The 288358-nt window shown below is 44.0% G+C and overlaps 8 protein-coding genes and 1 long non-coding RNA gene across 28 annotated transcripts; 5 read left to right on the top strand and 4 right to left on the bottom strand.

Moving 5' to 3' along the window:
- Positions 1-2208: 2208 nt before the first annotated feature.
- LOC112256187 (P2Y purinoceptor 4) lies at positions 2209-6239 on the bottom strand. Of its 3 annotated transcripts, none has more exons than XM_024429250.2 (2): positions 6137-6239; positions 2209-4781 (listed from the first exon to the last, which is right to left on the bottom strand). In XM_024429250.2, the coding sequence occupies exon 2, from the start codon at positions 4735-4737 to the stop codon at positions 3634-3636; it is 1104 nt and encodes a 367-aa protein (XP_024285018.1). In that variant the 5' UTR covers positions 4738-4781; positions 6137-6239; the 3' UTR covers positions 2209-3633. The 3 variants fall into 3 exon arrangements, with proteins under 3 accessions (XP_024285018.1, XP_024285016.1, XP_024285017.1); XM_024429248.2 differs by lacking the exon at positions 6137-6239 and adding an exon at positions 5929-6126; XM_024429249.2 differs by lacking the exon at positions 6137-6239 and adding an exon at positions 5320-5863.
- Positions 6240-20187: 13948 nt separating this feature from the next.
- Positions 20188-49575, bottom strand: LOC112256188 (phosphatidylinositol 3,4,5-trisphosphate 5-phosphatase 2B). 2 transcript variants are annotated; one of them, XM_024429251.2, is made up of 26 exons: positions 48225-49572; positions 44301-44364; positions 37507-37787; positions 37213-37353; positions 37002-37089; positions 34852-34941; positions 34376-34582; positions 34063-34177; positions 33878-33978; positions 33284-33386; positions 32870-33066; positions 31600-31717; positions 31317-31413; positions 29371-29509; positions 29116-29215; positions 28456-28544; positions 27942-28023; positions 26347-26430; positions 26132-26245; positions 25955-26043; positions 24409-24496; positions 23781-23933; positions 22605-22686; positions 21673-22465; positions 21397-21506; positions 20188-21299 (listed from the first exon to the last, which is right to left on the bottom strand). In XM_024429251.2, exons 1-26 carry the CDS (start codon positions 48359-48361, stop codon positions 21200-21202), a joined length of 3762 nt encoding a protein of 1253 aa, XP_024285019.1. In that variant the 5' UTR covers positions 48362-49572; the 3' UTR covers positions 20188-21199. The 2 variants fall into 2 exon arrangements, with proteins under 2 accessions (XP_024285019.1, XP_024285020.1); XM_024429252.2 differs by lacking the exon at positions 26132-26245 and having other exon boundaries at positions 48225-49575.
- Positions 49576-74069: 24494 nt separating this feature from the next.
- LOC112256189 (arrestin-C-like) lies at positions 74070-82468 on the top strand. Of its 2 annotated transcripts, XM_024429254.2 has the most exons (16): positions 74070-74171; positions 75392-75425; positions 76561-76591; positions 76822-76882; positions 76993-77037; positions 77153-77346; positions 78039-78098; positions 78216-78292; positions 78400-78535; positions 78681-78765; positions 78999-79071; positions 79225-79362; positions 80274-80381; positions 80817-80870; positions 81036-81065; positions 81795-82468. In XM_024429254.2, the coding sequence occupies exons 2-15, from the start codon at positions 75418-75420 to the stop codon at positions 81046-81048; spliced, it is 1083 nt and encodes a 360-aa protein (XP_024285022.1). In that variant the 5' UTR covers positions 74070-74171; positions 75392-75417; the 3' UTR covers positions 81049-81065; positions 81795-82468. The 2 variants fall into 2 exon arrangements, with proteins under 2 accessions (XP_024285022.1, XP_024285021.1); XM_024429253.2 differs by lacking the exon at positions 81036-81065.
- A 4964-nt stretch (positions 82469-87432) lies between these two features.
- On the top strand, positions 87433-95285 carry LOC112256192 (ras-related protein Rab-6A). Of its 5 annotated transcripts, none has more exons than XM_024429260.2 (8): positions 87433-87791; positions 88695-88753; positions 89615-89668; positions 90680-90785; positions 91260-91371; positions 92269-92362; positions 92972-93038; positions 93266-95285. In XM_024429260.2, the coding sequence occupies exons 1-8, from the start codon at positions 87713-87715 to the stop codon at positions 93328-93330; spliced, it is 636 nt and encodes a 211-aa protein (XP_024285028.1). In that variant the 5' UTR covers positions 87433-87712; the 3' UTR covers positions 93331-95285. The 5 variants fall into 5 exon arrangements, with proteins under 5 accessions (XP_024285028.1, XP_024285026.1, XP_024285025.1 ...); XM_024429258.2 differs by lacking the exon at positions 92269-92362 and adding an exon at positions 91807-91900 and having other exon boundaries at positions 87442-87791; XM_024429257.2 differs by lacking the exon at positions 90680-90785 and adding an exon at positions 90030-90135 and having other exon boundaries at positions 87452-87791.
- Positions 95286-96214: 929 nt separating this feature from the next.
- Positions 96215-104363, top strand: LOC112256191 (START domain-containing protein 10). Its single transcript, XM_042325726.1, has 6 exons — positions 96215-96989; positions 98380-98527; positions 98977-99080; positions 101565-101682; positions 101819-101871; positions 103059-104363. The coding sequence occupies exons 1-6, from the start codon at positions 96801-96803 to the stop codon at positions 103272-103274; spliced, it is 828 nt and encodes a 275-aa protein (XP_042181660.1). The 5' UTR covers positions 96215-96800; the 3' UTR covers positions 103275-104363.
- A 1176-nt stretch (positions 104364-105539) lies between these two features.
- On the bottom strand, positions 105540-109969 carry LOC112256193 (PDZ domain-containing protein 11). 2 transcript variants are annotated; one of them, XM_024429263.2, is made up of 6 exons: positions 109877-109969; positions 107598-107701; positions 107347-107487; positions 107124-107222; positions 106762-106822; positions 105540-106621 (listed from the first exon to the last, which is right to left on the bottom strand). In XM_024429263.2, exons 2-6 carry the CDS (start codon positions 107688-107690, stop codon positions 106587-106589), a joined length of 429 nt encoding a protein of 142 aa, XP_024285031.1. In that variant the 5' UTR covers positions 107691-107701; positions 109877-109969; the 3' UTR covers positions 105540-106586. The 2 variants fall into 2 exon arrangements, with proteins under 2 accessions (XP_024285031.1, XP_024285030.1); XM_024429262.1 differs by lacking the exon at positions 109877-109969 and adding an exon at positions 109599-109870.
- A 30107-nt stretch (positions 109970-140076) lies between these two features.
- Positions 140077-153330, top strand: LOC112256194 (glycerophosphoinositol inositolphosphodiesterase GDPD2). 3 transcript variants are annotated; one of them, XM_024429266.2, is made up of 15 exons: positions 140077-140192; positions 142650-142950; positions 144906-145009; positions 145159-145252; positions 145338-145397; positions 145587-145685; positions 145892-145985; positions 146217-146362; positions 146815-146897; positions 147067-147226; positions 147813-148016; positions 148110-148258; positions 148796-148943; positions 150637-150719; positions 152614-153330. In XM_024429266.2, exons 2-15 carry the CDS (start codon positions 142864-142866, stop codon positions 152678-152680), a joined length of 1578 nt encoding a protein of 525 aa, XP_024285034.1. In that variant the 5' UTR covers positions 140077-140192; positions 142650-142863; the 3' UTR covers positions 152681-153330. The 3 variants fall into 3 exon arrangements, with proteins under 3 accessions (XP_024285034.1, XP_024285032.1, XP_024285033.1); XM_024429264.2 differs by having other exon boundaries at positions 152611-153330; XM_024429265.2 differs by having other exon boundaries at positions 140117-140293; positions 152611-153330.
- Positions 153331-153880: 550 nt separating this feature from the next.
- Positions 153881-282369, top strand: LOC112256195 (disks large homolog 3). 8 transcript variants are annotated; one of them, XM_042325719.1, is made up of 24 exons: positions 153881-154234; positions 156191-156316; positions 160969-161054; positions 169221-169331; positions 222598-222651; positions 227989-228039; positions 230937-231061; positions 231769-231938; positions 232209-232345; positions 234423-234567; positions 245157-245316; positions 263172-263367; positions 263866-263968; positions 272584-272698; positions 275090-275266; positions 275364-275439; positions 276991-277036; positions 277746-277787; positions 278105-278155; positions 278584-278685; positions 278799-278971; positions 280402-280511; positions 280617-280708; positions 280835-282369. In XM_042325719.1, the coding sequence occupies exons 1-24, from the start codon at positions 154219-154221 to the stop codon at positions 280939-280941; spliced, it is 2571 nt and encodes an 856-aa protein (XP_042181653.1). In that variant the 5' UTR covers positions 153881-154218; the 3' UTR covers positions 280942-282369. The 8 variants fall into 8 exon arrangements, with proteins under 8 accessions (XP_042181653.1, XP_042181651.1, XP_042181652.1 ...); XM_042325717.1 differs by having other exon boundaries at positions 156185-156316; XM_042325718.1 differs by lacking the exons at positions 153881-154234; positions 156191-156316; positions 160969-161054; positions 169221-169331 and adding an exon at positions 191685-192559 and having other exon boundaries at positions 263211-263367.
- Positions 282370-285535: 3166 nt separating this feature from the next.
- LOC112257088 lies at positions 285536-287659 on the bottom strand. Of its 2 annotated transcripts, XR_002954503.2 has the most exons (4): positions 287198-287659; positions 286703-286849; positions 286184-286345; positions 285536-285931 (listed from the first exon to the last, which is right to left on the bottom strand). It is a non-coding gene; the product is annotated as an uncharacterized LOC112257088 (long non-coding RNA). The 2 variants fall into 2 exon arrangements; XR_002954502.2 differs by lacking the exon at positions 287198-287659 and having other exon boundaries at positions 286703-287191.
- Between the last annotated feature and the right edge of the window lie 699 nt (positions 287660-288358).

Raw genomic sequence — 288358 nt, 5'->3', positions numbered from 1 at the left:
ACACAAATATGGGGCCGAATGAAAACATGCAGAAAAAATATTTTCTGTGTTTATTTAAGTATATATATTTCAATTAAATCAATATATTTTACGTTTTTGGTGGAAAGTATATATAATAGACAGCTGATACGTTTTTATGGAGCCCATCAAGCTTTTGAAATGTATAACCCCATATCCTGCAAAATAGCCGAGATGTTTAGAGATGATTACGCTTTAAACATGAAATAACTCAATAAAAAATATATAAGTTATATTAAAATATGTTTCGCGTAATATTCTGAAAGTTGTAGGCTATAACAACGCATGGTTTCCATATGCATGTGGATGTATGCTAATATTTACATAATACTTTAATTTACATCTATCAAGATATGCTATTCGCAAATTACAAAGGTTATTGTATACGTCCATTGCAGCCTTCATAAATGTATAAAAATATCAGAGAACTTATTGCATTAATACATGTTCTTCATGTGCGTAGTCCTTACAAAATATAAAGGGACAATATTCACAGATATTTACAAAATAGATGTTTCAAATAAGTATGTTTGCATTTTATTTAATTTTATACCAACTTCTAGCATTGAAATATCGTTTGTGGTAAATGAATTACAGAGACTAGGCTGTATAAACTTGCTTTATGATAAACGTGATGGTTTCTCCATTAATCCTCCTCCTGTAGCAAACGATACGGAGCTTTTTTTTTTACTTGGCTGTTTACACTATACCAATGAAAATGTATAAATTCCTCATGTTTTGTTAATATATTAAATATCGAGACCCTTCATATAGTCCATTTCCGTAAAAAACAAACATTGGTTTGGTCCTGACTGAAAAAAATATTGTTGAAGCCCCTCATTGTAAAACGTTTCCTCTTTTATCTATTTTATTTCTGGTTAAGATTATTATCAACTCATCATCACCCCGAACAATATCAGCCTATATCCCAATAAGAGTGATAAGCTCATACCTAAATAACTGATATGGTTTCACGATGCTCATGCTTCAGTAAAGAAGCCAATGGGGACACCTACTGACCAAGCTGAGAACATCCTACATGCAACAACAAGCTGCTGTAAAGAGGTGCAGTGATATAGTTTATAGCACTATTGGTAATGGCATTTTATGTGGTTGGTTTACACAATATTATATATCCTAACCACAGAGTTGATCATATATTTTGTTAGGCCTAAGACTTATTTTGTAAAAAAAAAAAAAAAGGTTTTTTAATAGGCCTTGAAATGAAATGTAAACATTTTTTGAGAAAGATATAGTGATTAGTACTAAACCATTTAGGCCTAGGTAACATTTTTATTCCATTGCTCCATTTCTATTCCATCTTCAAAGGCACCAATGCACACCACTAATCCGTCTTGTCTCACTCAGCCCACAGAGAGGCGCTAGTGCTCATGGCATTCCAAATCTCTGACCCAGAGGACAAATGTTCAGATACATGTAACACATATTCTTCCTGGGGCTTGCATTCACATCACTGGACGACTGTAGCAACTGGTCTCTTTGAGCATAAATAGGTGTATTTCAATATGCCCGTTGATGCAGCCTTTTGGAAAGGAGAGTATCGACTAGTAATGCCCAAAAGAAAGATGGAGAATACACCTGCTGTGTACTGCGGAGAACATAACATTATCTATTCCTTTATGGAGAGCTGGTCTTCCTCTCTTTCAGATCTCAATGTCAGATTATTTATGGATGATTACAATGGACAATCAAGACAGAGCCTTGTCTGGAAAGAGGAAACACAAGCTCTTTTCCATGGTGTGTTGGTGGGACCAGCTTTGTTTTCTTGGCACGGCCCAGGCAGGGAAAAACCCAAACAGTACAGTACCATGACCAGCTCACTTCCTGGTCCTATTTCTCTGTGCTGCCCAGTTCTGTCCTCCCGCTTCCTCAAGTCTCCCCCGTCTGATTAATGGAGGACCTACACCCAGTAACGCCTCATGTTTCGGTGAGACACGCAACCGCTCATCACTTTCCCACACACCCCCTCTACCATAACCCCATTCAAGTCTGCAAGACACTGCGACATGGAGTTCAATTTGATACACACACACACAAACTGAGATTGTGGTTAATCAACCGATGTCATGGATGGTTATTGACATTGCACAATAGGGATATTGTTATTACTTGGTAATAGTTGGTGCAACAATAACATGATAACCAGTAAGCAAACAAAAAAAGTAGATATATAAAACATATATTTAATGTCATTATAATGTTATAGACCTATAGAACCAAGTGTTTTCCTATCATACCTTGAACCTAGGTTATAATGCCGTTTATAAACATTACTAGTAGCTTAAACATGACAGCAGTATAGTACTTTAAGTACCCTTAGGAACGGACCTCTGACGTTCAATCTACTTTACAGAGATATCTGCTTTGCCATGGACAGACTGTCCACAACAACAACAACCAAAATCAGTGTGAAAATAGCCGTGTTGTGTGCAGGTCTACGTCCCAATTGGATAATGAAGGAAAATCCCCCCTTTATCCGTAGTGTGGGTTGTTGGATGGAGTTGATACTCCGGCCTACACACCCATTCAGTCTCTCTACTCCCCCACACCACCCCTCCCCTGGTTTCCTCACAGAAGAGACAGATAGAGAGACAGCTGTGGAGGCTCTGCGCTGAAGGACAAAAACAGCTGGGAGAGGGATAAAGCTCCAATATCTACCAGAATGAGTCTCCTGGTACATGCACTGTTTCTGTTAAACTGTTTCAGATTGCCTCACAATATCTGAGCCTGTTGCTAAATATGATGTCACTTCCACACTTACTGGAAGCCAGAGAAAACCCTTCGATCATAAGTCTAAATAATGTTTTCTAGGATTTTGACCTTCTCTCTTGATGATCACAATAACACACTGTTTTTAACATCTGTCATATCCATTCACAAATCTTCTCTCTGAGTACGTGCTGCCATAATAACACAAGTCCAAACATTTAGATGATAGATTGCATACATTGTTTTTCCTTCTGCTCTTCAGAGTTCTGTAGCTATTGTACAAAACAGGCTTTGTTCCTGTAGTTCCTCAGTCTGTGGTAACAGTAGGAAACTACAGTCTGGCTCAGACAGAGACACAGAGACTGTTTTGTTTCCCTGGTTGAAAGGATTTTAACTCTGTCTTCCAAACACTACAACCGCCACAATGAAAATGAGGGAAACTGACGGAAAAGCATTCAGAGTAGGAACTAGAGACTGTATGTAAATGTATAAAACAGACTTGGTTTTCACATAGATTCTTGCTAACAAGGGGGAATGTAGATAGGATTTAACGGTACTGCACCCAACACTGCTGCAAAATGCTGTTGGTGATAAGGGGTCTGTTTTCTGACCAATCCCAAGCCCACTTCTTCATTCCCCTTTAAGGAAAGGCTTTGCCCCAACAGCCTTATAGGAACTGAACCTCTCACAGATCTGGGCTCTGTAATGAGGCCCTACCGATCACCATGTAGTCATCCGGTGTCCGAAATGACAGAACAGCATCCAAAGGAAGTGCAGCTGTGTGGTGGCCAGCCCAGGACTGTTAACCGCTTCCTCCGTGTTTATATGACGGAGGTTAGGCATATCTATATATGATACCCCATAGATGTCCATATGAATGACCCACTATCTCTCAGGTTCACCGCTGGCTTTCGAGTCTGAGTTCTTATAGACCAGGGCGATCTCATGGTTGTTACTGGGGCGGTTTTGCAGGTAGGCAGCAGAGCGACTGGTGGTTGTCTGTCTCTTACCAGTGAGAGCTTTGACCAGCTTAGCGCGGTAGTGATCCCCAGCCAGGAAATACAGGAGGGGATCAATACAACTGTTCACACTGGCCAGGGGCCTGGTGATCTTATAGGCAAAGTTAACAATGTTCAGGAATTCACATTTGGCATCCAGCACGCGGTAGGTATAGTAGAGGGTGCGTGTGATGTGGAAAGGTACAAAACACACGGCGAACACCACCAGCACCACCACAATCAGCTTAATGGACTTGGTGCGTGAAGGTGAGCTCCGCTGGCTGGGCGAAAGCCCCCGTCTGGGCCGACACAGAGTCCTCGCCATCAGACAGTAACAGACCATGATGACCACGAAGGGAACGCCGAACAACAGGACCATGACCGTAGAGCTGTAGTCCACATACTCCTCAAACTGCTCCGGACTGGTCGTATCGTGACACAACGTGTCGTTGTCCCTCTGACTGGTGGTGACGAAGATGAGGTTGGGCACCAGACACGCCGTGACGGCAGCCCACACCATGCCACACACGGCATGGGCATGGCGCGGCTTCACCATGGTCAGGGCCTTGATGGGGTGGCAGATGCCCAGGTAGCGGTGGACGCTGGTGCAGGTGAGGAAAAGGATGCTGCAGTAGAGGTTGGCGTAGAACAAGAAGCGGACGATCTTGCAGGCGGCGACGCCAAAGGGCCAGTGGCTGCGGTTAGCGTAGTAGTAGATGAGGGTGGGCAGGGAGAGAACATACAGGAAGTCTGACAGGGCCAGGTGAAACATGTAGACGGTGCTGGGGTTCCACGGTCGCATCTTGGTCAGGAACATCCACAGAGCCACTGAGTTCAGCACCAGACCCATAACACACACCAGGCTGTAGGACACAGGCAGTAGGATGTACTTAAACTCCTCATTGAAGCGACAGGTGTCGTTTGAATACCCAGCGTGCAGAATCAGACTGGACTGGTTCCGCACAAGGTGGCTGTGGATAGCTGAGTCCATCTTCTGTCTTTTCAGCAGAGAGCCAAAACTTGTCTTGTTAATATCTGTGGAGAAATGTAACAAATTAGGTATCCACATGGCATCACTGTGAAAATACTGGTTTCGCTCAAAAACATGAATTTGAATTTTGAAGCAGTCCCCGATTATTTTCTTCAGGACAAAATATAACAGCATGTTGTGTTAAAAATACAAAACGTATTGTTGGCATCTTTGATGAATTAACTGATGTTCGTTGCCAATTAAAGTTCACTGCACTGCGTACAGACATAGCCTAACCTAAACAATAGTTTTATCTTCCCACATAGCCTACCCTGAAATGCACCCCACCCCCCCGAGCTATAACTATGAACTGACAACATTGGTGTTGTATCTAAATCTCTTATCCAACTAGACCGGTGGGTACATAGTTTACAGAGAAACGCGCGAATGCACTATTTCATTCCATAGAAAAAAACTAACGACGATGCGGACTTCTAGAAAACTTAGTAACCCTAATAATAGTACTATCGCGAATTAACCTGACATAAGGAATATATAACTTAAAAGTTTAATTTAAGTCCGAGATATTGGTGTACAACTTACCCAGTTAAGATCCCAATGTGACCGCTGCAGTGAGTGCACTATCTTTGCAAACAGTTTGGATACATATAGGATATACGCCTGACTGACTCTGGGTTGGGTTGGACCGTCCGGCATATAAAGGAAATAGACCCCCTCTCCTCGTCCGTCCCCCTGAAATCCAACTCCTATAGGCGATCACTGAGGTAGGTTAGACCTATTCGTTTCAAAACCTATATTCAATCAATGTTTATTCATTGTAATAACACCGATTTAAAAAAACATTTTGACATTGATTAATAGCATTTATTTTATTATTTAACATTTTTATAATAACATTGATTTGATGTTATTCATAAAATAACATTGATTTCAAACATTGACTTTCAACGTTTAGATTGCTACGACTTTTTTTTAGTAAATGTGCCATATGTTCACAGGAATTTGTGATTAAGCCTACTCGGAAACAAATTGTTCACAGAGAACCGCAACCACTCTATAAAGCAAATCAGTAGATTAGCTGAAAATTACGTGTTTAGCCTATAAACCAGATACATAAAGACATACGGCACATTGAGAAGTGGTGTCAGGGACCAAATTAGGATATTGATGAGATGAGATGACACTACATACCTGATCTCAAAAGTATGTAACTTCCTTTCAATAGCAGGGGAATTAATCCTACCAATTTCATGAGAACTGGCACATAACCAAACCCCCTGAAATATTATGGCGAAGCACTGTGTATTTAATTGCATACACACTGTAATAAATCAGAGTGGAAATACAACGAACTGCGATTAGCTGTATAATGATCTTGTAACGTCTGTTTCCAACTCACACTCTCAAACACGTAGATCCCCTGAACGCAGCTCACTTTCCAGCCCACTTTCCAGCTCACACTCAAACACAGATCCCCTGAATGCGGCTCACTCTCCACGTCTCAATCACCTGAATCCCCCCCGTAATTTACTCCTCCCATGTATGATAGCTGTTGCCTGCCTCACTGACAACGCCTTTTGCCCATTCCCTGCCTGTACTTTAGCCTATCGGATTTCCTGTTATCAACCTATTGCCTGATCTCCCAGACAACACTACTAGCCTTTTCCCTGCCTGTACTGCTGCCTTTTTGGACCCCCTGTGTATGACCTTCTGCCTGCCTCTGGACCCAGCTACCTGCCTCCACCTGTGGTCCTTTACAGTAAACACCTGCTGCGCCCTCTCCTTGAAACCTGCTCTCTATCTCCCATCGTGTTCATTACAGACCTAGACTTCCACTAGCCACCTAATTGCACTCGCTTACTAATAATTGACCAGAGCAGCTGTCTCAATATTGAGAATAAAGCATCAGTTTGTTCCCATTTAAATAACCATTGGTTGTTGGTAATGTATTTGATTTTCCAAATGACTGATAAGGTTAGTATAAGGTGAAAGTGATTCATCAGACTGTGTATTCTACCAGAAAGTAGTCTTCTATGTCTCTCCACCTAGTCCACCTCTGTCCCACTTGTCCTCATAATCATGCTTCTCTACTGCCACCCAAGCCTTCCAGACTGGCAGCTTACTAAACAGTACATCTCTCCCTGGGTGACACATTGCTCCAGTTTTGTTTTTATGAAGTTAATATTTACACAGTTCTGTAAATGTTTGTCGCAAAGTACCACATTTACACAGCGTTTGATCCTGGCGTGATAGGAGAAATTGAATATTGTCTCTGGACAACTTTCCACATCACCTGCCCGATTTTGCCTCGAGATGTGAGTGATAAAATTATAAACATGATCATAAAGAAATAAATGTGGGCAGCATGAGCAGTAACCTAGTGTTGGAAGAGATACATAGTACAGTTCTTATCTGGCTGGGAATGTCAGTTTTCTCATGACTAGAAACGGGCCCACCAGAAACCACAAAATGTATTCTCCTAGAGATATACATTAGACCAAGGGTCATAATTACCAAGTGTTTTAGAGTATGAGTGCTGATCTAGAATCAGCTTTGCATTTTAGATCACAATGACTAAGATTGTATTGACAGGGAGGACCTGACCCTAGATCAGCACTCCTACTCCGAGACGCTATGTGAATACGGGTTCAGATTCCGTTACTGTACAATAGATAGTGATATGTAGACAGTGTGTCTACAAAGCCATAGGGCTGGCCCTGTAGGAAAATATAGATTTGATTTATGCGCCTCAAGTGTGTTTAACTAAGTGGACGAATTCCTGCAGGATATCCAAAACAATGTACTGACTCATACAGTAAAATAACATAGGGACACACCTCTGCAGGAAGAGAGATCCCTATACATCATTGTGATCACCAATAACAGGATGCTAACGCTGAAAATTTTGCAACGTGCATTGTGTTAAAACCTCTATGGGATCGGTGTCCCCCCTGCGGGATGTTTGAGCTAACGGAGGCTAATGTGATTAGCATGAGGTTGTAAGTAACAAGAACATTTCCCAGGACATAGACATATCTGATATGGGTAGAAAGCTTAAATTCTTGTTAACCTAACTGCACTGTCCAATTTACAGTAGCTATTGCAGTGAAAGAATACCATGCTATTGCTTGAGGAGAACTTAAATTATGAACTTAAAAATGTATTGATAAACCAATTAGGCACATTTGGGCAGTCTTTATACAACATTTTTAACAGATATGCAATGGTTCATTGGATCAGTTTAAAACATGGCACATACACTTGCTGCCATCTAGTGGACAAAATCTAAATTGCGCCTGGGCTGGAATAATACATTATGGCCTTTCTCTTGCATTTCAAAGCAGATGGGAGGGGAAAAAAACACAAAAAAACGCATGTTTTTTTCTTTGTATTATCTTTTACCAGATCTAATGTACTATATTGTCCTACATTAATTTCACATTTTCACAAATGGTATCAAGAATATGCGTATCCTTGCCTCAGGTCCTGAGCTACAGGCAGATAGATTTGGATATGTCATTTTAGGCGAAAATTGAAAAAAAAGGGTCCGATCCTTAAGAGTTAAGTTAATATTTTTGCCCTTACAGATGCCCTGAAAAAACAACATCACTTCCACACATGTGAAAGATTGCTATGGAGTATTTATACTGTGAATGACTATTGATGATAAATGTGCAAATTCGGATCTTCTAACAGATCCGGTTCATTTAAGTGTCATGGTGTCATGGTGCTAGTTTGCTATGCATTCTTTCAGTGGGGCCGGCAGTGTTACTACTTATATCCTGGGGCCAGTTCAGCTTTGGAGAGGAGCCAGGGTTGCAATGGTAATTTGCCCTCCTGCCCGTCCTCTGCCTTCCCCTTTAAAGCCTGACCCCTGACCCATGGAGAAGTCCGTACTGCTGTGTGTGTGTTGTGTGTGTTTGTATGCACACTACAGAAACCCATTCAATTTGCCCTCCTGCCACGCCTCTCCAGGAGAGCAGGCAATATGTCCCCAGTGATGCGTTGGACTGACCGCACCACCCTCTGGAGAGACCTGCGGTTGTGGACTGTGCAATTGCCGTACCAGATGGTGATACAGCCTGACAGGATGGTCTCAATATTGCATTTGTAGAAGTCTATGAGGGTGTTGGGTTCTGAAAATATGAAATATACTTATTCGTGTCACGGAGGGAGAGAGGGGAACGTATAATGTTTACATTCTGTCCGGATATGTTATTGTTAGCCATCAGGGATCCGATGGGAGGAAAAAAGACACCGTCTGATACGAGTAAACATGACAGCCGTGAGTTGGGGCAGAGGTCAGGTCAGATGAAGTGAGGAAGAACAGATATCACTAAGGTTCTGTCTAGCAACAGAGATGCATTTGCTGTTCAGATGTGTAGGAGGAGACTCAGCATAGGATCAAGGGTTAAACATCAGTGCTTCTGTGAATATGTATTTTGTCTTATGCAGCTGTATTGACCCAATGGGTGAATAACCTTGGTTGGAGCTTTCATAGTGTCCGTCAAGTTCTTATGCTGCTATTTAGAACCTAACAAGAGGGAGGCTATATACAGGGGGTACCGGTAGAGAGTCAATGTGCGAGGGCACCGGTGTCGAGTTAATTGAGGTAATATGTACATGTAAGTAGAGTTATTAAAGTGACAATGCATAGATAATAACAGAGAGTAGCAGCAATGTAGAAGAGGGGGAGTCTAAGGCACTGCATCGCAGTGCTAGCTGTGCCACGAGAGAACCTGGTTAGAGTCCAGGCTCTGTCGCAGCCGGCCGCGACCAGGAGACCAATGGGATGGAGCACGATTGGCCCAGTGTCGTCAGGGTTAGGGGAGGGTTTCGCTGGCAGGGATATTCCTGTCCCATCGCGAACCAATGGCTCCTGTGGCGGAATGGGCGCAATGCACACTGACATGGTCGCCAGGTGTACGGTGCGTCCTCCAACACATTGGTGCGGCTGGCTTCCGGGTTAAGCGGGCGTTGTGTCAAGAAGCAGTGCGGCTTGGCTGGGTTGTGTTTCGGAGGACGCACAGCTTACAACCTTCGCCTCTCCCGAGTCCATACGGGAATTGCGGCGTTGGGACAGGACTGTAACAACCAATTGTATACCACGAAATTGGTGAGAAAAAGGGCAAAAAAATTTAGGAGGCTTATGGCTTGGAGGTAGAAGCTGGTTAGAAGCCTCTTGGTCCTAGACTTGGCGCTCCGATACCGTTTGCCATGCGGTAGCAGAGAGAACAGTCTATCACTAGGGTGGCTGGAGTCTGACAAGGGCCATTTTAGGGCCTTCCTCTGACGCCGCCTGGTATAGAGGTCCTGGATGACAAGAAGCTTGGCCCCGGTGATGTACTGGGCCGTATGCACTACCCTCTGTAGTGCCTTGTGGGGGGAGGATGAGCAATTGTCATACCAGGCAGTGATGCAACCCGTCAGGATGCTCTCGTTGTTGCAGCTGTAAAACCTTTTGAGGATCTGAGGACCCATGCCAAATCTTTTCAGTCTCCTGAGGGGGAATAGGTTTTGTCGTGCCTTCTTCACGACTGTCATGGTGTGCTTGTACCATGTTAGTTTGTCGGTGATGTGGACGCCAAGGAACTTAAAGCTCTCAACCTGCTCCACTACAGCCCGGTCGATGAGACGGTCCTCCTTTTTCTGTAATCCATAATAATCTCCTTTGTCTTGATCATGTTGAAGGAGAGGTTGATGTCCTTGAACCACACCGTCAGGTCTCTGACCTCCTCCCTATTGGCTGTTTCATCGTTGTCGGTGATCAGGCCTACCACTGTTGTGTCATCCGCAAACTTAATGATGGTGTTGGAGTCATGCCTGGTCGTTCAATCATGAGTGAACAGGGAGTACAGGAGGGGACTGAGCATGCACCCCTGAGGGGCCCCCGTGTTGAGGATCAGCGTGGCGGATGTGTTGTTACCTACCCTTACCTCCTGGGGGTGGCCTGTCAGGAAGTCCAGGATCCAGTTGCAGAGGGAGGTGCTTAGTCCTAGGGTCCTTAGCTTATTGATGAGCTTTTAGGGCCCTATGGTATTGAACGCTGAGCTGTAGTCAATGAATAGCATTCTCAAATAGGTTTTCCTTTAGTCCAGGTGTGAAAGGGAAGTATGGAGTGTAATAGAGATTGCATCATCTATGGATTTGTAGAGGTGGTATGCAAATTGGAGTGGGTCTACAGTTTCTGGGATAATGGTGTTGATGTGAGCCATGACCTGCCTTTCAAAGCACTTCATGGCTACAGACGTGAGTGCTACGGGTCGGTAGTCATTTAGGCAGGTTACCTTAGTGTTTGTTGGCATAGGGACTATGGAGGTCTACTTGAAACATGTTGGCATTACAGACTCAGACAGGGAGAGGTTGAAAATGTCAGTGAAGACACTTGCCAGTTGGTCAGTGCATGCTCGGAGTACACGTCCTGGTAATCTATCTGGCCCTGCGTCCTTGTGAATTACTCAAATCGGCTGCGGAGAGCGTGATCACACAGTCATCCGGGACGGCTGGCCATGCCTTCCTCCTGGCTACTCCAACCTCGGTCAACAGCTCCGCCCCCCGCGCAGCTACTCGCCCAAGCCTCTCCAGGTTCTCCTTTACCCAAATCCAGATAGCAGATGTTCTGAAAGAGCTGCAAAACCTGGACCCGTACAAATCAGCTGGGCTTGACAATCTGGACCCTCTATTTCTGAAACTATCCGCCGCCATTGTCGCAACCCCTATTACCAGCCTGTTCAACCTCTCTTTCATATCGTCTGAGATCCCCAAGGATCGGAAAGCTGCCGCAGTCATCCCCCTCTTCAAAGGGGGAGACACCCTGGACCCAAACTGTTACAGACCTATATCCATCCTGCCCTGCCTATCTAAGGTCTTCAAAAGCCAAGTCAACAAACAGGTCACTGACCATCTCGAATCCCACCGTACCTTCTCCGCTGTGCATTCTGGTTTCCGAGCCGGTCACGGGTGCACCTCAGCCACGTTCAAGGTACTAAACGATATCATAACCGCCATTGATAAAAGACAGTATTGTGCAGCCGTCTTCATCGACCTTGCCAAGGCTTTCGACTCTGTCAATCACCATATTCTTATCGGCAGACTCAGTAGCCTCGGTTTTTCTGATGACTGCCTTGCCTGGTTCACCAACTACTTTGCAGACAGAGTTCAGTGTGTCAAATCGGAGGGCATGCTGTCCGGTCCTCTGGCAGTCTCTATGGGGGTGCCACAGGGTTCAATTCTCGGGCCGACTCTTTTCTCTGTATATATCAATGATGTTGCTCTTGCTGCGGGAGATTCCCTGATCCACCTCTACACAGACGACACCATTCTGTATACTTCCGCCCGTCCTTGGACACTGTGCTATCTAACCTCCAAACGAGCTTCAATGCCATACAACACTCCTTCCGTGGCCTCCAACTGCTCTTAAACACTAGTAAAACCAAATGCATGCTTTTCAACCGTTCGGAACGAATTGCAAAAATCACTGAAGTTGGAGACTTTTATCTCCCTCACCAATTTCAAACATCTGCTATCTGAGCAGCTAACCGATCGCTGCAGCTGTCTATCGGTAAATAGCCCACCCAATTTTACCTATCTCATCCCCATACTGTTTTTATTTATTTACTTTTCTGCTCTTTTGCACACCAATATCTCTACCTGTACATGACCATCTGATCATTTATCACTCCAGTGTTAATCTGCAAATTTGTAATTATTCGCCTACCTCCTCATGCCTTTTGCACACAATGTATATAGACTCTCTTTTTTTCTACTGTGTTATTGACTTGTTAATTGTTTACTCCATGTGTAACTCTGTGTTGTCTGTTCACACTGCTATGCTTTATCTTGGTCAGGTCGCAGTTGCAAATGAGAACTTGTTCTCAACTAGCCTACATGGTTAAATAAAGGTGAAATAAATAAAAAATAAAAAATAAAACAGCTGATGCTCTCATGCATGTTTGTGTTACTTTCCTCAAAGTGAGCATAGAAGTAGTTTAGCTCATCTGGTAGGCTCATGTCGCTAACAGCTCTCGGCTGTGCTTCCCTTTGTAGTCTGTAATAGTTTGCAAGCCCTGCCACGTCCAAAGAGTGTCAAACCTGGTGTAATACGATTAGATCTTAGTCCTGTATTGATGCTTTGCTTGTTTGATGTTTTCGTCTGAGGATAAAGCAGGATTTCTTATAATCTCCTGGATTAGAGTTCCGCTCCGTGAAAACGCTTTAGCTCAGCGTGAATGTTGCCTGTAATCAATGGCTTCTGGTTGGGGTATGTACGTACAGTCACTGTGGGGACGTCGTCATCGATGCACTTACTGATGAAGCCAGTGACTGATTTGGTGTACTCCTCAATGCCATTGGAAGAATCCCGGAACATATTTACAGTCTGTGCTAGCAAAACAGTCCTGTAGCTTAGCATCTGTTTCATCTGACCACTTTTTTATAGACCGAGTCACCGGTGCTTCCTGCTTAAATTTTGGCTTGTAAGCAGGAATGAGAAGGATATAATTATGGTCAGATTTGCCAAATGGAGGGCGAGGGAGAGCTTGGTATGTGCCTCTGTGTGTGGAGTAAAGCTGGTCTAGAGTTTTTATCCTCTCTGGTTGCACATTTAACATGCTGATAGAAAGGGCCTCCGTCAGGGCCCTCACCCCCCTCATTGTTGTTGGTAATCAGGCCTACCACTGTTGTGTCATCAGCAAAGTTGTTGATTGAGTTGGAGACGTGCACGGCCACGCAGTCATGAATAATATTACTGAATCCATGTTTGGTCTATATGAACCTTGTTCTCTGAGCAGAACTTTGATGCCATCTACAGTTGAAGTCGGAAGTTTACACACACTTAGGTTGGAATCATTAAAACTCATTTTCAACCACTCCACAAATTTCTTGTGAAAAAACAATAGTTTTGGCAAGTCGGTTAGGACATCTACTTTGTGTATGACACAAGTAATTTTTCCAACAATTGTTTGCAGACAGATTATTTCACTTATAATTCACTCTATCACAATTCCAATTGGTCAGAAGATTGCATACATCAAGATCACTGTACCTTTAAACAGCTTGGAAATTTCCAGAAAATTGTGTGATGGTTTTAGAAGCATCTGATAGGCTAATTGACATCATGTGAGTCAATTGGAGCTGTACCTGTGGATGTATTTCAAGACCTACCTTCAAACTCAGTGCCTCTTTGCTTGTCATCATGGGAAAATCAAAAGAAATCAGCCAAGACCTCAGGAAAAAAATTGTAGACCTCCACAAGTCTGGTTCATCCTTGGGAGCAATTTACAAACGCCTGAAGGTACCACATTCATTTGTACAAACAATAGTACGCAAGTATAAACACTAAGGGGCTACGCAGCCGCCGTATCACTCAGAAAGAAGACGCGTTCTTTTTTGTAGAGATGAACGTACTTTAGTGCGAAAAGTGCAAATCAATCCCAGAACAACAGCAAAGGACCTTGTGAAGATGCTGGAGGAAACAGGGACAAAAGTATCTATATCCACAGTAAAACGAGTCCTATATAGACATAACCTGAAAGGCCGCTCAGCAAGGAAGAAGCCACTGCACCAAAACCGCCATAAAAAAGACAGACTACGGTTTGCAACTGCAAAGTCTGTAACTGTTTTAATGTCACCATTGGTCTCATGGTGAAATCCCTGAGTTTCCTTCCTCTACGGCATCTGAGTTAGGAAGGACGCCTGTATCTTTGTAGTGACTGGGTGTACTGATACACCATCCAAAGTGTAATTCATAACTTCCACCATGCTCAAAGGGATATACAATGTCTGCTTTTCTTCATTTTTACCCATCTACCAATAGGTGCCCTTTGCGAGGCATTTGAAAACCTCCCTGGTCTTTGTGGTTGATCTGTGTTTGAAATTCACTGCTTGACTTATGGACCTTTCATGTACAGTGGGGCAAAAAAGTATTTAGTCAGCCAACAATTGTGCAAGTTCTCCCACTTAAAAAGATGAGAGGCCTGTAATTTTCATCATAGGTACACTTCAACTATGACAGACAATTTTTAATGAATTTATTTGAAAATTAACAGTCAGTCATGTCAGGATGACCCTGCAGGAAGGGTACCACATGAGTGAAGAGGTTGTCTTCCCTGTAACGCAGTGTTGAGATTGCCTGCATTGACAACAAGCTCAGTCCGATGATGCTGTGACACACCGCCCCAGACCATGATACAATGATGGACCCTCCAGCTACAAATTGATCCAGGTGCACGGAGACGTGCACGGCCACGCGGTCATGAATAATATTACTGCATCCATGTTTGGTCTATATGAACCTTGTTCTCTGAGGAGAACTTAGATGACATCTATATGGATGTATGATGTTTAACATATCTCTGTGGTCCTTTTATTTTTTTCAGCGTGAACTCTAACAACTTGTTCTGTATGCAAGAGGTTTTATTGCCCTTCTTAGGAATGCTGCCTCATCTGCATTGGACCGATCCCCCAGACAAACCTTTGGATGCTGTGACCTCCTGTGTGGAGGTTGGGCTAGCTAGTTTAATGTCAGTGTACCTTGAAATGGTCTGATTGGTCTATGGTGGTCAGTTTTGGTTTGAAAAAGGCACACCTTCATAGGAATACATTGTTCTGTCCTGCTTCTTCTTGCATCCTGTCCTTGGAGAAAAAGTCTTCTGAGGAATTGCTCTCTTTTCTAGGCTACTAGTCTTATGGCCCGAGTAGGACCGATTTGTTCATGCTTTGTCTTGTAACTTTACGATGTACAACATATGCCTAAACTAATGCCTTGTTGACAGAAATGTCTTGTAACTTATGGTTTTGCCTTGTATAATGTAATTAATTCCCTTTATAATGTTATTAAATAGTTGCATTTTATATTCACATCTAATGACCATTTCTTGATCTTAGTCAGCTAAACTATTAATACTTGATTGCACATTGTTTAATCCTAATATCTAATGGAGTGAAATATATTATATGCATATTATTGAATATAATTTAGCCCTACGTGTGTGTGTGTGTGTGTGTGTGTGTGTGTGTGTGTGTGTGTGTGTGTGTGTGTGCGTGTGTGTGTGTGTGTGTGTGTGTGTGTCTGCGTGTTCCAACGTGTGTGTATGTGATGGCCAGTTAATGGCTCATAAGTCTGGAATGCGAGTGGGCCGCTGACACAGCACTCTAGAGAAACCCATTCAAGTTGCCCTCCTGCCCCTCCTCTCCCTTCCCCTTTAGAGCCTGACCCCTGACCCTTGGATAAGTCAGTACTACTGTGTGTGTGTGTGTGTGTGTGTGTGTGTGTGTGTGTGTGTGTGTGTGTGTGTGTGTAATTTGAGTGGGCCAGTGACACATCATACTACTGAAACCCACTCAGTACCAGTCAAAGGACAGGCTGACTGGCTTTATATAGCATTCACAGACAGACTGTCAGTGTACTGTATTTCCCTTTAGATCAACATCTAATACATTGTTTAGTAGACTACCTTGGGAATGAGTTAGCAGCAGGTGAGCATTCAGACAGTCTCGCTGAATCACAGCCACACAGAATCACAGTCACACTGTATCACAGTCACACTGAATCACAGTCACACCTTACCACAAGCGCACTGAATCACAGTCACACAGAATCACAGTCACACCTTATCACAAGCGCACTGAATCACAGTCACACTGAATCACAGTCACACTGAATCACAGTCACACTGTATAAGACATCTTTGTTCCAAATCTGGCATTGAACCAACCTCCTGTAGTGGCAGGACAATGACTGTTTGTTTTTATAGAGAAGCAGGCAGGATCACTGTTTTGACATTCTGCCAAATGTCCCAGAATCACCTGAGGACGTCCTGTGATGACATCACGAGAGTTCCACCGTAGCCAGTCTGACTGGGGGTCTTATCACCCAGCGGCATCTGAATCCAGGAGAGGAGACCAGTACACGTTTGCCTCAGCGGTTAGCCAGGCGGTCACTGACCTGCTGTCAGGGGAATCAGAGGAAAGTGTTGGCTCGTGTTATAATGACCTGTTGTGTTGTATACACCACCACAGAAGATAGCTAACACAGAGACCAATAATACATACAGATTTCTCATAATCTCACACAGACAAACACATCATCCACTCTTACCTGTTGATAACTATAGAAGTAGAATGAGTAGTACTGACAGAACTAGCTAACCCACATACAGTGTGCTTGTATTGGCAGAACATTTGCTGCAAGGACTGATGCTTGTTATTTTTACACGATGACTGTTGCTCAATGGTTACATTCTTGGAATGGCACAATTTACATAAACATGCAGGCCTTGATCTACTGAGCTACCGGGTGAGTGTACCACAGAGACAAAGTAGTGTGGTTTGTCGGTGTAAGTGACAATATAGTGTGAAAACAGACACAGGAAGTTCTGCTTCAAGTCTAAACGAGAAGATGGCTAATGAAGAAAGACTTTGAGAAAAGTTACGATTAGCAAATTAAACAATTCTAAATTATTACTAAACCTGTGATGATTTTGCAAATTAAGTGAGTGATGGGAGTAATGCAATTGTGTTTCGGTCAAGTCTATGATTGGAATGTAATTGTGCTTATACCTAGCTTTCTAAGGTAACGATTATATCAAGGTGTGGTCTTCTGGATTGGCTTTTCCACCGTTGGATGTTTGTACCAGCAAGGTGTTTATCATAAAGAGAGGAATAGCCCAGTTGGTGTGGATAGTTTATAGTTTTCTATGAAGACAAACAAACATGATGCCATAGTGCAGTCTGTGATGTCAAACCTCCCAATCTCATTTGTTTTGCATAGTCCCTGTAACATTTGTCGTTAAGGGTAGACCAAGGAGCAGCGTGATTTGAGTTAATCATATTTTATTGAAATGTGAACCAGCAAAAAAAAACAATAAACAATACAACGAACGAAAAGCTTCGTAATGCAAAAATACATGCAACCAAGCAAAGACAAGATCCCACAACTGAAGGTGGGAAAAAGGGCTGTCTAAGTATGATCCCCAATCAGAGACAATGATAGACAGCTGCTTCTGATTTGGAACCATACTAGGCCAACAAAGAAAAAGAAAACATAGATATACAAAAACTAGAGTACCCACCCTAGTCACACCCTGACCTAACCAAAATATAGAGAATAAACAGGGATCTCTAAGGTCAGGGCGTGACAGTACGGACCTGAACCTATATGGGAGGGTCCGGGTGGGCATCTACTCTCAGTGGCGGCTCCATTTCGGGACGTAGCCCCCACTCCCTACGCTGATCCCTCCACTTCTGTGGAACCGGACCATGGATCGTCCCCGGAGACTCTGGACCGTGAATCGTTGCCGGAGGAACCGGACCGTGGATCTTCGCCGGAGGCTCCGAACTGGGAACCACCACTGGAGGCTCCGGACTGGGGACCGTCGCTGGAGGCTCTGGACTGGGGACCGTCACTACAGGCTCCGGGCCATGGATCATCACTGGAGGCTTTGTGCCATGGATTACCACTACAGGCTCCGGGCCATGGATCAACACTGGAGGCTTCGTGCCATGGATCATCACTACAGGCTCCGGGCCATGGATCATTACTACAGGCTCCGGGCCATGGATCATCACTACAGGCTCCGGGCCATGGATCATCACTGGAGGCTTCGTGCCATGGATTACCACTACAGGCTCCGGGCCATGGATCATCACTGGAGGCTTCGTGCCATGGATTACCACTACAGGCTCCGGGCCATGGATCATTACTACAGGCTCCGGGCCATGGATCATCACTACAGGCTCCGGGCCATGGATCATCACTGGAGGCTTCGTGCCATGGATTACCACTACAGGCTCCGGGCCATGGATCATCACTGGAGGCTTCGTGCCATGGATTACCACTACAGGCTCCGGGCCATGGATCATTACTACAGGCTCCGGGCCATGGATCATCACTACAGGCTCCGGGCCATGGATCATCACTGGAGGCTTCGTGCCATGGATTACCACTACAGGCTCCGGGCCATGGATCATCACTGGAGGCCTTCGTGCCATGGATTACCACTACAGGCTCCGGGCCATGGATCAACACTGGAGGCTTCGTGCCATGGATTACCACTACAGGCTCCGGGCCATGGATCAACACTGGAGGCTTCGTGCCATGGATTACCACTACAGGCTCCGGGCCATGGATCAACACTGGAGGCTTCGTGCCATGGATTACCACTACAGGCTCCGGGCCATGGATTATCACTGGAGGCTTTCTGCCATGGATCATCACTACAGGCTCCGGGCCATGGATCATCACTGGATGCTTCGTGCCATGGATCATCACTGGAGGCTTCGTACGTGGAGCCGGAACAGGTCTCACCGGACTGAGGAGACGTACTGGAAGCCTGGTGCGGGGGGCTGCCACAACACGTCCTGGCTGGATACCCACTCCAGCTCGGTGAGTGTGGAGAGCTGGCACGGGACACACTGGGCTATGAAGGCGCACTGGAAGCATAGTGCGTAGAGCCGGCGTAGGATATGCTGGGCCGTGGAGGCACACTGCAGGTCTGGAGCGTAGTGCTGGCACAACACGTCCTGGCTGAATCCCCTCTGTAGCACGGCAAGTGCGGGGAGCTGGAACAGGCCGCACTGGGCTGTGCTGGCGAACTGGGGATACAGTGCGTAGAGCTGGCGCAGGATATCCTGGACCGAATTACTCACCGGATGCCAGCACAGCTGAGCCGACACAATCCGTCCTGGCTGAATAGCCACTCTAGCATGGCAACTGTGGGGGAGCTTGCACAGAGCGCACCGGGCTGTGGATGCGCACTGAAGGCATGGTGCGCAAAACCGGATAACATGGTGCTTGACCGGTCACTCGCTCCCCACGGTAAGCACAGGGAGTTGGCTCAGGTCTGAACCCTGACTCCTACAATCTCCCCGTGTGCTCCTCCCCAAAAAATGTTTGGGGCTCCCTCTCGTGCTTGCTTCGTTGAGCTAACTCCTCGTATCGTCGCCGTTCCGCTTTCGCTGCCTCTATCTCCTCGTTCGGACGGCGATACTCCCCGGCCCTTGTCCAGGGTCCTGCTCCCTCCAGGATTTCCTCCCAGGTCCAGTCCTCCTGACCATGCTGCTTGGTCCGTTGGTGGTGGGATCTTCTGTAACATTCGTCGTTAAGGGCAGACCAAGGAGCAGCGTGATTTGAGTTCATCATATTTTATTGAAATGTGAATCAGCAAAAAAAAAAAAAAAAAAAACAATACAAGAACGAAAAGCTTCTTCGTGCAAAAATACATGCATCCAACTAAGTATATTCCCCAATCAGAGACAACGATAGACAGCTGCCTCTGATTGGGAACCATACTAGGCCAACAAAGAAATAGAAAACACAGATATACAAAAACTAGAGTACCCACCCTAGTCACACCCTGACCTAACCAGAATATAGAGAATAAACAGGGATCTCTAAGGTCAGGGCATGACAGTCCCAACTGTCCTGATAAATATGTGCAGTCCATTTCATAATGTTGTCACAATATTGTTTTATTTATATCATCTCCCATTGGGTTGAATGAATGTAATATACATGTAAAACTGATGAACTTCCTTCAACAACCTTCCGAGAATAAAGTTGTAAAGTGCCAAGATCCACAGTTAAGTGGCATCACTGACAAATAACCACAGGCATCAAGAACAGGTTTAACGCAATAGCAATGTCCAAGAACCCACACTATCTGTCACTCAGTCAACAGTTCATTTTATACAATTCTGTTTGAAAAGGCAGTAAAAAAAAATCTGGAACAGTGCACAGAAACACATGTTAAATGGGTGTGTGGCCCTTGAAGAGTGCACAAGAGTTATGGTCTAAGAGGGAGATAACCAGATAGAGAAACAGGATATAGAATGTAGGAGTAAAGGACAGAATGTAAATAAACTAGCCCAGGGTTCACTAATTCCTCCCAATGGATTCTCCTCTTATCACTAAGAACAACTACACCCCGGTTACAACATAATGCTACCATCAGACAGCAAACAGAAAGCTAGGCACTTTTTTCATATTAACTTTACAGGCCATGTTTAAAAGTGTACTGGCAAATATGCACAGCTATATATTTTCCCCTCCGTGGCCCTTATTGAGTGCTTTAACAAACTCCGTGCTGTTCTCTATGTCGGTAGAGGAGTGGAAAGAGCAGGGGAAGAGGTCATGGGTGTGAATGCTCAGTAAACACTACATTCTGGTGACTGCTGAGGAGACACATAATCAATATTTGGCTATGTGGATCTAAATTGGATATAAAAATGTTTGACAGTGGCTTGAATCCACATCTCTCATCTGAAGGTGTACCCGTGAATGGTAAGGGATGTGAGATGAGGATTTCATGGGACATTGCATTGCGTCTTTTGTATGTTTGCATAAAAGCAACTCGTTGTTACTGTAAATTAAATGATGGCGTGGAGACTTGTATTCCATTAGGGCAAGCATCTGTCACTGATGTCCTTCGGCTTCAGTTTGAAAAGTCAAACAACGTAAGTAGGTCTATAGTGAATCCCAGATCCTGGGTAGGTTCTCCAGGATCCTCCGGCGATGCGAGGGGTTTGACACTCCGGCTGCACGCAGGTCCTCCTCTGTGATGCCACTGTGGAGAGGGCAAAGGTCATAAAGGTATTCATAACTGACTTAGACCACTGAGACCAAAATAATCCGTTTCCATTGACTATTATTCTTCCTCTCACCTGAAGTAGTCCAGGTCGTCCCAGCCATTGAGGCTGAGTCCCAGGGTGTAATTCTGCAGACCCAGGGTGCTGAGTAGCTCCCGCACTGTCTCTGGAGCCCCACGGAGGACCTGCATTAGACATCCCCCCCCAAAACATCCCTCTCAAAATGAGCCCAAACCAAAGTGTTTGTTGCCATATTATTGAGGCTAGGAGTTTTTCCTGATCACGTGAACTTTAAGAAAAACCTTTGGCCCATGATTAGTCCCACTCTACATATTGTGTCTAGTCACTCACCTCTTTCTCCCAGCAGTAGCCTCTCTCGGTAGACATGGCCAGGTCATTCCTCTGGGCCGGTCTCTGGACTGGTGTTGATGGAGCCCTGATGTCTACAGGGAAGAAGTCCACCTCACTTAGTGACTTGGCAATCTGCAGGGCTGTGAGGGAGTGGTCCCCTAGGGGCTCAACTGGCTGCTCCGCCACCCAGGGGGCTGAGGCCTGGACGTGGGGCACATGGGTGGATACATAGGGGTAGAGTGAGGTGGGTTTGCTGCTCCTTTCAGGGCTGGCTCGTTCCTGTTGGTGCACCCTAGGCTGTTCTCTCCTGGGGGTCTCTCTAATGACAGCGGAGTGGTCCGTGTACATGTTCCTCAGGTACTTGGCAGGCAGGATGGCGTCCTGGACAACATTATTTTTGCTTGGTTGTGGTTGTATGGGCTGTTCATGATAGTGAGAGGTGGTGGTGGGTTTTGGGGCAGGGGGGATTGGCAATGTTTTTTTTGCTGGGAAAAGCTGATAGGAGGAGTTGGCCTGGGGAGGATGATGGTCATTGGAGGAGGAGTAGTGGGGCAGGATGCCTGGAATCTCGATTTCAGTGAAGTCCGACCTGCGAGCGGACTTCCTGTCATAGCCACGCCCCCCAGAGAGCTTTGGGAGCTGCAGCGCTGATTCGCCGGCCCAGACCACCTGGGGGTCCCTACGAGGGGGTGGAGCCTCCTCCACCCTGCGCAGGACAGACACACCTTCAAATATGAAGTAAGCGGGGTTTGTGTAACTGCTAGGGGCTGGCTTGGGTGGAGGGGGTGAGGATCTGAAATGAATGGACAAATCATAATGAGACTAAACCATAACTATTTGCCCATCACTAACCAACTACATCTTTAATCAAATGTTGACAATGTATCTTAGTTTCACTGTGAGCGTCTTGAAAAACTCCAAAATATCCTCACCGGCTGATAGGTGCCTGAGTGGACTGAGGAGACAAGCGTCCCCTCACCAGACCCTTCTCATCCTTCTCGAAGCAGAACCACTCTGAAAAAGCCAAACAGGTGTTTACTGGACATGCTCTAACTCATGTCTTCTTCATATGTTCTGTGTTGTCAGGGGTTAAGACCCAGACTAGCATGTGGTGGCAGTGTTTGCGTGTTGCCATGGCAATGTGTGAGGCTTGACCTATAGGGTTAAGGGCACCCACTCACACTGTGTCCTTTGAATGTGTCAGGATGCATCTGGTCAGGCTCAGCCAGGGAGGAGCCAAAAGAGGATGCCAGGGCAGAGACCAGAGAGAGAGAAAGCCTTGGATTGTTGAGGAGCCAAATAGAGGAAGTCAGGGCAGAGACCAGAGGGAGAGAAAGCCTTGGGTCATTGAGGAGATAAAAAATAGGAAGTCGGGGCAGAGACCAGAGAGAGAGAAAGCCTAGGGTCATTGAGGAGCCAAAAAGAAGAAACCAGGGCAGAGACCAGAGAAAGAGAATGCCAAGATGTGGATCATTGAGGAACCAAATAGAGGAAGCATTGAAAGATACACAGGAGAACCAGAGGGCACATGGACTGTCACGATGGAAACCCAGCGAGAAGCAATAGTACGAGCAGAGTGAAGAGAGGAGACTAAACGAGAGGAGAGCAGAGTGAAGAGAGGAGAGCAGAGTGAAGAGAGGAGACTAAACGAGAGGAGAGCAGAGTGAAGAGAGGAGAGCAGAGTGAAGAGAGGAGACTAAACGAGAGGAGAGCAGAGTGAAGAGAGGAGACTAAACGAGAGGAGAGCAGAGTGAAGAGAGGAGAGCAGAGTAAGACTAAACGAGAGGAGAGCAGAGTGAAGAGAGGAGAGCAGAGTGAAGAGAGGAGACTAAACGAGAGGAGAGCAGAGTGAAGAGAGTAGAGCAGAGTGAAGAGAGGAGACTAAACGAGAGGAGAGAAGAGTGAAGAGAGGAGAGCAGAGTGAAGAGAGGAGAGCAGAGTGAAGAGAGGAGAGCAGAGTGAAGAGAGGAAACTAAACGAGAGGAGAGCAGAGTGAAGAGAGGAGAGCAGAGTGAAGAGAGGAGACTAAACGAGAGGATAACAGAGTGAAGAGAGGAGAGCAGAGTGAAGAGAGGAGAGGTTGGCAGGATGGCAGCAGGCTAACCTACCGTAGATCTTCTCACGTGTACCTCGCCGGTCCTTGGGCACGTGGACCCTGACCCGCCCACGTATGGAGCCCATCTCCTCGCCCCGGTGGGTCAGAAACATCTCAAACTGCTCCGCCGCGCCGATGAGGGAGCGCAGCGCCACACAGCACTCACCTATAGGACCAACAGTAGAATCAACAGTGAAGTGGGATGAAGCTTCTTTCTCCCATAATGGTTAAGATTAAGACTTGGAGAAGGTAAACTGGTCATTGATCTGTGCCTAAAATACACTTGTCAATGAATAGGTTTCAAGGGGATCGTTGATTGACTTCTTGCAAAATGACTGATGAGAGGCAAAGCAGTGAATGGTGGTGGTTATGAACATGAAGGGAAGGACTTATGGGCTCTGGAGTGGGGCAGTGTTCTAAGGCACTGCATCACAGTGCTAGCGGCATCACTACAGCTCCTGGTTCGATCCCGGGCTGTATCACAACCGGCAGTGATCGGAAGTCCTATAGGGCGGAGCACAATTGGCCCAGTGTCGTCCTGGTTAGGGTTTGGCCGGTGTAGGCCGTCTTTGTAAATAAGAATTTGTTCTTAACTGACTTGCCAAGTTAAATAAAGGTGAAATAAAAGACTCATGACCAACCGTATGACTCAAACCCATCACATGACTTGACGCACAGCAGGAGGTGCTGATCCTGAAGGAACTCCATGTCAGAGACGATCGGGAGAAGCTATGATATGTAGACACACACAAAGGTTAGCTACAGGGCATTCTAAACATTTTTTGTTTTTTCTCCTCATCAATCTACATTTTTTGCAATATCACATTTACATAAGTATTCATACCCTTTACTCAGTACTTTGTTGAAGCACCTTTGGCAGCAATTACCGCCTCAAGTCTTCTTGGGTATGATGCTACAAGCTTATCACACCTGTATTTGGGGAGTTTCTCCCATTATTCTCTGCAGATCCTCTCAAGCTCTGTCAGGTTGGATGGGGAGTGTCGCTGCACAGCTAGTTTCAGGTCTCTCCAGAGATGTTCGATCAGGTTCAAGTCCGAGACCTCTCCCGAAGCAACTCTTGTGTTGACTTGGCTGTGTGTTTCGGTTTGTTGTCCTGTTGGAAGGTGAATCGTAGCCCAAGTCTGAGGTCCTGAGAGCTCTGGAGCAGGTTTTCATCAAGGATCTCTCTGTACTTTGCTCCGTTCATCTTTCCCTCGATCCTGACTAGTCTCCCAGTCCCTGTTGCTGAAAAACATCCCCACAGCATGATGCTGCCACCACCATGCTTTACTGTAGGGATGGTGCCAGGTTTCCTCCAGACGTGATGCTTGCCATTCATACCAGAGAATCTTGTTTCTCATGGTCTGAGAGCCCTTTAGGTGCCTTTGGCAAACTCCAAGAGGGCTGTCATGTGCCATTTACTGAGGAGTGGCTTCCGTCTGGCCACTCTACCATAAAGGCCTGATTGGTGGAGTGCTGCAGAGATGGTTGTCTTTCTGGGAGGTTCTCCCATTTCCACAGAGGAAATCTGGAGCTCTGTCAGAGTGACCAACGGGTTCTAGGTCACCTCCCTGACCAATGCCGTTCTCCCCGGATTGCTCAGTTTGGCCGGGCGGCCAGCTCTAGGAAGTCTTGGTGGTTCAAACTTCTTCCAGTTAAGAATGATGGAGGCCACTGTGTTTTTGGGGACCTTCAATGCTGCAGATATTTTTTGGTACCCTTCCCCAGATCTGTGCCTCGACACAATCCTGTCTCGGAGCTCTATGGACAATTCCTTTGACCTCATGGCTTGGCTTTTGCTCTGACATGCACTGTCAACTGTGGGACCTTTATATAGACAGGTGTGAGCCTTTCCAAATCATGTCGATTCAATTGAATTTACCACAGGTGGACAGCAATGAAAAACATCTCAAGGATGATCAATGGAAACAGGATGCACCTGAGCTCAATTTCGAGTCTCATAGCAAAGGTTCTGAATACTTATGTAAATAAGGTATTTCTGTTTTTTATTGTTCATAAATTAGCAAAAATGTCTAAAAAGCTGTTTTTGCTTTGTCATTATCAGGTATTGTGTGTAGCTTTATGACGAATATGTGGAAAAAGTGAAGGGGTCTGTATACTTTGTATACACATTGTATGTGTCTTTGGGATGGGTCTGGTGATCTATCTCCAGATTGATTTATTTACCTTGGGCAGCTGCTTGGAAGACCAGCCCAGTTTGAGGAAGCAAGGCACGTCACAGCTCTGTGAGTCATTCTCTATGGAACGGCGGATCTCTGCAAGAAAACAAAGTCATTCATCACATCATTATATTATAGAACTTCAGATTAACTATCTGAGAGAATATTATGAAGGACAAAGCACCGTCAAGGCAGGATGAGTGAAACTCAATGAAGAACTTGGCTTTGCCGGCTGTCTTCACAATAGCCTCGATGCCCTCTAACTCTATCCAGGCCCTCTCCATGCTCAAGCTTGGCTCTGTTTGGAGGCATTAAAGGGCCACAAGCTAGCATAAATGTTATATTATCATACGTGTATTAATTAAAACGATTATGCCAAAATAACTACAATGACTCCACCTATTTTGAACTTTGATGTCACCCCTATATGGAACGTGGCGAAAACAGGTGAGTGGTCACTGGTGAAGATGTCATCTGTACAACCTGGAGACAGACACAGAGATCTCAGTCATAATGATACAGCCCTGTCATAATGATACATACCAGTCATAATGATACAGACCTGTCATAATGATACAGAACTGTCATAATGATAACTAACAGTCATAATGATACAGCCCAGTCATAAAGATACAGACCTGTCATAATGATACATACCAGTCATAATGATACAGCCCTGTCATAATGATACATAACAGTCATAATGATACAGACCTGTCATAATGATACAGAACTGCCATAATGATAACTAACAGTCATAATGATACAGCCCAGTCATAAAGATACAGACCTGTCATAATGATACAGACCTGTCATAATGATACATAACAGTCATAATGATACAGACCTGTCATAATGATACAGAACTGTCATAATGATACAGACCTGTCATAATGATACAGAACTGTCATAATGATACATAACAGTCATAATGATACCGACCTGTCATAAAGATACATACCAGTCATAATGATACAGACCTGTCATAATGATACAGACCTGTCATAATGATACAGAACTGCCATAATGATACAGCCCTGTCATAATGATACATACCAGTCATAATGATACAGACCTGTCATAATAATACAGCACTGTCATAATGATACATAACAGTCATAATGATACAGACCTGTCATAAAGATACAGAACAGTCATAATGATACAGCCCAGTCATAAAGATACAGAACAGTCATGATACAGACCTGTCATAATGATACAGCCCTGTCATAATGATACAGCCCTGTCATAATGATACTAACCTGTCATACTGATACAGACCTGTCATAATGATACAGACCTGTCATAATGATACAAACCTGTCATAATGATGCCAACCTGTCATAATGATACAGACCTGTCATAATGATACCGACCTGTCATAATGATACAGACCTGTCATAATGATACCAACCTGTCATAATGATACAGACCTGTCATAATGATACAGACTTGTCATAATGATACAGACCTGTCATAATGATACAGACCTGTCATAATGATACAGACCTGTCATAATGATACCGACCTGTCCGTTATCATTATGCTGTTAAGTGTACCATCAAATGAGCACTCTTATGTCACTGATGATGACTTCAGTACTCTATGTTGTTCGACATTATCATCAAAACCTGTGGCATAGACTAAACGAACCATCCTTTAATGACTGTGATGGTGTATGGTGAGTATACTGTGTTTGCTGATGGAAGTCAAAAGCATGGCCCTGGAGTCAGAGCCGCGGTGAGGAAATGACTGTTCGTCTGAGGACCACAGACCAGAGGACGTAGGAGTTGCCAATCATACCTTAACAGGGCCTCTCACATTTTACAGGAAAACAATGAAAGAAATGGCCACGAAATGTCTCATTTTGGAATGCCACAGGAAATAATACTATGATATCCAATTTGCTGTGTCTAAATGCTAAACCACAATGCTGTTATGTCTGAGGATAATATTATGAACCTAAAAAAAAAATGTCCTAAACTTAAACCCACCATAGGAGTTGCAGGTGATATGTGTCTCTGAGTAGGACTTCCACAGAATCCGGTCACACCATGACGGCACATTGACACGCACCTGTTGACACAGAACAGAATAATGACTATATGTAAAGTCTGTTTTTGTTAGATGTGGGGTATGTGAAAATAGAATTGATTCAAAATTGAATTATACAACAAAGGGAACCCTGCACTCCAATCCTACCAGCCATTTCAGCCTGTGAGGTATTATTAGCCCCGTGACCCCTGTGACCCCCATTAAAACCGATTGGGTTACACATAAAGGAAGTCCGGTAGGGAGCTATAAGTCTCTGTTTAGTCTATTTCGGGGTGTATGGTAGCATTATGAAATGTACTTATTTGTCGACTGCTTCACAAGACTCACAGGTAATGCTTGGTGTGGATTACTCATCACTCTGGGATTTAACGTAATTCCGACAACAGCATGACATGGGACATGATGCAGCTCTGAGAGGTTGTGTCAGAGAGTGTCACAGGGAGGTAGACTCACGCCAGAGGTCTTGTACTTCTGCCACAGGTAGCTGTCCCTGGAGCCCCTCTCGTACCGATAGGTGGGCGGAAACACAATCTTCTCTTCCTCTTAAACCAGGACAAAGGGAGAGAAATGGAGAGAGAGATATAGGATAGGATATAGAGAGATAGGAGAGAGAGAGAGAGAGAGAGATAGGAGAGATACCACAGTGTGCCATCACAGAGGCAAGATTTGTGACCTGTTACCACAAGAAAAGGGCAACCAGTGAAGAACAAACACCATTGTAAATACAACCCATGTTTATTTTTCTTCCCTTTTGTACTTTAACTATTTGCACATAATATGACATTTGACATTTGAAATGTCTTTATTCTTTAGAAACTTTTTTGAGTGAAATGTTTACTGTTCATTTTGCATTGTTTATTTCACTTGTGTTTATTATCTATTTCACTTGCTTTGACAATGTAAACATATGTTTCCCATGCCAATAAAGCCCTTCAATTGAAATTGAAGTGGAGAGAGAGAGATGGGAGAGAGGGGGGGTAGATTCTAAGACAAAAGCAATGAAGAGGAGAATTGACTGAGCAGAATCAATAACACAGCTATTTTCACCCACACATAAACAAACAGTTTGACATCAACTGGGAGGAGGACAAGGAGCAGTAGGATGCTACTTACTGAAATGGAGAAAGGCCTTTCTCTTGTGTCGTTCTTGTGTTAGCTGATCAGCACACATGAGCTCATCAAACTCCCGGTTAGACACATGTTTCAGAATGTCCTGTAAAACGGGAATGGTCATGAGGGGAACTCAGATTCAGTGTAAGAGAAAGCAAGGCAAGGCTCTGGGTCTATGGAGATTCTTGTTTTCCGGGATACACGACATGTGATCTATTTTCTGGGGGCACAAGAACAGAGGAGACGGGTCTGTCTGACCTGTACGTCCAGGTCCAGCCTGTAGTTGAGGTCTCCACACCAGAAGAGATGTGTGAAGCGCAGGCTCACGTCAAAGGCACTGAGCTGCCGGTCACCCAGGGACAACAGCCTGACGATGTCGGCAAAGTTCTGGTTCCTCCTGACAGGACCACAAGCACAGGGACATTTAGGGGCACACATACAGTGCCTTGCGAAAGTATTCGGCCCCCTTGAACTTTGCGACCTTTTGCCACATTTCAGGCTTCAAACATAAAGATATAAAACTGTATTTTTTTGTGAAGAATCAACAACAAGTGGGACACAATCATGAAGTGGAACGACATTTATTGGATATTTCAAACTTTTTTAACAAATCAAAAACTGAAAAATTGGGCGTGCAAAATTATTCAGCCCCTTTACTTTCAGTGCAGCAAACTCTCTCCAGAAGTTCAGTGAGGATCTCTGAATGATCCAATGTTGACCTAAATGACTAATGATGATAAATACAATCCACCTGTGTGTAATCAAGTCTCCGTATAAATGCACCTGCACTGTGATAGTCTCAGAGGTCCGTTAAAAGCGCAGAAAGCATCATGAAGAACAAGGAACACACCAGGCAGGTCCGAGATACTGCTGTGAAGAAGTTTAAAGCCGGATTTGGATACAAAAAGATTTCCCAAGCTTTAAACATCCCAAGGAGCACTGTGCAAGCGATACTATTGAAATGGAAGGAGTATCAGACCACTGCAAATCTACCAAGACCTGGCCATCCCTCTAAACTTTCAGCTCATACAAGGAGAAGACTGATCAGAGATGCAGCCAAGAGGCCCATGATCACTCTGGATGAACTGCAGAGATCTACAGCTGAGGTGGGAGACTCTGTCCATAGGACAACAATCAGTCGTATATTGCACAAATCTGGCCTTTATGGAAGAGTGGCAAGAAGAAAGCCATTTCTTAAAGATATCCATAAAAAGTGTCGTTTAAAGTTTGCCACAAGCCACCTGGGAGACACACCAAACATGTGGAAGAAGGTGCTCTGGTCAGATGAAACCAAAATGGAACTTTTTGGCAACAATGCAAAACGTTATGTTTGGGCGTAAAAGCAACACAGCTCATCACCCTGAACACACCATCCCCTCTGTGGTGGCAGCATCATGGTTTGGGCCTGCTTTTCTTCAGCAGGGACAGGGAAGATGGTTAAAATTGATGGGAAGATGGATGGAGCCAAATACAGGACCATTCTGGAAGAAAACCTGATGGAGTCTGCAAAAGACCTGAGACTGGGATGGAGATTTGTCTTCCAACAAGACAATGATCCAAAACATAAAGCAAAATCTACAATGGAATGGTTAAAAAATAAACATATCCAGGTGTTAGAATGGCCAAGTCAAAGTCCAGACATGAATCCAATCGAGAATCTGTGGAAAGAACTGAAAACTGCTGTTCACAAATGCTCTCCATCCAACCTCACTGAGCTCGAGCTGTTTTGCAAGGAGGAATGGGAAAAAAATTCAGTCTCTCGATGTGCAAAACTGATAGAGACATACCCCAAGCGACTTACAGCTGTAATCGCAGCAAAAGGTGGCGCTACAAAGTATTAACTTAAGGGGGCTGAATAATTTTGCACGCCCAATTTTTCCGTTTTTGATTTGTTAAAAAAGTTTGAAATATCCAATAAATGTCGTTCCACTTCATGATTGTGTCCCACTTGTTGTTGATTCTTCACAAAAAAATACAGTTTTATATCTTTATGTTTGAAGCCTGAAATGTGGCAAAAGGTCGCAAAGTTCAAGGGGGCCGAATACTTTCGCAAGGCACTGTAGATATGCTGCACGCATACAGTAGAAACATTCACACACTGTGCAGCCCTGTCACACCATACACATCAATCTGATGACATCTGTGTTGAACAGTCAAATGTTCTACCAGTCAACCAGCTGGACATAGGAAATTGCTGTGCATACCTGACTACTTTCTCACTGCCAGAGGTCAGATGGCAGTTGACAAACCCAAAAGAGGTACTGTTGAAGAGGAAGGAGACCCCAACAGCACCCTTGTTTCCTGGAAGCAGATCCATTTTCAAGGTTAAACTGAGTAATTAAAAACACATTTCATTCCTATTAATCGTGATGCTCTGTTGTCTTTGGAAGTTGGCCACCGTGTGGTTTTCTGAGAGAAGGAGAAGGAGGGTGTGGTGTTATGGGTAGCCGACCCATAAACGACCCAAGTAGAGGCCTGGCATCATACCCAGTGTGTTCCCCAGGCCAGTCTTCACACTGGCTGTGTTCATATGGCTGATGCGACTCTCGTGCTCTGGCTTCACAAACACTGCCAGCCTCATGTTCCACAGGGACTGTACTGCCACCTGCAGGACACATCACCACAGTACACTATAACAGAGCAATTTTAATTGTTCTTTAAGTCAGTTAAGAACAAATTCTTAATTACAATGACGGCCTAGGAACAGTGGTTTAACTGCCTTTAACAGGGGCAGAACTGCAGATTTTTACCTTATCAGCTCAGGGATTCAATCTAGCAACCTTTCGATTACTGTCCCAATGCTCTAACATCTAGGCTACCTGCCGCCCCAATCAAGACATAGGCATAGACATATGTCGACAGTACTGCTGTGTAAACAAGACTAAAGTAATAATAACATATACGGTGTCTTGATTTTTCATGAAAGTATCGTAATCACAGACATTTGTTTTTTAGAAGTTCTCTTGTCAAACTCCAGGAAGAATCTGGTAAATGAATGAGAACTCAACGTCAACATGTTATTTTATAGACATACAGTTTATACACCCTGTGTTATGTACCTCTGGTCGACAACGTGCACATACAGAGAGCAATGGCAAGCAGTACTTGACTTGGAACAGGAGATCACCGGAGCTGACTACCGGCACCACAAATGTTCTACTGCTTGAGCTCCTGTTCCTCTTACAGAATGTTAGCTCAAATGTACTGTGCAGCTTCTGCACCTAAATATAAACAGTACCCAAAATGAGTACAGGCACCTATTTCAGTCCAAGTCAAGCACCATGTACAGTAAATGAACACCAATCATTATTTCAGGATGAATGGGTGAAAGAAAACGTACATCAAACAAATATCCCATAAGGCAGGGTTCCCCAATTTGGCCCACAGGTGGTTTTACTTGGCACACGGGTGGTATTATTTGGCCCACGGGTGGTTTTATTTGGCCCACGGGTGGTTTTATTTGGCCCACAGGTGGTTTTATTTGGCCCACGGGTGGTTTTATTTGACTGGAAAAACACCAGGAAATAGGTAGAGAGAGAGAGACACACACAGATGGAGAGATGGCGACAGAGCTGCACATAGATAGAGAGAGAGGAGAGAGAGCTGCACAGAGAGAGAGAGAGAGAGAGAGAGAGAGAGAGAGAGAGAGAGAGAGAGAGAGAGAGAGAGAGAGAGAGAGAGAGAGAGCGAGGCAGAGCGAGAAAACTGAGATAGATGGCGATAAATGGAGACCAAGAGAGGAAAAACTGATGCTCACCTGTTTGTACTCTATGTGAGTGTAGCTGTGTAGGGTAGCCTTGACGTGCTCGGTCCACTCCTTCTCCCCCTGAGAGTTCTCCTGGGTACCCAGGGCATAGATGTCATGAGGCAGCAGAGCTGTGGACTCATCTGGGGTTCGACCCAGACCACAGCACGTCACCCAGGACTGCAGACTGCGAGGGGGAGGGGAGCCACCTGAACACACAGGCATCAAGATCATTTGTGAGGGGCTAACATAGACCAACATCTTGTGCTCATGTTTCCAATAAGATAATTATGTCTCTCCAGTGTAATAACCCTGTAATAACTTAGCTAGCCGTAGCTAGCGCTACCAGTGATATTATTGATGTCAGACAGTAATAGTGAAAGACATTACTCTAGGACAGTGAGGTGCCATAGGTGTCTTAGTTACCCATGTTCCAGCTGCCCACAAACACAGAAATGAGGTCAGGTTCACTCAGACGGGAGTGCCTGGTCTTCATCAGCTGTAGCAGCTGGCAGAACGCCTCCCGTTTCTGGAGGGAAGAGAGAGTGTTCTCAGTCAATGTAAAGACTACAATGGAATCCAATGGATAGAAACACATACAAATCAGAGGGGGCACAAAGTACATGGGGATGTGCCCCCTTGACTGTAATTTGGAGAATTTTAAATGTTTCAAACAGCTTTTTCCTGCAATCTAGAGCCATAATCACTATGCTTAAAGAAATGTGAGTCTCATTCAATACATTGCTTGCTTTTCTGAAGTCCAACAGCCATGCCAGCAGCCATGCCAGCTAGGCTACTCTAACGTGATTGATAGCCTGAAATGGCATCTTGGCAGCTAGTTATGAGGTTGGGAGGTTTGGGAACCTATCTGGGCTGAAGACAACTTCATAAAATTGCTAGGTGGCTAGAAGTATTACAGAGAAACAACAACAACAACAAAACACGAAAGTACATATTTTTTGGACAGGACCAATTTAAGGGGGGGCCCCTGCATCCAGCTGAATGCAGAACTTGATGTACCCTTGCACTCTCGAACATGAGGTCCAGTGGGTTGTTGTGATGACTGTCCACGACCATGCGCAGCTTGGCTGGGCTGCTCTGGAACTTGACTAGCTGCAGAACTGAAAAATAGGTGAAGCATTTCAGATCACTGAACCTGATCAAACTCAGTCAAGTAACATCAGATGTCGTTGTCGTGCGCCTACTCTGCTCATGTGAGACCGTCTCCACTCCAAATGACCCGGCCTTCCTGTCAAACAGCAGCACTCCTGTGTCCACATCCAATGACACTGTCTGTCTGCCGTAACGCACCATCTTAATCTAGACACACACAGACACAGAGAAGCACACACACAGACAGAAGCACACACACACACACAAACACACACACACATAAACACACACACACACACACAGACAGAAACACATACACACAGATGATGAAAAACAGGAATCACTGTACCTCAAAGATGATCAAAATATGCCCCCTTAAAAGTGGCCCTTGTCGCTCTCTTTCACCTGAAAGGAGTGGACAGGTATGGGCCTAGAATGGTTCTTGGCTACAGGGACTGGGGCAGGGACAGGAGCTGGAGCAGGAGCTGGAGCAGGGGCTGGAGTTGGAGCTGGTCCAGGGGCTGGAGCTGGAGCAAGAGCGGGCTCAGGTAGAGGGGCAGGCTGCACAGCCAGGTTGTGATTGGTCACAGCATCTTGAAGAGCTTTCAGCACCTGCACAGTCAGAGCATAGAGAGTGTCAGACTGTATAGACCAGTGGTCCCCAACCTGTTTCGGTTCCTGTACCGCCAACTGAATTTTCCTCTGCCCTGAGTACCCCTGAAGTACCACCTCATGTGCATTTTGCCAATCGTGAGTCTTCTCAAGTATCCTCTATTAATAAGCCAAGTACACCCAGGGGTCCTTGGGAACCACTGGTCTAGACCATGAAACTAAGACTGATATGTACTGGGCGGGTAGTGTGTGAGTATGTGGGTACATACCCTCTTCTCCAGGGAGGAGAGCAGGCTGACCAGGACAGAGATCTTACACAGCAGGCTGTCCAACTCCATGTCTGGACCTCTACCCGTGTTCTGAAAGGAGGTACATTAATATAGTAAGTTGCTGTGTGCTATGTGGAATACAGATGGACATACGCTGAGTGTACAAAGCATTAGGAACTACTTCCTAATATTGAGTTTCACTCCCTTTTGCCCTCAGAACTGCCTCAATTCATCAGGGCATGGACTCTACAAGGTGTCGAAAGCGTTCCACAGGGATGCTGGCCCATGTTGACTCCAGTGCTTCCCACAGTTGTGTCAAGTTGGCTGGATGTCCTTTGGGTGGTGGACCATTTTTGATACACACGGGATACTGTTGAGAGTGAAAAACCCAGCCGCGTTGCAGTTCGTGACACAAACGGTGCTCCTGGCACCTACTACCATACTACCAAGTGGATTTAACAAGTAACATCAATAAATGATCACAGCTTTCACCTGGATTCACTTGGTCAGTCTATGTCAAGGAAAGAGCAGGTGTCCTTAATGTTTTTTACACTCAGTGTACTGTATATTGTACATCAGGAAGGGAACATAGAGCATTTTTCTTTTCAATTGGTGCACTAGAGGGCGTAACAAAGCAGATTTCCATTATTTTTTGTATTTTTAGTTTTCAGGTCCCCTGTGGACCATAGTAGAGTAGACAGAGGGTTACAGACAAGGTATGACTGACGGGCAGGACAGACAGGACAGACAGGGTAGGACAGACATGACATGACAGGACAGACAGGACAGGGAAAGATAGACAGGGCAGGACAGACATATAAGGACAGACAAGGTAGGACAGTCAGGACAGACAGGACAGGACAGACAGGACAGGACAGGACAGGCAGGACAGGACAAGACAGGACAGACAGGACAGACAGGACAGGATAGACAGGACAGACAGGACAGGATAGACAGGACAGGACAAGACAGGACAGACAGGACAGACAGGACAGACAGGACAGGACAGGACAGGACAGACAGGGACAAGACAGGACAGACAGGACAGACAGGACAGACAGGACAGACAGGACAGGATAGACAGGACAGGACAAGACAGGACAGACAGGACAGACAGGACAGGACAGACAGGACAGGACAGGACAGGCAGGACAGGACAAGACAGGACAGACAGGACAGACAGGACAGACAGGACAGGACAGGACAGGACAGACAGGACAGGATAGACAGGACAGGACAAGACAGGACAGACAGGACAGACAGGACAGGACAGACAGGACAGACAGGACAGGATAGACAGGACAGGACAAGACAGGACAGACAGGACAGGACAGGACAGGACAGGACAGGACAGGCAGGACAGGACAAGACAGGACAGACAGGACAGACAGGACAGACAGGACAGGACAGGACAGGACAGACAGGACAGGATAGACAGGACAGGACAAGACAGGACAGACAGGACAGACAGGACAGGACAGACAGGACAGGACAGGACAGGCAGGACAGGACAAGACAGGACAGACAGGGACAGGACAGGACAGGACAGGACAGGACAGACAGGACAGGATAGACAGGACAGGACAAGACAGGACAGACAGGACAGACAGGACAGGACAGACAGGACAGACAGGACAGGATAGACAGGACAGGACAGGACAAGACAGGACAGACAGGACAGGACAGGACAGGACAGGACAGACAGGACAGACAGGACAGGACAGGACAAGACAGGATAGACAGGACAGGACAGGACAAGACAGGACAGACAGGACAGACAGGACAGGACAGGACAGGACAGGATAGACAGGACAGGACAGGACAAGACAGGACAGACAGGACAGACAGGACAGGACAGGACAAGACAGGATAGACAGGACAGGACAGGACAAGACAGGACAGACAGGACAGGACAGGACAGGACAGACAGGACAGGACAGACAGGACAGGATAGACAGGACAGGACAAGACAGGACAGACAGGACAGGACAGGACAGGACAGACAGGACGGACAGGACAGACAGGACAGGACAGGACAGGACAGACAGGACAGACAGGACAGACAGGACAGGACAGACAGGACAGACAGGACAGGACAGGACAGGACAGACAGGACAGGTCAAACAGGATATATCACAGAAGGGATGTACCTGTGGCTTGGTGGAGGTTAAAGGGCAGATAGGATGGTCAAACACTTTGGCCAGCGTCTCCAAACTGGACATGATCAGGTCAATCTCACTGTGGATCAGAGAATCCATTTAATTTTATCCTCATGATAACCAACAAAGCCATCACATCCCAAACACCAAATGATGCAGATCACTTGAACTGTAATAGCAGTAATAACATGGTGAAACCCACCTGTTGAGCCCCTGGCATGCGGTGCCCAGGGTTTGGTGTAGATGGCGTAGGCCTGTTGCTCCTCTACGTAGACCCTCCACATCCAGAGGCAGCTCACTGCGCAGATACTCACTGAGCAGCCCAACCACCTCACCTGCCATGCTGTGAAACCAGGGGACCACAAACACCACTCAAGCAAGTTGAAGAGAGACACCACAGGAAAGTGCTAAAGTACTTTCATCTCTAAATCCCCAGACCACTATTACACATTTTGTACATCTATATACTCATGGTGTGTGATGGGGACTTCTGTACCTGGATGTGTTGAGCTCCTGTAGCCTGTGGAGGAAGAGGAGGTGTGGGGACGGGGTCACTGGGAGTCCAGCGGGGGGAGCTATACTGCCCGAGACTGGGAATGGGCTGGGACTCCACACCAGCCCTGGCTTCTCATCATCACCTGAGCTCTCATCCCCAGGCTCCATGTCCCTCCCCACAGGGTACAGCAGAGGGGAGACCAGACCCTTATGGGGGTGCTGGTACCCCAACACCAGGTCCCCCAGTGTACGGAAACAGTTCACCTGCACCCCCTGAGAAGTCTGTGGGGAAACATACACACAGACATACACTGGGTGTACAAAGCATTAGGAACACCTTCCTAATATTGAGTTTCACCCCCTTTTGCCCTCAGAACAGCCTCAATTCGTCAGGGCATGGACTCTACAAGGTGTCGCAAGCGTTCCACAGGGATGCTGGCCCATGTTGACTCCAATGCTTCCCACAGTTGTGTTAAGTTGGATGGATGTCCTTTGGGGGGTGGACCATTCTTGATACACACTGGAAACTGTTGAGTGTGAAAGCCCCAGCAGCATTGCAGTTCTTGACACAAAGAGATGCCTCACAAATCCTCAACTGACAGCTTCAATAAATAGTACCCACAAAACACCAGTCTCAACGTCAACAGTGAAGAGACGACTCCAGGATGTTGGCCTTCTAGGCAGAGTTCCTCTGTCCAATGTCTGTGTTCTTTTTCCCATCTTAATATTTTCTTTATATTGGCCAGTCTGAGATATGGCTTTTTCTTTGCAACTATGCCTAGAAGCTGCCAGTTGAGGACTTGTGAGGCATCTGTTTCTCAAACTAGACACTCTAATGTACTTGTCTTCTTGCTCAGTTGTGCCCTGGGGCCTCCCACTCCTCTTTCTATTCTGGTTAGAGCCAGTTTGCACTGTTCTGTGAAGGGAGTAGTACACAGCGTTGGACAAGATATTCAGTTTCTTGGCAATTTCTCGCATGGAATAGCCTTCATTTCTCAGAACAAGAATAGGCTGACGAGTTTCAGAAGAAAGTTCTTTGTTTCTGGTCATTTTGAGCCTGTAATCGAACACACAAATGTTGATGCTCCAGATACTCAACTAAAGAAGGCCAGTTTTATGGCTTATTTAATCAGAACAACAGTTTTCAGCTGTGATAACATAATTGCTAAAGTGTTTTCTAATGATCAATTCGCCTTTTAAAATGGTAACCTTTGATTAGCTAACACAACGTGGCATTGGAAAACAGGAGTGATAGTTGCTGATAATGGGCCTCTGTACGCCTATGTAGATATTCCATCAAAAAATCTGTTGTTTCCAGCTACAATAGTCATTTACAACATTAACAATGTCTACACTGTATTTCTGATCAATTTGATGTTATTTTAACTGACAAAAAATGTGTTTTTCTTTAAAAAACAAGGACATTTATATATTTAAGCATTAAGGCCCGGGGGTGTGGTATATAGCCAATATACCACGACTAAGGGCTGTTCTTAAGCACGACGCAAAGCAGAGTGCCTGGACACAGCCCTTAGCTGTGGTACATTGGTCATCTATCACAAACCCCCAAGGTGCCTTATTGCTATTATAAACTGGTTACCAATGTAATTATAACACTAAAAATAAGTGTTTTGTCATACCTTTGGTATACAGTCTGATATACCACAGCTGTCAGCCAATCAGCATTCAGGGCTCGAACCACCCAGTTTATAAATATATATATATATAGAACCTACACAACACAGGTGATCATCATGTTCTTAAACTGTTTGTAAAAGCTCCTAAAGCTTGGAAGACTGTCTCAGATATGCAGTGCATCTGTTCAGAGTCAGCATATGTTGTTCTAACATTATCCACAAAAGAAAAATGGCTGTTGATGTTTTGAATGTGACTGCATGTCTCCAGAGCTCCTCGTGTCTGGAAGCCTAAATGACCTGGATATACTCAGAAGGGACATTTGGAAAAGAGGTGCTAATCTCCTAGATCCTGGAGGTGCCAAACAGAAGCCACGGCCCCTCACCTCTGTTTGAATGGCCAGTGCAAGAACCACATCCAACACACACCATCCGGCGGGCTGCAGAAACCCCTACTATCCCCACAGGCCAGGAGGTGGTATCACAACCAACCACCCACGTCCTGGTCACTGCCAAGGTTGGCTGCCATGAGTCACAGTGTTCCAGCAGTTTACTAGCCGACCTCTGTGTCCTGAGCCAGTCTACCGTACACACCCGCTGCCCGATATAAACAACACTCCAACAGACAGACGCCTCAGACATGTACAGTAAACACGAAGGGGGAAACACACGTTCACCAGCCATAGACAAACACATTAAGGTGCCAGTCAAAGACACAAAGAGTGTTTACACTAAATGCACTCATAATACCCACAACGCTGCAGGCACAGACCTATTAGATGTCATGGACAAACTCAGACACAGAGCCCTCGGGGCACTGACTGCAACACCGAAAAGCAGAAAAAACATGTTCTTCATTTTAGAAATGTTTGTTTTTCTCGTGTGGTTTGATTTTTTTGGTGGGGGGCAGACATTACCTGCCCCAGCTGCCAGGGACTTCAAATGATTGATGCATTTTTTTCGAGGAGCTCTTGAAAAGTGATTATAAAGCAAATAAGGACAGAATGACACAAGGAGACGAAAATGGCCTCTCTTTTTGCTCAAAATATCCCTCTCTTTAAAATAACTCTCTCAGAAAAACTAGGAAGCAACCCCCCTAATCCCTACGTGGTAATGGCTTCAAAGCCAACGAGACAATCTGCTTATAGGAGACTTTAGTGACTTCAGGGGAAAACAAATGAAGCTGAGATACAGTATGTGGATAAAAGCCCTGATCTGACAATAAAGTATTTGAGCTGTTGTCTTTGGACTTGCGCACCTAGTCACGGTGAAGGAATGTACAGGCTGCCTAAAACCTTTTAGTTTTTGTGTGTTTTGGTCCTGATAATAATTAGGACCAGACACTGCGGCTCTTGAATTGAGTCGTCCCCAATAGTTACTGTGTCTAATACACACACATATAACCGCCACACACCAACCAATCCCAGCCACCCCTATCCTCTGCCCGGCTAACCCTCAACACACACATCCCTGTCCATGACACACACACACACACACTCAAAGCACAAACAGACCCAACCCCCTTTGGAGCACTGGTCAACGACCCAGTGCATGGGTAGCGCAGGAATCTGTGACACACACACACACAATTTGTCCTCTGTGCAGCTGAGGTCACGCTCGGAGCATGTGGCAACATGGCAGAAAGAGATGCCGTTCAAACATCAAGGTCTGTAGCAGAATGAGCCCAGTATGTGAACACAAGACGCTTCCTGTTTCCATTAAAACAGACAGCACAACTCTGTTGTCGTAGAGTAACGATAACAACTACAGTATTGTACTACACATTCTTTCTCGTTAGTGGTTGCTACAAGAGGATACTGTTGTACATGTACATGTAGGTTACAGTATATTAGCTTATTTACCAGGCACAGATAAGGGTCTACTTGTGCCCGAGAACTTGCGCCTTTGCCCTCCCACTCGCCAAGTGAGTTTTGTTCTTGTCTTGCTTCTTGCTAGCTTGATGATAGTTGTTTGTGCCCTTATGGTACTGTAAATAATTCAATCATTTATATACACAGACCCAGTCAAAAGTTTGGACACTCCTACTCATTCAAGGGTTTTTCTTTCATTTGTACTATTTTCTACATTGTAGAATAATAGTGAAGACATGCAAACAAGGAACAGTTGATGTTGAGATGTGTCTGTTACTTGAACTCCGTGAAGCATTTATTAGGGCTGCAATTTCGGATGCTTGTAACTCTAATGAACTTCTCCTCTGCAGAAGAAGTAACTCTGGGTCTTCCTTTCTGTGGTGTTCCTCATGAGAGACAGTTTCATCATAGCGCCAGATGTTTTTTGTGACTGCACTTTTCCGGTTTGACTGACATTCATGTCTTAAAGTAATGATGGACTCTTGTTTCTCTTTGCTTATTTGAGCTGTTCTTGCCATAATATGTACTTTTACCAAATAAGGCTATCTTCTGTATACCACCCCTACCTTGTCACAACACTACTGATTGGCTGAAACGCATTAAGGAAATACATTCCACAAATTAACTTTTAACAAGGCACACCTGTTAATTGAAATGCATTCCAGGTGACTACCGCGTGCATCTGGTTGAGAGAATGCCAAGAGTGTGCAAATCTGTCAAGGCAAAGGGTGGCTACTTCGACAAATCTCAAATATAAAAAATACATTGATTTGTTTAACACATTTTCGGTTACTACATGATTCCATAAGTGTTATTTCATTGTTTTGATGTCTTCACTATTATTCTACAATGTAGGACCAAGTCTGGGACATCCTGATCTAGAGAGTTTCCTAACCCTGGTCCTTGAGTACCCCCAAAAGTACACATTTTTCATTACAGCCGTGGACAAACACACCTCATTCAGCTCATTGAGGGCTTGATGATTAGTTGACAAGTTGAATCAGGTGTACTTGTCCAGGGTTATAATAACAATATGTACCGTTGAGCGTACACGAGGCCAGGGTTGGGAAACACCTCTATACTCTAGCTAACCACCATATACTAAAATATCCACAGCCAGCCATAAATCATGAGTTAGAAGATTATGAAGTTAATTATTAGTTAAGAGGATTGTAGATAAATCAAAATCAGTAAAAAAAAAAAAAATCTGATTTTTCATCAACAAGCATTTCGCTATACCCGCATTAACATCTGCTAAACATGTGTATGTGACCAATCAAATTTGATTTGATTTTGATCAATGATCAGCAGATAGCCCAACCTCTTTTCTCAATGTCAATCATGTCTTTAGGAGGCACTGTAACTTCCTTGCTTATAATTTGCGATGAGGTGTGCTGCTGCAGAAATAAATAGGCCAATGCTCAAAATGTAAATAACAAAATCACAACAGAAGCGGTTATTATGTTATGAATTTTGAGATATGAATGATGAAATTCAACAGGGGGGTTCCGGTGGGTGCCCTTATTCATTTTGAGATATGAATGATGAAATTCATCAGGGGGGTGCCGGTGGGTGCCCTTATTCATTTTGAGTACCTGCCCCCTGACAGGTCTGTGCACAGCCCTATTAGTTCAGGGATTCTTTAAAGATGGGACAATCTCAACTTTTTCCCACAAATATTTGTCTTAATAGTAATTGTGTTAATATTAACACAGTTTGAAATACATATTTTGATAGACCAAAGTATCAGCTATTTATTTTCTCAGAAATTTGCAACTAATTGGATTCATGTCAACTTTGTCAGACACCATAAAAGGCTAATTTCGTTAGCATTTTAGCACTGCATCGCAGTACTAGCTGTGCAACTAGAGATTCTGGGTTCGAGTCCAGGCTCTGTTGCAGCCGGCCGAGACTGGGAGACCAATGGGGAGGTGGACAATTGGCCCAGCGTCGTCCAAGTTAGGGGAGGGTTTGGCCAGCAGGGATGTTGTTGTCCGATTGCGCACTAGCGACTACTGGGCCGGGAGCAGTGCATGCTGATATGGTTGCCAGGTGTACAGTGTTTCCTCCGACACATTGGTGCGGCTGGATTCCGGGTTAATTGGGCATTGTGCAGCTTGGTTGGGTTGTGTTTTGGAGGACGCATGGCTCTCAACCTTCGCCTCTCCTGAGTGCGGGAGTTGCAACGATGAGACAAATGGTAACTACCAATTGGATACCACGAAATTGGGGAGAAAAAGGCAAACTTTAAAAAAATAAAATAAATACAAATAAAAAATAAAACGACATTCATAAAGCAAACATTATCACAAAAGTGTGAACATTGTTGCAGAACAGCAATTTTTTATTAATATTGACCCCAAAACAATATTTTGAGAGAGTTAGCCATCAGTGATGGATTTAACAAGCCACTGACGGAGTTGACAACGATACTCAAAACATTTTCACCCCTAAAAATTTAAGTTCAATACAAACATTTCTAAAACATGGATAATTATTCATTTGAAAATCCCCAATAAAAACATGACCATTCTATCAGATCATTCAACATAAATAAATCTGACGGAGTTGACAGCTCATTCAAGTCATATGCACAGTAGCAATTTCATTTTTCCTCAGTTGCTTTATGATTCTAAAACCTTATTAAATCTAACATATTTGAACCAGAATTCATATTATATCTTGATCTATCAGGCAGATGGAGTTGACAGTTTATGGTTGTGACCATGGTGATTTCAATATTGTTTGTATAAATCTATCAAAAGGAGAGAAGTTTACAGAAAATGAGAAGTCTTGTGACACTACAACAAGGGGTCCTTATGGTATAGCTGCCCCTGCTTATTCCTGATTCATTTAGGATTTTAGACATATTGACCAAATCTCCGGGCACATCGTTTAGGAATCTGAGTTTTGAGAGAAATGTTCTTTAAAGTCCCAAAGGGTTATTGCAAGAAACTACATAAGATAATTGTTCAGTTAATATCTATCATTGGCAGTTTATAGAATTCTAAACACTTTTTTGGAGGGTTTCAAATTGGGATCCTTCGCTCCAGACAAAGGTATTTCCATACTATAGAGCTGACATGGAAATGACTAACATAGAAAGTATTTAGAAAATTCCCAAAACAGATCTTTTCCCTTATAAAATTATCATAAATATTTTTTAAGCTCAAATATATATGTTTTGTAACTATAAAAACAATGTTTCCCTGTCGAACAAGGATTGCCCCGACTTTCAATGTGAGTGGGGTATGGAAACTCAAACATGAACTTTAACGATGGTCACTCACCTGAACCGCTAATAGGCCATCTACATCAGGAAGAATACGATAAGTGTGAACGTGCCGTTGGAACCTGAAAAGGGGAAAATAACATTTATAAAGGTACTATGAACTCCAAGACATCACAACAGCACTATACCACTGCCGTGGGACAGAAATAAACTGAGGAAGAGCAGATGTGCTGCCCTTGTTAAAAAACACTGCAACTTTATAAACAAGACGCCAATTTGTTGATGGTGTGACTCATTTAAGTGGTTATTTTAGCAACTTCACAGTCCACTGCGGTAGCATGAGACTACATGACTACCCACAAACCTACTGTTTTTACACACCACTGTTTACACAAGCCACAGCTACACAAACCGTCCTGAGGGGTGTCACTCGACTGAAACATGTGGGCTTCATGTTCCATAATAATCACTTGGTAGTAAAATCATACCACTAGTCTTTGTCAAGTACACAAAGGAGAGCTAACTTTTATCTCTACTACCTCGCATGACCTTGAGACACAGTACAGTAAATGCCTGTAACTCCCCCTCTGTTAATAGCCCCATGTTGAAAGCCTTCTGTTGAATTTTATTTATCCAGTATTTTACCAGGTAAGTTCACTGAGAACACATTCTCATTTGCAGCAATGACCTGGGGAATAATTAGAGGGGAATGAATGAGCCAATTGTAATTAGCTGACCAATTGATTATTAGCTGACTGTGATGGTTTGAGGGTCAGATTGGGAATTTAGACAGGACACTGTGGTTAACACCACTACTCTTACAATAAATGCCATGGGATCTTTAATGACCTCAGAGAGTCAGGACACCCATTTAACTTCCCATCCGAAAGACAGCACCCTACACAGGGCAGTGTCCCCAATCACTGCCTTGGGGTATTGGGATATTTTTTAGACCAGAGGAAAGAGTGCCTCCTACTGGCCCTCCAACACCAGTTCCAGCAGCATCTGGTCCACCATCCAGGGACTGACCTGGACCAACCCTGCTTAGCTTCAGAAGCAAGGCAGCAGTGGTATGCAGGGTGGTATGATGCTGGCATAAAAAATCCCCTTGTTGAAAGCCCCTTGTTGAAAGCCCCTGTTGAAAGCCCCTGTTGAAAGCCCCTTGTTGAAAGCCCCTTGTTGAAAGCCCCCTGTTGAAAGCCCCCTGTTGAAAGCCCCTGTTGAAAGCCCCCTGTTGAAAGCCCCCTGTTGAAAGCCCCCTGTTGAAAGCCCCTTGTTGAAAGCCCCTTGTTGAAAGCCCCTGTTGAAAGCCCCTGTTGAAAGCCCCTTGTTGAAAGCCCCCTGTTGAAAGCCCCCTGTTGAAAGCCCCTTGTTGAAAGCCCCTTGTTGAAAGCCCCCTGTTGAAAGCCCCTGTTGAAAGCCCCCTGTTGAAAGCCCCTTGTTGAAAGCCCCTTGTTGAAAGCCCCCTGTTGAAAGCCCCCTGTTGAAAGCCCCCTGTTGAAAGCCCCTTGTTGAAAGCCCCTTGTTGAAAGCCCCCTGTTGAAAGCCCCCTGTTGAAAGCCCCCTGTTGAAAGCCCCTTGTTGAAAGCCCCTGTTGAAAGCCCCTTGTTGAAAGCCCCCTGTTGAAAGCCCCCTGTTGAAAGCCCCCTGTTGAAAGCCCCTTGTTGAAAGCCCCTTGTTGAAAGCCCCCTGTTGAAAGCCCCTGTTGAAAGCCCCTGTTGAAAGCCCCTGTTGAAAGCCCCTGTTGAAAGCCCCTTGTTGAAAGCCCCCTGTTGAAAGCCCCCTGTTGAAAGCTTGACCTTGTGATGCCTGGTAGAAAAGCACACGTACAATTCATCTAAAAGGAATGCATATTTTCCAGCAATGAAGTTAGAGAATATGCAAAGAAACAGTAGACCTGTATTGATGTGAAGATTAGATTAGATTTAGACGGTGTCTAAATTACATCTAGACACCGTTGCCTTAGAGATCACAAAACCCAATATATACCTCGGCCTAAACATCAACGTCACACCTAACTGCCACAAAGCTGTGAACGATCTGAGAGACAAGGCAAGAAGGGCCTTTTATGCCATCAGCAGGAGCATCAAACATCATTAGTGTACAGTAGGCCTGTATTAATGTGGAGAGTGTGGGAGACGGGGGGGGCATCAAATTCGACATACCAATTAGGATCTGGCTAAAAAGATTTTTCAGTTCTAGAACCCATTGCCCTTTATGGTTGTGAGGTCTGGGGTCCGCTCACCAACCAAGAACTCACAAAATGGGACAAACACCAAATTGAGACTCTTGCAGACGCATGCAGAATTCTGCAAAAATATCCTCTGTGTACAATGTAAAATAACAAATAATGCTTGCAGAGCGGAATTAGGCCGATACCCGCTAATTATCAAAATCCAGAAAAGAGCCATTAAATTCTGCAACCACCTAAAAGTGATTCCCAAACCTTCCATAACAAAGCCATCACCTACAGAGAGATGAAACTGGAGAAGTGTCCCCTAAGCAAGCTGGTCCTGGGGCTCTGTTCACAAACACAAACACACCCCACAGAGCCCCAGGACAGCAACACTATATATTTTTTAAATTTAACCTATATTTACCAAGGCAAATCAGTTAAGAACAAATTCTTATTTACAATGACCACCTATTAGACCCAACCAAATCATGAGAAAACAAAATTATAATTACTTGACACATTTGAAAGAATCAACAAAAAAGCAGAGCAAACTAGAATGCTATTTGGCCCTAAACAGAGAGTGCACAGTGGCAGAATACCTGACCAGTGTGACTGACCCAAACGTTGACTATGTACAGACTCAATGAGCATGACCTTGCTATTGAGAAAGGCCGCCGTAGGCAGACCTGGCAGACCCATATCTACTGGGTGAAATACCACAGTGTGCCATCACAGCAATAAGATTTGTGACCTGTTGCCACAAGAAAAGGGCAACCAGTGAAGAACAAACACCATTGTAAATACAACCCATGTTTATGTTTATTTATTTTCCCTTTTGTACTTTAACCATTTCCACATCGTAACAACACTGTATATAGACATAATATGACATTTGTAATGTCTTTAGTCTTTTGGAGTGTAACTTTTACTGTACATATTTATTGTTTATTTCACTTTATTCATTATCTAGTTCACTTGCTTTGGCAATTCTAACATATGTTTCCCATGCCAATAAAGCCCTTGAATTTAATTGAAGTGAGAGAGAGGGAGCAAACGAGCGAGCGAGGGAGAGAGAGGGAGTGAGAAAGAGAGAGTGAGAAAGAGAGAGGGAGTGAGAAAGAGAGAGGGAGTGAGAAAGAGAGAGGGAGTGAGAAAGAGAGAGGGAGTGAGAAAGAGAGAGGGAGTGAGAAAGAAAGAGGGAGTGAGAAAGAGAGGGAGTGAGAAAGAGATAGAGAGTGAGAAAGAGAGAGGGAGTGAGCGAGCGAGCAGCATGAGCAGCAGTGGGGCTCAGCTTTCAGGAATGTGTCTGGCTCAGGGCCGCTTTGCACAGAGAGCCATGTGGTCACAGCAGCTCCCTCCCTCTTCCAGGGGCCCCAAGGAAGACTGAATGAAGGAGAGAGGAGACAAGAGGAGAGGGGGGCAGGGAGCCCTAACCAGGGTTACACACACACACTGGCCAGGCTGGGTTGGGCTGTATCAGGACAGGGCAGCCTGACTGTTCTTGGGCTGAGCCACAGCCTTCTCCCTGCCCACCGGCCCAGCTCTGGGTGAGACTGATGGAGATGACAGAGAGACAGGCTGCTGAATACAATACAGACATTGAGACAGTCATTGAGACAGTCTATAAAACTTGTGAATATGAGGTTAGTTCCCCTTCCACTGACATGTAGGGGAAAGTTACCAGTGTCCTGTGAGCAGGTTTGGGTGCCTGACTGCGAGCACCACTGGGTTCATAATGACCATACACACGCAGAGATGGAAAAGAAGTGTGTATGCGTGTGTGTGTGTGTGTGTGTGTGTACTCACAGCAGACAGAGGGCGTAGGCTCCAGGCACGGACTCACTGTCCCTGACAAGGAAGCTGCCGTCCCTCCCAGCCCGGGCCAACAGGTCCTCTGCATGCACACGGCTGATGTCACGGTGGTACCACGCCGCCATCGCCATGACATCCGACGGCGTTGTTGTCCACCTGTCAGTCAGTGGAGTGTCTGTCTTTCCAACAGAGTAAACCACAGTAAGGTAGAAGGTCAGAGGCGACACACACAGTCTGTCTCAGACACCTGTGTCATGGCACCATGGGACCCTCCAATTAGGAGCTCACGTTGTGCTGTCCTCTTGAGTGTTCACAGCTTCTCCAGCATTCTGGTCCTAATTAATAAGGTAAACTCAGGAACATCAACAGCAGCCCTCCTCATTTACTACAGGCAACCCCTCCGGGGTCTTACTGGGTTACGCGTCCTGTTGTGGTTGAGGATTGTTGCCGTTGTAGAGTCAGAGTGAATAACCCTCCCACAGATTTCTGTGTGTGTCCAGATTCCAGAACTACAGTTGCTTCCTCTAGATGAACTTTGGCCCACCTTGCTGTTAGTTCCCCCTCAGAAAGACACCGTCTCAGTGTGCAGGCTGCTGCCAGCCGGATGTTCGTCTCAGGCAGACAGATCCCATTGTAGAGGAGAGAGAGAGAGAGAGAGAGAGAGAGAGAGAGAGGGGAGCAATGGTGCGTAAAGCCAACCACCCCTGGGGGCACTGACAGCAGTGCCTGTAGCCTCACCACAAACACCAGCAATGCTCCTGCCTGCTGTCCCCTCAAAAGCCCTGCATGCAAACAACACAGAAAAGAAGAACCAAAAGCAGTCAGTCAGCCACACAAACAAACCCTGCTGCACAGCCTGCTGTGGTGGATAGAAGTCAGCGCCCAGGCAGCCGTGCAAGAGAAACCAGACAAATTCAAATCATTTCCCAGTTGTTTTGCCATATAATGGAAAGGAGGAACACCCTACAGAGAGTTCATCTGATGGTTGCAGTTCTCTCTGGATATCAGTCTCTCTCTCTCCCTCTCTGTTTTCAGACGTAGATTCCAGAGGGTGGGTGGGGGGTGTTGGTGGGGGATGTCCAAGGTCCCTGGTCGGTCCTGTGCTGAGAGTGTTTTGGGGAGGTCCCATCCCCCTGGGGTAGTGTGTTCCGTATCTCTTTGGAGTATCGTCAGAGGAGGAGGGGAAGGGGTAGTAGAGGACAAGAGGACTAGCCCTGTTAAAGCACAACGCGGGCAGCACAGACAGAGGAAGTGACTCCCCGCTCCAGATGTGAGTAAGAAGGAAGAGAGAGAAAAAAAACTGACGGAGCAGCCAAAATAATTCCTGCGAGTGACTATACTTCATTAACCAACACTGCCAGCAGACTCCTTTCTCTGGGCTCACCCCTCCCTTGTCCTCCTCCTCCCCCCTCATTCTCTTCCATCTTTTTCCTGAATTTTCAAAGACCAAACACAGCAACGCCGTGCACACTCAGGTGGGTTGCTTGGCACAGCCACTGTCTGTCTCACTTGTGCGTTCTAGTCCTCTTTTCCAGACTTTTTTCCACTGTGCTGGCTAGCTTTACCCCTCTCTCTTTATCCCTCCAACTGTCTCCTTCTCTTCCCCTCTCTCTTTCTCAACTCTCTCTTTCACCTCCCCCTCTCTCTTTCCCCTGCCCCTTCTCCATGTCACTCTCACTAACTTCCCTGCCTTCTCTCCCTCCTTTCTCAGCAGAAAAGCAGCCTCCATATGAATTTCATCATCCCTTACTTTCTGAATTATATTTTTGTCCTCCACAACAATGCCCCTCCTCTTCTCCCAGGGTATTGTGGTCAGTTTTTTTGTCTCCAGCTGTGCTGCCTCTTACTACTCAGCAGAAATCCATCACACACACCATTGCCCACCCTTCCAACTCCTCTGTTTATTACAGGCCCAATGCCATCTCACCACTTTCTGAAGGTCATAAACCAGTCATTGTTGTGCCTCCATGTGGCTGCGTCTTATTTTTATAACCTTTATTTAACTAGGCAAGTCAGTTAAGAACAAATTCTTATTTACAATGACGGCCTAGGAACAGTGGGTTAACTGCCTTGTTCAATGGCAAAACAACAGATTTTTAACTTGTCAGGTCGGGCTTCGATCCAGCAACCTACTGGCCCAATCAATGCTCTAACCACTAGGCTACCTGCTGCCCTTTATTGGACAGTGACTGCTGAGCCCCACAACACTCTGCCCACCCATCCTAACCCGGTCCTGTCCTTTCTGGTCCTGTCTGGTCCTGTCTGACCCTGTCTTATTATTACCCTGGGCTCATCCATCACCTGTCGCTGTCTGTTCAATTACCAGGGCTAATATGTTTAGGGAAACACTGGATTACACAGGAATCTATAACAACCAACCTGCCCTTTCTTGTAACTTAGTTATCTACTTTCACTTTCTATAATGGCTCTAAGTTCTGCACTGATGGAGGAAGCCTGCCTACCATATCAGCTCGACGGATGTATCAGCGCTAGCAAACTATCACATATTACAGAGGGAAATCCAGCTGCAAGCTACCCAGACAAACTAAATGCCTTCTATGCTCGCTTCGAGGCAAGCAACAATGAACCTTGCGTGAGAGCACCAGCTCTTCCAGACGACCTTATGATCTCGCTCTTGCGAATGTAAACAGGTTAACATTCGCAAGGCCCCAGGGCCAGACGGAATACCGAGCATGGGCTGACCAGCTGGCAAGTGTCTTCACTGACATTTTCAACCTATCTGTAATACCAACTTGTTTTAAGCAGACCACCACTGTACCCGTGCCCAAGAATGCCAAGGTAACCTGCCTAAATGAGTATCGCCCCGTAGCACTCACATATATAGCCATGATCCCAGAAACCCTAGACCCACTCCAATTTGCATACCTCCCCAACAGATCCACAGATGAGTATCTCTTGTACTCCACACTGCCCTCACCCACCTGGACAAAAGGAATACCTATGTAAGAATGCTGTTTATTGACTACAGCTCACCATTCAACACCATAATCCCCTCATCACCAAGCATAGGATCCTGGGACTGAACGCCTCCCTCAAAAGATCCTCAAAAAGATCTACAGCTGTACCATTAAGAGCATCTTGACTGGTTGCATCACCACTTGGTACCACAACTGCAAGGCACATACAGTGGTGAGTATGGCCCAGTACGTCACTGGGGCCGAGCTCCCTGCCATCCAGGACCTCTATACCAGGCGGTGTCAGAGGAAGGCCCCCAAAAAAAGACTCCAGCCACCCAAGCCATAGACTGTTCTCTCTGCTACTTCATGGCAAGCGGTACCAATGCACCAAGTCTGGAACCAACAGGACCCTGAACAGCTTCTACCCCCAAGCGATAAGACTGCTAACAAGACTGCTAAATAGCTAATCAAATGGCTATCCCGACTGCCTGCATTTAACCTTTTTTGAACTAGCTCTCTTGCAATGACTCGATGCACAAACACGGGACTCTACCCACGCGGTAGCATGTCTGGTGAACAGGTCAGGGTTCCCTAGCCGCAGGCAGAACAGGAGCAACAGCACAACCAGGTGGACAGGGGACAGCCACGAGTCATCAGACCAGGTAGTCCTGAGGCATGATCCTAGGGCTCAGGTCCTCTGGGAGGGGAGGGATGGATAGAGAAAGAGAGAGAGAGAATTAGAGGGAGCATACTTCAATTCACAGAGGACACCAGATAAGACGGGAGAATTACACCAGATATAACAGACTGACCCTAGCACCCTGGAACATAGACTACTGCAGCATAGATACTGGAGACTGGAGACTGAGACAGGGGTGGGTCGGGGGACACTGTGGCCCCGTCCAACGATATCCCCGGACAGGGCCAAACAGGCAGGATATAACCCCACCCACTTTGCCAAAGCACAGCCCCCACACCACTAGAGGGATAGTAACAGACCATCAACAGACCACCAACTTACTATCCAGAGTCAAGGCTGAGCATAGCCCACAAAGATCTCCCCCATAGCACGAACCCGAGTGGGCGCCAACCCGGACAGGAAGATCACGTCAGTGACTCAACCCACTCAAGTGACACACCCCTCCTGGGGACGGCATGGAAGAGCACTAGTAAGCCAGTGACTCAGCCACTGTAATATGGTCAGAGGCAGAGAATCCCAGTGGAGAGAGGGGAGCTGGCCAGGCAGAGACAGCAAGGGCGGTTCGTCACTCCAGTGCCCTGCCATTCACCTTCGCACTCCTTGGCCAGACTACACTCAATCATAGTTCAGTAAAGACTTAAAGGTCGAGAACGAGTCTGCGTCTCTCACATGGATAGGCAGACCATTCCATAAAAATGGAGCTCTATAGGAGAATGCCCTGCCGCCAGCTGTTTGCTTCAGAATTCTAGGGACAATAAGGAGTCCTGCGTCTTGTGACCGTATCGTAGGTATGTAGGGCACGGCGAAATTGGAGCGATAGGTAGCAGCAAGTCCATGTAATGCTTTGTAGGTTAGCAGTAAAACCCTTGAAATCAGCCTTAGCCTTAACAGGAAGCCAATGTAGAGAGGCTAGCACTGGAGTAATATTATCAAATGTTTTGGGGGGGTTCTAGTCAAGATTCTAGCAGCCGTGTTTAGCACTAACTGAAGTTTATTTTGTGCTTTATCCAGGTAGCCGGAGAGTAGAGCATTGCAGTAGTCTAATTTAGAAGTGACAAAAACATGGATTCATTTTCTGCATCATCCAACTGATGACACTGTTGCATCACCACGTCCTGATCTGTCCCAAAGCCAGACTTAATCTGTTGGAAATACAAAAAAAAGAAAGAAAGAAAGAAAGAAAGAAAAAAAAGCAGGGCAGAGGAAAGGTCGGAAAGAGAAAGGGGGAGAGAGAGAGTGAGGGAGATAGAAGGGGGACCTTGGTTACCAACCAAGTGTTTCTGGATCCAATGGTTATGTTAATACCCATGGTATTTCCCAAGAAATGTGGTCTTTGGATATGCATATGTCCTAGTAGATCTCTTGGAACTGTTCTGCATAAAGATAGGGACATCACTCTTTTACCCTGGAATTTCTCCAAGCCTGGTAATCCTAATCTGACAATTTAGTGACCCTATATATCTCATAGCTAATACCTGCCTGTCCATCACCACTGAGAAAGCATGGGAGGACACAGAAACAGGTGGACCTCATGGCTGACGTACGTTGCTCAGTACTGGTGCTTTAGTTGGGGGTCTGACTACACATTGTATTGATATAGATGAGCATAGTGCAATATAAAGTCAATACAGAGTCCTACACCACAACTGTTTGAATTGGTCATTTTGATAAATGTGATAACATTTTCAAAATGTACACAGTTCTGTTTTATCCATACACATTAGACTCCTTGCATATCGATCAGTGCCCTGTCCTTCACTCTCCATCACAGGAGGTTGGTGGCGCCTTAATTGATGCCATTCCGTTTGCTCTGTTCCAGACATTATTATGAGCCGTCCTTCCCACAGCAGCCTCCACTGCTCTCCATGTCACTTGTTGTGGCTTTTATAATCCTGCAGGGTGTGGTGATTTTCTGTGTTATAACTGGTCTCTCCAGCAGTCTGGGACATTGATTAAGTTACTTGTTGTCTATATCAAGTTTTCAACCACATGGAGCGCAAATGGGAGCGAGTTTAGCTGTAAGGGGATTAGATGAAGACATACTTTGTGATCTCCTTCCTTCAGCTGAAATTGGCAGGCGAATACTGCAAAAACGCATTATATAACCAAGGGAGAGGCCTGAAAATACAACTATGGTGTTGGATGTTCCTGGACAAAGCTTTTTTCTGTGTACCTTAATCCCTCTACATCCTTTTTTTTGGCACCAGCTAAAAATAGGAGATAAATAGGAAATACATATTGATTTCATTGATTTCATTATACAATTCTTGTAATGCATGCTTACAATGCAAAGTATGGACCATACTGTACCAACAACACATTGTGATGGCATCCTAGTCCACCCATTTAGTGCACTTCAATTAACGGTGTCTAAAAGCAGCACTGAGTCCAGTTAAGCCCAGTGTGAATGAGGATAGGCGATTTTCTACACACTTATAGCAACTTAGGCTTTCCTTGAGAAGTGGAGAATCAAGCTGCCAGAAGTGCGAGGCGTAAGAGGCTTATCAATAAGACGCAGCCAATGATTTCACACTAACATTGCTATTCTGGCATCTCAAGTCCAAACGATATCTCTCATCGATAAAGAAATCACACACAGTGTATATTACGATATCAATATCTGGACTTGCCCACCTTGACTTATTGGAATGGAAGGAACATTTGTCTTAACCTTTCGTTACATAAATAATTTATCAAGGGTCTTTAAACTGACAGTAGGCACAGAGTATTATCAAAAAACTGTTGTGGATTTGGGTGGGTGGATTTGATCAACTTCTTTGAATGAACAGTCGTGGCCAAAAGTTTTGAGAATGACACAAATATTAATTTTCACAAAGTCTGCTGCCTCAGTTTGTATGATGGCAATTTGCATATACTCCAGAATGTTATGAAGAGTGATCGGATTAATTGCAATTAATTGCAAAGTCCCTCTTTGCCATGCAAATGAACTGAATCCCACAAAAAAACATGGTTATCTGCAAGGAAGCATGTTCCGTCATCATTGCTTTGCACAAAAAGGGCTTCACAGGCAAGGATATTGCTGCCAGTAAGATTGCACCTAAAACAACCATTTATTGGATCATCAAGAACTTCAAGGAGCACGGTTCAATTGTTGGGAAGAAGGCTTCAGGGTGCCCAAGAAAGTCCAGCAAGCGCCAGGACCGTCTCCTAAAGTTGATTCAGCTGCGGAATCGGGGCACCACCAGTACAGAGCTTGCTCAGGAATGGCAGCAGGCAGGTGTGAGTGCATCTGCACGCACAGTGAGAGGAAGTCTTTTGGAGGATGGCCTGGTGTCAAGAAGGGCAGCAAAGAAGCCACTTCTTTCCAGTAAAAACATCAGTGACAGACGGATATTCTGCAAAGGGTACAGGGATTGGACTGCTGAGGACTGGGGTAAAGTTGTTTTCTCTGATGAATCCCCTTTCCGATTGTTTGGGGCATCCGGAAAAAAAGCTTGTCCGGAGAAGACAAGGTGAGCGCTTACCATCAGTCCTGTCTCATGCCAACAGTAAAGCATCCTGAGACCATTCATGTGTGGGGTTGCTTCTCAGCCAAGGGAATGGGCTCACTCACAATTTTGCCTAAGAACACAGCCATGAATAAAGAATGGTACCAACACATCCTCCGAGAGCAACTTCTCCCAACCATCCAGGAACAGTTTGGTGATGAACAATGCCTTTTCCAGCATGATGGGGCACCTTGCCATAAGGCAAAAGCGATAGCTAAGTGGATCGGGGAACAAAACATCGATATTTTGGGTCCATGGCCAGGAAACTCCCCAGACCTTAATCCCATTGAGAACTTGTGGTCAATCCTCAAGAGGCGGGTGGACAAACAAAAACCCACAGATTCTGACAAACTCCAAGCATTGATTATGTAAGAATGGGCTGCCACCAGTCAGGACGTGTCCCAGAAGTTAATTGACAGCATGCCAGGGTGGATTGCAGAGGTCTTGAAAAAGAAGGGTACAACACTGCAAAAATTGACTCTTTGCATCAAGTTCATGTAATTGTCAATAAAAGCCTTTGACACTTATGAAATGCTTGTAATTATACTTATTCCATAGTAACATCTGACAAAAATATCTAAAGACACTGAAGCAGCAAACTTTGTGGAAATTAATATATGTGTCATTCTCAAAACTTTTGGCCACGACTGTATAGGACATGTGGTGCCCATTTGAAATATATGAATCTGTCACCTGTATTGGCAGTGGTTGTAGAATGTTTAAAATAGCAGCCTCAGTCAGATCTAGACATTGCACAGAGTTAACTCAGACCGAGCTCATTTTAAGCAGATTTTAACATATTAACATTGCGCTAACCAATTTCATTTAGGCATTAGCAAAATTTCCTAGAGTAGCTTTACTCCTTGCCGCTTGGTTAATGCCACTTATGGAGTATACTTCAGACAAAATGGGAGGGATCTTTAAGTGTGTCTATGTACATGAAGTTGTCTTGAATTTGTTAGGACAGCCATGGGGAAGAGGATGGATTCAGAAGTGAAATGTCTTAATCTGAACTCAACTCAGATTAAGGGACCAATGCATTGTTCTGGTAATCTCAACTCCCAGTGATTAGCTACACTGGTTTAGATTCATACACTTAGAAAAAAAGGTGCTGTCTAGAACCTAAAAGGGCTAATCGGCTGCTGAAATAGGAGAACCCTTTGAATAACCCTTTTTGGTTCCAGTTAGAACCCTTTTGGGTTCTATGTGGTTCTACATGGAACCCAAAATGGTTCTACCTGGAACAAAAAGGGTTATCTTATGGGGACAGCCGAAGAACCCCTTCCTTTGGAACCATTTTTTCTAAAAATGTATTATGATATCAACATCAATAAAATAAATATATTTCCTAAGGTACGTATTCACTTTGCCACAGACCTGACCAATAGACACTAAGATACAGGAATGAGGAAGCGTTTGTTCCTTTTAGTTAGTGCACACAGAGCAGATGCACTCAAAAAAGAAAAAGGTTCCTGGAAACCTTACCTTAAATTGAGGAGATATTAAACATGTTCAGTTAAGTGCCTGCACCTGCTGTTTTTTCAGTTTGGCAGTTAGGTTCCTGCAAGAACCCCCAAGAACTAAGAAGGTTCCTCGACTAACCCTAACTCCTATGGGGTTCTTGGAAGTACCTTTTGGGTGCATTGTTCAGTGTCAATAACCCTAATGTTCTTCAAAGAACTTTAAGGACCTTAGGAGAACCCTTGTTTGAACCCCTCATTTTTTGTGTGTTCATTGTTCTTCGTCATCATTGAATGATTGACTATACTGCAGATGCATTGTAACAGGTCCACAATGTGGTTACGATGTGGATGTATTTGACTGTTTTCACTGCCTAACATTTAGAAGTAGTCCCTTTTCAGGTTTAGAAGAAGTGACTGCTAAATGCTAACCTCCGTTCATATATAAACGGATAGCATAGCTAGCTTAGAGAAATCAGTCATGGGAGTCAAAGTCATTTTTAACTGTAATGCAGTTGATAGGTGACGATGACGTGAACATGTATTGTGGTTGACGTCCATGTAAGCATTAAACTTCAATTTTTACCTCAACATAGTGTGAAATACACACATTGTATAAACAGTAGCCAAAATGTAGGCAAATTTTGCTGGGGGGCAATGAGGCATCTCTTTCCCCTATGGCATCTTTCCCCCACACGTTTCCATGGCCTTTCCATTGTTTTGTTCGAATTCCATTTACCTCTTCACTGTATCTATGGCATCACCCTCATATGGAGAGTCATACTGAAATCAATGGAGAAAATAACCTAATCATGCTTACTGAAGGCCCGGTAGAACCCAAAATGAACTGTTTTAGTGGAATAAGCTTTCCTTTTTGTTTTGCGTGGCTTGAATTCATACCTAATTGAAACTCAAGATATAGCTGTTGCATTTTCTAGCTGTTGCATTTTCTAGCTGTTGCAGTGTCTTTCCTGGAGTGCCAGGTGTCTTTCAACGAGCTGTACAGTACATATAAATAGAATCATTCTATTCTTTGCTACAGTAATATGTTCAGTAGTAGAAGGGGTAGTGAGGCCACTGAGGAGGAGTACAGGTCACAGGTATTAACGTATTTACAGGTATTCCCAGTTACCCTTCTTCGGCCGGCCTGCTCTTGATCATCTCAACCTGCCCTCATGATCCGGCGACGTAATCCCCAGCAGGTGTCCTTCTGCCTGGTTACATTTAAGGAAATCCCAGACTTTCTGGCCCATGAATGGCAGCAGGCAGGACCGGGCCATCTGTTGACAAGCAACTTCTTTCTCAGGTTAGGGTTAGGTTTAGGTTTAGAATAAGGGTCATGGTAAGGGTTAAGGTTCGGGCTAGGGTTCAAATCAAATCAAAATCAAAATGTATTGGTCACATACACATGGTTAGCAGATGTTAATGTGAGTGTAGCAAAATGCTTGTGCTTCTAGTTCCAACCATGCAGTAATATCTAACAAGTAATCTAACAATTCCCCAACTACCTTTTACACACAAGTGCAAAGGAATGAATAAGAATATGTACATATAAATATATGGATGAGCGATGGCCAAACGGCTTAGGCAAGATGAGGTAGATGGTAAAGAGTACAGTATATATATATGAGATGAGTAATGTAGGGTATGTAAACATTATATTAAGTGGCATTGTTTAAAGTGACTAGTGATACATTTATAACATCCAATTTCTAATTATTAAAGTGGCTCGATATTTGAGTCAGTATGTTGGCATCAGCCACTCAATGTTAGTGATGGCTGTTTAACAGTTTGATGGCCTTGAGATTGAAGCTGTTTTTCAGTCTCTCGGCCCCAGCTTTGATGCACCTGTACTGACCTCGCCTTCTGGATGATAGCAGGGTGAACAGGCAGTGCCTCGGGTGGTTGTTGTCCTTGATGATCTTTTTGGCCTTCCTGTGACATCGGGTGGTGTAGGTGTCCTGGAGGGCAGGTAGTTTGCCCCCGGTGATGTGTTGTGCAGACCTCATTACCCTCTATAGAGCCTTACGGTTGTGGGCGGAGCAATTGCCGTACCAGGCGGTGATACAGCCCGACAGGATGCTCTCGGTTGTGCATCTGTAAAAGTTTGTGAGTGATTTTGGTGACAAGCCAAATTTCTTCAGCCTCCTGAGGTTGAAGAGGTGCTGCTGCGCCTTCTTCACTGGGCTGTCTGTATGGGTGGACCATTTCAGTTTGTCCATGATGTATACGCCGAGGGAACTTCAAACTTTCCACCCACTCCACTACTGTCCTGTCGATGTGGATTGGGGGGGTGCTCCCTCTGTTGTTTCCTGAAGTCCATGATCATCTCCTTTGTTTTGTTGACGTTGAGTGTGAGGTTATTTTCCTGACACCACGCTCTGAGGGCCCTCACCTCCTCCCTGTAGACCGCCTCGCCATTGTTGGTAATCAAGCCTACCACCGTAGTGTAGTCTGCAAATTTGATGATTGAGTTGGAGGCGTGCATGGCCACTCAGTCATGGGTGAACAGAGAGTACAGGAGAGGGCTGAGAACGCACCCTTGTGGGGCCCCAGTGTTGAGGATCAGTGGGGTGGAGATGTTGTTTCCTACCCTCACCACCTGGGGGCAGCACGCCAGGAAGTCCAGGACTTCAGTTGCACAAGGTGGGGTCGAGACCCAGGGTCTCGAGCTTGATGACGAGTTTGGAGGGTACTATGGTGTTAAATGCTGAGCTGTAGTCGATGAACAGCATTCTTACATAGGTATTCCTCTTGTCCAGATGGGTTAGGGCAGTGTGCAGTGTGATTGCGATTGCGTCGTCTGTGGACCTATTGTGGCGGTAAGCAAATTGGAGTGTGTCTAGGGTGTCAGGTAGGGTGGGGGTTATATGATCCTTGACAAATCTCTCAAAGCACTTCATGATGACGGAAGTGAGTGCTACGTGAGTGATCGTCATTTCGCTCAGTTATCTTAGCTTTCTTGTGAACAGGAACAATAGTGTCCCTCTTGAAGCATGTGGGGACAGTAGACTGGGATAGGGATTGATTGAATATGTCCATAAACACACCATCCAGCTGGTCTGCGCATACTCTGATGACGCGGCTAGGGATGCCGTCTGGGCCGGCAGCCCTGCGAGGGTTAACACGTTTAAATGTTTTACTCACGTTGGCTGCGGTGAAGGAGAGCCCGCAGGTTTTGGTAGCGGGCTGTGTCGGTGGCACTGTATTGTCCTTAAAGCGAGCAAAGAAGTTGTTTCGGGTAACGGTTAAGTTTAGGGTTAGGATAAGGGTTAAGGTTAAGGCTAGGGCTTGTAGATAGTTTAAATGTTATTGATAGTCTGTATAGCATCTACAGATGGACCAGTGGCGACCCCACCTATTTTGAGCTCTACCTGCTTAGAAAAAAATAAATATATACAATACCAGTCAAAAGTTGGGACACACCTACTCATTCAAGGGGTTTTCTTTATTTTTACATTTTTCTACATTGTAGTATAATAGTGAAGACATCAGAACTATGAAATAAAACACATGGAATCATGCAGTAAGCAAAACAGTGTTAAACAAATCTAAATATATTTGTAATTCTTCCAAGTAGCCACCCTTTGCCTTGATGACAGCTTTGCACACTCTTGGCATTCTGTCAACCAGCTTCACCTGGAATGCGTTTGCAAAAGTCTTGAAGGAGTTCCCCACATATGCTGAGCACTTGTTTCCTGCTTTTCCTTCCTCTTGCGGTCAAACTCATCCCAAACCATCTCAATTGGGTTGAGGTCGGGTGATTGTGGAGGCCAGGTCACCTTTTGAGCTTTTAGTCATAAAATCTATGCAGCCTACTCAATCAATTTATATAGTGTAACGATGTACGCAAGTTCAGGGAGTGAGTGCTTTAATAAATAAATTAAACAAAACATGTAACACAAACAATGCACAGACATGACCCAGGAACAGAAACAATGATGACTGGGGAAGGAGGTCAAGGAGGTGATGGAGTCCAGGTGAGTGTCATTATGCAAACACGCGTGTAACAATGGTGACAAGTGTGCACCATAACGAGCAGCCTGGTGACCTAGATGCTGGAGAGGGAGCACATGTGACAGTACCCCCTGCCAACTCGCTGCTTCAGCTAGCAGGATGCCGACCAAGATGATGATCCTGGGGATCAAGAGTGGACTGGTCACCTCTGCTAAGCCGCGGGAACCTGTCGATCCAGCTGAGGTGCGGGAGCGCGGCAACCTAGAGCGCCGGAGAGAGAGCATACTTGACAGTACCCCCTCCCCGGCACATTCGACTCCAGCCGCAGGACGCCAACCACAGGGACGATCCCGGGGATCCGGAGCGGCCCGTTCGCCTCCCTTGAGGCGCAAAAACCTGATGAGCTGGCTGAGACTTGCCTTGGTCGACGCATGGAAACCTGTTCACCCAGCTGAGGCATGGGAGCCTATCGAACCTGCTGAGGCATGGCAGCCTCTCAAGCCAGCTGAGGCATGGAGCCTATCAGTCCCGCTGAGGTATGGAAATCTGTCGAGCCAGCTGAGACAGGGGAACCGGTCGAACCCGCCGAGGCATGGGAATCCGACAAACCGGCTGAGACCTTCCAGGTAGCTCCGGCTCCAACACCCGAACCCGACATCACCTCCAACACAAAAACAAAACAAAAGAAAACACTCCCTGATGCTTCCCTTAGTTGAGTCGTTATTCTGTAACGATTTACGCTGAGACTTGGGAGGCAAGTTCAGGGAGTGAGTGTTTTAATAAATAAATGAAACAAACACGTAGCACAAACAACGCACAGACATGACCCAGGAACAGAAATAATGACAACTGGCGAAGAAACCAAAGGGAGCGACATATAAAGGGCAGGTAATCAAGGAGGTGATGGAGTCCAGGTGAGTGTCATTATGCGCAGATACGCGTAACGATGGTGACATATGTGCGCCATAACGAGCAGCCTGGTGACCTAGTGGCCTTAGAGGGAGCACACGTGACCTCCTGGGCCGTATACAGCATTCCACACTGAGTTTCCTGAATTCCTATCGGACCTTGTAGTCATGGCAGTTAATATTCACATTTTTGGTGACTTTAATATTCACATGGAAACGTCCACAGACACACTCCAAAAGGCTTTCGGAGCCATCATCGACTCAGTGGGTTTTGTGCAACATGACTCTACTCACTGCCATAGTCATACCCTGGACCTAGTTTTGTCCAAAGGAATAAATATTGTGGATCTTAACATTTTTCCTCATAACCACCATCTTATTATGTTTGCAATCGCAACAAATAATCTGCTTAGACCCCAGCCAAGGATCATCAAAAAGCCGTGTTACAAATTCTCGACAACCCAAAGATTGCTAGAAGCCTTTCCAGACTCCCTTCGCCTACCCAAGGACGTCAGAGAACATAAATTGGTTAACCACCTACCTGAGGAACTAAATGTAACTTTGTGTAATACCCTAGATGCAGTTTCATCCCTAAAAACCACTAGATTCAGTCGACACACCTAAGAAACTAGCTCCCTGGTATACAGAAAATACCCGAGCCATAAAGCAAGCTTCCAGAAAATTGGAACGGAAATGGCACTCCACCAAACTGGAAGTCTTCCGACTAGCTTGGAATGACTGTACCGTGTAATGTTGAAGAGCCCTCTCTGCTACTTGATCATCCTATTTTTCCAGAGAGGAGAATAAGAACGATTCTACATTTATTTTTGATACTGGCGCAAAGCAAACTAAATAGCAGCATTCCCCAAGAGTGGATGGCTTTCAGCAGTGATGAATTTGTGAACTTCTTTAATGAAAAGATCATGATCGTTAGAAAGCAAATTACGGACTCCTCTTTGAATCTGCGTATTTGTCCTAAGCTCTATTGTCCTGAGTCTGCACAACACTGCCAGGACCTAGGATCAATGGAGAAAATCAAGTTTTTTAATCCTATACCTCTTGACACATTCATGAAAATAGTCATGGCCTCTAAACCTTCAAGCTGCATACTGGACCCTATTCCAACTAAACTACTGAAAGAGCTGCTTCCTGTGCTTGGCCTTCCTATGTTGAACATAATAAACGGCTCTCTATCCACTGGATGTGTACTGAACTCAGTAAAAGGCAGTAATAAAGCCTCTCTTGAAAGAGCCAAACCTTGACCCAGAAAATGTAAAAAAAGATTGGCCTATATCGAATATCCCATTTCTCTCAATAAAACAACAACTGTTGCGTAGCAACTCATTAACTTCCTTTAGACAAATAATGTATACAAAATGTTTCAGTCTGGTTTTAGACCCCATCATAGCACCGAGACTGCCCTCATAAAGGTGGTAAATGACCTTTTAATGGCATCAGACAAAGGCTCTACATCTGTCCTCGTGCTCCTAGACCTTAGTGCTGCTTTTGCCACCATTGATCACCACATTCTTTTGGAGAGATTGGAAACCCTAATTGGTCTAGACGGATCAATTCTGGCCTGGTTTAGATCTTATCTGATGGAAGGATATCAGTTCGCCTCTGTGGATGGTTTGTCCTCTGACAAATCGGTTCACTTCCGGCACCGACAGAGATGGCCGCCTCGCTTCGCGTTCCTAGGAAACTATGCAGTATTTTGTTATTTTACCTGTTATTTCTTACATTGGTACCCCAGGTAATCTTAGGTTTCATTACATACAGTGGGGAGGAACTACTGAATATAAGAGCAACGTCAACTCACCATCATTACAACCAGGAATATGACTTTCCCGAAGCGGATCCTGTGTTTTGCCTTCCACCCAGGACAATGGATCGGATCCCAGCTGGTGACCCAAAACAAGCGAAGCGGTCTTCTGGTCAGGCTCCGGAGACGGGCACATCGCGCACCACTCCCTAGCATACTACTCGCCAATGTCCAGTCTCTTGACAATTGATGGCAGCATTTGCGTGAAACTGAAAGTGTGAACCACTGCTTTTAATTAACCAGGGCAAGGTGACCGGAAACCTAACCGAATACAAACAGTGTAGATATATCCCCTCCGCAAGGCAATCAAACAAGCTAAGCGTCAGTATAGAGACAAAGCTAGAGTTGCAATTCAACGGTTCAGACACAAGAGGTATGTGGCAGGGTCTACAGGTAATCATGGATTACATAAAGAAAACCAGCCCCATCGCGGACCAGGATGTCTTGCTCCCAGACAGACTACTACGTGAGAATGCTGTTCATTGACTAGAGCTCAGAATTTAACGCCATAGTACCCTCCAGACCCTGGGTCTCGACCCCACCCTGTGCAACTGGGTACTGGACTTCCTGACGGGCCGCCCCCAGGTGGTGAGGGTAGGTAACAACATCTCCACCCCGCTGATCCTCAACACTGGGTGCACTTAATACTGGGTGCACTTAGTACAGGTGCACTTAATATAATGTTTGCACACCCTACATTACTAATCTCATATGTATATACTGCATCTTGCTATCTTTATGTAATACCTGTATCACTAGCCACTTTAAACTATGCCACTTTATGTGGGGCGGCAGGGTAGCCTGGTGGTTAGAGTGTTGGACTAGTAACCGAAAGGTTGCAAGTTTAAATCCCTGAGCTGACAAGGTACAAATCTGTCATTTTGCTCCTGAACAGGCAGTAAACCCACTGTTCCTAGGCCATCATTGAAAATAAGAATTTGTTCTTAACTGACTTGCCTACTTAAATAAAGGGAAAAAAATAAAAAAATAAAAATGTTTACATACCTACATTACTCATCTCATATGTATGTACCATCTGCTGCATCTTGCCTATGCTGTTCTGTACCATCACTATTCATATATCTTTATGTACATATTCTTTATCCCTTTACACTTGTGTGCATAAGGTAGTAGTTGTGGAATTGTTAGGTTAGATTACTCGTTGGTTATTACTGCATCGTCGGAACTAGAAGCACAAGCATTTCTCTACACTCGTATTAACATCTGCTAACCATGTGTATGTGACAAAGAAAAATGTATTTTATTTTATTTGTAAGTTTCGGTGTTCCTCAAGGTTCCGTTTTAGGACAACTATTGTTTTCACTATATAATTTACCTCTTGGTGATGTCATTCAGAAACATAATGTTAACTTTCACTGCTATGTGGACGATACACAGCTGTACATTTCAATGAAACATGGTGAAGCCCCAAATTTGCCCTCCCTGGAAGCCTGTGTTTCAGACATGTAACCTTTATTGAACTAGGCAAGTCAGTTAAGAACAAATTCATATTTATAATGGCGGCCTACACCGGCCAAACCCGGACAACGTTGGGCCAATTAAGCGCCACCTGGCCAGTTGTGATACAGCCTGGATTCGAACCAGGGTGTGTATACTGACGCCTCAAGCACTGAGATGCAGTGGATGACGACAAATGTTTTACTTTTAAACTCGGACAAAAGGGAGATTCCTATTCTAGGTCCCAAAAAACGAGATCTTCTGTTGGATCTGACAATTAATCTTGATGGTTATGCAGTCATGTGTGCTACGGTCACAAGACGCAGGCCTCCTTATTGTTCCTAGAATTTCTAATCAAACAGCTGGAGGCAGGGCTTTCTCCTATAGAGCTCCATTTTTATGAAATGGTCTGCCTTTCCATGTGAGAGACGCAGACTCGGTCCTGACCTTTAAGTCTTTATTGAAGACTCATCTCTTCAGTAGGTCATATGATTGAGTGTGGTCTGGCCCAGGGGTGCGAGGGTGAATGGAAAAGCATTGAAGCCATGAACCGCCCTTGCTGTCTCTGCCTGGCCGGTTCCCCTCTCTCCACTGGGATGCTCTGTTTCTGACCCTATTATGGGGGCTGAGTCATTGGCTTACTGGTGCTCTTCCATGCCGTCCCTAGGAGGGATGCATCACTTGATTGGGTTGAGTCACTGACTTTGGCGCCCCCTCGGGTTTGTGCCATGGGGGAGCTCTTCGTGGGCTATACTCAGCCTTGTCTCAGGGTAGTAAGTCGGTGGTTTGCGGATGTCCCTCTAGTAGTGTGGGGGCTGTGCTTTGGCAAAGTGGATGTTTATCTTTGGACGGGGCCACAGTGTAGCTGTGGAGCCAGGCTAGTAACCATCACCCTCTGCCTTCTTCCTGTGGTGTAGCTGTGGAGCCAGGCTAGTAACCATCACCCTCTGCCTTCTTCCTGTGGTGTAGCTGTGAAGCCAGGCTAGTAACCATCACCCTCTGCCTTCTTCCTGTGGTGTAGCTGTGGAGCCAGGCTAGTAACCATCTGCCTTCTTCCCTCTGCCTTCTTCCTGTGGTGTAGCTGTGAAGCCAGGCTAGTAACCATCACCCTCTGTCTTCTTCCTGTGGTGTAGCTGCTGAGCCAGGCTAGTAACCATCACCCTCTGTCTTCTTCCTGTGGTGTAACTGCTGAGCCAGGCTAGTAACCATCACCCTCTGTCTTCTTCCTGTGGTGTAGCTGCTGAGCCAGGCTAGTAACCATCACCCTCTGTCTTCTTCCTGTGGTGTAGCTGCTGAGCCAGGCTAGTAACCATCACCCTCTGTCTTCTTCCTGTGGTGTAGCTGCTGAGCCAGGCTAGTAACCATCACCCTCTGTCTTCTTCCTGTGGTGTAGCTGCTGAGCCAGGCTAGTAACCATCACCCTCTGTCTTCTTCCTGTGGTGTAGCTGCTGAGCCAGGCTAGTAACCATCACCCTCTGCCTTCTTCCTGTGGTGTAGCTGCTGAGCCAGGCTAGTAACCATCACCCTCTGCCTTCTTCCTGTGGTGTAGCTGTGGAGCCAGGCTAGTAACCATCACCCTCTGTCTTCTTCCTGTGGTGTAGCTGCTGAGCCAGGCTAGTAACCATCACCCTCTGCCTTCTTCCTGTGGTGTATCTAGGCTAGTAACATTGAACACAGTTCAATGTCAGACAGATGTTGCAGGAGCTTTGCGTGATCTACTAGATCAAAGGCTTTGGACATATCAGCTATTAACACCCTCACCATTGTTGTTTTTGTGGAGTCTGTAGCTGTCAGCCAGGACTGTGTGGCTTTCACAAGGGCAGTAGTAGTGCTGGACTTTGGTAGGTAGGCATACAGATTTGTGCACTCAGATAAAACTGTTGGAATTCGTTTTTTTAATGAAGATCTCCTGGATCTCCTGGGACCATGCCTCAGGACTACCTGACCCGATGACTCCTTGCTGTCCCCAGTCCACCTGGTCATGCAGCTACTCCAGTTTCAACTGTTTTGCCTATGGCTATGGAACCCTGACCTGTTCACCAGATGTGCTACCTTGTCCAGGACCAGCTGTTTTCAACTCTCTCTCTCTACAGCACCTGCTGTCTTGAACTCTGAATGCTCGGCTATGAAAAGCCAACTGACATTTACTCCTGAAATGCTGACCTGTTGCACCCTCTACAACCACTCTGATTATTATTATTTGACCGTGCTGGTCACCTATGAACGTTTGAACATCTTGGCCATTTACTGTTATAATCTATTATCTAATAAACTATTATATATTGGAGATTCTTTAATTTAGCCATCCTTTGCTTTGAAGACAGCTTTGCACACTCTTGGCCTTCTCTCAACCAGCTTCATGAGGTAGTCAACTGGAATGCATTTCAATTAACAGGTTTGCCTTGTTAAAAGTTAATTTGTGGATTTTATTTCCTTCTTAATGCTTTTCAGTTGTGTTGTGACAAGGTAGAAGATAGCCCTATTTCGTAAAAGACCAGGTCCATAATCTGGCAAGAACAGCTCAAATAAGCAAAGAGAAACCACAGTCCATCATTACGTTAAGACTTGAAGGTCGGTCAATTCGGAAAACTTCAAGAACTTTGAACGTTTCTTCAAGTGCAGTAGCAAAAACCATTAAGCACCATGATGAAACTGGCTGTCATGAGGACCACCACAGGAAAGAAGACCCAGATTCACTTCTGCTGCAGAGGATAGGTTCACTAGAGTTATCTGCACCTCAGTTTGCAGCCCAAATAAATGCTTCACAGAGTTCAAGAAACAGACACATCTCAACATCAACTGTTCAGAGGAGACTGCGTGAATCAGGCCTTCATGGTCAAATTTCTGCAATGAAACCACTACTGAAGGACACCAATAAGAAGAAGAGACTTGCTTGGGCCAAGAAACATGAACAATGGACATTAGACCGGTGGAAATCTGTCCTTTGGTCTGACGAGTCCAAATGTGAGAATTTTGGTTCCAACCGTCGTATATTTGTGACACGAAGAGTATGTGAAAGGATGATCTCCGCATGTGTGGTTCCCATCGTGAATCATGGAGGAGGGCGTGTGATGGTGTGGGGGTGCTTTGCTAATACACTGTCAGTGTTTTATTTAGAATTCAAGGCACACTTAACCAGCATGGCTACCACAGCATTCAGCAGCGATATGCCATCCCATCTTGTTTGCGCGTAGTGAGACTATCACTTGTTTTTCAACAGGATAATGACCCAACACAACTCCAGGCTGTGTAAGGGCTTTTTGACCAAGAAGGAGAGTGATGGAGTGCTGCATCAGATGACCTGGCCTCCACAATCACCTGACCTCACCCCAATTGAGATGTTTTGGGATGAGTTGGACCGCAGAGTGAAGGAAAATAAGCCAACAAGTGCTCAGCATATGTGGGAACTCCTTCAAGGCTGTTGGAAAAGCATTCCAGGTGAAGCTGGTTGAGAGAATGCCAAGCATGTGCAAAGCTGTCATCAAGGCAAAGGGTGGCTACTTTGAAGAATCTAAAATCTAAAATATATTTAGATTTGTTTAACACTTTTTTGCTTACTTCATGATTCCATGTGTGTTATTTCATAGTTTTGATGTCTTCACTATTATACTACAATGTGGAAAATAATAAAAATATAGAAAAACCCTTGAATGAGTAGGTGTGTCCAAACTTTTGACTGGTACTGTATATTGTGAAGGAAAATGTTGTGTTTGTTCTTTTCTGATAACCAATTTGACTGGGTTCATGCAAGTGACTGATTGATCGTGCCTGGGAGGAATCCTCACTATCAGTATAACCAATTTGCCAGTATGCCCAGAATATTGTTTTGAGAACAGGTGTCTCAGTTTCAAGGTCTCAGCTTGGAGAGAAGAAGCCTCGTGAGGCATTGGTCGGTCACATGCATGAACCAAACTTTAATGATTAATTAATTATGAATAATGAATCATGTAAATCATGCATATATAAGTTGTCTGTGTAAGCAGTATATAAGAGGCTGGCTTCCGGCTAAGGCGGGCAGTTTATCAAGAAGCCTTGTGGCTTGGTTGGGTTGTGTTTTGGAGGATGCACAGCTCTCGACCTTCGCCTCTCCTGAGTTCGTACGGGAGTTGCAATGATGAGACAAGACTGTAACTACCAATTGGATACCACGAAAAGGGGTAATATATGTATATATATTAACAATCATCTAGGACGTCATTGTATGCTGTAGCATTAAGATTTCCCTTCACTGGAACTAAGGGGCCTTGCCCGAACCATGAAAAACAGCCCCAGACCATTATTCCTCCTCCACCAAACTTTACAGTTGGCACTATGTATTTGGGCAGGTAGCATTCTCCTGGCATCCACCAAATCCAGAATAGCCCTTCAGACTGCCAGATGGTGAAGTGTGATTCATCAATCCAGAGGACACGTTTCCACTGATCCAGAGTCCAATGGCGGCGAGCTTAACACTACTCCAGCTGACGTTTGGCATTGCATATGGTGATCTTAGGCTTGTGTGCGGCTGCTGGGCCATGGAAACCCATTTCATGAAGCTCCCGACAAACAGTGCTAACGTTGCTTCCAGAGGCCGTTTGGAACTCGACAGTGAGTGTTGCAACTGAGGTCAAGCAATTTTTGCTCGCTACCTGCTTCAACACTCGGCAGTCCCATTCTGTGAGCTTGTGTGGCCTACCACTTTGCGGCTGAGCCGTTGTTTCTCCTAGATGTTTCCACTTCACAATAACAGCACTTGCAGTTGACCGGGGCAGCTCTAGCAGGGCAGAAATTTGACAAACTTGTCACACCCTGATCTGTTTCACCTATGTTTCACCTTTGTGCTTGTCTCCACCCCCCACCAGGTGTCTCCTATCTTCTGCCATGATCCCCTGTGTATTTATACCTGCGTTTTCTGTTTGTCTGTTGCCAGTTCGTCTTGTCCCGTCAAGGTCTGAACTTTTTGCCTGTCCAGATCCTGCCTGCAGTCCTCTACCTGCCTGACTGATTTGGATTACGACTCTTTGCCTGCCTTGACCTACCGATTGCCTGCCCGCCTGTACCAGCCTAACTCTGATTTGGATTATGACTCTTTGCCTGCCCCTTGTACTGTAACAAACTCTGAGACTTGTACTATCCACCTCCTGTGTCTACATCTAGGTCTTTGCCAGAGCCATGATAGAACTGACTTGTTGGAAAGGTGGCATCATATGACAGTGCCACATTGAAAGTCACTGAGCTCTTCAACAAGGCCATTCTACTGCATGGCTGTGTGTTCGATTTTATACACCTGTCAGCAACGGGTGTGGCTGAAATAGTCGAATCCACTAATTTGAAGGGTTGTCCACATACTTTGTATATATAATGTACCCATTGATTATTGAAGGATATAACTTATAAATGCCTCATGAGCTTAGTTCAACTGTCATACCCCATTAGAACCAAAAATATAAGCTTGTTTTACTCCAATGTTTGTAAACATTGTGAATGTAAACAAACACTGGACTGTATAGCCTGAAAACCTGTTTAAAACTATAATTTGATATATTGGATGGTCAGCCCTTGCATCCATAGATGTGTTTATCAATTTGAAAGTGGTTACATTTCTCCAGGCCCATCTCTTAGCTTTTTACCAAAACAGAGGAGGGGAGGTTGTTTCCACTGTTGATTTCCCCTTTAAGTGACAACTAGATTTAGATTCAGACATGTCCACTAAGTGGCTTATTATGAGTCAGAGACAGACAGACAGGTAGAAACATACATACAGACAGACAGACAGAGACACAGACAGACAGACAGACAGACAGACAGACAGACAGACAGACAGACAGACAGACAGACAGACAGACAGACAGACAGACAGACAGACAGACAGACAGACAGGCAGACAGACAGGCAGGCAGGCAGGCAGGCAGGCAGATACAGACAGATAGAGACAGACAGACAGACAGACAGACACATACAGACATACACAGACAGACAGACACATACAGACATACACATACAGACAGACAGACAGACAGACAGACAGACAGACAGACAGACAGACAGACAGACAGACAGACAGACAGACAGACAGACAGACAGACAGACAGGCAGGCAGGCAGGCAGGCAGGCAGGCAGGCAGGCAGGCAGAGACAGACAGACAGACAGACAGACAGACAGACAGACAGACAGACAGACAGACAGACAGACAGACAGACAGGCAGGCAGGCAGGCAGGCAGGCAGATACAGCAGATAGAGACAGACAAACAGACATACAGACAGACAGACAGACAGACAGACAGACAGACAGACAGACAGACAGACAGACAGACAGACAGACAGACAGACAGACAGACAGCAGGCAGGCAGGCAGGCAGGCAGATACAGACAGACAGACAGACAGACAGGCAGATAGAGACCGACAGATACAGACAGACAAACAGACAGACAGACAGACAGACAGACAGACAGACAGACAGACAGACAGACAGACAGACAGACAGACAGACAGGCAGGCAGGCAGGCAGATACAGACAGACAGGCAGATAGAGACCGGCAGATACAGACAGACAGACAGACAGACAGACAGACAGACAGACAGACAGACAGACAGACAGACAGACAGACAGACAGACAGACAGACAGACAGGCAGGCAGGCAGGCAGGCAGGCAGGCAGGCAGACAGACACGTGGCTTGTATGCCTCACATACACACACTGAGGGAGAGAGCATAGCCAGTTGTGTGGTGGCGTCCCCCAATGGTATTGTTATCCTTCTGTACTGACTCATAGTGCAAGCCAAGGCACCACAGAAAATACAAGCCCAAAATGGACCCAGACAGGATAACATGCACACAGAGGTGTAGACTGACAAAGGACAAGACCTTTGTCTGGGAGTAAGACCAGCAAGACAAACTAGAACAGCCCGCTACCAAAATCCTGCGGTCTCTCCTTCACCGCAGCCAACGTGAGAAAAACATTTAAACGTGTTAACCCTCGCAAGGCTGCCGGCCCAGACGGCATCCCTAGCCTCGTCCTCAGAGCATGCGCAGACTAGCTGGATGGTGTGTTTATGGACATATTCAATCAATCCCTATCCCAGTCTGCTGTTCCCATATGCTTCAAGATGGCCACCATTGTTCCTGTTTCCAAGAAAGCTAAGGTAACTGAGCTAAACGACTAGTGCCCCGTAGCACTCACTTCCGTCATCATGAAGTGCTTTGAGAGATATGTCAAGGATCATATCACCTCCACCCTACCTGACACCCTAGACCCACTCCAATTTGCTTACCGCCCCAATAGGTCCACAGACGACACAATTGCAATCACACTGCACACTGCCCTAACCCATCTGGACAAGAGGAATACCTATGTGAGAATGCTATTCATCGACTACAGCTCAGCATTTAACACCATAGTACCCTCCAAACTTGTCATTAAGCCCGAGACCCTGGCTCTCGACCCCGCCCTGTGCAACTGGGTCCTGGACTTTCTGACAGGCCGCCCCCAGGTGGTGAGGGTAGGAAACAACATCTCCACCCCGCTGATCCTCAACACTGGTGCCCCACAAGGGTGCGTTCTCAGCCCTCTCCTGTACTCCCGGTTCACCCATGACTGCGTGGCCATGCATGCCGGGCGTGTGGTTAGAGCGTTGGACTAGTAACCGGAAGGTTGCAAGTTCAAACCCCCGAGCTGACAAGGTACAAATCTGTCGTTCTGCCCCTGAACAGGCAGTTAACCCACTGTTCCCAGGCCGTCATTGAAAATAAGAATTTGTTCTTAACTGACTTGCCTGGTTAAATAAAGGTAAAATAAAAAAATCAAATAAAAATGCCTCCAACTCAATCATCAAGTTTGCAAACGACACTACAGTGCTTGATTACCAACAACAACGAGACGGCCTACAGGGAGGAGGTGAGGGCCCTCGGAGTGTGGTGTCAGAAAAACAACCTCGCACTCAACGTCAAAAAAACAAAGGAGATGATCATGGACTTCAGGGAACAGCCCCCTATCCACATCGACGGGACAGTAGTGGAGAAGGTGGAATGTTTTAAGTTCCTGGGCATACACATCATGGACAAACTGAAATGGTCCACCCACACAGACAGGGTGGTGAAGAAGGCACAACAGCTTCTCTTCAACCTCAGGAGGCTGAAGAAATTTGGCTTGTCACCAAAAACACTCACAAACTTTTACAGATGCACAATCAAGAGCATCCGGTCGGGCTGTATCACCGCTTCCCACAACCGTAAGGCTCTCCAGAGGGTGGTGCAGTTTGTACAACGCATCATCGGGGGCAAACTACCTGCCCTCCAAGACACCCACACCACTCGATGTCACAGGAAGGCCAAAAAGATCATCAATGACAACAACCACCCAAGCCACTGCCTGTTCACCCCGCTATCATCCAGAAGGCGAGGTCAGTACAGGTGCATCAAAGCTGGGGCCGAGAGACTGAAAAACAGCTTCTATCTCAAGGCCACCAGACTGTTAAACAGCCATCACTAACATTGAGTGGCTGCTGCCAACATACTGACTCATCTCTAGCCACTTTAATACTAAAAAATTGGATGTAATAAATGTATCACTAGTCCCTTTAAACAATGCCACTTTATATAATGTTTACATACCCTACATTACTCATCTCATATGTATATACTGTACTCTATACCATCTACTGCATCTTGCCTAAGCCGTTCGGCCATCGCTCATCCCTATATTTATATGTACATATTCTTATTCATTCCTTACACTTGTGTGTATAAGGTAGTTGTTGTGAAATTGTCAGATTGCTTGTTAGATATTACTGCAAAGGTCAGAACTAGAAGCACAAGCATTTCAACACACTCGCGTTAACATCTGCTAACCATGTGTATGTGACCAATACAATTTGATTTGATTTGATTTGATCACATTCCCTTTAATCCAACCAAACAGCCCCATTCCTTACACCCACCTATTCAACAACAAGTTACTCAGGATTTAATCCTTTTAAGTCACCTTCTCTGCTTATTTGTAACTCTGTTGTAGCCCAAAAAACTCAGCCAGCTAATGAATTAATAGGATATGGCCTAAAAGTAGCTTCTTTTAACGGCAGGGGAAGCCAAGGGGAGGGTGGCGAGGTTGAGAGGTCGAGGTATAAAGGTGGATGACGGAAGGTGGTAGATGCTAAAACTCGCTACACAGGCACAGAGTGGCGGATTACAGGGACAGCAACACCAGACAACAGACACAGTCAAGACACTGAGGTGAGTACAACGCAAGACCGGTGGACCCTGCTTTACATCAACAGCATAACCTAGTGGGGAACGATGACATCATGCGTGGGGGATCATATTGTGCATGACATCTTATCTTGTCAACATCTCAGAAAACTGCATCTAATTTATATCTTAAGTGATAACTATCACGCTGACTCTAGGAATGACTGATTAGGAGATGGATGGACGAGCCAAGTAGCCGTTACTGCAAGGATTGAAAATGGGTAACAGTGTGAGCAAGCTTGTCTTCCAGCCCTGCTCAGGTTAGGGATGCACTGGAACAACGACCTACACTCACTGAGGCTGCCCAGGGCTGGACTTGCCTACCTTGCTTTGTTGTCATGGAATGGGAGGGAACATTTGTCTTAACCTTTCATTGCAGATATCATTTATCAAGGGTCTTTAAAACTGATACTAGGCACAGAGTATGATCAAAAAACTGTTGTAGAACATGGTGGATTTGACCAACTTCTTTGAATGTACAGGACATGTGATGTGTCCATTTTGAAATATATTAATATGTCACCTGTATTGACAATGGCAGCCTCGGTCAGAAATAGACAGTGCAGAGAGTTATCTCAGACAGAGCTCATTTTAAGCATATTTACATTGCAGTAGCCAATTTCATTTAGGCATTAGCTAAATCTGGTTGCAAATAAGAGTAGGAACAAACTACTCACTGTACACAGACGTCAATTCACGTCAATTTTTGATTTACATTTGGTTGAGTTGTCAACTAAACGTGAATTCAATGTGAAATCAACAACAAATGTCAACGTGTCATTGGATTTGGGTTAAAAATTGGGTGAAAAAAAGATGAAATTCCCTTATTTGTTGTAAATCCGATCAGTTTTCCACGTTGATTTAAGATCATCCCCAAAAATGTTTTATGTTGAAATGATGTGGGAACAACATTGATTCAAGCAGTTTTTGCCCAGGGGGTAATTTGTCTTTGATTTGATCTGTCTAATTACCAGCGTAGCTAATCAGATTAAGGGACCAATGCATCATGTTTATCTCCCACTGATTAGTTACACTGGTTTAGACTAATCAAATCAAATACTAATTTGTTTATTTCTGCTGAAATTGTCCAGCTTCCACCATATAACTAATTTGCAACCAGGGAGGACTCTTATTTAGTTTGGAAGAGTGTTACTTGTTATTGTATCCTAATACATTTCATTAAACTGTATTTTCTACCTCTACAGACAACCTCATCCAATTAATCACAGACATGGCAAAGTGAGTATCTTTTAAATTCACCAATCTCATACCAATACCGGCTCATTTCTACAGATATATAGAGGTAGAGTTTATTTTCAGAACATACTAAACCATAGACTGTGGCACAGAACCGAGAGATGCTAGATTATGAATATCTATTAGAGCAGCAGGTAGACAAGCGGTTAAGAGCGAGTAACCCAAACGTCACTGGTTTGAATCCCAGAGCTGACTAGGTGAAAAATCTGTCGATGTGCCCTTGAGCAAAGCACTTAACCCTAATTGCTCCTGTAAGTCACTCTGGATAAGTGTCTGCCAAATGACTAAAATGTCAATGTAATTACTTTGCTACCTTTAGCACATTGCCTGTGTCATGTAAGGATGTGTGACACTTCTAAGGTTAAGAGGATCCAGAAAGAACCTAACGGATCATCTCTGGATTAGATCCGGAATAGAGCAGTTTAGAATTAACAGCAAAGATGTGAGCAAATAGGCAAATAGCGATGCGTGCTATACTGATTGATAAACTGATATAAGGGATTAGGCGAGGTAAGAAGGATATTAGGAATAATGAACTGATAGGATTATATTATGAGATACCATATGAAAAAACATTTGTGAGAAAATGTTTATGCTATGCAAGTCATTGTGGAGTCAGGTTCCCCTTCAGACAGACCTGTGGTTGCCTCATTGTTATGTGAAGATAGCTGGCTGTACCAGTCATGCCAGTGGCTCTCATGCCACCCTGGGTACTAATCGATCCAGAGCCTCAGTGGGAGGAGGGAGGGATGGAGGGAGGGGAGTAGAGGCCTCATCTTTTAATTCAACTGGAACTGACAGCAGGCCAGTTAGGGTAGGTCACTAAGCAACGTACTGGGATGGCTCTGTAAGGATAGCAATCACAAAAAGTGCAGTGAGTTTTAAGACTGTAAAGACCCACTGCCACTAGGGACGATAACTAACTAATACCACTAAGTGGAATTAGACGGAGGGCATGTGGGACCAGGCTATGGAAGATTCTCATGATGACAGGGTTTAGGTTAAGACAACATGTGTTCTACAATAAATGGAGGACACAATTAATAGTTATATTGCATGATACAGATTTGTTGAATCCAATCTAGTGTCTAAACTTCATATCACCCTCTCTCTGTAGGATCTACAAGAAGACCAGCGGCAACGGATCGGTAAGGACCCCCTCTGACATCATAGCTGTGAGACACACTGGTCGAGGCCTGCTCTGATGCACTTATCGCATACCAGAGCAGGAATCCATACGCTTCCTCTAACCGAGCCAACTTACAAACAGCACTGCGATTCCTCAGGCTCCATCAAGATAACTGAGATTAGGCCTATCTATATGGTGTTGATTACAGACAGGAAGTAACGTCTCCCTATCCCTTTCTCCTTTTCCCAGATTGCTCTCTACCTGGGGAAGAGAGACTTCGTGGACCATGTGGAGACTGTTGATATCGTCGGTGTGTTATAAAGTTATCTCTGATTATCTTTGCACTTTACTAATCTAGGACTAGTGTATCTGTGTGTGTGTTTTTGTATGTGTTTTTCATACATATATCTTCTCTTGCAGATGGTGTGATCAAGGTTGACCCCGCTGAACTTGAAGGCAGGAAAGGTAACATTTAGTTGATTTCACTGTATCTATTGAACCAGGAAAGATGCATGAAGTCAAATTCAGCCCATCGAGGTTCAGTCTTGATATCAAAGATCTATCTCTAATCTCGTTGCAGTATGGGTGTATCTAGCATGCTCCTTCCGTTATGGTAGTGACGACCTGGACCTGATCGGGATGAACTACAGAAAAGACATCTGGATACAGAGGCAGCAGATCTACCCTGTTGTTGGCACCAAACCAGCCAACACCCCCATGCAGGAGGCCCTCCTGAAGAAATGTGAGGACCAAGGCCATGCCTTCACTTTCAATGTGAGTTTCACTGTGTGTTTCCTTCTGTCTCATCCTTCACACGGCATCACATAAAAAATATATTATGTCTGTGCATAGCTCACTTATCAGTCACACAACGTGTCATCTCGGTCCGCACTCTTAGCTGATGTTGCAAACCACATCAAAAGACTTCTGTCACAATGGACATTCCCATTAATGGCCCAGTGCAGTCCAAAACTTGATTTTCCTGTGTTTTATATAGATTTTATTTATACACTGTGGAGTTGGAATAATATTGTGAAATTGGTAAAATTATGATAATGCCCTTTCAGTGTAAGACTGCCTGAAATTTCAGCATGTTTGGGTGGGAGGGAGTTTTGGCCTGCCTGGTGACATCAGCAGTAAATTAAATAAATTAAGTAAATTAGTTAATAGACCAATAACAAAGACAGTTCCATACCTCTTTGCCAATAACAGATAGTTTTCAGTTTTCCCCTCCCTACTCAGACCACTCCCAGACAAGATTTGCAAGATTCTTGCTTGAGAAATTGCTATTTGCTAATACCATTTTAATTGAAAACAATCACAGTAATGTACTAAATTGTTAGCCAGAAATGATATGATATTGAGATAAAAACGGCTACATAGGACCTTTGAAGGAAATGGACATCCTAGCCTGTTGGTTTGTATCCATCCACACCTGATCACTTCTTACTTCCTGTCCGTTTCAGATTGATACCAACCTACCATGCTCAGTCGGCCTTCAGCCTGCACCAGAAGATGTCGGCAAGGTACGTTTTTCTCCTCTCGCTCCTCTCTCTAATCTTCTCTCTATTTCTTCTTTTTCACTCTCTCGATTTTATCATTTCATCAAAGACAAATCACTCCTTTGTTTCCTACCTCTGCAGGCTTGTGGTGTCGACTATGAGGTGAAAGCCTACATCGCCAATGAGGCAGACGACCCTGATGAGAAAATTAACAAGAAGTGCGTATCAGTGGAATTCCACTACTGTGCATACCATTTGCTGTTGCCAGTAATCAGATGAGTGTGTGTTCTGATGGTTTTCTCCCTCTCTTCCTCTCTCCTGTCAGGGACACTTGCCGTCTGATCATTCGTAAGATCCAGTTTGCCCCAGGAACAATACCTGCTGGACCCCAGGCTGACATCAGCAAGAACTTCATGATGTCTGACAAGCTAGTCCACCTGGAGGCCTCTATAGAGAAGGAGGTAGGCCTGTAGCCCTTCCATTGATTAGACTTGTATCCTGTCAGCCTAGGAGAACATTGATTACTGTGCTGGTTTTCTGTTGATGGATCATTCTGTATGATACCTGTTCATTTGAACATGTTTGCTTTCCTTTGGTGACTTTCAGCTCTATTTCCATGGAGACCCAATCCCTGTAAAAGTCAAAATCAACAATGAAACCGCAAAAGTGGTGAAGAAAATAAAAATAACAAGTGAGTCAATGTAAAAGTGGTTTTCTGTTCTGATTGGCTTCGTTGGTAGAGCATGGCGCTCGCAACACCAGGATTGCGGGTTTGATTCACGGGGCAACCCATACGTAAAATGTATGCACAGATGACTGTAAGTCACTTTGGAGAAAAATGTCTGCAAATATATATATTATTCTCTGTCATGATTGCGTGTGTTTCAACTCTTGTTTCTGACCAACAAACATCTTTCTGACCAGTTGACCAGACAACAGAGGTGCTGCTTTACCAAGCAGACAAATATACCAAGACTGTTCTGAATGAGGAATTTGCGTAAGTCAAGAACACATTCATTCCATTTCTACTGTAATGTAGAATTACTAAACCATGTGTCTATAACCCAATACTGAGTCAAACAATAAAGTGTATTTTGATTCTCACTGTTGGTGAATCCCAATGTCCTGTTTGTGTGGTCGTCCTGCGCAGGGAGGAAGTAAAAGGAGAATCCACCCTGGAGAAGACGTTCACGGTGATCCCTCTTCTGTCCAACAACAAAGAGAAGCGTGGTCTGGCCGTGGACGGCAGACTAAAGGATGAAGATACCAACCTGGCTTCTACCACACTGTGAGTCAGTGAGTTACCCAAGACATACACTACTGTTCAAAAGTTTGGGGTCACTTAGAAATGTCTTTGTTTTTGAAAGAAAAGCTCAACTGGTGTTTTGCGGGTACTTTTTAATGAAGCTACCAGTTGAGGAATTGTGAGGCATCTGTTTCTCAAACTAGACACTCTAATGTACTTGTCCTCTTGCTCAGTTGTGCACCGGGGCCTCTCACCCCTCTTTCTATTCTTGTTAGCCAGTTTGCTCTGTTCTGTGAAGGGAGTAGTACACAGCGTTGTACGAGATCTTCAGTTTCTTGGCAATTTCTCGCATGGAATAGCCTTCATTTCTCAGAACAAGAATAGACTGACAAGTTTCAGAAGAAGGTTCTTTGTTTCTGGTCATTTTGAACCTGTAATCGAACACACAAATGCTGATGCTCCAGATACTCAACTAAAGAAGGCCAGTTTTATTGCTTATTTAATCAGAACAACAGTTTTCAGCTGTGTTAACATAATTGCTAAAGTGTTTACTAATGATCAATTAGCCTTTTAAAATGATGAACTTGGATTAGCTAACACAACGTGGCATTGGAACACAAGAGTGATGGTTGCTGATAATGGGCCTCTGTATGCCTATGTAGATATTCCATTTTAAAAAATCAGCTGTTTCCAGCTACAATAGTCATTTACAACATTAACAATGTCTACACTGTATGTCTGATCAACTTGATGTTATTTTATTGGACAAAAAATATTTTTCTTTCAAAAACAAGGACATTTCTAAGTGACCCCAAACTTTTGAACGGTGGTGTATCTCCACCACACCCCGCTCTCCTTCTGTAGATGATGATAAAAAAAAACTTTTCTGCATCATCATCTATTGTCAAAAAGCCTGAGGTAACTCATCCCTGTTCTGTCCTCCCCTCTCCTAGCATTCGTCCTGGCATGGATAAAGGAATGCAGGGAATCTTAGTTGCTTACAAAATCAAGGTGAACCTCTTGGTCTCCAGCGGAGGCCTCTTGGGAGGCCTAACAGCCAGGTAAGAACAGGAGATGATATATGACATGTGCACTTTATTACATGACAAACACAGAGTACCCATGGGAAACTGTTGAGCGTGAAAAGCAGAGCAGCGTTGCAGTACTTTACACAAACCGGCGTGCCTGGCACCCTACTACCATACCCTGTTCAAAGGCACACACATTTTTTGTCTTGCCCCATTCACCCTCTGAATGGCACACATACACATTTCTCAATCATATCTCAATGCTTAAAAATCCTTCTTTAACCTGTCTCTTCCCCTTCATCTACATTGATTGAGTGTCATCAAGTGTCATCAATAAGAGATTATAATTTTCACCTGGTCAGTCTGTTCACCTGTTTTGTCACTTGGTGTACATGAATGTCAGCATGGTTTTGTTGGAGAAACATGATTATGTTGCCCACTGATAATGTACATTTTGTTTTGCCACAGTGATGTCGGAGTAGAATTACCTTTGGTATTGATGTCTCCCAAACCTGCAGATGTGTAAGTATGACTCTACCACCTGGTTTATCAGTGTGAAATGGGGAATTCATACGTGATGATATTCTGGCATGCGTGACAATTTCAGTTTTCCATTGAGTCTATAGTTTCTAATTGTTTCCATAAGAATGTTGATCTTATGTGTGTTTGTGCATTTATGAACTGCAGCCCAGTGGAATAAATGCCTCTGTGGTGCAGGTGAGGTCACTCTCAATGTCACATGTTTTCGGCCCGATATTCACTTCTTCAAGGGATACAAAAACATGATTATTTGGTAATAGTGGGAAAGGGTCGAAATAGTTGCAGTTAAAGAAACCTTGTCCATTGTTGCTCATTGGATACACTGTCAAGGTATAGAAATAGCTCTTACAGAAGTGCACAATGTCAACACAATGTATCCTCTTGATATGCTTGTGTATTGTGCCACTGAACGATCATACACTTGGATACATATGCCAATTAGGATGATATAGAGATACCACTGTCATGGCCACGGGAAGATGTTTTGGATTGGGTAAAAATAGTTAATAAATATTTTATTTTTTATTTAAGCAGGCAAGTCAGTTAAGAACAAATTCTTATTTTACAATGACAGACAACCCCGGCTAATTGCGCACCACCCTATTGGACTCCCGATCACGGCCAGTTGTGATACAGTCCAGGATCGAACCATGTTCTTTAGTGTCGCCTCTAGCACTGAGATGCAGTGCCTTAGAACGCTGCGCCACTCGGGAGGAGGTGCTGCAGCACGCTCAACACCCCTACTTCCCACGGCTATGACTGCTGTAGTACAATGCACAAGATATCATGGTTTGATAGTGGACTCAAAAAGAGAGAAAAACTATTGAACAGAACAACCACATATTCAAGCAATTCCTTGTCAGATAGCTGATGTGATGTTGTGTTTGTCCATGTCTCCCCCTCTAGAACGGATATAAAATTTGAGTAGATTCCCCAACAGAAGATGCAGGAGGACGATCAGTAAGAGTAACAGGAACAGACTCGCTGAAAGGACAACTGACACCAAAGAAACTAAGCACCAATAACATATAGCAGAGACCCAAGAGGATCACAACAACAATATTGCTTTCTCTCTTGCTTAGACCCTTCATCAACATTACACCTACTGATGAGGGCACACTGGGATGGCATCATATAGCAGATAGATGAGGGCTCTGAGTCCCCTTGAATGAAACACAATTAATTACTAGCCATTATAGGTCCAAAAGTCATTTCAATAGTTTAAATTGTTTTGCTTTTTAAAGTGAACTCTACAATAAAGAGTATATAACAGCTATTTATTTTTTTGCACACATGATGGTATCTCAAAAGGAACTGTACCAGCATCTGAGAGTTATATGAACAGGTGGGGAGCAGTGGGTGGGGAGAAAGCTGTGGGGGAACCCTAATTGTGGCACTCTACATTTCAGCCATTTAGCAAACGCGCCTATCCAGAGCAACTTAGTGAGTGCATACATTTTCATGTTGGACCCTTATGGGAATCGAACCCTCAACCCTGGCATAGCAAGTGCCATGCTCTACCAGCTGAGCTACACAGGATCATGTCTTATTCAACAACAACAAAAAAATAAAAAGATGTTCACCTCCTACTTCCTGTGTCAAATCTTTAGTGTATCTCCTCACTGTCTTCTGTTAGTTCATCGCTTCTTTCCTCTGATTACAATAAGCAATTCCCCACAGCCATCAAAGTCATTCCAAACACATGACAATCTGCAACCAACAAAGGATGTCGGGCCAATTGCATGTCTTTCAATGCAATAAACTCTTGCATTTTGTCAACCTCAAACAAACAACGTCTGAACACAATCAACCACACCCCCCAAAACAATTATCAAGACAGCATGGGGTTTCAAATGGGTCTGAAACAAATGACAAGCACAAGTACAAACTGGAACGCGGTGATTTTATATCTTTCACACTAATTAGGGCCCCTGGGAAACGTGGACCAAAACTATGGTTCCTAGCGTGTCACACATGGACTAGGACTAATGCAGTCACATAAGCCCACAGACGAATAATTCAGAACATTTAAACAATTAGCTATGTATTACATTTTACAACATAAGATATAAGTTGCAACAAAGCAAATTGTAGCACCATCACTTGTTCATTGTTGCTTGCACCGAGGGTCAGGATAAAGAGGAGTCTGTGACGGTAGAAATTACATTTTTGGAAAAAGTGGAGCCCTGCCTTTTGGCTGATCCATTTGTGGTTTCAGGGTGGGTGAAAACAAGAGTTGGGTGCTGTGGAATCAGTAAAAGTAACCAAAAGTGCTCTTGTGATAATTGTTTGTGTTTCTGCTGGTCATAGGTAGCAGGCGCTCCGTGTTAAACGAACAGGGACAAGAGATGTGAATTGTTCTGCTCTCAAGAAAAGGGTGCCATTGAAAGGAGTGATTATTGGGGTAGCGGTGAATGTACCCAGTGTTTGTGATGCTCGTTGTTTGGTGAGACGCAGACAGGGTGGCACGAGTGGTGAAACAAATTAGTCATTGTCTGTCCTTTTAAGTTTTGATGTTGAGTCTTTGCTTGACAAAGTGATGTTAGGATATAGAAGTAATCCCATACAAGCATTTGTGCCGAAAACATTACGTTGTTACAGGTGTCAAGCTTATGGGCATGTGGCAGCAGTGTGTAGGAGGGAGGTTCCTAGGTGTGAGAAATGTGCAGAAGGGCATGAGACAAAGGAATGTGTAGCATGGGGGAAAGTAGTGGTATGTGGTAATTGTAAGGGTGCCCAATGGGGCTGGGGTTCAGAAATGTCCCGTGTGAGAGAGGCAGGTTGAGGTTTCCAGGGTTAGAGTAGTGAAGAAGTTGTCGTATGCTGAGGCATTGAAGGATGTAGAGGAAGATTGGTCTAGGGGAGGGATCCTGAGAGGAGTGGTGTGAGTAATAGATCTGTACCAATACTGAGGGATAGGCCAACAACTGAAATACATTTTGTGACTGTAGGGTTAGATGATAGGGGATATGTTGATTTTCATAAATATTTTTTTTAAGCACAGTACAAGGTAGTTATACTCCAGTCTAGTAGGTGGCGGTAATGCAACGTTTATCAGATGCCAACCGCCGTTAAACCTTATCAAATAAGAAGACTTGTCCATTGGGCTGCATTTTGAACTCATAAAAGACACACACTCCTCCACTTACACTCGCCTTATGCCCTTGGGGGAATCCCTGCGGCTATTTGTTTTGTTGGTCCAATTTTTATTTTATTTTTATATTTTGTTATATATATATATATTTTTTAACCAGGTAGGCTAGTTGAGAACAAGTTCTCATTGGCAACTGCGACCTGACCAAGATAAAGCAAAGCAGTTTGACACATACAACAAGACAGAGTTACACATGGAATAAACAAACATAAACTTGTCCATCAATAATAGAGTAGGACAATCTATATACAGCATGTGCAAATGAGGTAGGATAAGAGAGGTAAATGCAATAAGTAGGCCATGGTGACGAAGTAATTACAATATAGCAATTAAACACTGGAATGGTAGGATGTGCAGAAGATGAATGTGCAAGTAGAGATACTGGGGTGCAAAGGAGCAAGATAAATAAATAAATACAGTATGGGGATGAGGTAGATGGGATGGGCTATTTACAGATGAGCTATGTACAGGTGCAGTGATTTGTGAGCTGCTCTGACAGCTGGTGCTTAAAACTAGTGAGGGAGGTAAGAGTCTCCAGCTTCAGAGATTTTTGCAGTTCGTTCCAGTCATTGGCAGCAGAGAACTGGAAGGAGAAGCGGGCCAAAGGAAGAATTGGATTTGGGGGTGAGCAGTGAGATATACCTTCTGGAGCGCGTGCTACAGGTGGGTGCTGCTATGGTGACCAGTGAGCTGAGATAAGGCGGGGCTTTACCTAGTAGAGACTTGTAGATGACCTGGAGCCAGTGGGTTTGGTGACGAGTATGAAGCGAGGGCCAGCCAACGAGAGCATACAGGTCTCGTTGGCTCGTGGGTAGTATATGGGGCTTTGGTGACAAAACGGATGGCACTGTGATAGACTGCATCCAATAGAGTGTAGAGTAGAGTGTTGGAGGCCATTTTGTAAATAACATCGCCGAAGTCAAGGATCGGTAGGATGGTCAGTTTTACAAGGGTATGTTTGGCAGCATGAGTGAAGGATGCTTTGTTGCGATATAGGATGCTAGATTTAATTTTGGATTGGAGAAATTTAATGTGAGTCTGGAAGGAGAGTTTACAGTCTAACCTAGGTATTTGTAGTCCACATATTCTAAGTCAGAATCGTCCAGAGTAGTGATGTAGTGATGGCATTAAACGGTTGAAGAGCATGCATTTAGTTTTATTAGCATTTGAAAGCAGTTGGAGGGCACAGAAGGAGTGTTGTATGGCTTTGAAGCTCGTCCAAAGAAGGCCAGAGGTATACAGAATGATGTCGTCTGCGTAGAGGTGGATCAAAGAATCACCAGCAGCGAGAGCGACATCATTGATGTATACAGAGAAGAGAGTCGGCCCGAGAATTGAACCCTATGGCACCCCCATAGAGACTGCCAGAGGTCCAGACAACAGGCCCTCCGATTTGACATACTGAACTCTATCGGAGAAGTAGTTGGTGAACCAAGCGAGGCAATCATTTGAGAAACCAAGGCTGTTGAGTCTGCCAATAAGAATGTTGTGATTGACAAGAGTCGAAAGCATTAGCCAGGTCGATGAATACGGCTGCATAGCAATGTCTCTTATCGATGGCGGTTATGATATCATTTAGGACCTTGAGCGTGGCTGAGGTGTACCTATGACAAGCTCTGAAACCAGATTGCATAGCGGAGAAGGTACGCTGAGATTCAAAATGGTTGGTAATCTGTTTGTTAACTTGGCTTTCAAAGACCCTAGAAAGGCAGGATAGAATAGATATAGGTCTGTAGCAGTTTGGGTCTAGCGTGTCACCCCCTTTGAAGAGGTAATAGGGGTTGCAACAATTTCGGCAGATCATTTTACAAAGAGAGGGTCCAGATTGTCTATCCGCTAAGAAAAGTCAGCCAAAACTTAAAACCAATGTTAATATGGAGAAGTCATCATACAAGTGTAAGTAAAAATGAATGTAAAATTGTGCTACTAATGCACATGACGACTCAGACACGTATCATAAAAGTAATTATGTTTTTGTTTGGTTAGCTTTTGTAAACATTAACTTGAGCACATATCTTTTCCTGATATCACACTTATACGTTGTCATTTTCCATTTACCTGATATAGTAGGTTGGCTAACATTTCAGGTCTGCGGATCAAATCTAAATCAAATCAAATGTTATTTGTCACATGGGCCGAATACAACAGTGAAATGCTTACTTACAAGCTCTTAACCAACAGTGCTTTAAGAAGTTAAGAAAAAATAAGTAAAAAATATAAAAGAAAAGTAACAAATAATTAAGCAGCAGCAGTAAAATAACAATAGCGAGGTTATATATAGGGGGTACCGGTACAGAGTCAATGTGCAGGGGCACCGGTTAGTCGAGGTAATTGAGGTAATATGTACATGTACGTAGAGTTAAAGTGACTATGCACAGATAATAAACAGAGAGTAGCAGCAGCGTAAAAGAGGGGTATCTGGGTAGCCCTTTGATAAGGTGTTCAGGAGTCTTATGGCTTGGGGGTAGAAGCTGTTAAGAAACCTTTTGGAGAACAGTCAATGACTAGGGTGGATGGAGTCTTCCTCTGACACCGCCTGGTATAGAGGTCCTGGATGGCAGGAAGCTTGGCACCAGTGATGTACTACCCTTTGTAGTGCCTTTCGGTCGGAGGCCGGGCAGTTGCTATACCAGGCAGTGATGCAACCAGTCAGCATGCTCTCTATGGTGCAGATGTAGAACCTTTTGAGGATCTGAGGACCCATGCCAAATCTTTTCAGTCTCTTGAGGGGGAATAGGTTTTGTCGTGCCCTCTTCACGACTGTCTTAGTGTGTTTAGACCATGATAGTTTGTTGGTGATGTGGACACCAAGGAACTTGAAGCTCTCAACCTGCTCCACTGCAGCCCCGTCAATGAGAATGGGGCGTGCTCGGCCCTCCTTTTCCTGTAGTCTACAATCATCTCCTTTGCCTTGATCACGTTGAGGGAGCGGTTGTTGTCCTGGCACCACACGGCCAGGTCTCTGACCTCCTCCCTATAGGCTGTCACTGTTGTTCTTGGGCACAGGGACTATGCTGCCCTACCAAGCAAAAATGCAGTAACTGATTATAGCGTGGAAATTAGAAAAATGGCTTGTATTTAACTTGGTTTCACAGTATGCAGTTACTGCTAACATGACCCCCAATTTCTCCAAAACACAATACAATAGAGGCAGGATACTTGCCCACATAATTAAGCATGTGTTTAATATAGCAAAAATTACATTAACTCATTTTTGGGAGCTGTCTTTTAGCCAAGATATGAAATGCAATCATAATTGACTGTAGCACATATAAGGCACACACAACAGTTGGGATGAACTAGTGACACATTTCCGGGCAAGAGAGATCCATTTGAAATTAATGAATTCTTCCCTCGACCGTTGCCCTGCAAGTGTATACTCGTCAGACGTCAGGATACGTAATCAGAAGTGTCCACTTAATTTGAGGGCTGAGGGGATAGGGTGTGTCTTTTAAGTGTTTGGAATGTAACCCTGCACTTTTTGGTACTCGAAGTCTGTCCGTCAGGGGGTGCTGGCTCGCGCGTCACAATTTCACATACAGAACTAGCATACACACAGCACACAACAAAAGCTAGGCTATCGATATACTACCCTGTGTCTCTTTCCCGTCGAGACAGCTTAGGAAATTGGCAATATAGCTAGCCAGCTGTTATTTATCGTTTAATAAATATGTCGACCACGACCGGCGGTGGAGAGTTTGGCAACCCTCTGCGGAAATTCAAGCTCGTATTCTTAGGCGAACAAAGTGGTAAGTGGAGGTCTTTTCAGCAGAGCATGTGAGTATTTGTTTTGGTGAGAGTACCGCTATCTGACGTTAGCCTGGCTGTTAGCTAGCCAGGCCGAAACAGAAAGATTATGCTAAACGACGCCTTGTTATGTTAGTTAGCTATATGTTAGCCAAGGGAACTTGCTTACTAGCTAACGTTATCCCATTGAATCAGCAAAAATTGGTTGCTTGAGATCATATTGCCAAAGATATTGGTGGATAAAGCTATCTAGCTAATTTAGGTACTAGCTAACGTTAGCTTGGTAATATATTTGGTCGTATCCCGTAACTAACTAACGTTAAGATACTGAACTGTCGGTGTCATTCACGAGTTCAAGTTACATTCTTTCCATTTGATGTGAATGTTTTTCTGTTTACTTGGTATCTAACTTCAGCTTGTGTGGGTGGAGTCAGTTTGCTTAAGCCACGTCTGTCAGAGGGGAGCCAGTTGAGCTTGCTAACTCACTGAGCCTTTTATTCAACCTTGGCCATTTCCTGTGACAAACGTCAACATTCAGAGAAATAAACCAGACATGCTATATTATTTCTTCAAACAAATATTAATTCAGATTTGCATAGCCCCAAAACGGTATATCGATTTTCCAGTCCATTTGAGCTAGCTAACGTTAGCTAGTTATCGCCTTCATTCGTGGCTCCACCCTTTGCCAGCTCAGCGTGGGTCAGTACTCCAACGCCTAGTTTTTCGATTTATCATGGGAATAAACAATACCTTCACATATATGATCACTGTCAGTATTGTGTTTTAAATAGCTAAATGTTTATTATAAAGGTACGTTTTATTGCTTTTCCTCACGAATTACAGTTGCAGAGGATCATGCAGAATTTAGAAAATGTCAATGTAAACGAAATGTTCTGTCTTTACAGTGGGAAAGACATCGCTTATCACCAGGTTTATGTATGACAGCTTTGACAACACCTATCAGGTACATGATCTTATCTCAAGTACAGTACTGGTAATTCATTGCATGTAACTAACACATCAATCAAATGTATTTATAAAGCCCTTCTTACATCAGCTGATATCTCAAAGTGCTGTACAGAAACCCAGCCTAAAACCCCAAACAGCAAGCAATGCAGGTGTAGAAGCACGGTGGCTAGGAAAAACTCCCTAGCAAGGCCGAAACCTAGAGAGGAACCAGGCTCTGAGGGGTGGCCAATCCTCTTCTGGCTGTGCCGGGTAGAGATCATAACAGAACATGGCCAAGATGTTCAAATGTTCATAGATGACGAGCAGGGTCAGATAATAATAATCACAGTGGTTATAGAGGGTGCAACAGGTCAGCACCTCAGGAGTAGATGTCAGTTGGTGTTTCATAGCTGATCATTCGGAGTATCTCTACTGCACCTGCTGTCTCTAGAGTTTAAAACAGCAGATCTGGGACAGGTAGCACGTCCGGTGAACAGGTCAGGGTTCCATAGCTGCAGGCAGAACAGTTGAAACTGGAGCAGCAGCACCACCAGGTGGACTGGGGACAGAAAGGAGTCATCAGGCCAGGTAGTCCTGAGGCATGGTCCTAGGGCTCAGGTCCTCCGAGGAAAAAGGGTAACATTAGTTGGCATCCACACCACTCTGAGCTTTGGGTTGTTTTGCTTGGTGGAAATGTCTGCCTTTGAGAGCCATGTTTCTGTTTTTTGTAACCTGATTATAGCTTGCATACAATATGATACAAAACTGGGGGGGAAACAAGGACACAAGGCCATATTTTTCTTTGGCTTATTGTTGAATGTAGTATAGTCATGCAGTTTGGTAGTGATATCTGAGGAGAATGTTTTTTGTCTTGCAGGCAACAATTGGCATAGACTTTTTATCGAAAACGATGTATCTGGAAGATCGTACGGTAAGTACCACTTGGCTTCTATATCATCTGCATCACTTTAAACCATTTCACATGTCCCTTAAGTTTGTGCCCATATGAGATCATTGTATATCCCCCTCCAAGCCACTGTCAAAAAGGGGCTTAGGTAGTCTCCTTTTTATCTAATCCTGACTAGACTGCTTGTTTAAAGCATGGACGTAGATGCACTATGAGTTGCAGTTTCATTATCAGTTTTCATTTAGCCCATGTTTTCTTTCCTACCATGATTCTGTTTTTAGTTCCATCATCATACGTTTTTGTCTCTGTCCACCCCTCCCCTCCATCCCCATGGCTGGGTTTCGAACTGTGTCCGCTCCTCGGTTTGTTGTGTGGTTGGCCACAGATTCGGCTCCAGCTGTGGGATACAGCCGGGCAGGAGCGGTTCCGCAGTCTCATCCCCAGCTACATCAGAGACTCAGCCGCTGCTGTGGTGGTTTATGACATAGCAAGTAGGTATCACCTCCCTGCCCTTCCCTCAGTGGACGGAAGGGGAGAACAGGGCAAACAGCATTTCCGCAGCTTGGCAACGTCACTGGACTGTAGTAATGAAAATAGCCTCCTAGTGCTTCAGGGCTTCCATTGTCTGAGAATTATGTGCTACCATAAAGTCAGTAGCTATTATAAATGACATTGTTGGTGCAATGGTTCCAAATAGGCCAATAGAGTGGAATGGTATACCTCTTAGTACATCCAGTGGTGATTGTGCTTGTGGAAATGTTGTCCCTAAAGGTGCTTGTCTAAGGAATGGGGGAAAATCTTTCCTTGCTCCAAAGCATTGATTTAGAACATTTGCCATCTGTACTTAGGTAACTAAAAAGTGTCAACATTGGGAACAGGTCATCTGCTAGATACATGGGAAAGCTTTTTCCTATTCCAGGATGCATGAGCATTTCCGCCTCTGCTGCCATGATGTTCTCTTGCAACTATTTTATGTCGTTCCTCTTTTCCATTTTCCCTTTCCGTCTGTCCCGTTTCCTCCGTCCCGCTCCCCAGGTCCGACTCCAGCTCTGGGACACTGCTGGACAGGAGCGTTTCCGTAGTCTCATTCCCAGCTACATCCGCGACTCCACCATCGCTGTGGTGGTTTATGACATCACCAGTGAGTTAGAGCTGTGCTCTCATCACTGTAATGAGGGGGGGCAGGGTCAACTGAGATATTACATTGGGAAGGATGCTGTCATAAGACAGTAGCAAACCTCAACAGCTTCTAATGTATGAGTAGTGTTGCTATTATTGGAGGCATTTAGTGTCGCCATGTAGGGACTTTAATGATGCAACTTCATGGAGGTTAGGGAGTTTTCCCTTGTATTAACAGTGGCGTGGGGACTACTATTCCTTTATGTGCTTAAACTTAACTTACTGTTTACTTTTGCTTACTAACACCTGGCTACTGTGTGTTCACTCCTCCGCTGAAATCAACTGTACTTTCAATGAGGAGCAATGACTGTTCTGATTTGCAAATGTATCTAACGTGTTCATATCCCCTTCACCCGCAGTTCAAACCTCATAAGATATTTAAAGTGATCATGCTCACTCTGTATGCATTCTGAATTGCTACTGTTCTTCCACTCAGACCTCAATTCATTCCAGCAAACCTCTAAGTGGATTGATGATGTCAGAACAGAGAGAGGAAGTGATGTCATTATCATGCTTGTGGGAAACAAAACAGACCTGGCTGATAAAAGGTACATGGTGTGTGTGTGTGTGTGTGTGTGTGTGTGTGTGTGGAGAGTAGTTGATGAGGTGGTAAACGGCAATGTGGTCCCTGAACTGAATATTGACCTATTTGACTGTTGTATGTGTGAACACTTTGTCTCAAAGCCTGGTTCCTCCTCCCTCGATTGTATTTGGCATCCCATCTTATTTAGATTTTAATGAGTATATTGGGCACAACATTCATTTTTCAAGTGTGTTCTGTTTTTGATCTATTGAACTTTACTCCATGTTCACCCTGCTTACTATTTGGTTAAACGTTTCTTTTTTTTGGTCAAATTTTGGTTTTATCAACATTTTTTTGTTCCCTCTCCCCGGTGTCTCCCCATGTCACTTTGATTTGGTGTCCACTCCCAACCCCCTGACACCACCTTCCCCTCCTGTCACTCCCCCTGGGACCATGGCAGACAAGTGTCTGTAGAGACTGCAGAAAGGAAAGCTCGTGAACTCAATGTGATGTACATAGAGACCAGTGCCAAGGCTGGCTATAACGTCAAACAGGTGGGTGTCCAGTTACCACCAGCAGGTGTTCAAACAGCCTCCAGAACTGCTCATTATGCTCCCCCTTAGGGAGAGTAATTTGTCATGTACTACGTGGATTAGATGTTTAATGTGGACCAAGTGACTGTGCTGTGAGTGACTTTGGATTCCCTCTATAGCGTGTCAAGCTGTTTCATCTTTTCTCAGCAAAGCTGCTCCCTCCTATCCGTTTGTCTCTCAGAGGCATGACCAAACTAACCCTCTCTCTTTCTAACCAAAAACTCTGAGCTCTTCGTTTTCTCTCCATCTCCCCCTTTCCCTCTCGGCCTGTCCTCTTTCATGTCTGTCTATCCCTCCATCTCTCCACCTCTCGGCTGTGGCCTGAGCAGACAGATCACCACGGAAGAGGGCGAGCAGAGAGCTAAGGAACTGAATGTCATGTTCATTGAAACCAGCGCAAAGACTGGCTACAATGTCAAACAGGTAGAGCTTCTGTTCACTCAGGATAGTTCCGCTCAATCTTCCCTCCTAGACTATTTTCACAACTTCTAGTTTTCCCTTCTCTTTTCACTTGACTCCGCATGGCCTGTCCCCCTTGTCCTCTCTGCGTTGTGATTCACTTCAGTGCTCAGGTGTTGTGTTGACGTTCACGTCCACTGCTTTAGAACGCTTCGGCATCAATTGTACTGCGCTGTCTGGCTCCATGTTGTTTTTTTTCTTATTTTGCCTCGTTCCACAAAATGTCTGCTTGTGTTTCTCACTGTTTCGCATGGAGCCATCAACAGGCTTATTGAATGGGGATAGAATCTAAATAATCACATGACCAATTTGACGCAAGTTAACGACTCTTAATGTGTTATTGGGATATCTTCCAAGAAGAATGTGTAATAAATATCAGGATCAATTTTGTCATGTAGCCCCATGTACAAATATACTGTAGATTATTATTTTTTTGTGTGTGTGTGAAATGATCTCTTATAAATATTGACTTACCATCTAGGCTGTAACTGTTATGTGGCCAACATTACATTATTGATGCACTGTGTGGTACGGCTGTTTTGCTCCACTGTTTCCTTTCTTGTGGTTCCTCAGCTGTTTCGCCGTGTTGCCGCAGCCCTACCTGGGATGGATAGCACACCAGAGAAGAGCAAAGAGGACAGTATCTTTTCACAAAGGGGTTATTCCCGAGGCAGAATGGTTTGTAGTGTGTTTGAGCTCAACATGTAATCAACACTCCAGAAATGTGTCAGTGTCTGTTGTAATGTTATCTGTTGCTTATGAATTTAATTTAGTTGAACTTGCATAATATCCCCCTCCCCTCCCCCCTAAATGTTTGATGCATGAAATGTCTAATGGAGAATATTCCTTAAGCACCTCCTCTCTCAGTGATCGATATCAAACTGGAGAAGCCGCCGGAGATGGCTGTGACAGAGAGCAGCTGCTCCTGCTAGTAAACACCTAAACCCCCACCTGACCTGCCTCCTCCCCACCAACAGCTTGTGTCTCAGTGGCCACTCTCCCCACCCATGGCTCACTGCCATCGGCTGCAGAACCTCTTTCGACTCAGTGATTTTTCAGAGTAACTGTGTGGATGTGCTATTACTCTGTATTTAAACAGATCTAAAGATAATATTAAAGGTAAAAAGTAAAACTGTCAACACAGAATAGGTTAAATGCTGAATATGATCAGATTGTCATCCAACTGCATGGCATTATCTAGGATTGCAGACTGACAACTAAATGCTCCTGGGTTATTGCACTTTTTGGAGCATTAGTGCCATCACACTTGACATTGTTGTAAAGTGATATTGTTTGAGATTATTTAAGTGACTATGAAAGGTCTGTCCCTTTTTAGTTCTTTGGTTTTATTTCCAATGGAGAGTCAGGAGTGGGTCAGCTACAGTATTCTATATATGTGATCAACAAGGTGTCTGTTACTGATTCCCATAATTCTTTAAATACTTTGTTGCAAAAAGATTCCCCTCAACTTGATGAACATTATTTTGAATCATTGTTGGCTCATCTATTAATTTAAGCCTAATGAATAAGGGATATTTTTAAGGGCAAGAACAGCCAAATAACTTCATTTAGGATTACTGTAGTTAGTCGACTGAAGATTTCAATGGCGGCTGGTTTGTTAATTTGGCAAGTTGTCCAAGGGGATGCTTCAGAAAGTACGTGTAGCCAATCCGATAGGAAACAAGGGTATACATTTTTAGAAAGGGGACATAATCCCAAATTCATTGTACTGGAAAATACTAACTTAAATCTACTGATGTACACTTCAAAACTATGGCTGCTCTGTCAGAGAAACGTTCCTCAGTCATCTACATGCATACAAACATCTTGTGTCTGAGGAGAAAAGGTGATTAAAGTCCATGTGTGGGGCTATGGAGTGAGCAGGTGTCAACCCTTTTACACACTAAATGGAAACATGTCACTTGGCCCATACAATGTATCCTACTCACCCTCCAATTGATATATGTATTGTCTTGTTTTCATCACACTTGCAGGAACAGCGTGCTCATCATGCAGGATTTATAGACGGTTAAGAACACAGATGCCTTGCTTGTTTGTTCACCAACGGTATGCACTGAATCGAGTCCCAATATTGTAAAGATCGAGAGGCCTGCTGACGGGCCTCTGGCTTCAGTAGTTGTTTTGTAGAGCAGTTTAGATAGTTGTATCTGAGGATCAACTAACGCTTCCTAACACCCTTGCTGTAAAAAAACAAGTGCAGTGAAGATAATTTTTATCGCTATTGCCTGTGTATGACTGTTGTTTTTAATTTATTTAACACAAGCAACTGTAAAATCGCATTGTATGCTTGACAAAATTTAGAGTTGCTGGCACGCATGTGGAAGTTGGTGTTTTATTTATTTCCGTGTCTCTGCTTGGATGCTGAATTTCAAAGCAAAAGCCAGGCCTGGTTGTTTCGTCTCAAGTCACCACGGTCACACTGATGATGTTGACTCCCTGCAGTGTGTATAGTCAGTGGATTGGTTTAGGTACAGAAAAGGCTTCTCTTCACCCCTGTCCTTTACCACGTACATACGGTGGCATACACAAACCAAATAACCACAGTCAAAAATGGCCCAACCACACACACCAATAGCTGTAGATTGTTTGAAAATGTCAACATTTTAAAATGTTTAAACAAATGTAGATAAGTATTTAATTACATCGAACAACCTTTAGCTTAATAGCTAAATCTATTACCTGACGCTGACTGAATACTCAGCTCTGTGCTTTTCTGAAGTGTCTGTCCAGTTGAAATATGTCTACTAGTGTTTAGCAATGTTTCTGTGAATAATAATGTACTGTTAGTATTACTCTGCTGTAAACAAAAAGGATAGTTAAAGAACACAAGTGTATCACATGAAGTAAAGGTATTTCACCAAAATTGTTCCAAGCTTCTCGCAAATGATTTTTATGAATGTTATTAATAGGATAAGCCTACCTTTACATACACATGACTTTAGAATTGTTCATTTAACTTTGTTCCTACAAAATGAAGAATGTCAGATTTGTTATTTATCCGTGTGGTCTTTAAAATATCTTATTTTACCTCTTTCTTTTATCCATATAATATAGTACTACAGGTCAAAGGTTATTGGCCCTAATGAATGGAATGTTGCCTTTTGTCACTACAGTCTAGCCCTGATCAATAGATGTATGGGCCTTGTCATGTATTCCACAATGCATTAGTGATAATTGTAACCAACAATGTGACCGTTTCTGTGCCAGGAGGACATTTTATTTTTGCACAAGATATTGTGCATTTACAATATACAGTATGTAGACTTTGAGAGTGATTTATTGGCCAAGCATAAACTATTTATGACTGATAGGATCAGCGTTCTCCGTTTTCGATTTTACCTGAAGGTTATAATTATTCCGAGATATCACCTATGGCTACAACTATTGAGGTGGCTTATTCTAATACCCAACAATAATTAATTACCAAAATCAAGATTTGTCACATTGCACACGTTTACACATCATGAATAATATATTGAGGCAAAAATTTGACAGTGTACAAATAGCTAAATACAACTCAATTGAATTGACATGAGTCTGATTTAAATATCATTGAAATATATAGGTCTATGTAGCCTAAACTATGGCCTATTTATATTTTAATACAGTAATCTCGGTTTTCATTTGAAGGGTCTTTATATCCTTCGCTTGTTATGCAAAGAAATTGGCAACTTTGTAGTTGTCACATTCCTTCTGAAGTTGTCAGCACAAAAGACAGATAAACATCTTGATTGTGTTTTGCGGAAGTCTGTATAAAGTGTCGCGGAAGGGCAAAAAAAAGCATCTAACGACGTACTTGGGTGTTCAACGAGTGGTCGGTAAATAACGAGCGTTTTCGATAATCACTTTAGTAACGATGGTTTCGGAGATTTAACGATGCTCCTACCAAGGTTATAACGATTGACGTAGCCTTAATATGCTTTTGGGAAACTGGGCCCTGGACTTTATGTACGAATGAAATCTAGACGAATTAAATCTAGGGATACCATCATTCCCAATGTCAGCCAACTTGAGCTAACACAAGCTAGGAGTAGTTGTTCTCATTCCAAAACTATGTGTGCACTGTGTAGACAAGAAAAGATTCCAGTAGGCTACCTGTGTGAATTCCGGAAGGAGTTACGTGTAGAGTTGTTCTGCATTATTTTCGGCTGGAATCTGGGTGGGTCAGGAATCCAGCACAAAAATCCAGTCTAACTTGATATGATAATTAGTGAGTATATCCGGATTGATCTCACTGTCATAATAGAATAGCATTTTGGAGGCAGGAGGATCGGACTGGATACACAACATTAATTCAGTGACTTTACTAGCATTGCCATTCGCACTTGTTTTACTGCTTATTAAGTAGCTACCCTTTTTCCCGTTCATCCAGAACGTTATTATGTCTCGAATTCTTTCGGGAATTATACCAGACGAGGCAGTCTTCACAGACTTCAGAAGACAAGCCTTGTCAACGGACAACTGGTACAGTAAATATGACAAGAACGGAATGGAGGTCTGGGTCGAGGTGGCCCCAGTAGCATCATCCCCTCAAGGAAACAAAAACATCCCTAAAGTTCACAAGATAAAGGTGAGGACACTGGCTTGACTCATCTGTCGATTTGATACACAGTAGTGTAGCCTAATGTTTTAGCACTAACACTTAACAGTATATGGCATGGATCAGTTGAGTTGTTTGACCAAAATATGTTCTCTCTCTCTCTCTCTCTCTCTCTCTCTCTCTCTCTCTCTATATATATATATATATATATATATATATATATATATATATATATATATATATATATATATATATATATATATATTTCCCCCACCTTCATTTAACCTGGAAGGCCAGTTGAGAACAAGTTCTCATTTACAACTGCGACCTGTCCAAGATAAAGCAAAGCGGTGCGACAAAAACAGCAACACAGAGTTACACGTGGGATAAACAAAGTACAGTCAATAACAATAATAGAAAAATCTGTATACAGTGTGTGCAAATGAAGTAGTCCAGTTGAGAACAAGTTACAGTGTGTGCAAATACATAGGCCAAGTACTGTATACTTGTTCAAAAGGTAAGGCAATAAATAGGCCAATAGTGGTGAAGTAATTACAATTTAGTCATTTACACTGGAGTGATAGATGTGCAGATGAGGATGTGCAAGTTGAAATACTGGTGTGCAAAAGAGCAGAAAAACAAATATGGGCATGAGGTTGGTAGTTGGTTGGATGGATGGGCAATTTACAGATGGGCTGTGTACAGCTGCAGCTATCGGTAAGCTGCTCTGACCGCTGACGCTTAACGTTAGTGGGGAGATATAAGTCTCCAACTTCAGTGATTTTTGCAATTCGTTCCAGTCAACTATATCTATTCAACTATATTAACAAAATATGGGAATATCCAGTTTTCTATTATGAATCCCATAGTCTGAATAGAGCAATAGACATTGCATTAAAGGACTAACTTTTACCCATTCCTGTCCTTTGCCTGACCTTTTTCCAATGTATCTCTATCGGGGCTCTCCACCCCTGTTCCTGGAGAGCTGCCGTCTTGTAGGTTTTTGATCCAACCCTAATCTAGCGCACCTGATTCTAATAATTAGCCGGTTGATGAGCTGAATACGGTTAGTTACAGCTGGGGTTGGAGCGAAAACCTTTCAGGAGGGTAGCTCTCCAGAAACAGGGTTGAAGAGCCCTGCGCTAAGTAGTCTTTTGACATTTCAATGTCCCTTGGAGACAGCGTAACACAGGTTTTCTGTTCCACATTTGCACCACAACCCTTTTGTTTTTGTGTGGCAGCATTGTTACAAGAACACCTAGGGGTTTCCAGTTTTCCATGACCATTGGTTTATCTGGTGTCGTATTTTATTGTAGTGAGTACTCAACAGATAAGGCCTGATCTTGAGATGGAATGAATTTACTGTGTTACTTCAATAATCAATTTACTTCAATGCTCTCTTTTGCTGTTTGGATTTCAGTGCAGAATGACCATAAAAGATGTGTCAGCCGCCACCATGTACGACGTCCTTCATGATGGCCTGTATCGCAAAAAGTGGGACCCCACCATGTTGGAGAGCTTTGACATTGCCCGGCTCTCCCCTAACGCTGATGTGGGCTACTACTCATGTGCGTGCCTCTTATTTGCTTGAGATAAAAGTGCTAAACGTTACTAAACGTTTGTGGTTCAAAGATGACCACAGGTGAAAATGTGCAGTAAATCTGGTGTAAAGTATTTTATTTACATTCCTTCCACTGTCCCATTGCTTTGAGGAACACATTTCTCCATGGTGCCCCTCCACTGAATCTCTGTTTCCATTGCCTCCTCTCTCACTAACTTCCATTACACTATATCGCATTGGTTCCATCAGCAGTTGTAGTGTACTTCTTATTCTGCCCTCAGGAGTTCAGATAAGGCATAAGGGAGCTGGTTTTTAGAGTGTATTTGTAGTCTACACGAGAGTGCAGTTGCTGCCATTGAAGGTCTTCGGAATCTTTGGTTACCATGACAGGGGGGTTTTGTAGGAAAGCTCTCCTCAAGTAGTTTTTCATTTGTTGTTGTCCCTTTTGGTTTTCAGGGCTGTGTCCGAAACCACTGAGGAACAGAGATGTGGTGACGTTGCGTTCGTGGCAGGTGACGGACGACGAGTATGTGATCGTTAACTACTCAGTCAAACACCTGGTACGTATGCCATGCACCTTCACCTCCTTGGTCTGTAGACTCTCTGGCTCTTAGCAACCACCCAGTATATACAGCAGTCTGTCTCCGCTCTACCATTCCTATAGTTCAATGGCAGTTATTGTCCTCATACAGGCCCTTGCAAAAGTATTCAGACCACTTGGATTTCTTCACATTTTATTGTGTTACAAAGTGGGATTCAAATGGATTTAATTGTCTTTTTTGTTGTTGTCGACAATATACATTAAATACTTTAATGTCAAAGTTGAAGAAACATTTGAAGAAAAAAAAGACTAGAATATAGTCATTGCATAAGTATTCAGACTCTTTGTTTAGGCAGGCCTAAATTAGTTCAGGAGTCAAATTTGGCTTAACAAATCACATAAGTTACATGGACTCACTCTGTGTGCAATATTAGGGGTTGACATGGTTTTTAAATGATTAAGCATGTCTCTGCCCCCATACATACAACATCTGTAAGGTCACTCAGTCAAGGATTGAATTTCGAGCACAGATTCAAGTACAAAGACCAGGGAGCTTTTTGAAAGCATCATTAAGAAGGGCAGTGATTGGTAGATGGGTAACAATAACAAATCAGACATTGAATATCTCTTTAAGCATGATGTGGTTAATAATTATGCTGTGGATGATGTATTAAACCACCCAGACACCTCAAAGATACAGTCGTCCTTCTGAACTGAGCTGCAGTACAGGAAGGAAACTGCCCAGGGATGTTACCATGAGGTCATTGGGGATTTTAAAACAGCTTCAGAGTTCAATGGATATGATGGGAGGAAACTGAGGATGGATCAACAGCATTGTAGGGACTCTACAATAATGACCTAAATGACAGCGTGAAAAGAAGTGTACAAATTTACTAAATATTCCAAAACATGCATCTTGTATGGAACAAGGCACTAAAGTAATACTGTAACAACAACAAAAACACGGCAAAGGAATACACTTATTGGCCTAAATGCGAAGCCTTATGTTTAGGGTAAATCCAGCACATCACTGAGTAACTGCCTCCTTATTTTCAAGCTTGGTGGTGGCTGCATCATGGTATGGGTATGCTTTACATTGGCAAAGACTGGGGAGCTACCAGAATAAAAAGAAACGGGATAGGGCTAAGCACAGGCAACCTGGCTCAAGTCTGCTTTCCACAGGACACTGGGAGATGAATTCACCATTCAGCAGGACAATAACCTAAAACACAAGGCCAAAGCTACACTGGAGTTGCTTACAAAGAAGACAGTGAATGTTCCTGAGTGGCCAAGCTACAGTTTTGACACAACCCAATGAGTCCCACCGGTGTGATTTAGGACTTCTAACCCCTTTTAAAAATGGTGGTATCAACCATTAGTCTGTGTGAGACAAGGGCGGATCTTGAAGGGGCCCGGGGCTGGGTCTTTTTACAAAAATGTCTGTAGAGTCAGAATGGTTTGAGCTACAAATTATTCAAGCTACAGTATTTCTGAAAAGCTGAGACTAATGAACACGCATGTTTTGCTCTATGTCCCTCACAAGCTACACAAGTCGTTAGAAGCTGAGGGGTTCATCTACATAGGTCATAGGAAATCCCAGGACATAGTGTCTATAATACTGTAATAAGCTCACATGGTTGCTGTCACAAACTCAACACAGTTGTCACTGACTATTTGGATATTCATTTCCCACTGAGCAAACCATTTCTGTACTTACAACATTCATATAAATTCATTTTTATCAAATTTTTGAATGCAACTTTTGAATGTCAAACAGTTTTGTGTTCTACTTGTAGACCTGGATGTCCTGAAAAGAAAATGGTAAAACACTTCATTGTGAAGCTAAATATAAGGGCTGGACATGCAGATAAATGATAGTCAGAAAAAATGAAAAGCTGATTTTTGCTGGGGTCTCGGGACTGATAGGGTTAAATCTAATTGAAATTCTATGGCAAGACATTAAAATTGCTGTCTTGCAATGATCCCCAACATCTTGACAGAGCTTGAAGAATTTTGAAAACATTAATGGGCAAATATTGCACAATCCAGGTGTGCACTTACCCAAGAAGACTTACAGCTGTAATTATTGCCAACATGTATGGACTCAGGAGCTGAATACTTATGCACAGACTGTTTTATTTAATACATTTTATTAATCTTGACAAAAATATATAAATTGTTCTTCCACTTTGACATTACAGAGTATTTTTTGTAGATTGGTCCCATAAAAAATATAATTAAATTCATTGTAATCATACTTTGTAACACAATAAAATGTGAACAAATCCAAAGGGTCTGAATTAATTTTGAAAGGTACTGTAGATGAGTCATATAACAGAACCACCTAATGTATATTTAACAAGATGAGGTGGTTCTAATGGGGATGAAGAAATTATGTTTTTATTGCAATGTAACATTCAGTTACTAATAGGTACTGAATGTTACAACGTTCTACATACGCCCAAAATCTCAGCTGATTTGGTTCTTATTTCTTCCGTCACAGAAATATCCTCCCAAAAAGGACCTTGTGAGAGCCATCTCCCTCCTGACTGGCTACCTGGTGAAGGCCACAGGACCCAATAGCTGCTCCTTTACCTACCTCTCACAGGCTGACCCCAAAGGTGAGACCCACTGACCTTCTTCAGATCCTATGCTTCAGTTGTCTTTTCTTTACTGAAAGATATTTGATACAGGGTATGTTACACTACAGGTACCAAGAGTTGCTGTGAATATTGATTATTTTATTCTGTATTTCAGGTTCTCTTCCTAAGTGGGTGGTGAACAAAGCGTCTCAGGTTCTGGCTCCCAGGGTACGAATAATATCAGCCATTGTTACTAATCTTCCTTCTGCTAAATTCTGTAGCTTCTTTGTGTTTGACGACAGAGTTATAACTGTTTTTTAATTTGGTTCGAAAGCAACAATCAGCCAATACCTCTGTGTGTTTGTGTGTGTTACGATGGTAATTCTTGTCCTGAACTAGGTAGTAAAAGCTTGCCATCTTAAGAATATTGAGAGTGGGTTTCAAGTCCCTTAAATTACCATGGTAACCATAAAAAACACACTGGAAGGTCCAGTCCAGCTCTGTTTTATTTTTTTGACATTTAAGTCTCTCAGGAAGAGAAAATGACTCTCAGCAGCCCTGTAGAACTTGTTCTTCTGGTTTCATAGCATGTGCAGCATGAAACTATTCAGGGCAAGGTGTGTCTTTGTGTGCGAAACCAAGACTGTGTGTGTGGCTCATAACTGTGATTGAATGGAAACCTGATGATTAATGATTAACAGCTAGCTGTTAATCATCTTAAATTGCACCCCACTTACGCTCTTTGTAATATCATTACATTATGTACAGTGCCTTCAGAAACTATTCACACCCCTTGGCTTTTTCCACACATTTTGATGTGTTACAGCCTAATTTGAAAATGGATTAAATTGACATTTTTTAAGTGGTACTCAGTTGATATGTTGTTGGATTTGCCCCAAACATAACGCTTTGTATTCAGGACATGAAGTTAATTTCTTTGCCACGTTTTTTAGCAGTTTTACTTTCGTGCCTTATTGCAAACAGGATTCATGTTTTTGGGGGTATTTGTATTCTGTACAGGTTTCCTTCTTTTCACTCTGTCAATTATATTAGTATTGTGGAGTAACTACAACGCTGTTCATCCATCCTCCATAAAATACTTATTGACTCAAGACATTTCAGCTTTTCACTTTGAATTAAATTTGTAAACATTTCTAAAAACATAATTCCACTTTAACATTATGGGGTATTTTGTCTGTAGGCCAGTGACACAAAATCTCAATTGAATCCATTTTAAATTCAGGCTGTAACACAACAAGTGGAAAAAGGAAAGGCTTTGGGAGGTGTGAATACATTCTGAAGGACTGTACATGCATATGACTCAGGGCAGAACTGTAAAAAAAAAATGAGGTGAAGGGGAAAAACTAGGCTGAGGCTCAGCTCTCGTTCTCTGACGCACTCCTCTCTCCCTGCAGGTACTGAAGTGTGTGCACAAGGCGGGCCAGAGTTACCCAGAGTGGAAAGAGCAGAACTCTCCGGATCAGAAGCCCTGGTTGTACCCAGAGCAAAGCACCCTGCCCATGATGGACCCGGCCGAGCTGACCATCCAGCGGGCAGACTCTCTGGAGAACGTAGATGAGAGCTCTCAGCTGGACATTCAGGAGAGTAACAAAGCAGAGGACAGCAGCTGAGCACGTCTGTCAGAGGAGATGAAGCCTAGACAAGAGAGGATGGATGGACAAGCTCACGCAGACCTAAAGACTCAAGTCCTCAACCTCTCCATGGCACATGATCCCAATCTTTAAAGTTTTAAGATCCACCCCCAATTTATTTTGTACTTATCCAGTTTTTGCCTTATAAACCACTATTTATGCCTATATGGAGGATGAGAGAATAAACTGTTTACATCTGTTTGGCCTTATGGAGCTGAACAACATACCAACGAGTGGAAATTCTGGTTCTTCCCCTCCACCTGAACTGATAATGCAGCCAGTTTTTGCCAACAAACTGTGCCAACTCCAGATAATGCACTGGCAGAGGTGCTAGATGGACTTGGTTGTTGATTGTTACGTACAGCTACTTTTAGAAACGACAGCATCAGGTATTTTATATTACCAGCCATGCTTGATAGTTTTTTATACAATTTGATATGAGGTTTGGAATAATTCAGAAGTTAAAGAAAAGCCAGGATTGGCTGTTTTGATTTCCTGAGTATAAATTAAAGTGAAAAGATGTATTTGTGTATGATTTTTTATTTGATGGAATACTTGTTTTTTGAGCTACATTGTATTTCACTATTGTCTTTATGACTGGAAACCATGAGTATGACTAGACAGAAAGTGCCTTGTTATTCTGTAGGTTCCCAAATGGGTATTTATTGAAAGTTTGTGCAATCTGGGAGGGAGACAGTGGAATTGTTTCCATTGCTGGTTATATATGCTTGGTATGCATGCTTTGGACTTACTGTAGGCACTGCATATAGGAACCAATGGTGACTTAATTAAATGGAAATAGTTTTAGCAAAATATCACACATAGTATTTTAACAAATGTACACAGTGAATTGTATGATTTATTTTGTGTTATTACCTGAAGAATCACCATCATAGATCTTACCCCTTTTAAAGTGTATTTATTTTCATAAAGTTACTGATAAGTAATGTCATGACAGAGCAAGCAAGGATCCTGAAGTTAGCCTTGCATACAGCTCTTGAACTTGACTTTGAAGACAAATGATTGTCAAGTCGTTTTTTTAAATATATAAACCTCAGATAAGGTTCACGTGTATGTGTGTAATTAGTGTTTTGCTGTGACAGTCAGTCAACCCCCCCCCCAACAGAAACTCAAAGTGGAACAAGTTAATCTACTGTGGTGTCACTGGAGCAATACAGGGAGACCTGTTTTTCATAGGAAGGGAGGGTGTTTGTGTTTCAGGGAACATATTGTAGTTGCATGTGGCGCATGATCTGATTTAACCTGCATGACCTGATTTAGCCTACATGACCTTTTTTTGTTTTTCCTTGTCAGCTCGGGGATTTGATCTAGCAACTTTCCGGTTACTGGCCCAATGCTCTAACCACTAGGCTACCTGCCGCCCCAACCTGATTTATCCCAGATTAAGCTTCTGTAACCATGTAATGATTCTTTCATCGAAAGAGGAAACCAAATGTGTCACTGTCACAGAGTAGGCCAGAAGGCTATACTGGAAAACTTAACCTCTATCAAAATAAAAAGATGGCGGAGCCGCAAATGTTCTTCTGTGCTTCAGGGTGTTAATTTACAAAGTGATTCCGGAACAAAAAACAACAGTACTGCCATCAAATGTATACCTTATGGGACAGCTAAAAAACAATGCTGCCCCATTCACAGCTCAATCCAAAATGCCTCTCCATGAACTGAAAGAGAGGCTCCTTTTGTAGGCCTAGCCTCTCCCCTCAGAACAATTAACCCTAATTAATTAAGCAATTACCTAGTCAAACCTACATTTTCCATTAACTAAACATAGTAAAGTATATACATTGCAACATGTTTTTTTTAACAATATCACCACATAACATTTACAAAATGACATCACTACTGACAGTGTCTTTTAATATGCCCATTACATTAATGAGCCATTTGGGACAGGCACTACAAAGTCAGCCCAATTCCCTTTGCTCGGGTCCTTATCCAGCATACCCGGAAGCTACAGAGATAGAGGAACAGAACAAACAAACGCGCTCATCCACAACATAGATAAGAATAATACATATTACTTATATTAAAAATGAACACTGACAAGTGTGAAATGTATGCACTAAGACAGAGAAGTTAAGGTAACTTGTGTGTTGACCCATATTGTTATCTTAAAACGGAGCAGGGAGGAGTGATGAATGTGTGCGTTAGAGACCCAAATGCTGCCCGCAGCCAGTGACGGACTTCTACGTCACAGAAGATCAAATAAAGTTATAGCCAGGCTTGAGAGTTTAGACATGTTTTATTTAGTGTTTTACAAGAGCATGATCTGTGAAGTGGGTCACAGGACAGAAGATAGAGTTGACAGAGTGAAAACAGGTTCTACTATCCTGACTCCATCTTTAGGGTCATTTAATGGACGAGTGATTTATTTACACCATCTAATCTATTTTGACATGTAAAAACAGATTTGGAACTCATTCCATGCTGACATTTTATAAGTGATGGATCATGAACTACAGCACAGGAAACAATGTGATTTTGTTTAATGTATTGAGCTTCATACAAGGCAAGTATTAATTTATATGAGATTATGGTGTCGCCATAGTTGAATGAAAGATGTTGGCACCTTAATAGTCGACATGTTATGTCAAATATAATTTAAGTTAGTTAATAATAGTTCTACAGTTTGTGTAATAGCTAGTCTGGAAAAATGTTATCTTAGATAATCGAAACATTTCAATATTAAATTAACTTAATCTTTTACAGTATAAAGGCATTATCAGGTCCTCGGTCCATTATAATGTTTTTTGGAATATCATTAAACTGTGTATAAATGTATATAAATACACTGAACAAAAATAAATGCAACAATATTTTTTAAACAATGTAATTTTAGAATGAGGCTAACGTAAAATGTGGAAAAAGTCAAGGGGTCTGAATACTTTCCGAAGCGTGCGTATGTCTGTAAACTCAGCAAAAACAAACGTCCCTTTTTCAGGACCCTGTCTTTCAGGGACCTGGAGCATTATGGTATGTAAATAATATACATTACTCTATGTTGTGTCTTCAGTGCATGACTCACTGCAAGTGAGTGAACACCTGATATAACAACATCCTTTCAGCATCTGAAGCAGTGTGCATCATTTAGTATGTGTAGGGGGAATGCAATGTCTTTATGTGGTCCTGGGGTGTAAATGGATCCAGTTAGTCATGCGGTCGTTCATCCTTAGGTTGAAACGGAGGACAGGGGCTGTAGCACCAAGGACATCAACTCCTACAAGACGGACACTCACTCACACACTCTCTCCCGGGGAACTCGTCTGCCACCTAATGCACAGTCCTTTCCTTCTGTCTCTGGTAGTCTATGGGAAACAGGAAGTTATATAACAACCGTTATTAAAACTTCACAGGTTGGAGAGGAGAAACTGAGGCAATAATGGCGTCAGATACAATTTAGGCACCTAAAATATTAGATGGCGGAGCAGGTGATGGCAACACTTACTGTAGGGAAAGAAGCGCACCCTCATCAGAATCTCTCTGGCAGTCTTCAGAATCTCAACAGCCTGAGAGGAGAAGAAACGTTGTCTATGAGTGACAAATGTATGCCCGCAAAGTGTGAATCTTTTTATAAACATAAGTTAGTGCTGCAGTACAAAATGAAGTAATGAGATTTATCAAGAGGTATAGTGTGGTGTGTACCAGAGGAGGCTGGTGGGAGGAGCTATAGGAGGGTGAGCAGTATCAATGGAACAGAGTCAAACACATTGTTTCCATGTGTTTGGTACCATTACATTGATTCCATTTCAGCCATAGTCCTTCCCACCAGCCTCCACTGGTGTGTACATTCTACAGTGCATCACTGACCCTCGAGTGCTCTATGTCCTGGAAGTCCACTTCATTGACAGACAGCACCTGATCTCCCTCCTGGAGCTCTGCTCTGTGGGCATCCGAATCTGGGACCACCTATCATACACACAGGGAGATGAAGGCGATAGGAGAAAACAGAGATGCCAACATTTCGGAGTCTTAGAAGTGTAATTGGGCAGTAGCACCTGCCTCATCCTCTTTCTCACACACACACACACACCTTGGAGATGAAGATGCCCAGCTGAGAGGCCTTGCCCCCACGGATGTTGAAGCCTAACTGTGCCCCCGGAGGTTTCTTCAACACGATGGTGCGTGGCAGGAACTGGGTCAGCTCATTGTTGTAGTCAGGATGGTGGATACGCTACACAGACGGACACAGAGGGAACATCGTTGAAGATCTGTGGTGGCGGCGCCCTAGACTGAATGTTGCCAGTGTTATGACAGGGTATGGATGTCATGTCAGACTCGTACCTCCTGCGGGGCTATCCATGCTGGGGGACTCTCGTAGGAAGGCAAAAAGACAACTGGGAGTTGGTAGTCATCATACGGGATCTTTTGGTCCATGGTTTCAAAACCTATTGGTTAAAAAAAGCATAGGCAATTATCATTACAGCATGCAATAGTCTCTCCAAAACAATAGGTTATGTCTGTTTGGAGGCTGTGGGACACTAAATGGCGCTGCATGGTCAATCCAAATGTCTGCATTGGCCGTGCAACATTTACGGTGATATGACCTATGCAGATGTCAGGGCATTCATACTTCTTGCGCTTTGCGGAACAGAGCTGTTGTGAAAGATGTTGTCAAGAAAGTGAGTTTGTGTTTACACAGGACCTCCCGCCTTCATCTACTCTCCATCAATTAAATTTTTTACCTTTAAATTTAACTAGGCATGTCGGTTAAGAACAATTCTTATTTACAATGACGGCCTACCCTGGCGATGCTGGGCCAATTGTGCGCCGCACCATATGGGACTCCCAATCACAGCCGGATGTGATGCAACCTGGATTCGAACCAGGGACTGCAGTGATGCCTCTTGCACTGAGATGCAGTGCTCAATTTGGCATTGTTACAATGCGTCGCTGCTCTGTTAAAACATTTGAGAAGAGCACGGCGATGCAATACGGAGATAAATTTGGCCTCTGCGTACCTCCAGAGGCTCACATTTCGGATCAAGCATAAATTGGCTCTTAGCGATTTCAATGAGGAACAATTGTACCGGTCAAGTGCACTTCGTTGTTTTGTGTCAATGCTTAATTAGCGATTCACGATTTTGCTGGGGTACAACTTACTTTTTTTCTAAAAGGGAGGGGTTAATTTTGTCATGGACAGGCGAGAGGAATTCAGAGACCTTATTCTGCGCTGGCAAAATCACAGACGTACAGGCAATTTGGCTCAATAAAATAAGGCAATATATAATCACAGGAGGTTTGCCTCTGTAATAACAGTATAAGCGAGACAATAACTTATTGAACAGGGACTCGAATCAAAATCCATAAACGTTACTGGCTTAGCCATTAGTACCTGCATTTTTCATGTTCGCAACCTGTCCTGACATTTTTTTATTCATAATACAAAAATAAACTTACATTGCTACATCAAACATTTCTAACAAAACAAAACACAGGTATTAACAAGAAAATACTCAAACATACAAAAAAGAGCAATAAAACAATACAAAAAATACATTTGAGTGCAATTGTAATCACTCTGAAAAAAATCTTATTATAATGATCCAGGAAGATGTTATTCTTGTTGTTATTCACTCTGGTTAATGTTTTAATAAAATAGTTGAATTCAATCAGAAAAAAATGTAATTTTGGTATAGAATTTTTGTTTGTGTATGACGTATTTGGCAACAAGAATACATTTTAAAAAATCATTTCAGTGGTCTTGTTATCATTGCAATAGTAACATATTATATATTTCATGTCAAAAACATGGGCAGTGTTCATAATGGTAAAGAAGTATTTTGCAAGGTTTTCCCCAAATTCTGACACATATTTACATTCAAAGAACAAGTGAGACAGATTCTCACCTTTTTCACAGAAAACGCTGATATCATCAATAGCCACAAATTTGGATATCATAGAATTACATGGATATATCTTATGTAAACATTTTAAAGTGCACTTCCTTAACTTTTTTGGTATACAGTATTTGTAAGGTCTTAACCAGGCATTTTTCCAGACAATGTCAGGAATAAGCATGTTCCAGAAAAACTTTCCTCTCGGTGTAAGTTGGTTTTGTGAATGAAGAATTTGTCGTATATATTTATTACAACAAGATCTCTCAAGTAAGCCCACGCCTTCCAATCTGAGTTCTGGATAAACTTTGTGATCATTCCCAAAACTAAGATGAGTTTTCATTCGTGTAGTTAGACCACTGGGAACGGCTTTGATCACAGAAATAAACTCTGAAAGGTATTGGAAACTCTTTCAATGTTATAAATTGTTAATATGTGAGAATATTACCCTTGTTGTCGAAAATATCAAGAACAAAATCAATATTCCTCTCGTGCCAGCTGGGAAGCGTGTCCTGACATTTGTTGTTCGCTAGCTAACACCAGTTAGCTAGCTAGCTTAGGCGGTGATTACGAGCTGCACCATCGTCATTCTGACAAAATAACGCAAGTGTAGCAAGTAAACTACAGATGACTTTAAATGTTACAATGAATCCAAAATATAAACACCGTTATTGTGTTAATGTGATCTACTGTTAGCTAGCTACAAATAGCAACAAACAATCTTACCAGGCAAAAAAGACAACTTCCCCTTCAAGCCACGCCCTGCTGACGAAAGATGGATAACTGCATAGAAAATAATAAAACTTTATTGTCCATCAAGGGTGGAATTGTTTCTTTAGAATCACCTTCCAAAGTCGCATACAAATACACAAATATGTATTTTGTGACTGTGACCCAGAGACTCTTGACCATTTATTTTGGGACTGCTCTTATGTCAGAAGATTTTGGTGTGAGTTAGATTTTATTTTCAAAGAAACAACTATTAATGTTAATTTGAAAGACTCTATATTATGTTTTATTTTGAACCAAATTATATGGACCCTGATTTAACTTCAATTTTTAATTTGTTTATCTTTCATGGAAGATTCTTTGTCCTTAAAATGAAGTGGGCAGAGTACAAACCACTCTTCACATTATTTAAGATAATTTCAAAATCAGATTTCAATTCTATCAGTAAATGTAAAAACAAAAAAGCAATACGCACCATAAAAGTATTTAACAAATTGAAAATGAATCTTGATATGTAATACCCGTCTGTTAGGTTTATGTACTCTTGTTTGGATATCTCTGTTTTTTTTGTATTTGTTGTGTGCATAATAACATTTAAATAAAAATTTAAAACAAAATAAATAAAAGGGTCACATACGCATACACATTTAAACCAGTCAGTCCATCATTTTGCATACACCAAAAACATTAATACATTCACTCACAATCGACCGCTGTCCCAACTGCACTGGATAGATAAGTACATATACTGATACAATTTAGTTTGCATTTAGTATTCCAACATCACAAGGAACAAATGAATGTTTGAACACGTTCTTCTTGGCCATGGGCATTCTGAAGCGCTGGCCAGAGGGACGTCTCTCGAACTGAGGGTGGAAGCGGTCGCCAATGGACAGCCAGTGCCTTCTTTTTGGTTGCCTTGTGTAACAGACTGCTCAAACCTGCCTATGGTCGACCAGTTACTTTGCTGGCTGTGTTTACTATTCTGGTCAGTTGAGTGCCTGGAAGTGGGCATAGAAAGTGAATCAGCTAATTGGAAGATTTGTTTTCACTTAAGACCGTGAGCCAATCGGACCCAGGAAGAGGGCAGACGGACGGAAGATGGCGGAAACTGAGGTTTTGTTTGAAACTAGTGAGTCGAGTGAAGCTAATAGTACAGAAAATGGGAATGAGTGGGTTACAGTGGCGAAGAAAAAGGGAAAAGAGAAGTAAAGCTATGTTGGAAAATAGGAAGCCACTAGACTATTTTTTTGATCAGAGTCAGGGTTTTGAATGAATGCTACGTGGGAAATCCGTTTAACATCTCCAGGAAAATCTGGAATGTGTTGGAAGAAAGTGTGGAGTCGGGAGAGTTACAAGAAGTGGTCTTATTTAGATTTTTTTTGTGTGTCTGCGGAGCAGAAGAAGCGTGTGTTAAGACTCAAAAAGATATGGAGTGGAATGTTTCCTGCATGGATTTTCGTATCAGGGCTGAGGTGGAGGTGAACATGCACCTGATTTCTTGTAGTGCCCTGTTAGGGTGAGGGAAAATGAGGTGGCAAGTGTAAGGAGTGTCCAGCCTGTCTCCTATCTGGAGGCGGTGAGAAAATTGTAAGGAACAAGTGGCAGGGAAGAAGCAATGGTAGTAGAGCCACCAAGACCCGTGAAGGTTTCTCATCAACCGAGGGGTAGTGAAATGCTACATGTTAAAAAGGTGGACTAAAGGTGTATTATTTCTTGAAATGGTCATAAACTGCACAGCACAAGCAAACAGGCACGGTGACCTCTGTGCAGAGGCCAGATCAAGGCCAGTGAGCTGGTGGAGTTTCCTCAGGAAGAAGAAGAGAGCAACCTCCAAAGTGGAGACTCTAATGTCTAGCCTGCTTAGACCGCACAGTGAGGACAACAGCAGAAAGAATCTGGTTATCTCTACTTCCTCACTCTACTGGAGGTCCTTCTCTAGGAGGAGGTGTTCAGGTTTGTGCGCCTGGATGGCACTGAGCCAGAAGAGGTGTGCGCAGGTCATCCAGGAGTTTCAGAGCAATGCACCCGGCAGCCCATTATTCATGTTTCTTTCAATCAAACCCGGAGGTGTGGGGCTAAACCTCACACCGCCTCGTGCATCTTCCTCATGGACCCAGCCTGGAACCCAGCAACAGAGGACCAGGGTATGGACCGCTGTCACCGCCTCGGCCAGAAGAGAGACGTTGTCATCACTAAGTTCATAGTGAAGGACTCCGTGGAGGAGAACATGGTGAGGATTCAGAAGGAGAATCTGGAGGGGAAGGCTTTCGGCCTCCTCTGTGAGAAGAAGTCCCGCATAGATGATGTCAAAACAAAACAGACGGGCTTCTCCTCCAACCGTTTACACATTCTCCAAAATAGGAATATTGTTCTGGGATGTAGTCGAATTTGGCGGGAGAGTTCCTTTGGTCTACTGAGTTCCTTTGGTCTCTCTCCCATACTGCATGGTCAGGGAGACAAGAGTCTCTGCAAGGAATTTACGACTTGGTTGTAAAGTCGTAAAACTGGGTGAGAGAATGCCAAGAGTGTGCAAAGCTGTCATCAAGACAAAGGGTGGCTACTTGGAAGAATCTCAAAGATAAAATATATTTTGATTTAACACTTTTTTTGTTACTAGATGATTCCATATGTGTTATTTCATAGTTTTGATGTCTTCACTATTATTATACAATAAAGTAAAAAATAAATGAAAAACCCTTGAATGAGTAGGTGTGTCCAAACTTTTGACTGGTACTGTATGAGTTTCTTATTTCTTTCGAACATGGTCAAGTGCTCAGTTAAGATGCCGAGACACAGTGTGTGTGTGTCCATAACATCTGCTCCAGACATAAGATAGCCTATGTGCTGTTGCAGTTCAAGGTGTAGCCTGCATAGGACTGTTGTGGTCTGATGAGAATGAATGGATATATCTCTGTTCAAACATGTATTATGCCTAGATGGGTTAATTAATAAAGTTGGTATGGGGTGGTCCCCAGTAGGCAGATGACACTCACATTGAAAATAGATCAATTAGGCTAAACTCCAAAGATCAGCTAGATGAAAGAAATGCATTAGGCCTATCATCCTTTCATACCTTCTGTGCTTTTTGCCTTTGTAGCTTACATGTTCATCTTGGCCAAGAGCACAGGAGAAAATCATTTGTGACCATTTCCAACAGAAACAAAGTATTACATGTATTTTGTTGAGCTTTTAAAGGTTAGAAGTGTAGGTATTGTTGTTGAAAGGACTTTAAGTCTCATTAACAACTCTCACGTCAGGTCAGTTCCCTCCAGGATTATTATAGTTTTGTTTTCATTTCAGTTATGTTTCAGATCCCATTTACTAGTTGGAATTTTATCACAGTTGTTTTTACATTATTTAGTTTCAGTTTTAGTTTTGGTGTTAAAGAACAGAAAGTAGCCTATGCTTGGGTTTTTATTTCAGTTGGGTTTCAGATCTGATTTACTAGTTAGATTTTTATCCCAATGTTGTTTTTATATTATTTAGTTTCAGTATTAGTTTTGGTGTTAAAGAACAGAAAGTATCCTATGTGTGGGGAGTCTTGGAGCCATATATGTGTTGTGTAGGGTTTGTGTTTTTGGAGATGTCACTTCTTGCCACTGTGGGGCAGTAATGCATAAGGTGATGGCTCAGGTAGGTTAGGTTAGGTTAGGTTTAAAGGTAGACAGATGACGTAGATGCACAAAGTAAACAGTAGTAGGGGTCAATTTCCGCAACAACCATTTAGCTTTGAAATTAATTGTAATAATTCATAGTTACACTGTAATAACATGTACTGTAACTAACTGGTGGTAACTGCAGTCTGTAATTACAGGGGTGTAACAACAAATACTTGTTACCATGGTTGTTACAAATGTTAAAGTTTACGATAACATCCCAATGCACCATGTTCAGCCTGCAAAAACCATGTGATACGTGTTAGCCAATTGAAAATTGACCACCTCATTGACCAACTCTGCACCAAAGGTTTGTGCAATTCTGGATCCTTGGGATGTCTCTACCCCATTGAAGTTGACATTTCAAATGGTTACGGTAAGGGTTATGGTTTAGGGTAGGGCGTCACAAGGATCCAAGATAGCACCGAATTATGTTTAAAATTGTGAGATAGTCATTTGTGTTGGCCAAATTGTAATAAGCTTGGTTGAATGTTTTTATAAATGCACTTAAAATTGTCATAAGACAAACCCTGCAAGAGTTTCACTATTGAGGAACATACTCACAATTGGATGTGATGCATTGGTGCAATTATTTATTTCTCACATCAAGTCAAGGTCTTGCCCACAAAGGCACGAAATAATGACAACCTCGAATGTGCCCACGTGTTGATATTGACATAATGTAACAGTGTGCAAAAAACTGGGTCAAGAAGGTCAGTGTGCAAATTCCAGACATTAAAGATTGCCACTAAAAAAAACTAAGTGCTGTAAGTCAAAAATGTCAAAACAGGAGAGGGAAAGTACGCTTTCCATGCAATTTGTTTAACCTTTTTGGATACATGAATTCTGCATACATGAATTCTGCTGGACGATTTAGCATAGGTAGCTAAGGTTAGCTGTAGTTTTTGTTGGGCCTACCAACTAGGCTAGCTAGCTAGTTTATAATAGACTTTCTATGCAATCTGTGGAGTTGTTTTGGATTAGTTAGAAACGCTAGCTAGCTAGTTTTCTAACCTTTCTAACCTTTTTTCACTCCGGACGCTTTATCTGGACTAAGTAGTAACATTAACATGATGCCTTCTAATTGCAGCCGCTGTACTCGCCTTACGGCGAGGATAGCTGTGCTGCAAGCCCAGCTTCAGACGCAATCGTTAGGCAAGGGTAATTTCAGTGTAGGAAAGGATGAAACAGCGTCTGTGCCACCAGTAAGTACAGATAGTAGTATAAATCCCCTGACACAGTCCCCGCAGCCGGACAACTTTCTCACGGTTTCTGGAAGGAAATGCTGTAGGAACGCTCAACCGGTGTCGCTCATTCAGCCGACAGAAACTTTCAACCGGTTTTCACCATTAAGCAGCGGGTCGGAGTCAGAGGCCGATTCTTCTCTGGTCTCTACTCCTCCCGTTACGGGGTCTGAGACGCCGAAGCTTCCCACCATTAGCTCTGACAAATTGAAAACTCTAGTCATTGGCGACTCCATTACCCGCAGCATTAGACTTAAAGCGAATCATCCAGCGATCATACACTGTTTACCCGGGGCAGGGCTACCGACGTTAAGGCTAATCTGAAGATGGTGCTGGCTAAAGCTAAAACTGGCGAGTGTAGAGAGTATAGAGATATTGTTATCCACGTCGGCACCAACGATGTTAGGATGAAACAGTCAGAGATCACCAAGCGCAACATAGCTTCTGCGTGCATATCAGCTAGAAAGATGTGTCGGCATCGAGTAATTGTCTCTGGCCCCCTCCCAGTTAGGGGGAGTGATGAGCTCTACAGCAGAGTCTCACAACTCAATCGCTGGTTGAAAACTGTTTTCTGCCCCTCCCAAAAGATAGAATTTGTAGATAATTGGCCCTCTTTCTGGGACTCACCCACAAACAGGACCAAGCCTGACCTGCTGAGGAGTGACGGACTCCATCCTAGCTGGAGGGGTGCTCTCATCTTATCTACCAACATAGACAGGGCTCTAACTCCTCTAGCTCCACAATGAAATAGGGTGCAGGCCAGGCAGCAGGCTGTTAGCCAGCCTGCCAGCATAGTGGAGTCTGCCACTAGCACAGTCAGTGTAGTCAGCTCAGCTATCACCATTGAGACCGTGTCTGTGCCTCGACCTAGGTTGGGCAAAACTAAACATGGCGGTGTTCGCCTTAGCAATCTCACTAGGATAAAGACCACCTCCATTCCTGTCATTACTGAAAGAGATCATGATACCTCACATCTCAAAATAGGGCTACTTAATGTTAGATCCCTTACTTCAAAGGCAATTATAGTCAATGAACTAATCACTGATCATAATCTTGATGTGATTGGCCTGACTGAAACATGGCTTAAGCCTGATGAATTTACTGTTTTAAATGAGGCCTCACCTCCTGGCTACACTAGTGACCATATCCCCGTGCATCCCGCAAAGGCGGAGGGGTTGCTAACATTTACGATAGCAAATTTCAATTTACAAAAAAAAAAAAAAAAATGACGTTTTCGTCTTTTGAGCTTCTAATCATGAAATCTATGCAGCCTACTCAATCACTTTTTATAGCTACTGTTTACAGGCCTCCTGGGCCATATACAGCGTTTCTCACTGAGTTCCCTGAATTCCTATCGGACCTTGTAGTCATAGCAGATAATATTCTAATCTTTGGTGACTTTAATATTCACATGGAAAAGTCCACAGACCCACTCCAAAAGGCTTTCGGAGCCATCATCGACTCAGTGGGTTTTGTCCAACATGTCTCTGGACCCACTCACTGTCACAGTCATACGCTGGACCTAGTTTTGTCCCATGGAATAAATGTGGTGGATCTTAATGTTTTTCCTCATAATCCTGGACTATCGGACCACCATTTTATTACGTTTGCAATTGCAACAAATAATCTGCTCAGACCCCAACCAAGGAACATCAAAAGTCGTGCTATAAATTCACAGACAACACAAAGATTCCTTGATGCCCTTCCAGACTCCCTCTGCCTATCCAAGGACGCCAGAGGACAAAAATCAGTTAACCACCTAACTGAGGATCTCAATTTAACCTTGCGCAATACCCTAGATGCAGTTGCACCCCTAAAAACTAAAAAAAAATTCTCATAAGAAACTAGCTCCCTGGTACACAGAAAATACCCGAGCTCTGAAGCAAGCTTCCAGAAAATTGGAACGGAAATGGCGCCACACCAAACTGGAAGTCTTCCGACTAGCTTGGAAAGACAGTACCGTGCAGTACCGAAGAGCCCTTACTGCTGCTCGATCATCCTATTTTTCTAACTTAATTGAGGAAAATAAGAACAATCCGAAATTCCTTTTTGATACTGTCGCAAAGCTAACTAAAAAGCAGCATTCCCCAAGAGAGGATGACTTTCACTTTAGCAGTGATAAATTCATGAACTTCTTTGAGGAAAAGGTTATGATTATTAGAAAGCAAATTACGGACTCTTCTTTAAACCTGCGTATTCCTCCAAACCTCAGTTGTCCTGAGTCTGCACAACTCTGCCAGGACCTAGGATCAAGAGAGACGCTCAAGTGTTTTAGTACTATATCTCTTGACACAATGATGAAAATAATCATGGCCTCTAAACCTTCAAGCTGCATACTGGACCCTATTCCAACTAAACTACTGAAAGAGCTGCTTCCTGTGCTTGGCCCTCCTATGTTGAACATAATAAACGGCTCTCTATCCACTGGATGTGTACCAAACTCACTAAAAGTGGCAGTAATAAAGCCTCTCTTGAAAAAGCCAAACCTTGACCCAGAAAATATAAAAACTATCGGCCTATATCGAATCTTCCATTCCTCTCAAAATTTTAGAGAAGGCTGTTGCTCAGCAACTCACTGCCTTCCTGAAGACAAACAATGTATACGAAATGCTTCAGTCTGGTTTTAGACCCCATCATAGCACTGAGACGGCACTTGTGAAGGTGGTAAATGACATTTTAATGGCATCGGACCGAGGCTCTGCATCTGTCCTCGTGCTCCTAGACCTTAGTGCCGCTTTTGATACCATCGATCACCACATTCTTTTGGAGAGATTGGAAACCCAAATTGGTCTACACGGACAAGTTCTGGCCTGGTTTAGATCTTATCTGTCGGAAAGATATCAGTTTGTCTCTGTGAATGGTTTGTCCTCTGACAAATCAACTGTAAATTTCGGTGTTCCTCAAGGTTCCGTTTTAGGACCACTATTGTTCTCACTATATATTTTACCTCTTGGGGATGTTATTCGAAAACATAATGTAAACTTTCACTGCTATGCGGATGACACACAGCTGTACATTTCAATGAAACATGGTGAAGCCCCAAAATTGCCCTCGCTAGAAGCATGTGTTTCAGACATAAGGAAGTGGATGGCTGCAAACTTTCTACTATTAAACTCGGACAAAACAGAGATGCTTGTTCTAGGTCCCAAGAAACAAAGAGATATTCTGTTGAATCTGACAATTAATCTTAATGGTTGTACAGTCGTCTCAAATAAAACTGTGAAGGACCTCGGCGTTACTCTGGACCCTGATCTCTCTTTTGAAGAACATATCAAGACCATTTCAAGGACATCTTTTTTCCATCTACGTAACATTGCAAAAATCAGAAACTTTCTGTCCAAAAATGATGCAGAAAAATTAATCCATGCTTTTGTCACTTCTAGGTTAGACTACTGCAATGCTCTATTTTCCGGCTACCCGGATAAAGCACTAAATAAACTTCAGTTAGTGCTAAATACGGCTGCTAGAATCCTGACTAGAACCAAAAAATGTGATCATATTACTCCAGTGCTAGCCTCTCTACACTGGCTTCCTGTCAAAGCAAGGGCTGATTTCAAGGTTTTACTGCTAACCTACAAAGCATTACATGGGCTTGCTCCTACCTATCTCTCTGATTTGGTCCTGCCGTACATACCTACACGTACGCTACGGTCACAAGACGCAGGCCTCCTAATTGTCCCTAGAATTTCTAAGCAAACAGCTGGAGGCAGGGCTTTCTCCTATAGAGCTCCATTTTTATGGAACGGTCTGCCTACCCATGTCAGAGACGCAAACTCGGTCTCAACCTTTAAGTCTTTACTGAAGACTCATCTCTTCAGTGGGTCATATGATTGAGTGTAGTCTGGCCCAGGAGTGGGAAGGTGAACGGAAAGGCTCTGGAGCAACGAACCGCCCTTGCTGTCTCTGCCTGGCCGGTTCCCCTCTTTCCACTGGGATTCTCTGCCTCTAACCCTATTACAGGGGCTGGGTCACTGGCTTACTGGGGCTCTCTCATGCCGTCCCTGGAGGGGGTGCGTCACCTGAGTGGGTTGATTCACTGTTGTGGTCATCCTGTCTGGGTTGGCGCCCCTTGGGTTGTGCCGTGGCGGAGATCTTTGTGGGCTATACTCAGCCTTGTCTCAGGATGGTAAGTTGGTGGTTGAAGATATCCCTCTAGTGGTGTGGGGGCTGTGCTTTGGCAAAGTGGGTGGGGTTATATCCTTCCTGTTTGGCCCTGTCCGGGGTGACCTCGGATGGGGCCACAGTGTCTCCTGACCCCTCCTGTCTCAGCCTCCAGTATTTATGCTGCAGTAGTTTATGTGTCGGGGGCTGGGGTCAGTTTGTTATATCTGGAGTACTTCTCCTGTCCTATTCGGTGTCCTGTGTGAATCTAAGTGTGCGTTCTCTAATTCTCTCCTTCTCTCTTTCTTTTCTCTCTCTCGGAGGACCCGAGCCCTAGGACCTGAGCTCCAGGACTACCTGACATGATGACTCCTTGCTGTCCCCAGTCCACCTGGCCATGCTGCTGTTCCAGTTTCAACTGACCTGAGCCCTAGGACCATGCCCCAGGACTACCTGACCTGATGACTCCTTGCTGTCCCCAGTCCACCTGGCCATGCTGCTGCTCCAGTTTCAACTTCCACCTGACTGTGCTTATTATTATTTGACCATGCTGGTCATTTATGAACATTTGAACATCTTGGCCATGTTCTGTTATAATCTCCACCCGGCACAGCCAGAAGAGGACTGGCCACCCCACATAGCCTGGTTCCTCTCTAGGTTTCTTCCTAGGTTTTGGCCTTTCTAGGGAGTTTTTCCTAGCCACCGTGCTTCTACACCTGCATTGCTTGCTGTTTGGGGTTTTAGGCTGGGTTTCTGTACAGCACTTTGAGATATCAGCTGATGTACGAAGGGCTATATAAATAAATTTGATTTGATTTGATTTGACCAGCTAGCTAGCTAAAGCTGGCAAATATGCTATGGTCGCTACTCGCTAGATACTGTAACTATCTAGCTAGCTCACGTTAGCTGAGCTCGATGGTCTTATTTGCGTGAGACACACCCAGCATGTTAAGGTTTAGGTAGCTAGTTACTTGTGTCAACACACTATGGGCTCTATTTTAACAAACACAATGGTAAATCTAAGCACAGGCAGTAGCGCTATAGGTTCAGGGGTGTGTCAGAAATATTCTAGCTATTTCCACTATCACAATTATCGCTGAACTTGCTGGCGTTGGTGTGCAAAAAGGCTGGGTTTTGATGAATTAACAAGTTGTGGATGTGTTGAGACTTGGCCCCTCAATCAGAACGTGCTCCATGGCAAAGTATTGTATGTGGTTGCATCGGGTTGTGTATTAACGGTCTTTTGTATTAACGGTCTTTTGTATATTGTCTTGGAATCAACTCAAATTCCAATGTTAGTCCGTTATATTTGTTAAATGGCTTATAGAAACTAACTAACAAAATGTAGACCTATCCCATCTTTGCTAAATAGGTTACCTTGAACCCACCTGCAGTCCACATTGTTCTAAGTAATTGCAATTATAATTCAATAGCATTCACACTGATATAGGGGCTAGACATTATAGCTGAGCATGGACATGCCAAACATTGTCAATAAACAAGATTCAATTCATTATTAATAAGGACTAAAAAAGAGAATGAAAAATTCGAATCAAATTCTAAACAAAACGAAACAACAACTTGTTTTAAATAGGCTATGTCACACTTACAGGCACCATAATTTCCAGGCAATCCAAGATGGCAGTCAATCAGTCTGTCGTTTGTATGTCAGATCCTTGAGATCTGAGATTTAACATTGTTTTTTTGTTGTTGTAATTATCTTTTCATTATAATGTTATTTTCTTTTAACAGGGGTTACACAGACAACCAAACAAAATGCACCACATAGGCCAAGTACAATACAATTAATTAGGGTAGACCAAAACATTACACAAAAATGCAGTCATAAAAAAATATACAAACATCACAATTATAACATGGGGCATTTATGGAAGGTTTACTACATAGGACCACAATGGAGACTAGATTTTCCAAACTGTATCAGACATTGTTTATGTTTTAATGACCTTGATACTGTCTACAGAAGCAAACACTTTTGATGTGAAGGTTGATGCTGAATATAACAACATTCTTTTTAGATCTCAGTTTCTATTTTACGAAATTTGCTTGTACAAATACATCTGATTGAAAAGGCCTTTTTTTCTGCCTCGGGTCGCTCGTAAACTGTAGCCTACACCTTTTTGGAGTTGGAGCGCGCGCCGAGTCAGGAACGTCTGTCTGCGAGCAACAGCGCAAAATAGTACGCAGCATCATCTGGATATGTATTCAGAAAACGTTTTTAACATTCACCTTCTACCATTTCTGTCAAGCCGTCTACGCATACTTTCGATAAATCCAATGTATGCACTGCAACTGCCTCTGCAACGCAATGCTGCAAGGCGAACGTAGCGATTGATTGGAAATGAATGTAATTCTGGTGTACCAAAATACAGCGAGGCTGTCGGAGTGTTCGAAGCATGTGCGAGAAGCGGTTGCCAGATTGGGAAAACCTGATGCACCATCGGCCGTGGGAAAATCTACATCGTTCTACACAACATCGACTGGTCTTTGCACACCTGTGCTGAAAGACCTCTAATAACCGGCATTATGTATCTGTTACTGTGTCTGCTCTTTGTCGTGTAATCAAACTTGTATGTATGTGAGTAAAATAACTACTAATGGTGTATCTTTATGAAAGCCCATTCATTGCTAATTTGACATTGCTTCACATCCCAAACTACAAAAGAGAGATGCTTTCCTCGTGGATCCTGAGTGGTGCTGCAGTCTACAAGCATCGCAGCCGTGTCACAACCGGCTGCCCTATGGGCGGCGCACAATTGTCCGCGTTAGGGAGGGTTTGGCCGGGGTAGGCAGTCATTCGAAATAAAAAATGTGTTCTTACCTGTTAAATAAAGGTTAAATAAATGATTCACTCACTATTCGGGTGAGTGAATTATCTTCGCTTTATGGCCTACAATTTGTAAACACTTCGAGACCATCATGTCAAAACTACAAGGAACTTGGTCTCTCTCTGCAATTACATTTGTACCACTCAAACGCAACTGGACCTACACTTGATGGCATACTTCCAAAATCTCAAACTCTTGAATTACTTTTTTTCTCTGTCAAAAGACTCAGCTCGTTTTATTGACAATGGTGCTGGCTCCACCAAGTCCTCACGCATTGGGCAACTGAGATATATTGTTATGCTTTTATTGTTTATCTCTGATAATGTGCGACCAACCTCTGGGCCGGTAGATACCATGCAATCTCTACCGACTCCCTAGGATTTTACAAACATAGCATGTGTTGGCCTCTTGCATGTTAATGTCAGAAGTCTATTTCCAAAAATAGACATGATGAGAATATGGGCCAATACGACAAATGCAGACGTTATGGTTTTATCAGAAACTTGGCTAAAGAAATCTGTGACAAATAACTATTGATGGGTCCGCGGTTTTGTGACAGATTTCTATTGATGGGTCCCCGGTTTTTAGAACAGATCAGTTGAGTAAAGGAGGAGGGGTTGCAATCTATGTGAAATTCAAGTTTAACACCTCGGAAATTATCTCGATTACCAAAGCCAAACATTTTGAATTGCTTGCGATTTAAAGTGAACGTATATAAGTGTAACGGATGTGAAATGGCTAGCTAGTTAGCCGTGGTGCGCGCTAATAGTGTTTCAATTGGTGACGTCACTCGCTTTGAGACCTTGAAGTAGTGGTTCCCCTTGCTCTGCAGGGGCCGTGGCTTTTGTGGAGTGGTGTGTAACGATGCTTCGTCGGTGTCAGTTGTTGATGTGTGCAGAGGGTCCCTGCTTCAAGCCCAGGTAGGGGCGAGGAGTGGGATGGAAGCTATACCGTTACATAAGGAATCCCACATCATTGTAGTCGGCTGCTACAGACCCCTTCGTCTTCGGGAGACGGACTTAACTCTATGTCTGATGTAAGCGTGCTTACAGGATCTGTACTATAATATTGACACAGTTAAGTCTGATTCCCGATGTTGACCGCTGCCTGGGACTATTTTTATATGACATGTGTGTCCATTTGTGATAAGCATGCCCCTGTGAAGAAATGTAGAATCAGTGGAAGGGAAAATCCTTGGTTTTCAGAAAACGAATTAGAAAGAGAAATGTATCTTGGGCTCAAGCTAGACATACAAATGCTCCTGTTGACTGGGCCTCCTTCAGAGCGCTAAGAAACAAATGTACATGATTGATCAGGAAGTCCCAATCAGATGACTATTTAAATGCAGTCACAGAGAACCTAAACAAACCTATCATGTTCTGGAAGCGAATCAAATCAGTGTCGGGTTCTAATGTATCCTCTGGCCTTCCTGACCATTTAATGATGGATTCTAATGAAGTGAAGGATAAGCCGGTATTGTAGGGGTTTTAACAAGCACTTCATATCTGCTGGTTCAGTTTTTGATAATGGTGGGGCCCAGGCCTCTAATGTAAGCTCTGTTACAGTCAACTATGATATGGGCCCTCATGTGAACCATTTTAACTTTGAGCCTCTGTCTTATGCTGAGGTCTATAAACCACTAAAGGCAATAGACACTAAAAAGTCTGCAGGTCCAGACAACCTGGACCCCTACGTCTTAAAGATACCAGCTGGTATTATTACTGAGCCTGTAGCTCATATTTTCAACTTGAGTCTCTTGACCAATTCCATACCCAGCCTTTGGAAATCAGCTTATGTTCTCCCACTGCTAAAGGGTGGAGATCCCTCAGATGCTATTAATTATCGTCCTATCTCTAAACTCCCTATCCTGGCCAAAGTCAATGACTCCCTAGTGAACTCAGTTAAAAAACGTATTATTTGAAAAGAACATACTGAGCAGGGTTCAGTCTGGCTTTAGATCGGGGCAGAGCACCACAACTGAAGCTATAGCAGTGGCAAATGACATCATAAATGCACTTGATAAAAAGCAACATTGTTGATTTATCAAAGGCATTTGATTCAGTTGACCATGAATTGTTGCTAGCTAGTAACATTGGTCTCAGAGAAGGGGCAGTAAATTGGTTAAGGAACTATCTTTCTGACAGAACACAAAGTGTGTATATACTGACAATCACAAGTCTAGCTTTCTTGAGATTAATAGTGGTGTGCCCCAGGGTTCCATTTTTAGCCCCTGTGTTGTTATATATTTTTATTAACAATTTGGGAAATGGGATGCAACCAGCAAAGTTACATCTATATGCAGATGATACAATCATATGCATGTGCTCCTTGTCTGGTTCAGGCTGTTGAAGAGCTCCAGCCTGCTTTTCAGTCACCGCAGGCCTCCCTTTATGGTCTCAAACTGGTCTTGAATGTACATAAAAACCAAATTCATGACCTTTATTACAAATGCAAAGTCACTCACCCACCATGGTGAGTTGGACCTCACTTTAAATGTGCAGAAAGCTAAATTTGTATGTGTTCATCTACAAAGCCTTTTTGGGTAAACTCCCTCTTTATCTCTGTAGTCTGGTCTCCTTCACCACCAGCAGTTACCATACCCGGTCTGCCAGGTGGTTTCTACTTAAAGTCCCCAGGACATTTACAGTATAAGGCAAGACTGCCTTCTCCTCTTGTGCACCAGAGGCATGGAATAGTCTACAATCCATGATTCATCTAGATATGTTAGTGCCACTGAATGAATTTAAAATGTTGATGGGAGACCTTTACAGAGGAGTGTAAAAGCCTTTTTTTAGGCTGGATCATGTTATTGTATTGTATTGTTGTATGTTTTAATTATGTAATGTATTGATTGTTGCTGTCTTCTTGGCCAGGTCTCCCTTCAAAAAGACACTCTGGGTCTCAGATTACTTTTCCTGGTTAAATAAAGGTTAAATGAAAAAATAGAACATTTCCCCCTGTGGGCATGTAATATTAGAACAACGCAGACACTGGAGGGTTTCACTCCTCTCAAACTTAATATTTTAATAAATACTTAGTGATTTAAGATTTATTTCCAAGCGGTCTCAGGAGCCAAACCCTTTATCGACAGTCTTGACTACTTTCCTATAGCATTGGGCAGACAAAAAAAAAAACGTAATTGAGTGGAGGGGAGGCTATGCTTGGTTTTTAATAAATAAATTAAATAAAACAAAATGGGAAAAAACATTCCGTTTCAAAAATGTGTTTTAAATGTTTCATAAATACAAAGTGTACAGGCACCAAAAGCACATGAGGCTACACTTGTTCCATGCGCATATATATTGGCAGTGTGCGTCATGACTGGATAGGGTGCGTTTCCGCTGCCAAAATTCATGCCATAACCAACTGCGTTACTGCTATAACCAGCTTTAGTTTGGTCTTAAATATCCCTATCAGCGCTGTCCAAAGTGTGCACTTTGGATAATGTTTTTAAGGACACAACTAAAAAAAAGTCTACCCCGCCCATCTGAGCGCAAGGAGCTTTTATAAGACAGGTAATTTACCGAACCTTGCGATAGGCCTGGGAAATGCCAGTGCGCCAGTTTTTACATTAAGAAATAGCAAACTGACATGTTTGATGCTAGCGCTGCCTTAACGCCAGCAGAAAATAAAGCCCCATGAGTAACGTTAGATCCTTTTCAATGTAACTAAACACTTGTTAACTTATTAGTGTTAGTAAGCGCCATTATCACAGATAATGGATTATCACAGATCACAAATTGTGAAGCATCCAGTTGGCGTTTCCACTCACTACCAAATATGGTAATGAGAGGAACCCCACCGGCCGGCAGTGGGAAAAGATGGAGCAAGATGGATTTTGACTGACATTATGCTAATTTTCTAATTGATGAAATATTTGATCTCAATGCAGTTTTCTGTTTCCAAAACTATAATCTGTTATTTTTATTTATTTTATTTCACCTTTATTTAACCAGGTAGGCAAGATGAGAACAAGTTCTCATTTAAAATTGCGACCTGGCCAAGATAAAGCAAAGCAGTTCGACACATACAACGACACAGAGTTACACATGGAGTAAAACAAACATACAGTCAATAATACAGTATAAACAAGTCTATATACGATGTGAGCAAATGAGGTGAGATAAGGGAGGTAAAGGCAAAAAAGGCCATGGTGGCAAAGTAAATACAATATAGCAAGTAAAACACTGGAATGGTAGATTTGCAATGGAAGAATGTGCAAAGTAGAAATAAAAATAATGGGGTGCAAAGGAGCAAAATAAATAAATAAATAAAATACAGTAGGGAAAGAGGTAGTTGTTTTGGCTAAATTATAGGTGGGCTATGTACAGGTGCAGTAATCTGTGAGCTGCTCTGACAGTTGGTGCTTAAAGCTAGTGAGGGAGATAAGTGTTTCCAGTTTCAGAGATTTTTGTAGTTCGTTCCAGTCATTGGCAGCAGAGAACTGGAAGGAGAGGCGGCCAAAGAAAGAATTGGTTTTGGGGGTGACTAGAGAGATATACCTGCTGGAGCGTGTGCTACAGGTGGGAGATGCTATGGTGACCAGCGAGCTGAGATAAGGGGGGACTTTACCTAGCAGGGTCTTGTAGATGACATGGAGCCAGTGGGTTTGGCGACGAGTATGAAGTGAGGGCCAGCCAACGAGAGCGTACAGGTCGCAATGGTGGGTAGTATATGGGGCTTTGGTGACAAAACGGATTGCACTGTGATAGACTGCATCCAATTTGTTGAGTAGGGTATTGGAGGCTATTTTGTAAATGAGATCGCCAAAGTCGAGGATTGGTAGGATTTTTTTCAGTTTTACAAGGGTATGTTTGGCAGCATGAGTGAAGGATGCTTTGTTGCGAAATAGGAAGCCAATTCTAGATTTAACTTTGGATTGGAGATGTTTGATATGGGTCTGGAAGGAGAGTTTACAGTCTAACCAGACACCTAAGTATTTGTAGTTGTCCACGTATTCTAAGTCAGAGCCGTCCAGAGTAGTGATGTTGGACAGGCGGGTAGGTGCAGGTAGCGATCGGTTGAAGAGCATGCATTTAGTTTTACTTGTATTTAAGAGCAATTGGAGGCCACGGAAGGAGAGTTGTACAGCATTGAAGCTTGCCTGGAGGGTTGTTAACACAGTGTCCAAAGAAGGGCCAGAAGTATACAGAATGGTGACGTCTGCGTAGAGGTGGATCAGAGACTCACCAGCAGCAAGAGCGACCTCATTGATGTATACAGAGAAGAGAGTCGGTCCAAGAATTGAACCCTGTGGCACCCCCATAGAGACTGCCAGTGGTCCGGACAGCAGACCCTCCGATTTGACACACTGAACTCAATCAGAGAAGTAGTTGGTGAACCAGAGGCGAGGCAATCATTTGAGAAACCAAGGCTGTCGAGTCTGCCGATGAGGATGTGGTGATTGACAGAGGGTTGACAGAGTCGAAAGCCTTGGCCAGATCAATGAATACGGCTGCACAGTAATGTTTCTTATCGATGGTGGTTAAGATATCGTTTAGGACCTTGAGCGTGGCTGAGGTGCACCCATGACCAGTTCTGAAACCAGATTGCATAGCAGAGAAGGTATGGTGAGATTCGAAATGGTTGGTAATCTGTTTGTTGACTTGGCTTTCGAAGACCTTAGAAAGGCATGGTAGGATAGATATAGGTCTGTAGCAGTTTGGGTCAAGAGTGTCCCCCCCTTTGAAGAGGGGGATGACCGCAGCTGCTTTCCAATCTTTGGGAATCTCAGACGACACGAATGAGAGGTTGAACAGGCTAGTAATAGGGGTGGCAACAATTTCGGCAGATCATTTTAGAAAGAAAGGGTCCAGATTGTCTAGCCCGGCTGATTTGTAGGGGTCCAGATTTTGCAGCTCTTTCAGAACATCAGCTGAACGGATTTGGGAGAAGGAGAAATGGGGAAGGCTTGGGCGAGTTGCTGTGGGGGGTGCAGTGCTGTTGATTGGGGTAGGAGTAGCCAGGTGGAAAGCATGGCCAGCTGTAGAAAAATGCTTATTTAAATTCTCAATTATGGTCGATTTTTCAGTGGTGACAGTGTTTCCTATCTTCAGTGCAGTGGGCAGCTGGGAGGAGGTGTTCTTATTCTCCATGGACATTAGTGTCCCAGAACTTTTTTGAGTTAGTGTTGCAGGAAGCAAATTTCTGCTTGAAAAAGCTAGCCTTGGCTTTTCTAACTTTTCCAACTTTTTTTTTCTTTTTTTCCCTAACTTTTCTAACTGTTATGAACAGAGTGGACTACGTTTTGCAGCTTTTACCCTTACCCAAAGTTGTACAAAATTGCGTTGTTTAGGAATGAAGGGCAAATTGAGTTATTGCACACATGCACTTCACAGAGTAGGCGTTCCCTAAAGGAAATATGCAAATACATGCTAGAACGCCGCAAAAGCATCTCACTAGCTCGTGTTTCGCTCTGCCACCCTCCTTGCTTGTTCTGCCCATGACTCATTTGTTCCCACTGGAAACAACTAGCTGTGGTCTATCTTGGGTTAGTTATAAAAATCTTAGCAATTATTTCTAGCTGGATAACACAACAACTAGCTAGGTAGCTAGCTAGGCCCAGAGCCTGGTTTGCTACATTGCCTTCAAAAAGTATTCATACCCCTTCACTTATTCCACATTTTGTTGTGTTTCAGGCTGAATTCAAAATGGATTAAATATTTTTGTTTCTCACCCATCTACACACAATACCCCATAATGAAAAAGTGAAAACATGTTTTTAGAAATGTTTGCAAATGTATTGAAAATGAAATACAGAAATATCTCATTTACATAAGCATACACACCCCTGAGTCAATACTTTGTAGAAACACATTTGTCAGCGATTACAGCTGTGAGTCTTTCTGGCTAAATCTCTAAAGCTAGATTTTCAAGTAGATTGAAGTCAAAACTGTAACTAGGCCACTCAAGAACATTCAACATCATCCTGGTAAGCAACTCCAGTGTATATTTGGCCTTGTGTTTTAAATGACAAGTAAGTACCTCTCAAGATACACTTAATTTAAGTAGCTAAATCCTGTTTAACACCTAGTAATTACATTGTACTTATGCAGATATTACATGTAATCTGTGGTGTACTTGTGGGTTTATGCTCACACTTGGATGGCAAGGAGTTTCAGGTTGTCATAATGGGTAACCTGCACATTAATTATAAGTAAATGTTTTATGGAACACCCATATGTTCACTCGGCTGCGCATGCCTCTCCCTAATGTCAATATGCCTTATCTATTTCTGTTTTGGTTAGGGATTATTGTTTTATTTCACTGTAGAGCCTTCAGCCCTGCTCAATATGCCTCAGCTAACCCTCTTGTCCCACCTCCCACACATGTGTTGACCTCACCTGGTTTAATTGATGTCTCTAAAGACCAATACCTCTCTCATCGTCACTCAATGCCTAGGTTTACCTCAACTGTATTCACATCCTACCATACCTTTGTCTGTACATTATGCATTGAATCTATTCTTCCGCTCCCAGAGACCTGCTCCCTTTACTCTCTGTTCCGAACATACTAGACGACCAGTTCTTATAGCCCTTAACCGTACCCTTTTCCTAATTCTTCTCTGTTCCTCTGGTGATGTAGAGGTTAATCCAGGCCCTGCAGTGCCTTGCTCCACTCCCATTCCACAGGCCCTCTCATTTGTTGACTTCTGTAACTGTAAAAGCCTTGGTTTCATGCATGTTAACATTAGAAGCCTCCTCCCTAAGTTTGTTTTATTCACTGCTTTAGCACACTCTGCCAACCCGGATGTCCTAGCTGTGTCTGAATCCTGGTTTTGGAAGGCCATCAAAAATCCTGAAATTATAACTACTATAACTACTATAACATTTTCCGCCAAGATAGAACTGCCAAAGGAGGCGGAGTTGCAATCTACTTCAGAGATAGCCTGCAGAGTTCTGTCTTAGTATCCAGGTCTGTGCCCAAACAATTTGAGCTTCTACTTTTAAAAATCCACCTTTCCAGAAACAAGTTTCTCACCGTTGCCGCTTGCTATAGACCACCTTCTGCCCCCAGCTGTGCCCTGGAACCATATGTGAATTGATTGCCCCCCAACTATCTTCAGAGCTCGTGCTGTTAGGTGACCTAAACTGGGACATGCTTAACACCCCGGCCATCCTAAAATCTAAGCTTGATGCCCTCAATCTCACACAAATGATCAATGACCCTACCAGGTACAACCCCAAATCCGTAAACACGGGCACCCTCATAGAAATCATCCTAACCAACCTGCCCTCCAAATACACCTCTGCTGTCTTCAACTAGGATCTCAGCGATCACTGCCTCATTGCTTGTGTCCGTAATGGGTCTGCGGACAAACGACCACCCTTCATCACATTCAAACGCTCCCTAAAACACTTCAGCGAGCAGGCCTTTCTAATCGACCTGGCCCGGGTATCCTGGAAGGATATTGACCTCATTCCGTCAGTAGAAGATGCCTGGTTATTCTTTAAAAGTGCTTTCCTCACAATCTTAACTAATTATGCCCCATTCAAAAAATGTAGAAAAGAAACAGATATAGCCCGTGGTTTACTTCAGACCTGACTGCCCTTGACCAGCACAAAAACATCCTGTGGCGTACGGCATTAGCATCATATAGTTCCCGAGATATGCAACTTTTCAGGGAAGTCAGGAACCAATATACACAGGCAGTTAGGAAAGCTAAGATGAGCTTTTTCAAACAGAAATTTGCATCCTGCAGCACAAACTCCAAAAAGTTCTGGGACACTGTAAAGTCCATGGAGAATGAGAGCACCTCCTCAAAGCTGCCCACTGCACTGAGGCTAGGAAACACTGTCACCACCGATAAATCAACAATAATTGAGAATTTCAATAAGTGTTTTTCTACGGCTGCCCATGCTATGGCTGGCCAGGCCCAAGCCTCCCCATTTCTCTTTCACCCAAATCCAGATAGTTGATGTTCTGAAAGAGCTGTAAAATCTGGACCCCTACACATCAGTAGGGCTAGACAAGCTGGACCCTCTCTTTCTAAAATTATCAGTCGAAATTGTCTCAACCCCTATTACTAGCCTGTTCAACCGCTCTTTCGTATTGTCTGAGATCACCAAAAATTGGAAATCTGCCGTGGTCATCCCCCTGTTCAAAGGGGGAGACACTCTAGACCCAAACTGCTACAGACCTATATCTATCCTACCCTGCCTTTCGAAGGTCTTCGAAAGCCAAGTTAACAAACAGATCACCGACCATTTCGAATCCCACCGTACCTTCTCCGCTACGAAATCTGGTTTTCGAGCTGGTCATGGGTGCATCTCAGCCACGCTCAAGGTCCTAAAGGATATCATAACCACCATCGATAAGAGACAATACTGTGCAGCTGTATTCATCGACCTGGCCAAGGCTTTTGACTCTGTCAATCACCACATTCTTATCGGCAGACTCAACAGCCTTGGTTTCTCAAATGACTGCCTCGCCTGATTCACCAACTACTTCTCAGACAGAGTTCAGTGTGTCAAATCGGAGGGCCTGTTGTCCGGACCTCTGGCAGTCTCTATGGGGGTGCCACAGGATTCAATTCTCGGTCCGACTCTCTTCTCTGTATACATCAATGATGTCGCTCTTGCTGCTGGTCATTCTCTTATCCACCTCTATGCAGATGACACCATTCTGTATACTTCTGGCCCTTCTTTGGACACTGTGTTAACTAACCTCCAGACGAGCTTCAATGCCATACAACTCTCCTTCCGTTGTCTCCAACAGTTCTTAAATGCAAGTAAAACTAAATTCATGCTCTTCAACCGATCGCTGACCACACCTGCCTGCCCATCCAGCATCACTACTCTGGACGGTTCTGATTTATAATATGTGGACAACAACAAATACCTAGATGTCTGGTTAGACTGTAAACTTTCCTTCCAGACTCACATCAAGCATCTCCAATCCAAAGTTAAATCTAGAATTGGCTTCCTATTTCGCAACAATGCATCCTTCACTCATGCTGCCAAACATACCCTCGTAAAACTGACCATCCTGCTGATCCTTGACTTCGGCGATGTCATTTACAAAATAGCCTCCAACACTCTACTCAGCAAATTGGATGCAGTCTATCACAGTGCCATCCGTTTTGTCACCAAAGCCCCATATACTACCCACCACTGCGACCTTTATGCTCTCGTTGGCTGGCCCTCACTTCATATTCATCGCCGAACCCACTGGCTCCAGGTCATCTATAAGTCTTTGCTAGGTAAAGCCCCGCCTTATCTCAGCTCACTGGTCACCTTAGCAGCACCCACCCGCAGCACGCGCTCCAGCAGGTATATTTCACTGGTCACCCCCAAAGCCAATTCCTTGTTTGGCCGCCTTTCCTTCCAGTTCTCTGTTGCCAATGACTGGAACGAATTGCAAAAATTACTGAAGCCGGAGACCCATATTTCCCTCACCTTCCCTCATCATTGAGCACCAGCTGTCAGAGCAGCTCACAGATCACTGCATGTGGGCATAGCCCATCTGTAAATAGCCCATCCAACTACCTCATCCCCATATTGTTTTTATTTATTTATCTTGCTCCTTTGCATCCCAGTATCTCTACTTGCACATTCATCTTCTGCACATCTATCACTCCAGTGTTTAATTGATACATTTGAATTATTTTGCCACTATGGCCTCTTTTTTGCTTTACCTCCCTTATCTTACCTCATTTGCACACACTGTATAGACGTTTTTCTCTATTGTGTTTTTGACTGTATGTTTGTTTATTCCATGTGTAACTCGGTGTTGTTGTTTGTGTCGCACTGCTTTGCTTTATCTTGGCCAGGTCGCAGTTGTAAATGAGAACTTGTTCTCAACTAGCCTACCTGGTTAATTAAATAAAGGTGAAATATAAAATAAATATGGTAGACCCCAGTCAGTGAGGTTGATCTTAAGCTGATCTGTTTTTGTAAACTCAACCAAATGAACCCAGATGGTACACTTTTGGGGGGCAAGTGCTAGCAACAACATAGAGTAGAGATTTTAAACTGTCCATTCACAGGTAGGTAAATACCTAGAGTTTTCATTTGTATTTTTCGTAGCTGTTTACATACCACCACAGTCAGAGGCTGGCACTAAGATAGCATTGAATGAGCTGTATTCCACCATAAGCAAACAAGAAAACGCTCACCCAGAGGCAGCACTCCTCGTAGCCGGGGACCTTAATGCAGGGTAACCTAAATCCGTTTTACCAAATTTCTATCAGCATGTTAAATGTGCAACCAGAGGAAAAATTTTTTTTAGATCACCTGTACTCCAAACACAGAGACGCATACAAAGCTCTCCTTCGTGCTCCATTTGGTAAATCTGACCATAATTCTATTCTCCTGATTCCTGCTTACAAGCAAAAATTAAAGCAGGAAGCACCAGTCACTAGATCAATAAAAAAGTGGTCAGATGAAGCAGATGCTAAGCTACAGGACTGTTTTGCTAACACAGACTGGAATATGTTCCGGGATTCCTCCGATGGCATTGAGGAGTACACCACATCAGTCATTGGCTTCTTCCATAAGTGCATTGATGACATCGTCCCCACAGTGACCGTACGTACGTACATACATACATACATACATACCCCAACCAGAAGCCACAGATTACAGGCAACATCTGCACTGAGCTAAATGCCAGAGCTGCTACTTTCAAGGAGAGGGTCTCTAACCTGGAAGCTTATAAGAATTCTCACCATGCCCTCCGACGAACCATCAAACAGGCAAAGCTTCAATACAGGACTATGATCGAATCGTAGTACACCAGCTCTTAATCTCCTCAGATGTGACAGGGCCAGTAAACCATTACAGACTACAAAGGGAAGCACAGCCGAGAGCTGCCCAGTGACACGAGATGACCAGATGAGCTAAACTACTTCTATGCTCGCTTCGAGGCAAATAACACTGAAACATGCATGAGAGCACCAGCTGATCCAGGAAACACTGTGTGATCACGCTCTCCACAGCCGATGTGAGTAAGACCTTTAAACAGGTCAACATTCACAAGGTCGCAGGACCAGGCAGATTACCAGAATGTGTATTGCGAGCATGCGCTGGCCAACTGGCATGTGTCTTCACTGACATTTTGAACCTCTCCCTGTCCGAGTCTGTAATACCAACATGTTTAAAGCAGACCACCATAGTGCATGCGCCCAAGAATACTAAGGTAACCTGCCTAAATGACTACCGACCCGTAGCACTCACGTCTGTAGCCATGAAGTGCTTTGAAAGGATGATCATGGCTCACATCGACACCATTATCCCAGAAACCCTAGACACACTCCAATTTACATACCGCCCCAACTGATCCACAGATGATGCAATCTATATTTCACTCCACACTGCCCTTTCCACCTGGACAAAAGGAACACCAATGTGAGGAATGCTATTCATCGACTACAGCTCAGCGTTCAACACCTTAGTGCCCTCAAAGCTCATCAATAAGCTAAGGACCCTGGGACTAAACACCTCCCTCTGCAACTGGATCCTGGACTTCCTGACGGGCCGCCCCCAGGTGGTAAAGGTAGGTTTTAACACATCTGCCACCCTGATCCTCAACACAGGCCCCCCCCCCAGGGGTGCATGCTCAGTGCCCTCCTGTACTCCCTGTTCACTCATGACTGCATGGCCAGGCACGACTACAACACCATCATTAATTTTGCAGATGACACAACAGTGGTAAGCCTGATCACCGACAATGACAAGACAGCCTATAGGGAGGAGGTCAGGGACCTGGCCGTTTGGTGCCAGGACAACAACTTCTCCCTCAACGTGATCAAGACAAAGGAGATGATTTTGGACTACAGGAAAAAGAGGACCGACTGCATTGGAGCAGGTTGAGAGCTTCAAGTTCCTTGGTGTCCACATCACCAACAAACTAACATTGTTCAAGCACACCAAGACAGTCGTGAAGAGGTCATGACAAAACCTATTCCCCCTCAGGAGACTGAAAGGATTTGGCATGGGTCCTCAGATCCTCAAAAGGTTCTACAGCTGCACCATCGAGAGCATGGTACTGGTTGCATCACTGCCTGGTATAGCAACTGCTCAGCCTCCGACCACAAGGCACTACAGAGGGTAGTACGAACGGCCCAGTACATCACTGGGGCCAAGTTTACTGCCATCCAGGACGGTGTCAGAGGAAGGCGCTAAAAATTGTCAGACTCCAGCCACCCTAGTCATAGACTGTTCTCTCTGCTACCGCACAGCAAGTGGTACCGGAGCGCCAAGTCTAGGTCCAAGAGGCTTCTAAACAGTTTCTACCCCGAAGCCATAACACTCCCAAACACCTAATCAAATGGCTACCCATACTATTTGCATTGCCCCCCCCTCTTTTACACCGCTGCTACTCTCTGTTGTTATCATCTATGCATAGTCACTTTAATAACTCTCCCTACATGTACATATTACCTCAACTAAACTGTGCCCCCGCACATTGACTCTGTGCCGGTACCCCACTGTATATAGTCTAGCTGTTGTTATTTTACTGCTGCTCTTTAATTACTTGTTACTTTTATTTCTTATTCTTATCCGTATTTTTTAAAACTGCTGTTAGTATAATTTAATTATGCCAATGTGCTTTCATCAATTGAAAACCCTTAATCTATTTTATGAGAATTTGTAAGATTTCTTGTTTGCATAAAATAGACGCAGACCAGTCTTTCAATAATAGGTAATAGAATTTATTCTCGGAGCGCGCTCCCACTTAAACACGTGCAGCAGTTTATATACAGATCATGACGTCATTTCACTGCTTTAACAGAATCCCCACCTCTCGACCGGGACAAAATAAGGTGAAAAGTTCATTCTAACTTACTAACACACTCCCAGATAACTTTAACCCCTCAACATTATCGATCACCACTGAACTGACAGTTTTAATTAACAGAAAACCTAGGAATGCACTCACTGCCTTATCTAAAAACCCCAGAGCTAAGTTTCAGTTGGGTCAACCATAGGCTAACGACCTTATGTGTTTACACAGTCCACAACCCATTTGTTTCTGCCTAGTTGGAATGGTGGTCATTAACTTTTTATTACTCCTTGTCCTATCACACAATCCCTTCTTATGAACTCATATTGTCAATCACTTATAAAACAAAGTATAAGTTTACCTAGATACAATTCTATTTAAAATGGGGATATTGTTTATTCATTTATCCATAATAAATTCAACAACTGCATTGTTGGTTAGGGGGCTCAAAAGTAAGCATTTCACTGTGAGGTCTACACCTGTTGTATTCGGCACATGTGACTAATACAATTTGAAATTGCAGCCCAAATAAATGCTTCACAGATTTCGAGTAACAGACTTTCCTAGTTAAATAAAGGTAAAATAAAAAAATATATATATTTTTTTTTAAATCAACCAGCAAGTGCTCAGCCTATGTGGGAACGCCTTCAAGACTGTTGGAAAAGCATTCCTCATGAAGCTGGTTGGGAGAATGCCAAGGGTGTGCAAAGCTGTCATCAAGGCAAAGGGTGGCTACTTTGAAGAATTTCAAATATAACATATATTTTGATTTGTTTAACACTTTTTTGGATACTACATGATTTCATGTGTTATTTCATAGTTTTCATGTCTTCACTGTTACTCTACAATGTAGACAATAGTACAAATAAAGAAAAATCCTTGAATTACTAGGTGTGTCCAAACTTTTGACTGGTATTGTGTGTGTATATATATATATATTTATTTTTTTCAATTCAGGTTTTTCAGTGGTTCCAGCACCCTCAGCACACCTACTTCCCACGGCAATGAAACAAGCTGCATATGGGAAGATCATTGTTTAGTTTCTTTGTCATTCAGAGAAGAGTTGCCAGCAGTTAAAGCTTACAGTTTCTGTGTTGTAAGGCCTACTCTGTCTGGGATTGAAAGGTAGGCCTAACTTTTGAAAGTATCATGCTCAGATTCCTAATGAAGTCTTGGATGTAATAATTTATAAACAGGAAGAGTTTCATTACAAACAAAACACTGATTTGGCATTGGAGAAATGTGATAAGATGAACAGGTAGGCATATCTCTCTGTCCATGCTTAGTCTGCCATTTTGGTAATTTGTGTGGTATTAAAAAGGATTCTGTTAATATGTAAAATTATGTTGAATTGCATGACATTTTTATAAAAGGCAATTTCTTCTGCAAATACGAGGATAGATTCATGCAATAATTTTACTATAAAGGAGATATTTCCACTCCTACTCTTGTACACAGTGGTCTGCGAAGCCTCAACCTTCTGCCTCACAGCCCTGTGCTTCATCAAATGTATTTCGTTTGCCATGTAATGCTCACTGGACCAAGAACAGTTTCGAAACTGCATATCTAAGAACCTGGTCTGTCCAAGAAGTGAGGGTAAATGGTGGACCTCTCTTTGACCTCTCTCTTTGTTTGAATTATTATTTTGGGGGAAATGGGAGGGTCACTTGTTTTTATTCAAGTGTGGGAGGGTCAGGTCAAATGTATTTTGTTGAAAGGAGGGCCATCCGTTTTCATTTCAGAGAGGTCCGATTTTCTCCATGTAACCCTTATGATAAATAACGTTCACTCCCTAACCACATATGTTATAGCAATCTGGTGTCCGACGGTAAAGTCAATGACATGCGGTGCTGCTCGTGGCATACTCACAGATATTCCCTCTTTATCTCTAAATCTCCCTTTCTTACTCTTTGTTTCTCTCTCCTCCAACATGAAACTGTTTGCTTACATAACCAAAGAATTTCTCCACAAACTGTCAGAAACCGTCTCAGGGAAGCTCATCTGCGTGCTCGTCCTCACCGGGATCTTGACTTGACTGCAGTTCGGCATCGTAACCGACTTCAGTGGGCAAATGCTCACATTCGATGTCCACTGGCACGCTGGAGAAGTGTGCTCTTCACGGACGAATCCCTGTTTCAACTGTACTGTGCAGATGGCAGACAGCGTGTATGGCGTTGTGTGAGCAAACGGTTTGCTGATGTCAACGTTGTGTACAGATTGCCCCTATGGTGGCAGGCATAAGCTATGGACAACGAACACAATTGCATTTTATCGATGGCAATTTGAATGCACAGAGATACCGTGACGAGATCCTGAGGCCCATTGTCGTGCCATTCATCTGCCGCCATCACCTCATGTTTCAGCATTATAATGAATGGCCCGATGTCGCAAGGATCTGCACACAGTTCCTGGAAGCTGAAAATGTCCCAGTTCTTCCATGGCCTGCATAATCACCAGACATGTCACCAATTGAGCAAGTTTGGGATGCTCTGGATCGATGTGTATGACAGCTTGTTCCAGTTCCCGCCAATACCCAGCAACTTCGCACATCCAACGAAGAGGAGTGGGACAACATTCCACAGGCCACAATCAACAGCCTGATCAACTCTATGCGATGGAGGTGTCGCACTGCACGAGGCAAATTCTTCTTCTACTTCTGTGGATTTTATATGGTGGTTGGCAACCAACTTTAAGGTGCATTACCGTCACCAACTGGACTCGAGTGTGGACCAGAGACAGGGAAGGTCTAAATCATTCCCAATAATTTTGTCTCCCTAAGGAAACTACATAAATAAATACTACATCCCCTGAAGATTTCTCCAGCAGGTAATTTAATCCTGGTTCTTCAACCGCATTACTCCTCAAATCTAATAACAATTGCTCCCTTTCTCTCACATATTTCTGGCACTGAAATACATGTTCCACTGTCTCCATCACCTCCTGACAATGATCACACCTCCCAGTCAGATGTTTCCCCACCACTTTCAATGTACTATTTAGCCTTGTGTGTCCCAGTCTCAGCCTTGTGTCTACAATTTCCTCCCTTCTTTCTTGGCCTGAGGACCTCCCCGCCGTCAACTTTCCTGGATCTTATACAGGTGTCTTCCCTTACTCTCCCTGTTCCACAAACATGAGCCAAATGGTAATCACACCAGATACTGACTCATTTTCTGATCCACACCCCTACTTTTTTTAAAGTAAAACTGACCATCCTACCAATCCTAGACTTTGGCGATGTCATTTACAAAATAGCCTCCAATACCCTACTCAACAAATTGGATGCAGTCTATCACAGTGCAATCCGTTTTGTCACCAAAGCCCCATATACTACCCACCATTGCGACCTGTACGCTCTCGTTGGCTGGCCCTCACTTCATACTCGTCGCCAAACCCACTGGCTCCATGTCATCTACAAGACCCTGCTAGGTAAAGTCCCCCCTTATCTCAGCTCGCTGGTCACCATAGCATCTCCCATCTGTACCTGTAGCACACGCTCCAGCAGGTATATCTCTCTAGTCACCCCCAAAACCAATTCTTTCTTTGGCCGCCTCTCCTTCCAGTTCTCTGCTGCCAATGACTGGAACGAACTACAAAAATCTCTGAAACTGGAAACACTTATCTCCCTCACTAGCTTTAAGCACCAACTGTCAGAGCAGCTCACAGATTACTGCATCTGTACATAGCCCACCTATAATTTAGCCCAAACAACTACCTCTTTCCCTACTGTATTTAATTAATTAATTTATTTTGCTCCTTTGCACCCCATAATTTTTGTTTCTACTTTGCACATTCTTCCATTGCAAATCTACCATTCTAGTGTTTTACTTGCTATATTGTATTTACTTTGCCACCATGGCCTTTTTTTGCCTTTACCTCCCTTATCTCACCTCATTTGCTCACATCGTATATAGACTTGTTTATACTGTATTATTGACTGTATTGTTTGTTTTACTCCATGTGTAAGTCTGTGTCGTTGTATGTGTCGAACTGCTTTGCTTTATCTTGGCCAGGTCGCAATTGTAAATGAGAACTTGTTCTCAACTTGCCTACCTGGTTAAATAAAGGTGAAATAAAAATAAAAAGGCACAGTATCAGTGACCAACAGATGCATTTCTCTATTACCAGTCATGTGAAATCCATAGATACATTTTTTTATAATAATACCATTTTTAAAAAATACATAGATTAGGGCCTAATGAATATATTTAAATTGACTGATATCCTTATTTGAACTGTATAGTTTCAGTATAGTTTTTGTTTTTCTAACGGGTTCATTCATTATTTTATTTCAGTTTATTGAATTGTTTTTTAAAAGATATCGTTTTATATTTAGTTTCACTTTTAGTTTACTGTAATAACTGACTCAAGTATGCTTGGTTTCCTCAGAGTTCATTGAAATGCAGTAGTACAGCTGTAGACATCCTCAGACAGAAGCCCTGGTTTTCTGACACTCAAATTATGTAGTTAATAGCATATATTTAGTACATTGATGAGGTGCTTGAAAAACGTCCCTGCCTCTACCCCTATACATGTTCATTCTAATTTGACAGACCTGACAATGCTTTCTGTGCAGTTGTAGGCTACCTGCGTTTGAGTGCCTCCCTCCAAATAGGCATACCCCTCCCCCTTGCTACTTTAGGAACTTGCACCCATTCATTCTGATTCATTAACATTCCTGCCACAGATTTCCACAAAGAACCGGAGTGGACGACAGAACAACAGGCACAGAAAAGAGGTAATGAAATATAGTGGACTGGACTAGAACAAGTTGATGAACAGAACATCACCGGCTGTTACGGTGTTGCAATAGAGATGCACACACACTATGATCTAAAGGTATGGTGCATCTCATGCCTCCAGCTTTTACTAGCCTACTGCATTTTAATGCGTTGTCAAATTAACTCAAATTGACTAATAGATCTACCTATTTCAACTAAATGTTGAATAAAACACATTCAGTCTGTATCAGTATTGAACTGAGATGGTTATCTTTTGTTTTTAAACATTGGTAAATTGAGGAGAACATGTGAAATGTGCTGTGTGGACTGTGGTTATGATACAGTAGGTCACATTCTAACTAGCACATCAAAAAAACTTCTGAATCACATTACTCATTGCAGGGTTCACCACAGAAATAGCTAAATAGTAGGCTATGATTTCTGTCACTTACTTTTGTATGGCATTTTATTACCGTTTTTATGTCATCATGAGTGGGTTTAATTTAGTATTTTTAAAGCATTCCAAATGTTAAAATCCAGGACAGTCGAGGCACATTTCATTTGATTTCAAGTGCTCATATTTAAAAGGGCAACAATTAGGTTAGATCCATGATTCAATTGCAACAGTCTTTGTAGACAGGTAGATGATAAAAACATGTTGGAATCTTGGCTCAAATAAAATAATCTTCCCCTTATCTGTTCTGATCAGTAAGCTTCCCTTATTTCCGTGTCGGCTAGTTTACCATGCTTACCTGTGCATGGAACAAAGAATGCTTACTATGTAACTGCCAAGTCGTAGTGCTTGATGTGTGGCAAGGTGTACATCATGCTTTCTCACACTGGTAACACTGCTGACAACATAACTTAATATTGTTAGGAGTAAATGTAAATGAGATGTTTCGTCTAACAAATATGGATATTGTTTTAGGACCACACACGTTTAAAGGAATGTTTTTGATGCTGTTGCCATCTTCCTGTTCATTGTCGGAGGTTTTGTATTCTATGTTTTTATGTATTCTTATTGTAATGGGGTAATTGAACATCACTAAAGTTCGCATTTAGTTTAGACTGATCAACACAATGTTTAGCATATTCAGATTTTCTCTAATAAACATAACGTGTTCTATTTGTAACACTCAAGGGCTGTGTTTAGACAGGCAGACAAATTCAGATCTTTTTTCCACTAATTGGTCTTTTGAACAATCACATCGGATCTTTTTCAGAGCTGATCTGATTGTTCAAAATACCAATTAGTGAAAAAAGATCCGAATTGGACGGCCGGTGTAAACACAGTTAAGGTGTGAGTTGATGGTTACTCGACTTGAAGCAGAATGTTATGGATTATTCTCATATCTGCTGATAGTGATTGATGCCAGACTGGGTGTACAAGGACACACAGATTATTCGCTGTTGTGTTGCATTGATGACATTCTGTGAACACTGATTCTGTAGCAACTGACAAAGTCTCTTTTTCAAGAAAGCCCTGGGCAAGAGGTGGTGGATTTAAGGGAGTTCCCCCCACCATCCTGAAATTCAATTTTGTACATACATTTTTTGTCTCTTCAGTTGTAACCTAGTCATCTTACATTTCACAATGGCAAGGCATCTGGTTTCGTGCGGTAAAATCTATTCATATTTCTTCGAGTTTCAATTATTGCCGACCTGCTCAGACGTGCCCCTGTGTCATCATAAGGTTCACATGAGCCTGACCGGAGGGCTTTCCACAGCACAGAATACCTTCACACTGCATGTGCCCCTCTCTTTGAAGTCTAACTTCATGGATTAACAGCTCATGCTTTAAATATTTTTTGATCAATAGATGGTCTAATGTCAATTTGCTTTACAATGTTGTAGAACGATTTAGAAATTCACTGACTCAGGTAGAATAGCTAAGAGTCTGTAACTTGAAATGTGTATTTCACCATTTTGTTGTTCTTTAGGAACTGGGCACCCTGCCCTAGTTTCTTATCAACACCCCAGTAAAGAGAATAACAGCATGGATCTGCCTCAGCCTGTTCAACCATCTTTTAACCCTCTTTACAAATAACATTTTAATATTGTGAAGCTTTATGTCTTGGTTTGGTAAAACCAGGTTGCCAGTCCCCCATACTAAACCCCTGGTTGAAGTCTCCCCACTGCAACCCCCTAGTGACAATGTACCCCCTCCTCCTCCTTCCTCTCCATCCCTGCTCCCACCCTGTGTATGGATGTGCCTGTCACTGTCAGTTCTCCCGTATTGTATTGGAACGGAGGGTCTTATGGCGCGACTTCACTCTGAGGCCTCTTACAGAACCCCACAGGGTCGGCCATTGTCAGCTCTGTCAGCAGCCAGCCAGGCCGGCCCCCAACATAGAAGCTCTATTCAGGGATGTATTGAACAGGGATGGCCCTAATACTCACAGATATTCCCTCTTTATCCCTCACTCTCCCGTCCTTATTCTTTTCGTCTCTCTCTCTCCTCCTACACTGTGTAGGTTTAGAGTGGTGAGTCAGCCCTCAGCAGAGTGGAACCCCTCTCCTCACATACAGAGCACAGAGCTGCCAGACAAGGTGTTCTCCAGGAGTGTTGCCCACCCCCCACACACCCCACCGCTCTATCCAAACCCTCTAGGACAGACTGGAGGAGTGGATCCCCACTCCTCTGGACAGGACCTCATTTTTGTTTACTGTGAATGAAGAGATAAGGTGATGATGTCAGAGGACAGCTGTTGCCGAATATGCTGCAGGGGGGTGTATAGCTGCTACTGGAGGCACCCCAGTGAGAGGGCACGAAAAGTGAGTACTGTATGCCTAGAATTGTATTGTGTGTAGAATATACTGTAACTTCAGGACATTCATTAAGACAATTATGATTTTTGGCACCAACTTCTCACTATCCTCACCTTTTGGTTTATGTACATTTTACATTTGACATTTGAATAATTTAGCAGATACTCTTATCCAGAGCGACCTATAATCAGTGTATTACTATGTACTGTAATTCCATGTAGCTCAAATGTTGTTTTAGTGACTTCTCTCAGGTCAGAGCTACAGTTGGTCTTCAAGGAAATGTTCACACTGCTTTGATATGTGTTGCAATAAAAATCATCATCGTCATCGTCACCCAGCAGCAGCAGTCACTGAGACACTGCCAAGGAAATTCAGCTTTGAATTTGCTTGCGCCTTCTCTACAGTTCAATTTCTTGTACCTGCATTACCGTGATTATAATGGATTAACATTCCATTGGACAGCATTCAGTGGAAGCGTGAGGATTTTTCCCCTTTTATAAACTCATTGTGGTTGTATAATCGGAAGCCTTTATTCCTAGGCCAGTGAGATGTGGATGGATGTTATTGGAGAGGCATCCATTCATTCAGACCTGTTGTGTAAATAAGGGCAGGATAATTGGGAGGGAGATTGCGATGCAGAGTAGAGCATGTACATGTGTGCAAGGACTACTTTCTGAACTGAACAAACAAGCTCCTACTGGCTGGGTAAAATCTTATCTGGGATAGATCAAGTGCTGAAAAAAAGTACCCAAATGTCATACTGGAATAAAAGTAAAGATACCTGAATAGAAAATGACTTGAGTAAAAGTTGGAGTCACCCAGGAAAATACTACTTGAGTAAAAGTAAATGTAATTGCTAAAGTATACTTAAGTATCAAAAGTAAAAGTATAAATCATTTCACATTCCTTATATTAAGCAAACCAGACAGCACCATTTACTTTTTCTTTTAAAATGTACGGATATCTCGGGGCACACTCCAACACTCAGATATAATTTAAAAACAAAGCATTTGTGTTTATTGAGTCCGCCACATCAGAGGCAATAGGGATGATAGGGAAAGTTCTCTTGATAAGTCCCTGAAGTGGACCATTTTCCAGTCAAAATGTAATAAGTACTTTTGGGTGTCAGGGAAAATGTATGGAGTAAAATGTACATCATTTTCTTTAGGAATGTAATGAATTAAAAGTAAAAGTTGGCAAAAATATAAATAATAAACTACAGATACCCCCCAAAAATGACTCAAGTGACTTTTTATCGTATTTTTACGTAAGTACTTTACACCACTGGACAGAAGTGAAAAGGGGACAAACCATTAGTGTCTTAGGTGTCTTATGTGTGTGTGTGGGTGTGTGTGTGGGGGGGGTTGTTTGGACACAATTAAGGGTGTGTGGATGCTGTTGTTTTTGATTCCTTTTATGGATGAATGGAATAGCAGGCGAAACCAAACATGAAGAGGCATTGGAGAGGCTCCAACAGCCCTGAGGGAGCTAACCGCTGAGCCGTTCAGACTTCACACACACACACACACACACACACACACACACACACACACACACACACACACACACACACACAAACACACACTTACATGCACATAAACACACACACACACACACACTTACATGCACACACCAATGCACATGCACACACAACACACTTGTTGATCAGAAGTGCAATAACACTTAGAGAATATGTATTTGTAAAACATAGCTAGGGGTTATATGTACACGATTATTTTAATCATTTTCAAATGAACCCCGGAGATCAATCAAATTCATTGGATGCAAGTCCTGCAAACAGTTTCTGACTGTTGAAACAACCCATTTGCATACTTTTTATTTCATCCTGGAAGTTAAATGTCTTCCTGACAAAGAAGTTTAGTAATGAGATCTTCCAATGTCAGTGGAAATGAGAACAGGTTTAGGGCTCCAGGAGTAATTGTTGACTCTCCTTGCTACAGTGCTCCTGCTGCAGGTTGTCAGTCCTTACCGCTGTGTCCCTCCTCACTCTGTTCTGGATGTACGTCTGTCTGATGGCCTTCAATGACCGCGAGGATGTTAACTGGTGAGCTTGGTCATACACTCTGTGTGTGCATGTGTGCACATACAGCTGCAGACACAAACGCAAACAAACACACACAAAACACACACACGCACACACTGACAGCGATGGACTCAAAACCCTGTGATCTGCCCTCAATTGTCCCGTACCAGGAAGGCCTTTTCCATTCTGAAACTGTGGGTGAACTGGTTCATGGTGCTAATCATCATCTCTGCTGTATTGACCATCTACTGCACCCTATTACTGGTGAGAGACACAATTCACACACCTGTCAATGTATTTACGGTATGTCGTTGACATCAGCTGAGTTGTAATGACTGTACAATTGCAGGTCTTTGCGCTGTTCCAACTTGCCTTGAAAGAGCCTTTGGACTTACACTGTCTGCACAAGGTATTAGGAACATTCTTTGTTTCCGAGAATGTTTCCCTTTACATGTTATTTAAGAAGTGCACAGCTATAGTGGCATAACATGAATGGCAATGGCATGGCTGATTTAACAATCGTAAGTCACTTCAGGTGTAGCTTAAGTATTGACATGTGTTGACTGCGTTATATTGTGTTGTGGTTTACTCTGCCCAGTTGTTCCTGTTTTTAGGTGTGGTCTTCATCACCCTGGGCATCGCTGGAATAAGTCTACAGTGGAAAGAAGAGTGGCACACTGTTCTTCTGTCACTGCAGGTATAGTAGGGCCAGTGTACAGCACCATGGAACTGTCTGTTAAGTGTGTGTGGTGTGTGTGTGTGTGTGTGTGTGTGTGTGTGTGTGATTGTTCGCGCTAGAGTGAGGTGTGGAGTAAGCCTGTGTGTTTAGGGTCAGTGCTTTGCCAGCAGTATGCAGCTCCCTGCTGTGTGTAATACACTGTATGTAACATTGATCTCTCTCAGGCCACGGCTCCATTCTTACAGATGGGAGGGGTTGGAGCCCTGACCCTGGTCAGCTGGCTGGTGTTCCAGGGCTTCCATAGATCCCGCAGAGTAGGTCAGTGCTGAAATTGTCCAATGAAAATACACAAATACTCAGCGTGACATCAATAATATGAGACATACAGTACACACCTATAGATATGAATTCAATATTGATAGAATATAATTGAGTTCTGTGAACCCTGGAACAATTTCAAATCCGTTGACTGTCTTCTTTCCTTGCCTTTTTGCATTCACAACAATAGTTAAAGTATGACTGATTCGTTCGTTAATCTGTGTCTGTCAGCCTCTAAGATCTTCATCATGGTAGTGTTTGCTGGCGTGTCAGTGGCAATATTCCTCAGCCCACTCCTCATCCAATCCCCTTGTCTGGTGGACGAGAAACAGCTGCCCCCTAAACCTGCCCTCTTTGGTCATCGCGGAGCACCAATGGTGAGGAAGTGCCCACTTAATTAATCATACTGTGGTTCTATGGTCGCAATATTAAAGTGCTAAGCTGGGAAATGCTAAGCACCTAAAGGTGATTGGCTACCGTAGTCATACAGTGGATACGACTTGATTACAGAGCTAGAAGACCATCATCCAAAAATGGCTTATGTGTTACACTTTTACTGTTGACATAAATTCCATAATCATCCTTTATGATTCAGTATATATATATATGAACCAGAGGGCTGAAGCTTGAATTGCTGTCCAGTCATGTGATGGCACCACAAGGCATGTTGCTCTGCCCCCATTACCTTGCTCCAGTCCTCTCCACTATCGCCACCGTAGGCCCACTCAGCTCAGCTGTGACATATGCAGCATGGCTCAGTGTTCACACAGAGTCAGGGTAGTCACCGGAGTGTTTCTCACCCATCTGTCCTCTCTCTCTGTGTTTTCAGCTGGCCCCAGAGAACACCATGATGTCGTTCAGGAGGAGTGTGGGGTGCAACGTGACCGCCTTTGAGACGGACGTGCAGCTCAGGTACCCGGGGGACTAGGGCGGCTTCCTGTACATAGACGTGGCAGAGACGGATCAAAAGTGCACTGCTGTTTCAAATTGTTTTCAGTTTAATAATAAGGATGCATGGGATTTATATAGCGCTTTTCAAAGACCCAAAGAGGCAGTTTAATGACTTTTCTTTCTCCTCCAGTAAGGACAGAGTTCCTTACCTGATGCACGACAACGGCAACCATTTCCTGAGGAGGACTACAGATGTTCTACAGAAGTTCCCTGGGAAAGACTTGAACCACAGCACAAACCTCACCTGGGAGGATCTACAGGAATTAAACACTGGTGATTGGTTCCTGAAGGTAAGGGTGATATCCAATTTCATCAGCCTCCCTTGTATTTTGTAGTGGGGCGGCAGGTAGCCTTGAGGTCAAAGCGTTGGGCCAGTAACCGAAAGAGATCGCTGGTTTGAATACCGGAGCCTACAGGATAAGAAATGTGCCCCTGAGCAAGGCAGATACACTAATTGCTCCAGGGATGCTGTACAATGGTGACCCTGGCTGTGACCCCAATCCCTGCAGATGTCTCAAGGGGGAGTTGGGATATTAAAGAAACACATTTCCATTATACAGTATAAGCACCCCCCAAATTATTATTAGTTGGAAATCATTTCCGCTTAGTTGAACTATACCAACTCATTGCCTAGGGGCGTCAGGTAGCCTAGTGTTTAGAGCGTTGGGCGAGTAACCGAAAGGTTGCTCGATCGAATCCCCGAGCTGACGAGGTAAAAATCTGTTGTTCTGCCCCTGAACAAGGCAGTTAACCCACTGTTCCTAGGCCATCATTGTAAATAAGAATTTGTTCTTAACAGACTTGCCTAGTTAAATAAAGGTTAAATAAAAAATAATTGACAGAATGACATATGTACTATGGGTATCTCACTTTCAGACAGATCCATTCCGTTCAGTGTCCCAGCTCTCAGAACAGGAGAAGAAGACAGCTGGGAACCAGAGTGTTCCCTCCCTTCTGCAGCTGCTTCACCTGGCCAAGACTCATAACACCTCTGTCATCTTTGACTTGAAGAATGACAACAACAATGACACTAATGACACTGTGAAAACCATCCTCGACTCTGGCATCCCCCACGACAAGGTTAGGGGAATGTCTCAGTGTCACTACTTCACCAGTTCTGTGTAGTTATACTCTTATTACAGTTGTTTGACAGTGTGTTTCTCCTCTCTCTAGATCCTCTGGCTTCCCCCCACACATAGGGAGGATGTGAAGAAGGTTGCACCAGGGTTCAAACAGGTTTACAACAATGTGCTTGATATGAACCGTGATGGAGCAGATCATCTGAATGTCAAGTACAGTGCGTTGAGCTTCGCAGAGATCGGGTCAGTAGCCTACCTCAAAGCGCCCACGCTTTTCTCAGAGCTGTGGCCAAATAAACCTTCATTCCAAAACCACATTCTACCTGTCTGTGCTGACAGCTGCAGGTGTACTGGTTTCATAATTACAAGTGTTTATGTTGGCGTGCTGAGACAAGGAAATGGCACTATCTTAGACTGAGATACACACAATGCCTCAGGGGGGAATGAGATTCAAATCATGTTTTCGCACAGGTGGATCTCGAATGGCTGAGAGCCCAGTAGTGAAAGTTCCTCATGGGATGATTAGTTTCTGTTGATTTAGTGAAATGAATGGGAAAGTGTTGTCTGAACAAGCATGATGTTTCCTTTAATAGTATGACACCTTACAGTATGATTAACCACTCCTGTCTGTAGTCTTTAACAGGTGTCATGTTTGCTGAAGTAACGCTGTCTAAGCTGAACGCCTACTACTGATTATATGTTGCTGATCTGAGCCATCTCTTTCACCTAATCTTTTCATTCGCTACTGAATTTGTGTTTGTGTGTGTTTGTGTGAGACAGGGAGCTTCGGAACAGGAACGTTTCGGTGAACCTGTGGGTGGTGAATGAACCATGGCTCTTCTCTTTAATGTGGTGCTCGGGGGCCAGCTCTGTGACCACCAACGCCTGCTCTGTCCTACAGGACAAGAACCAGCCTGACTGGACAATGGTGAGGGACCAACATCAAACCCCATTTTCTTCACTCTCTCATAGTCACTCCCTCTTCAAAGGTCAAACAGATCACCCCACCCAGACATTGTAATTCTCCCAAAGTCAACGTTGCTTTTAAACATTAGTTAACATATACAGTTGAAGTCGGAAGTTTACATACACTTAGGTTGGTCAGAAGTTTACATACACTACTTTGTGCATCACACAAGTAATTTTTCAAACAATTGTTTGCAGACAGATTATTTCACTTATAATTCACTGTATCACAATTCCAGTGGGTCAGAGGTTTATATACACTAAGTTGACTGTGCCTTTAAACAGCTTGGAAAATTCCAGAAAATGATGTCATGGCTTTAGAAGCTTCTGATAGGCTAATTGGCATCATTTGAGTCAATTGGAGGTGTACCTGTAGATGTATTTCAAGGCCTACCTTCCAACTCACTGCCTCTTTGCTTGATATTATGGGAAAATCAAAAGAAATCAGCCAAGACCTCAGAAAAAAAATTGTAAGACCTCCACAAATCTGGTTCATCCTTGGGAGTAATTTCCAAATGCCTGAAGGTACCACATTCATCTGTACAAACAATAGTACGCAAGTATAAACCCATTGGACCACGCAGCTGTCATACCGCTCGGGGAGGAGATGCGTTCTGTCTCCTAGAGATGAACATACTTTGGTGCAAAAAGTGCAAATCAATCCCAGAACAACAGCAAAGGACCTTGTGAAGATGCTGGATGCAACAGGTACAAAAGTATCTACGTATATCCATAGTAAAACATGTCCTATATTGACATAACCTGAAAGGCCGCTCAGCTAGGATGAAGCCACTGCTCCAAAACCGTCAGACTACGTTTGCAACTGCACATGGGGACAAAGATCGTACTTTTTGGAGGAATGTCCTCTGGTCTGATGAAACAAAAATAGAACTGTTTGGCCCTAATGACCATCGTTATGTTTGGAGAAAAAAGGGGGAGGCTTGCAAGTCGAAGAACACCATCGCAACTCTGAAGCACGGGGGTGGCAGCATCATGTTGTGGGGGTGCTTTGCTGCAGGAGGGACTGGTGCACTTCACAAAATAGATGGCATCATGAGGGAGGAAATTATGTGGATATATTGATGCAACATCTCAAGACATCAGTCTAAAGCTTGGTCGCAAATGGGTCTTCCAAATGGACAATGACCCCAAGCATACTTCCAAAGTTGTGGCAAAATGGCTTAAGGACAACAAAGTCAAGGTATTGGAGTGTCCATCACAAAGCCCTGACCTCAATCCTATAGAAAATGTGTGGGCAGAACTGAAAAACCGTGTGCGAGCAAGGAGGCCTACAAACCTGATTCAGGTACATCGACTCTGTCAGGAGGATTGGCCAAAATTCACCCAACTTATTGTGGGAAGCTTGTGGAAGGCTTACCGAAACGCTTGACCCAAGTTAAACAATTTAAAGGTAATGCTACCAAATACTAATTGAGTGTATGTAAACTTCTGACCCACTGGGAATGTGATGAAATAAATAAAAGCTGAAATGTATATGTAAAATTCTGACTTCAACTGTATCATGATATCCATGTGTAGAATTGAACTCGACATTTTCTTACATGTTTTTCATCTTGTGCGCCATCTATGGGTTGTATAAATGTACCTACTCGGTTTGCTGGTACGTATTTTATGTGTGTCTGTGTGTGTTTCAGGGACGTGATACATACAGATGTATATGGATCACATTGGACCTGGGGTCATTGCTCATAATGTTCGCACTCTTCATCTTAAAGAGGTGAGTAGCACACTAGTATTGCTTGTAAAAGACAATGGAAACAGTCTGGAATTTTAGGACTTGATTTGTTCCCTTTAGTTTTCTACTTTGAAAAAGGTGCTGTCTCAGTCATGCTAAAGATGGGTTTTGCTAGTAGACATTGATGATCAATATAATCAACATGAAAAAATTCAAAGTGATTTCCCTTTTTAGCAATGTTTACTGTTTTCTGTACGGTACTAACTACTAAGATAATTGCTATCTGCAATGCCTTCAGAAAGTATTCATACCCCTTGATTTATTCCACATTTTGTTGTGTTACAGCCTGAATTTGATTATTATTTTTTTATCACCCATCTACACACAATAACCCATAATGACAAAACATGTTTTTTTAAATGGTTGCACATTTATAGAAACTGAAATACAGAATAATCTAATATACATAAGTATTTATACCCCTGAGTCAATACTTTGTAGAAGAACCTTTGGCAGCGATTACAGCTGTGAGTCTTTCTGGGTCTCTAAGAGCTTTCCACACCTGCATTGTGCAACATTTGCCCATTATTCCTTTCAAAATTCTTCAAGCTCTTTTAAATTGGTTGTTGATCATTGCTAGACAACAATTTTCAGGTCTTGCCAACTTTAATTCGGGCCACTCATGAAAATTCACTTTGTTCTTGGTAAGCAACTCCAGTGTAGATGTTGTCCTTGTGTTTTAGGTTATTGTTATACTGAATGGTGAATTCATCTCCCAGTGTCGGGTGTAAAGCAGACTGAACCAGGTTTTCCTGAAGGATTTTTCCTGTACTTAGCTCCATTCGGTTAATTTTTTATCCTGAAACTCCTCAGCCACCACTATGCTTGAAAATATGAAGAGTGGTAATCAGCAATATGTTGTATTGGATTTGCCCCAAACATGACACTTTGTACTCAGGACAAAAAGTAAATTGCATTTTTGCAGTATTATTTTAATGCCTTGTTGCAAACAGGATGCATGTTTTGGAATATTTCTTATTATGTACTTTTCACTCTGTCAATTAGGTTAGTATTGTGGAGTAACTACAATGTTGTTGATCCATCCTCAATTTTCCTATCACTGTTTTAAAGTCACCATTGGCCTCATGGTGAAATCCCTGAGTGGTTTCCTTCCTCTCAGGCAACTGAGTTAGGTGTAATTATTAACTTCACCATGCTCAAAGGGATGATCAGTGTCTGTTTTTTATTTTTTAAATTTCCCGTCTATCAGTAGGTGCCCTTCTTTGTGAGGCATTGGAAAACCTGGTCTTTGGTTGAATCTTTGTTTGTAATTCACTGCTTGACTGAGGGACTTTACAATTATCTGTATGTGTAGGGTACAGAGATGAGGTTGTCATTCAAAAATAATTATAAACACAATTATTGAACACAGATTGAGGGCATGCAACTTATTATGAAACTGGTTAAGTACATTTTTAAATTTTGAATACTTATTGACTCAATACATTTCAGTTTGAAAGTATTAATTTGTAAAAACAAACGAACAAAAAAATCCACTTTGACATTATGGGGTATTGTGTGTAGGCCAGTGATTTAAAAAAAATAATCTAAACGTAATCCATTTTAAATTCAGGCTGTAACACAACAAAATGTAAGGGGTGTGAATACATTCTGAAGGCACTGTATGTATCTTGAATTATGAATGGGACTGATAAAGAAGGATTATACCATGCTCTCTTACCATAATACATTTCATTCTTGTGTTGGTGTAAATAATTTAATTTGTAGTGTTTCGGTTGCATTAATGACATGCAAAGAAAATAACTGCTGTATTTATGCTTATGATCTTATAAACTAGGACACAAGAGCATCATATAAAGAGACATTCTATAATGAGGAAGTGGAATAATGGTTTGTGTCTGATTATCTCTAGAAGAAGAGAGATGTACACATGTTCTGCTTTGGAATCAAGAGAGCTATCTTCCTTCTTACCATCTGAATAGTTCAGCTTGGATCCAGAAATCCATCCCACCCCACCCTACTGTCTGAATGGCTCAGTCTTGAATAAGGAAGTAATTAGGCTAATTGAAAAGACAGTATCTATAAAAATGTGTGGATCACATGCGTAAAGTATATTTTACATTCATTATGAGAATTTATGAGCAAAGGTGAAAATACCACATGTGTTGCCACAAGGATGGCCATTCAAGAAGTCATTTAATTGTCATTTTATTTCAATATATTTTAGATGCTTTTTGTGACCATTTGTAAATAGTGTTTTCCTATAGAAAATGTTTGCGTGACAGTGTATTTGTAAAAAAAAAATATTTATTTGTTCACTGTATACATTAAGTTTACATGAAGTCTTATTTGGAAACTACTGGTGTTGGGTTCACTAAATGTCAGCACTATTTCCACTGGGGCTTACATTCTGAATGAGAGATTTACAAAATGATCACAAATCATCTTATAGCCTATTTTTTTTAAATAAAATGTTATCTGGATTTGACACCTGTGTGTGAACGCGCCCGTGTTTACGCGCCTGTGCGTGAGTGAGTAGTTGTGTGCGTGAGAGACAGCGTGTGTTTCAGAAAATTACCTGTCATGATTTATTTGTCTGTGTGAATAAAAAAAATGGAATGTGTTGGGTTCAGTTGCTGCAGATGACTGGTCCTTGGCAATATGAAAGTCTCTTCTCCAACCATTAGATGGCAGGAGTAACCAGGTTTTTGTGCGATGGTCAAGTGTCAAACTATTGAATATTTTTGGTTGGCTATTTTAAAAAGTTGGAACTTAAAGTAATTGTTCCTAGGTGATACTGATGATAGTAATCGGGTTGGTGGTGGTGGATATGAAGATTATGATGATAATAATTAATAACAGTAATTCAGTTCATTTGTAAAGCACCTTTCTCACACCAAGGGGCAAAAAAAATAATATTTTTGAAATAATAATAAAAATGATAAAAACAATCCAGAACATAGAACGCAGGCAACAAACAAAGTTATATACAGGTGTCATCAGATCCGGAGGACATGAGAACAGAATTAGCAGAGATGAATGATGAAGATGATGGAAATTATGATTTTAGTCCATGAAAATGATCCCACAAAAACCTGGATGTATTTTTGAATGACAAGGAATGTGTCGGTGCTGGGCTGCCTATAGACCCACATCCCCATGGGTGGGCTACAGACTCATTCATATACAGTGATCACATGTTTAGGCGAGGGGCCGAGGCCGCGACAGTGGCGCATAAACACTTTCACTATTTCAACAGAATTCCCGGGAACTTCACATGAAAGAAATTCTTCTCGTGCCGAGTGCCCTGCTGCTGCTACGGTTAAAGTAACATTTCAGTGTAGAGCGAATTCGGGAGTGTCTGTTTTGGTGGTTGCGTTTATAACTGCGGGATTACAGTTGTTTTGGTGAAGAGTAACGGTACAACATTCAACGCCGAATTTCAACTTGTTACTTCTGGTTTGTGGGTTAGTTTTCGGCTTGCCTCGAAAAGTAGTTATCAAAATATTTTCTACCCACCATGGTCCACAAGTATGGTAAGTGCCTACATAATGTTTCTCAGGAATTTAGAGGAAAAGTTTTAAACTAAAAGTTTATTGGAGGCAGTTTTTAGAACGTTTAGGCTTATTCGCTGTTATAGTTGTTAAAGTAATGACACGTCGAAAATAGCAACTACAATGTAGGTTTTCCGTGGTTTTGCCACTGTGTTAACTATGAAGCATGAACAGAATGAACTAGTGCATTTTTGGAAGAAACTTGAAATCTTCTAAGCGAAAACAGGAAGTATGTTTCCATGAACTCATACATAGGCTACTGCCATGGAGCACTTTCACACTGCCAAGGGAAGTAATTCAGTTAACTCATAATAAACTTTGTGGTTGTAGTAAGGGAGGGTGGATCATCTCAATGCTGTTAATTAGGCTACCTACACCTCCCACCTGGCTTCAGAAAACAGCTGTGCACCCTCATGCAATGTAAACAGCAGGGGTACTCAAATACTATACTGAACAAAATTCAGAACGCAAAGTGTTGGTCCTATGTTTCATGAGCTGAAATAAAAGATCCCAGAAATGTTCCATATGCCCAAAAATATTATTTATTTTAAATTTTTTGCATAAATTTGTTTAGTGAGCATTTCTCCATTGGCAAAAAAAACCTTGTGGGCAATAAAAGGCCACTCTAAAATGTGCAGTTTTGTCACACAACACAATGACACCGATGTCTCAAGTTTTGAGGGAGCATGCAATTGGCATGCTGACTGCAGGTATGTCCGCCAGAGCTGTTGCCAGATAATTTAATGTTAATTTCTCTACCATAAGCTGCCTCTAATGTCATTTTGGAGAATTTGGCAGTACGTTCAACCAGCCTCATAACCACAGACCACGTTTAACCATGTGAGTCCAAAACCTCCATATCCGGCTTCTTCATCTGCGGGATCATCTGAGACCAGCCACCCGGACACCTGAGGAGCATTTTTGTCTGTAATAAAGCCCTTTTGTGGGCAAAAACTAATTCTGATTGGCTGGGCCTGGCTCCCCAGTGCGCCCTTGCTCAGTCATGTAAAATCCATAGATTAGGGCCTAATGAATTTATTTCAATTGACTGATTTCCTCAAATGAACTGCAACTGTAACTCAGTAAAATCGTGGAAGTTGTTGCATGTTGCGTTTATATTTTTGTTCAGTTCAGTATATTTGAGAAGGTCCGGTCACATACATGTCTTAAGTAGCTAAGGTCCGGATGGATAATGTCATTTATTGGCGTAGGTACAAACCCTCAGCACGCAACCCATGTGATCCCAAACTGTTCACATCCCTCTTGTTGGCAGAGGGAAAAATGTGCCGTTTTAAAGCTAATTTCCTGCAATTCTACATATTTTCCATGTGCTATGTTTCTTCATATGATACCAGGAGTTGAATCCTGACCAAATTCCCCAAATATCAATATATGTTGACCCACCTATTGAGTATAGCTGCTATACAGTATAGAGTATGGCTGGTATATAGTATAGAGTATGGCTGCTATACAGTATAGAGTATGGCTGCTATACAATATAGGGTATGGCTGCTATACAGTATAGGGTATGGCTGCTATACAGTATAGACTATGGCTGCTATACAGTATAGGGTATGGCTGCTTTTCAGTATAGAGTAGGCATACTATAATCTAGTTCTGATAGTACTCCCCTTTCCTGCCCATAGCAGCACTAAAAGGCAGACAAACTCTTGAGCAATGAACAAAACCAACTCGATCCTAAATTGCATAGTAGCCTATAACAAGTGTGCCTCTAAACCCTCATTTTACGAATTTCCTACTGTTTCACGTACACTTAGACTTGTGTTATGCTAATGGTGGAATAATATTGCCAAATGTTTGAAGGACCATAATGGTAAGGTGCACTGCACTGCACATCTGATCAGTTTCTTAACTTTTTATCACTACGACTCGCTCTGTGAGGGTGTTAACATGAAGCATCCATGTTGTCAGACACAGAGAGGGCAGTGGGTCTGCTGAGACAATACCAGGATAGTCTGACCAGGCCAGAGGAACAAGCCCTGAAGACCAGCGTGGGGAAGGTCTCCGCCATCTTCGGCAGCCAACTGTTTCACGCCCTACTTGGTAAGACGAGGAAAATACGCACATGCTTTCACTATTATTATTTTATGAATAAAGAAGTCTCAGTCCAACCAGACAACAAATCAGCTAGTGCAGTGTTTCCCATCCCTAGTCCTCGAGTACACCAAACAGTATACATTTTTCATTACAGCTGTGGACAAACACACCTCATTCAGCTCATTGAGGGCTTGACGATTAGTTGACAAGTTGAATCAGGTGTACTTGTCCAGGGTTATAATAAAAAAGATGTACTGTTGGGGGTACTGGAGGACCAGAGTTGGGAAACACTCAACTAGTGCGTTTAGTTTCAAGAAAATGAGCAACGACTCACTAGTTGTTTTTGTGTGGAGGGTTGTTCTTGACCAGAGCTAAAAGACATAGATGGCACAGTCAGGTTATATTCATTTTTGTGGGAAGAGCCTAAACATTTTTCAGTGAAGTCCCATGAAAGAGGCCTTTCAGTTCAACTCACAAAAGGTTTTGCTGTATACCCCCCCTCTCTAATGTACTCGGATGGTAATGAAATCCTATTAAACATGCCCGTGACACTGTCTATGGGCTGATCACAAGCCGGCCCTCTCAGAGAGCTCAACGTTTTACCAGAGGCTCACGTTTCTTTACCTTGTGAAAGAGTTACACATATTTTTTCAACTTGCACATCAATCAGTAGTGCCATCTTATCCTGACTTGGTCAGGATCATCTCATAGGAAGACTTCATAGATGTGGTTCATTCGCAACAGCCAAAACACTGCTATATGAGCTGTAATAACAGGGTGTTACCAGTCCAGAATAGATTTGTGCAATACCATGAATGTGCATGACCTCACCACCTCGACAGTATCATTGCTTAACTGGAACCATGAACTAAACTGACTCTTGAGTGTATTGCAACGATACCTTAATAAGCAGTTACGGCACCAAATCAGCTCCTGTGAAACTATATTTCACTTTAGTCTTTTTACCCTGCAAAGGAGACAAATTAGTTCCATTTAACCAATGGCTGAGTGGCCCCTCTAATTATCATGGCCATTCCCAAATGATGCTACCCTGTGGGTCTGCTGCTTCGGCTGCTCTACCCAGAAATCTGGAGTCTCCATGGGGGATGGGGGTCCATGGAGCAGGGGGGAGGACTGGAAAAGAGGGTAGACTGAGGAGGCTGTCCACCATGACCAGTGGTCTCTCCAGACGTGCATGCCTGCCTGTCCAAACTCGCTGAACAGATACGTTGATGATAATGTGCTATTAGCGAAACTGTTGCTGCGGTCTAACTAGAAAATGATGTGTTAATCCCAACACAGAAAAGACCAGATATATTGATCTATCTGTCAGCCTGTTCGTGTGGTCAATATCTCCAGTATTCAAAGGATGGCTTTGTAAACCACATATGACTATCCCAACAGTTTATGTCTGATTTATTAAAGAGGTTGCCTCCACATCAAAAGAGTAGGCTGGGGTACAGCGAGGGGGTTTAGGATTCCGAATCAGGATTCCAAGCATTCCACTCCAAAGAGTCTGGATCCCGGGGCAGGAATGTGCAGCCATAGTCTGGGGCTGGAGGTACGGTAGAGTAGAGTACTGTAGAAAAAAACAGCTCATGGCTGCCTTTGCCCGCGCCATCCTCACCCTCTGTTTCTCCTGGCCTGAGTTCAGCCTGAGGATACAGCCGAGAGAGTCTGTGGGTGAGAGAGAGAGTCTTAGACGCAGGGGCAGAGCGGGGTCAAATGAGGCCCGGGTTTTCTCCCTCAACATGTGGTTTTAATCATCAGCCCAGGCACAGGGGAGGTGCTGAACGTTTACACAGCTAACGGGAACACAGGGTTATTCAAACATTACTCACCGCATTAGCCTCCAAGATGCTCTCTGCTGTTTTCCTTCAGGGCTGAGGTTTGTTTGCTACTGTACATTTGTACAGTACCTATTTAAATAGAGGTAGATGGACTTTGTTTAGGCTACTTGTTGTAGTGGGGTTGTTGTAGTGGTGAAGCTATTTTTGCACTGGCTGTATTTTTGTTGTTGCCAATGTATCGCTATCGGTATGCTCTGTCACAGTGGGAAAATGTGTAAATGAACAGTATTGGCACTGTGTCAAACAAGGTATTATGAAAGTGAATGAAAACTGGCATGACTGGTGTAAAGAAGTGTTCATCAGTTCAGCTGTGGGCAGCATTGTACAGTATTTGAGTATTTGATGTGTGAATGAATGGGAGTGCCCTTGCTTGTGATGCACTGTGGGAAGTTGGAGCACTGAGCGCTTGATTGGATGTTTTGCATGGTTGCACAATCATGAACAAATGTCGCCTTAACTGCGGACTCATCTCTTTGTTCCCCGACATGCAAACATGCAGGAAGAGGTCGTTGCTAGAGGGGGGGGTTGGGCACACACAAACACCCACCCAACCATGCACACACACACATACACACCCACACACAACACTCCCACAACTTAGTCCATAAGTGGTGGAGCAGGATATTATTGTAGGGTAGGAGAGGAGGGAGGTTGGAATTGTACGCTCCTTTACCTCTGACCCAATTTTGTTAGATTCTAATGAGCAGAGTGTCTGTCTGTCTGTTGCTCATTGTCATCCCATGGAAAGCACTCAGGGCCACATTATGTTCAGGCTGATTCACCCAGAGCTGGCTATGAGTGGAGAGATGTCTCCAGTACACATGAATAGGTCTACCGTATATACGTAGAGGCGGGTCTAACATAGGTGTATTCACACACACACACACACACACATACAAAGCCCACGGTGTCATTTGTAGAACAGAGAGAAGTAACAGCTGGAGACATTATAGACTGACTGAGGCACACATTCTAACCAGGACATCCCAAAACGGGTCCACAGTGCTGAACAGAGATCTGTGAGAGATGGCCTGTGAAAGAGGTAACCGGGATAAAACAGGGTTTGTATTTTCTGTTCCGTGGCCAGGAATTGATGTGGTCTTTGAGGGTTGGAAAATGTTTTGGAAAGCGGGAGAAAGAGGAAGCTGCAGCCTCTGAGGTTTCATCTGACTCTGGGTTTTGGGAAAACATTGCACCTCTTCACAGCTCTGAACACACTGTTCTCTGTTGATAATGCACCTTTTTTAAGGGTTTGTGGTGTGATAATGGTTTCATATAAGTGGTGGTTAGTGCAAAGTAATTTCACATAAATTGAACAATTTACACGAGCGATATGCAGTAATATATTTATCTCAATTATTTTGTTTTACTATCAGGGCAAGTTATATGTTTGCATTGTTTGTACAATGCTTACAACAAAGCTAAATACTACATTGTAAAATCATAGGACTAAATCATTGTGTGTGTGTGTGTGTGTGTGTGTGTGTGTGTGTGTGTGTGTGTGTGTGTGTGTGTGTGTGTGTGTGTGTGTGCCTCTCAAACCAGCTGGGCAGCAAAAATCTCTGCTTCTACTCCTACACAGTCAGACACTCTTACACAGTGATGATTCACATGCCCCCTTCTTCCACTTTTGTTCCCACTGTTGGGATACACACACACACACACACACACACACACACACACACACACACACATTGGTACATACAGTGCCTTCACTCCTTTAGCTCTAGTTCACAGAAATCACATACATATTTGTACACAATACATATTTATACATTTTAAGTTATTGTTGATCTTCTTTCTACACATTGTTTCTGTCCATGTGTCCTGACATTGAAGCTAACAAAGTTGTAGCAGGAGCTCTTATGAGAACAGCGATCTCTTTATGTCAACAGTTCAGCAAGGGGGCCAGTGTGTAACATCAGCAACAATGTCTCCCCGCATTCTCATCAAGTGGCTGCCAGTCAATAGGTGACCACAGGACACAGCAGCTAAATGACCCGAAAGGTGATGAAGGGAGAGGAGAGGGAGGAGAGAGAGGAGGAAGGAGAGGAAGGGGGAGGAGAGAGAGGGGAAGGGGAGGGAGGAGAAGGGGGAGAGAGAGGAAGGGGGAGGAAAGGAGGAGAGGGAAGAGGGAGGAGAGGGAAGGGAGGAAGGGGGAGTGTTTTAGAAACTCAATTAAAGAAGGTGGGGAAATGAAGGCAATGGTCATGGTAGGAGAGTAAGCAGGATTTGGGAGGGTGAGAAGTTTTGGGCTGGCTGTGAGGGAGGCCTGCGGTACAGAGCTGGCCACAGTGGAACACAGCATGGCCTAGTGGTGATGGAGTGAGAGGAAGTGACACAGAACAGGAGTTTTTCCTGATCTGACTAACATCTAGGTATAGGCACCAATGACCTCAGGGGGTCTATGGACATCACAGACAGTCCAACATCTTCATGCCATACCATTTGTGCAGATGGGGTATTTGTGGAGAAATCTCTACTTCTCCCATCTAATTTAGTCTAAACTCAATTCTGTAGGAGGCAGAGTGCTGATCTTTATTAGACCATACAAAAGATGACTTGTTGTTGAAGTTGGGGCAGATTGGACATTGAGCAGACAGGATTTGAGTCATACAACAACATTTAGAAAAGTTTTAGACAAAAACATAAATGAGAAATAGTGAAGAGATGTCCCACCCATTCAGAGAACCACACTGAAGGAAACAAACAATTTTTTTGGGGGGGGGAATTGTCTTTCAAGTACTCACATCTGAGGAGACAATAGCCTTTATTTCGATAACTTAGTGTTTATTCAATTCCTTGCAGATATCCAAGAATGTTACGAGGTGACCCTGCAACTGAACACAACCCAGAACGCAGTGAAGGAGGCCAGTGCTGAGGATGCGGGGGAGGTGAGAAACTTTGAGAAAGTCCTGCTTCACTTTCTCAGTCAACTTGTACACAATGTAAAAATCTGTTAACCAGATTTTTAAAAATCCCTTTAAAAATGCTCTACACATCTTGCATAATGCACAAAAGATTGTAGCGATCCTTGCTAATGTGAGCCAACTCTATTGGTGCTATGCGTAGGGTGTTTACCTTTCACTCCAGCAACCCAGATTCGCTCCCCTGTCCCGCCATTTTCTACACTGGTGTCAGAAGTGGAGAGAAAGTAGTAGTTGTCTGGGAGAGAGACAGACAGAGAGAGACAGACAGAGAGAGACAGACAGACAGAGACAGACAGACAGAGAGAGACAGACAGAGAGAGACAGACAGAGAGAGACAGACAGAAAGAGAGAGAGAGAGTGACAGACAGAGAGACAGACAGACAGAGAGAGAGAGTGACTGAGTGATATGCAGAGAGACAGACAGAGCGAGAGAAAGTAGTGGTTGTCTGGGAGTGATGGAGGAAGACAGACATCACAGCATTAGTCAGTTCAACAGTGGTAACACCATGTGCTCATCAGTGGGCTGCTGATGACGATGTCACACGATGACGATGTCACACAGACCTTTCATTACAAGTGTTTGCAATTGCATCACATGGTCACCACCGGTAATATTTATAGACCAGCTCAGGAAAAATAAACACTGAGAAGTTTGGTAGAAAGTAATTCAATTCAAAGCAGGAGAGCATAAAACAAACTTTCTAGTAGGGTGTACACTTCAGTAAATACAGGCCATTTACTCTAGACAACCGCCTGTGAATCAGGGCCCTATGTATCTGCTCTAAAGTAGTACCTTGTTGTGATTGATGTTGTAATGGTCCCTGAATGGGAGGTGACGCCTGATTTCATATCACCTGAATGATTCAATATTGCCTCATAACTTTGTTCCAGCTAAGTCAGAATGTTAATGAAATTGATCCTTGGCTGATTTCTATGGCCCATTAAGGGAACACTTTTTGGCCTGGCTTTAGTACTGGGATTATGAAATACTACGGTCTCGTATTACACAGTGTGTGTGTGTGTGTGTGTGCACGAGCGCTCGTGCATCCGCTACAACCGCTTTTTCACCTGCTTTAAGTGAAGTGGTTTTTAATGTAATATTGATAGTCCATAATAAATCAATCCAGGACATCCGATAGAAATCTTGTTTACCTGGCATGTTCATTCTGCCAAAATTGGGTCTTATATCCTGTCATGATTTAACCAGCCCCCAAAACAATCAAGTAATGGCAATGTTTTTTAAAATCCATGCATTAATAGCATTACGTATGGTCAGTCAAATAGGGAATGTGCAATAAACATGTCAGTAATCGCTTACCATATTGAATTGAATGGACGAGTTAACGCAGAAGATTGTGTTGTACAGTTCATGGCTGCTACACGTATCTTAGTGTGTGACATGACATAAATAGGAGCCAAGCCTGGAGAAAGGAACCTGATTCCTTTGTTGAAGGTGTGAATGCGTCTAGAAAGATTCCAGTCACAGTACTTCAATGTATTTGTTGGCTCTAGGGATTCCTATATGTACCTTCTAGTTTAAACTATTCAACCTTAGTAGTATTGCACTGTCATGAACCAATAATTTCCCTGACATAATCAGATTTTCGTTCATTCAATGAATTACAGTCAGATTTAATGCTCACGTGACAGATATCATTTTTCAAATCCCTCATCTTATTGGCCCATGTCAAACACACACTGTGGTCACGCGTCACATCACGTCAAAGGCTTTAACCAAAGACCTAGTGCCCCACTCACCTCTCCTCTGATACACCCTGGTGCTGCTTACAACTACATCAGCCACACAAGGGCCCCAGCCCTCCCTCCCTGCATTACAGCTGGTCACCATGCCCAACCCCGGCCCATACTCAACACCAGCCCCAATCCTAGCCTCAGACCCATCCCTCAGCCCAATCCCTCAGCCTAATCCCCAGCCTCAGCCCCATCCCTCAGCCCCATCCCTCAGCCCAATCCCCAGCCTCAGCCCCATCCCTCAGCCCCATCCCTCAGTGCCATCCCTAGCCTAGGACCCATGCCTCAGCCCCATCCCTCAGCCCCATCCTAGCCTCAGCCCCATCCTTATCCTCAGCCCTATCCCTATCCTCAGCCCCTTCCCTAGCCTTAGCCTCATCCCTCAGCCAAATCCCCAGCCTCAGCCCCATCCATCAGCCCCATCTCTCAGCCCCATCCCTGGCCTCAGCCCCATCCCTAGCCTCAGCCCCATCCCTCAGCCCCAACCCTAGCCTCAGCCCCATCCCTCAGCCCAATCCCCAGCCTCAGCCCCATCCCTAGCCTCAGCCCCATCCCTAGCCTCAGACCCATCCCTCAGCCTCAGCCCCATCCCTAGCCTCAGCCCCATCCCTCAGCCTCAGCCCCAGGCTCAGCCCCATCCCTCAGCCCCATCCCTCAGCCCCATCCCTCAGCCCAATCCCCAGCCCAATCCCCAGCCTCAGCCCCATCCTTATCCTCAGCCCCATCCCTAGCCTTAGCCCCATCCTTCAGCCCATCCCTCAGCCCCATCCTTCAGCCCATCCCTCAGCCCAATCCTCAGCCTCAGCCCCATCCATCAGCCCCATCTCTCAGCCTCATCCCTAGCCTCAGCCTCAGCCTCAGCCTCATCCCTCAGCCCCAACCCTAGCCTCAGCCCCATCCCTAACCTCAGGCCTGGCCAGTGTGGGCTATATAGGGAGGCAGCAGCAGTAGAAGTAGCAGTGGGGACTAGTGAATGGGACAGCTCAGCTCAATGGCTGGTCAGTGAGGAGGCCCTAGCAGTGGGGGCTAGTGAATGGGATGGCACAGATCAGTGGCTGGTCAGTGAGGAGGCCCTTGCAGTGGGGGCCAGTTAATGGGACAGCTCAGTTCAGTGGTTGGCTAGTGAGGAGGCCCTCATCAGCATTCCAGGCATGCTGTCACTTGAGTGGAGGATGGGAGGGACATTAAATGAGTCTGCAAATTCACTGATTTGGTGCAGTGAGGCAGGTTAGGGGGAGAATAGCTTCTGTAGAGATGGAATGAAGGAAGCTGGCTAAAGAGAGGCCTGATGTAAGAGTGGAATATATTAGGTTATCTGACTACATTTAATATTATAGAAATACCATGTGGAATCAAGTATTATGCATTTAGCTGACTAAGAGCAATACATGGTCATGGGAAGTGAATGCAAAACACAAGTATTATTTAATAGCTTTGTAAAATTCACATACAAGGTATACATCTTAAGTTACGTAGGTAATGTAATACTGACATTAACAAAGCTTCATTCTAGGCATTTAGATCCTAAGGTTAATTTACAGGACAAAGAGGCCTAGAAGCCTAGGAAATATAAAAATATCATACAACCATTCTCTAATGGACTGGATACAGGATAAGAGAGAGGACAACAGACCATTCTCTAATGGGCTGGATACAGGATAAGAGAGAGGACAACAGACCATTCTCTAATGGGCTGGATATAGGATAAGAGAGAGTACAACATACCATTCTCTTAATGGACTGGATACAGGATAAGAGAGAGGACAACAGACCATTCTCTAATGGGCTGGATACAGGATAAGAGAGAGTACAACATACCATTCTCTAATGGGCTGGATATAGGATAAGAGAGAGGACAACAGACCATTCTCTTAATGGGCTGGATACAGGATAAGAGAGAGTACAACATACCATTCTCTAATGGGCTGGATACAGGGTAAGAGAGAGGACAACAGACCATTCTCTAATGGACTGGATACAGGATAAGAGAGAGGACAACAGACCATTCTCTAATGGGCTGGATACAGGATAAGAGAGAGGACAACAGACCATTCCATTTCTACCAGATCTGAATTGTTTGTATACAAAATCAACTGGTGACCAGTCCTCGGACCAAACCAAAAGTAGTAAAACTAATATATCGAACCAGCCAACCTCTAGGAAGGGGTCATGTCTATTTGTGATGACCTGCAGGGTAGGCTTGTTACCATAGAGACAAGACAGCATTCCTGAGAAGACGATTGCATACAGTATCATCAGAGTTCACTCTGAAGAACTACAAGTAAACACAGAGATCACCCATCCATATAGATGACATCACAGTTATCCTCAGAGAACAAGTTTCAGATAGATACCAGACATGGCAGCAATAGTGTTATTCTAACACACATTTCTGTAGTCAATTCTCTGGTTACTGTTGGAGGGAGAGAGCGATACATTTTGACCCCTCAGAGGGGGGCAGTGAGTACTGGCCCTTAAATCAATGTCCTTTGTGTCTTCCTTGTGTTCCTGGGCTGTTTGCCATGCAGCCCCAGGTGACAGAGAGCACAAAGAGTTGAATCTAGTTCGGACCTAAAAATGTGATTCCTGATACTGTAAATATGGAATGTCCTATTTGTGTGATTGGTCTATTTCGTTACCATGACTGTTCATAGGAATGTTTCTAGTGAACACTGCATGCGGTTTGTTGACTCATGATAAGTAACTCATAGACTCATCTTTCGACCGTGCATGTGCATGCAGTGTGTTCATGTGTGCTTGTCTCTGGGCACACTACAGAGAGTGTGTGTGCGTGTGTGTGTGTGTGTGTGGGGGGTGCCTGCATTTGGGGTGCGTTTGCCTGTGTGTGATGAGTGACCTGCTAGTGCTGCCGAGGCCATCCTCCTAGCTGCCACCATTGGACTGAGAGCGCAGGGGGCACCCTTGACCCTGCCGGTGTCAGTTGACCTGCCTGTCAGCACTGCCATGTGGGAACAGAGCCGTGTGATTGACGCTCACAGCAAAGCTCACTTATCATCTCACCGATAACATATTCAGAAGCATGCAGCGACTCAGCTACATGTTTTGTTAAAGTACCGAACCGCAATGACAGTCTACAAGCATTCATTTGAAATATGATACAACTGTCTGAATGTCATGCTTTTTACGGGATGAGGGATGTGTTTAACTCAAGCTCTTGCTCAAGTGGGTGTGGTTGAGGTCAAGTAGCCTGCATGCTTCTGTTAGTGTGGTGTCTATATTACACACATCAGCCTCGTGTTAAGGGTAAGATCAGGACACGCTTTCACTTCTGCTAGGAGGACAAAGAAGCACTGGAGCCTTGATCATCAGGATAGTAATCAATCCAATTTTGTCCCGAGTCTTTTGTGACCTTGGCCTACTCTGAACGCTGCCCTCTGCTGTCTGTTAAGGGTCTGTGCGGGTTAAGCTGTGGCCACAGCAGCTCACAGGTAGGCTAAGCCTCTGTGTCAGATTTAATGTTGAATGACGTGGTGTGTAAGAATCAATAGCTGCCAACATCCTCATATCCTTTCATACATTTACAGTCTTTAGGCTACCAGCCTGTCCTGCATTAGCCTGGAGCACACACACCAAGGAATGAGGGTTCCTCGGGAGAGGGGATGGTTCTATGTGGAACCATACAGACCCAAAGAACCCTTTGAGCCCTTCAATGGATCTTTGCAGTTCAGAAAAGGGTTCTTTCCTCTTTTAGTGATAATGTAGGGGCAGCGGCTCATTAGAATATTATGGGGTGTGGTTTGCGCACAGCTCTTTTTGTGCAGCTGTGAGTGAGCGTGTCATTCCAATAGATCTAATATGTTGTGTTATGCCATTACATGTTAAATATGACTATGGCCAGTGACGGTGTCTTGTGAAAGACTCATTGAGCGTCAGTTGAGAACTATTTTCTGAATCAGTGGTGCTCGTTTCTCTCCCCAGGGGCCCCAAGTTGTTCCATAGCTAGAACAACTGATTCAATTTGTCAATTAACACAATAATAAAACCTATGGAATTTTAAACAATATACTATTGCTAACCAGGAGAAGTAAGCCTGTCTCATTCTTCAAAAGGTTCTTTGTAGAATCTTTGAGATTGAGAATGGTTCTATACAGAACCTTTCTCCATTAAGGTTCTATAAAGAACCATTCAAAGGGTTTTAATGATAGTGGAACCCCTGGTGTAATAGTTCTTTATAGAACCTTAGGAAAGGGCTCTTTTATAGCACCATAACGGTTCCATTTAGAACCATATGAGCATGGTTCTTTATAGAACCTTCAAAAAAGGGTTCAGTACAGCATCAAAAAGGGATCCGATATGGTCACAATCCAAATAACCCTTATTTGACACAAATTGAACCATTTGTTTTTAGTGTGTAGGAATTACTCCTGTCATGTTTGTCATGTTCAACAGATCTTTGATAGACTGGTCCGTCCAGTTTATACTCTGGCTTTACTCCATTTGTTCTACTGGGCCCCGGTGACTGTTTGCACAACAAATATCAGTCAGTCAATGGTCGTTAGCAGAGAGGCAGGCGGAAAGAGTGCCCAGCCGCTATATTACTCATAAACGTTGTCCATAAAAAGGTCCATAAACGTTGACTCTTTACTGGTTTTACTGTATTGGACTCTTCTCTGGCAGTGAACACTGTGTGAATATTCATCTAGCAACGCTCATCCAAATTGTTCAAAGGTTTTAAAAACTATTCTAATAAATGCAGCAGTTGGATATTGGATGAAGATACTCCAAACATTTTGAATTGTTGTAATCAGAGATTGTCTTAATTATAGCAGATAAAACATTTTACTGGCACAGAGTTCAGGGATTTTGGTGGGAATTCAGGTATTCAATTTATTGTCCAAGACACCTTTTTTGTTGTTGTTGACTTCACTCATATATAAATGTGCTTATTGTATCAGGTATTTAAAAATATACATTTTGTGTTAAAATAAAGAAAATGATATGTGCCTCATTTGCATAAACATGCCAACTGTATTTACATATATGAATAAAGTAACAGAAATGAGTGGAACAGGGCTGCAACCACCAAACACCTGCTCTGTCTACCCTACCTGCACTCACCTGCTCTGTCTACCCTACCAGCACTCACCTGCTCTGTCTAGACCTACCTGTACTCACCTGCTCTGTCTAGACCTACCTGTACTCACCTGCTTTGTCTACCCTACCTGCACTCACCTGCTCTGTCTACCCTACCTGCACTCACCTGACCTACCTGTCTCACCTGCTCTGTCCCTACCTGCACTCACCTGCTCTGTCTACCCTACCTGCACTCACCTGCTCTGTTCACCCTACCTGTACTCACCTGCTCTGTCTACCCTACCTGCACTCACCTGCTCTGTCTAGACCTACCTGTACTCACCTGCTCTGTCTAGACCTACCTGTACTCACCTGCTCTGTCTAGGCCTACCTGTACTCACCTGCTCTGTCTAGGCCTACCTATACTCACCTGCTCTGTCTAGGCCTACCTGTACTCACCTGCTCTGTCTAGGTCTACCTGTACTCACCTGCTCTGTCTAGGCCTACCTGTACTCACCTGCTCTGTCTAGGCCTACCTATACTCACCTGCTCTGTCTAGGCCTACCTGTACTCACCTGCTCTGTCTAGACCTACCTGTACTCACCTGCTCTGTCTAGACCTACCTGCACTCACCTGCCCTGTCTAGACCTACATGTACTCACCTGCTCTGTCTAGACCTACCTGCACTCACCTGCCCTGTCTAGACCTACCTGCACTCACCTGCCCTGTCTAGACTGCCTCATTAATTAAAGTGTGTCAATAGCAGGATTCCCTCGGTTTAAAGATCAACACGCTTGGCTCTAGATTAAACCGAGCTATACATACCTTACATTGTTTGCGAGAGAGGACATAATATCACTTTCTGAGTGTTCATTTTCGGAATCTAATTTTGTAAACATTTCAACTGTATTAAATTAATACTCTATTTCAATTCCACACAAAATTAACTACCATCAAAATAAAGGTATCTTTCTTGTGATGTAAGTGTTGTGACGGTGCGTTAAATCCCTGACGAAGGTTTAGCGTTCTTGTTGATTCAACGATAAGACAATGTATTCCATTGATCCCATTTCCACCATTACCGGGATGTGCTTGACAGGTAATTACAAACATTTCCACGGGCATAACGTTAATTGGAAAGAAAGTCAGGCACAAGCAAGTATGAAAGAGTCGCAGGAGTCAAATGAAAGCAATCAATCCAGCGACCATTTAAGTGACAAATAGATTTTTCACCCCAAAACACAGGAAATAGATGGCTGAAAAAGACAGCTCCTCGGGTGGGCGGGGCATGCGTGTTGCTATATTAATCAGGTATTGATCCATTCCGTCCTGTCCTTCCTACAGAACTCTGAGGAGGAGGGAGTGTCGCGGGTACGAGTGACCAGCAGGAGGAACCCTCAGAAGGTGGAGCATGTGTTGGGGCTGGTGAGCCGCTACCACATCGAGACGCCTAAGGTCAGTCACCCAGGGTCACCCATGGGTCAAATAAACGCTCCATAACGTACAGGAGCCCAATCAGAGTGTCTCTCTCACACTCCTGTTCCAGCTTGCTCAGTGAAGCGTCACATGGGTGCCCTTTCGTTATTTTTTTCATTAAGCTCAATGACCTTTTTGAACATTTTAATAATCAGAGAAGGATGTCACAGCTCCTGCATCACACGGAATCACAGACAAATCCCAGAGACTCAAATCAGTGATATCAGTTGTCATGACCACAGCCTTTAGTACAATTCATCATATTGTTGATATGAGAATATTTTCAATTGTTGTAGATTTTGCTGGTGTGGGTTTCTGAAATTCCACCTCTATTTTTCAATGAGATATTTGTGGAGATGGAGGCTGTAAAATTGCTTAGTTTGGGTTCATTATGTCAAATAAGGAAGTGGCAAGCATGTTGACAGCCGTTTCAACTTCATATGTAAACACTGGGCAGATGATGGGGCCTGGTACTTCATGGTATTTTGCTTCTTCTAATTTGGTAAACTGTCATACTTTCGAATATCTTTAAAAATATATATGTTTTGAGATGATATGTAAATTATGTAAATCATGAATGTATGATGAATCATCAAAGATCAAAAATATCTCTATACCACAGGAGGTTGGTGGTGCCTTAATTGGGGAGGACAGGCTCGTGGTAATGACTGGAGCGGAATTAGTGGAATGGTATCAAATACATCAACATGGTTCCCATGTGTTTGATGCCATTCCATTTACTCCGTTCCAGCCATTATTGTGAGCCGTCCTCCCCTCAGCAACCTCCACTGCTCTCTACTGTATGTTAGTGTAATCTGTAGCAGGTCACCTTACCTCAGAATGGAGGGGTGTGACTCACCTGCTGTCACACAGCCCCTCTGTCTGTCTGTCTGTCTGTCTGTCTGTCTGTCTGTCTGTCTGTCTGTCTGTCTGTCTGTCTGTCTGTCTGTCTGTCTGTCTGTCTGTCTCTGTCTGTCTGTCTGTGTCTGTCTGTCTGTCTGTCTGTCTGTCTGTCTGTCTGTCTGTCTGTCTGTCTGTCTGTCTGTCTGTCTGTCTGTCTGTCTGTCTGTCTGTCTGTCTGTCTGTCTGTCTGTCTGTCTGTCTGTCTGTCTGTCTGTCTGTCTGTCTGTCTGTCTGTCTGTCTGTCTGTCTGTCTGTCTGTCTGTCTGTCTGTGTGTGTGTGTGTGTGTGTGTGTGTGTGTGTGTGTGTGTGTGTGTGCAGGAGGGAGGCCTCCTGTCCATGTTCCCTAGTACAACAGTACAGTACCATGGAAGGCCTTGTTTTCACATGCCTTCCCAATCACAACACGCCCAGCGGCACACGGCAGCATAATACCCACAGGCGCTGGCTTTTCAGCTGAGCCGAGAACTAGTGCATGGGGCGGGGCGTTAGGAGAGAGGTTCGGGGGGTAGAGGGTAGGGGGCTGCTGCCTGGGTTAAGGCACGGTGGTACAGGATCACTGTGCTCTATGGTAATGTAATATCAGCATAAAAGCACAGTGACAGTACAGTTTGACTCAATGGTGCTCAGTGAATAGCTGGGCTGGATAATATGGAGCTGGGTGGGTAGTGCTGAGTTCTTCTCTCTCTCATGGAGGGAGGGAGCCGAGGAGGCGGCGGGGGAGGGATGAGTGAGCGAGGGAGAAATATAGGGAGAAAGAGAGCGTGGGGGAGGATGGAGAGAGTTAGGCGGCAGAGAAGCGAGGGCCGGTGCAGTGCAACGCGCAGTCAGAGCTGGAACGAACACCCAGAGCTCAGCCTTCATTAGGTTGCCATGGTAACCACATTCCTCCCCCTGCCTGCATCCCTACAGACAGTTCTGACTCTCTCTCTATCTCACTCTCTTTCTCTCCATTTTTCATTCCTTCTTTTGCATCTCTCTTTTATTCCCAGTCACATTTCCAGCCGTACTATACACACACTCATCCGTACATCCTCAAATGATGCTGTATTTAGCATGGATCATGTGATTTAAATACATTGCTTCACTGCAGGAATTAAATGTGTAAATAAACTGGCGTGATTATGCAGTCTCATGCACACACTTGTCTTTATTCTCTCGCTATCTCTCTCTCCTGCTCTCTGTTTCTCTCTCTCTGTCCACCACTACACCTTACCTATCCAACACCCGTCCACCACTACACCTTATCTATCCAACACCCGTCCACCACTATACCTTACCTATCCAACACCCCTCCACCACTACACCTTACCTATCCAACACCCGTCCACCACTACACCTTATCTATCCAACACCCGTCCACCACTATACCTTACCTATCCAACACCCCTCCACCACTACACCTTACCTATCCAACACCCTCCACCACTACACCTTACCTATCCAACACCCTCCACCACTACAACTTATCTATCCAACACCCTCCACCACTACACCTTACCTATCCAACACCCCTCCACCACTACACCTTATCTATCCAACACCCCTCCACCACTACACCTTATCTATCCAACACCCCTCCACCACTACACCTTATCTATCCAACACCCCTCCACCACTACACCTTACCTATCCAACACCCCTCCACCACTACACCTTACCTATCCAACACCCTCCACCACTACACCTTACCTATCCAACACCCTCCACCACTACACCTTATCTATCCAACACCCCTCCACCACTATAGCTTATCTATCCAACACCCCTCCACCACTACACCTTATCTATCCAACACCTCTCCACCACTACAACTTATCTATCCAACACCCCTCCACCACTACACCTTACCTATCCAACACCCCTCCACCACTACACCTTACCTACACTATTCTCTTGACTCTGCCTTTTCCTTGTTTTCTTCCATCTCACCCTCTCTCTTTCTCTTATCCCCTCCCTTTCTCTTGCTCTCTCTCTCTATCATTATTCTATCAGTTGGATGTGCTGTGTTGGTGGAGCAGCTGTTCTCTGCCACTGGGGCCTATTAATAGGAGTCACAGCTGTGGAGCCTTTGTTTCCTGTCTCTGTGTTTCTGGTAGAGCAAACTGTAGGCTCCTTGGCAGGTTATATTCTGGTTCAGTGCAGAGTTTGTGTGTGTGTGTCATACCCCCACAGGTGAGAGTTTTGACGATTGACAAGAGTATGTCTTATGTCAATTCCTCTGGATACATTCCTATTGACCATGTTGACAATATTTGCTGTATGGTTGTTCTTTTTCATATTGCTGGGAAGATGTCTTGCTATATCCCTTTTCTTCTTCTGAGGAAACGGGTGGATAGTGCTCTGATGTAGACATTCATTCTGAGAGAGACAGACTTGCCATGGCATATAGTCATTACTATATTAACAACATTATGTTTTATTTTTTATTTTTTAATCTTAACCTCTAGGCAAGTCAGTTAAGAACAAATTCTTATTTTCAATGACGGCCTAGGAACAGTGGGTTAACTGCCTGTTCAGAACGACAGATTTTTACCTTGTCAGCTCCGGGGTTTGAACTTGCAACCTTCCGGTTACTAGTCCAACCACTAGGCTACCCTGCCGCCCCTTATCATAAACATCAACATTATCCAAACCACAAGCTTACAACTAGCACATTTTCATTTCACTGGTAGAATCAGGAAGTACCCCTTTGTATTCTTCTGCTCATAGTGAACCACTAAGTCTGGCATTCATAGCGAATCCTGATACCACCTGCTAGTTAGAGGGGGCGTGTCCACAAACTTGAATAAGTTTGTGGCGTTGTTTACTTAGAACGACCAACACACAGTAATCTCAGAACTTCTCGAGGCAAAATATTTTTGAAAACGTTTTGTTTACACTAATGGTTGTCATCATGCCTGTGTGGTGTTCTGTGCTAATTACAAACAAGCGCGGAAATGACCATTCCAGAGATTCACACCCAATTAACCCAGATTCTGCCAGTTGCTTGCGTTGCGCCTATCACGAATGATGCAGTGACCAAAGATTATCAGAGGAATTTTCTAGCTGAAATTATGGGGAATCCATTTCGACGACAGTGGAGAAGTGATGCGATACCATCAATTTTTTTCGTTCACAACAAAACGAAAGATTCTCAATTAGAGTTAACCTAGCGTTATCTAGCTTGCTAGCCTAGCTGGGTAAGTTAGCTAGCTAACGTTACAGTCCTGTATTGAACACTGAAAGCCATTAGCTAAATCATGGGACTATCTTTTGGTATACACACTGTCAATCAATTTCGCCTATGCAATGGTAGTCACTGTTAGACTGCTAGCTACCTTCAGCAGAGTAAACATGTTCTGTCCCTGACTGATGTTAGCTAACGTAAACTAGCTAATGTTACCAAATACGAGTCTCAATTTGGAAGCTATCTATTCCACCCTTATCTATAAAACACTGCTATTGACAAGAATGATAAGTCAATGGGATGGGGAAGGTTTACAGACAGTACTTTGAGATGAGGAAGGGTTTTTTGGTTGTGCTTAGACAGTACATGCATTGTTGTGTATGAGAGGGATTGGGGTGTCATTTCTCCTCAATCTCCCACACACAACCATTCATACTGTGTAAGAGCTGTCTTCCTAAGACTTTTCACACCTTCTTTAGCCCATTCTATTTGTTGACTGATCTTTCCTCTCAAAAACAGCTCACAATGTCCCCCTCATTGTCCCTAAACAATACTCTTTCCGGTCCCATTTGGTTAACACCTTTACCAACAAAGGCGTGTTGCCCTACGTCCCTTCCGCAAAAAGTGTAAAATGCTAAGAACACAACCATGTCTTTCCAGGAGACATGCAGTACCAGCAAATCTTCTGCAAGAGGACAAAACAGTTGGTGTTAAGAAGCCCTACAACACTTTCGTCAGAGTCTTATCCAGCTAGCCGTTCACTGCAGACCGGACAAGACCATCGCCATAAGCATAAAGAGTCCCAGCTTCCCCAGCCCACCATTGCCAGTGTACCGAAGCCGGATAAAGGACTTATTCTGCGTTTACACATGCAGCCCAATTCTGATATTTTTTCACAAATTGGACCAATTAGTGGAAAAAAGATCAGAATTGGGCTGACTGTGTAAACGCAGCCAGTGTGGCTCAACATAAGACAGTGTTTCCCAAACTCGGTCCTGGGGACCCCAAGGGTTGCACATTTTAGTTTTAGCCCTAGCACTACACAGCTGACTCAAATAATCAAAGCTTGATGATCAGCTGTGTAGTGTTATGGCAAAAAGCTAAACATGCACCCCTTGGGATCCCCAGGACCGAGTTTGGGAATTCCTGGCCTAAGACCATGTAGGACATGGGGTCTCCAACCCTTTTCCTGGAGAGCTATCCTCCTGTAGGTTTTTGCTCCAACCCCAGTTGTAACTAACCTGGCTCAGTTTATTATTAGAATTAGGTAGGTCCTACCGGTTGGTATGTCTCCGGGAACAGGGTTGGAGAGCCCTGCTGTAGAACCACCATAAAATAAATATGGATATTTTCTATGAATCTTCGGAATATGTCGGCCCTTATGGATTCATAGAAGATATTTATATAAGTTGTACATGGCTCTGTTGCATCAAACAGATGCTAGACATTCAGATTGACAAATAAACAAACATTCTTTGGATATCTACAATACAGGAGTGTACACTATTTAATGCTACATCAAGAGAACTGGGTATTTCACAACAATGGTATATGGTAAAAGTAACATACACATTTGTTTTATGAAGTACAGTAGTACAGTTCAGTGCGTCCAAATGTGTGTCAGGTGCAGAGACACAGAAGTGCAGAGAACTGTAGTTATAGATTCCTACACCAGATAATGTGATTCACCAAAGACGTTTGCAGACATCTTGTCTATGCCAAGTCTTCTTTCATTGATCGAGATAGGTGTATGTCCACCCCAAAGTACCTCATATCATGATGACATAGACCTGTCTCGATCAATGTGTGAGAAGACTTGAAATGGACACGATGACGGCGCACGTACAGTGCATTCGGAAAGTATTCAGACCCCTTGACTTTTTACCATTTTGTTATGTTACAGCATAATTCTTAAATGGATTAAATAGTTTTTCCCCTCATCAATCTACACACAATACCTCATAATGGCAAAGAAAAATCGCCCTGAAATATCACATTTACATAAGTAAATTCAGACCCTTTACTCAGTACTTTGTTGGAGTACCTTTGTCAGCTATTACAGCCCCAAGTCTTCTTGGGTATGACGCTACAAGTGTGGCACACCTGTATTTGGGGAGTTTCTCCCATTTTTCTCTGCAGATGCTCTAAAGCTCTGTCAGGTTGGATGGGGAGCGTCGCTGCACAGCTATTTTCAGCTCTCTCCGGAGATGTTAGATTGGGTTCAAGTCCGGGCTCTGGCTGGGCCACTCAAGTACATTCAGAGACTTGTCTTGAAGCCACTCCTGCGTTGTCTTGGCTGTGTGCTTAGGGTCGTTGTCCTGTTGGAAGGTGAACCTTCGCCCCAGTCTGAGGTCCTGAGCGCTCTGGAGCAGGTTTTCATCAAGGATCTCTCTGTACTTTGCTCCGTTAATCTCTGCCTCGAACCTGACTAGTCTCCCAGTCCCTGGAGCTGAAAAACATCCCCACAGCATGATGCTGCCACCACCGTGCTTCACCATAGGGATGGTGGCAGGTTTCCTCCAGACGTGACTCTTGGCTTTCAGGCCAAAGAATTCAACCTTGCTTTCATCAGACCAAAGAGAATCTTGTTTCTCATGGTCTGTGAATCTTTAGGTACCTTTTGGCAAACTCCAAAGGGGCTGTCATGTCCCTTTACTGAGGAGTGGCTTCTGTCTGGCCACTCTACAATAAATGCCTGATTGGTCGAGTGCTACAGAGATGGTTGTCCCTCTGGAAGGTTCTCCCATCTCCACAGAGGAACTCTGACCAAGGCCCTTTTCCCCCGATTGCTCAGTTTGACCGTGCGCCCAGCTCTAGGAAGAGTCTTGGTGGTTCTAAACTTCTTCCATTTGAGAATGATGGAGGCCACTGTGTTCTTTTGCAAAAATGTCTAAAAACCTGTTTTCGCTTTGTCATTATGGGGTATTGTGTGTAGGTTGATGAGGGGGGGGTGTATTATTTAATCCATTTTAGAATAAGGCTCTAACTGGAAAAGTCAAGGGGTATGAATACTTTCCGAATGCACTGTATTGCTGGACGACTTTATGGAACAAAAAAAGTATTTTCATAACGGAGCATTTTCTGAATTCAAACTGACCCCCTGCAACTGGACACATACATTTTATGAGACTCCTGTTTGCCCAAATCGAGGACAAAGACGGCATCGCTAATGTCATGATGTGCCCTTGGGGGGGAGGATCATACCCCCCCCCCTCTCTCTTCACAGTTTTATGACTTAACGACAGGTCGTGAATTCCTTGCAGAAACTCTCTCTTCACTGCCATGGAGTATTGAGGGAGAGAACCTATGGAAAACAAAAGACACTGTTCCCACCAAGACTCCTACATCCCAAAATTGAAGAATGAAACAATATTCCTATTTTAGAGAAATTGGTAGGTGATCGGTGGGAAATCAAAGAACGACCATGTCGAATTTGTTTCATTTTGTGACTTCATGAAAGACAGTATAACCACATTACTGTATCTTTGTTTGTATACACTTCTCAATTATGGGATTTGCATCGGAATGTTGTATAGAATAAATGATTAAAGTATAAGAATACTTTTGGAAAGATAACAATGTGATTTTAGTCTTCTAAATGAGAATTATTTGTCATAGTAACTTATGATCAGTCAGTGACCCAAGTGAACACAGACGTTGGGTGGAAATGATGAAACGCTCCGTTTTCTACTCCAATATAAAAAACCGCGACAAAATGTACATTAGACCAGAAAGCATGGAGCTGTAGCGACGTTGAAATGGTTGGCAATTTAAATACAGACCAGAGGACATAGGGACGCTGTCCATATGTTACAAATGGTTAAGAAGAAAAGTTCTACAAAACTGAAGACTACGCATTCAGTCTGCAGCTGTTTGAGTACATTAGTCTGGTAAACGCGACCGATCGAACGACCAAATGGTACTCTGAAAGATCCATTCTAGAGAACATTTCACTATCGACTGACAATTGGTATCCCTGACGTATCCATTATAACAAGCTATAACTACGAAAGACTTTCATCTCTAGTGGACAAACCAGAGACTTTCTGTCGACTGATTCTTCAGCAGAGGGACCGGTGATCACAGAGAGAGACAAAAAAGACCTACAGTTGTAAATATATAAAATGCCATTTATTTTCGAATGAGAGTGCAAAGTGTTAGCATTTCCATGAGCCTAGTTATCAGATGTGTGTACGATAGTCGAGTCCTTTGTCTTTCCCACTCTATCTGTCCCCACCCCTTTCCATTGTCTACCAAGCTGTCATATCGGGCTTAGTCCACTAGGGTCTTTTCATTGCATTATGTAGTAACCAATATATAACCTATCCTGTGTGTGTGTTTATGTAATTCTGTGTGATTATTTAGTTAGTAAAGAAATAATTAAGCCAATTTGTATATCGTTGATTCATCTTATCAATATGACTGATGAGGCAATAATACATTAATAAGTGTACAGTAACTCTTTAAACAAAATTTTCCCGTGGTGCCCTGACTTCCTAGTTACTTAATGTTTACGTGATTAGTTAAATCACGTAATAATAATTACACCTAGAGAACTGATTTCATATAACAGTTGTTATATTAATGAATAGTCCACAGACACGACACTAAGGTTGGTCAAAACGTCTCTGTGCTACACCAAACAGTACCTATCCTGTAACTCCCAGTAATAGATAGCAACAATGTTGGTTAAATCTCATTATCTGGTGTAACAGTCTGTAGCTAATAAAACTGGTGATCAGCAGATGATGATAGAGGTGGTCATGATGAAATTGCTATTCCAAGGAGACATATGGTAAGTTCAGGGAATACTTGTAAAGTTGTGAGAGGAGTGTTTTGATCAAACTGCCATTCAGCTTCTCATGAGTCATGTGCATTAAATCGAGCATAATATCTAATCCCTCGAGAGGGATACAGTTAACAGGAAACAGTTCTGCTACAATGGCACATGCAGGCAAAGGAATTCTGTTTCTGTATCAAAAATCCAGTTCAGGAAGAAGCCCAGGCACCACACGGTATTATATGTAAGACAAAAACAAACACAATTATACTTTGAACAACAGTTGAACCATGCCAGCACAACATCAACATTAGGGTAGACTAGTTGAACATACAACAATATATAGCCTAATAAAAAGACATTGGGAATAACCTTCAACCTTTGCACAGTGACCAGACCTTACAAATGAGCCTAGGTACTGTAGGTAGGCAGACAGTATCTACCTACAGCCATGTCTATCAGTCATGCTTAGGCAAATATATTTTATAGTATAGCTTCAGTTTTAGAGATTTACAATAGTAAATTGTTGTATTATTGTTTCTCCTCACTGTTTGCTTGTAAACTATCTATGGCTATGCAATACTTGTTATTTACATCTGTTTGGAATCGTATCTTGCATCATACCTATACTTTTTTGACTGAAATGCATCCAAGGTCATAATCACAACCAATGTCAACCCTCGTCAATTTTGTTACATAGCCAACTAGTAAATTACTTACAGTTGCTGATGCGACACGTTTGCTAACAAGTTACAAATGCGAGGCAAGTGGCGCAGCGGTCTAAGGCACTGCATCTCAGTGCTAGAGGCATCACTACAGACACCCTGGTTCGAATCCAGGCTGTATCACAACTGGCCATGATTGGGAATCCCATAGAGCGGTGCACAATTGGCCCAGCGTCGTCTGGGTTTGGCCGGTGTAGGCCGTCATTGTAAATAAGAATTTGTTCTTAACTGACTTGCCTAGTTAAATAAAGTTTAAATAAAAAAATATATATAAAAAATAACAAGTTAGCAGGCACCAGGCTAAATAGCTAGCCAACTCCAGTCATGTACAAATGTTTGCTGGTAAACCTAGCTTTAGGTGTCACGTTCATCATATTGATGAGACCAAGGCGCAGCGTGATAAGCATACATTCTTCTTGTGCTGACAGGCAACTACACATAGACAATACAAAAACTAAACCAACCACCCTTGTCACACCCTGACCTAACCAAAATAATAAAGAAACAAAGATAACTAAGGTCAGGGCGTGACATTAGGTGGCTGGTTGTAAAGTTGTAGCTTGCTGTTTAGTAGCTAGTCATACCAATGACTAAAAAGAGAATAGGTTTATATATGGCTACTGGTAGTTGTTTAGCTAGCTATATTAGCAAACAGAAAAATAATTTAATTTCACCCCACTGTAGTATGTTAGCCAGCAATACACAATATGGGTTTCAGTAGATAAATCAAATCAAATGTATTTAAAAAGCCCTACATCAGCTGATATCTCAAAGTGCTGTACAGAAACGCAGCCAAAAACCCAAAACAGCAAGCAATGCAGGTGTTGAAGCACGTTGGCTAGGAAAAACTCCCTAGAAAGGCCAAAACCTAGGAAGAAACCTAGAGAGGAACCAGGCTATGAGGGGTGGCCAGTCCTCTTCTGGCTGTGGAGATTATAACAAAACATGGCCAAGATGTTCAAATGTTCATAAATGACCAGCATGGTCAAATAATAGGTCTGGAACAGGTAGCACGTCTGGTGAACAGGTCAGGATTCCATAGCCGCAGGCAGAACAGTTGAAACTGGAGCAGCAGCACGGCCAGGTGGACTGGGGAGAGCAAGGAGTCATCATGCCAGGTAGTCCCGAGGCATGGTCATAGGGCTCAGGTCCTCCGAGAGAGAGAAAGAAAGAGAGAATTAGAGAGAGCATACTTAAATTCACACAGGACACCGGATAAGACAGGAGAAGTACTCCAGATATAACAAACTGACCCTAGCCCCTCGACACATAAACTACTGCAGCATAAATACTGGAGGCTGAGACAGGAGGGGTCAGGAGACACTGTGGCCCCATTCGATGATACCCCCGGACAGGGCCAAACAGGAAGGATATAACCCCACCCACTTTTCCAAAGCACAGCCCCCACACCACTAGAAGGATATCTTCAACCACCAACTTACCATCCTGAGACAAGGCCGAGTATAGCGCACAAAGATCTCCTCCACGGCACAACCCAAGTTGGGGCGCCAACCCAGACAGGAAGATCACATCAGTGACTCAACCCACTCAAGTTAGCTCTGTGCTTTGCAGGAAACATAACTTACTTGGCTAGGCATTGTATTTGTTATCTGCCCTCTTGGTGCTGGCATTGGCTGTAGCTGAGCTTCTAAACCTTTTGTTTCGAATCCTATTTTCTATATTCCGGTTGAAACATGTATGGTTGAATATCCCCAATTTCAGTTGTGCCCAAAGGATTGTTGTTAGTGTCTGCCTCCTTTTAAATAAAGCCTGCCTTGAGGGAGGGACGGGGGCCAGAGCAACACAAGTTGTAGTCTTTCAGCGACTGGAAAATTATGTCTGCTTGTATATTTAACAATGAATCCGCCGATAGCAACATCGCTGAAAGAAGTCCACTGGCTCTATCGAACAAGGACAACCATATCGACACCCACAAAAATGTTTAGTATGATCAGTAGAACATAGAGCCATCGCAAATGGGTTTTGGTGTGACTGCTCCTTTAAGACAACTGGAGAGGATCAGGATGGGTTTTGGTGTGACTGCTCCTTTAAGACAACTGGAGAGGATCAGGATGGGTTATGGTGTGACTGCTCCTTTAAGTCTACAGGAGAGGATCAGGATGGGTTTTGGTGTGACTGCTCCTTTAAGTCTACAGGAGAGGATCAGGATGTGTTTTGGTGTGACTGCTCCTTTAAGTCTACAGGAGAGGACCAGGATGGGTTTTGGTGTGACTGCTCCTTTAAGTCAACAGGAGAGGATCAGGACGGGTTTTGGTGTGACTGCTCCTTTAAGTCTACAGGAGAGGATCAGGATGGGTTATGGTGTGACTGCTCCTTTAAGTCAACAGGAGAGGACCAGGATGGGTTATGGTGTGACTGCTCCTTTAAGTCAACAGGAGAGGACCAGGATGGGTTATGGTGTGACTGCTCCTTTAAGACTGCCTCAACGTCCTCTCTCCTTACATGGGCATGCATCCTGTCAGGTGACCAGGGAGTAGTCACATTGCTTCTCGGAGAGTGCATAGAAATGACCGAAATGCTCTCTACACATTACACATGCTGTGTGTGCAGGGGGTGGGGGTGTTGCTATGGTGATAATGTGTGTGTGTGAGTGTGTTGGTTCTTCCAGGTGGGTTTATATAATGGGGGATGTGAACGCTAGGTAACAGTACGCTGACAGGCAGATGTGCTGTGAGGCTGTGAGGTGGGATATGCTGTAGCCATCCCATAAGCCAAAGGAAAGGTCCTTCCGTGACACCGTAAATCACAGGTCTCCCCTTTTCATTTGTCAAGGGAGGGTCAAGGGTTGCTGATTTAATTTCAGAAGATAAATCACCATATATTGTTGATACAAATCTTCCCAGCAGTCCCTTTAATTAGACACAGTGTTTACCCAAACAAACACAAACACACACACACATACATGTATATGTGCACAAACATACACACACGCACATGTTGTTCAGTTGGTCAGGTGCGAGGTAAATTAGTATGTCTTCATTATTCGCTTCTAGACATTTCTATTACCTGATATTGACCCTGCTTTAAGGATAAAAGAGAAATTCATTGTCATTTTGGATATTGGTTATTTCTATAACCAGGTTTCCATCCAACATTTTTGCGGGTAAAGTCCATGTCGGATAAATAATGTCATAACAGACCTGATGGAAACAGGTAAACTTTCCAAATGTCGATCCCACAAAAGGTGGGATCTTTTTGTGTCAGAAAAAATAATTATGCAAGAAATGTTGATGGAAATGCTATTATACGCAAATCTCGGGATATGTTGTCGGAATTGGTTCAGCCACCGGGCTTCTCCATGCATCGCCCCGACAGAGATAAACACCTCTCTGGGAAGAGGAAGGGTGTGGGTGTATGCTTCATGATGAACAACTTATGGTGTAATCATAGTAAAACCAAATGCATGCTTTTCAACCGTTTGCTGCCTGCACCCACACGCCTGACCAGCATCACCACCCTGGATGGTTCCGACCTTGAATATGTGGACATCTATAAGTACCTAGGTGTCTGGCTAGACTGTAAACTCTCCTTCCAGACTCATATCAAACATCTCCAATCGAAAATCAAATCAAGAGTCGGCTTTCTATTCCGCAACAAAGCCTCCTTCACTCACGCCGCCAAACTTACCCTAGTAAAACTGACTATCCTACCGATCCTCGACTTCGGCGATGTCATCTACAAAATAGCTTCCAACACTCTACTCAGCAAACTGGATGCAGTTTATCACAGTGCTATCCGTTTTGTCACTAAAGCACCTTATACCACCCACCACTGCGACTTGTATGCTCTAGTCGGCTGGCCCTCGCTACATATTCGTCGCCAGACCCACTGGCTCCAGGTCATCTACAAGTCCATGCTAGGTAAAGCTCCGCCTTATCTCAGTTCACTGGTCACGATGGCAACACCCACCCGCAGCACGCGCTCCAGCAGGTGTATCTCACTGATCATCCCTAAAGCCAACACCTCATTTGGCCGCCTTTCGTTCCAGTTCTCTGCTGCCTGTGACTGGAACGAATTGCAAAAATCGCTGAAGTTGGAGACTTTTATCTCCCTCACAAACTTCAAACATCTGCTATCTGAGCAGCTAACCGATCGCTGCAGCTGTATATAGTCTATCTGTAAATAGCCCACCCATTTTTACCTACCTCATCCCCATACTGTTTTTATTTATTTACTTTTCTGCTCTTTTGCACACCAATATCTCTACCTGTACATGACCATCTGATCATTTATCACTCCAGTGTTAATCTGCAAAATTGTAATTATTCGCCTACCTCCTCATGCCTTTTGCACACAATGTATATAGACTCCCCTTTTTTCTACTGTGTTATTGACTTGTTAATTGTTTACTCCATGTGTAACTCTGTGTTGTCTGTTCACACTGCTATGCTTTATCTTGGCCAGGTCGCAGTTGCAAATGAGAACTTGTTCTCAACTAGCCTACCTGGTTAAATAAAGGTGAAATAAAAAAATAACAACATACAGGAACTCAAGTCCTTCTGCTCACCCGACCTACAATTCCTTACAATCAAATGCCGGCCATTTTCCTACCAAGATAATTATCGTCAGTTATAGTCACAGCTGTGTACATTCCCCCTCAAGCCGACACCAAGACGGCCATCAAGGAACTTCACTGGACTCTATGCAAACTGGAAACCATATATCCTGAGGCTGCATTTATTGTGGCTGGGGATTTTAACAGAGCAAATTTGAGAACAAGGCTACCTAAATTCTACCAGCATATTGATTGCGTTACGCGCATGGGCAATACACTCGACCACTGCTACTCTATCTTCCGCGATACATACAAAGCCATCCCCCGCCCACCCAAATCCGACCACAATGCCATCTTGCTCCTACTGTCTTATAGACAGGAACTCAAACAGGATGTACCAGTGACGAGAACCATTCAAAGCTGGTCCGACCAATCGGAAGCTACGCTTCAAGATTGTTTTGATCAATCACGCAGACTGGAATATGTTCCTGTCAGCCTCAGAGAACAACATCGACCTGACTCGGTGAGTGAGTTTAAAAAGAAGTGGATTGGAGATGTTGTACCCACTGTGACTAATTAAACCTACCCTAGCCAGAAACCGTTGATGGATGGCGGCATTCACGAAAAACTGAAAGCGTGATCCACCGCATTTAACCATGGAAAGAGGTCTGGGAATATGACTGAATATAAACAGTGTAGTTATTCCCTCTGCAATGCAATCAAACAAGCGAAACGCCAGTACAGGGACAAGGTGGAGTCGCAATGCAACGGCTCAGACATGAGACGTATGTGGCAGGGTCTACAGGAAATCACGGCCTACAAAAAGAAAACCAGCCCCGTCACGGACACCGACGTCACGCTTCCAGACAAACTAAACACCTTCTTTGCCCGCTTTGAGGATAATACAGTACCACCGTCGCGGCCCGCTAACAAGGACTGCCCCCCCTCTCCTTCTCCGTGGCTGAAGTGAGTAAAACATTTAAACGTGTTAACCATCGCAAGGCTGCTGGCCCAGACCGCATCCCTAGCCGTGTCCTCAGAGCATGCGCAGACCAGCTGGCTGGTGTGTTTATGGACATATTCAATCGCTCCATATCCCAGTCTGTTGTCCCCACATGCTTCAAGATAGCTACCATTGTTCCTGTACCCAAGAAGGCAAAGATAACTGAACTAAATGACTACTGCCCCGTAGCACTCACTTCTGTCATCATGAAGTGCTTTGAGAGACTAGTCAAGGATTATATCACCTCCACCTTACCGGCCACCCTAGACCCACTTCAGTTTGTACACCGCCCCAACAGGTCCACAGACGACGCAATTGCCATCACACTGCACACTGCCATATCCCATCTGGACAAAAGCAATACCAATGTAAGAATGCTGTTCATTGACTACAGCTCAGCATTCAACGCCATAGTACCCTCCAAGCTCATCATCAAGCTGGACACCCTGGGTCTCAACCCCACCCTGTGCAATTGGGTCCTGGACTTTCTGACGGGCTGCCCCAGGTTGGTGAAGGTAGGAAACAGGAAACAACATCTCCACATCGCTGACTCTCAACACTGGGGACCCACAAGGGTGTGTGCTCAACCCCCTCCTGTACTACGTGCCATGCACGCCTCCAACTCAATCATCAAGTTTGCAGACAACACAACATTAGTGGGCTTGATTACCAACAACGACAAGACAGCCTACAGGGAGGAAGTGAAGACACTCGGAGTGTGGTGTCAGGAAGACAACCTCTTACTCAATGTCAACAAAACAAAGGAGATGATTGTGGACTTCAGGTAACAGCAGAGGGAGCACCCCCCTATCCACATCGAAGGGACAGTAGTGGAGAAGGTGGAAAGTTTTAAAGTCCTCGGTGTACACATCACAGACAAACTGAAATGGTCCACCCACACAGACAGTGTGGTGTAAAAGGGTCAACAGCGCCTCTTCAACCTCAGGAGACTGAAGAAATGTGGCTTGTCACCCAAACTCTGACAAACTTTTACAGATGGACAATCGAGAGCATCCTGTCGGGCTGTATCACAGCCTGGTACAGCAACTGCACCAGCCTCAACCCCAAGGCTCTCCAGATGGGGGTGCAATCTGCACAATGCATCACCGGGGGCAAACGATCTGCTCTCCATGACACCTACAGCACCCGATGTCACAGGAAGGCCCAAAAGATCATCAAGGATGAGCTACCATCCAGAAGGTGAGGTCAGTAAAGGTGCATCAAAGCTGGGACCGAGAGACTGAAAAACAGCTTCTATCTCAAGGTCAGCAGACTGCTAAACTGCAATCACTAACTCAGAGAGGCTGCTGCCTACATTGAGACCCAATCACTGGCCACTTTAATAAATGGATCACTAGTTACTTTATACAATGCCAGTCAAAATAATGCCACTTTACTAGTATTGACATATCTTACATTACTCATATCACAAGCATATACTGTATTTTATATAATCTATTGCACCTTGCCTATGCTGCTCGGCCATCGCTCATCCATATACTTCCATTTAGATATTCTCATTCACCCCTTTAGATTTGTGTGTATTAGGTAGTTGTTGGGGATCGGTGGATTACTTGTTAGATGTTACTGCGCTGTCGGAACTAGAAGCACAAGCATTTCGCTACACTCGCATTAACATCTGCTAACCATGTGTATGTGACAAATACATTTGGATTTGATTTGATATTGATATCGATATAATGAACATCTAATCAAAGTAAACCTGGAATGTGACGACGTTTTGACGTTTTGTGGTCCTCCCGCTACGACTTGTCAGGAAAGCAAGTGGTTTATTAGACTACAGATGAAATAAGTTACGATGAACTTTACAGGGTGGTGAAAGAGCACGGTGATGAGCTTGATGCTCCTTTCCAATAAATATCAAGGGTCTTATTCTGGTGAAATGATAATCGATGCTTGGCTTCCGTTTGACAAGTAAAAATAATCTCTCTCTTTAGTCCATAATAATCTGATCGCGTAGACTATACGTACGCTGTGGCCAACAGCACACTGTTGCTAGAGTGCACATGCCCATACCAGAGTGGGCACATACACTATATAACGCAACATTTTTTTGTGAGAAAAGTATCAGTAGAGTTGAAAATGCGATGGAAACCTGTTTAACTTTTTTCACCGCAAAATGTATTTTTATGTGCCCTACGTCATCACGCACGGTCTCAAGTCAATTTGATGGAAACACTTCTCTGCTGGGAAAATGTGCATGTTGTTTTTTTGCCGATTTTAGGATATTCACATTAAAATCTGTCGCCAATTGGACGGAAATCTAGTTTATGATAACATGACATACTGTAAACAATCTTTATAGATGTGTTCCATCTCAGTAGAAACGCTCCTCTGTGTAAGTGGTTTGTAGACATCCTATTTGACTCTTGTAAACTAAGGAGAATCCTGACCACTGGTTTGACAGTGCAGCTGTGGTAACAACACAGTGAACACATTTAGCTTTGAGAAATTACCCTCTGAGCAGAGGCATCTGTTCCTCAGAGTGGCACTGCACTGGGATATGGACCCACTCTTAGGATAGTATACTGCTATACGCACTATTCCCAAGCTTCAAGGGCCAGTAAAGCATTTGATCAGAATGACTGTATATACAATGCATCCATGTCAGTCAGTAATAATAATCTTAAAGGCACATCCTTGCTACCGAATATATCCCTGTTCCCCTCTTCCTTCCTTCCTTCCTTCCTTCCTTCCTTCCTTCCTTCCTTCCTTCCTTCCTTCCTTCCTTCCTTCCTTCCTTCCTTCCTTCCTTCCTTCCTTCCTTCCTTCCTTCCTTCCTTCCTTCCTTCCTTCCTTCCTTCCTTCCTTCCTTCCTCCCTTCCTACCTCCCTCCCTCCTCTCCCTCTCCCTCTCCCTCTCCCTCTCCCTCTCCCTCTCCCTCTTCTCTCTCTCTCTCTCTCTCTCTCTCTCTCTCTCATTCCATCTCCCTGTCCTGCTTACACAGAGAGTACCGGTCATTGATTGGTTCTAAGGAGAACTAGCAAAATGTTTTATATTTCATATTATATAATCTTTAAAGGAATAGGATTCTTTTCCCCAGAGGTACTACAAACGCCCACATGCACTCGCACACACACACACACACACACACACACACACACACACACACACACACACACACACACACACACACACACACACACACACACACACACACACACACCATATCTGTGTTCATACAGTGCAGGCAATCTCTGTTTCTTTGCTGCTCTCCTCCATCTCTCCTGCCTGTACCGTATCCATCTATTTTCATTCCCTCTGTCATATTGTGCCTTTTATACTGCAAACACCCTCACTGCATACCGCTGGACCGTAAATATGATGCAGGCGATGGGTAAGAGAGACATAGAGACAAGAGAGGCAGAGGGAGGATGGTTCCAACATGTGCTCGGTCATGTGTGCCGTGATGGATATGCTTGCACCTCCTTCAAGCAGCGCCTTCAAGCACCTCCTTCAAGCAGCGCCTTCAAGCAGCGCCTTCAAACACGTCCTTCAAGCAGCACCTTCAAGCAGTGATTGGCTTTGACAAAAGTTGTGACTACGTCTTCGTAACCGAGATGGGCGTTCTCAGTGGCACCTCTCACTCCGTTAAAAATGTAAACGTTCCCCCTTCTTTCTGCTCCTCTTGCAGAATCTCCAGAAGTTATAGGAATAGAATATCACGATAATGAAGTGAGTTACTGTTGCATGTAATTAAGTGTGGCTGAGCCTGCTGTTTGTGCCTCCGGGCAGGGCTGCAGTAGCTGTGTACTGGCTGTAAGCACTCACTTAGACACACACACACTCACACACACGCATACACTCGTCTACTCTTAAGATATGTCCCCAGACACACACCAAGGTGCATATACACATACATATATCCTTCATGTGCACACTAAGACAGTGATTCCCAACCTTTTTTGGTTATTGTACCCCGAATCACATTTTGCTCTATCCGTAAATCCCACAAAGTACCCCCTCCAAAGTACCCCCTTTACCAGTAGGCTTATGGTCTCATGAGTCTTCTCAAGTACCCCCTGTGGATAGGCCAACTACCTCCAGGGTACCCCCAGTACCCCCTGTGCATAGGCCAAGTACCTCCAGGATACCCCAGTACCCCCTGTGGATAGGCCAAGTACCTCCAGGATACCCCCAGTACACCCTGTGGATAGGCCAAGTACCTCCAGGATACCCCAGTACCCCCTGTGGATAGGCCAAGTACCTCCAGGGTACCCCCAGTACCCCCTGTGGATAGGCCAAGTACCTCCAGGATACCCCAGTACCCCCTATGGATAGGCCAAGTACCTCCAGTACCCCCTGTGGATAGGCCAAGTGCCTCCAGGGGTCCTAGTAGCCCAGTTTGGGAACCAGTGCTCTAAGGTACTCTCTTCATAGATAGTTTCTCTCTTTCTCACAACTCAGACACTGTAAATATACTATCTTCCCCACACACCCAGGTCTATCTCACCACCACATTGAATGAATAATGTACATATACAGGTCTTTAATGCAGATACTGTAACAACACACACACACACACACACACACACACACACACACACACACACACACACACACACACACACACACACACACACACACACACACACGCAGATGGATGGAGCTCTTATAAACACTTACACTTATAAGCTTGCATAAGTAGTACACGGGCAGTCATCACTGACTAAAAAACGTAACCACACACATAAATACATGTCCATCCATACTCTCTCTTCCTCGCCGTCTCTCTTCCACATTCTCAGTCCCTCTCTCCCTCTCTCTCTTCCTCCACCCACTCGAAAGCCCAAGCGTGTAATCTTGTTGGTTGCGTACACATGTGTTGATGTCATCATTGTGAACATGTGAGATATTTCCCCCATGGTTCTTTAGTGTACCATGGAGTCTTAGATGTACGGAACAGCATTGTTTTCTAATAGATATATTAGTCTCTCCCTGTCAGTATAGGGCTCTGGTCATCATACTATGTTTGATCTCGGGGTGTTTAGTAATACGTGATTCAATATTGTTCCAGGCTTGCTGAAAATGGAATACATTGGTTTAGGTAGAAGAGGGAGGGATCTATAATAGGGATTCAGAGGCACCCTTTATTACAAGGCAAAGCCCTATAATGGTAAAATATTTTTGTATCATAACCCCTAGTATTTTTTTGATAATATACCAACAGGATTGTAACAGGATTGTCATGTGAATGTGAGGCGCAACAACACCTGTTTCATTGTTACATCGCGTCTAGATGTTCAGCGCCACAGCATGACATTAGCCCTGAGGGTGTCAATCAATGGCCCAAGACAACAAAGCTCCTATCATTGAACCAGAGATGACCGTAGAAGCCCAGGGACCGGTCCCAGGAACAGGGCTGTAAATTGGAGGCTGTCTGTTGGTTTTTGGCTGCATTGGAACCAGGGAATACATGGATTTCGAATAGCAGAGGTTATGATCTGGCCTATCTTTTACCCCCAAAACACAGTTCACACATATGAAGGAGACACATGTGACTAGGTAATAGCCCTTTCGTGTGTGAGGGAGTGTCTTTCCTCCCTATGCAGTGAACGGTGTGGTTTACTAGTCAACATTTTGGACACCAACTCATTCAAGAGTTTTTCTTTATTTTAATTATTTTATACATTATAGAATAATAGTGAAGACATCAAAAATATGAAATAACACATATGGAATCATGTAGTAACCAGATAATTGTAAAACAGGTTCTTCAAAGTAGCCACCCTTTGTTTTGATGACAGTGTTGCACACTCTTGGCATTCTCTCAACCAGCTTCACCTGGAATGCTTTTCCAACAGTCTTGAAGGAGTTCCCACATATTCTGAGCACTTGTTGGTTGCTTTTCCTTCACTCTGTGGTCCAACTCATCCCAAACCATCTCTATTGGGTTGAAGTCAGATGATTGTGGAGGCCAGGTCATCTGATGCAGCACTCCATCACTCTCCTTCTTGGTCAAATAGCCCATACACAGCCTGGAGGTGTGTTGGGTCATTGTCCTGTTGAAAAATAAATTATAGTCCCACTAAGCGCTGAGTGTTCACCTACTCTGCGTCTCACAAAGACATGGTGGTTGGAACCAAAAATGTCATATTTGGACTCATCAGACCAAAGGACAGATTTCCACCGGTGTCCTTTAGTAGGGGTTTCTTTGCAGAAATTTGACCATGAAGCCCTGATTCACATAGTCTCCTCTGAACAGTTGATGTTGAGATGTGTCTGTTACCTTGAACTCTGTGAAGCATTTATTTGGGCTGCAATCTGAGGTGCAGTTTTAACTCTAATGAACTTATCCTCTGCAGCACAGTTAACTCTGGGTCTTCGTTTCCTGTGGCAGTCCTCATGAGAGCCAGTTTCATCATAGTGTTTGATGGTTTTTGAGACTGCACTTGAAGAAACTTTAAAAGTTCTTGAAATTTTACAGATTGACTGACCTTCATGTCTTAAAGTAATGAGAGATTGCCGTTTCTCTTTGCTTATTTTAGCTGTTCTTGCCATAATATGGACTTGGTCTTTTACTGAATAGGGCTATCTTCTGTATACCACATCTACCTTGTCACAACACAACTGTCACAACTTTAACACTTTTTTGGTTACTACATGATTCCATATGTGTTATGTCATAGTTTTGATGTCTTCACTATTGTTCTACAATGTAGAAAATAGTAAAGGTAAAGAAAAAACATTGAATGAGTAGGTGTGTCCAAACTTTAGACTGATACTGTAGGTGGCGTGGCCCCTTTAAGAGCAGCCAGTGAAGCGCTCAGTCCTGTTGCTGCTGCTGCTGATGATGGCAGTGCTGCCAGTTGATTGGCTGTGGCTGTCAGGGCTGAGGTGCTGGAGGGATGCTCAGTCTCCCCCTCTCCGCCTCTCGCTCTTTTCTCTCTCCCTCTCGCTCTCTTTCTCTCCATCTCGCTTGCTCGCCTCCCTCTGTATAATCCACATCTAGGGCAAGCTGATTGAGAGCCAGTCCAGTGCTCAGCTCCTCTCTGCAGGCTGAGAAAAGAGAGAGAGAAAGACATAGAAACGCTGCTTCTCAACGCAGGAGGAAAAACGGGAGAAAGAAAACGGGTTTGGAAAAAGGGAAGAGAAATACCGAGGAAGATTTCATCTGAGGATATCATTTATACCTGTACATATTGTTTATATATATATATTTGTACACACGCATATAGATATTTATATACATATTTCTCTGTATATATCTGTGTATTTGTGCTTGTCTGTTTATACTAATATTTTTATATGTATTTGTGTGTGTGTGTGTGTGTAAATATATATAAACAAATTAATATATCTATGAATTTATATACATATCACTGTGAAACAAGAGCGGCGAGAGGAAAATGTACCATCGGGGCTGGTCTCTGATTGTGTGATCGTATACAATATTTTCAATATTCTTTTCTTTTATCTTCTACGTCAAGAGGAAGGAAGGCTACGTACTCATTTTTTGTTTTCCTGTTGCTACTTCCACCTCCTCTTTTTTTTTGTCATCTGAGGGGAATGAAGAGAGGAGAGTAACAGGATTTGGAGAAAAGGGGAAAATCTGTCGAATTGCTGTGATTAGTGTTATTTTCGTCGGTATTAGTGCTCTGCGAGCCGATCGCAGCGTGCTGCGTGTGATCTGAGGAGGCAGCAGAGAGAAAGTGCCACACCACGCCGCTCAGCGCCAGCCCAGCGCCAGCCCAGCTCCAGCCCAGCCAGCATGCACAAACACCACCACTGCTGCAAGTGCCCAGAATGTTACGAGGTGACCCGCATGGCCGCCCTGCGCAGGATGGACGCCCCTCAGTACCAAGAATGGCAGGCCGAGCCCTATGGATACCCGGCCGGGTACGGGCCCGGAGGCGGGCAGACCTTACCCCAGCCTCCAGTCTCAGGGGGAGGAGGAGGAGGAGGAGGCATGGGAGGAGGAGGGGGCACTCTGGGGAGAAGTAAGGGCAAGATGACGTCTGCCGGGGGTCCCGGAGGCCCAAACCCCAAGGGCCAATCCAAGGGCGGCACCAAGGTGAATGGCAACAATTCTGGTGGTCAAGCAGGTTGGTGGCCGGAGTGCACCTGTTCCAACCGGGAGTGGTACGACCAGGTAACTACCTCAACATCCTCAGCCGGCCTCATGGCCTTGTGTCCCACGCCTCTGGGAGCATAGGGATTAGGCAGATGGCCAGTGGGTGAATGGGATTTGATACGAGGGTTGCTGGGTTGGAACAGACACGAGTGTGTACATCTTTAGAGGTGCTCATCTGTCTTGGTGGAGCCTGTTGTGCTGTGGTGTGGTAGCCGGCGCTGATGCCTCATATTCACTCCTTCATCCCAGCCTTCTGCTCTAATACAGATTTTCTGTTCATCTGGTCATTCTCATTCATTCATTTAGGGAGTAGTGGGCTGTTTGCTATACATTGTTCAACTATACAGAACAGGCCGACTATTCTCCATTCACTTCATCATAAGAATGTAATGCCTTACATAAAGGTCAGATGGGATTGAAATTGCTTATTTGTTTTATTTCATCTAAGGCCTACGTTAACATTACTACAGCCACAGTGTGGAGGCGATAGAGAGATATGCGTTGAAAGCTAAATGATGCTGAAGCCAGCTTATTACACTGAAATGTAGACAGACATTTGTCTCTATCGGCCCGTTCCAAAAAAAAAAAACATTTTGCCTGACACGAACACCCCATATGTGATGCATGTTTCTCACAGATTAACTAATGAAAGGGTTATCTCTCATCAGGCAGATTTTCAGTAGGAAGGGGGAGAGGAGATGGAGATGAGGGAGAGAAGAGAGAAGGAAGAGCTCCATTAAGATGTCTTATGTCTGTATGCGGCTAGTTATTCCTTACAAAATGTTCATTTGTCCTGAGGTGGAGGGTTGGATAAAAGCAGACTGACGAAAGGGAAGAAGCATCCATCCTACTGGGTGAATGTGATACTTAACTAGGACCATCTAAACCGGCACGTTTCATATTCTCCATTTAACATTTACTTCATTTTCCCGGGGCCTCTGTCATCTCAGTCTAGACATATCGCTTTTGACTAAAGCTAGGAAGTCAGTGTGTGTTTGTTTGTGTATTTGAGCAAAGAGCATCGAATGGCAGGAGAGTGAGAGAGTGAGAAACATCATGGGGGTAAAATGGAGGCTGAAATCTCACTGGCAATGTTGGAGAAATTCTACTGAACACAGAGCACAGATGAACAGCAACCTGACTGATATCACTAGCTAGCCTTCCTCTACAGCAGGGATGTGGGTCACAAAAAACATCTGAATCCGATGATGAGGGGCCACAATTCGTATTTTTTTTAAGCTAGTTTGCTGCAATGTTACACATTTTGTCATGGAGCAGAGATAATATTTAGCAATTTTATAACTACTTTCATGCACATTTTTTTATTCCTGCAATTCTACTCATTTGGTCATGGGGTGGGGAGAAAAATGAGCAGTTTCACAGCTAATTTCTTGCAATTCTACACATTTTGCCATAGGGTGGAGAGACATGTTTGCAGTTTTTACTATGATATCTGAATGAGACTGATTAACAAAATCAAAGGGGGGGCCACCGGGCTCAAATTCGACATTACTACAAGTTTAGATAGCTGTCCGCTAGACTAATTCACCAATCTTTAAAAATCTAGCTGACATGGGCTAATTAAGTGACTGTCAGCGACTGACATAACGAGAGAAAAACTGCTGACCCGTAACTGAAATTGCACTTGGTGTATTCTACTATTCTATCTCGCAACAGTAAATTGAGATCCCAACTGAGTCCCCTCTCCTCTGATACATTTTTTAGGGGTGAAAGATGCCCATCCCTGCTCTACAACAACCGTGGAGGGAGAGGTTTGAACTGTAGGAGAAAGAGTGAAATAGTCCAGGATTTGCTGCACCCTTGACATAATAGTACCGTGATGATCATCTACAGTATTCTAACCGGTCCTCATCCAATCAGACAGACTTCACTTCTCACACGTTTCAAATCTCGCAGCAGTTTTGATCACGTAAGCATTTTTCGTGGCTACTATTTATTTACCATCATCAGTACAAATGTCCTTCTGCCAACTGCTCGTTCCCAGCGTATATTGAATGTCCCGATTTCAAATTAATTGGAGCCAATATCTCATGTGAGGTGTTTTTCGGTCGCTCGTTCATTTATGTGGCGGCTTGTTAATTCATGCAAAGGAGGGTGGGTTATTTACAGCATGCATCATGCATTAGCCACAGCCTTTACAGCATGCATTAGCCACAGCCTTTACAGCATGCATTAGCCACAGCCTTTACAGCATGCATTAGCCACAGCCTCTGATAGATGAAATCAGTGGAGGTAAAAATGATTGGTCCTGCCATCCTGTCATCCTGTCAGAGGATCTTTGGGATGGTTCATACTGCACATACTGTAGCCCAGGCAGTTACACATTATCACACATCTTTGTTAGGAGGTAGTCTGGGTGTACATAGAAACGTTTGAACGTGTGTCAACTACAGCAAACGAATCCAAACAGTGATAATCTGCCATGTAACCGGCACAACAGAACTGGAAACACAGAGACAGAATAAGTGGTGATAGTAGAGGTAGAGAACGAATGTCATAAAGAAAAGAGAGAAATATGCCAATAAAGGTGGCCGACATGGAAATGGGTGGAGTTATGTGTGTGTGTGAGAGAGAGAGAGAGAGAGAGAGAGAGAGAGAGAGAGAGAGGCCTCTTTGTCTCTAGTACAGCATCAACATACAGTAGCACCGTCCTCCCTGCTTGTTGTGGCCGCCCACAACGCAGAGCATAGCCTTGGATGGACCCTGTAGTCTCTGTTCTTTTCCGTCCCCCTCCCACACCACCTTTGCAGAACTCACAAGAGGCCAGAGACCAGGTCATGGACATGTGTAATGCTCATATTAGACACAGCCACTCAACCACTGATCTTTCTGATACATGCATTTCTGAAGATTTTTGGGAGACTGAAATAGTTATTAGTAGTCATCTGACATAATCTCTCAAAAGTAATACATGATTACAGTCGGGTAACCTATTTTCATATCATATATTTGTTCCAAAGGATTTCGATAGACACAAGTGTTCCCAAAAATGCCCAAGATCTTGTTCCAAACTAAACAAAGTACAGTATATTACCTTCCATTTAACCGCACGTCTGTGTTCCATTCCCTCCCCACCATATCTCCTATAAAGCAAGATAATGGTCTATTGTCGGGGGGTTGGTTAGGTTAATTATGGATGGATTTTCATGAAGCCAGTTGGGATTAAAAGGAGCATTTCCTTTAAACAAGATAAGTTGAATTTCCATCTGAGAGATGAGGAGACTGGCCAATGGGGGGGGCTTCACTCAGAACGCTCTGTCCCCCCTCAGGCTCCAATCTGTCTGTGTGTGCTCTCCAGCTCTGTGGCTATGATTAGCTTTAAATGTTAATTGGATTTTACTTTATTTATTACGAGCAAGATATTAAATATTTTCCAAACTGCTCTCCAAATCCCCCATGCTCCGTTGTGGGTCTATTGTTTACCTGATGATTGGTGCTCTGTGGATGTACAGGATCATTGTAATGCATGGGTATTGGGTGGGCTTACCTCATTAACACTCCCATAGGTGGTCTCCTGTCGAGAGCCTTTAGGGTCGGATCAGAAATGTCCCTTTGCCTCGATAGTTCTGTGTTTGGATCGCTCTTCAATATCTCCATTTTAGACGATCCAACCACCAGCTGCGTCTAGTTGAATAGGAAAGGAACAGTAATTAACAGATGGACCAATGTTTGTGGTTTTGATTGTCTTTCTTTGATACTTATTAAATCCACATATCTGTGTGTTTGTATGATACCACATTTAATGCAGTATGTGTAGATAAAGCAATTTGATTTTGTGTGTTGTTGTGTTTGTACATCCATGTGAAGATTTGGTCCATTTTTGATTTCATTTGCCAGGCCTATAACAGGGGGCCCAGCCCAGGGGCTATTACAGGAGAGGATTTCCAAAGTTTTTTTTTTTTACCCAAATGTCTTAAGCTCAGGCCCCTACCGTGACTTAGACAGCCTCCATCTGAACGCAGCAATATTCTCATCAGCTCAAGAGAGATTTATCTCTGAGCTGATCTCAAAATGGGGAGCAAGGAGGAGGTGATGTTGGCTCGATAGGCTACGGCTACACTAGACTGGGACTGGAGCATTGTAGCATCCTTATTACAGGAACACGCAATAAGGACCAGCTGAATGGCCTTTCATTACATATATGCTGAGATCCGTACACCCTGGCCATTGTTACAGATGATTCCTTCATGGTTGTCTTTTAAGTGTCTTTGTCAAGGTGGAGGGGTCATTTGCATATATAGCATGTAACGTTACACGCCAGCTATTATTCCTCTCTCATCCCCTCTCTCAGACTCTCTCTTTCCTCTCCATGGAGGAGAGGAAAGGAGAGGAGAGGAGAGGAGAGGAGAGAGGGGATGATAGGAAAGGAGAGGAGAGAAAGAACATGGTATGGGATGGAAGGGAGATGATGGGAGGGAAGAGGAGAGGAGAGCAGACGAGAAGAGAGCAGAGGAGAGGAGAAGAGGGGAGGGGATGAGAGAAAGAAGAGGATGGGGTAGGATGGAAGGGAGATGATGGGAGGGAAGAGGATAGCAGAGGAGAAGAGGGGGTTGGTTAGTTGGTTTTCGCTATTTGTCTGGCCTGAGATGTCACCCCTGGGACATGTAAAGTCAGTAATAATGCATAGCTTTCTAACAGTACATCTGGAAGGTTACTGAGAGCTGTAAGAATCAGGAGCAGCTAGGTTCCTGGTGGTGAAGCCTGTCTGTCAGTGAGTGGAGTGGATTGGTGAGATGCTGCCTCTCCTTTTGACAGAGACAGGGGTGGCAGACAGAGAGTGTTGATCACAGGCCGCCCCAGACAGAGATGGGGTTGGGGTAGATCCCAGAGGGCCCACCCCCCATCCTCCCTGACCGTTATCTCTGGTGACTCTAAAAGGCCAGACAGCTTGGCATCCGGAGAATGATGTCATTGGAAATGTTGTGCGTGTCTGTACAAAAGGGGGGTATGAACAAGGAAGAAGCAGGGATGGATGGAGGTCTACACGCTTGTTTCAAAACAGAGCTCTGTGTGCCTGTTTCTGACTAATCACTGGGGCTGAGTGCTGGATGGATACTCAGGGGTTACAGAACTGGATGTTCAAAGTCTGCTTGATATCAGACAGTGTGGGATGTTCTGTGCTTGGTTTGATAGTTATTGGAATACATGTACTGTAGGCCTACACACTTTTGTGTTATTCGTAGCTTTTACGAAATGCAATTGCTACATAGTGCTACGTTATAGACGAGACTCATGGGATCTCAGCCGTGAACATTTTGACATGATACAACATAGAACAGTAGGTCTGTTGGTTTCTCTTTGTGCACATAAAGCTGGATTTGGGTAAACAAATTGGTATTGTATAACCTCCATGCCAAGATGGCCAGCAGTGGCCCTGCCCTGTGAGATGGGGAAGAGGAGAGGAGGGGATGGGAGAGGAGACGTCCAGCTAGCTGATGTGGTCCAGTGTAACACAGTTACGCCATAATCGTATTAGCTCTGACAATCTGCTAGTCTGGTTAACAGCCACGAGACTTTCTACCCTGTAAGTAATTGCTATGTTGTCTGACTTGCCTGTCAGCGGCTGGCTGCACACTGATGCTCACTTGCAGTATCAATTGTCATTTTACAAGGACTTATTGCCTGTGGACACTGCCTGTCCAATACTGTATTTATCCATCAATATGTCTCCCCTCTTTGTCTCTTACGATCTCTCCCACACACACACACACACACACACACACACACACACACACACACACACCCCTCCATGGAACACACCTTTGCCTAAAACCAAATGTACCAACAAGACACATAAAGGAGAGCAGCACGGTGAATCACTACAAATGCACTATGAAACAGAGGGCAGAAGGTGTACTGCAATATTAATGTGCACTTTTACAAAAGTCTAACTTTTTCAACTTTTTGTTTGCAGCTTAATCTCTGAACGGCGGGCAGGTGTGTTGGTCTAACTATGACACTGGACTGGAGCGGTCTAACCTCACCTCCCATACCTCCTGTAAAACCTGCTGCTTTTTCACATCATTCACAGAGAGGTGGACCTGCTTTGTTTCAACGTTAGGCTTACTGTAAATATACATATTGTACTCAGCATATAGTACAAATATGCTTCTCAGATGCAACCAAACCATCATGAAAACATAGCGATCTTGTGGAGTCCTTTATAAAAACATATACTGCAGAATTTGAGTAACGTGTTTATTGGGCTGTTTGTACAGTATGTGTACACAGCTGTGTCTGCTTTCTATGCTGTTTGTCAGAGCCCCGGCCTGGGCCAAACCCTCTGCCTCTCCCAGCCAGCCAGCCAATCAGCCAGGGACGATAGGAGCGAGGGGAAGGGCTGTTTGTTTGCTTGCCTGCTTTGTTTTATTTCGCTGTTTTTGCTAATCACAGTAGCGACTGGCCTAGAAAACGGGACCGTACTTCCTGATTCAGCAATGGAACCATCGTTCCCTTGTTCTGACAGGAAGACAAAAGAGAAGGAATAGGCCTTTTATTGGGTGATGATGGGGGACATGGTCACGCCCCCTACTGTTGTAACTAATGATGAATACTAAAGGATATGTACAGAAAACAGTGCTGTAGGATTTATGTAGGGTACTTCTACAGTCTTATCCTATTGCTCTTGGCTGTGTATGCTTCAGATCGCAGCACTAACATCCTGGCCAGAGCGTACTAGAACACCCCCACGCTGCCACAGAATCTGCATGCATCACAATCGATAACGCTGAAGAGTGGGCCTATCCCCAAACCTTCTGACTCCAATTCTTTTTTTGTGGGTTTCCGTGGGTGCTTTCAACAGCCCCCGCGCTATTGTTCCATGGCTCGCAATTTTAGAAACGCAGTTCTGGCTCCAGTGGATGCATGTACTGTGTTGTAGCGGCGTGGACCAGAGCCTGCACGTCTAGAATGTTGTAGCAGTACGGTGTCGCTTGGTTCATCTGAGCATTGATGGGATGCTGTTTTTCATGCAGTATCGTGAGGCGTTTAGCTGCTGAATGAAAACTTGATACTAAAGCTGAAGAGCTTAAATGCACAGATTTAGACGTCTTCCAGATCTAGACATTTTCTGGAGAGTTGTGTCTTGTGAGGAGGACATTTGGCGATGCAGACAATGCGTCTCTTCCCATGTGTAGCGTAGTCACACTGAGTGCCATCCCCATAATGCATTATCCAAGCAGCCCTTCAGCCATTTGGTCTGCTGGACTCTCCATTTGTTTCCTTACGTTTTTCTTTATTTCTGTCATCCTCCTCTGCCGCCTGTCTTTCTTATACATTGTCAGAATCAAAAGTTCCATTTCAGGGTGTCGACTAGCTACATAGTGAGGGTATGTTGCGGCAGGCTGCTTCAGCTCTGTGCGTCTGTATAATTAGCACAGCTTTTCTCTGCCGTTTTAAGAGGATGTGCTCAAGCTGCCGTTTCATTAAAATACAGCCGCTATGCCTTTAAAACAATCACATCTTTAATCTTTGAATACAGCTTTTTCTCCTTTCGAAATGAGGCCTTGACCAAATGTAATACATTAAAGGAAATGTTGAAGGTTGATCCGTGGTTGAAATACGTGGATTACTTTTGACAAACCTAACAATGAAACTGTGGATAGATCTTTCTGAACCTGCTGTTCATTGCACATCTGTTTAACATAGCGCAATTGGTCTGGAATTATTCATGTTTTCAATGCCATTCCTGTAGTCTGTCTTATTCGTTTACATTGCTCTTTCTATTGGTCTTAGTCCATGTGTCTCTGAAAAATCAGTCAGCTCCTAAAGGGATGGACACAGTACAAGCACCATATAGATGCATATGTTTGTCTGCCACTGCATTCTCACTTCATCCCGCTCTCCCTTCTCCTCCCCAGTAAAAAGACAGGATGAGTGAGAGGGTGACTCATGTTATCCAAACATTTGTCTATGCTAGAGCACAGACCACATAATATCCTTTAACAGGCCCTTGGTTCATTATCAGTCATTATTGCCTAGTGGATATATACTGTGTCTGCCCATTGACCTTAATGTGCTCAAGATAGTGTATCTCTCTCTCCCTTCCTCTCTCTCTCTCCCTCTCTCTGGGAAATGGAGACAGATATCCCAGCCTAGAGACAGAGAGGGCGAGAGAGATAAAGACAGAAAGAGAAAGCACAACCCTACCCGTTCCTGGTTACAAACAATACAAACAAGCCCATCTTAATATCCTACTTCTCATAGCACTGTAGATGGGGTACACCGGCCTTGACATAGCTTATTCTGGATGTATTACATCTCTCCCTCTGTTCATCTAGGGTGTCTGTAGAATATGCCATATTTGAGTGGAGGTTGGATGTCTGTCTGTGTCTGTTCTACACTGTATGATTGCATTGTTGTCCCTCAGGTAGGCAGCTCTCTCCCTCATATTTCCTTTCCTCCGCTGGATTTCCATTAGTTCTGTAGTATGGGTGTATTTTACTGTGTTCATTAAGACCCCTAAGACACTGGCCTGCCCAATGTCTCAGGACTACAGAGCTGTACTATGCCTACGTAATATTTCCCTGTACTGTGGGCCTAAGTGTCATCTCTGCATCTCTCCGTCCCCTGACTGTACTGTAGTACTGTGTTTCAGATTTAACACAAGCAGAGTCTGTCCAGATTACGTGCTGGATTACCATGGTATGTTATCAACGTTTCTAAGTAGTACATGGTCAGCAGGCAGCAGCCCAACGTTGGAGCTGGCTGGGCTCAGCGGGCCATACACAGCAGAGCAATAAGAACTTCATTTGGCACTGATGTAATTGTCTTTATGCATCAGTGTAGCACCTCTGCTGCTCACTGCTATTGTGATGTTCTTCATGACTGGCGGCCGAGGCAAGGCACTCGTGGGTAATTGGGTGTGTGGTTGATTTCTAAGTATTGGAAGTATAGAGCGTTGGCACCATGACTCAGTGTAACATTATCATGCCATCTTTATACTAACAGAACAGCATCCATTTTGTAGCCATTACTTCAATGTTGTGATGTTTATTGTTCAATATCGGAAAAAATGTGGTCGACTGCCAATCTTCAACGTCACCCATGGATATATACACCCCTACGTGTTTATTTGGACAGTGAAGTTGAAACTTTTAATTTGGCTCTATATTTTGGATTTGAGATCAAATGTTTGATATGAGGGGACAGTATAGAATATCACCTTTTATGTGAGGGTATTTTCATACATATCTGTTCTACCGTTTAGAAATGAAACCACTTTCTGTACTGTATTTAGTCCCCCCAATTGAAGGTGTCATAAGTATTTGAAGACATTCACTTATAGTGTATTACATTTAGTCAAATTATTTGGTCCCATATTCCTAGCACGCAATGACTACATAAACCTGTGACTCTACAAACTTGTTGGATGTATTTTCAGTTTGTTTTGGTCGTGTTTCGGATTATGTTGTGCCCGATTAGAAATGAATGATAAATATTGTTTACCATGATTATGGATAATCCTGAATGAATTGTGAATAATGATGAGTGAGAAAGTTACAGATGCACAAAGATCACGCCCCCAAAACATGCTAAACTCTCACCATGACAATAACAGAGGAGCTTAGCATTTCTGGGGGGTATGATGTTTGTGCCTCTGTAACTTTCTCACTCATCATTATTCACAATTTATTCAGCATACACATTCATGTAGAAGTTTTCAGAAACATATTCCATTTTTATTTACAATAAAAGTGACTGCAAAATGACAATACATTATTTACCATTCATTTCTATTGGGCACAACATAATCCGAAACACAACCAAAACAAACTGCGAAATTCAATTTACTAAACTTTTGACTCAATCGAGTCCACCATAAGTGAAGTTCTGTACTGTTGCCTCATATCAAACATTTGATCTCAAATCCACAATGCTAGAATATACTGTAGAGCCATATTAAAAGTTTCAACTTCACTGTCCAAATAAACACGTAGGGGTATATATATCCATGAGTGACGTTGAGGATTGGCAGTCGACCACATTTTTTCGATATTGAACAATAAACATCACAACATTGAAGTAATGGCTACAAAATGGATGCTGTTCTGTTAGTATAAAGATGGCATGATAATGTTACACTGAGTCATGGTGCCAACGCTCTATACTTCCAATACTTAGAAATCAACCACACATCCAATTACCCACGAGTGCCTTGCCTCGGCCGCCAGTCATGAAGAACATCACAATAGCAGTGAGCAGCAGAGGTGCTACACTGATGCATAAAGACAATTACATCAGTGCCAAATGAAGTTCTTATTGCTCTACTGTGTATGGCCCGCTGAGCCCAGCCAGCTCCAACGTTGGGCTGCTGCCTGCTGACCATGTACTACTTAGAAACGTTGATAACATACCATGGTAATCCAGCACGTAATCTGGACAGACTCTGCTTGTGTTAAATCTGAAATACAGTACTACAGTACAGTCAGGGGACGGAGAGATGCAGAGATGACACTTAGGCCCACAGTACAGGGAAATATTACGTAGGCATAGTACAGCTCTGTAGTCCTGAGACATTGGGCAGGCCAGTGTCTTAGGGGTCTTAATGAACACAGTAAAATACACCCATACTACAGAACTAATGGAAATCCAGGGGAGGAAAGGAAATATGAGGGAGAGAGCAGCCTACCTGAGGGACAACAATGCAATCATACAGTGTAGACCAGACACAGACAGACATCCAACCTCCACTCAAATATGGCATATTCTACAGACACCCTAGATGAACAGAGGGAGAGATGTAATAAATCCAGAATAAGCTATGTCAAGGCCGGTGTACCCCATCTACAGTGCTATGAGAAGTAGGATATTAAGATGGGCTTGTTTGTATTGTTTGTAACCAGGAACGGGTAGGGTTGTGCTTTCTCTTTCTGTCTTTATCTCTCTCGCCCTCTCTGTCTCTAGGCTGGGATATCTGTCTCCATTTCCCAGAGAGAGGGAGAGAGAGAGAGGAAGGGAGAGAGAGATACACTATCTTGAGCACATTAAGGTCAATGGGCAGACACAGTATATATCCACTAGGCAATAATGACTGATAATGAACCAAGGGCCTGTTAAAGGATATTATGTGGTCTGTGCTCTAGCATAGACAAATGTTTGGATAACATGAGTCACCCTCTCACTCATCCTGTCTTTTTACTGGGGAGGAGAAGGGAGAGCGGGATGAAGGGAAAATGCAGTGGCAGACAAACATATGCATCTATATGGTGCTTGTACTGTGTCCATCCCTTTAGGAGCCGACTGATTTTTCAGAGACACATGGACTAAGACCAATAGAAAGAGCAATGTAAATGAATAAGACAGACTACAGGAATGGCATTGAAAACATGAATAATTCCAGACCAATTGCGCTATGTTAAACAGATGTGCAATGAACAGCAGGTTCAGAAAGATCTATCCACAGTTTCATTGTTAGGTTTGTCAAAAGTAATCCACGTATTTCAACCACGGATCAACCTTCAACATTTCCTTTAATGTATTACATTTGGTCAAGGCCTCATTTCGAAAGGAGAAAAAGCTGTATTCAAAGATTAAAGATGTGATTGTTTTAAAGGCATAGCGGCTGTATTTTAATGAAACGGCAGCTTGAGCACATCCTCTTAAAACGGCAGAGAAAAGCTGTGCTAATTATACAGACGCACAGAGCTGAAGCAGCCTGCCGCAACATACCCTCACTATGTAGCTAGTCGACACCCTGAAATGGAACTTTTGATTCTGACAATGTATAAGAAAGACAGGCGGCAGAGGAGGATGACAGAAATAAAGAAAAACGTAAGGAAACAAATGGAGAGTCCAGCAGACCAAATGGCTGAAGGGCTGCTTGGATAATGCATTATGGGGATGGCACTCAGTGTGACCACGCTACACATGGGAACAGACGCATTAACAGCATGAAAATACCCTCAAATCAAAGGTGACGTTATGTACTGTCACCTCCATATAAAAAATATCATCTCATATCCAAAATGCTTTAGTCAAATGAAAAGTTTTAGCTTCACTTTCCAAGCAAATATGTCGGGGATTGTAGTTGCGGTGTGAACATGGATTATTCTAAATCCCAGTGTTGATTTGACTGTCTTTTTTACTGTTATAGAGTTGGTCTGAAGAGCTGGTTTTTAGGAGAGACTGCGTATATATTCTATGTATGTTTGCCTATCTGAATGGTGACTAGTATAAAGACCTAGTTTCATGAGACGTAGCACGGAGAGGAGTTGTGACTAGGAGGACTTTGCTGGACTAGAAAGCCATGCCTCAGATCTTTATGGGCTTATACACGACTACCACCTGGAAACACCACAAGTATGTTGTCTCCCTTTCCAACACTGGCTTTTGTGAGTCTCCTACCAATACGTTGGTGGGATCGTGCGGTATGCATGGGCACGTGACATGCGGATGGAATCTGTGGAAATGTTACCTTTTATTCTGTCTTTTCTCTCTCGAATTGAACCTCACTTAAGCAGTAGCCTTGGGTTTTTCTCTGGAGGCATATATTTCAGAGACTGCAGGGAAGAATCCTTGACATGGAGACGGTGTGTAACCATACGGCTGTTCGTAAGTACTAGTGATGGACACTGAATGGAACGTCCATATTGAGATCAGTTACATTTTTCCATCATCGATATCATACCCCCCTCCTCAATAAAACATTGCCACTGTGTGAATGTTCTCTTGATGACCATTAGGCCGGTGTGAATGTTCTGGGAGCCTAAGACCTACCCAACCAGTCTGAATGCAATGGCTATCAATCGATGCACCATGAGCAGGCAATTAAAGGGACAGTGTGACATTTTGGCAATTCATTTTGTCTACTTACCCGGAGTCAGATGAACTCATGGATACCATTTGTATGTTTCTGCATGCAATTTGAAGGAAGTTGAAGGTAGTTTCTGGAGCCATTGCTAACTAGCGTTAGTACAATGACTGGAAGTCTACAGGAACAACTAGCATGCTAGTATCCAAAATGGTATCCTTGAGTTCATCTGACTCTGGGTAAGTAGGAAACAAAGGCTTGGTTGCTAAAATGTCACACTAACCTTTTAAGTTTGCTAAGTCAAACGATATCAATGTCATATCAAATTAGTGATATTGTTGCCCACCACTAGTAAATGCAGTACAGGCCTGTTGTCTGTTGGGTATTGAGGGTTAACTGTGGACTCTTTAACCTCAGGCTGATGGTGTCCTCTTGAAACCTGAGTCCCCCAAAACTCGTGATAAGTGAGGAAAGGGCTGTGATGCTTGAAGAAGCACAAAATAGATATTTGCTTCATGTTTCATGTTGCATCTGGCATAAACAGAATAAAAGAAGAAGAGCAGTTTATTATGTGACGTTAGTGATTGCTATTTTCAGAAGGGCTGCTTCGGGAAACAGGAAAAGAGATGTGAACTCCCGTTAAACCTTCGAAATAGCGAGATGCCTCAGCCTGCTCGCTACATTTACACTCTGAGCAGCAAAGCCAGGGCTGGATGGGCTTGAACCTGGGGTTGGTTGCCTGCTCTCTCAGTCGTCTCAGTCTGTCTATTGGCCCATGGTAATATCACAGAGCTCAGGCTCCAAGTCTTGGTCCCTGAATGTGCAGGGCTATTCGTGTCAATGAATCCCAGAAAATGATCAAATATCAGTTGAATGGCCTGATCATTCATGTGTCTCAATATCACTCTTGCCAGACTTTTACAAACAAAGATTCACTGAGGGCAACTGCGTGATGTCTAAGCACTGATGTTAGGCACCGTATCTTGGAGATGGCCCTAATTTGTAGTTGAACTGAATTACATAATATCCGAGTACATATATATCCCTGTGTTAGAATAAGTAAGACAGTATGTTGAGCGCTGCCTTCCCACACGTGAAGCCATAAGGTGTCTTAAGCTGGGGCGGAGGAGCTTGAGGAGAGGAGTGGAAGGGAGAGAGAGATGAGACGAGAGGAGCTGAGGAGTTGGGATAGGAGTTGAGGAGGGGAGGGCAGGGGGAGGGAAGAGGAGAAGAGAGGAGTTGAGGAGGGGAGGAGAGGAGAGGGAAGAAGAGGGGAGTTGAGAAGAAAGAATAGGGGAGGGGAGAGGAGAGGAGCCAGTGTGTTGCCATGGTGCAATCTTAACCAGAGCTGTACATAAGCTCTGCTGCTCAGTTAATTATGGAGACTGCAATGTTTACGTGCAGGCAGCAAGGCAGGCAGCAATGCAGGCAAGTAGGCAGGGAGTAAGACAGGCAAACAGACAGGTAGTAAGACAGGCAGTAAGGTAGGCAGACAGGCAGTAATTCATGCAGACAGACAGGCATTAAGGCAGGCAGTAAGGCAGGCAGCAGGGCAAAGGGCCTTTTTTAGCAAAGGATGTTTTCATGCCACTGTAGATATGGAGTACATGTAGCTAGTAAACACACACACATGTTTTCATTAAAATAAATATTTCACAAACATGTGAAATGAAGATGTGGAGTATAAATCCTATAGGCTCCTACTACTATTGCACAGGCAGAGAAGGATGCTGTTTTAGGTAGAGGCAGATAGCGGAGGAATGAGGAGCCATTCTGGTTCTAATCGTGATGCTGCTTCCGTCTCCTCTCCTGTGTTACCTAGCGTCCCACTTGTGTAACACAGAGAGGTCTTCCAGGCAGCCGAGCCCCAGAGCCTTGCTGTGAATAGGCTGCTGGAGAGGCTGCAGATCATGATCAGACAGTTTAGAAAACCCAATATGGGCTCATGTGGATTAATATTACCCATTTCAAATTCAAATGATATAATCAGACAAATCCAAGCGAGGCATTTGCTCATTGGAATATCTCTGAGCCTGATGACGTGTCTGGCAGGGATGGGCCGAGAGAGAGAGAGAAGAGGGTGGAAGGAGGGGGGGAGCTTGGAAGTGAGAGCAATGATGCAATATCAGGCTGTGCACTTTGAACCCTGGAATGTCATCTCCTGTGGATGCTGTTTCCGCCAGGTAATGCCATGGTTACATGTGGTTGCGCTGCTATTTACAGCGCATTATCAAAACGAAGCCAATGACACCGCAACGCCAGATTGCTCTCACTTGTGCCCAGGAGATGAAAAAGCTGTTCGAAAACTCTCCTCCCAGCTAGAATGGCCATAGGCAGTATAGTATTAGCCATCTTTTCATATCTGTTATAACAGATCCATATTATATTTCTACTCCAATTGAATACACCAAAGTATTGTTATTCATGTTTAGGTCATGACCCTCCTCTGTGTTGTGCCAATATAAAGAATTATAAACATCCACTTATTCCTCTCTCCTCTAAGCGTCCTCAAGAGAGAACGAGGTAGCGATGAGCTGCTGGAGTCATGTACCGTATGTAATTACCACAGAGTTGCTTCATGGGAGATATTAAATTACCACGATAGGCTTCTTTGATCTTAGCACACTAAAGGAATGATCTTGTTTATCGTAACCTTCTTGTGTGTACACTGGGTGTACCAAACATTAGGACGACCTTAATTATAATGACTTGCACCCCCTTTTGCCCTCAAAACAGCCTCAATTCGTCAGGGTGTGGACTCTACAAGGTGTCAAAAGCGTTCCACAGGGATGTTGATTCCAATGCTTCCCACGGTTGTGTCAAGTTAGGTGGATCATTCTTGATACACACAGGATACTGTTGAGAGTGAAAAACCCAGACGCGTTGCAGTTCTTGACACACTGAAACCGCTGCGCCTGGCACCTACTATCATACCCCTGTTCAAAGGCACTTAAATCTTTTGTCTTGCCCATTCACCCTCTGAATGGCACACATACACAATCCATGTCTCAATTGTCACAAGGCTTAAAAATCCTTATTTAACCTGTCTTTTTATCTTAACTGATTGAAGTGGATTTAACAAGCAACATCAATAAGGGATCATAGATTTCACCTGCATTCACCTGGCCAGTCTATGTTCAAAAATGTTTGTACACTCAATGTATATTAAAATCTTGATTTAAAGCTTAGAATATTATTGAATTTGAATATTTTACTTTTGCCCCATGCTCCAATGTTGTTTCCCTTGGTCTGACTGAAGGACTCTATGAACAAATGCCTTATCATCAGATCTGAGGCCTAGATGCTGAAATGTTTAAACTTTTAAGCCTCTTGCCTATCTGCTCTGATCAGTGCTTATGTCATGTGTCCATGCCCAAATGATGGCTGCTCTGAGTGTGCTCTGATCTGTGCTGTGACACGGTCTTCCATGAAGCCTGTGTGTCGTGATCCAACCTGAGGTGTTCTACAGGAGAAGAAGAGACAGGGAAGTCTGGAACCTCAACAGGAGGCAGATTGGCTTGGCAATCCCCAAAGTAATACAAACGTTTGAAACAAAAGGACATTTATTTTTTCAACGCCATTTCATTTGGCAGGAAATACACCAGCATATGGACAAACGTGCTCATGAATGTATTCATAATTGTGCAGTAGAAAGTAGTGTCACACTTTTTGTTGCCTCGCCATTGTCCTACTTTACTGTAATTCTTCATCACTTTCAACACCTACACGCTTTGCCAGCCAAAGTGAACGCGGGCAGAGCCCGGGAGGACAGGCGGTGAATGGAGCTGCGTGTGGGTGTTCCACAGTCGACCTGCTGAGCTCTGTGGGCCATGATGACTGGAGGGGGAAGGGGATGGGGGGAGGGCTGCTGGGCTGTTTCCATCCTCTCTCTATCCTGGCCAGGGTCATAGGTGGCTCTGTCATCAGCGTTGGTTGTTTTAGCAGTGGCTCTCCAAAGAGGATCTGTGGTGTATGTGCCGACCAATTTATGTTTAATCTGAAAATGTGGTTGGAAGCTCCGTATGGAGGGTGTACCGCAATCGGAGCTCCTCCGGGAAGCATACAGAAGCCAATTTGAGGTCTGTGCCGCATCGCCGTGCCCCTCCCAAATTTTGTAACAATGCTTATAGCTCTGATTGGTTGACAGTAAGTGGGGGCGGGAGGTCCTGTATAAACACAAACTCACTTCCTTGACAACTTCCTTCACAACAGCTCTGCACTGCTCCGCAAAGTGCAAGAAGTATAAATGCCCTGACTTCTGCAGAGGCCATATCACTGTAAATACTGCACGGCCAGTGCAGACTTTGGATTGACCATCCAGCACCTTGTAGCCTCTCCTGTACAGTGTACTTCTCCCTACCGCACAACTGCCTCTCTCTGCTTCCCTCCCCATCTCCCCATGGCTCGCAGGTTCAGCTTAATGATTCAAATGATGGTCTTTTTTTAAAGAAACAAATGGATCATTTGTTTTGGTGGGTTTTTTTTGGAGCCAAGGTTGTTTTTGTGTTTAAATAGGTGGTGCTGTGTATGTTGGTGCTCAGGCAGGGATGGCTTGGAAGCTGTCAGCTCGGCCAATGCCCCGAAAGCAGCACACCAACACAGTCAAAGGTCAAAGGTCACACTGTGGTGGCAAAATATGCTGCCAAAATAAGGCTATAACATCAGGAGACGCTTAGCATCCCAGAGAAACAGCCCGCGTAAAGGGACTATGTTCAATGACCAGAACACAAAGTCCTTTATTTGGTAATGTAATTGACTATGGATGGCAAAACAATATTATAACACTATAATCGTCAGATAGCTTCAAAATGGCAGCGTAGGGCTGTACACTGTCGCTGGCTCTCACTCAGTACAGGCAGAATCCCAAACCGCACAGAGGAACACGTGTTGCTCTCAGCTTAGCAACAAGGGGTAGCAACCAGCCGAGAGAGGGCTGCCTGCGAGCTAGCAATCTGCAGAGACCTCTGATGTAGACGGAGCAGTGGGGGCGGGATCATACCAAGCATACTGAGGATGATGCGTACATATGACATGTTTTCTCCCCTCCAGATCAGTGGGCCATGTTAATGAATTTGAAAGGGCATCCACCGTTCTCTCCGAATTTCTAGCAATAATAATGTGTATTAATTCTAATTATTTTTCAGAATTTCCCGTAACGATGTAATGACGCACATCTTTTTGTGGTCATTTTGAGCAACCCGTCAATCAAGGAGTGACAGAGCCTGTTGCAGTCCGGCTGTGGTCAAAAGTAGTCCACTAAATAGGGAATAGTGTGCCAATTCCGACGCATTCCGTGTAATAGCGAGTGGAAATGATTAGAGCAGTGTGGACGGATGGCGGTGGGTCAAGTAACCTGGCACCAGAGGAATCAGGCGGACATGGAGGTGTGGGGTGGGGGTAGATTCAATTATTAACCCAGATTCTGCTAATTCTCTTACCATACAGCGTAATCCACAGACCAGGCAGCAGCTGCCACTGCCCTGGGCATCCCACAAAATAAACACTGACAACACATAGACAACCACAATACAGCACATGGAAAATCCTATTAAAACACATGGACAACCCCATTACACCACATGGACAACCACAATGCAACACATGGACAACCCTATTAAAACACATGGACAACCCTAATACAACACATGGACAACCCTAATACAACACATGGACAACCCTATTACAAGACATGGACAACCCTATTACAACACATGGACAACCCCATTACACCACATGGACAACCCCATTACAAGACATGGACAACCCCATTACAAGACATGGACAACCCTATTACAAGACATGGACAACCCTATTACACCACATGGACAACCACAATACAACACATGGACAACCCTATTATACCAAATGCACAACCCTATTAAAACACATGGACAACCCTAATACAACACATGGACAACCCTATTAAAACACATGGACAACCCTATTACAACACATGGACAACGCTTTTGCACCACATGGACAACCCTATTAAAACACATTGACAACCCTATTAAAACACATGGACAACCCTATTACACCACATGGAAAACCCTATTAAAGCACATGCACAACCCTATTAAAACACATGGACAACCCTATTAAAACACATGGACAACCCTATTAAAACACATGGACAACCCTATTAAAACACATGGACAACCCTATTACACCACATGGACAACCCTATTACACCACATGGACAATCCTATTACACCACATGGACAACCCTATTAAAGCACATGGACAACCCTATTAAAGCATATGGACAACCCTAATACAACGCATGGACAACCCTAATACAACACAGGAACAACCACAATACAACACAAGTTTAAATACGAGCTTACATGAATGCATCAACACATACACATTCACGCATACACACACTGCATTGTTGGGAAGGGCCCGTCAGTAAGCATTTCACCTTTAGTCGACACCTGTTGTTTACCAAGCATGTGGCAAAAAAGATTGGATTTGATTTGATTTGAAGCACCCAAACAAAAACTCAGATGTAAGGCTTAGTACACACACACACACACACACACACACACACATACACACACACACACACACACACACACACCATTCATATACACACACCTACTCTATATACCAGCCTAGATACAGTACATGGAGTCATCAGACACACATTCCCATGCCCCAACTTGATTACCACGTAATAACAGGATCATGAATTCTGAAGCATCCACTGGGAGTGATAAGTAATACAATTTCAGAGTGTGGCTGTGTCTGCTGGGCTGAAGGTCAGACTAGCCACCTCTCTGAGGCTCATTTGGAGCCGCTCACCGTGACCAAACAGGAAGCTAAGCCTGAGCACGCTTTAGTAATATTACATCAAGATGAGGAGGGAATGCTGCTGACAGCTGTGACCGCCTATTAATTATCCTTTCCTAAAACTGTGACTGTGTGTGCGTGTCATTCTCGCTCTGTGAGAAAGCGAAAAAGCATCATGCCTGTTTGCATGTCACAATGCTCAATCATTCGCATCAAATCTGTTCTTCCCCATGCAAACCATGTTGTTTAATATACCTGCTTTATGAGTGAAGTAATTAATTTACTTGTTTTAAAATAAATAAATATACAGTATTTTACCAGGATAGTTGACTGAGAACACATTCACATTTACAGCAAAAACCTGTGGAATAGTTAGAGGGGAGAGGAGGGGTGAGAAATGAGACAATTGGAAGCTAGGGATGATTAGGTGACCATGATGGTATGAGAGCCAGATTGGGAATTTAGCCAGGACACCGGGGTTAACATCCCTACTCTTATGATAAGTGCCATGAGATCTTTAGTGACCATAGAGAGTCAGGATACCCGTTTAACAGCACCCTTTTTATGAGAGCCAGATTGGGAATTTAGCCAGGACACCGGGGTTAACATCCCTACTCTTATGATAAGTGCCATGAGATCTTTAGTGACCATAGAGAGTCAGGATACCCGTTTAACAGCACCCTTTTGACCATAGAAAATAGTGCCTCCTACTGGCCCTCCAACACTAAGGGAGAATGGAACACTAAGGGAGAATGGAACAATAAGGGGAGAATGGAACACTAAGGGGAGAATTGAACACTAAGGGAGAATGGAACACTAAGGGGAGAATGGAACACTAAGGGGAGAATGGAACACTAAGGGGAGAATGGAACACTTAGGGAAAATGGAACAGTAAGGGAGAATGGAACACTAAGGGAGAATGGAACACTCAGGGAGAATGGAACACTAAGGGGAGAATGGAACACTAAGGGGAGAATTGAACACTAAGGGAGAATGGAACACTAAGGGGAGAATGGAACACTAAGGGGAGAATGGAACACTAAGGGAAAATGGAACAGTAAGGGAGATTGGAACACTAAGGGAGAATGGAACACTCAGGGAGAATGGAACACTCAGGGAGAATGGAACACTAAGGGAGAATGGAACACCAAGGGGAGAATGGAACACTTAGGGAGAATGGAACACTAAGGGAGAATGGAACACTAATGGAGAATGGAACACTCAGGGAGAATGGAACACTAAGGGGAGAATGGAACACTAAGGGAGAATAGAACACTAAGGGGAGAATGGAACAGTAAGGGAGATTGGAACACTAAGCGAGAATGGAACACTCAGAGAGAATGTAACACTCAGGGAGAATGGAACACTCAGAGAGAATGGAACACTCAGGGAGAATGGAACACTCAGGGAGAATGGAACACTAAGGGAGAATGGAACACTAAGGGAGAAGGGAACACTAATGGAGAATACAATGCTAAGGTTCAACAAGAGCAGGTTCTATATACTGTCCATCTGTCTGTCCCTTCTCTCTCTCCTTCTTTCGCTCCCTTCCTCCTTCTCTCCCTCCTATCTCCTTCTCTTCTCTCCTTCCCTCCTCCTCCCATCTCCCCTGGTCCTTCTGATAGTGAGCGGGTCCTCAGCTCAGCGTGAATAAGATGTTGGGTGCATGGTAATTGAATAGGTATTGATTGCACTGCAGCGTGGCATACGAGAGGCAAATGAAGGCCCAAGGAACAGAATGAGGCACCACCGAGGGACTGACTGTGCCGCTCATCCCACCTTCCGCAGGAAACACACAAACCCAGTACGTCTTACAACACACTGACCAGCTCACAGAGACAAGTAATTGTAGATGATGTTGTATTGATACGCTACATCACCAAAAGTATGTGGACACCTGCTCGTCGAACATCTAATTCCAAAATCATGGTCAACATCAGTCGGGCTTCCAAATCATCCCAAGGGTGTTCGATGGGGTTGAGGTCAGGGCTCTGTGCAGGCCAGTCAAGTTCTTCCACACCGATCTCGACAAACCATTTCTGTATGGACCTCGCTTTATGCACGGCATTGTCATGCTGAACCAGGAAAGGGCCTTTCCTAAACGGTTGCCACAAAGTTAAAAGCACAGTATCGTCTAGAATGTCATTGTATGCTGTAGCGTTAATATTTCCCTTCACTGGAACTAAGGGGCCTAGCCCGAAACATGAAAAACAACCCCAGACCATTATTTCTCCTCCACCAAACTTTACAGTTGGCACTGCATTCGGGCAGGTAATTTTCTCCTGGCATCCGCCAAACACAGATTCGTCCGTCGGACTGCCAGGGTATTTGGAAATAGCCAAGGGATGGTTTTTGAGCACCTTCAAACTATTTAACTAATACATTTGAATATTTGTAGCTACTTTTTAAGGAAATACCTGCAATTAACTTGTGCAATACAAAATCAAGGTGGTCCCCAGTCACGTGTCACATCATTATGAAGCTCATGGTGGTCCCCAGGCACGTGTTACATCATTATGAAGCTCATGGTGGTCCCCAGTCACGTGTCACATCATTATGAAGCTCATGGTGGTCCCCAGGCACGTGTTACATCATTATGAAGCTCATGGTGGTCCCCAGTCACGTGTCACATCATTATGAAGCTCATGGTGGTCCCCAGTCACGTGTCACATCATTATGAAGCTCATGGTGGTCCCCAGGCACGTGTTACATCATTATGAAGCTCATGGTGGTCCCCAGTCACGTGTCACATCATTATGAAGCTCATGGTGGTCCCCAGGCACGTGTCACATCATTATGAAGCTCATGGTGGTCCCCAGTCACGTGTCACATCATTATGAAGCTCATGGTGGTCCCCAGTCACGTGTCACATCATTATGAAGCTCATGGTGGTCCCCAGTCACGTGTCACATCATTATGAAGCTCATGGTGGTCCCCAGTCACGTGTTACATCATTATGAAGCTCATGGTGGTCCCCAGTCACGTGTCACATCATTATGAAGCTCATGGTGGTCCCCAGTCACCTGTCACATTATTATGAAGCTCATGGTGGTCCTCAGTCATGTGTCACATCATTATGAAGCTCATGGTCGTCCCCAGTCACGTGTCACATGGTGTTTGTTTACAAGCACACAACAGCAAGAGACCGGAGCCTTGTCACTCACTGTTGTGCAGCATGCACCAAGTGATCTAGTTACAGTATGGAATTCACTACTATATGTTTTCCTGCTAGATATCTTACAACTATTAAGTTAACTGTTTCAAATGTGCTAAATGCTCTGCAGTTGGGCATTTGATTTGCTAAGTGGTTAGCTTCTTTCAAAATCAAGCATTCACTTGGTAACAGCAGAGAATCCCCTTCTGGATCAAGAGCCTTGCTGGCTAATATTTATTTTGTGCATGAAGAATACTGTGAGTAGCATTTTGTTGTTACCACCACTATACCAGTGGTGGTCGGTGCTGTTTAAGATGAGTGAGGATAATATATTTTTTTTTATGAGCATAGCATTATTTCTATTACAGCATATTGGATGACTGTCATTTATATTCCATTCACCCAGCTCAATGTAAAATGGATAGGTTTAGGCTACTTACTACATGATACAAACGTTTTCCCAATACCCATCATGAGGTTGCTACAACCTAGCCTATGAATGAAAGTTTACAACATAGGGGCACAGGTCGAGATAAATTTGAGTAATCAAGGTGACAGACATCGACACATTCAATACCACCGTGCACAATCTTGCTTGCATCTAGCTGATCTAAGGTGTAATCATTAGTCCAACAGTTCAAACAAGAGTTTATATTGGTCAAATTCTGGTATGTTCCATTTGCATCTGTTTAATTTTTTTTTTCAACAGAATTGGCGGAATGAATACACCCTTGATCACATGCAAACACAGTTCACTTTCATAGCAGCCAGATCGTTGTGTAATTGCTTCTTGCATCTACGCACTCTCCTCCGCTCACCTTTTCCCTTTGCTTGTGGACTTCAGTGCACAATGCATCAGCTGTCTGTGACCAGGCGAAAAACCTTTCCAAGCCAAACCTTCATATCATAACCGCTACACACCACTTACATCGTTGTCACCATATTAGCTAACGTCAAGTCAACAACATAGCTAATAGAACTAACGCATTAGTAAACCCTTTACAATCATGCAGTAGTACAGTGTACTTAGCAGTTAAACCGGTGGGCCCCTATGACAATAAATTAATAAAACCAAAAGATTACCTTGACTTGGAAGAGTTCCAGTGTTGGATAGCCATAGCCAGCTAGCTAACATAGCATCCCCCTCTGTTTCAGCCGGGTGAGTAGGCTAAACTAGTTAGCTTGCGGCATTTGCTAGCTAAGTGAAAGGGGGGAAATTAAATATAGCCAGCTCTCTCTCTCTCTCTCTCTCTCTCTCTTGCTTGTCCTTTATTTTTAATGAAATGTATTTGTTCAAAACTGTTCAACTATTGTCTTTCTCTCTCTTTGAGTCAACTACTCACCACATTTTAAATACTGCAGTGCTTGCTAGCTGTAGCTTATGCTTTCACTGCTAGTTTCATTCTCTGATCCTTTGATTAGGTGGACAACATGTCAGTTCATGCTGCAAGAGCTCTGATAGGTTGGAGGATGTCCTCTGGAAGTTGTCATAATTACTGAGTAAGACTATGGAATCCCAAGTCTCATAGGTTTTGTATTGAAGTCAATATACTAGAGGAGGACGGAAACTAGCTGTCCTCTGGCTACACCATGGTGCTCACCTACAGAGTGCTGTTGAGGCTACTGTAGACCTTCAATGCGAAATGGTGTGTTTTAATCAATTATTTGTGACATGAATATATTCTGTATAGTTTCATCATTTTTTCACTATTTTTCCATATACTTGTTAGCATTACTAAACATTAGATTACATAGTGTTAGTGAGGTTTGAAAACAGCACCCCTTGTGTTCAGTGCTGGTATTACCTAATATCCCGGTATGGCACAAGGTCGGTATGAAGGTATGACAATGTGGATACCGCCGAAGCCTACTAGGTACTGTAGGGAAGGTTAAGATTGACTCTATTGGTCTTGGGCACACCATGTCTATATATTAGTAATCAGCACGAATGAGTGAAGGCAGAGGGAAAGCATCTCCTAATGGTACACATATCTTCAGACAGAACAGCCTCCATTACCCTGTAATGGATCAGAGGCACTGTCATATTTCACTGTGATGTTGCCATTAGGCTGCCATACAGGGCTGCCATACAGTATCAGTGTGCTCTGTAAAGGAGGATGGAGATGTCTGCTAAGGAACAATAACCTATTGTCTTGTCAGCATCTCGTTGTTATGCACATGCCAAACCCTCCTGTACCCCAGGGAACTCAAGGAGTTAAAAACACCATAGAAATACTGCTGCATGAGGAGGAGCTTGGATTTCATTTGAGGCGTGGCCTCGCTATCTATTGCAGTGCCAACATATGACATCATCATATATAGGATAATATTGTTTGTACTTTATTTTACAATACTGTTTTATATGATAATAATAGGTATTTTCATGCAATTATTCAGAGAATGAATCGTAACTGTATTGAAAAATCAGGAATGAATCAGATTAACAATTTAAAGGTGTAGCATCACACTTCATTCACAAAAGAGGATTATTTTGAAGTTGTACTCCAGCTAGGTAGTGGAGACAGAGGGCGTCTGGGCGTGTGGGCTCTAATTGCCAGTATTTAGTAGAGATCTGTAACCAGCATAACTGACCGTCTCTCCCCAAGACAGACCATTCCTGCTGGCCCCTCTGCTGTTTCATTCATTCATTGCAGGGGGAGGATTGTAGCTACAGTCCTAATGCGATGTGGACAGACAGGCAGTGTGCAGGCAGGCCAGCCAAGCTGATGCTGAGCCCCTGGCCACGCATGTGTGACAGAGACGCATAAGCTGCAGTCAGCGTCCTGAGAGGTGAACCAGGGAGAGGCAGCTAAGCGGGCCGCGCAGCCAATGCGGGGCGAGCACTGGTTGTCATGGGAACACATTGATTATTTAACAATTTGGACGAAGCCTGTGCCCTACGCTTGCCAAGGTTTAGTGGGAGTCTTTGTAGCTTTGCAGTCCCGAGCCAACTCAGTGCTGTAAGGTGCAGTGCTGTTTTGAGATAATACATGAGGAAACAAGAATCATAGATTAATAGATGGACAGATGGAGGGATGGATGGTTAAGAGAGGGAGGAAGGAAGGAAGGAAGGAAGGAAGGAAGGAAGGAAGGAAGGAAGGAAGGAAGGAAGGAAGGAAGGAAGGAAGGAAGGAAGGAAGGGTGGATGGATGGAGGGAACGAGAGATGTATGGAGGGAGGATGGATGAATGGATGGATGGATGGAAGGAGGGATGAATAAATCGATAGATAAAAATTTGGAGGACACTAATGTGAACACATGGATGTATACAGATAGACATGGGTTTTTTTCTATGGTATGTTGGTCATTTGGGATTGGTTGGTTGTAATGGTTGTACAGTCAGTCCTGTTGGGAGAGCAGCCTGAGCAGGGTGTGTGTGTATGTGTTTGTCTTTATGTGTGTGTGTCCTCTCTGAGTCCTGAGCTGCAGGTGGACAAAAGTGAACAGAGACAGATGGCTGGGAAAACAGCATTTAATGATTACTGTTTGAATTAAAAGGAAATTACAGGATTTTATGATAATCTTATCCAGATTTGGTTAATTCCCCCCATGCAGCTCTGTCACACCCTTATACCACATTTGGACGGTCGCCAACCTTTTTAACCGGCGTCCTCCCCTGTTACCCTCTGCCCTTTCACCTCATTCGCCAGCCATCCCCATTTAACCTCCACAATCCCTGATGCACACACACACACACACACACACACACACACACACACACACACAGAGCACTGTACCCTGGCATTGTAAATGTGTGTTTATCTTGACCTCTGTGAGCCTAGAGATCAGACTGTGTAAGCCTCTCTCTCAAGGACGTGGCCTGTCCAGGGCTCTCTTAGTCCCAGCAGAAATAACAAGCTGTCTGCTAATGTATCTATGTCATAAAGCTGTGTGCGGCCAGGCCCACGCTGTTGCCCTGGCCCCACGCTGTTGCTCTGGCCCCACGGCCCCACACTGTTTCCCTGGCCCCACGGCCCGACGCTGTTGCCCTGGCCCCACGCTGTTGCCCTGGCCCCACGGCCCCACACTGTTGCCCTGGCCCCACGGCCCCTCGCTGTTGCCCTGGCCCCACGCTGTTGTCCTGGCCCCACGGCCCCACGCTGCTGCCCTGGCCCCAAGCTGTTGCCCTGGCCCCACGCTGCTGCCCTGGCCCCACTCTGTTTCCCTGGCCCCACGGCCCCACGCTGCTGCCCTGGCCCCACGCTGTTTCCCTGGCCCCACGGCCCCACGCTGCTGCCCTGGCCCCACGGCCCCACGCTCATCAGCCCTCTCCTCCTCCAACCCAACTCCCACTTCAGAGACAACACACCACTCTATGGCGGATTTAGGATTACACAGACAGATTATCTTCCCCTTTCTTTTTGTTTGCTTGTTAAGGGTGAAACAGATACTGGGATTACCCACTTCAATCCCAGACAAGGATGCCATTTTTATTTTCAGACAGACAGTCTTGAAACCCTATGAGGTTTATAGTGCTATTTTGATGTTTATTTATTTTTATCATTGATTAGCCAGCTAGGAAGTAACCTCTCTGCTGCTTTTGATAAACTATTTTGTTCCTGCTGTTGTGCTTGTCTTTTGTGGTCCCTTGGCTGTGGCACTGGATTCAGTTCGCTAGTTTAGTCTAGTACAGTGACAGAGCAGAAATAGTCCCCACTGTGGCCCTCAGGCTTCATCTCTCCACTGGGACCTATTGGCTGTGGGGGATGAATAGACCTCTTAAAAGCCTGGGTGTCTCCCCACAGTCTATGGTGCTGTGGCACACTGTGCATATCTAAAACACAAACGCATACTTCTAAAAGCATGTAAAGGGAGCTGCTGCTACCTTAAACCTTTTGGTTTCGGTCTGATAAGAACATGTCTGCCCTGTATTTTCATGATAAACAGGAAATGCCTAAATGTGTGCAGGTCATGAAAGACGTGCACACAAAAGCACTGTCGCGAGCATCTGTTCATCCATATGCAGGTTACATGCCATGATTGTGCCGAGGAGTGAGGGACGTCACAGCTCGCCATGAAACTGTACTGTAGTTCTGAGGTTACGGTCACGTCTACAGTACGTAGCTTTAACGCTGGACTTTAAGAGGCGTTTGCGTGATAAGAGAAGTCACTGAGTGAAAATAAAATAACAAAGCTCTGGAACGACAACGAGACAAACTGGGGTTTAACAGCTTGCATGTAGGATAATGAATGATGCCAATCGAAGGGAGTGAGGCTTAAATACACACACATACAGCTCTAATTGTATGTCTGTGTATTTATATACCATGGGCCAGCATCAAAGGACTTATAACTCAAGCTGTGTAATAAATTGTGTGGTTCTTTTCTCTCAGGCTGTGACCTGTTATATTGGAGTGTTGCACCGCGCGTGCACCTCCTGTGAGTCCTGTGTGAAAGAATTGCCATTTAGGAATAAAAGAGCCGTGTACGTAAGGGAAAAAAACGTTTCAAAACTTGTCTCAAGTGAACCTTCGATGCCGTCACTAAGGTGGAGAGACGCTACGGAAATAAATGAACGAACGAGAGTCTGTGCCACGAAAGCAATCAGCCCGTAGCTGCAACGACCCCTTGACACATTTAAAGTAGTTAGGTCATATGTAATATCACAGGCCATAGGCTGCCACATCACGCTGCCAAAACATGGAGAATGCATGTGTGCTCATCGTGTGTGGCGATAGAGGTTGGTGGAACAAGATTAGAATCAACGGGGATCAATAGGAGTGGCTCCACATCAAAAAGCCCTAAGAATCTGGTAATGTGTGAATAGTGAATACTGGAGGGAGACAGTGAGGGGAGGCAGGGGGATGTGGAGGTAGTGAGGGACCAGTAGCTCCTTTCTGCTGGACTTCAGGCAGCCTTGGTCCATCCCCTTACCCCCACAGCTCAATCAGATCAATAGAGAGAACAGCCAGTGGTCCAGCATTCCAGACATATAAGGAGAGGCCATTACGCTCTGTGTCTAGTCTACTGGTACTGTGTCCTGCTCCTCCTCTGCCTCTCCTTCTTCTCTACTGAGAGCTGCTAGTCTTTCTGTAACATTTAACTGAGAACAGCATTCACAACAGATCCTTGCAAGGGGACGTTTTCGAAGAAGAAATAATGTTGATAATTGCCGCTGTGAGATGCATGTCTTTGCAGTGCCCTCTCCTGCACTCTGTTTTTACTGGTGCCTCCTCCACAGGACCAGAACATCTCCTCTGATACAACATGCATGAGATGTTGAGAAATGAACGTCAGCCACTAGGGGGCGTAATGGAGCCTGAACAGCCGGATTGAGATCTATTTCGGATCAAATCCAGGAATGGATCAGTTTTTGTGTCTTACTGACCTTATAGGCCAGCCATATTCAACAGGAGGACTGCGGTCCGGATCCAGACCCAGAATGAGGTCAATACGGGCCACGGGGTCACGATTTCTTTTTGAACTCAGTCAGATCTCAACCCCTGGTATTATATGAACACACATAAGACATGGCAAAATGTTTAGAATTGCAGGAAATTAGCTTTAAAGGGTAACTCTCAACTCCGATTTCAGCCTTGCCCAACCTCTTCAACAACAAAAAAAAATGCTTTCAAGTGAGAAGTTGTGGGTGGGGGGGGGAATTGCTCATAAATATTCATTTTGGGTGTGGTTAAATGTAGTAGATCCCAACACTTTCTCACTAAAGCATACTTACCAGAAGTCCACTGTCAGACTCTGATAATAAAATGATGTGCATCGCGAGCATATACGTCTCACATTGGTAAGCCGCCGAGTTCCTGCCATCTATTGCCACTTGCAGTGTAAGTTGGAATCCCCCGTGCAAAAAAAACCCAGTAAAGTGTAGATTTACATTTAGTGCGGTATTGTGTTGGGAAGAAAAGTGCAATCATCATCTTGAAAATGAATATTAGTGGTTCAATTCAACAGACCCGGGTTCATTCCCAAAGGACGGCGCACAATTGGCCCAGTGTCGTCCGCGTTATGGCAGGCCATCAAAACATAGACGTGGTGTTGGATGCCAGACTTCAAGTTGTCATTTCCAGCGATTTAGAAAAGGTAGTGAAAGTAGCAGACAGGAAAAGATGATTGTGATATCCTAGGTGATGGCCCAATGGTCCCAACACAGACACAGTTTGTTCAAATGGAGTCTAACACAGGAAGCAGGCAATAATAACACCACGGGTCTCTTTTCCCCACTTCTCATTCTCAGTCCTCACACCTACTGTAGCCATCATCCATCCATCCCCAGCGAGACACACACAACGACTGTTCCCATGGCATTCACTTACTGGCTCCTAGCTGCCACACACACACACTGAGGTAATGTTGTATCTCTTCATGTATCTTTGCAGGCGAACCCTCCCCCTGTCATCGTCAACGCAGACTCATTGGATGCAGGCCCTTACGTAAGTATCCATTCTGTTGTCTCTCTGTGTGGATGGAGTATCTATTCGGTTGTCTCTCTGTGTGGATGGAGTATCTATTATGTTGCCTCGGTGTGTGGATGGAGTATCTATTTTGTTGTCTCTCTGTGTGGATGGAGTATCCATTCTGTTGTCTCTCTGTGTGGATGGAGTATCTATTCGGTTGTCTCTCTGTGTGGATGGAGTATCTATTCTGTTGCCTCTCTGTGTGGATGGAGTGTCTATTCTGTTGTCTCTCTGTGTGGATGGTGTGTCTATTCTGTTGTCTCTCTGTGTGGATGGAATATCTATTCTGTTGTCTCTGTGTGGATGGTGTGTCTATTCTGTTGTCTCTCTGTGTGGATGGAATATCTATTCTGTTTTTCTCTCTTTGTAAATGGAGTATCTGTTCTGTTGCCTCTCTGTGTGTATGGACTGTCTATTCTGTTGCCTCTCTGTGTGGATGGAGTACCTATTCTGTTGTCTCTCTGTGTGGATGGAGTACCTATTCTGTTGTCTCTCTGTGTGGATGTAGAATCTATTCTGTTGCCTCTCTGTGTGGGTGGAGTATCTATTCTGTTGCCTCTCTGTGTGGGTGGAGTATCTATTCTGTTGTCTCTCTGTGTGGATGGAATATCTATTCTGTTGCCTCTTTGTGTGGATGGAGTATCTATTCTGTTGTCTCTCTGTGTGGATGGAATATCTATTCTGTTGCCTCTCTGTGTGGATGGAGTATCTATTCTGTTGTCTCTCTGTGTGGATGGAGTATATATTCTGTTGTCTCTCTGTGTGGATGGAGTATCTATTCTGTTGTCTCTGTGTAGATGGAGTATCTATTCTGTTGTCTCTCTGTGTGGATGGAGTATCTATTATGTTGTCTCTGTGTAGATGGAGTATCTATTCTGTTGCCTCTCTGTGTGGATGGAGTATCTATTCTGTTGTCTCTGTGTAGATGGAGTATCTATTCTGTTGTCTCTCTGTGTGGATGGAGTATCTATTATGTTGTCTCTGTGTAGATGGAGTATCTATTCTGTTGCCTCTCTGTGTGGATGGAGTGTCTATTCTGTTGTCTCTCTGTGTGGATGGAATATCTATTATTTCGTCTCTCTGTGTGGATGGTGTGTCTATTCTGTTGTCTCTCTGTGTGGATGGAATATCTATTCTGTTGTCTCTCTGTGTGGATGGAATATCTATTCTGTTTTTCTTTCTTTGTAAATGGAGTATCTGTTCTGTTGCCTCTCTGTGTGGATGGACTGTCTATTCTGTTTTCTTTCTTTGTAAATGGAGTATCTGTTCTGTTGCCTCTCTGTGTGGATGGACTGTCTATTCTGTTGCCTCTCTGTGTGGATGTAGAATCTATTCTGTTGCCTCTCTGTGTGGGTGGAGTATCTATTCTGTTGTCTCTCTGTGTGGATGTAGAATCTATTCTGTTGCCTCTCTGTGTGGGTGGAGTATATATTCTGTTGTCTCTCTGTGTGGATGGAATATCTATTCTGTTGCCTCTCTGTGTGGATGGAGTATCTATTCTGTTGTCTCTCTGTGTGGATGGAGTATATATTCTGTTGTCTCTCTGTGTGGATGGAGTATCTATTCTGTTGTCTCTCTGTGTGGATGGAGTATCTGTTCTGTTGTCTCTCTGTGTGGATGGAGTATCTATTCTGTTGTCTCTCTGTGTGGATGGAGTGTCTATTCTGTTGTCTCTCTGTGTGGATGGAGTGTCTATTCTGTTGTCTCTCTGTGTGGATAGAGTCTCTATTCTGTTGTCTCTCTGTGTGGATGGAGTATCTATTCTGTTGTCTCTCTGTGTGGATGGAGTATCTATTCTGTTGTCTCTCTGTGTGGATGGAGTATCTATTCTGTTGTCTCTCTGTGTGGATGGAGTATCTATTCTGTTGTCTCTCTGTGTGGATGGTGTGTCTATTCTGTTGTCTCTCTGTGTGGATGGAGTATCGATTATGTTTTTCTCTCTTTGTAAATGGATGTGTCTCACAGTTGCAGCATCCTGCTGTGTTCACCATGTGGATCTATTTCATGATTTCTATTGACACTGCCACTACAGCATGAATATGATGCAGTTATGCATTTAGTATGATAATGCAACATATTTAAATATCATATGTGTGTGTTCATTGCAAAAAATCTGGATATAATAGTCTAAACCAGCAATGCTATGTTTTATGTACAGGTACAGGGGCTTCAGAAAGTATTCACACCCCTTGACCTTTTCCACATTGTTTCTCTGGCCTACAACACACAATATGCCATAATGTCAAAGTGGAATTATGTTTGTAGAAATTTTTACAAATTCGTTAAAAATTTAAAGTTGAAATGTCTTGAGTTAATACTTTTTCAACCCCTTTGTTATGGCAAGCCTAAATAAGTTCAGGATTTCACCATGAGGCCAGTGGTGACTTTAAAACATTTACAGAGTTTAATGGCTGCGATGGGAGAAAACTGAGGAACGACAACATTGTAGTTACTCCACAATTCCAGCCTAAATGACAGAGTGAAAAGAAGGAAGCCTGTACAGAATAAAAAAATATCCCAAAACATGCATCCTGTTTGCAACAAGGCACTGAAGTAATGCTGCAAAAAATGTGGCAAAGCGTAATTTTTGGGACAAATCCAATACAACACAATACTACTACCACTCTTCATATTTTCAAGTATATGGTATCAAACACATAGAAACCATGTTTGATGAGTTTGATAGCGTTCTATTTGTTCCGTTCCAGCCATTACTATGAGCCCGTCCTCCTCAATGCCACCAGCCTCCTGTGACAGAGCTTGATGGATGTGTCAGTATCGGTTATTGTGTGTAGATGGGTGAGAGAAAACAAATGCATTTCATCCATTTTGAATCCAGCCTGTAACACAACAAAATGTGGAATAAGTCAAGGGGTATGAATACTTTCTGAAGGCACTGTAACAGCCATAATGGAGGAAACACCAACATAGCATGACTTAGTAGGGCATTGGGCCAACACAAGCTGCCAGAAAAGCTTCAATCCACCTTGGCATAGATTCTACAAGTGTCTGGAACTCTATTGGAGGGGTGTGACACCATTCTTCCTTGAGAAATTCCATCATTTGGTGTTTTGTTGATGGTGTTGGAAAATGCAGTCTCAGACTCCGCTCCAGAATCTCCCATAACTGTTCAAATGGGTTGAGATCTGGTGACTGAGACACACATCCTTTAAACTCCCTATGCTACTTTGAGACCCCTCTTTCAAAGTCACTGAGATCTCTTATTTAGCCATGGTAGGCCAAATAATGGCCTGCCCAGAGTTTTTATACATGACCATAAGAAAGATGGGATGTTAATTGCTTCATTAACTCAGGAATCACACCTGTGTGGAATAGAGGTCGACCGATTAGGATTTTTCAACGCCAATACCGATTATTGGAAGACCAAAAAAAAAGCCGATACCGATTAATTGGCCAATTTTTTAATGTATTTGTAATAATGACAATTACAACAATACTGAATGAACACTTATTTTAACTTAATATAATTCATCAATAAAATCAATTTAGCCAAAAAATAAATCATGAAACATGCTCAATTTGGTTTAAATAATGTAAAAACAAAGTGTTGGAGAAGAGAGTAAAAGTGCAATATGTGCCATGTAAGAAAGCTAACGTTTAAGTTCCTTGCTCAGAACATGAGAACATATGAAAGCTGGTGGTTCCTTTTCATAGGAGTCTTCAATATTCCCAGGTAAGAAGTTGTAGGTTGTAGTTATTATAGGAATTATAGGACTATTTCTCTCTATACCATTTGTATTTCATTAACCTTTGACTATTGGATGTTCTTATAGGAACTTTAGTATTGCCAGTGTAACAGTATAGCTTCCGTACCTCTCCTCGCTCCTACCTGGGCTCGAACCAGGAACACAACGACAACAGCCACCCTCGAAGCAGCGTTACCCATGCAGAGCAAGGGGAATAACTACTCCAAGTCTCAGAGCGAGTGACGTTTGAAACGCTATTAGCGCCCACCCCGCTAACTAGCTAGCCATTTCACATCGGTTACACCAGCCTAATCTCGGGAGTTGATAGGCTTGAAGTCATTAACAGCTGCTGGCAAACGCACGAAAGTGCCGTTTGAATAAATGCTTACGAGCCTGCTGGTGCCTACCATCGCTCAGTCAGACTGCTCTATCAAATCATAGATTTAGTTATAACATGATAACACACAGAAATACACGCCTTAGGTCATTAATATGGTTGAATCCGGAAACCATCATCTCGAAAACAAGACGTTTATTCTTTCAGTGAAATACGGAACCGTTCCGTATTTTATCTAAAGGGTGGCATCCATAAGTCTAAATATTCCTGTTACATTGCACAACCTTCAATGTTATGCCATAATTACGTAAAATTCTGGCAAATTAGGCGGCCCAAACTGTTGCATATACACTGACTCTGCGTGCAATGAACGTAAGAGAAGTGACACAATTTCACCTGGTTAATATTGCCTGCTAACCTGGATTTCTTTGAGCTAAATATGCAGGTTTAAAAATATATACTTCTGTGTATTTTAAGAAAGGCATTGATGTTTATGGTTAGGTACACATTGGAGCAACGATACACACCGCATCGATTATATGCAACGCAGGACACGCTAGATAAACTAGTAATATCATCAACCATGTGTAGTTAACTAGTGATTATGATTGATTGATTGTTTTTTATAAGATAAGTTTAATGCTAGCTAGCAACTTACCTTGGCTTACTGCATTCGCGTAACAGGCAGGCTCCTCGTGGAGTGCAATGAGAGGCAGGTGGTTAGAGCATTGGACTAGTTAACTGTAAGGTTGCAAGATTGAATCGCCCGAGCTGACAAGGTAAAAAATCTGTCGTTCTGCCCCTGAACAAGGCAGTTAACTCACCGTTCCTAGGCCGTCATTGAAAATAAGAGTGTGTTCTTAACGGACTTCCTAGTTAAATAAAGATTAAATAAAGGTGTAAAAAAAAAAATCGGCCAAATCGGTTTCCGATTGTTATGAAAACTTGAAATCGGCCCGAATTAATCGGCCATTCCGATTAATCAGTCAACCTCTAGTGTGGAAGCACCTGCTTACAATATACTTTGTATCCCTCATTTATGCAAGTGTTTCCTTTATTTTGGCAGTTACCTGTATGTCTGTGTTCAAGTCTATGGTAATTAAAAATGATTATACTGAGATGAAAGATGTTCTTTTATCCTTTTCTGTTTCATATTATTTGTACGATGTTTTCATGTGGCATCCCACATGAAAACATCGTACAAATAATATGAAACAGAAAAGATGATGATGGTGATGTAAATTACATGCATGTGTTCTGTGTTGACAGGTAAATGGCAGTGATGGGATGTATAAATATGACGAGATCATCTTGGAAAGGGTGAGGTTCACTAAAACCTTTATAACCACTTATTATGTTCACGTCTTGTGATCAGATGTGTTCTTCAAAGCCTTTTGTTAAACACATCAGCTTTTCCCACTAGATGGCAGTAAGCGGCTCTCTTTGGCTTGAAGGTTTTGCAGTACAGTAAATGTTGCATATAAACTGAACAAAAATATAAACACAACATGTTGGTCCCATGTTTCATGAGCTGAAATAAAAGATTCCAGAAATGTTCAATGTGCACAAAAAGCTTTTCTCTCTCAAATGTTGTACACAAATTAGTTGATGTTCCTATTAGTGAGCATTTATCCTTTGCCAAGATACTCCATCCACCTGACAGGTGTGGCATATCAAGAAGCTGATTAAACAGCATGATCATTACACAGGTGCACCTTGTGCTGGGGACAAATAAAAGGCCACTTTAAAATGTGCAGTTTCGTCACACAACACAATGCCACATATGTCTCAAGTTTTGAGGGAGATTGCAATTGGCACGCTGACTTCAGGAATGTCCACCAGAGCTGTTGCCAGAGAATTGAATGTTCATTTCTCTACCATCATCTGCCTCCAATGTCATTTTAGAGAATTTGGCAGTACGTCCAACCAGCCTCACAACCGCAGACCATGTGTAACAAGGGGGGTGCTGAGGAGTATTTCTGTCTGTAATAAAGCCCTTTTGTGGGGAAAAACTAATTCTGATTGGCTGAACCTGGCTCCTCAGTGGGTGGGCCTGGTTGCCTAGTGGGTAGGCTTATGCCTTCCAAGGCCCACCCATGGCTGCACCCCTGCACAGTCATGTGAAATCCATAGATTATGGCCTAATGAGTTAATTTCAATTGACTGATTTCCTTCAATTGTAACTCAGTAAAATCTTTGAAATTGTTACGTGTTGCATTTATATTTTTGTTCAGTATAATATATTATAGAAAACCAAAGCAAATGATTTCTCTATCACATATGACATTTTGAATATATTACATATAGTAATTCTATACGTAGGAGCGACAAAGATTATGACGTCAGTATACATCAGTCTTCGTCAGACCCCTATATGCCTCACATTGCATCTTTAAACAGCACACATATTCAATATTTCTTACGTCCTCTTCCCATACACACACACTCTCAGGAACATTGACAGTTGCACTTGTCAGTGGCAGAGTTCAGTCTATAGTGCAGGGCAGACATCCTGTAAATTCCTACTCTCGTTATTCCACCCACAGATAGATGCAGGGCTGTTTTCTCTATCTCCCCCTCTGAGTGGCATTTCTGCATGCAGAGGCTTAAATAAACTAGATAAAAATCACACTTTAAAAGGACTGTGGGTGGGTAACAGTTGATGGTCGGGCCCAGTGCACTCCTTTTGGATTGGGAGAAGCGCACTGGGAGGCCTCAGCCTCCCTCTGTCCTAATTGGTTGCGACCGTTGGTCATTAATTATAGAAAAGAATAAAGCGAAGTCTTTTCTCAGCTGTCTTGTTTGGAGCCTGTCTCTGCAGCTGTCAGATAGAACAGCACGCCTGGGCCCACTGGATCCAAATGGGTGCTTTTGTCATGCTGAGGGAAAGGTGGGGGGGAAAGGGGGGTGCATAGATATATGGAGAGAAGAAAGGAAAGTTGTGTGCCAAGTCTTTAGAGAAATGAAACTTCCCTGAATCTTCTCTTCCACTTATGAATCCGTCCATAAAAAAAAAAGATTAGACCCACACCATTTGGACTGCTTTGTCTTACATTTAGAATTAAGTGACCTGATCTCAGTATGTATACTGAACAAAAATATAAATGCAACATGCAACAATTTCAAATATTTTACTGAGTTACAGTTCATATGAGGAAATCAGTCAATTGAAATGAATGTATTAGTCCCTAATCAATGGATTTCACATGACTGGACAGGGGTGCAGCCATGGGTGGGCCTTGGAAGGCATAAGCCTACCCACTAGGCAGCCAGGCCCACCCACTGAGGAACCAGGCCCAACCAATCAGAATGAGATTCTGCCAACAAAAGGGCTTTACTACAGAAGAAATACTCCTCAGCTCATGAAACATGGGACCAAGACTTTAGATGTTGTGTTTATATTTGTGTTCAGTATAGTATAAAGCACACTGAATGTATGAGAAAGTGCCGTGGTCATCAGCAATGTTGAATTCCCCAAAGGGGTCTGCATAGATCTCATGTTCCCCTGAACGGTCTGCATAGATCTCATGTTCTCCTGAATGGTCTGCATAGATCTCATGTTCCCCTGAGTGGTCTGCATAGATCTCATGTTCTCCTGAACGGTCTGCCGGGACGGCAGGGTAGCCTAGTGGTTAGAGCGTTGGACTAGTAACCGGAAGGTTGCAAGTTCAAATCCCCGAGCTGACAAGGTACAAATCTGCTGTTGGCATAGATCTCATGCTCCCCTGAGCGGTCTGCATAGAGCTCATGTTCCCCTGAGCAGTCTGCATACAGCTCATGTTCCCCTGAGACTCCTATACCATTAAGAAGCCCATTATCCCACTGACCTTGAGTCCACACTCCTAGAGTGGGACGCAAACCCATCACTTATGCAGTAGAGCTGTGTGTGAACGTGTGAACGGCTGAACGCTCGTGTGTTTGTGTTTGTGTTTGTGTTTGTGTTTGTGTGTTTGTGTGTTTGTGTGTTTGTGTGTTTGTGTTTGTGTGTTTGTGTGTGTGTGTGTGTGTGTGTGTGTGTGTGTGTGTGTGTGTGTGTGTGTGTGTGTGTGTGTGTGTGTGTGTGTGTGTGTGTGTGTTGTGTATTGTCTCTACTGTATGTGTAGAGGAAAAAACAGGAAAAAAACAAATATAAAACAATGAAAGTAAAAGCTGAAATATTTACTACACAACAAACAAAAGATAAAAAAGAAGATCCCTGCCTCATAACCCTTCTACAGGGTAACTCTGGCCTGGGCTTCAGCATCGCTGGGGGGATGGACAATCCACACATCCCAGATGACCCAGGGATCTTCATCACCAAGATCATCCCTGGAGGAGCTGCAGCTATGGACGGCAGGCTGGGGTAAGTTAGTCCCTCTCTCTCTCTGTCACTATACCATGTCCCGCCAGGCAGCCAGAGCTCTGTGTGTGTGTCTGTGTGTGTGTGTGTGTGTGTCTCTACAGCTCTCTGCCACCAGGCTCTGTTTGTGTTTCCACTAAGTTATGATTCACTGGGAAACCAAAGCCTACATTTTTTTATATGATATTGAGTACTTTTGGTGTGGGGCTGGCCTGTGTGTGTTTGTGTGTGCGTGCGTGCGTGTGTGGGTGCGTGCATTTTTGACTAGCAGTCTGACTAACAGTTTATTCAGTCCATATTGTAGAGCCTGTGGATTAACTTGGGGTGCATGTATTTGATTCAGTCCATATTGTTGAGCCTGTGGATTGACTAGGGGTGCATGTATTCGATTCAGTCCATATTGTAGAGCCTGTGGATTGACTGGGGGTGCATGTATTTGATTCAGTCCATATTGTAGAGCCTGTGGATTGACTAGGGGTGCATGTATTCGATTCAGTCTGTATTGTTGAGCCTGTGGATTGACTGGGGGTGCATGTATTTGATTCAGTCTGTATTGTTGAGCCTGTGGATTGACTGGGGGTGCATGTATTTGATTCAGTCTGTATTGTTGAGCCTGTGGATTAACTAGGGTTGCATGTATAGCATGCATGTGTTTTTACAGTACTAACAGCATTGTCAAATATGAACTTTGTTTCCCCTCATCTCACCAGGGTGAATGACTGTGTGCTGCGTGTGAACGAGGTGGATGTCTCTGAGGTAGTCCACAGCCGGGCGGTGGAGGCCCTGAAAGAGGCTGGCCCTGTGGTCAGGCTGCTGGTCAGGAGAAGACAGGCCCCTCCTGAGACCATCCTGGAGATCAACCTGCTCAAGGGGCCCAAAGGTCAGCGATATACACTATGTACATGAATGAATCCTCATTGGGAGGGACAGGATTTTCTAGGCCCCTACAACTTAACTAAACCCCTGTTTCCTTGGGAAATTCCAGTTCAACTCTGAAATTGGAACATAAATTGAGATTATTTCCGAGAACCTGAATGTAAGTTTCTATTCTTTACTTAGCTGTCTAAAAGGAAGTGGAATTGACCCCAACCCCTAGAGATCAGCCTGTGAACCAGTACTGACTGTCCTGACTGTGTGCTTCTCACCCCAGGCCTTGGCTTCAGCATCGCTGGGGGGATTGGCAACCAGCACATCCCTGGAGACAACAGCATCTACATCACAAAGATCATTGAGGGCGGGGCCGCGCAGAAAGACGGACGGCTGCAGACCGGAGACCGCCTGCTAGCTGTAAGAACACATCTACTCTGGACCTTCCTTCATTAACTGAGTTTAGCCCTGCTTTGATGTAGCAGAGGCGGTTTGTCTTAAGCTCAGCAGCCTAACACAGTCTTGTTCCATACCCAGTCAATCACACAGATACTGAGCTCTGATGGATGCCCAAGGACACTCTTGATTCTCTTACTGTAATGTTATGATGTACTTTATTGTCCCAGAGGAGAAATTTGACTTGTCAAGTGTGCTGCTGCTTCCACGTTAGTACATAGAATCAATTGACACAACCCCCCCAACATGAATAAGTTCATGTCAGGCAAGGCTGTGACTAGGGGGCAGTTCCACATGATGAAGGCCTACAGTTTATATCTGTTCAGCCTGCGTATAAACACCCTGTAGCCTCCTCGATGGCATCAGCTGGAACTCTGTGTTCAGTGCATGTGTAGGGTCCGATTTGACCTTTCTGGCCGGTCTGATGACGGTATCCTGTCATGCCTATTATCTTCCCTGCTGTCTTGGTCATTCTCAAGGTTTAGGCTTTGAGCTGTCAGGTTAGCAAACCATGTGAAAATGCTGTACTGTAGAGGATTGACTTAATGGAGGATCTATAGAAGAGGAGATGATCTTCTGGTTGACTCCATAGATCCTGAGTCCAAGCAGGAAGTGGAAGTGCTGTTGGAGGCCGCTGCCATCGCTCTGCTCCCCGCCGGTGTAGCAGCTCCTCTGGCACTTCGCTCAGCAGGCCGCCCGGCGGTTAATCTCCATAGTCCCGTAGTGCTAGGAGCTCCTTCCTGGTGTATGTCCACGAAGCCCGATCACCCTGTGCCAGGTGGTTAATCTCCATAGTCCCGTAGTGCTAGGAGCTCCTTCCTGGTGTATGTCCACGAAGCCCGATCACCCTGTGCCAGGTACGGCGTCGTAGCAGTGGAACATTGCGTGATGCTGAAAATAATCAGCCATGTTAGTAGTAGTCCAGGACTCCTTGCCAGTCACTCGTGCGTTAAATGCATAATAGTGCGCATTACTTCACCCAGTTTGTGACAAAACAAACAAACAAACAAACAAACAACGTTTGGCAGCAGCAGCACTCGTGTCCATGGCCACTTGCAGAGCAGCGCCAGAGTTCTTTTTTACACTCCATCCCCACCTACATTCATACCCTGCACACATCAGGACACTGATCTACATTCATACCCTGCACACATCAGGACACTGATCTACATTCATACCCTGCACACATCAGGACACTGATCTATATTCATACCCTGCACAAAAGGCCTTACCTGGCTGTTTCTCAAGAGAGCCAGGCGACACTCTTCAGTGTTTATGGCCATGTGTGTGACTGAAACGGTGCTGCAGACTGGGCTCAAACTTCCCGGCTGCTCCCCGGGCATATTCTGTTCTACACTTGCAGAAGATAAATTGGACCACCTGTCAGGCTGAATGATTGACAACGCTGTTTGAAGAATTTGAGATGTGTTTAAGGCTGTCATACATAAAAACAAAGTAATTAAGGCACTACAACCTTTGTGGGGGGAGAGCTGTGCGGACGGCCGTATTGATAATTTATGCTATTTGATTAAAGTGTTTTCCCAAATCCATGATTTTATCTGTAGACACAATGATGCAGACGTGGTGGCTCCCGGAGTATACAATCTCTATTATAATATAAAGCAGCTCTCTTCAAAACCTTTGAAGTATTTTCAAATCAAATCCAATGTTATTTGTCACATGCCCCGAATACAGGGGACTTTACCGTGAAATACTTACTAACGAGCCCTTTCCCAACAATGCAGAGTTAAAAAGTACGAAAATGTGTATATTAAAAATCAGAAATAGTAACACAATAAATTACAATGCGGAGGCTATATAGAAGGAGTACCGGTACCGAGTCAGTCGGGTTGGAGCACGTAAGATGTGGACCATCTCCGTCGGCGTCATCTTATGCTCGCATATCACACGCTGTATCTTAGTAGGACACAGCAACAGTAGTGTATGATTGATTTGGGTGTGGTTCAGGCAAACTAAGAGAGGTAGCTATAAGCCTCGGTGATGTGGACCTGAGGATTTCCCTGTGGTCTGTGTGCTCCAGGTGAACAACATCATCCTGCAGGACGTGCGTCACGAGGAGGCGGTGGCGGCGCTGAAGAACACCTCTGACATGGTCTACCTCAAGGTGGCCAAGCCCGGACCTGTGCACCTCAACGACATGTATGCCCCTCCGGACTACTCCAGCAGTACGTACCTTCTTCTGCTAGCAACTGTAGTCCACTGTAGCTCAAACTAAACACTCCCACTCTCCTACCCTCATACTGCTTATAATGCATCCAACTACACTTTTATATCCCAGGCCTTGCCTCAATGGTACCAGCAGACCGTTTTTATTCATCCTTTTTTTAATGTTTGTACTTTTTGCCCCTTTTTCTCCCCAATTTCGTGATATCTAATTGGTAGTTACAGTCTTGCCCCATCGCTGCAACACTCGGGAGAGGCGAAGGTCGAGAGCTCTGCGTCCTCCGGAACACGACCCCGCCAAGCCGCACTGCTCCTTGACACAATGCTCGCTTATTCCGGAAGCCAGCCGCACCAATGTGTCGGAGGAAACAATGTACACCTGGCGACCGTGTCAGAGTGCATACGCCCGGCCCGCCACAGGAGTCGCAAGAGCGCGACGGGACAAGGACATCCCGGTCGGCTAAACACGGACGACGCTGGGCCAATTGTCCACCGCCTCATGGGTCTCCCAGTCGCGGACGGCTGCGACACAGCCCGGTATCAAACCCATCGCCGCTAGCACTGCGATGCCGTACCTTAGACCGCTGTGCCACTCAGTTGGTCCACAGTTTGTTTTAATGGAAGACCACAGGAACCCTGCAGTAATAACACTGGCTCTCTATTCACACCGCTCATTATCATTTCATACCTCAGCCTCCAAAACAAACCCCGGCAACAGTTGTGTGAAGAATGCTCTGTTGATTAGCATTAAGTCTAGGTGTATGTCATTGTCCCTGTAACAGGGATGATTATAGATTATCCTAGTGAGTGGTAGAGCTGCTTCAGTGTGTTCTCCTCAGCGCAGCTGTGCCCAGACTCCTACATGGTGAGCACACACTGCTGCCCACTGCAACAGCTCTGTCTGTCTGTCTCTCTCTCCCACTGAGCGGGGAGGCTTTCTCACATCCACACATGCCTGCTCAGGAGAACCCACGGCCTGGGGCTCTTGCCAGCCACACACATAGATTTACAGAAGAGCCACACACAAACACACACACACACCTGTACTTGACTATATGTAATTATTACAGGTATCCTGTATGGCACCAAACAATATGCATGTCAACCAGTGGTTTATTATCAAAGGGCCTGTACAGTAGGACTGTATATTAAAACAAACAAAATAAAATCATTTAAATATACTGTATCCGTAAAATATATGTAGTGTGTATAAGCTGGAAGTAGAAGCCTAAGTATGGTTGTCCATTAGTTTACTCCAATTAGGGGAGGGGTGGTAGGGTTAGGGGAAATAATAAAGGAAAATACATAAAAAATATTATATGTTATATTTATATATATATATATATATATATATACACATAGTACCAGTCAAACGTTTGGAAACACCTACTATTTCAAGGGTATTTCTTCATTGTTACTTTTTTCTACATTGTAGAATATAGTGAAGACATCAAAACTATGAAAAAACACATATTGAATCAAGTAGTAACCGAAAAGTGTTAAACAAATCAAAAGATATTTTATATTTGAGATTCTTCAAAGTAGCCACCCTTTGCCTTGATGTCAGCTTTGAACACTCTTGGCATTCTTTCAACCAGCTTCACCTGGAATGCTTTTCCAACAGTCTTGAAGGAGTTCCTACATATGCTGAGCACTTGTTGGCTGCTTTTCCTTCACTCTGCTGTCCAACTCGTTTATTCTAAATACAGTACATCACTTACAGTGTCACCGGCAAAGCACCCCCACACCATCACACCTCCTCCTCCATGATTCACGGTGGGAACCACACATGCGGAGATAATCCGTTCACCTTCTCTGCGTCTCACAAAGACACGGCGGTTGGAACCATAAATGTCATATTTGGACTTATCAGACCAAAGGACAGATTTCCATGTCTCTTCTTCTTATTGGTGTCCTTTAGTAGTGGTTTCTTTGCAGCAAATCTACCATGAAGGCCTGATTCACGCAGTCTCCTCTGAACAGTTGATGTTGAGATGTGTCTGTTACTTGAACTCTGTGAAATATTTATTTGGGCTGCAATTTCTGAGGCTGGTAACTCTGATGAACTTATCCTTTGCAGCAGAGGTAACTCTGGGTCTTCTTTTCCTGTGGCAGTCCTCATGAGAGCCAGTTTCGTTATAGCGCTTGATGATTTTTGCGACTGCACTTGAAGAAACTTTAAAGTTCTTGAAATATTCCGTATTGACTGACCTTCATGTCTTAAAGTAATGATGGACTGTCGTTTCTCTTTGCTTATTTGAGCTGTTCTTGCCGTAATATGGACGTGGTATTTGACCAAATAGGGCTATCTTCTGTATATCACTCTCACAACACAAATGATTTGTCACGCCCTGGTCAAAGTATTTTGTGTTTATCTTTATGTATTTGGTCAGGCCAGGGTGTGGCATGGGGTTTTTGTAATTGTGGTGTGTTTGTCTTGGGGTTTTGGTGGTGGTATTGGGATTGTAGCTTAGTGGGTTGTCTAGCAAGGTCTATGGCTGTCGGGAGTGGTTCTCAATCAGAGGCAGGTGCTTATCGTTGTCTCTGATTGGGAACCATATTTAATTCTTTGAGTTTGTCGTGGGTGATTGTCCTTAGTGTCTTACTTGTACTCTCTGTTAGTTTGCACTAGATAGGCTGTTTTCGGTTTTCATTACGTTTATTGTTTTGTAGTGTTTAGTGTTTAGTCGTGTTTACGTTTTTTTGTTTAATAAATATGGATCGCAATCGACACGCTGCAGTTTGGTCCGACTCTCCTTCATCACCACTAGAAAACCGTTACAGAATCACCCACCACCAACGGACCAAGCGGCGTGTCAACAGGCAGGAGCAGCAGAAAGAGGAGAGGCAACAAAGGCAGCAACAGCGGCGCAATGAGGATTGGACATGGGACGATATATTGGATGGCAAGGGTTGCTACACATGGGAGGAGATCCTGGCGGGAAGGGATCGCCTTCCATGGGAACAGGTGGAGGCACTTAGGAGAGCAGAGGCAGCCGGAGAGAGGAGCCGGCGATACGAGGGAACACGGTTGGCAAGAAAGCCCGGGAGTCAGCCCCAAAAATTTCTTGGGGGCTTACAGGGAGTATGGCTATGCCAGGTAGGAGACCTGCGCAAACTCCCTGTGTTTACCGGGGGCTGGAGAGACCGGGCAGGCACCGTGTTATGCTGGTGAGCGCACGGTGTCTCCAGTGCGGGTGCACAGCCCGGTTCGGTATATTCCAGCTCCGCGTATCGGCCGGGCTAGATTGAGCGTCGAGCCAAATGCCATGAAGCCGGCTCTACGCATCTGGTCCCCAGTGCGTCTCCTTGGGCCGGCTTACATGGCACCAGCCTTGCGCTCGGTGTCTCCGGTTCGCCTGCATAGCCCAGTGCGGGCTATTCCACCTCGCCACACTGGCAGGGCAACCGAGAGCATTCAACCAGGTAAGGTTGGGCAGGCTCGGTGCTCAAGAGCTCCAGTGCGCCTGCACGGTCCGGTCTATCCAGTACCACCTCCACACCCCAGCCCTCCGGTAGCAGCTCCCCGCACCAGGCTTCCTGTGCGTGTCCTCGATCCAGTACCACCAGTTCCAGCACCACGCACCAGGCCTTCAGTGTGCCTCGCCTGTTCAGCGCAGCCAGCGCTTTTCTCCTCTCCTGCGCTGCTGGAGTCTCCCGCCTGTTTAACGCAGCCAGAGCCTTCCTCCTCTACAGCGCTGCCGGAGCCTCCCGCCTGTTCAGCGCAGCCAGAGCCTTTCTCCTCTACAGCGCTGCCGGAGCCTCCCGCCTGTTCAGCGCAGCCAGAGCCTTCCTCCTCTACAGCGCTGCCGGAGTCTTCCGCCTGTTTAGCGCAGCCAGAGCTGCCAGTCTGCATGAAGCAGCCAGAGCTGTCAGTCTGCATGGAGCAGTCAGAGCTGTCAGTCTGCATGGAGCAGTCAGAGCTGTCAGTCTGCATGGAGCAGTCAGAGCTGTCAGTCTGCATGGAGCAGCCAGAGCTGTCAGTCTGCATGAAGCAGCCAGTCTACATGAAGCAGCCCGAGCTGCCAGTCTGCATGAAGCAGCCAGTCTACATGGAGCAGCCAGAGCTGTCAGTCCGCATGGAGCAGCCAGAGCTGTCAGTCCGCATGGAGCAGCCAGAGCTGTCAGTCTGCATGGAGCAGCCAGAGCTGTCAGTCCGCATGGAGCAGCCAGAGCTGTCAGTCTACATGAAGCAGCCCGAGCTGCCAGTCTGCATGAAGCAGCCAGTCTACATAGAGCAGCCAGAGCTGCCAGTCTGCATGAAGCAGCCAGAGCTGTCAGTCTGCATGGAGCAGTCAGAGCTGTCAGTCTGCATGGAGGAGCCAGAGCTGTCAGTCTACATGAAGCAGCCCGAGCTGCCAGTCTGCATGAAGCAGTCAGTCTACATGGAGCAGCCAGAGCTGTCAGTCCGCATGAAGCAGCCAGAGCTGTCAGTCTGCATGGAGCAGCCAGTCTGCATGGAGCAGCCAGTCTGCACGGAGCTGTCAGTCTGCACGGAGCTGTCAGTCTGCACGGAGCTGTCAGTCTGTAAGGAGCAGCCAGAGCTGTCAGTCCGCATGGAGCAGCCAGAGCTGTCAGTCTACATGAAGCAGCCCGAGCTGCCAGTCTGCATGAAGCAGCCAGTCTACATGGAGCAGCCAGAGCTGTCAGTCTGCATGAAGCAGCCAGAGCTGTCAGTCTGCATGGAGCAGCCAGTCTGCATGGAGCAGCCAGTCTGCATGGAGCTGTCAGTCTGCACGGAGCTGTCAGTCTGCACGGAGCTGTCAGTCTGTAAGGAGCTGCCAGTCTGCAAGGAGCTGCCAGTCTGCAAGGAGCTGCCAGTCAGCACGGAGCCGCCAGAGCGGTCAGTCTGTAAGAAGCCGCCAGAGCTGTCAGCCTATATGGAGCAGCTAGTGCCGCCAGTCTGCCCAGCGCCGCCAGTGCCCCCGTCTGCCCAGCATCGCCAGTCTGCCCAGCGCCATCAGTCTGCCCAGCATCGCCAGTCTGCCCAGCATCGCCAGTCTGCCCAGCATCGCCAGTCTGCCCAGCATCGCCAGTCTGCCCAGCACCGCCAGTCTGCCCAGCGTCGTCAGTCTGCCCAGCGTCGTCAGTCTGCCCAGCACCGCCAGTCTGCCCAGCGTCGCCAGTCTGCCCAGCGTCGCCAGTCTGCCCAGCGCCGCCAGTCTGATCGCCAGTCTGCCAGTCTGCCCAGCAGCCAGTCTGCCAGACTCTTCCAGATCTGCCAGTCAGCCAGACTCTTCCAGATCTGCCAGTCAACCAGACTCTTCCAGATCTGCCAGTCAACCAGACTCTTCCAGATCTGCCAGTCAACCAGACTCTTCCAGATCTGCCAGTCAACCAGACTCTTCCAGATCTGCCAGTCAACCAGACTCTTCCAGATCTGCCAGTCAACCAGACTCTTCCAGATCTGCCAGTCAACCAGACTCTTCCAGATCTGCCAGTCAGCCAGGATCTGCCAGTCAGCCAGGATCTGCTGAAACCACCAGCCAGCCAGGAGCTGGTAGATCTATCTACCTGCCTGAGCTTCCTCTCACTCCTGAGCTTCCTCTCACTCCTGAGCTTCCTCTCACTCCTGAGCTTCCTCTCACTCCTGAGCTTCCTCTCACTCCTGAGCTTCCTCTCACTCCTGAGCTTTCTCTCACTCCTGAGCTTTCTCTCACTCCTGAGCTTTCTCTCACTCCTGAGCTTTCTCTCACTCCCGAGCTTCCCCTCAGTCCCGAGCTGCCTCGGTCCCGAGCTGTCCTTCAGTCCCGATCTGTTCCTCAGTCCAGTGGGGTTCTGGGTGAGGACTACTAGGCCATGGTCGGCGGCGAGGGTGGACTATCCAGGGACGAAGGGAGAGGGGACTAAGACATTAAAGGAGTGGGGTCCACGCCCCGCGCCGGAGCCGCCACCATGGACAGACGCCCACCCGGACCCTCCCTATTGTTTTGAGGTGCGTTCGGGAGTCCGCACCTTAGGGGGTTCTGTCACGCCCTGGTCAAAGTATTTTGTGTTTATCTTTATGTATTTGGTCAGGCCAGGGTGTGGCATGGGGTTTTTGTAATTGTGGTGTGTTTGTCTTGGGGTTTTGGTGGTGGTATTGGGATTGTAGCTTAGTGGGTTGTCTAGCAAGGTCTATGGCTGTCTGGAGTGGTTCTCAATCAGAGGCAGGTGCTTATCGTTGTCTCTGATTGGGAACCATATTTAGGCAGCCATATTCTTTGAGTTTGTCGTGGGTGATTGTCCTTAGTGTCTTACTTGTACTCTCTGTTAGTTTGCACTAGATAGGCTGTTTTCGGTTTTCATTACGTTTATTGTTTTGTAGTGTTTAGTGTTTAGTCGTGTTTACGTTTTTTTGTTTAATAAATATGGATCGCAATCGACACGCTGCAGTTTGGTCCGACTCTCCTTCATCACCACTAGAAAACCGTTACATGATTGGCTCAAACACATTAAAAAGGAAAGAAATTCTGCAAATTAACTTTTAACAAGGCATACCTGTTAATTGAAATGCATTCCAGGTGACTACCTCATGAAGCTGGTTGAGAGAATGCCAAGAGTGTGCAAAGCTGTCATCAAGGCAGAGCGTGGCTACTTTGAAGAATCTCAAATATAACATATATTTTGATTTTAAAATGAAGAAAAACCCTTGACTGAGTAGGTGTGTCCAAACTTTTGACTGGTACTGTACAGTGCCTTGCGAAAGTATTCGGCCCCCTTGAACTTTGCGACCTTTTGCCACATTTCAGGCTTCAAACATGAAGATATAAAACTGTATTTTTTTGTGAAGAATCAACAACAAGTGGGACACAATCATGAAGTGGAACGACATTTATTGGATATTTCAAACTTTTTTAACAAATCAAAAACTGAAAAATTGGGCGTGCAAAATTATTGCTGCGATTACAGCTGTAAGTCGCTTGGGGTATGTCTCTATCAGTTTTGCACACCGAGAGACTGAAATTTTTGCCCATTCCTCCTTGCAAAACAGCTCGAGCTCAGTGAGGTTGGATGGAGAGCATTTGTGAACAGCAGTTTTCAGTTCTTTCCACAGATTCTCGATTGGATTCAGGTCTGGACTTTGACTTGGCCATTCTAACACCTGGATATGTTTATTTTTGAACCATTCCATTGTAGATTTTGCTTTATGTTTTGGATCATTGTCTTGTTGGAAGACAAATCTCCATCCCAGTCTCAGGTCTTTTGCAGACTCCATCAGGTTTTCTTCCAGAATGGTCCTGTATTTGGCTCCATCCATCTTCCCATCAATTTTAACCATCTTCCCTGTCCCTGCTGAAGAAAAGCAGGCCCAAACCATGATGCTGCCACCACAGAGGGTATGGTGTGTTCAGGGTGATGAGCTGTGTTGCTTTTACGCCAAACATAAGGTTTTGCATTGTTGCCAAAAAGTTCAATTTTGGTTTCATCTGACCAGAGCACCTTCTTCCACATGTTTGGTGTGTCTCCCAGGTGGCTTGTGGCAAACTTTAAACGACACTTTTTATGGATATCTTTAAGAAATGGCTTTCTTCTTGCCACTCTTCCATAAAGGCCAGATTTGTGCAATATGCGACTGATTGTTGTCCTATGGACAGAGTCTCCCACCTCAGCTGTAGATCTCTGCAGTTCATCCAGAGTGATCATGGGCCTCTTGGCTGCATCTCTGATCAGTCTTCTCCTTGTATGAGCTGAAATTTTAGAGGGACGGCCAGGTCTTGGTAGATTTGCAGTGGTCTGATACTCCTTCCATTTCAATATTATCGCTTGCACAGTGCTCCTTGGGATGTTTAAAGCTTGAGAAATCTTTTTGTATCCAAATCCGGCTTTAAACTTCTTCACAGCAGTATCTCGGACCTGCTTGGTGTGTTCCTTGTTCTTCATGATGCTCTCTGCGCTTTTAACGGACCTCTGAGACTATCACAGTGCAGGTGCATTTATACGGAGACTTGATTACACACAGGTGGATTGTATTTATCATCATTAGTCATTTAGGTCAACATTGGATCATTCAGAGACCCTCACTGAACTTCTGGAGAGAGTTTGCTGCACTGAAAGTAAAGGGGCTGAATAATTTTGCACGCCCAATTTTTCAGTTTTTGATTTGTTAAAAAAGTTTGAAATATCCAATAAATGTCGTTCCACTTCATGATTGTGTCCCACTTGTTGTTGATTCTTCACAAAAAAATACAGTTTTATATCTTTATGTTTGAAGCCTGAAATGTGGCAAAAGGTTCAAGGGGGCCGAATACTTTCGCAAGGCACTGTATATATTTAAAATAATATACAGTATATATTTACAAAAAAATATATAAGGGGAATTGGAAATGATGCAGATAATTACATTGATAGAAGCCGCAATCTATTTGAATTATTAAATCTGATCCACCCCCCCAAGAAAAGGACTGTATACAGTGCATTCAGAAAGTATTCAGACCCCTTGACTTTTTCCACATTCTGTTACGTTACAGCTTTATTCTAAAATGTATTCAATTGTTTCCCTCATCAGTCTACACACAATAACCCATAAGGACAAAGCAAAAGTAGGTTTTTAGAAATGTGTGCAAATTTATATACAGTTTATTTAAAAAAAAAACAGAAATATTACATTTATATAAGTACTCAGACCCTTTACTCAGTACTTTGTTGAAGCACCTTTGGCAGCGATTGCAGCCTCTTCTTGGGTATGACGCTACAAGCTTAGCACACCTGTATTTGGGTAGTTTCTCACATTCTTCTCTTCAGATCCTCTCAGGCTGTCAGGTGGATGGGGAGCGTCGCGGCACAGCTATTTTCAGGTCTCTCCAGAGATGTTCGATCGGGTTCAAGTCCAGGCTTTGGCTGGGCTACTCAAGGACATTCAGAGACTTGTCCCGAAGCCACTGCTGCGTTGTCTTGGCTGTTAGCTTAGGGTCATTGTCCTGTTGGAAGGTGAACCTTCGCCCCAGTCTGAGATCATGAGTGCACTGGAGCAGGTTTTCATCAAGGATCTCTCTGTACTTTGCTCCGTTCATCTTTCCCTCGATCCTGACTAGTCTCCCAGTAACTTCCGCCTGAAAAATTATTCCCACAGCATGATTCTTCCACCACCATGCTTCACGGTAGGAATGGTGCCAGGTTTCCTACAGACGTGACACTTGGCATTCGGGCCAAAGAGAATCTTGTGTCTTATGGTCTGAGAGTCTTTAGGTGCCTTTTGGCAAACTCCAAGTGGGCTGTCATGTGCATTTTACTGAGGAGTGGCTTCCGTCTGGCCCCTCTACCATAAAGGCCTGATTGGTGGAGTGCTGCAGAGATGATTGTCCTTCTGTAAGGTTCTCCCACCTCCACAGAGGAACTCTGGAGCTCTGTCAGAGTTACCATTGGGTTCTTGGTCACCTCCCTGAAAAAGGCCTTTCTCCCCTGATTGCTCAGTTTGGCCGGGCGGCCAGCTCTAGGAAGAGTCTTGGTGGTTCCAAACTTCTTCCATTTAAGAATGATGGAGGCCACTGTGTTCTTGGGGACCTCCAATGTTGTATACATTTTTTGATACCCTTCCCAGATCTGTGCCTCGACACAATCCTGTCTCTGAGCTCTATGGACAAATTCCTTCGACCTTATGGCTTGGTTTTGCTCTGACATGCACTGTCAACTGTGGTACTTTATACAGACAGGTGTGTGCCTTTCCAAATCACGTTCAATCAATTTAATTTACCACAGGTGGACTCTAATCATGTTGTTGAAACATCTCAAGGATGATCAATGGAAACAAGATGCACCTGAGCTCAATTTCGAGTCGCATAGCAAAGTGTCTGAATACTTATGTAAATAAGGTTATTCTGTTTTTTATTTTGAATACATTTGCTAAAAAAAAAATGTAAAACTGTTTTTGCTTTGTCATTATGCGCTATTGTGTGTAGATTGATGAGGATTAAAAAAATAATAATTTAGAATAGGCTGTAATGTAATAAAATGAGGAAACGGTCAACGGGTCTGAAAACTTTCCGAATGCATAGTAGGTTGTTGTTTAGTATGTATGGTTGCCATGGTTTGGGCAAGCCCTTCATACTGACTTAAAGCAGCTCTGACAGTCTTGTCTACAGCAGGGGTGTCAAACTCATTCCATGGAGGGCCTAGTGTCTGCAGGTTTTTGTTTTTTCCTTTCAATTAAACCCAGACAACCAGGTGTGGGGAGTTCCTTACTAATTCGTGACCTTAATTCATCCATCAAGCACAAGGGAGGAGCGAAAACCCACAGACACTCGGCGCTCCGTGGAATGATATTGACACTTGTGTTCTACAGTATAGTCAGATGATCTATAGTTGCTTTTTAAAGCCATGAGTTATAAGTACTGTAGCCCCCCATGGGTTGTAAGTCCTGTAGCCCCCCATGGGTTATAAGTACTGTAGCCCCCCATGATGGAATGTAAATCTGGGGACTCAGGTATAGACACTACCCACATTGACTAATCTAATGTAGAGAGAATACTGTATTTTATGGGCCATAAACAGGCATCGTCACATGTATGATAGTGGTATGAGTTGATCCGTCCTGGCAGGCCTTCAGTGGACCACTGTTTTAATCATCCCTCCTTTCCATCTACTGGTCTGGCCCTCCCCGCCCTCCCTCCAGCCTTCCCCACCATGGTGGACAACCACGTCAGCCACAACTCAGGCATGGCCTACATGGGAGCTATGGAGCCCAAGCCCGTCTACAGTCAGCCCCCCCAGGTCACGCCCTCCAGGTACTCCCCAGACCCCCGTCACATGCTGGGGGAGGAAGACTTCACCAGGTCAGTACCATTTTTGCATGTTTTCTTATTATCTCATTCTTGTACAGCACATTCATCTTTTTACAGAATGATATAATGTAAAATTCAAGCAAAAATGTATTATATTGTTTTCACCATGTGAATGTAGGTTTAATAGTATTTTTTACAATCTAGGGTTAGTCACTTTCTCATGACAAAACAGAGCCATCAGAGAGAGCAGTAAAAGGCTTTTTGTCGTGAACTTTAGAATATTCCTTATTTGATTTTGGTGTGATGACCGTTGCTTTACCTGGCATTCCAGGTTGGTGTTGGTGTTGTGGCTTTCTTTGGTGATAAGCACAGTGCCTTCGGAAAGTATCCCCTTGACATTTTCAAAAAATTTTACGGTACAGCCTTATTCTAAAATGTTATTTTTTAAATCTCAATCTATACACAATACCCCATAATGACAGTGAACCATGTTTTTTAGATTTGTTTGCAAATGTGTTAAAAACAAAAAACAAAAGTACCTTATTTACATAAGTATTCAAACCCTTTGCTCTGAGACTCGGAATTGAGCTCAGGTGCATTGAGTATCCTTGACCTTTTTCTACAACTTGATTGGAGTCCATTTTTGGTAAATTCAATTGATTGGACATGATTTGGAAAGGCACACACCTGTCTATATAAGGTACCACAGTTGACAATGCATGTCAGAGCAAAAGCCAAGCCATGAGGTTGAAGGAATTTGTCCATAGAGCTCAGAGACAGGATTATGTCAAGGCACAGATCTGGGGAAGGGTATCAACAAATGTATGCAGCATTGAAGGTCCCCAAGAACACAGTGACCTCCATCATTCTTAAATGGAAGAAGTTTGGAACCACCAAGACTTCCTAGAGCTGGCCGCCTGGCCAAACTGAGCAATCCGGGGAGAAGGTCCTTGGTCAAGGAGGTGACCAAGAACCCGATGGTTACTCTGACAAAGCTCCAGAGTTCCTCTGTGGAGATGGGAGAACCTTCCAGCAACACTCCAACAATTAGGCCTTTATGGTAGAGTGGCCAGACAGAAGCCACTCCTCAGTAAAATGCACGACAGCCAACTTGGAGTTTGCCAAAAGGCACCTAAAGACTCTCAGACCATGAGACACAAGATTATCTGGTATGATGAAACCAAGATTGAACTCTTTGGCCTGAATGCCAAGCGTCATGTCTGGAGGAAATCTGGCACCATCCCGACGATGAAGCATGGCGGTGGCAGCATCATGCTGTGGGGATGTTTTTCAGGGAGACTAGTCAGGATGAAGGCAAAGATGAACGGAATAAAGTACAGAGAGATCCTTAAAACCTGCTCCAGAGTGCTCAGGGCCTTAGACTGGAGCAAAGATTCACCTTCCAACAGTACAACGACCCTAAGCACACAGCCAAAACAATGCAGGACTGGCTTATGGTCAAGTCTCTGAATGTCCTTGAGTAGCCCAGCCAGAGCCCGGACTTGAACCCGATTGAACATCTCTGGAGATACCTGAAAATAGCTGTGCAATTACCCTCCCCATCCAACCTGACAGAGCTTGAGAGGTTCTGCAGTGAAGAATGGGAGAAACTCCCTAAATACTGGTGTGCCAAGCTTGTAGCGTCATACCCAAAAAGACTAGAGACTGTAATCGCTGCCAAAGGTGCTTCAACAAAGTACTGAGTAAAGGGTCTAATACATTAGCAAATAATTTAAAAAAAAATTGCTTTGTGATTATGGGGTATTGTGTGTAGATTGATTCGAAAGATAACAACAATTGAATCAATTTTTTAATAAGGCTGTAATGTAACAAAATGGTGAAAAAGTCAAGGGGTCTGAATACGTTCTGAAGGCACTGTATGTAGATAGATGTAGTTAAGTGGGACTCTCAACGGTGTGGCAATGTGTTTGTCTCAGGTTGACTAGCTGTGCAAGGAGGGTTCAGTTCTGTCTGAGGTGGCACTGTATAGCCCAAATACCTCAAAGAAACCCCAAATACCTCAAAGAAGCCCATCCCATACTCCCTCATTCTGCCTTATGACCTCTTGGCCAAACAGTGAAACATCATTCACTTAGCTTGATTTGAAAGCCCCAGAGGCGCAGAGTCACCTTAATACGCAAGCTATTGTGTGTGTGCTTAAGTGAGCATGTGTGCATGTATGTGGGATGTGCGTGGCAATGACTGTACGGTGCGTGTGGGCGTGCAGTTCTACAATGTTTGTGTGTAATAGTTGCTATGAATGTGCACGTACATATCTGTATTTCTCCTGTGTATTTGTCCTGTGTATTGTCATGTGTATTTGTACTGTGTATTGTCCTGTGTATTTGTTCTGTGTATTGTCCTGTGTATTGTCCTGTGTATTTATCCTGTGTATTAGCTATGGCCCTGCCTTCACCCCCTACACCACATCTGCACGTGGCTGCACTTTTGAGACCAGAGGAGGAGAGATGGCAGAATGAAGAGATAGGGAAGGAGGGAGGGAAAAGGAGGAAAGAGTGCTGTCTGAGTTGACAGAGCTCCCTTGTAAGGCAGGGCCTCTCATCTGTGTCAGATCTGATCTGTGTCTCATCTGTGATAGATAGCCACTTAGAATCTGTCTGTCTGTCTGTCTGTAACAGTCTATACATGTCTTACCTCTCCATGTCCATGTCAGCTCATGCTTGTTATGTTGGTGGTCATACTCACAGTTTACATCTATAAAATTCTTTACCGGGCTATGTGTCACTGCCCTAATGTAATGACGGTAACCAGAGTGGCTTAGAAAATTATCTGCTTTGACTACCTGTCTAACATCAAAGTGTGAACGTTTTCCACTGATGTTCGTTTTATCCTCTCCATCGACACATCTAGATTTGTATTTCTAGAGTTAACATATTAAACATTGTTTTCCCTACACAGACACACTACAGTCTCTCTCAATTCAATTCAATGTTCTATTCAATTCAATTTCAATTTAAGGGCTTTATTGGCATGGGAAACACATGTGTACAGTGGCTTGCGACAGTTTTCACCCCCCTTGGCATTTTTCCTATTTTGTTGCCTTACAACCTGGAATTAAAATAGATTTTTTGGGGGGTTGTATCATTTGATTTACACAACATGCCTACCACTTTGAAGATAAAAAATATGTTTTATTGTGAAACAAACAAGAAATAAGACAAAAAAAACAGAAAACTTGAGCGTGCATATCTATTCACCCCCCCAAAGTCAATACTTTGTAGAGACACCTTTTGCAGCAATTACAGCTGAAAGTCTCTTGGAGTATGTCTCTATAAGCTTGGCACATCAAGCAATTGGGACTTTTGCCCAATGGCCATTCTTCAAGGCAAAACTGCCCCAGCTCCTTCAAGTTGGATGGGTTCTGCTGGTGTACGGCAATCTTTAAGTCATACCACAGATTCTCAATTGGATTGAGGTCTGGGCTTTGACTAGGCCATTCCAAGGCATTTAAATGTTTCCCCTTAAACCACTCAAGCGTTGCTCTAGCAGTATGCTTAGGGTCATTGTCCTGTTGGATGGTGAACCTCCGTCCCAGTCTCTAATCTCTGGAAGACTGAAACAGGTTTCCCTCAAAAATGTCCCTGTATTTAGGGCCAGCGGCAGCCTAGTGCTTAGAGCGTTGAACTAGTGACCGGAAGGTTGCAAGTTCAAATCCCAGAGCTGACAAGGTACAAATCTGTCGTTCTGCCCCTGAACATGCAGTTAACCCACTGTTCCTATGCCGTCATTGAAAATAAGAATTTGTTCTTAACTGACTTGCCTAGTTAAATAAAGATAAAATAAAAAAAATAAAAAAATACATTATTCCTTAAATTATGACCAGTTTCACAGTCCCTGCTGATGAAAAACATCCCCACAACATGATGCTGCCACCACCATACTTTATGGGGATAGTGTTCTCGGGGTGATGAGAGGTGTTAGATTTGCACCAGACATAGCATTTTCCTTGATGGCCAAAAAGCTACATTTTAGTCTCATCTGACCAGAGTACCTTTTTCCTTATGTTTGGGGAGTCTCCCACATGCCTTTTCGCGAACACCAAACGTGTTTGCTTATTCTTTTCTTTAAGCAATGGCTTTTTTCTGGACACTCTTCCGTAAAGCCCAGCTCTGTGGAGTGGACGGCTTAAATTGGTCCTATGGCCAGATACTCCAATCTCCGCTGTGGAGCTTTGCAGCTCCTTCAGGGTTATCTTTGGTCTCTTTGTTGCCTCTCTGATTAATTCCCTCCTTGCCTGATCCGTGAGTTTTGGTGGGCGGCCCTCTCTTGGCAGGTTTGTTGTGGTGCCATATTCTTGCCATTTTTTAATAATGGATTTAATGGTGCTCCGTGGGATGTTCAAAGTTTACGATTTTTTTATAACCCAACCTGTACTGTACTTCTCCACAACTTTGTCCCTGACCTGTTTGGAGAGCTCCATGGTCTTCATGGTGCTGCTTGCTTGGTGGTGCCCCTTGCTTAGTGGTGTTGCAGACTCTGGAGCCATTCAGAACAGGTGTATATATACTGAGATCATGTGACAGATCAGTTGATACTTAGATTGCACAAAGGTGGGCTTTATTTAACTAATTGTGTGACTTCTGAAGGTAATTGGTTGCACCAGATCTTATTTAGGGGCTTCATAACAAAGTGTGTGAATAAATATGCACGCGCCACTTTTCCGTATTTTTGTTTTGTTTGTTTTAAACAGGTTTTTTTTTTTTAAATTTCACTTCACCAATTTGGACTATTTTCTGTATGTCCATTACATTAAATCTAAATAAAAATCAATTTAAATTACAGGTTGTAATGCAACAAAATTGGAATACTTTTACAAGGCACTGTACATTGCCAAAGCAAGTGAAATAGATAATAAACAAAAGTTAAATAAACAATAAAAAATGTACAGTAAATATTACACATACAAAAGTTCCAAAAGAATAAAGACATTTCAAATGCCATATTATGTATTTATACAGTATTGTAATGATGTGCAAATAGTTCAAGTACAAAAGGGAAAATAAATAAACATAAATATAGGTTGTATTTACAATGGTGTTTGTTCTTCACTAGTAGCCCTTTTCTTGTGGCAACAGGTCACAAATCTTGCTGCTGTGATGGCACACTGTGGTATTTCACCCAATAGATATGGGAGTTTATCAAAATTAGATTTGTTTTCGAATTCTTTGTGGGTCTATGTAATCTGAGGGAAATATGTGTCTCTAATATGGTCATACATTTGGCAGCTCAGTTTCCACCTCATTTTGTGGGCAGTGTGCACATAGCATGTCTTCTCTTGAGAGCCAGGTCTGCCATCTGCGACCTTTCTGAATAGCAAGGCTATGCTCACTGAGTACATAGTCAAAGATTTCCTTAATTTTGCATCAGTCACTGTGGTCAGGTATTCTGACACCAAGTACTCTCTGTTTAGGGCCAAATAGCGTTCTAGTTTGCTCTGTTTTTTTGGTAAATTCTTTCTCTCTCTCTCTCTCGACCTCTGAATGCTCAGCTATGAAAAGCCAACTGACATTTATTCCTGAGGTGCTGACCTGTTGAACCATCTAGAACCACTGTGATTATTATTTGACCCTGCTGGTCATCTATGAATGTTTGAATATCTTGAAGAACGTTCTGGCCTTAATGGCCATGTTAATCTCCACCGGGCACAGCTAGAAGAAGACTGGCCACCCCTCAGAGCATGGATTCTCTTTGGGTTTCTTCCTAGGTTCCTGCTCTTCTAGGGAGGTTTTCCTGACCACTGTGCTTTTACATCTGCAAAGCTTGCTCTTTGGGGTTTTAAGTTGGGTTTCTGTATAAGCACTCTGCTGATGTTAAAATGTATTATAAATACATTTGATTGATTGTTTTGTTTAGAGAGGAGACTTCCATTCTAACCTCCATTCAATTATTGCAAATGTTCATAAATACCATTTCACGTTAATTAAGAGTGAAAATACTACGTGCTAATAGTGTTAAATACATGTAATGAGTCATCAAACTGATCATGTATATGAATTAGAAACAGTAACATCCCTCCAGTCCTGAGGCGAGGTCGAGGCAGAGTCGACTAACTGAGAGTTAAAGATGAGAGAGTCCTACCTGCCCTTCACAGAGACACACGTCTCCACAGGAGTATGACTGACAGAGCCGCTCGCTCCCACATGCTGCTCAATCCCATCTGTCAGGAGCTGAGTTTAACCCAGAGCTGAGTCCCCAGCCAAGCCACTGTCATTGTCCTAGCTGCCCTAATGAAAACCTCTACAGTGGATATATGGATAGAATTTTAGTTTGTGTCTGTGTGGTTTATGATTGTGTATTTTAAGTCATCTACCTGTCTCTGTGTCTGTTTAGTTGATTTGTTTTATGTGTTGTCATACACTGAGTGTACAAAACATTAGGAACACCTTTCTAATATTGAGTTTCACCCCCTTTTGCCTCAATTCGTCGGGGCATGGACTCTACAAGGTGTCGAAAGCGTTCCACAGGGATGCTGGCCCATGTTGACTCCAGTGCTTCCCACAGTTGTGTCAAGTTGGCTGGATGTCCTTTGGGTGGTGGACCATTTTTGATACACACGGGATACTGTTGAGAGTGAAAAACCCAGCCGCGTTGCAGTTCGTGACACAAGCGGTGCTCCTGGCACCTACTACCATACCCTGTTCAAAGGCACTTAAATCTTTTGTCTTGCCCAGTCACCCTCTGACTAGCATACATACACAATCAATGTCTCAATTGTCTCAAGGCTTAAAAATCATTTTTTAACCTGTCTCCTCCCCTTATCTATACCGATTAAAGTGGATTTAACAAGTGACATCAATAAGGGATCATAGCTATCACCTGGAATCACCTGGTCAGGCTATGTCATGGAAATATACTGGGGTGTCCCGCGTGGCTCGGTTACAGCGCCAGGGTTGTGGGTTCGATTCCCATTGGGGACCAGTACAAAAAAGTATGTCAAACGTATGCACTCACTACTGTAAGTCACTATGGATAAGAGCATCTGCTAAATGACTCAAATATAAATGAAGGAGCAGGTGTCCTTAATGTTTTGTACACTCCAGTGTATATTAATGTTGCATGTCCACTCCACTGTCTGCACTTCCCTTATCAATCACAATGTCATCATGGAGGCCTTTATGCTGCTGGGTGCATGCCACTGTCTTTGTGAGGTCTTGCTGTAGGTAGACTGTGGGGGTAAAGTGAACACAGTATTGGGAGGAGGGGTAACTGGAGGCTGTCATCACACACACACACACACACACACACACACACACACACACACACACACACACACACACGCAGCTCTGCAGCACAGGAATGTTTTGCCTGCTGCTGTCCTTATGTAAATATAAACACTGGGCCGTGGTCTTACCATAAATGTACTGGGAAATGAGAGGCTGATCCGGCACAGGGCAGCAAATGAGGAGCGGCAGACGCCGGACATTCCTGCAGCTGTCATGATTCATCTGCACTCTGGGAAAACCAGGCCATGGCACCCAGGTCCACCACCCCCCTCCACCCCTCAAACAGGCAGCCCACACTGCCAGCACCAATCAAACACACTGATCTACTCAGACATTCCCTCATAATGTGCTGACTCATAGACACACACGTTCCTGTAGGCTCCCTCACGATGCAACTTATACATGCATACCCACCCAGACAACACATAAATCAACACACATGGTCTACAAACGCATCCATGGACCTGCTCTGTTTTCCAGGGTCTCTGCAGTATGTCACGTCTGCTTCAAACCTAAATAGAGGGACGTTGTCATGGAAGACATCATGCCAACAGACTTCTAGTCCAGTCAGAGTAGATCAACGTCCAGAACAATCCAGATTCCCTGCTGTCAGATAGGAGAGAGACCTCTCTGCAGCCCAGGAGGATTTCCATAGGGTTATATTCTCAGGGTTTGTTGAAGTTTGAGAATTCTTGTGTAAAGTGGCGGCACAGGAAGTTGGTGGCACCTCAATTGGGGAGGGCGGGCTCTTGATAATGGCTGGAGCAGAATAAGTGGAATGGTATCAAATACATCCAACACAGCCATTATTATGAGCCGTCCTTGTCACACTCGTTTGAATGATTGGACCAAGGCGCAGCGTGCGTAGAATTCCACATGCTTAATAAATATGAAACTCACCAAACAAAACAGATTGGGAACCATACTAGGCCAACAAAGAAATAGAAACATAGATTTGCCCACCCAAGTCACACCCTGACCTAACCAAATAGAGAATAAAAAAGTCTCTCTAAGGTCAGGACTGGAGACCCTCGCTGGAGGCTCCTGCCTGGGAACCCTCGCTGGAGGCTCCTGACTGGGAGCCCTCGCTGGAGGCCTGATGCGTGGGGCAGGCACAGGGCGTACCGGGCTCTGAAGGCGCACTGGAGGCCTGGTGCGTGGCACAGGCACAGGACGTACCGGGCTCTGGAGGCGCACTGGAGGCCTGGTGCGGGGGGCAGGCACAGGACGTACCGGGCTCTGGAGGCACACTGGAGGCCTGAAGACATAGAGCTGGCACAGGATTTCCTAGACCGTGGAGGCGCACTGGAGGTCTGGAGTGTAGAGTTGGCACAACGCGTCCTGGCTTAATACCCCCTGTAGCACGGAAAGTGGGGGGAGCTGGCACAGGCCGCAGTGGGTTGTGCTGGCGAACTGGGGATACCGTGCGTAGATCTGGCGAAGGAAATCTTGGGCTGAGGAGACGCTGGAGGCCAGGACCGCTGAGCCGGCACAATCCGTCCTGGACAGATGCTCACCTTAGCACGGCAAGTACGGAAAGCAGGCACAGAACGCACTGGGCTAAGGGTGCGCACTGGAGGCACGGTGCGCAGAAACGGAAAACATGGTATCTGAACTGTGGCCAACTCCTCATCGTAATTACAGGGAGTTGGGTCTTGTTCCCACCTTTGCTCCGCTCGCCATCCCGTGTGTCACCCCCAAAAATTTGGAGGCTGCCTCTCGGGCTTCCGTCGTTTCCTTGATTCCTGGTCTCGTCGCCGTTCCTCTCTCGCAGCCTCCGCCTGCTTCCATGGCAGGGTCTTGTCCCCTGCCATTACCTCCTCCCAGGTCCAGGATGTCCTCCACTCCTGGGCACGCTGCTTGGTCACTTGGTGGTGGGATCTTCTGTCATGCTCGTTTCAATGATTGGACCAAGGCGCAGCATGCGTAGAATTCCACGTTCAATAAATATGAAACTCATCAAACAAAACAGAAGAAAACATAACGTGACGTTATAGGCTGCTCACAGGCAGCTACACAAAAACCAGATCCCACAATCTAAGGTGGGAAAAAGGGCTGCCTAAGTATGATCCCCAATCAGAGACAACGATACACAGCTGCCTCTGATTGGGAACCATACTAGACCAACAAAGAAATAGAAACATAGATTTGCCCACCCAAGTCACACCCTGACCGAACCATATAGAGAATAAAAAAGTCTCTCTAAGGTCAGGGTGTGACAGTCCTCCCCTCATCAGCCTCCACTGGTGTGAGGGTGAGTCAGAGAGAGAGGGCCGGTATCGTCGGCCCTGTTCCCATCCGTGCCGCAATGCGTCGCCCTCAGTGGTGCTACAGACAGTCACCTCACAGATCCATTCCCCTCTCCATATGACACTACTAGCTCACTGGAATCATACGCAGAGATCTTAATATACAGTCGTGGCCAAAAGTTTTGACAATGACACAAATATTAATTTTCACAAAGTCTGCTGCCTCCGTTTGTATGATGGCAATTTGCATATACTCCAGAATGTTATGAAGAGTGATCAGATGAATTGCAATTAATTGCAAAGTGAATACCCAAAAAACATTTCCACTGCATTTCAGCCCTGCCACAAAAGGACCAGCTGACATCATGTCAGTGATTCTCTCTTTAAAACAGGTGTGAGTGTTGACGAGGACAAGGCTGGAGATCACTCTGTCATGCTGATTGAGTTCGAATAACAGACTGGACGCTTCAAAAGGAGGGTGGTTCTTGGAATCATTGTTCTTCCTCTGTCTACCATGGTTACCTGCAAGGAAGCACGTGCCGTCATCAAAGGGCTTCACAGGCAAGGATATTGCTGCCTGTAAGATTGCACCTAAATCAACCATTTATCAGATCATCAAGAACTTCAAGGAGAGCAGTTCAATTGTTGTGAAGAAGGCTTCAGGGAGCCCAAGAAAGTCCAGCAAGTGCCAGGACCGTCTACTAAAGTTGATTCAGCTGCGGGATCATGGCACCACCAGTACAGAGCTTGCTCAGGAATGGCAGCAGGCAGGTGTGAGTGCATCTGCAAGCACAGTGAGGCGAAGACTTTTGGAGGATGGCCTGGGGTCAAGAGGGGCAGCAAAGAAGCCACTTCTCTCCAGGAAAAACATCAGGGACAGACTGATATTCTGCAAAAGGTACAGGGATTGGACTGCTGAGGACTGGGGTAAAGTGATTTTCTCTGATGTCTCCTTTCTCTCCTTTACGATTGTTTGGGGCATCTGGAAAAAAGCTTGTCCGGAGAAGACAAGGTCAGTCCTGTCAGTCCAGTCCTGTTGGTATGACACAACAGTCCTGTGTCATGCCAACAGTAAAGCATCCTGAGACCATTCATGTGTGGGGTTGCTTTTCAGCCAAGGGAGTGGGCTCACTCACAATTTTTCCTAAGATCACAGCCATCAATAAAGAATGGCACCAACACATCCTCTGAGAGCAACTTCTCTCAACCATTCGGGAATAGTTTGGTGACGAACAATGCCTTTTCCAGCATGATGGAGCACCTTGCCATAAGGCAAAGGTGATAACTAAGTGGCTCGGGGAACAAAACATTGATATTTTGGGTCCATGGCCAGGAAACTCCCCAGACCTTAATCCCATTGAGAACTTGTGGTCAATCCTCAAGAGACGGATGGACAAACTAAAACCCACAAATTCTGACAAACTCCAAGCATTGATTATGCAAGAATGGGCTGCCATCAGTCAGGATGTGGCCCAGAAGTTAATTGGCAGCATGCCAGGGTGGATTGCAGAGGTCTTGAAAAAGAAGGGTCAACACTGCAAATATTGACTCTTTGCATCAACTTCATGTAATTGTCAATTAAAGCCTTTGACACTTATGAAATGCTTGTAATTATACTTCAGTATTCCATAGTAACATCTGACAAAAATATCTAAAGTCACTGAAGCAGCAAACTTTGTGAAAATTCATATTTGTGTCATTCTCAAAACTTTTGGCCATGACTGTATCACTTTGGTTTCTGTAGGCAAGGGCTCTCCAACCCTGTTCCTGGAGAGCTACCCTCCTGTAGGTTTTCACTACAACCCCAGTAGTAACTAACCTGATTCAGTCTGCAAAAAGCTAATTATTAGAATCAGGTGTGCTAGATTAGGGTTGGAGTGAAAACCTACAGGACGGTAGCGCTCCAGGAACAGGGTTGGAGCCCTGCTATAGGCTATGTGAGCTTTATTAATCCAGGTGAATTAATCCTCGTTGAGATACAATATATTTTTTTAAATGAGACCTCGTGAACAGCTCGTGTGTGTTTGTCTCAGCTGACCAATACTGCCACCTAAACCGTGTAACTGGGCACTATCAGAGAAAAGAATGCTATGGGCCAGGACTGTTTTCCCAGAGACTAGCTACTGTAAACACAACAGGAATCTACAGAGCCTGCAGCAGGTGAGCTAATCAGTGACTTGACATTGTTCTTCACTTGGGATTCTGATCAACCTTTGACCCGATAAGCTTTTAGAGAGGATCACAGGGATTTATACACATTAGCAGCAGGGTCTTCAATGGCCACTGGAAACCATTCATAGCACAGATTGGAGTGAGTCTGGACAGAGACAGCTGGAAGGTTAGAAAAAAGTCATCATTGTTCCTTGTAAATAAAAAAATAAAAATTGTTCAGTTGTACTCCAGAGTGAGTCTAAACTGTTAATCATTCATTGCGTCTGGTTTATTCTTAGCTGCTCTGAGAGGCTTGAAATATATTTAACCGTCTGTTGCCTAAGCAGTGAGGACTTTCTTTTCCATGTCAAATTAGAACAGTGGTATTCAAATTCAGGGACGCGGCCCCACTACTGCAGTGGGGTTGCCAAAATGTTTTTTATTTATTTATTTTTGAACAAAAAATTAAGAGTACAGATTATTGTATAGGACAATATAAATGTTTTTGAGAAAGATAATTTGAAAGATACAACGATATTGAGTAAATGTATTTAATTATTTTTCTCATTTTGATAAGGGATGAAAATGTTATTAATTGAGATGTATTTGTTGTCGTTGTTGTCATTAGATTTGGGGGGGTCGCAAGAAATTCCTTGGGGAAAAATGGGGTACCCAGAACTTCTGGCGGAAAAAAGGGGGTCCCCGCTGAAGAAGTTTGAACACCACTGAATTCGAATGAAATAGAAAGAGAGTGGGAGGAAGTAGTGGTACAATCCACTGGAGAATGTGAAGGGGAGAACTAAAAGAGGGACGAGAGAGCAGTCTTTCTTACATCTGTACACGCCAGCCCTGCACGCAACAGGCTTGTGATCCTGCCAGAGAGAAAGAGAGGGAGCTAATGTTTTCCACTGAGACTTGGTCTCTCTGTGTTCATGGAAAATGGCGGTCCACAGTGTCCACTATTAATCAGCCAAACAGAGCCAATTACTGGGCTGAGGAGAGGGAGACTGCCAGAGCAGAGCAGCAGAGCAGCACAGCACTGGGGAGGCACGACCTGCTGAACCCCACATCTCCATTCAGAGCATTAGGACTGAGCTGCCTCAGCCTCACAGCCTCAGCCAAAACATTGAGGGGAAGAGGATGGCTGGGGCAGGGATATATATAGAGAGTGAGTGAGGCAAAGAGAGAGAGACAACAAAAGAGAAGGAGAGAGACAGGGTGAACGGGAGAGAGAGGCCCGTAGACAGGCATAGAGAGTAAAGGTTTTACAGCACCATAACTGTTTACATTCCTGCCGTGGATGACAAGACGAGGGGGGAGGAGGTCATATGATGGGGAGGGAGTGCTTGATCCCTGTGTTCATGACCTTTGGAATTCACTGCCTAAGCCTTTTTTTCTGTTATCAGGATTCCATACACACGTGTGCTGGCACACAAAACAAACTCACACCTTTACTTAGAGAGCACCAACACTCAAATAACTTTAGCAAAGCTCCTTGTCACTTTGGTTATTCACATTTTCTCCTGAGTTGTATCCTGCTGTTTTACTGAAAGACAACTTTGGGCCTCTATGTTATTTCCGGGTCCTGACTGTAATCAATTCTTTGAGGATGTGATGTCAGGAGTTTGTAAGTTAAGTTCACGACTTCCTCAGCTTGTTTATTCTATCACAAATTAGCAGGGAGCTGCTGGGAGACTGTCTGCCTAATCTCCAGAGCGCTGGGCTGATGGACAGGAATGCTGGTGTGCTGTTGCTGCGTCTGGGTGGGCTGGCCCAGGACACCACCGTCAGATAAGCGATGAGGGACAGCATGTAGTCTGGAGGTCCTCCCGACAACATCCCACTCCCGTCACCTTTTGCTGTGACACACAGCCCTCTGAGCCACTCAAGGGAAGCCTGGGCGACGTGAGGAGGAAGCTTGGCACGGGGGAACCTTCCATGGATGTTTCCTGTAGGATGTGGTTCTGTTCTTTAGAGATGTCTCTGGTCTGCTCTGTGTGGGCGGGTGAGGGTTAAGTCTTGTCCTGTTGCTGATGATGAGATGTAGATTTTGACAGGCCAAAGTGGAGCTGTTTCCCATCACACAACAGCCTGCGATTCCGTCGGTACACAGCGAGACTCAACCAGAGCTCCTCTCACCAGCAAGGGAGAGATAGAGAGCAGTGTTAGAGGGATAGCTAACTTCTCCCTGGAGTTAAAGTAATAATGCCTGGGGTTTGAGTAATAATGTGCCACAGTCAGTAGCCGCCATGTTCACGGTGAACATCTCCTCCTCCATGTCGTTTGTGAGAGCTCACCCCGGGCGGCTGAGGAAGCGACTGTCAATCAGGAGCAAACATAGGAACCTCAGGTAACCATGGTGATGCGGGTGTCTGAGTTGGAATGGGAGGGACTTTTCAGAATGAGCACAGAGCTGGATGATCAAACACTTCCTGGTCCGCTTTTTTTTGTGTGTGTGGGGGGGGGTACAACGGTCCTCTTGTTTTGCTGCTTGCTGCTATTTTATGAAGTCTTTTAAAGATAATTTCTCATGTGCTATACTCATGTCTGTTACTCAATTGTGTATGTAAGTGTTATGTCGTTTTTCAAAAAGGTATTCATCCTTTAGAAAGATATATAGAAAAGAGCCACTGCTAAGCAGAATTGTGGATGGATGACCAAAAGAGGAGTGTGTTTATGTGGTCAGTATGGGCTTAATGAATCTCTGACTCACCCTCCCATGTGGGAACAAACCTAATGCAGTCATTTGAAAAAGACTGCCTTATTCAGACCCAGACCTACTGCACTGCTACTATTGTTCATCAGGCTTTCACTGCCAAATAGGCTTTAGTCATACAGTATGCTCTAGGTTGAGGCCATGGGCATGAACTTAAATTAAGGGACTCTCAATAGAGGAAATGCATTATATTTGGAGGGTATTGTAACCAGGGGTAGTAACCGGTTCAGGGAACAGAACTAAAAAGCTAAAAATAACAGCATTTTTGGGGGAGGAACAGAAACGGAACCGGAAACGAAAGTGATCTCTAGTGTTCTGGAACAGAACTGGTTAATAATGTTATTTTTTGTTACCCGAAATATTCCTAATGTCTAGTATATAATTCTGTAATTTGGTGAAGTTACAATACTAGTAATAGCCTAAACGCATTTCAAATCATGTCATTATGTTCAGCGCTTCAAGCCAAGCCCCCTCCATGTCTACCCCTCTCTCTCGCTTCCTCCCCATCAGTGAAATTTCAGTCGCATCTCGCACCTTTACTTATCTGACCAATCAAACATGCAAACAACTACTGTAGCTTATACGTTCCATAGCAAGCTTCTCTATCTGTACTAATGGGTCAAGTAAATTAATGAGCTATTTTGTAAAAATGTAGATTTCACAGGTTAAAAAATAATGCAAAGGAAGCAGTTCGAACCAGTTCAGAACTTTATTTTCTGGTTGGAAGACTGGAATGGAACATAAAAAATAAGGGTTTCTGTTCGAAACAAACAATTAGAAAATAATTTTGGTTCCAACCCTCTTGTAACAATCCAGAATGTGCTGATGTGGGTTTTAGATCAATGTGAGGTATTTATGTAAGTACCACTCAATCATTGCTCTTCAGTCTAAGTACCTTTTATTAATGTTAATCAACCTTTGTGAAACCATTTAAAACTTACCATGCCTCTTCACATGTTTTACTGAAACAATCAGGGTTGTTTTCAGTCAGGCCCTAAGACTAATGCTAGGAAAGTATATACTGTATGCAGTCTTGGCCCCCATTGATGTAAAAAGAGTCTCTTCAGCAACTTAGAGCAAAGCCATTAGGGATTGAGTAGGAATTGTTCTTGTGGACCGCAGGCTGAGTACTGGGAGTGAAGACCACTAATGGGAACCATGGGGAGGGCTCTGCTGAGAGGGGCGACTGTGTGTGTGTCTGTGTAAGCTTCCAGAGCCTCTGCAAAGTGTGTCTTTGCCTTATATCTGAGGCATGTTCTCAGAAGGTTTTTGATGGTCCCTAGCAGTGGTTTAGCCTCTTCAAGATCCTCAGTCCGACACAGTCTGGAATTCAGCCTGCCTGATGATGACTCACAGCGGCTAAAGCTAAAACAGAGCTGCAGCAGGAGCAGTCAAGCGTGGGGCTGCTCATTGTGTGTGTGTGTGAGCACATGAGCGTGAGACGGAACAGTGCCCAAGGGGGCAAATTGTTCATGCAAAGACAGCCTGTCTTGGTGGGCCCAGTTGTCCCTTGAAACTCAAAGCATTGTTCGAGGTGAAGTCTGATCATAATCACCACATGTTCTTCTTACATGCCTATTGCCAGTGTAGGTCAACCCGTGAGAGTGCCGTCTAAGTATTTCATTTCCTTTTTCACATTTTTTGGTTCCGTTTGTGGAATGATGTTTATTACTCATTTATATGCTAGGATTTTCTTTCCTGCAAAGGTATATGAAATTATTTACTTTGAAACATTTACTTCAAAATGAGAGATGTGTCACCTTTTCCAGAATACAAGTTGGCGCCATGTAAACAGATGTTGGTGTGGGCTGTTCCTAAACTAGCTCCGTCTCCCCTTCTATCTTTCTCTCTTCCTTCCCTCTTTCCCACTCTCTCCCCCTCTTTCTCTCTTCTCATTCTCTCCCTCACTTTCCACTACTAAAACCTACTACCACTAAAACCTCTGTTAGCTACCTGGGGTGCATCCTTAATGGAGGCTTGGGGGTTGTGACCATAGCCACTAAAGTGCTAGGGAAGGTTAATGCCAGGACCAAGTTTCTGGCTAAAATGTCCAAGCTTCTTGATAAGGACTCCATGAGAGTGCTAGACACTGCCCTTATTCAATACCATTTAGACATTGCTAGCACTTCCTGGTTTGGAGGCTTATCTAAGCTTCTGAAGGGGAAGTTCCAGATAGCCCAGAATACACTGATCAGGGTAGTATTTAAGGTGAGTCCATGTACTCACATAGGCAGAGGCTGCTTTCAGGAATCAACTGGCTGCCTGTTCAGGCTAGGGTGTCCCATATTAGACTGGGTCTGGTTTAATCACGGTGTCCCAGATTAGATTGGGTCTGGTTTAATCAGGGTGTCCCAGATTAGACTGGGTCTTGTTTAATTAGGGAGTGGTTTAATGAAGGTCTGGTTTAATGAGGGTGTGTCACGTTCTGACCTTAGTTCTGTTGTTATGTCTTTCTTTTAGTATGGTCAGGGTGTGAGTTGAGTGGGTTGTCTATGTTCCCTTTTCTATGTTTTGGGATTTCTGTGTTTGGCCTGGTATGGTTCTCAATCAGAGGCAGCTGTCAATCATTGTCCCTGATTGAGAACCATACTTAGGTAGCCTGGTTTCACTTTTGAGTTGTGGGTGATTATTTTCCGTGTCAGTATTTGTTCCACACGGAACTGTTTCGGTTTTGTTATTTCACGTTGTCGTTTATTGTTTTGTTCAGTGTTCATTATTCTTATTGAACTATATGGACACTTACCACGCTGCGCATTGGTCCTCCGATCATTCCTACTACACCTCTTCGTCAGAGGAGGACAATCGTCACAGGGTGTCCCAGATTAGACTGGGTCTGGTTTAATGAGGGTGTCCCAGATGAGATTGGGTCTGGTTTAATCAGGGTGTCCCAGATTAGATGGGGTCTGGTTTAATAAGGGTGTCCCAGATTAGGCTGGGTCTGGTTTAATTAGGGTGTCCCAGATTAGACTGGGTCTGGTTTAATGAGGTTGTCCCAGATTAGACATAGGTCTGGTTTACAGGAGGATTTATGGTTCTGTTCCCAGATATCTGAATGACTACTTTCCCCATGTTAGGGATGCACACAATCACAGCACCAGATCAGATGTTGCTTATGTGTGCTTCTACAGGTTCAGGAGTAATGCTGGGAAAGATACTTTCTTGTATATTGGGGCCTCCGAGTGAACTGAGTTGCCGCTGCCCATAAAAATAACATCCTCTCTGGGCAGCTTTAAAAATAAAGTAAAAAGTAGTTTTGTCTTCTGTGCCCATATGAATGTACCCTACGATGTAACTGCAATGATGAGATAGATTTTCTTCTTTGTTTGTATGTTTTATTATCTCGCTGTCATATTGTGTTCATCCGTGTCCGATCTTGCCTAGCCATCTTGTCTCAAGAGGACCACATTGTAATAAGTCCCAGACTGTGTGTTATCCTCCATGATGTGCATCAAGTTGTGTTCTTTTTTTTTTTTTACGGTCGAATTAATAAACTAAACACTTCTCTCCCTCTTTCTGTCTGTCTCTGCCTCTCTCCTGTTCTCCCAGTCCCGGCCCGCGCCCTGACGCTGTTGCTCTGTTTGGCAGGGAGCCGCGGAAGGTGCTGCTGCACAAGGGCTCCACGGGGCTGGGCTTCAACATCGTGGGCGGCGAGGATGGAGAGGGCATTTTTGTCTCCTTCATCCTGGCCGGAGGACCAGCAGACCTGAGCGGAGAGCTCAGAAGGGGAGACCGCATCCTCTCGGTCAGTGGCTTACCGGTCCTGGCAACTAACTAACCAGCCAGCCAACCTGTGGCAGGGTTTACACATTGCTTTAAAATGTATAGCAAGTTGCATACCGTATACAGTATTAGTGCATTTAAGGTGTTTTAGCACTAAAGATTTACCATCGAAGACTTGCCTTTGCCAATAGACAATAACAATGGAGAGAGGAGTAGACCCAAAGTGGTAACAGGATAAACATGATAAGTTGGGCAGCATGAAATCAAAGTAAACCAAAGAGACCATTGGACCATCTTCCAGTCAAGGTCACAGCTCTCATTTAAACCAAAAATATGAACCAAAAGGTGATCCAGGAGAGGATAAACAGGATGAGGCTCTCCTCCACATCCTTATGTCAGTGCCAGGTAGTCTTATTCCTTTGTTGACTCAATAGCTCTGTGAGGAACAGTGCTGGTTGGTCCATTGACTTGTCAATCAAGGCTCCATGGTTGAGGTTCTGCCCTCTGCTGTGTGTCTCAGGTGAATGGGGTGAACCTGCGGAATGCCACCCACGAGCAGGCAGCTGCAGCGCTGAAGAGGGCCGGCCAGACGGTCACCATCATCGCCCAGTACCGACCAGAAGGTAGGAGTTTCTCCGCTCTTTCTCAACCCAAACCTACCTACCCCACACACTTTACATTTTAGTTGCTGTCATCCAAAGCAACTAAAGGTCTCTTTATGTGTAGTAAGGGGGCTGCTGAGCAACTGCACAAACAGCTCATTCTTTATCTTGATCTTTATGTTGTGTAACAGATGTGCTGAATAATCATCTCAGTCTTACAGAGGACTGCACTAGATGAGGGGTACACAGGTGATCTAGTTAAGCGAACCAGCCTCTACAGTATCTGTATTTTTTACTTTGAAGTGTAGACCTACTAATGTAAATATTTACAATAAAGCAAAAACAATCTTTCAGAACCATGTGACATGTAAATATCCCAAATATTTAAACTACTGCAGTGGTGTAGGCTAGGCTACATGCACACATTGAAAAAGAAAAGGAGAAGCCTCACACTCTAGGAGCTCAGATGAAATCATTTTAGAACCAACGTTTGGACAGCCAAGCTGTCTTCGTCTGGTAACATACAAGCCCTTACCTGGTCTGTCTTAGTTATCTTGAAGATAGTCTGGTTCGCAAATGAGGACAGTAGGCTACAGAGCGTCTTGTGATTGGCTGATTGTGCCGGGATTCATGTTCAGGGGCTCCGCTTACATTGATACATTCGCTGTACAGCCAGGCTGAAGTGTAGAGCCAACTGCACCGCGGGCAACCGAAGGACTGGCTGTTGTCCTTCTTTCCACTGTTTCAAGTCCAATCCTCCGTGTACAGTGTATCCGTCTCGGCGGTCACTGTACTAGGGAAGGAAAACGGAAACAAAACAAACTGGAGTGAGGGCAGGCAGAGGGGCGCGAACATAGTTACAGAGCGTGCGCGAGGATATACTAGGGAGAAGCGAAGAAAGGAAAGGTGGAGGAACTGTTGAACTTCTTCAGCTACACACAAATGTGCATGGGGGATGGGCATGAATTCACAGTCGGCTGGATGTTAGGATCAGATTCCACGGGCTGCGAAGTAACACAGCATTGCACTGAACAGAGGTGAGGAAATCAACTGGAGCAATTGTTGTCCCGCGCGCTCCCATTTACAGGAAAGAGGGTGGAGAGAATACAGTGGAATCAGGAACATTCACTGTAACATTTGTGTCGGCACTTAAGCTTTTGGGGTCGGTTAACGACAGTAACTTGTCATTATAGGGGTTTCTGTTGTTGTACAACCAAGTTACGGGGCAAACACAAAGTATTATCTTGCCACCAAGCTAAACCTGCGCCGTGGATTAGCTCCTGTTTGCGCCGTTTGGTAAACTCTTCTTAGTTGAACCAAATGCTAGGATCCGTTTGGAATTATCTATAAACTAGATTGTATTTGTAGCTAACTAGCTATATTAGTTATGTGCCCATAGCTCGCCAGTTTCCACCAAATGCAGTTAGGTAAATTAGCTAGCTACGGTAACGTTAGTCAAATGATTTGACGTTATCTAGCTAACTAGCGTGTTAACGTTAGTATTCAACCTTAATATGTCAGGGGTTCGCTAAAGGTTTATTAGCTAGGTAACGTTAGTTATAAATGTTGCATTATAGTGGACGAGTTAGTAAATTACTGTCCAACGTAGATTGTTAGCAATCTAACGTTACTCTTGTCAGTGTTCTTATTGATTTAGCGATAAGAAATGCCTCATTAGATAACAAACAGGTGGACACAGAGGTGTGGTCAGAGTGGAGAGTTTTGAGTAGATGGGGTGCAGCTAATGTCAGAAGTGCTTCTCGTAGCCGGTTATGATAATTCGTTTAGCGTTAATGAAAACGCAAGAATTCTCCGGACGCGACTGTAACATGCGACTTTTGACCTCACTTTGACATTCGCTGCATCCTTATAGCCCTGACCAGAATGGAGCAGGTGCGTGGACATTTCCTGTCATTTCAGGAAGTGACGTCATCAGGAAACAAACATTTTCAACCACCTGATTGATATGTCAGGGTGAGGCTTGACCATTTACATGTCTCATCCGGTCACGTTGACATAATGTTTACACATTTTTTTCTGCCTAAAGCAATGAATGAGTCAGAAGGATTTGATATTGTCATTCTGGCAGTTCGGATGTATTTGTATTTATTATGGATCCCCATTAGCTGCTGCCAAAGCAGCATCTACTCTGCCTGGGGTCCAGAAAAATGAAGGCAGTTTATACATTGTCATAGAACAATTCTCATATGCAGGTAACAGATGAACACAGCCTAATAACAAAAGCATAAAGGGCAGATCATAGGTAAATATGACATTCTTTAGAAGTAGAATCTGGTATGCATGCACATGCTGTAACAACAATTGAAAGGATATGAGCTTTAGGTCTCAGCTCTCCTCTCAGCTTGGACTATGACAGGAATGTAGGAGTCTTAAGTTGTAGCTTGTTCTCTCCCATATTCCGGATACCTCCAATAAAACACAAACATCAACCTGGATCAAGGATGGTTTAATTACTCTCCACGGGTCTGGCATTTCTGTGGGAAGGAAGGTCAGGTAATAGAGGCCAGAAAAGCTCATTGAATCAGAGTTGGATTCTGGCTCTGGAACCAGTTGGGCTAGTGGCCCAGGCCCGCTAGGCTGATGTGCCTCCAAGCACAAGAACAGTAAAGTGGCATCATTAATTATCTACTGTAAAAAGACACCCATCTACCATAGTAAATGTTGCCAGTCTGTTAAATGTTTGATCTACAGGGGTCAAACAATATCTTGAAATAATGTTGTATTTGCCAGAGTGAACTCTTGTTTTATAAAATGCCTCAAGTCAATACAACAGTGGCTTTTGTAGTATCGTGCCTGTCTACTGTTGTGTCCTTCAGGACAATCTGATCAGTGTCTGTTAAAGTCTAGCGCTGGCAATATTTAACCAGACCTAGACGGATGAGTCAAGAGTGCACTAAGATCTGTGGCCAATAACTCAGCTGGCGTCCTGAGCTCAGACATGACATGTCCTTAGCCTGGGTCTATTCAGAGGAGGGACCCGGCCTGTTGTAGAGGACAGTCACTCAGTCAGTCAGGAGTAAGTGGAGTGTAAATGCTGCTTCATGCTGGGCTCACTGCCTGGACTCCTCTCTCTCAGGGGCAGGAGCCTGGCCGTCCACTCCACAGACCTCTGATGGAAGGCCAGCACTGAAGAATACATGAGCTGAACTCACAGCAGAGAGTAGAGACTGCACCCTTTCATACTTACTGGACTGCCACCAAATGTCACTCTAACTCTCAATCGTAACATTGAGTTCATTGAGCGGAATGGAGAGGTGCATAGTGTACTCTCATGCCCCCCCTCTGTCACTGGGGTAGAATTACAGTAGACCTTATCCCTGGGGTTTCACAGCGACAAGACAAGGCTAAATGTCAACCCCAGCAACTCATTACACTGATGAGGGTAGCCCAGGTTTACATGTTCATGTTATAGCACTGGGAAAAGTAGTCCCAACCTAGACTAACCCAGAGAACATAGCACTGTAAACTTATATTACAAACACATGCCCGGGCTGTTTCATAACAGGATCAAGACTGGAGCAGGCAGCACCCCCGGACAAAAAAATAAAAGACAGTACAGCTAATAAGGACAAGCAGTAGGAGATGGCGAGATGCAGAAATGACCCAGTTTCTGTTCGTCTCCCTGTACTTCTTCCTTAGGGATCATTCCAAAATGTAGTCTCCTATCGTACTTATTCCGATAAGAGTTTGTGCTTTTTGGTAGTGTAGATTTGAAGATTGTCGTTGTTCTGTTTTGACTTGGTTATGGTGTTTGGGACATGGTTATGGACTCTGCTCCATATCAGGTTGCGGTGCTTCAATCCCCTCTGAAAGCCAGGCTGACTGCAGACTACAGCTGTTTCCTCTGTTGTTACATGTGTTCCCTGTGGAGCCTGGCAGCTGGAGGGGGGCTGCAGGGTGGTCCTGCCCCTCAGTCTCTCTCTCTGGTGGTTAGGACTGTAGGGACGACTGACAATGGATATAGCGCTGCTTACAGACCTTTAGGAGTGAGGGCCCCACCACCCCCACCCACTACACTCTCTTCTCCATTGCTCTGGGGAGCGTTGACTAACGATGTGGTGTGTTGATATTCTTGGAAATAGGACACTAATGTCTGGGTCTCTTCTTCAGTCTTTTTTCTTGTCCCTCTTGTCCTCTTATATCCTTGCTTACGGCAGTGTTCCTTTTTCTCTCCTCCCTTGTCTGAGAGCCAAGTGGACTAGTCTGCCTGGCTGCTTCCGCATAGGCTGCTCTGTGGCTCCTGATAGTGCCCGGGCGTTGCCCCTAGTTACAGGCAGGCGGGCAGGTGGTGGTGTCGGGTTACCTCACCTTGCTGTGCCATCCTCCTGTATCGTTAAGCTGCAGCCAGAGAGCGGGAGCAGGGCGGAGACTACACATCATGCCTCGGGAGTGGTTTCTGTTTGCTTTGAATCCTCTCTACTTCGGGTTTCGACTGGGGGTAGAGTTGAGGCTGGGGACCTACTGCCAGAGAGAATTACCTTTTTTTCACATCTGACAGGGTTTATTTATGGAGACACTGGAGTAGCCTAAATCATCGTTAGAGGAAAGGTTGTTTCTGAGGTTAGGCTACCTTTAGAATATTGCCGTGCACGGTATCTGGACATTGATCAGAAATCATTCTCATATTGGAAAGTGTTTCCATCCAGCCGACTGATTTCTAAGGTGAGTGAAACCCTTACAGGGATGGGAGTCAGACTCATTGCACAACAAGCAACTCTGTTCTAAAAGTATAACCTTTTTGAAGTTGACACATACTGAATGTCCCTTAGTTTGTCGATAGTGGTGGCTTCAGAGGCAATGGTATGTGGTAGGTTATCACTCAATGGAATGAATGGCATCTTGTCCAGTATGTTACTGTCAATGTGGAACCTCTGACACAATACTGTTGGAATCAATGTTTTGCTTTCACGTGTATTTGCTTTATCGTGCCTTATCTCATGTGGTGAGGACTCCAGATACAAACGTTGGTTGCGGCACTCCACTAACACCATTGTGGTTCTGACGTTTACTTGGTTCTCGTCACGAGTACTTATTTTTCGATCAGTGTCTGTTGGTTTTCATCTTGTTGAGTGCATGTTTAATGAGGAGGCTTAGGTGGATTCATGTATCAGGAAGCAGTGGATTTATACACCATGACAAATGGTCATCCATTCAAACGGGTTGGACTGGCTTTCAAATGTGTTGGAGTGGCTAGCTTCCTTTGGAAAAAATCTTGTTTGAGTTCCATGTTGAACCTACTTAATTAATCTGCATAATCAATGACCTGGCAGGAGATATTAGTGGATGTGTGAGGAAGAGACATGATGAAGCTCCATCTGGTCCTGAGGTAATTAATCAGGCTGAAAAGAGCCGCTACTGAACCACCACTCTCACCCGAGTGCTGAACCACACATTCAATGTCCAGGAGACGCTAGTAGTCGACTGGGTTCACTTCACTTCATAAAGCAAGATCGTAGCCTCGCTTCAAGTCCTTAGGAAACTATGCAGTAATTTGTTTTTTAAAATGTATTTCTTACATTGTTAGCCCAGAAAATCTTAAGTGTTATTACATACATACAGCCAGGAAGAACTATTGGATATAAGAGCGACGTCAACTTACCAACATTACGACCAGGAATACGACTGTCCCGAAGCGGATATTTTGTTCAGACCTCCCCTGGACATTGGATCTAATCGCAGAGGCTGACCCAAAACAACATTGTCGGCGCAGGAGAGGCAGACGGAGCGGCCTCCTGGTCAGACTTAGAAGGCGAGCATACCATCCACCGCTTCCCAGCATATTACTTGCCAATTTCCAGTCTCTAGACAACAAGGTGGACAAAATTTGGGCACAAGTTGCCTTCCAGAGAGACATCGGAGATTGTAACATTCTCCGGAAACATGGCTCACTCGGGATATGTTGTCAGAGTCGGTTCAGCCACCCGGTTTCTTCACGCATCACACCAACAGAAACAAACATCTCTCTGGTAAGAAGGACAGAGGTGTATGTCTCATGATTAACAACTTGTGGTGGAATCATAACTACATACAGGAACTCAAGTCCTTTTGTTCACCTGACCTAGAATTCCTTACAATCGAATGCTGACCGCATTATCTCCCAAGATAATTATTTTTATTATAGTCACAGCCGTATATATATATACCCCCCCCCCTCCCCCCTCCTCGACGGCCCTGAAAGAACTTCACTGGACTCCATGTGAACTGGAAACCATATATGCTGAGGCTGCATTTATTGTAGCTGGGGAACCATGAGACGTATGTGGCAGGGTCTACAGACAATCACGGATTACAAAAAGAAAACCAGTCCTGTCGTGGACATAGACAGCTTGCTCCCAGACAAATTAAACAACTTCTTTGCGTGCTTTGAGGCCATACAGTGCCACCGACACGGCCTGTTACCAAAGACTGTGGGCTCTCCTTCTCCGTGGCCGATGTGAGTAAAACATTTAAACGTGTTAACCCTCGCAAGGCTGCCAGCCCAGACGGCATCCCTAGCCGTGTCCTCAGAGCATGCGCAGACCAGTTGGCTGGTGTGTTTACGGATGTATTCAATCAATCCCTATCCCAGTCTACTGTCCCCACATGCTTCAAGATGGCCACCATTGTTCCTGTTCCCAATAAAGCTAAGGTAACTGAACTAGGTAACTGAACTAAATGACTATGTAGCACTCACTAATGTCATCATCATCAAGTGCTTTGAGAGGCAATTCAAGAATCATATAACCTCCATCCTACCTGATACCCTAGACCCACTCCAATTTGCTTACTGCCCCAATAGGTCCAGGGACAATGCAATTGCCATCACACTGCATACTGCCCTAAACCATCTGGACTAGAGGAATACCTATGTAAGAATGCTGTTCATTGACTACAGCTCAGCATTCCACACCATCGCACCCTCCAAACTCATCATTAAGCTTGAGACCCTGGGTCTCGACCCCACCCTGTGCAACTGGCTCCTGAACCTTCTGACTGTCCCCAGGTGGTGAAGATAGGAAACATCTCCACTCCGCTGGTCCTCAACACTGGGGCCCCACAAGGGTGCATTCTCAGCCCTCTCCTGTTCTCCCTGTTTACCCATGACTATGTGGACATGCATGCCTCCAACTCAATCATCAAGTTTGCAGACGACACTACAGTCGTAGGCTTGATTACCAACGACAAGACCGCCTACAGGGAGGAGGTGAGGGCCGTCAGAGTGTGGTGTCATGACAACTACCCCACTCAAAGTCAACAAAACAAAGGAGATGATTCCGGACTTCATGTAACAGCATAGCGCCCCCCCCATCCACAACTACAGGACAGCAGTGGAGAAGGTGGAAAGGGATAAGTTCCTCGGTGTACACAAACTGAAATGGTCCACTCACACAGACAGCTCGGTGAAGACGGTGCAAGAGCGCCTATTCAACCTCAGGAGGCTGAAGAAATTTGGCTTGTCACCTAAAACCCTCAAACTTTTACAGATGCACAATCGAGAGCATCCTGTAGGGCTGTATCACAGCCCGGTAAGGCAACTGCACCGCCCTCAACTGCAAGGATCTCCAGGGGGTGGTGCGGTCTGCACTTCGCATCACCAGGGGCAAACTACCTGCCCTCCATGACACCTACAGCACCCGATGTCACAAGAAGGCCAAAAAGATCATCAAGGACAACAACCACCTGAGCCACTGCCTGTTCACCCCTCTATCATCCAGAAGGCGAGGTCAGTACAGGTGCATCAAAGCTGGGATCGAGAGACAGAAGCTATTTTTCAATCTCAAGGCCATCAGACTGTTAAACAGCCATCACAAACATGGAGGGGCTGCTGCCAACATACAGACTCAAATCACTGGCCACTTTAATAAATGGATTTAATAAAGGTATCGCTAGTCACTTTAAATAAAGCCACTTTAATAATGTCTACATATTCTACATTACTCATCTCGTGTGTGTGTGTATATACTGTATTTTATACCATCTATTGTGTCTTGCCTATGCCGCACGGCCATCACGAATCCATATATTCATATGTACATTTTCTTATTCCATCCCCTTATAGTGTATATAAGGTAGTCGTTGTGAATTTGTTAGATTACTTGTTAGATATTACTGCACTGTCGGAACTAGAAGCACAAGCATTTAGGTACACTCGAATTAACATCTGCTAACCATGTGTATGTGACTAATAAATTGTTATTTGACATTATCGCAGGCTATGAGTGTTGTCAACCTTCGAGCTGGAAAGTGGTGCAATGATATTTTTAGGCGCTGTATGTGAGAATGAAATGGGGAGAAACACGGAAGTGTTAGAGTGTTCGTTAATTTATATTTGAATAACTTAAATATTTACATGAAGTATTCACTTTTATATGTTTAAATGTGTTCATGAGTTTCTAGTGGGTAGACCATATGGTTCAAGAGAAAAATAGTTAAAACATGGAAGATTACTGGTAAACATTGAAAGTTACCAGTATTTTATCCTACCGTTGCAAACTTAATGTGTGTCATTGCGGATATGGACACAGTTTTTCTGTCCCTGCAAGTGCGTCAACCGTACATCCGATTGTGTGTGAGATTTAAATGGGGAGAAACTGTGTGTGACATTCTGACTTGACACCATTTGTGTGTCCCTGCAGAGTACAGCCGGTTTGAGTCCAAGATCCACGACCTGCGGGAACAGATGATGAACAGCAGCATGAGCTCTGGGTCGGGCTCCCTGCGCACCAGCGAGAAACGCTCCCTCTATGTCAGGTATCAGAACACACACACACAAACCTCCCTGCGCACCAGCGAGAAACTCTGCATCAGGTATCAGAATACACACACACAAACCTGCGCACCAGCGAGAAACCTGCATCAGGTATCAGAATACACACACACAAACCTCCCTGCGAGAAACTCTGCATCAGGTATCAGAATACACACACACAAACCTCCCTGCGCACCGAGAAACTCTGCATCAGGTATCAGAATACACACACACAAACCTCCCTGCGCTCCCTCTATGTCAGGTATCAGAACACACACACACAAACCTCCCTGCGCACCAGCGAGAAACTCTGCATCAGGTATCAGAATACACACACACAAACCTCCCTGCGCACCAGCGAGAAACTCTGCATCAGGTATCAGAATACACACACACAAACCTCCCTGCGCACCAGCGAGAAACTCTGCATCAGGTATCAGAACACACACACACAAACCTCCCTGCGCACCAGCGAGAAACTCTGCATCAGGTATCAGAACACACACACACAAACCTCCCTGCGCACCAGCGAGAAACTCTGCATCAGGTATCAGAATACACACACACAAACCTCCCTGCGCACCAGCGAGAAACTCTGCATCAGGTATCAGAACACACACACACAAACCTCCCTGCGCACTAGCGAGAAACTCTGCATCAGGTATCAGAATACACACACACAAACCTCCCTGCGCACCAGCGATAAACGCTCTGTCTACGTCAGGTATCAGAACACACACAAACAGTACACACAGCTCCCAAACTCCTCACATTTAGCTCATCATTCACAAATACTAAGATTTTTCATAATCACAAAGTAGGTCATCATTAGACCATCAGATGCCAAATATCTGCTCATCTGATTTAATTTGATGAGCAAGCTTTTCTGTTGGATGCCACACATGAACTATTTTACAAATCGCACATCCTATGACTGGTGAAGGTTCTGCTGGTATCATAATGTTATCACGCTGTGGGCATGAAGCCAAACTGTATGGAACCCCAGCCAGTAAGCCAACCAGCCAGTCCGTCAGGAAGAGCAACAGGTGGCAGGCAGGCCTCTCGCTCTCTCTGCTATAATGAGTGCAGCTGCCTGATTCAGGACAGGGAGGGCTCTGGGTGGGTCATGGTGAAAAGGATTCTTCTATGATGTAACACTCATGTCCTAAGTACTGGAACCATATTTCATCTTAAGTGCTGTGTAGCAGCTTCACGTGAGCCCAGTATGTAGGTTACAACCCCTGCAATAATGAACACTTTCAGATCCTATTTGATGGAGATTCTTGACAGAGAAAGAAGCATCTTACTATGAACACAAGCCAGATCAAAATACTTGAAGTGTAATCGGTTCAATGTCCTAAAGGGGGAAAAAAAGGTAAATGAAAAAAGTAAGTTTCTTCTGCTGTGTGATTTGACCATTCGTGTTGTCCTCAAGCAAGACTGTAGCTCACTGGGCCACCTGTAGACGGCGTAAACCAGGATGACTAATGCCCTAAAGACTCCTGTCAGCCAGGGAGAACCATCCTCTCCTTTCATCTGTGTGGGTGACTAAGCATACAGTTATGGAGGGAAAAGGCTGTCTGTTTTAGCCCACTGCAGCAGCCTCTGGAATGTGAGGAGGCCTCTCCAGTGCTCACACACACTGCAACAACACCCACACACACCCAGGGTGTGTCTGAATGCCTATGTGAGGGGAGGCAGTCATGCAACCTGGCAGTGAGACTCAATACCATTACCTGCAGGTAGCAGGGCAGTCTGAATACTTCAGACCAGGCAACCAGTAGGGAGAACACACTGGACCTTCAGACCAGGCAACCAGTAGGGAGAACACACTGGACCTTCAGACCAGGCAACCAGTAGGGAGAACACACTGGACCTTCAGACCAGGCAACCAGTAGGGAGAACACACTGGACCTTCAGACCAGGCAACCAGTAGGGAGAACACACTGGTAATACCACACTGGAACACGAAGTGTCCTGCAGATCCAGGTCAGATTGGTGGCAGCAGTGGAACCTGTAGAGCAGGAATTCCTCCCTGTAAAATAGCAGTGGTTGACCTGTCTGACAGAGAACAGACAGCCTGCAGCAGCCTAGCTGTCTTCAATAGAAACTGTGGCAACAAAGAAGCCAGTGTCTGTTTTGCAATAACATTGTCAAGTTTCATCATGAGAAGCAGTGGGTTTTAAACTTCATAACCTGTTACTAGTATGGTGCAGTAATATGTTGTTGAGTGATTGACTCTAACACCTGTCTCTCTCTCTCTCTGTGTGTGTGTGTGTGTGTGTCTCTCTCTCTGTGTGTGTGTGTGTGTGTGTGTGTGTGTGTCTCTCTCTCTCTGTGTGTGTGTGTGTCTCTCTCTCTCTGTGTATGTCTCTCTCTGTCTGTGTGTGTAGAGCTCTGTTTGACTACGACCGGACCAGAGACAGCTGTCTGCCCAGCCAGGGCCTGAGCTTCTCCTATGGGGACATCCTGCATGTCATCAACGCCTCTGATGACGAGTGGTGGCAGGCGCGCCTGGTCACGCCCCACGGGGAGAGCGAGCAGATCGGGGTCATTCCAAGCAAGAAGAGGTAACCTCAGCACTCCCATTTACTATTCAAAATGTGTAGCTGTTGTGACATTCAACGTGCCTCAGTAAGTGATTTGAAATTGTTCTTTTCTATGCAGGGTGGAGAAGAAAGAGCGAGCGAGGTTAAAAACAGTCAAGTTCCACGCCAGGACGGGCATGATCGAGTCCAACCGGGTGAGTGTGGAGGGTGGCTCTGGTTCTCCTGCCTGGCAGTGGGGACCTAAGGAGCTGACCCACTTCCCCCTCCCTGAGGCAGGCAATGTGGGAACAGGAGCAGGTAGCAGGGACCAAGCTACTCACTGGAGCTAGTGCAGGAAACTAAAGACTCACAATACATTACAGACAGGCTACCAAACTGGCTCATACATAAATAAGTATTAAGGCCCGATGAGGGTGTGGTATATGGCCAATATATCACAGCTAAGGGCTGTTCTTACACACAACGCAATGTGGAGTGCCTGGCTATAGCCCTTAGCCGTGGTATATTGACCATATACCACAAACCCCTGAGGTGCCTTATTGTTATTATAAACTGGTTACCAACGTAATTAAGGCAGTAAAAATAAGTGTTTTGTCATACCTGTGGTATATTTGGTAAACTTGGTGGTATATTGGTATATTTGTTTGTGATATAAAATCTGTACATTGGCAATGTGCGAAACCGCTGGTTCACAAATCTAGGCTCTCGTTGGTCAATTGTTGATTGGCTAAGTGTTATCACATGATGTTCATGTAATATTTTGACCCTGTCATTCACACTCCTGTAATGATATAAGAAAGCAATTTCAGCTTCTATATACCGTTTCTAGGATAAAAATGGAAGTAGCATCTCCCCCTTGCATAAGTGTACCATTCATTTCACCCTGGTTATCTTCCTTAATTTATTGTTACATTTGTATAGATTTTTGTCTGTTTTATTTAATTTTGCATGTGTGTTTGGTGTCCTCATTGAACAAAAACATTCTGTTGTGTTTTTTGTTTCACCTTCCCCCATTGCCCCCCCCCATCATCATGCACATCTCCAAGCAGTCAATCAAAATAAAGCGCAAAAAAGCTTCAACCTCTCACACAAGTTCCCGTTTTACAAGAGCAAGGAGAATATTGTGCAGGAGTTGGAGTCTGAACGTGAGTACCCAACGTGTGATAAGAGGGTTTTGCTTTTCGCGCTTTTCCTCTCCGCTTCATCTCTCCACTCACCTCTGGGAGCAGACTGTGGCTGTCTTTCTCCTCTCATTTAATCACCCAGAGAGGACCCACACAGACCCAGGCCTGGGGTTCAGGTGTCGGCCTCTCTCTGGTGTCTGTCTGTCCTCTGGTGGAGACTCCAGGTGTGTTCTGCTGGCTGCCAGGGCATGTGTGTGTCTGGCTGCACTAACACAGTAACCGTGTACTGCTTCTAGAGGCCTTGATACACCCACACTATTTACTGCTGCCCAGGTAGAATCACATTACCTGGACAGCAGCACTAAAACGCATTACGACCAACGGGTCTAAATCCCATTCTTAATGGGACTGACTGTCTAATTGAAAAGGGAATTGGTTTTCACTGGGAATAGAGTAGGGTTTAGGGAGCACAGTGCCTTGTGTTGGTCCCCCCCATCTCCCTGCCTTCCAGCGAGCAGCACATCACACCTCCCTTGCTCTCGGCCAGTGCTCACTAACCTCTTCTTCTTCCTGTCTGCCTCTTCTCTCTCTGTTTCTGCTCTCACCTGTCGGGACACTCAGGACTTCCCAGGGTTAAGCGATGACTTTTATGGATCAAAGAGTTTGAGTAAGTGTGTGGTTGGACTGGCACGCTGCAGCTGCTGTCCCCAGAGCGCCGAGCTAAATGCCTGTTCAATGCAGACCCGACTGGCAATGGCTGCAACACACACATGCGCTTTCTCTTGCTTACACACACACACACACCCTAGGATAAGAGTACAAGCGTTAGACCTCGTCTGACTTCCTCCTCCCCTGTAGGGATTTGACTATAAAAGTTTAGCAGGGCATTGTCAGAGTGATTACTTGGAAGAACCTAGTATCTCCCTCCCTTCACTTACTGGACAGGGTTTGCTTTTCCTATCCTGTTTTTCCCTGTTAGCCAGCCGAGCTGACTGCCCAGTGCCGATGCATCCTTGTTAACCGCCACGGTTTTCTTTTGCTTGTCCCTGACATTGTATGTGACGTCCCAGATTCAGGTCCCTCCGTAGGAAACATAGACAAGGGACCGCCGGGTCAGTTGGGACTTTGTGAAAGGAAACACTTCATTTCCTATTGCTGCCACCTCCAACCACTTCCCCCTATAGAGAATGTCACTCTGAACAAGGCTGTTGTTTTCTTTGGGGTTAAGCAGTGGGACAACGGGGGGATTTGTTATTTCCTTGATGTTCTGAGACCGGTGGTGAACATATTCTTTTTCTCACCAAAATAATTGTGGCTACTACAACCACTGACAGGTTTAAACTTTCCCCACCCTAAACATGTTCCTCTCCTTGCAGAATGCCTGACGTCAAACACCAGCGACAGTGAAAGCAGCTCAAGTAAGCAACTGTGTTTTTCTTCAACAAAAAAATGTTAATGCCTTGTTTCTAAGATAATCCACCTAAATGAAAAGCATGCTGCACGTCATTACGCCCGTATCCAGAACTTATTTGAGTCCTCTGTGCTGTAGTTAGCTGGCATTCCACTGAGGTGGTATCAGGCACTTAGTAGGAAAACCTTCTCTTATGTGCTGTTTTGGAAAATGTGACTGCATGAAAAGACTACCTTTTAAACTACTATCAACCACATCTGGTCATCCATTGTCATGGGATTATAATAAAGATGACATACTGTCTTCTTCCTTTCTGCTATTCAGAGGGCCAGGAAGACACCATTCTCTCATACGAGCCAGTGATTCGACAGGAGAGTAAGTATAATATACGTATATATTTGTTCTCTGTAGAAGAGGGTTGGCGACCATTAATGGCTGCAACACACATGCGCTTTCTCTTGCTTACATACACACACACACACCCACCCTAGGATAAGAGTACAAGCGTTAGACCTCGTCTGACTTCCTCCTCCCAGGCAGGGTAGCCTAGTGGTTAGAGCGTTGGACTAGTAACCGGAAGGTTGCAAGTTCAAACCCCCGAGCTGTCAAGGTACAAATCTGTCGTTCTGCCCCTGAACAGGCAGTTAACCCACTGTTCCTAGGTCGTTATTGAAAATAAGAATTTTTTCTTAACTGACTTGCCTAGTTAAATAAAGGTAAAATAAAAAATTTAAAAATGCTTATCTTTATTCCAGTGTTTGCAGACATTAGTTCTGACCTGCTCCCTCTCCTCTCGTTTGCAGTTCATTACACAAGGCCTGTGATCATCTTAGGCCCAATGAAAGACCGAGTTAACGATGACCTGATTTCAGAGTTCTCTCACAAGTTTGGCTCCTGCGTTCCTCGTGAGTAGACCACTCCGCAACATGCATCACATTATCACAGCAGTGTATGGCAACGCTGTGTTTTAGTGACCACACTCTCTAACCGTCAGTTGAACTGGTCCCTCTCTGTGCAGACACGACACGTCCGCAGCGGGAGAACGAGATGGACGGCCAGGACTACCACTTTGTGGGCTCGCGGGAGCAGATGGAGAAGGACATTCAGGATAATAAGTTCATTGAGGCGGGCCAGTTCAACGAGAACCTCTATGGGACCAGCATCTTGTCTGTCAGAGCAGTGGCTGAGAGGGTATGGAGGCACACACACACACCATTAAATGTACAGCATACAGGGATGCAAACTCGTCACTTTTCTGCCATATTTGCCGGTTTGATCTCAAAATAGGTCATCCACATGAATCGTGTAGATCCGTATTCAAAATAAAATATGTATGCGTGGGGTCTGACAGCAGGTGCTCAGCACCCATTGAGATAAGAGACTCAGATCTTGTCTTCTCCCTGTGAGATCACTAAATAAATGTGACTCTCCCCCCCCTTTACTATCTCAAGTGAATGCTACTTTATTGAGGGACAATGTACTTGCCTTAGCTAGGTGGGACAACCACATATCATTCTCAGGATGAATGCACTGACTTTTTAAGTCGCTCTGGATAAGAGTGTCTGCTAAATTACTCACATTTTACATTACATTTTTACATTTTGTTTCTTAACTAAATGAATGACTGAGCACGGAATGCGTCCCTCAAATAGAATATCAAACTAAGTTCAGAGCGTGATGTCTGATATGTCATCAGAATGAATCTTGGTTACCCAGAAGTAAAATCCTCACGCGAAAGTTTGGCATGTAGTCGGTCCATGAGGGATTATATCAAAATGCTTCATCCGGTCTCACCGGTGACTGCTGTGAGCAGCCTAGCGAGCCATTAGCCTCCTCAGCTGCTTCTCTCTGTCCATTCTGTCTGCGCATCTCCATCAGGTTGAAATGTTATTTAGCCGTGATGGCGAGCTGAGGGTGTGCAGACAAGTGATGAGGCTTCTGTTATATTTGTTTAGTTATTGGAGCGGCTCGAAGCACGAGCGAAGTGGATAAGTATCTTTTAAATTCTCCTGTTAGAGCAAGCAGGCCGGTCTGCTAGGTTTTGCTGTCACGCAGCCATAGAGGGAAAACAGAGCACAGTGACAGTAATGCTTGCGCCTTTATATCACTGAAGGTTTCTAAGTCAAACCAGTCACAAGTTATGCTCCTTTCTCCCTTTTCTACTGCAAACAACCCTGTTTAGTTATGTTACCTGGCTAGCTAGCTAACAACATGGTACCTTGGCTATGCACAAATTTGGATGGCACAGGACAAACAGAAAAGTGATAGCCTACTCAAAAAGATGCTTCAAAGGTAGGATGCATATGCTTAATCAATTTAATTTTAAGCTAAATCTGGTATCACAACGACTTGGTATACGACTTGGTATCGTGATACTTGGCCTGGGATCACATCGTTAGTAAAATGTTGGTATTGTGATAACCCCACTCTGAAAATAGAGAAATTCTTACGGCGTATAGATTTTCTGCATGTTTCTGTGTGGAAAAACTGTCACCTTTTTGGGTCCTCACAAGTTTGCATCCAGGGTTAATTTCTGATTCATTCTTAATGGATGTAGAGCCTGATAGAGTATGTGGTAGTTTCATACTGACCTGCTCGTTCTCTCTTTCCTCTTCCTGCAGGGAAAACATTGTATCCTGGACGTGTCTGGGAACGCTATAAAGCGACTTCAACAAGCACAACTTTATTCGATCGCAATTTTCATCAAACCAAAATCCATTGAAGCTCTTATGTAAGTGTGTGTTCTTGGAACTAATAAACTGTTAAAAGCATTGCACTTTTACTGTTAACTCGATACATCACTTCCTGTACTGCACAATCATGTCTTGTGTTGCAGGGACATGAATAAGAGACAGACTTACGAACAAGCTAATAAAGTCTTTGATAAAGCAATTAAGCTTGAACAAGAGTTTGGAGAATTTTTCACAGGTAAGTCCACTAGTTATTAAAAAAATTTCACAGATGCTAAATATTTTAGATGAGCTTGTATTGTAGTGCGAGTAGGAATCTTGATGCACTCATGATATTTGTGTGTCTCTCTCTCTCTCTCTCCAGCCATTGTACAGGGTGATTCGCTAGAGGAGATCTACAACAAAATCAAGATGATCATTGAGGAACAGTCGGGCCCCTACATCTGGATACCTTCTTCAGAGAAGCTCTGAGCTCCCCAGCTGTACCCCTCTGTCGGCGCAGAGACCCCCTCCCGACACCCCGCCCATCCCCCGAAGAGCTCCTCCCTCCCCCTTTTTTGCAGATATGTTTCATATCAAGTTTTATTGTCATCATTATGTTAATCTCAAATGAAAACTAGTCTTATCACCATTTCTGTGACTGTGCACACCCCTGCATGAGTTTCTCAGCAAATCCATTCAAGACTGGAAATGCCATTTCAAATGAATTTGTCATTTTAAAACAAAACAAGGGAAAAGCAAAATGAATCGTTCTTTGTGAAATGGGACTGACAGTTGAAGATCAGAATGTTTTACAGACGACGCTGGAGTGAGGAGGAGTTAGGGATTCAGGAGAAGTTGCAGACCAATCATACAAGTTGGAACACTGTAAATGTTCATCAAATCACATTTTTAAAAAAGACATGCAAGATGAGAAGCAAAGACCACTTAGGTTTTTTTTCTACAAGGACTGGATAATATCAAGCCCAGCTGATGGTACTGTTGGAGTTATCGCTCTTCTTTGTAATTACAGAAGAAATTGGTGGAGAAGCCTACAGACTGGTGATCTACCAGCTTGCTGTTTGATCAGCTGCCAGTTGTTGGTGCTGCAGCTGATACAGACCTCTTGGGAGGCAGAACCAATGGAAGAAATTAGTTATGAATCTCTACATTTATATTATGAAATCACAAGGTAAATTATCAAATCCTACTGCGATTTTACTACATATTAAAAACTACACGTTTTACACTTCACTAGAATTGTCTACTTGGAGGGCTGTTAGATTGTTTTTTTTTTGGAGGGGGGATTTTTTTGCTTGTGGTTTTTAGCTGCTCTGTGTAAAGGATGAGGGTAGAGAAGTGTAACGGGGCTCTCTGCAAAACACAACTGCCTTACATCAAATACAAATTGTTATATTACTACCTGTACTTTGAGGGAAGCTATAAATAATTGACAACGAAAAAAAGATGGAACTTTTTATTTTAAATGTTCACCTTTTCTGCGTTGTCTCCTAACTTCCAGGAGGCCTAACTTGTGAGTGCAATAGACGAACGCATCGCACTTCTGTGGACTTCTCTCTTCCCTTTGTATTCTTTTTGACTTTTCCTGTTGTAATTTAAGATTTGATTGGATTTCAATTTAGGCAGCCATAGCTCCCTCACCCACGTTGAGCAGCAGATCACCCTATTACACTCTCTACCTTCCAAGAGGAGTGTGTCTTCTGATTGAATGGTCACATGGTACTGTCCTGAATATGCCATCATGAAGGTGGCCTTAAAAACGGGTAGAACAAGACAATACTTGTATTGGATGTCCTAACAGAGGCAATTTAACCTGCTTTTGGATTGTCCCCTTTCCCCCCCACCCAAAATAACACTAAAGAGGGGTTTGATTAAAACCTACATTGCATTCGTAAAGTATTCAGACTTCTTGACTTTTTTTCACATTAGTCTTATTTTAAAATGGATTAAATACATGTTTTATCAATCAACACACAATACCCCATAATGACAAAGCAAAAACAGTTTTAGAAAGTTGTGTAAATGTATTAGAAATAAGAAACAAATGCCTTACTTACATAAGTATTCAGACCCTTTGCTATGACTTGAAATTAAGCTCAGGTGAATCCTGTTTCCATTGATCATCCTTGATGTTTCTACAACTTGATTAGAGTCCCACAGTTGACACTGCATGTCAGAGTAAAAACCAAGCCATGAGGTTGAAGGAATTGTCTGTAGGGCTCAGAGACAGGATTGTGTCGTGGCTCAGAGACAGGATTGTGTCGTGGCACAGATCTGGGGAAGGGTACCAAAACATTTCTGCAGCATTGAAGGTCCCCAAGAACACAGTGTCCTTAAATTTAAGAAGTTTGGAACCACCAAGACTATTCCTAGAGCTAGCCGCCTGGCCAAACTGAGCAATCGTGGGAGAAGTGCCTTTGGTCAGGAAGGTAACCAAGGACCCAATGGTCACTCTGACAGAGCTCCAGAGTTCCTCTGTGGAGATGGGAGAACCTTCCAGAAGGACAACCATCTCTGTAGCACTCCACCAATCAGGCATTTATGGTAGAGTGGCCAGATGGAAGCCACTCTTCAGCAGTAGGGACTGGGAGTCTAGTCAGGATCGAGGGAAAGATGAACGGAGCAAAGTACAGAGAGATCCTTGATGAAAACCTGCTCCAGAGCACTCTGGACCTCAGACTGGGGCGAAGGTTCACCTTCCAACTGGACAACGACCCTAAGCACACAGCCAAGACAACGCAGGAGTGGCTTCGGAACAAGTCTCTGAATGGCCCGGCCAAAGCCCGGACTTGAACCCGATCGAACATCTCTGGAGAGACCTAAAAATAGCTGTGCAGTGACGCTTCCCATCCAACCTGACAAAGCTTGAGAGGATCTGCAGAGAAGAATGGGGAAAAACTCCCCAAATACAGGAGTGCCAAGCTTGTAGCGTCATACCCAAGAAGACTTGAGGCTGTAATCGCTGCCAAAGGGGCTTCAACAAAGTACTGAGTAAAGGTTCTGAATAATTATGTAAATGTGTTATTGTTTTTGTGTGTGTGTGTGTGTGCGTGTATGTATATATATATATATCATATTTGCTAACATAAAAAAAAATGTTTTGCTTTGTCATGGTTATTGTGTGTAGATTTAAGTATTTAATCAATTTTAGAATAAGGCTGTGACTTAACAAAATGTAGAAAAAGTCAAAGGGGTCTGAATACTTTCTGAATACACTGTATATGCTCTTTGTATCTAACGTTTTTAAATCATTTTTGAATGAGTTCTGGGCATGTGTTGAACCACTGTGTTATGAACCCATGGCATGTCTGGGGCGAGCAAGGTCAGCTCAGGAATCTAACACGCAGATTTAATTTCCCCTGTGACTGAAATGCCATGTTTGAAAGGAGACATGGAGAGTTCAAAGCTGTTAAATGTGAATGAGAGTAATTGACTGAACGATCTGAGTGATTTTAAAGGCATTTGCATTGAACTATTTAATAAGCGAATGTAATATGTCTATCTTATGATGCAGTGAAGCTTTGTGAAGACCACTTCTGTGGTAAACCCTTGCCTGAGTTGGCTCTATGGATTCAACAGGATTGAAATGACCTGCCCCATCTCCCTTTGCAGATCTTGGCACTGTGTGTTTGTGTACATGTGAGGGGACTTGTTGAAGAATAAGGAATGCTGTGGCTCCCTACCCTGTGAATGTTTAGATTTTCCACCTTTTTTTGGTAGAGGGGAATGGGTTTTCCTCAGATACCTGAGATCTTCTATATGCCCACAGGAAGTTGTCACCTAGCCCTCTGGGTCCCTTACTTCCCCCTAAAGCACCTGTACCTGAAGGCATTTTCTGAACAGGTGTGCCCACCTGCCAGGCACCACTGCTAAACCAGCTGTCATTACCTGTGTCAAAACCAGAGTTCAGGGAATAACCGAAGGGAACAGAGCCATTTATAAACTGCATACAGACTGTTTCAAAGGGTGTGGTAGCTGTCAAATGTAAATATGCCCCCAGCAGATCCCCCTCACCTGTGCTTCATGCATGTGTGAAACAAACTGGGGCAAAACATGTTTTCTAGATCACAAATGTCAGGTAAGTAAACTGAGCTATTCTGAGATATAATTTCCATACAAATGTGCTGTAATGTTGGTATTTCTCTATAGACAAATCTTCAGCTGCCTATTGGAAAAATGTTTGTCAGTTGGGAATGTAATTCCTTCAAGTAGGGCCTGTCTACATGTTATTTCTTGTGGAAAATGGTGTCTGAGTGTATAGAATTAAACAATTATGTAAAAAAATGAAGATGAGACACAGGCAGCAACCTACAAGGTGATATTCCAGAAACCATGAGGTGCATTGATCATTATCTCATTTAGAACTGCTCCTCAGCTGTGTTTCAACTAAACACCAGACTGTTAACGTCTGGTATTTATACCTCTCGGTCAGCCATGTCAATAAAGCCCAAAGAACTAGATTTAATTGTATTATTTCTATTGCGGTAGAACAAGATTGAACCGAAATGCCTCTTGTGTTTGTATAATTGATGAGGGTATTTTTTCCAGTGAGAGAGACATGAGCTCTGGGGGGGTGGGGTCGGTTGGGTTATGGTTTGTCCTTCTGGGTGATGAGTTGTTTGACAGCGCACCTGTGCAGTAAGTGCTTGCGAACCCTTTGATTGTACAGTACTTTCCTTCCTGTCACACTACAGGTGGTAGAGCCTATCAGGACGCTGGGCCAAACGGTCTTCCCTGTCCTAGTCATGAGGGAACAGTCCTGCAACCTATTTTGTTTGGGGTTTTGTTTTGGACTGGACAAGAGTTTATTTGTTTGAAAATAATAAAATATGTGACTCGGTTATATCATTTTGATGTGTTTTATTTGAGTCCACTGGTATTGGCAGTTTAAGATTTGTTTAATTAAGATTAATGAAATTTTTACATGTAAAATTCACATAAATGTAATATATGCAAGAGGCTTAAAATAAAGTCCATTCATGTGCAGATTTTTTTTTTTTTAACCTTTATTTTACTAGGCAAGTCAGTTAAGAACAAATTCTTATTTTCAATGACGGCCTAGGAACAGTGGGTTAACTGCCTGTTCAGGGGCAGAACGACAGATTTGTACCTTGTCAGCTCGGGGATTTGAACTTGCAACCTTTCGGTTACTAGTCCAACGCTCTAACCACTAGGCTACCCTGTCGCCCCAGCAGAAATGGTTATCTGAACTCTCCATAGGGAAAGTGAGGGAAATATTGGGTGAGGACAGGATGCAACTGACATCCTGGAGGAGCTGACTAAACTGGAGACCAGTCATACATCATATAGTAAACTACCATCCCAGCTACCACATGAATAACATCAGGTGCCAGACAGTAAAAGAGCTCTGCAAAGCTCTACCAGCTCAAATCACGACTCCAAGAGGAGGTTCTTCTTGGCTTTGTCCAGACTATCCAGGACCTGTGTACAGATCTGACATCTGTGGACAAACAATACTGGATATTAGCAATCTAAGAAACAAATGGCTAGGCCTATATCTTTTTTCATTTACAGGTATACAACCAAACTTTTCTTAAGACATCTTATCAGTAATAAGAATGTTCTTCACGGACTTGCCTAGTAAAATAAAGATGACATTTTTAAAAATTACAATTCAATATTCCATGGGCCAAAGCCTCTCATTTGACTCAGCCCTGTCACGCTCCACTGCTGTCTCCTCCCTCAGTAGTACCTGTGTCTGGTAGCTCTCCTGCAGGGAGCCCAGGCAGCGGAGGAAGCTCATGCCCAGGCCACACCACCCCTCAGGGTACTCGGCCAGGCTGTAAAGCAGGATGCCTGTGTTCCAGGCGCAGGTCAGCTGCCACAAGATCTCCATCTCAGGGAAGTCCTCAGGCTGGAGAGGAGACAACAAACACATTCATGCTGCCGCAGTCCACCTGTCTAGAAGCACCTGTGATGATGGCCTCAGAGTCCAGGTATGCATATGAATGCTTTTAATGTCTATAGTTAGTCTGGGAATGACACGACAGCAAGTGTTAGAGTTGTTGAGGAAGACTCAAATGTGATTTTGATGTATATTGATTTAAAGGACAAGTTTTCCCAAAATCCAGAAACTTCCAAGTGAATCCATACATTGAAACTAGTTCAGTGGAGTTTCCCCATCTCTCCCTGTAGTGCTGTGATGTAGTGCTATGCTGGAACACCGGGGTGGCAGTCCAAACACTGAAAAGACACACCCTCGTCCACTTACCCTTGCCTTATGCCCTTGGGGAAATCCCTGTCGCCATCTTGGCGGGCGGTCCAAATGATTAGCCAAGCAAGGGCAGTTTGCAACGTAAGCCCCTCAGCCCTCGTTTTAGTCGGCTTTGCAGGTGTACAAGTATGTTCACTCCGGGGCCTGAAACACACCATAATTCAATTTGCGACGATTGTACATCTGCTAAGAAAAGTCCGCGAAAACTTAAAAACAACATCAATGGAGAAGTCAACATACAAGTGTAAGTAAAAACGAATGCAAATAAGTTACATTGTGCTTCTAATGCACATGACGGCACAAACACGTCTCGTAAAAAGTACATGTTTTTGTTTGGTTATCTTTTGGAAATTGTAGAAATAAATAATTTTCCTTCTTCAGAAGTTCCAGCTATGCAGGCTAACGTTAGTTAGCTAACTATCATACAGTAGGCGTATATTAATAATTATATATAGACATGCACTCATAATTGACTAGCGCATATAAAGCTACCGGTGGCTAAAAACACAATCATCGCAGGATGAACGAGTGACGAATTTCCGGCCAATGGTGGCCCATTCACAAATCATTCCTCCTTTTTGCAAGAAAAGACTTGGGTCATGGAAGTAGATGGGAATTTTTCAAATATAAAGTCAGAGTGGTAGCCTTTAAACGCGCCAAAGAGCTGATGCAATTAAAGAACCTTAGAGAAAAGGAGATGATGAGCAAGCTTGACAGTTTTCTGAAGAAAGATCATTTGTCTGAAGAAGAGGAGTCTGTATTCAAATCTTTACAACTAGAATTAGAACAGCTTTACACGGATCTGGCAATGGGTGCCTTTGTAAGGTCAAGAGCAAAGTGGATTGAAGAGGGGGAAAGAAACACTAGTTACTTTTTATGCACTTGAAAAGAGAAACTACAAAATAATCTATAACTGCACTCAAAATTAATGATGTTTTATGCAAAGATCCCATTGCAATATCATCATTTGTCAATTCCTTTTATGAAAATCTTTACAGCTCTCAATTTCAGGAAGATGGTTGTGAAAGCTACATTTGCCACATTCAGAATTATGTCCCTGTAATTGAGGATGATTTCCACTCAGTTTGCGATTTGCCTGTGTCAATTGAAGAAATTAGAGAGGCTCTGAATTCAATGAAAAAAGGGAAATCACCTGGCCCTGATGGCCTGTCAGTTGAATTCTATAGACAGTTTTGGGAGTTACCCGATTTTCAATATGTTTCAAGATTGCATTAAAAATGGGGAAATGGTCTCCACTATGAAACATTGCCTTATTTCATTGATTCTGAAGCCCGATAAAGACCCTTCTCTCATTGACAATTGGAGACCAATTACTTTATTAAAAATTGATTACAAATTGATTGCTCTGGTTTATGCCAAAAGATTAAAGAAAGGAATAGATACCATTATAAATGAGACTCAAACGAGATTTATGAAGGGCCGTCACATAAGTTCTAACATTTGTTTAGTCTCGGACTTTTTGGATTATTCAGATGCAATTGACTCAGATGCGGTTGTATTATTTTTGGACTTCTGTAAAGTCTTTGACACAATTGAACATGAATTTGTCTTTAGGTTCTCTTAAACTTTTTGGATTTGGTGAACATTTTATTAAAGTACTTTGCATGTTTTACAAAGATATAAATAGTTCTG

The sequence above is a fragment of the Oncorhynchus tshawytscha genome, linkage group LG08 (assembly GCF_018296145.1).
Source record: "Oncorhynchus tshawytscha isolate Ot180627B linkage group LG08, Otsh_v2.0, whole genome shotgun sequence".
In the NCBI taxonomy this organism is placed as follows: domain Eukaryota; kingdom Metazoa; phylum Chordata; class Actinopteri; order Salmoniformes; family Salmonidae; genus Oncorhynchus; species Oncorhynchus tshawytscha.
The sequence above is the reverse complement of the archived record's forward strand: the minus strand, read 5'-3'. Positions and strand labels throughout refer to the sequence as shown.

What these genes read in the sequence shown, in the direction of transcription:
- LOC112256191 (XM_042325726.1), top strand. Translation starts at nt 96,801, where the DNA reads ATGTCTCGAATTCTTTCGGGAATTATACCAGACGAGGCAGTCTTCACA. An exon ending in ACTACTCAGTCAAACACCTG is followed by an intron (nt 99,081 to 101,564) that starts GTACGTATGCCA and finishes CTTCCGTCACAG; the next exon opens with AAATATCCTCCCAAAAAGGA. An exon ending in CTCACAGGCTGACCCCAAAG is followed by an intron (nt 101,683 to 101,818) that starts GTGAGACCCACT and finishes TCTGTATTTCAG; the next exon opens with GTTCTCTTCCTAAGTGGGTG.
- LOC112256192 (XM_024429260.2), top strand. Translation starts at nt 87,713, where the DNA reads ATGTCGACCACGACCGGCGGTGGAGAGTTTGGCAACCCTCTGCGGAAA. An exon ending in GCTTTGACAACACCTATCAG is followed by an intron (nt 88,754 to 89,614) that starts GTACATGATCTT and finishes TTTGTCTTGCAG; the next exon opens with GCAACAATTGGCATAGACTT. An exon ending in TGTATCTGGAAGATCGTACG is followed by an intron (nt 89,669 to 90,679) that starts GTAAGTACCACT and finishes CCCGCTCCCCAG; the next exon opens with GTCCGACTCCAGCTCTGGGA.
- LOC112256195 (XM_042325716.1), top strand. Translation starts at nt 192,179, where the DNA reads ATGCACAAACACCACCACTGCTGCAAGTGCCCAGAATGTTACGAGGTG. An exon ending in GGGGAGACCGCATCCTCTCG is followed by an intron (nt 263,368 to 263,865) that starts GTCAGTGGCTTA and finishes TGTGTGTCTCAG; the next exon opens with GTGAATGGGGTGAACCTGCG. An exon ending in GTTTGGAGAATTTTTCACAG is followed by an intron (nt 280,709 to 280,834) that starts GTAAGTCCACTA and finishes CTCTCTCTCCAG; the next exon opens with CCATTGTACAGGGTGATTCG.
- LOC112256193 (XM_024429263.2), bottom strand. Translation starts at nt 107,690, where the DNA reads ATGGACCAAAAGATCCCGTATGATGACTACCAACTCCCAGTTGTCTTT. An exon ending in TGGGCATCTTCATCTCCAAG is followed by an intron (nt 107,223 to 107,346) that starts GTGTGTGTGTGT and finishes TGTGTATGATAG; the next exon opens with GTGGTCCCAGATTCGGATGC. An exon ending in GGTGCGCTTCTTTCCCTACA is followed by an intron (nt 106,622 to 106,761) that starts GTAAGTGTTGCC and finishes TGTTTCCCATAG; the next exon opens with ACTACCAGAGACAGAAGGAA.
- LOC112256189 (XM_024429253.2), top strand. An exon ending in GAAGAAAATAAAAATAACAA is followed by an intron (nt 78,766 to 78,998) that starts GTGAGTCAATGT and finishes CTTTCTGACCAG; the next exon opens with TTGACCAGACAACAGAGGTG. An exon ending in GTTCTGAATGAGGAATTTGC is followed by an intron (nt 79,072 to 79,224) that starts GTAAGTCAAGAA and finishes CGTCCTGCGCAG; the next exon opens with GGAGGAAGTAAAAGGAGAAT.
- LOC112256187 (XM_024429248.2), bottom strand. Translation starts at nt 5,989, where the DNA reads ATGAAATTGGTAGGATTAATTCCCCTGCTATTGAAAGGAAGTTACATA. An exon ending in TTACATACTTTTGAGATCAG is followed by an intron (nt 4,782 to 5,928) that starts GTATGTAGTGTC and finishes ATTTCTCCACAG; the next exon opens with ATATTAACAAGACAAGTTTT.
- LOC112256194 (XM_024429264.2), top strand. Translation starts at nt 142,864, where the DNA reads ATGATGTCAGAGGACAGCTGTTGCCGAATATGCTGCAGGGGGGTGTAT. An exon ending in GACCGCGAGGATGTTAACTG is followed by an intron (nt 145,010 to 145,158) that starts GTGAGCTTGGTC and finishes GTCCCGTACCAG; the next exon opens with GAAGGCCTTTTCCATTCTGA. An exon ending in CCATAGATCCCGCAGAGTAG is followed by an intron (nt 145,986 to 146,216) that starts GTCAGTGCTGAA and finishes TGTGTCTGTCAG; the next exon opens with CCTCTAAGATCTTCATCATG.
- LOC112256188 (XM_024429251.2), bottom strand. Translation starts at nt 48,361, where the DNA reads ATGGCGATGGCGGCGTGGTACCACCGTGACATCAGCCGTGTGCATGCA. An exon ending in CTCACATAGAGTACAAACAG is followed by an intron (nt 31,718 to 32,869) that starts GTGAGCATCAGT and finishes TGTGTCCTGCAG; the next exon opens with GTGGCAGTACAGTCCCTGTG. An exon ending in TGGCCTGGGGAACACACTGG is followed by an intron (nt 31,414 to 31,599) that starts GTATGATGCCAG and finishes ATCTGCTTCCAG; the next exon opens with GAAACAAGGGTGCTGTTGGG.